This window comes from Podarcis raffonei, chromosome 5 (assembly GCF_027172205.1).
Source record: "Podarcis raffonei isolate rPodRaf1 chromosome 5, rPodRaf1.pri, whole genome shotgun sequence".
Lineage (NCBI taxonomy): Eukaryota > Metazoa > Chordata > Lepidosauria > Squamata > Lacertidae > Podarcis > Podarcis raffonei.
Genome location: NC_070606.1, coordinates 83,983,927 through 84,219,627, shown reverse-complemented (window position 1 = coordinate 84,219,627; position 235,701 = coordinate 83,983,927). Strand labels below are relative to the sequence as shown.

The 235,701-nt window shown below is 42.2% G+C and overlaps 1 protein-coding gene across 1 annotated transcript; it reads left to right on the top strand.

Moving 5' to 3' along the window:
* Positions 1 to 93,929: 93,929 nt before the first annotated feature.
* Positions 93,930 to 223,361, top strand: SI (sucrase-isomaltase). The gene is made up of 71 exons (XM_053390436.1): positions 93,930 to 94,031; positions 96,361 to 96,478; positions 98,637 to 98,710; positions 105,087 to 105,207; positions 105,678 to 105,787; positions 108,451 to 108,602; positions 111,707 to 111,878; positions 113,200 to 113,299; positions 114,968 to 115,080; positions 115,727 to 115,852; positions 121,264 to 121,395; positions 121,522 to 121,641; positions 123,869 to 123,982; positions 124,554 to 124,638; positions 126,202 to 126,319; positions 128,391 to 128,562; positions 129,523 to 129,639; positions 129,764 to 129,918; positions 131,420 to 131,504; positions 133,421 to 133,477; positions 135,964 to 136,088; positions 136,808 to 136,896; positions 138,864 to 138,913; positions 139,905 to 140,075; positions 142,237 to 142,386; positions 143,889 to 144,092; positions 144,487 to 144,641; positions 147,672 to 147,840; positions 148,802 to 148,898; positions 149,534 to 149,646; positions 149,777 to 149,902; positions 151,371 to 151,499; positions 151,777 to 151,887; positions 153,298 to 153,360; positions 154,986 to 155,120; positions 156,385 to 156,469; positions 157,243 to 157,381; positions 162,148 to 162,281; positions 163,342 to 163,376; positions 163,469 to 163,585; positions 167,729 to 167,877; positions 168,838 to 168,922; positions 169,009 to 169,065; positions 169,892 to 170,016; positions 172,037 to 172,125; positions 173,280 to 173,329; positions 173,999 to 174,169; positions 175,117 to 175,266; positions 175,662 to 175,868; positions 176,924 to 177,078; positions 181,731 to 181,899; positions 182,671 to 182,767; positions 182,878 to 182,990; positions 183,216 to 183,341; positions 184,502 to 184,630; positions 209,699 to 209,809; positions 209,994 to 210,056; positions 210,646 to 210,762; positions 211,423 to 211,507; positions 212,220 to 212,358; positions 212,704 to 212,837; positions 213,296 to 213,330; positions 213,428 to 213,544; positions 214,732 to 214,880; positions 216,154 to 216,238; positions 216,336 to 216,392; positions 217,726 to 217,850; positions 218,475 to 218,563; positions 219,138 to 219,187; positions 219,720 to 219,884; positions 222,766 to 223,361. Exons 2-71 carry the CDS (start codon positions 96,361 to 96,363, stop codon positions 222,841 to 222,843), a joined length of 8,109 nt encoding a protein of 2,702 aa, XP_053246411.1. The 5' UTR covers positions 93,930 to 94,031; the 3' UTR covers positions 222,844 to 223,361.
* Positions 223,362 to 235,701: the final 12,340 nt, after the last annotated feature.

Below are 235,701 nucleotides of genomic sequence, written 5' to 3'. Positions count from 1 at the left end.
TGACGTAGCCACTGTGATCCATGCGACGGTCACCTCCAGACTGGATTATTGTAACTCGCTCTACGTGGGGCTGCCCTTAAGACTGACCCAGAAACTCCAGCGGGTGCAGAATGCCGCGGCGAGACTCCTTATGGGGTCTTCGCTGCGAGACCACATTCATCCGGTGCTATATCAGCTGCACTGGCTCCCGGTGGAGTACAGGATCAGGTTTAAGGTGCTGGTTTTAACCTTTAAAGCCCTATATGGCCTAGGACCCTCGTACCTACGGGACCGCCTCTCCTGGTATGCCCCACAAAGAAACCTACGGTCTGCAAATAAAAACATCCTGAAGGTCCCAGGCCTCAGAGAGGTTAGGCTGGCCTCAACTAGAGCCAGGGCCTTCTCGGCTGCGGCTCCAATCTGGTGGAACGCTCTGTCAGAAGAGACTAGGGCCCTGCGGGACTTGACATCTTTCCGCAGGGCCTGCAAGACAGAGTTGTTCCACCAGGCCTTTGGTCAGGGCGCAGCCTGACTCCCTCCTCTGGAAACCTGCACAGAGTTTTGCTTAATGGTTGCCATTAACTTGACTTTAATTAATTTTTATAATGAAATATTTTTAGAATGTTGGTTTATTTGATTGTTTGATTATTTGATTGTTGTTAGCCGCCCTGAGCCCGGCTTTGGCTGGGGAGGGCGGGATATAAATAAAATTTATTATTATTATTATTATTATTATTAAAAAAATGTACGCCTCACCAGAAAGTGATGCCACATATTCAGGATCATGGATATGCACATATCGTAGGGTTAAGATTTTCTAAATTATTAATCTGCTATCTCCATGCAACCACCCCATTTAGTACTTAGCGTAGATTCCATTTAAAGCCACAGATCCAGTGGAACATTTGCATAAATCCATTTTAAGTAATGTACATCATAATTCTCCTTACTACTGCTGACCAATTTATTAATCCACACAGTGCCAAGCAACCACTCATCATAGTGTCACTTGCAATTGCCGATAAACTGCAATAAACTACTAGAATGCGCACAATGAGGTAGAAATTGGTCTAATCCTTCTGAGGGGTGCTGCTATGCCGCTCGCCTGTACTGACATTTGTCTTTAGATGCTTACGGGATGGAGAGGAGGAGGAGAATATGTAAAGCAGACTTCAGTAAGCACTACTTTGATTATTTCCTGTGAATTATTCAACATAAATAGAACAAAAATAATCCTAAATAATTTGCTTAAATGGGGACTAAATTGATGAACCCCTGTTGGTCTCTTAACGCTATCGCTGGCATAATAGGCTGAACAACTTTACCAACGAGGCAATATTTATTTTTTGCTTCCGCAAGGTTTGTGGCCTGAATGACACTATAATTACAGCAAAATGCACAAGTCATTTAAATTACCATAGCAATTAAAGCAGGCTAAGGCACTGCAATTAGTTTCTTGCAAGATACACAATAAGTGTTTCAGGATCCCTTATTCTTTGCCGAAACAAAAGCTTTGCTTTGTTGCATCAGGGTTTCAGACTCAGAGCAGAACAATCACAGTACACAGTGGATGGTATTCAATTTAGTTTTACTGAGAGTATATCAACTGAAATTAATGAACATCTCTATTTAGTTGAATACCATCCAGTTTGTCTGCACCTTGGTACATGCATGCAAGTGTCCATACACTACAAAATGAGTGTCAATATATGTTACCCAGAAGAGGACAGAGATATCTACCCAAACACCTGATCCAAATAGGTTCAAGCAAGGCCAAAGAGATACAGCAATTAGTGCCAGCTGGACAATGAGTCATTGAGATAGCTGGTCACAATGACAGTGCTGTTACAGTTGTCCAGCTGGCACTAATTGCTATATTTCTATAGGTAAACATTAGAATTCCAAGGCATTCTGCAGCACCCTCATGCAGTTTCCTCCCAGTTCTCCAATACAGTCATACCTCTGGTTGTGAACGTGATCCATGCGGGAGGCACATTCACAATCCACAGCATTCACAGCCTGAAGTGCTGCATATGAGCACACGCGTGATGCAATTCAGCACTTCTGCGCATGCGTGTGACGCCATTTTGTGCTTCTGCGCATGCGTGAGCGCCAAAACCTGGAAGTAACCAGTTCCAGTACTTCCAGGTTCGGCGCAGTCCGCAACCCAAAAACACGCAACCCGTAGTGTTCATAACCCGAGGTATGACTGTACTGTTGCGCAGAATTACACAACCTTAAATCTGGGCCTGTATTATTTTTTCATTAAATTATTATGTTTTCAATAGATCTTCCACACCTTCTCGAATGTCAAAAAACACATGTTCAAAACGGTAATAACGATCTTAGCAATTTCCTCACTACAGAAGAAGTCTCTCTTTTGAAAACAAGAGAAGTATTTCAGGTTTTTTTGTTTTTGTTTTACCATTCTTTCTCGGCATCAAAGAGAACATTATCCGCAGCACTAAATTATTGTGTGCTGACAATAGCCAGATCATACTTTGATTTGGTTGTCAGGAGGAGAATGTGAAATTCTTTCTTGTCCCGTCAGCAGATTTGAGAGTGTCTTGAGTGACAGCGTAAGGCTGGATCACTGCCAGATGTAACATTTGCAGCAGGCATAGGCAAACTCCGGCCCTCCAGATGTTTGAGACTACAATTCCCATCATCCCTGACCACTGGTCCTGTTAGCTAGGGATGATGGGAATTGTAGCCCCAAACATCTGGAGGGCCAGCGTTTGCCTATGCCTGATTTACAGTGATAAATATAATAAAACAAGTAGTCTTGGCATATTTCTCTCTGCATGGTACTACCAAACTTACCAAGGGCTTTAAGGTCATTACAACCCATGGGTGGGGCAAATAGCTACTCTTTGCTTGTCCATTGGATTGGAAAGGGAAAAGCCTATCCACAGGCTATCTAAAAGAGGTTATAATTCAATAACGAATTAGCATGTAATCAAATTGGCTTGGAGCTGGGGGAAATGGTTAAAGGAGAAGTCTTGTCCATTTTCTTTATGTAACATGCATCCTCTTGTTCCTCTTTAACATTTACCTTTTCTGAAATGAAGGGCTAAGCCTATTAATTTAAGAGTGGGTATACAGAACACTTAATTTGAAACAATCATTCTGCATAACCTGTGTGGAATCCTGGCCAAACAATGCATGCTTTTTAAAATTAAAATAGTCCATCATAAACCAAACATGGAGCAAAGGGTAATTTCCCTTTAATTTCCTTCAGGTCATTACAGTCTCAATAGCCTATCAAAAAGCTGAAAACTGCTGCCAGTCATCAATGTATGGCAGAGCATTGTCCAATGAACAGTAGAATGTTTGGCAACTGAGAGAACTCACCCAAGTTGGCGTTGGGAAACGGCTCATCACAAAGGAGTCTCAACATGAGTGCAAGACAGCATTTAGCAGAATGTAATTAAACATCTGTATTAAAATATATTAAAACCACCAACCTGCCCAGCAATTAACTCTGACACAATAGAAAATCAAACAGACGAGGTCATTAGAACATGTGTACGCACACAAAAAATGCTCCCAGGCAGGTGAGGAATTAACTGTTCAACTATATGTTACAATATAAAAGGCTGCATGTTTCTTTTACCTGCTTATGTTTTTCTTAACTGAAAAGGAAACTCAGAGGCTGTTATCAGGAGATGAACAATGATGGGACTGTGAATGAGTTGTTTAATCGCTTCTCTTCCTACTACAGTGGTGCCTCGCAAGACGAAATTAATTCATTCCGCAAGTTTTTTCTTCTTGCGAGTTTTTCGTTTTGCGAAGCACGGTTTCCCATAGGAATGCATTGAAAATCAATCAATGCGTTCCTATGGAAACCGCCTTCAGACCAGGTCCGGGGACAGTCTGTCCCCCGACCTCTTCTGAAGGCTGGGGGGGGGGCAAGGACTTCTCCGCTGTCCCGGGGCGATCTGAAAATGCTGGCGGGCGGCAGCGAAGCCGTCGGGATAGCGGAGAAACGCGCTGCGCTTCTCCGCTATCCCGGGAAGGCAGGCGGGGGGGAGCAAAGACTTTGGCCCCCCGCCGGCCTTCAGAAGGGGTCCAGGACCTCTTCTGAAGGCCGGCGGAGATTTCCCTACGGGCTTTCTTCTTGCGAAGCAAGCCCATAGGGAAATTCGTTTTGCGAAGCACCTCCAAAACAGAAAACTCTTTCGTCTTGCGAGTTTTTCGTTTTGCGAGGCGTTCGTCTTGCGAGGCACCACTGTATTTGTTCAAAATCACTTGTCCAAAACTGCTTTCCCACACTTGGGGGAGAGATGCAGGGACCCCCTGTGTCTATGCATGTGGGTGGAACAGCAGCTTGGAATAGGGACATCCAGCAAGCATCATGGCTCAGTACAGATTTGAATGTTCCATTTTGCTGTAATCCATCCATTAACTTCATAATAATAATAATAATAATAATAATAATAATAATAATAATAATAGCAATTTATTATCTATACCCCGCCCATCTGACTGGGTTTCTCCAGCCACTCTGGGTGGCTTCCAACAGAATATTAAAATACAATAACCTATTAAACATTAAAAGCTTCCTTAAACAGGGCTGCCTTCAGATGTCTTCTAAAAGTCTGGAAGTTGTTTTTCTCTTTAACTTATATTTCTTCTCCTTCTCTCTGTCATTGCACCATATTTATATCTCAACTTTCTTTAAAACCCTCGACCCAAGGTGGATTACCAAATTAGGTAATAAAGCATTTTGAACTTAGAATTATAGAATTGTAGATTTGGAAGGGACCTCCTACTCGTCTAGTCCAAAACGCTGCATTGTATGAATCTCAAATAGATCATCCATGACAGCTGGCCATCCAAACTCTGCTTAAAACTCTGCCGAACTCTCCTGGAAGGAAGGAGAGTCCAAATTCATTTCCTTTCTATCAATATGCCAGCCATCGCTCAGATATTACCAGTTGGTATCACAGAATGTAGGGACACGGGTGGCACTGTGGGTTAAACCACAGAGCCTAGGACTTGCTAATCAGAAGGTTGGCAGTTCGAATCCCTGTGATGGGGTGAGCTCCCGTTGCTCGGTCCCTGCTCCTGCCAACCTAGCAGTTCGAAAGCACGTCAAGTGCAAGTAGATAAATAGGTACCACTCCGGTGCGAAGGTAAACAGCGTTTCCGTGCACTGCTCTGGTTCGCCAGAAGCGGCTTAGTCATGCTGGCCACATGACCCAGAAGCTGTACGCCGGCTCCCTCGGCCAATAAAGTGAGATGAGCGCTGCAACCCCAGAGTCGGCCACGACAGGACCTAATGGTCAGGGGTCCCTTTACCTTTTTATCACAGAATGAACACAATGACAAATTTTGAACACTTGCTTCACATTTGAAATTCCTGTTGAAAAGCAGTGGTCTTGCATATCGTAACACAGCATGAGTGAGGTCCTTCCTGTGGAATGTTGACCTCTACAGATCTTGACTCACCAAAGCCTGTCCTGTTTGCTCTTGGTTATCTCCTGTCTCTCAGGTACTTGCTAGCTTGTTAATACTCACCAGGCATGGTAACAAAAAAGATTTGATTCAGTGGAGACAAAACAGAAGGTAAAAAGATCAGTTAAGGCTAATTCTAAAAGGAAAGAAGCTTGGGCCTCTTGCATAATACAGTGATCATCAAATGCTATAGCTGCTAAGATGTCTTGTGGTCCTTGCCTTTGCTGAGGATACCATAATGACAATTACGTTATATGATCAGTCAACACAAGCGAACTATACTGGTATAGGACCTATGTCATTAGATACCTCTGTATTAGTTTTTGGCTCATATTTACTGAGCCAATATGGGTTCCCTTCCTTCCCTGGGAACTGTGTCATCAGATCCTTAATTGCTTGGAAAAACAGGATGCCACAACACATTCTTTTTTCCCCACCTTTTGATCCTGCAGCTATCTAGCTTCTGGAATGGATCCATAACCTTGGATTGAAAGGCAGTGATCTTGGAGTTTATGCATAGTGTAGCCACTTGAAGCAGTTTTAAAGTCAAAGCAGCTGTGACACCAAACTAAGCTTGAAGTGTCATGGTTGGGTAAATACATGTGGGCCATTGAATGGGAGCCCCTGTGCCAGAAGAGGGTGCCGTAGTGTATTTTGCTATACTGTTTGTTCCGTCTTTGTATGCGTGACAAACTTTGGAGATTTATCCTGTGTTTTGCTAGGGCTTGGAAATGAATTATTTGGAGACAAAATCTGAGACCCTCATATACATAGCTGTCAACTTTTCCCTTTTCTTGTGAGGAATCCTATTCGGAGTAAGGGAATTTCCCTTTAAAAAAGGGAAATGTTGACAGCTATGCTCATATATTGAGTTATACTCACTTTAAAGATTTAATTAATGAGCTAAAACTAAGAGGAAAATCCCTCAAGGAAGCAATACCCATAAGAGATTTTTCACTTGAAAAGTGTATCCAAGTGATGCAGTCCATCTCCCACGAGGATTCTCTGTACTCTGTTTCCCCAAATCTGTACACACAGTCTGAGCATCAGCCTTCCTCCTCTTCAAATGAAATGAAAAGCACACTTTTAAAAAAATATATATCCAGACACACAGTATTTCATTCCCACCATCAGTGCCCCCGTTGAAATCTCCTTCTCTGAGAGTATAATAGCAATTTAAATTCCACCATCAGGGATAATCCAAGTGAATTTAAACAACCCACACTCAGAAACTAGGTGATACAGGCAATAATCCCTCAGGAGGGAAGCCTGATTCCACCCCCACTCCCTGATTCTCAATTAAATTTCAAGAATGAACTTGATGTATTGCTAGGAATCGATCAAATTCGAAGTGCAAATGAGTTCCTACAGAGGCGCATGAGGAGATTCCCCACAGGGGATTCAAATGGCCTCCCTGGAATATCAGGCCTCTGTGACAGTCAGTGAATTTCTGAAAAGACTCACTTTTTGATAATAGAGGATGCTGCTTCAACACATGACTAGAAGGAGAAGAAGCTGGTCCATATCTACGTCAGCTTGCACTGTGTACTCATTTAGCAAAGCATAACAGAAAGGCCTGCATTCCAAATTTGTCTGTAGAAGCACCAAGGAGTCTGTATTTCGGTGATAAAGAAAGAAAGAAAGAAAGAAAGAAAGAAAGAAAGAAAGAAAGAAAAAGCTGGGATGGTTCCCAGCCATTCCTCCTGAACCTACCAACTTCTCCATTCTGTTAGAAGACAGAGTACTGCATGCCACACAGCACTACCATGATCCTGAATGAGGCAACTGCCTTAGGTAGCAAATTCTGGGAGGCAGCAGTGGCAGGCAGCCCTACCCTCTTCTGCCTTTTCTCCTTAGCCACCCTTGAATAGCAGAGTTATGTGGGTCATGCCCTCCACCCTGAAGTAGCCTATTGCCCTCAGCTGCATTGGAGGAAACCATCATATTGCTGGTGTCAAACAAAGAGTCAACAGTCCAATCATCTTCTCCATATAGAATGCGGTGGGTGTGGACGCCATCTTGCCCTTTCCATCAGGCAGCAAAATGCCTTGGGCTGGCCGCCCACATGGTATGCTCTGAACCTCATAAACTAACTTGCTTTCCTTGGGCATAGTGGGGAACTCTGTCAGTGTTGAAGTAAAGTCTAAAGGCCAGTACATTTAGCTTCTGTACATGGATTTGGGGTGGGGCGGGGCTGGAAGGAGTATCCAAAGCTGCGTTTTGGTTCCTGTATTGTACTGCGAAGTGCAAATTAGGTAGGTTCCCATTAAAATAAGAACTGAACCAAATGTGTTCCTACCCACAAGTTCAGTCTGCTTTTGACAGCAGGTGACTTGTAAGCAAGGTTTTCCTTGCTGCAATGGGATGCAAGAAGGTGACCGAATGGGGGCAAACGGCTGACAGCATGTGATACCTTGACTAAAGCATCTGCACTGGCTGCCAATAGATTACTGGATCAGGTTCAAGGTTCTTCTGTTGATATACAAAGTCTTGAACTACTTGGGAACAGGATACCTTAAATTCTTATATCCTAGATGGATTTCTGAACTCATCCATCTCCAAGATGGAGGCAATATATTTCCCTTGCAATTGCATATTGATGAGAGAAGTTTTAATGCTCTACAGACTGCTTCTCCTTATCAGCTTGTTATCTGAGCTCCAGACAACATTGTATGCCTTGACCGATGGAGAGTATTCAGTCCTTGTGATACGGAAATGAGATTTGATTTTCCAGGGACTAAGTAACAACTTGAATAAACATAGTCTTCCACAAGGCAGCCTTTTCTTGATATGGTTACTTATACTGCTTACAAAGGACAATGATTGTTCTTTATCACATTTTGCTCTGATAATGACTGTTGTCTGCTGATTTATTTGGGAGCCTTTCAACAGTTTGGAAATGCTGGAATTTCAGAGTGTGGTAGATAAGAGCTGCCTAGTTCATCTCTAGGAGCTGAGAAGGCTTTGAAAGTTTCCTTGCAGGACCAAACTAGACATGACATCTGTCACGAAGGTTGCCCTTGCATAATTGACATTTCTTTAACCAGTAAAGAAAAGCGGGGGTTAGCTAACCTGCATCATGGAGGGCCAAAGGGAAACCTGAATCATAGTTCCATGATTCCAATAAAATTGCCTCCACACTTGCTGTTTGCAATGGGAGGGTTATTTGCATATCCAAACAAAATATGCTTCTGAGTAATTAAAACAAATTGGGTTTGATAGCCATAGCTGCAACCTGCAGGAGCCAGGAAGATGTTGTCTCCTAAGAAGCAGGGATCCGGGATTCACAAGAATGGAGGAACTTGATAGACCACAGATAAGCAAGCTTCCCAACACAGGACAAAATCTTCCTCATTTTTCCTGTTTTGCTATGAAGGCAATTTGGAGCTGTGTCTGTTGAAGCTTTTCAAAGCTGTTTCTAACACACCTTTGAGATCTACTATGGCCAAGATTTGGGACGTGGGTGGCGCTGTGGGTAAAAGCCTCAGCGCCTAGGGCTTGCCGATCGAAAGGTCGGCGGTTCGAATCCCCGCGGCGGGGTGCGCTCCCGTTGCTCGGTCCCAGCGCCTGCCAACCTAGCAGTTTGAAAGCACCCCCAGGTGCAAGTAGATAAATAGGGACCGCTTACTGGCGGGAAGGTAAACGGCGTTTCCGTGTGCTGCGCTGGCTCACCAGATGCAGCTTTGTCACGCTGGCCACGTGACCCGGAAGTGTCTCCGGACAGCGCTGGCCCCTGGCCTCTTAAGTGAGATGGGCGCACAACCCCAGAGTCTGTCAAGACTGGCCTGTACGGGCAGGGGTACCTTTACCTTTACCTTTATGGCCAAGATTGTCAATGAAGGCATTAAATGCAAAGTAATAATTAAAGCATGTTAATGCAATATTGGGATAGGAATGCACAACTTTAAGTGCCACACAGGCAAAATGTGATAAAAAATAAAGTTAATTACAATATTAACCTTGCTGGCTGATCTGCTCCATTTGCATCTCAGGTCTCAGTCTTTGTAAGGCAGAAGCAGGGAATCTGTTGCCCTCCAAACACTGTTGGACCACAACTCCCATCATCCTTGATCATTGGCCATGCTGGCTGGAACTTATAGGAGGTACAGTTCAGCAACATCAGGAGAGCCTCAGATTCCCCAAGGGGGGAAGAGTCTAAAGGGGTGGAAACCACAGCTGTCAACTTTTCCCTTTTCTTGCGAGGAATCCTATTCGGAATAAGGAAATTTCCCTTTAAAAAAGGGAAAGGTTGACAGCTATGGTGGAAACAAAGTTCTCCTTTCATATGTGGGAAGCATGAAGAGTGTTACTTCTGTGACATCAGATACAAAGTTTCCAGAAGCAAAAATTACTTGGTATCTGAAGACAAACTGAAAGAAAAGCAACAGTGTGTAGGGAGTGGACTAGTTAAAACACCCAGAATAATATAAATTGGGCATTTATATTTGCAACCTTTACAAGTCTTCAGAGATTGGACTACAATTCCCATCATCCTTTATCTTTAGCCAAGCTGGTAGTGGCTGATGGGGAGTCCACCAACATCTGGAGGGCCATGGCAGGTTTCCCTCTGCTTATGTAAATGAACCGTAGAAAAAGAGGGATTGAAACCATGGGCACAAAGTTGAGGTTGCCCTCCTCAGTCAATTAGCTGTCCAGGCTCTGCATGCACTGAGCACAGCACTGCTCTGAAAAAGAGGAAAATAAATGTATAGTGTAGGCTGAATAATTTGCAATTTATTCTGACATATTAATATCCTGAGCTTCCATGAGGAAGTCACTGCACTTGTGACATTTCACACCCACTCTCATGCTTTCAGACTTCAAAATTTCAAAACAACACGGTGTTGTTGAGAAGGGAAGTTTAATAAATTGTATGTCTGTCAAAGGCATATAGGCTTGTTTGCTTGGAGGACCCTACAGGCATTCAGCTTAATGTGCATCAGCTGTCTCTTCCACCAAACGCATGGACAGTCAATCTAATTGGACGGCAATACTCCAGGTATGGTCAATGGACAGTGCTTTGCACTTCTCTCTGTGAATTCATACATGCCTGAAGAGGAATTGTGGAAGGGGCTAATGCATTCTAATAATAATAATAATAATAATAATAATAATAATAATAATAATGTATTTGTACCCCGCCCATCTGGCTGAGTTTCCCCAGGCACTCTGGGCGTCTTCCATAGAAACCAAAAATACACTAAAATATCACACATTAAAAACTTCCCTGAACAGGGCTGCCTTAAGATGTTTTCTGAATGTCAGGTAGTTGTTTACCGCTTTGACATCTGATGGGAGGGTGTTCCACAGGGCGGGCGCCACTATCGAGAAGGCCCTCTGCCTGGTTCCCTGCTTCTCACAATGAGGGAACTGCCAGAAGGCCCTCGGCGCTGGACCTCAGTGTCCGGGCAGAACGATGGGGGTGGAGACGCTCCTTCAGGTATACTGGGCCGAGGCCGTTTAGGGCTTTAAAGGTCAATACCAGCACTTTGAATTGTGCTCGGAAACATACTGGGAGCCCAGTCACCAGTCTAGCTGCCGCATTCTGGATTAGTTGTAGTTTCCGAGTCACCTTCAAAGGTAGCCCCACGTAGAGCGCATTGCAGTAGTCCAAGCAGGAGATAACTAAATACAGTACAGTACAGTATATGGATACAGTACAGAAAAATGACTGGCCCAAATTAACATTTGTAAGATAAACAGGAATCATCTCTCCTGGAGGCTTCCCAGCTGTTCCTTTTGTAACAGGATTCTTGACCTTTGGTCCCATTCATCATAATGTCAGCTGATAGATGTAATGAAACAAACAGTTCGAGTAAAAGAGATGTTTTATTAAGGGCATTATATGTGGTGATGGTTTTTTGGGGGGCGGGGATTATTAAGTAATGAGTTCTTGAGTATATCTGATATGATAAAAGTGTGGCATAACTAGCGTCATAGAACCAACATGCTTAAGTTACTTCCCTTACCTTGATTGGGTTGCCATATTTCAAAGAGTAAAAACCAGGTCGTCCCCCCAAAGTTGTTGAGCTTTTTTTTAGGAAACCTTCAGATCAGTGTGTAAAGAAAGAGGTTTCACCTAGTTGTTCAAGCTCACCCACATGACTCTCACCAGCCATTATTAAGTTCCTATACCAATATTCTAGGAACTTTTGCCACTTTGGAACTAAACAAATTTTATTGCCTGTGCAACTTTTATGACTGATGTATAGAAAAGCACATGAATCCGACATTTGGAGAGTTTGTAAGTAAACCATTTTTTAACTTACCAAACGTGTGGTCTTTTTCCTATGCTGGCAGAAGGAAACTTTGGAAAGGAACTTTTTAAAGGAAAAAAATTGGAACACATTTGGAGGGGCACATTCTAAAGGGTTTACAGCATATATTTTCATGCACTCCTATGCTGCTGGTTTGGTGATTTTAAATCTCTGTCTGAGTTCTTTCTCCAAATAGTATTAGTCCCTAATTGGATCTTTGCATCCAGGAATTCTCCTTTCTTTCACACACTCTCTCTCTATGTATATTGCACCAACAAAAATCCTGTCAGCTTGGCATATGACAGGCACACATGGCAAGCAATGCAATGCATGCAGCCCTAGTGGAGTCAAATCTGGTTCCTGAAGCAATTTTATCAGGCCCTAACAAATATGCCGACCTTGCTGACAAAAATCCGTATAGTTAAAGCTATGGTTTTCCCAGTAGTGATGTATGGAAGTGAGAGCTGGAGCATAAAAAAGGCTGATCGCCAAAGAATTGATGCTTTTGAATTATGGTGCTGGAGGAGACTCTTGAGAGTCCCATGGACCGCAAGAAGAAAAAACCTATCCATTCTTAAGGAAATCAGCCCTGAGTGCTCACTGGAAGGACAGATCCTGAAGCTGAGGTTCCAATACTTTGGCCACCTAATGAGAAGAGAAGACTCCCTGGAAAAGACCCTGATGCTGGGAAAGATTGAGGGCACAAGGAGAAGGGGATGACAGAGGATGAGATAGTTGGATAGTATTCTCGAAGCTACCAGCATGAGTTTGACCAAGCTGTGGGAAGAAGAAGAAGAAGAAGAAGAAGAAGAAGAAGAAGAAGAAGAAGAAGAAGAAGAGGAGGAGTTTGGATTTGATATCCCGCCTTTCACTCCCCTTCAGGAGTCTCAAAGCGGCTAACAATCTCCTTTCCCTTCCTCCCCCACAACAAACACTCTGTGAGGTGAGTGGGGCTGAGAGACTTCAAAGAAGTGTGACTGGCCCAAGGTCAGCCAGCAGCTGCATGTGGAGGAGCGGAGACGCGAACCCGGTTCCCTGGATTACGTGACTACTGGCATTCTCTGGTCCATGGGGTCATGAAGATTTGGACACGACTAAACGACTAAACGACAACAACAAAACAAATGTGTGTGTGTGTGTGTGTTGAAAGATCTGTCCATTCTTTCACTTGTAAGTAAAACGGAGAGAAATAGATGACAAATTTGTAAGGAGAAAAACACAACAATTGAATTGTTCCTGAATTCTTAAAGTTCAAAGATTTCAGAAACAATTTAATTGCTGTAGTTTTAACAACAACAAAAACAACAACAATAACAACAATTTATTTATACCCTGCCCATCTGGCTGGGTTTCCCCAGCCACTCTGGGTGGCTCCCAACAGAAGAAGAAGAAGTAGAAGAAGAAACATCAACCATTAAAAACTTCCCTAAACAGATTGAATGTTGCTTCCTTACGTACGCCAGGCAATAAGAATCTTTCAAAATTCCAAGTTTAAAGGTAAATGCTAAAAATTGGCTTCGGGGTGGTCACTGGCACAATTCTAACCCTAGATCCAATTGGATGAGCAAGTTAGAATGTGGTGGACCTGTGGTTTAGCTGGATGTTTTCTAACTCAACTGTTTGGCACTATCATAAGTCCCTAACTCCAGCTCAGCTGGAGATAACGCCAGTGTAGCTCCCCCCATCCTGGTTCAACTGGGGCTGAGACAAGGCTGGAGGAATTTATGCTGGCATAAGCCCAGGAAAAAAGCGTTCCAGGATAGTGGTGGGGCTCAGATTAAGAAGTGGGAGCCTACGCTAGATCCTACCTCAGTTCAGCTCAGTCACTTTGTTTGGCAAAGACTCTCCTCCCTGCAAGTGAGGGGAGTGTTTGTGGGCGGGAGCCGAGCACCGCCCCTAGCAGGGGGCGTTAGCCCCCTGCCTCCATCTCACCGGGCTGGCGCCCACGCCCCTCGGCAGGCATCCAACCAGGTGCCTGAGAGGGGGCGTGTTCAGCAGCCTTTTGCTGCGGCGCCAGCCTCTGCCCGGCCTCATTCTTCGTCGTCTCGCCGCGAGTCACCCACCCTCCACTCCCTTTGAGTTAGGGCTTAGGTCATTGGCCTTGCTATGGATCTTAGGTTGGTCGCCCTGGTTGTCTAGGGGGCCTGGTAGGAGTTTTTCCATTTGGCATTAGGCTTTCTGGTTTTTTCGCCTACCTCGTAGCAATCGTCACAACTTTTGTGGTATTGGTGGGTAGGTTAGGCATTGGAATAATGTGTTGTGGTGTGTTGAAGAGCTAGGTGTGGCCATCGCCTATGCCTTCAATTTAGGGGTATTCCATTAAAGGAATCTGGTGGTCGTGTATTCTGTCCGATGCCTGCTTGGCGGGAGGCCATGGCACGACCCTCGGTGACATCAGGGGTGAGCCTATAGTTGGATTAGCATCAACAGGCTCCACCTACTGGTGAATAAACCCACTTGCTTGAGAGATCCAATGCCTAAGCCAATACCTTTTCACTGCTGTAATCAATAAAAGTTGTGGCCTTTCATTGCCCATTAACCTTATATAACGTGTCCTTGTGTATTCTTTCCACATCGCGGGGGTCGGGTCCTCGAACCACAACCTGGAGGAATTTAGTACAAGCAAAGGAGGGCGGTCTAACTCAAACACTGTTATAAAGGCTTGTTTTCCCTCTGCCAGGCTTAGGCCAGCTCAGTTGCCAGGAGTCCTGCTCCTGAACAGAGTTTGGATCTAGTGTTTTTTTTCACCAGCTTAAGTTAAACCAGTGTAACTTAAGCTTCCTATATTTACAATTGCTCCCTTAGAGAGCAAAAGAAAATCTTGAAAAACAGGAAGAAAATTTACTAGTCCTAAGCTACAAACACTTCAGACTGTGAACATTTTAAGAGAATATTTTTGGAAAACAATAACATTTTATGGGGGTTTTTTCCCTTCAAAATTAGCACAATAAAACACTGGCTATTTTAGTTCTTGAAAAAGGATCAAGCCTGTTCACATTGTGGCATGTGCAGCCACTGCTCAAGGCATCCAATATTTATTGCCGCAATTATCAGCCAAATCATTGCTCTTTTGCTCCCCCCTCCCCGAAGAAAGTCTAGGCTTTTATGAGATTTAAATGACTATAGATGGCCTAAAAGGTTATGTACAACACAATGCTGGTCTTTTTTGATGGAAAAAGAGGATATGCATTTCAGAGGCAAGATGAGTAACTGTTATTGTGCAAAGCTTTAAAAACTATTACCAAACAGCTGGCAAAAGAAGAAGATTGTGATAGCGCCATTCAGACTTCTACAAGTATATCCTTCAGGAAGAATTTCCATGGCCTGGTTGGGGTCCACTTCTGGAAAGAAATGTGAGAGTTGCAGGCATTTTAAGTAAGTTCATTGATTGGTAGCCTTTGCTGAGCAGTAACTGAAAAAGAAAGGAATTTGGTAACTAAGGAGCAGCAGAAGTCCAATGTGGGTGCATCTACCATGCACCTAAGGGCCAAACAATTTGGGAAAGCTGTGGCTAAATGATAGAGCATCAGCTTGGCCTGGAGAATGTATCAGGTTCATCATCTCCAGGTAAGGGCTGGAGAACTGCTGCCAGCCAGTGTAAACAATACTGAGCTGGATGGACCAAAGATGTGACTGAGTATAAGGCAGCATCCTATGGCTACCACAAGAAATTATTAATCCATGCTCGGCTTCATGATTCCACCTGCATCCTCTCAATATAAGTCTTCTAAGCAGCAATCACACCACCCCTGATTACTGGGCAAAACAATCTCCCATAGATATCAATTTGCAGCTGGGTAGATACAGGGGCGATGCCAGTGTTGGAGGAAGCCTCCCAGGCACCTGGGGCGGTGTGCCCAGGGGCGGGACAAACTGCCCATAGGGGTGGAGCATGCCGCATGGAGCCCATAGGGGCTAGGGGTGGGCCGTGGCACCTGGCACCCAAAGGGACGGGCAGAGGCTGAGCTAGTGGTTTTGGCGGGCATTCCGGGGGGCAGCTTCGGTGCACATCCCAGGGGAGGTGCCACCCACAGCGATGTCACCCCCCCCTCAGGGATGGCACCCAGGGCAAATCGCACCTACCTTGCTCCGCCTCTGGGCGGTGCAACCCATTTTGCTGCTTGAGGCGGAACAGGAAGTGCTGTTTTGCTGTGCCACTTCCACCACTGCTGCCATCATCTACTTGCTCTACTGCTCCGCTGCCCCTGCACACCTTGCCCCATCTGTCGCTAGCAGAGAAGCAGCATCACCATCAATTGTGTGGGATATTTACAACGCAGTCAAACCAGCAACTCCAGGTTTCCTAGATAGGCACCTGATAGGAGATGAAGCTCAGAGTTTTCCTGTAAGTTTGCTAGAGAGAACTATGTGAGAGACACTCCAATTGTGCCCAAACAGGGGGAGAACATATATTCTCCTACCTGCCTGGGCACATCCTGTTTCTTTTCTTCATCTCACCACCAAGCCAGAGATGTGAAGAACATCTGCTGTGTCTCAGCTCCAATGCCCAGATGCCATTTTAAACTAGATCAAAGTATGTCCTTGTAACTGAATTACCATTTTAAGCCTGCCTGAACAAAGCTGCTGTATCTGTTAGCAGTTCCAGATTCACGTATAAGCTAAACAAGCTATAGATTAGGCCCCACTCTCTTGGTGGCCCCCCAAAAAATTAAAGGAAAAGCAAACTGGGTGTACATTTCCAAAATACAGTCATACCTCTGGTTACAGACGCTTCAGGTTGCGCTTTGTTGGGTTGCGGACTGCCAAAACCTGGAAGTACCAGAACAGGTTACTTCCGGGTTTCAGCAGTCGCACATGCACAGAAGTGCTAAATCGCACTTTGCGCATGCTCAGACACACTGAATTGCAAGCCGCGCGTGCACAGATGCACCGCTGTGGGTTGCAGACGCTGCGGGTTGTGGACATGCATCCCACACGGATCATGTTCACAACCCGAGCGTCCACTGTATAAGATAAAAACCAAATAAATTAAGACCTACATACAGCAACAGTGTTTTGTGTTGTGTAGGCTCCTATGATGTACCGGTAAGTCCCTAAAATATCACTGGTTTGCTCATTTCTATATATAGGGTGCCTACATTCTGCATAGACTGGTTGCGTGGCATGTATTTCACTATTAATATACTTCTTCTTAATTGTATTTCAGTTCAACAATTACTTTGATAAAATACATATTTTGGCTTTAAGATACATATTAGGTCCATAAATTACCATATAGCATATATTCAACACAAAAAACAGTGACAATTTCTTGTTGACAAAGGACAGCTGGGCATATAAAAGGGCCCCATTACCTTCAGTAGCTTAGGGCCTCATCAAACCTAAATCCAGCCCTGTCTCTTACTCTTCAACAAGTATTCTGAATGAGTAAATGTTAATTTTACTAGACTGTTTGTGTGATTATTGTTTTAATGGAGAGAAAAAAGGGAAATGACTGGAGAATCATGTTTGCCTTAAATCATCCTGGATTGCTTAAACTAAAAGGCTAAAACTAGTCTAAGCGTTCCTTTTAAGCTACAAAGGGACGGCACTCTGCTGAACTCACAAACATGAGCAAGAAAAAATAAATATATTCTCTCTGGGCATCTGCTCACTTCCCTGGCAGATTTTGGCAGATCTTGGTGTTGATTTTGGGCGAGATGGCAGCTGCATTTCTCTGTCGCTGGCAGTGGCAGCAGGGCAGGTGGGGCACCCATGGGCATGTCTCCTGAGGGGCTTGTCCTGATTAAGGCAGAAGCAGCACCTTGCCTAATGCTGGGCCGGCTCTGGGTACTTGACTTCCTTCAATAAATGGCCAAATGAGAGGAGGAGAAATGGCAGGTGCCAAGTTTGTGTAAAGCAACTGTAGACACAGTGACACCATCTCCAGATTAATTGACAGGGGCCAGGTACCTGCTGAACTTTTCTATTGTACTCAGCACTGTAGAACTCCCTTCCCTCTGCCATACGTGAACCATCATCCGTCAGTCGCTTCAGATGTCATGTAATGGCATTCTGATTTGCTCAGGCTTTTCCTAACTACTAGATTTTGGTGTTGTTGTTTTTAAATCTCTGCTTTTAAGATACTGTTTATTCTTGTTGTACATCACTTAGAGATTTTAAATGGTAAGCAGTGTAGAAATGCTTTCAGACAAACAAATAACCAATCAATCAATCAATCAATCAATCAATCAATGGCACTAATAGCCCAGAGTACTTACAATTTAACAGGCCTTTCCCCCATTCTTTTGAGGCAGGAGTAAAGTAAAGATTAAATCAGGGATGGGAACATGTGGCCCTCCCAATATTTCTGGACTCCCCTCATCCCTGACCATTGGCCATGCTGACAGGGGCTGGTGGGAGTTTGAGTCTGACAATATCTTGAGGGCCAGTGGTTTCTCCCCCCTGTTTTAAGTCCCTGTTGTTAATCATTATGTGTAAGAAATGTTAAAGTAGTGATGTGATTGTTGTTTCAGATTCATTAATGCTGAGTAAAAATGGGGGAAAGTGTAGTTTTCTGTCTGTGACCTAATCTATTCCAGGGCTTGGTGCAGTAAATTCCTTTAAAATTCTGCTCCAATGTTCTATATCCCAAGGATGCAAATAGTCAGAGGGTCTAAAAATGAAGACTTTTCTGGAGTCCCTAAGAAGCACCAAGAGCTCTAACTTCTACAATTTTGAAGCCATGCTCAATTCTGTTAGATTAGTCTCTCTCTCTCTGAAATGACCTTATAGAACTACATATAAATGCAAGGTCAGATCACCCTGAAGACCCGTTCTTCTTAGAATACATTAGCTTTAATGGAAAGACATTACAAACAAAACCTCTTAAATTTCTTTATAGAAGGTCCTAAAGCTGTTGAAACATACCATAAAAGTTACCACACAAAATACCTTAAATCCGTTTGTTGTCATTTCTCCCCCTCCTTTAACAAAAGTTAAATCTTTGAACAAACTACGAAAGGATGCCTGCCTGAAATAAATATTCAAAGAGTGTAGATTTCACTGGGTAATTATGAATATTTCAAATTGTTAAAAGTTTTCCTCTCTCAGTTGCAATTCCCATGAAATGGTAATGCGACTTTGTTTAGAGTAGTAAGTCTGTTGATTTCAGAGAGTCTACCCTGAGCATAACTAATATTGAATATCACCCATATCTCCATGTGTGAGACAGAGATGAATGACAGAAGGATCAACCAATATTTTTCTTAAAAAACTAGAGGGTCTGTTTACATTTCAGCTGTCCATGGGGATCCTCCCCTCATTTGCCTGTAATATTTGTACTAGCCTTCCCCAAACTGGTAACCTCAAGTCATTCTGAATCATCAAGGTTGAGGGAAATTGGATTTCAAAACATTTGGTAGGCCATGTTGGAGAATGGCCATAGATCAGTGGCATAACATCTATCATCTATGCAGAAGGCCCTGGGATTAATCCTCAGCATTGCCAGGCTCCTAGAAAGATAGTTTGCCATATCTTGAAATCCAAAGAAGAGGATGGGGAGGAAGTCCTGGTGGGGAGGGGGGAAGACTAATGGAGCCCCCACCCTGTCCCTGGCAAGGCTGGGGAGGTGCAGGCTCCATCACACTTCTCCACTGAGGGGTGCATGGCTGCACGCCCCTCAACAGAGAAGTTTAAAGGAGCCTTCACCACACCTCTGGTAGACTTCATTAGCCTCCCCCCAAGGCAGCAGTGACTAGGGCAGGCCAGCACGCTTGCCTCATCCAAGACCACCCGGATATTTGCTAAGAATTGTAAGAATCCCCCCGGGTGTGCATTTAGGCCTGCCCAAAAGAGGACATGTCTGGGATTCCCTGGGCGTATGGCAACCCTACTGGAAATCCACTGCTAATCAGTGTAGGCAATACTGAGCGAGATGAGCCAATGACTGCCTCCTATGAAGGGTTGTATGTAAATACAAACAAATAAGTGGGTCTCCTTAATATGTCAAGTCACTTTTAAGCGAACTGGTTGGGTGATTCATCATATGGTGTAGTGGTTAAGAGCGGTAGTCTCGTAATCTGGCGAACTGGGTTCACTTCCCCGCTCCTCCACATGCAGCTGCTGGGTGACCTTGGGCCAGTCACACTTCTCTGAAGTCTCTCAGCCTCACTTACCTCACAGAGTGTTTGTTGTGGGGGAGGAAGGGAAAAGGAGATTGTTTTGTTTTTGTTTTGTTTTTCAATTTTTAAAATAATTTTCCAAATTTATAACAAACATAAAAAAACACAAACATTCCTAACTGTAAAAATTCCATTTTTGTTAACATTGATGGGTGACTTCTTTGAATCCACCTGGCTGAGTTTTCATATACATCACTGTAGCGGTTTTCCAAAACTGATTTCCCAAAAATTTACTCAGTCCTTTAACATCTTTCTTTCTTTTCATTATAGCTTTTAACCTTAGGATTCTATAACATCACATATTTAAATCCTAGGCCTATCTGATACTCGCAAGTAATTCTATTTAGGTTATCTTAACATATTTGACTATATAGTCTTTAAATTTCTTCCATTCCTCTTGGTACTCCTCCTCCTTCTGGTAGCGGACCCTTCCGGTCAGGTTGGTTAGCTCCGAAAATTCCATCATCTAAATTCCATCATCTTCATCTGCCATTCCTCCACTGTTGGTACTTCTTGTGATTTCCAGTTTCTGGCCAACAATGGGAAAAGGAGATTGTTAGCCGCTTTGAGACTCCTTAGGGTGGTGATAAAGTGGGATATCAAATCCAAACTACTACTACTACTACTACTACTACTACTACTACTCTTCTTCTTCTTCTTCTTCTTCTTCTTCTTCTTCTTCTTCTTCTTCTTCTTCTTCATAAAAGAAGCTCCCCAACCCATTAATAGAATGGATATCTTTCTGATTCTGTTGTGTTCAGAATAACTGGTGATACATTGCTTTGCCCCTCTATAACTGAAAGGTATGTGTAAGTCGCACAGAAGTACACTCTGACCCAGTTTGATTCTCTTATCATGCTTCAAACTTTTGCCTAATATAAGATTCGTAACTTCAGGGTATCCTGCAGCATTAGATTGTTTCAGGTTTGCTGTTCATTTTCTGTGTGTGTGCGTGTGTGTGTTTCAGCACAGAGGAGAAGGGAAGTTGAGCCAGTTCAGATGCAGTAGTAAAACAATGCCTCTAAAAACCACAGGGACTAGCTTCCTGAGAGTCTGCCACTCTGATGCTTTTGAATTGGGTTTAAGAGCCAGCTGCACACCGTGTTATTTTTGCCACGGTACCTGCAGAGCAATTTGAGACTTTTCGTTCCCATTTCCTTCACTACTGAAGGGAACGTTCTAACACAGAAGTGTCAAAATAAAATGTCATCTCACAGTTCCACTAGTATTTCTGTGGCAGATTTTACTGATGGATCAGCTGTGGGGGATCTCAGGCCTAAGGGTCAAATGAGACCCTCCAAGTCTCTCTATCTGGTACTTGGGACTCTCTCCACAGCACCCCGTATCCCCTCCCCAACCACACCCCTCTCTGGCCCTGCACCCCACCTTCCTTGGGTGTCTTTGCCTGGCTGCTATTTGTCCTTGAACTCTTACAATGTCCCTTGCTTGCCTGGATGGAAGGCAGAGAGCAATGTACTGAGAAATTAGCCTACCATAAAAGGGGAACATTTACATCAGCTGCTGCACCCACCTTTGCCTCTGGTACGGTCCACAACTTGCATGCAGCCCCCAGAAGGGACTGTGGCCCTTGAGCTGAACATTGTCCCCAGCCCCTACATTGCAGGGGGTTGGACTGGATGACCCTTAGGGTCCCTTCCAGCTCTACACCTATATTATTAGAGCATGGGGTTTGTTAGAGCCAGTGTGGTGTAGTGGTTAAGAGCGGTAGACTCGTAATCTGGTGAACCGGGTTCTCGTCTATGCTCCTCCACATGCAGCTGCTGAATGACCTTGGGCTAGTCACATTTCTCTGAAGTCTCTCAGCCCCACTCACCTCACAGACTGTTTGTTGTGGGGGAGGAGGGGAAGGGAGAATGTTAGCCACTTTGAGACTCCTTCGGATAGTGATAAAGTGGGATATCAAATCCAAACTCTTCTTTCTCTTCCTCTTCCTCTTCTTCTTCTTGATGCAAGAGAAAGGGCCAGTCGTAGATAATTGTGGCTGAAATGGGTCTCAAAACATGGGGCTGCTGCAATCTGAGGATGGACTTTCATGTGCAAACGGGATGGGAAATTCCTGAAGCCAGGGGTGGTTATAGGGTAGCATGACTGGTTTGGCTGCAGGGGGCACCACCACAAAGCTGCAGAATGGAGAGTGAGAGGTGAGGGGTGCAAAGTTTTAGCATCACACAGGGCACCACTGGAATTTGAGAGCCCAAAGTCTGCCACAGCTGAAGCTCTCGCATGACACCACCACCATTCCTGCACCATTCTGGCTCTCCACCATACTGGCTTGTATCAAGTTGAAAGACAAGGGTCTGCTACTATAGTGCAGTTTCGCCCTGATAACCATGTCGATGGTTGTTTATCTTCTTGTTTCAACAGATTGCAGTCAGCAATAGGACTTTGCAATAAAGCTATCTATGCTGAACTTTTGCCATACCACCAAACACACGCAAGCACAGAAAAGGAAGATAGTTGGCTGGTGTTGTATTGATTGCTTTGCTGCAGTGGTTGGCTTTGGAACTCAAAGGCCCCCATTAGCACTGTCCCTCCCAAGAATTTCTGAGTATTCAATAAGTGAACTGAAAAAGAATCCACCCAGTAGCTTGTAACACTTAGATAAACTGAATGCTTCTATTTTCATATCAGAGTGAGGAAACATGATAAGGTATGAACTAGCTGCTGTTGCTCAACATGCAAAATAAACTAGGATCTACTCGTTGAGGTTAAACACTCTGCTTTCCCACAAATCTGATTGCCACAGAACCCCTTTTTCTAGTGCACAACCACCCATTTCAACATAGAGTAATTCCCTTCATGTTAGCAGCGCAACCACCAAGGGAGACAATCCTACTTGACCCTTTCAGAGATTTGCAGTAGCTTTGTTTTTAAAGAAACTTTATGGGGTTAGGATAACCTGATAGCTTGGTTTGTTAGAGCATGGTGCTGAGAATGCCAAGCTTGCAGGTTTGTTCCCCATATGGGACAGCTGAATATTCCTGCATTGCAGGGGGTTGGGACCAGATGTTCCAGATTTCTTCCAGCTCTGCTATAATTCTATTATCATGGCCTAAGAATGGAGCATTTAGTCGTAACTGCTTCAGAGTTATTCCTGATTAACCTGGAACCAGTCCTGTTCCATACCCAGGTTATGTAAAGTTAAAGGGACCCCTGACCATTAGGTCCAGTCATGGCCAACTCTGGGGTTGCAGTGCTCATCTCACTTTATTGGCCGAGGGAGCTGGAGTACAGCTTCCAGGTCATGTGGGCAGCATGACTAAGTGGCTTCTGGTGAACCAGAGCAGCACACGGAAACGGCGTTTACCTTCCCGCCAGAGCGGTACCTATTTATCTACTTTGACGTGCTTTCGAACTGCTAGGTTGGCAGGAGCAGGGACCGAGCAATGGGAGCTCACCCCATCGTGGGGATTCAAACTGCTGACCTTCTGATCGGCAAGTCCTAGGCTCTGTGGTTTAACCCACAGCGCCACCCGCGTCTCACCCAGGTTATGTAGGATAGTACATATCTACAGGAAAGTACCTATCGAAAGGTGAAGACAGCTATGTGACTATACTGTAATTCTGCAGAAGCAGAGAATACGCTTTTGGGAGTTTCAGGTTTTATTTCTGAAATGGGAAAGTCCTTAGCTCTTATGGCAGATTTTGTGTGACAATGCCATGCAGTCACATGGCAGTTTGTTCCGTTTCCCCAACATTTCTCTAACTGTTGATTTCTGCATTATATTTGAGCTTTCATGTGATATGAGTGCCACTTCCAGAAACCAAATGGAAGTTTAGCTCCCACTTCCATGTTATTTGATTCCAGAAAAAAATCTATTTGCCACCTTGACCCAGAAAAAACATGGGAATAAACTGGTGAAATTTGGGGTGGTATACCAGCATATAGTTCTTTCCTGGCATTTTCATGGGGGAACAGAAGCACCCGTGCAATGAAAGAGTGGCTGAATAGCTATGTGGTCCAGTAACGTTGTGCCAACAACATGCTGGTATATTGGTCAAAAAGCCACAGTTCCTTAACATGACAGGTACTGCAGTGTGAAAGCAACATTGGAAAATGGGGCAGAAGCAACAGCATTATAATCAGGAAAACGAATGCAGTACAGTCGCACCTTGGATCCTGAACGCCTTGGTACTCGAACGCTTTGGCTCCCAACACCGCAAACCCAGAAGTGAGCTTTTCAGTTTGCGAACATTCTTTGGAACCTGAACGTCCGACAGGGCTTCTGCGGCTTCCAATTGGCTGCAGGAGTTTCCTGCAGCCAATCAGAAGCCGTGCTTTTGTTTCCAAATGTTTTGGAAGTCAAAAGGACTTTCGGAATGGATTCCTTTCGACTTCCAAGGTACGACTGCACTCCCCATGTGTGCATGTACCCAATGTTGGAGCAATGCTTGCTGAAATCTCAGAAGCGAAAGTGGTGTGAGAATAAGATTTTGCTGTGGCTGAGATAGTAATTATGCTTGACTCCTTGCTAGTGGAGCCAAAGTGCCTATTCAAAACAGTAAAAACTGCAGGATCAATTATGCAAAATAATAAGCAATGGGGTCATGGTCAATGGCCAAATAAAACCAAATGTGAATCCTGAAATGAGAGAGGAATTTGCTTGAATTCATATGATTTAAACCAGTTGTAGAGTTCAGCTTTTATATCAGAAGTCAAGGTTCCAGGACAGAATTTGGATTGCCCGGTTGCAAAATGTCAGTTTCACCTCTCCCCTTCATTTAGTTCTCATAGCCTTGCTGCAGTTCTCACCATATAAATACAAATTACCAATACGAAGAATTGCTTTGAACTAATGAACTGCTGGCAACATTGTAAGACAGTATTGCTGCAAATTATTACTTGAGAAGGCATTCAAATTCCATCTTAGTTCTGCTTACAAGCAGTATCTGTTTAATGATAAAAGAAAATCAATAAGATTGCTAGAATTTAATTAAAGCACTGCAACATCAGTTTGAGAAAAGGTAGCTTATGCTATGGGAAATGATGTCACATTTTGCTGTAAGAGTCTGTTCACTATCAGAAGCCCTGGCACTGTGGGTTAAGTGTATTTAAGCCACAAAGCCCTCATTTATGTATTTTACTTCTTAAGGGTACAATCCTCTGAATATACACCACCATTTTTTGTAGAAACTTCCATTCCATGCTCCATCCCCACTTCAACCAAATTCCAGAACAACACTAGATCCTGGGTACTATGGTAATGTAAAATGGTGGCCTTCTTGTGGATTTATAGTTTTAGATTTATTCATTTAACTTTATTCATTTATAAACAGCGTGGTGTTTTAAAAATCTCTAAGTGCTCTACGATTTAAAAAATGTAGTTTAAATAAATATATGACATCAATACATGATAAAAGTATAAAGGTAAAAGGTAAAGGTACCCTTGACAGTTAAGTCCAGTCGCGGATGACTGGGGTTGCGCGCTCATCTCGCTCTATAGGCCGAGGGAGCCAGCGTTTGTCCGCAAACAGTTTAGCAGCTTCTGCCGAACAAGAGCAGCGCACATAAACGCCATTTACCTTCCCGCCGGAGTGGTACCTATTTATCTACTTGCACTTTGACGTACTTTCGAACTGCTAGGTGGGCAGGAGCTGGGACCGAACAATGGGAGCTCACCCCATCGTGGGGATTTGAACTGCCAACCTTCTGATCGGCAAGCCCTAGGCTCTGTGGTTTAGAGCACAGTGCCACCTGCATCACTGATAGAAGTATAAAGGCATATAAAAACAAAACAGTATAAAAACAAATAAAACAGAAATTCACAAGTTTCTGTGGAAACAGGGTCCACTCCAATTTATGGGTCAGGGAAAACCAAGGCAAATAGATAAAGTTTTCACAAGATGTCTGAAGCAACTGGTGGTCACTGTTTCAGATACAGAAGAGGGAATGGTATTCCACAGTACAGGGGGATAGCAGAAAATCCCCATTTTGTGGTCCCCATTCTATGAATATTCTGCCACAAATCAAGGCCGAGATGCCTATGCTGCTGATTGAACATTCCATATTGAAGTAGACTGCTGTCTAGTAACACAGATTTGTTGGTCGATGAGTGCTCCTCCTCCCAGGCATCATTTTTATTGTGCATTCATGACAACTGGTGCACAGAGGCACACAAGTTGCACTTCTGCAAGTAAAAGTACTACGGAGCACATGTGTCACATAAAAGGCCTAAGAAGAACGTGTATAAGAAAGAAAGAAAGAAAGAAAGAAAGAAAGAAAGAAAGAAAGAGAAATTAAAGTTTTTGCAGTTAAAGTGCTATAGCACTAAAGAAGTTGAGGTGCCTTTTATGTCCTTATAGAGAGAAGGGAGATCTTCTTGCAAAACAATGCAGCTGTTTATAGAACAGAAACATTCAGATAAGAAAGGAGCCCTATTCTTTTCTTCTCCTTTGTCAGCAACATTAGCAGTAGATTATCCAAAGCTACCTAAAGGTTGCAAGCAGCTCCACGCTGTGTTTCCCTCATCAAATGCAGAAGTAACAAGATAGCAAAGTGCCAAGAGGAAAGGAAAATAATTTTCAGAAGGAGAGGCATCAGATTAAAACTTAAAACGCACTGGAAACCACCAAGGGTTCCTCTCCATGTGCGGAAGTTTCTGTAGTTAATTAGTTTCCAAGAGCGGGTGAGTAAAACTCCATCGTGTTAGGAAGACAGGTTCGTGCTTTGGGTTTTCGTTTTCGTTTTTTTGGTCTGGTGTCTTGGCTATAGAAAGGAAGGTAGCTTTTCCAGGATATTTTATGGTATTTTTAAATGTGCCCTTTACTTAGGCTTCAGTATAGTCCAGATTTCAGGATGCATTTCAGCCTTTGGTGACCCCATTTGGAGTTCTGGGCACCAGAGTTTTAAAAGGATATTGACTAGGTGGACAAATGTACTTTTTTCTGACTGACGGTCGAATAAAAGGTTGATGATGATGATGATAACTAGGTGGAATGTGTGCAGAAGAGGGTGACCAAGGAGATCAAAGATCTGGAAACCAAGCCTTATGAGGAATGGTTGAAGGAGCTGGGTAAGTTTAGCCTGGAGAAAGGAAGACTGAGAAGTGGTAGAATAGCCATCTTCACATATCTGAAGGTTTGTCACATGGTAAAATGGAGCAAGCTCGTTTTTAATTATTTTATTGTTATTTAAATTTCCCTGGAGACTCCCCAAAACACATTATGAAAACCTGTACTCCTGTAACATCCACCACAATTTACAACAGTACAGTGATACCTCGGGTTACAGACGCTTCAGGTTACAGACTCCGCTAACCAAGAAATAGTACCTCTGCTTCAGGATGAGAACAGAAATCATGCTCCGGCGGCGCAACAGGAGGCCCCATTAGCTAAAATGGTACCTCAGGTTAAGAACAGTTTCAGGTTAAGAACGGATCGCCGGAACAAATTAAGTTCTTAACCCGAGGTACCACTGTATACATCTGTAAAACTAGTTTCTATTAAGTGAGCCACAAGTACAGTGGTACCTCAGGTTAAGAACTTAATTCGTTCTGGAGGTCCGTTCTTAACCTGAAACTGTTCTTAACCTGAGGTACCACTTTAGCTAATGGGGCCTCCGACTGCTGCCGTGCCGCCGCCACGCGATTTCTGTTCTCATCCTGAAGCAAAGTTCTTCACCCGAGGTACTATTTCTGGGTTAGCAGAGTCTGTAACCTGAAGCGTATGTAACCTGAGGTACCACTGTATCAACTTTTGGAATTGGTCTTTGGTTTTTCTGGAGAACTGGTAAACAAAATAAGGCCCCTCCATTCTTTGTGCTTTGTTCCTCTTCCCAACTTGTTTTCTGCTGTTCCAAAGAGTAGGACCAAACTAATGGATTCAAATTACATGAAAGAAGAGTCTGTCTAAACACCAAGAAGAACTTTCTGATGGTAAGAGCTGTTTGACAGTGGAATGGACTCCCTCAGAAGGTAGTGGAGGTTTTTAAACAATGGTTAGATGGTCATCTGTCAATAAGCCTTTAGCTGTGATTCCTGCTTTTCAAAGGGTTGGACTACATGAGTCTTGGGGTTCCTTCAAACCCTACAATTCTATGGTTTTACGATTCTATTTAATGTCTAGTCTCACTCCATCGGTTCCCCTTGTTTGTCCTGGTAAATGCAGACTGTTAAATGCTTCCCAGCTGTGCCGTTTCATGCATGTGGCGGCTGAATAAGAAACATTTACTACACATTGTATAATTCATTTCTCTTCCATTACCATGGTAACCTGCTGTGTGGCTATATCTTATGTAATTTCCACCCTAATATATATATAAAAAATAGAATAGGTTGATGAAAAGCAGACTTTTCAAGAAGCAAAAATAAAATAGAATAGAATGGCAGGCAATGGCGCACATTAATGTTACGCACAAAATTGGTTTCCCTCAAGTCCAAAACATTTAATCGTAGCGAGGAAATACCTTTTTGCTATCTGATGAAACTGCCTCTCCTTTTTAGCATGGGCAGCTGTTTCTCGCAATAACTAAGCTTTCTCAGTTGTGGAGAAATTGAGCACCTGCTCTCATTTTCAGTCTCCTGGGAAGGAGTTATCCCCACTGGGAGCCCAGTGGGGATAACTCCTCCTAAAATGACATAGTTGATTCTGAAAACTCTACATGCTTTTGGGTTGCTTTTAGTCGTCCCTATTTTCACTGGAGAAATGTTGGAGGGTATGGAGTTATCCAGCCCCCGATCCGTCTGAAGGCAATCCTTTATAGGGAAGTCTTTTGTGTTTATTGTTTTATTATGTTTTTATAGATGTTGGAAGACGCCCAGAGTGGCTAGGGCAACCCAGTAAGATGTGCAGGGTATAAATAGTAAAATTATCATTAGGGAATGGGACGTCACTTTTTTCCATCAGAGAAAAGTTGGAGGGTGTGTGCAATGTGTGCAAGACTGACTCAAGATTGAGGTGCCCCTGCCCTTAAAACAAATACAGTGGTACCTCAGGTTAAGTACTTAATTCGTTCCGGAGGTCCGTTCTTAACCTGAAACTGTTCTTAACCTGAAGCACCACTTTAGCTAATGGGGCCTCCTGCTGCTGCCGTGCCACCGGAGCACAATTTCTGTTCTCATCCTGAAGCAAAGTTCTTAACCCGAGGTAATATTTCAGGGTTAGCGGAGTCTGTAACCTGAAGCATATGTAACCTGAAGTGTATGTAACCTGAGGTACCACTGTATTGAGGAGGGCAAGGTGCCTTATTGGCAAGCCTGTTAGCAGCGCTTCCTAAACCCTCAAAGAAAAGCTTTTCACCCAGCCAGCAATCTGTAGAGCCTAAACTCACCCAGTGCCTGTCAGGGACTGGCAGAACACTGACAAATGTGGTCTGGGGGAAGAGGGGCTGGAGTCTGAGTCAGGAAAGGGAACTGTACCGGCCAGAAGGCAGGGGAAGCTTCAACGCTAGATGGTGGAGCATAGGATAAGTCGGAGGAAGAGGCAGATCAGGCAAACGAAGGGCCAGGTGCTTCCCCACTGTTATACGAATTTTAAGGTCTCAGATATAGAATAAATATTCATAAATGCACACATATCTAAATATATGAACCATATGTCTGAAATAGTATGGGAGAGCAATCCTGAAGCCATTTTGACTCTCCCAATGACTTCTAATATTCCTCTGCAGTAAGGGAGGGAAATGGGGAAAGCTTTCCCATTGTCTTTTTGCTTGCAAATCCTGTTTTAAGGGTGCATCTGTCTATGAATCTTCTTCTTCTTCTTCTTCTTCTTCTTCTTCTTCTTCTTCTTCTTCTTCTTATCACTCGTGGCCGAATAAGATTGTCTTCCATAAACACGGCTTTAACAATGAGTTCACAAGTGACTGTGGAGGTCAATTCTGGATCCACACGTCCTTCCACAGTGGGGACATTGGTTTCCGGGCGAGAGTTGACCACGGTGTGGATTTGCCAAGCGTGCTTTCCGTTTAGCACGTTTCTCCCTTGCATCCTGAGTTTGAGTGTCTTCAAGGCCCATGAGACCTTTGGTAAAGGCTGTTCTCCAACTGGAGTGCTCACAGGCAAGTGTTTCCCAGTTGTCGGTGTTTATACTACATTTTTTTAAGATTTGCCTTGAGACAGGCTTTAAACCTTTTGTTGACCACCAGCATTACACTTTCCATTTTTAAGTTCAGAATAGAGTAGTTGCTTTGGAAGATGATAATCAAGCTGGATTCAGGAACTAAAGTATTGGCCAGACTGCCCAGGGAATGCAATCAGTGACCATTATCAGAAACCTTGGCAGGCAGGAATTCTGCTGTAGACCGCTTCCTTCTGTGATGCATGTAGCTATGATGCTTTGCAGGTGGTCTTGGGATACAGGGTGGGCAATTTCAAAAGTCTATATAAGGGCTTGTGCACTGTTTTTTCAGGGTTCTCCTCTCTTCTGCACGTGGTGAGTGGTGACCCTGTTGCAACAGTTCCTTCAATAAAGATCAGGCTTACTAACCGCTTTGCTTTTAATTTACTCTGGTTGGCCTCTGTTTTTTCTCCTACTGAAAGGGAACCCCCTTAAGGACTCTATACAGGTTCTGGAATACCCCATAAGGGGGAAGGAGCAGTTTTTTTTACTTTTTATTATAACACCAGTCTCCTGCCCCACTGTCTTCCAGAACCAGGAGCGGATTGAGAAATGATGAGAGGAAGAAATTTCTGGCTGCATATCCACAGCCCAGCAGGGAAAGGTACATAAACAGGTGGCGGCCCCTGTTTCTGCACTTCCTCCATAGAACAGGTACTGGGGAAAGCTGCTTAGATGCTAGATAGGTGTCAGTGGGTATACAGAGCTGTAAAAGTGACTGTGTTTTCTTTGACAATAAATTGTTGACTATCTTCCGTGTGCATTCCCTTTGGCTGTGAAGTGCCCTTGGAAATGCCCTAGTCTGCCCCCATCCTGGTAAGCAGTAATGGCACCAGTATTGGAAGGGTAGCAATGTAGCACTACTGCACCTGCCACTTGGCCTCATGAAATGAACCATATCTGGGGGGAAATAGATTTTTTTCATTTCCCATGAAGGGTATATTGCAAATCTTGCCACATGAGGTGTCAGGAATGAGCCAGCTCCAAGTGAAGGTTTGTAGTCAACTGCAGAAAGCAGCCAGGAACAGAGAGGCTTAGATGTTAGTCAGGCAGGGGAGAGCTGGCAGCTGCAGACTTCGGCTCTCCTGACCTTGGTGGGCAGGCTGATAAGGCAGTAGCTGAGAGCAGGCTAGAATACAGCCGAAGCTCACCAGAAGCACAAATAGGCATGAATAGATTCAGAGACAGCATTTCAAAAAAGGAGGAGGTTGGAGCTGATCCACTATGTCCGAAGAGTCGGCGAATGGGAGGGCTGCTAGATGGGAAGCAAAACAAAGGACATAAAGGTCATAAGTTCAATATCTTCTGGAGATGCTGGAAGAAGTCTTCAGAACGGTCATCTTGAGTAATGATGCAGGAGGCTTTGTCAGAGCCGTCTGGAGTGATCTGGTTTGTGGGGGTTTTTTTTGCAATAAATCCTCCTTTTTAATTACCTATGCTTACTGTGTTATCAAGCTGGGATCTTGGACTCCTGACATGAGGGCAACAGGAAAGGGGAAAAAATGATCAGGTGCAAAAGTCAACATGTGGTCACTTTTCCACATCAAAAATGTTTGCAGCTTGAGCCAAAGAGACACCTGCCCCTTCCTGATTTTACAGCTTGCAATTCTTGGTTATGAAGATGTTTACATGCCTTAGTAAACTGCTTCTGCATGAACATAGGAAGACAATATGATTATCTGCATCCCCAACAGAATAGAAAGGGTCAAGCATGGAAAAAAGAAGGTCAGCAGCAACGACAAGCAGCAAATGAATGTTGTATTATTTTTAATCAGCAGCTTATGTTTGGCACACCTGAATTTACACCATCAATTCTCTATACTCTCATTTAACAGGTCGTTGTGATCAGAAACATGAAAGCATAACATAGTTTGCCTCTTCTGTGTACATTTGGAATGCAGCCAAGAAAAATTTCAAAAAACAATTTCTCTTTTTTTGGAAGGGGGGAATTATGAGAAAACATTGCCTTGCAGATCAAATTTGCCAATAGCAATAAATAATGAAAAATATTCTTTACAGGCAATGCAGTCTTTTTGATTTCTTTGATTTCTAGTTTTGGCAAGAATGGAAGCTTAGGGCAAAGTCTGAGGTCTGGATTTGCCTACAGTGGATGTTTAGGGCAGAGTCTGACCTTGGTGAAATTCTGCAGTTTCATCAGTGCCTGGACTAAAAACCACCCGAGAATCCCATGGACTATGCATCAAATTCCATGATGGAAGAAAGGTGGGATATGAAGGTTCTGAACAAATAAGCTTAAAATGGGAGGTTTGAGCCTGGCCCTGCTCCAACCTCTCAGTGTTTTTATGAATGAAGTCATAGCAGCTACTGACAATAAGGAAAGCAGATCTAGTCAATTAGACAAACAAATGGTTAGCGTGATATACCCATTGTCTAGACTCTAGATTAGAAATTTATTGGCTCTATTTTTAAGCCTTTTGGTCCTTCCTGGTGAAGAAATGATTGCTACCCTGTGGTAAACCATTCTGGTATAGATGATTTAGTGGATTTAGTAACTGAATGGGCAATAGTGCACCAACTTCAAACAAAAGGTAGTAGCAAAGACATGAGTTCATGATCTTTTTAACTCAAATCTTATTCCATCCAGAATTACCCAGCCATTGTGTATGAAGTCCATCATTATTAAACCCGTATTGCAAAACATGGGACTGTGGTTGTTGAGGGAGTGTGGATTATGCCTATGAAGTAATACAGTGTGGTTATGTTCATTTTGCTTTGGGTAGGGTGGGGGAGATATAGGCTAGAGTTGCATGCCACGGCCCTGAACTATACTGTAGCATTGCTATTCTGGTGTGGACACAAGGTGAACCCACCAAGAAACAACTTCCCAGAATCCTCTGCAAGAAGCAGAAGCTGCATCATCAATGTGCCAGGGCCCCACAACAGACGAATCCATGCGAAAATATCTCCAAAGCTAGGCGTTTTGTAAAGCGCAGGCAAAATCATGTGCTTTATGGCAATATATGAATTTTAAGGGGAATGCTTCAACAATTGACTTTACTGCTATGCATAATAAAAATTAGAATAGCTTATGGAATGTTGACATCATGATCTCTGGTGTCAAAGGATGATGTGGTGTTTTAAGGAGCAATCCTAAAAAATGCTGTAGTGCTGCTATATCTTTAAGGGTCTCTGAGGCCTGTGAAGGTGAGATGCGTGGCCATTTACTGTTTGTTCTTCTTAAGATGCCCCCTTTGCTCTCCAAAGAAAGTTAGTTGAGACTTTATGGTGGACATGCTGTGAAGCCTATGCTTAGCAGATTCCAAATGAGCTGAGCCTTGAGCTTTCAATTGGTTCCTTTCATGCTTTCAAAGGGTTTAACCTTCTCACATGGGACTTTATAACTTTTAGTTCACATAACTGCTTTTCTACAAAAATGAAAGAATTAAAACAAGGTTAACAGGGATGCCAGAATTAACGAACTTGTCTAATCGCATGCCTTTCCTCATCAGGATGCCTTTCTGAATAAATGGTATACATGCTACACGTTTAATGAATATAATTAATTGTGTTAGACTACTGTAGAGTTAAACACTATTAATTAACCAGGCCTCTGCAGCTGTAGTTAATGAATCCATGCAAATTTTCTGATTGCTGAGTGTTCTTCAGTCTCATTCATTAAAAGCATTTTTTCTATCATTTAATCCCATTATGGTAAATTGAAGGGGAAATTGAATTGTGGGGTGTCCACCCTGACCAACACAGTTTCACTAACAGGTATTTCTATGACGTGTCTTAATCTTCCTGTGGGGGAAAATGAGAAAGATCTGAGATTTTTGTTTCTCTTTAACTCCCCACCCCCACCTAAAAGATGCAGACACAGTGATATCAAATGTCAGTCATGCATAGAGTAGGCCAATTGAAACTAATAGACTTAAGCCCATTATTTCAATGAGTCTGCTCTGAGAATGACTAACACTAGATATCGCCTGTTCAATTCAGAGGCCTTAAAACGGTCAATATTAGCTGAATTTCATTTTCCATTTATTATAGATGTAACCCACCATAGAACTCTATGGCACTGAAGAACCTCATAGTGAACGCATGCCTTAAACTTCTATGTAGTATCTGAATTCAGCTATGTAGATCACAGGTGCAACTAGAGACTTGCACAAAACCAATTTCACAACCCCATCCTCGTTGCTTGCTTTATCACCTGGATTTCTGTCCTATCTTCAGAAACCATCACCAGGCTTTTTCGTTTCAGCTCCACCACCTCCAATCATGCTCCAGGGGTGCTTGATACAGTCACTGCCAGTTTGAAGTTCTTTCGCTCCAAAGCTTGACATGTAGTTAGCCTTGTGTAGGGATGGATGAATTGCCAGTTTTGGTTTCTCTTAGTTCTGCATATTTCAAGTCTTTGGTTTGCCCCATTTCTACATCGGTTTGCATTTAAAAAAATAAATAAAAGCTGGCAAAAAAAGATTTTGCGCCATTTTGTGGGCACTCATTAAACTCATTTTGTATTCTATCATGCCTAATATATACATTTCACAAGCAACTTGTCCTTTTGTGCTGTGCAGCTGTAAACAAGGAAGAGGCAGCTTTTCTATTTCATCCTTGGCTCCCTTCTCACTCTATGTTTAACCAGATATTACCTTTCCTCCTCAGTTGATTCAGGACTTGATCAAGGTGGCATGTTCCCTAGATTAGACCAGGTTCGGGTCAATTTGGGCCCCCAGATCTTCTCTCTCAGTGTGTTCATTCAGACATTATATGTAAATCTGGGTGTGACCTTTTCTCCTGGATTCATCTCAGAGAAAAACTATTAAAGTGAAGGAAAAATATTGGCTATTTCTTGCCGGCTTCTACAATGATATCACAAAATCACACCAGTTGCTTTCCGGTCTGCTTCATAGGACCAGAAATGTGTAACAACTGTCTTTTGATCCATTGGGTAATAAAATGTGTAACAACATCTGTTTCCCCGGAGAAACTTCACAAATGTTCATGGAGATGCAGTGATTCCAAACAAATTTCTAGATTTGTATCAAGCAGCAGCCTTTTCAGTGACCTGAAGACAGCTGCTGTTTATACCCATCTCAAGACCTGTCAGGGACAGGTCTACTTGCACTGTAACATGGCAGGCTAATATTAGACCCGGATCTATGCCAGACAAACTTCAAGAAAGGCACCTGGATAGATAATTATTTATTTTGCTTTTGAGAAACCATTTCCCTGTTTTCAGTGGTGTAGCAAGGTCATTTGGTATCCGGGGTGGAAAATTTCTTGTCACACTCCCCCCGCCCCCATTGAAATCTAGTTGGACTCCATGGGAGATGATTTATAATGAAATGAAAAAGATGTTAAAATATACATTTGTTAAAAAACCAGAGACCTTCCTTTTAGGAATTACAGGAAATGAAATAAGAAGGAAAGACTGTAAACTTTTTCAATATGCAGCAAGAACTCTACTGGCCCAGAAATGGAAACAAGAAGAAATTCTGACGATAGAAGAATGGAGACTGAAGTTGACAGACTATTCAGAATTGGACAGATTAACTGGAAAAATTAGATACCTTAAAGACCAAAAGTTCATCGAGGATTGGGGGAAATTTGTTGAATATCTGAAAAGAATATGTGATGTGCAAACAACGCTGGCGGGGTTTCAAGAAGCACTGTAAAAGTCGAGATATATTGTTAAAAAGCAATAGAAGTGGGAGGGAAGATCAATGGCAATATAATCAGAGAAATGCGTAACTGAGATGTAAATATGGATGATTATCAGAGAAGCCGAAGGAAGTCAAAAAGGAATCAAATGTATGGAAATTTGTGCAATTTGTATAAGTGTTTTGGAAAATGAATAAAAATTATATATTAAAAAAAAAAGAAATCTAGTTGGACTCCCAAGAGACTGTGATCTACTCGCAGTATGAAAATACTGGCTGTGATCTACCCATTGTCATTGCCAGGAATTGTTCAGCTTTTTTAGAGAAGGATTGGCGAAAGTTGTTGAGCTTTTTTGGGGTTATAGGGTTTGGGTCCTGAGTTGAGGGAGCTTCTGCTTCTCTCCTTCCCTCCTCCACCCTCGGCTTGTTTGCTCGCCTGTCTCCTTCCCGTCCTCTGCCTGCATGCCTTTTCCAGCAGCCCGGGAGCGCGGGGCTGTCAAAACAAAGGGGAAAGGGGGGACGGCCGCGGCAAAGCAGTGGGTGGGTGGCGCGCTGAATGCCACCCCCCTCGGAAAAGGCACCCAGGGCGGTCCATTCCCACCTTGCTCCACGCCTGCCTGTTTTTCAGCTGTATGTTACACCACTTCCCCTTTAATAAAGTAAAGGTAAAGGGACCCCTGACCATTAGGTCCAGTTGTGGCCGACTCTGGGGTTGCGGTGCTCATCTCGCTTTATTGGCCGAGGGAGCCGGCGTACAGCTTCCGGGTCATGTGGCCAGCAGGACTAAGCCGCTTCTGGCGAACCAGAGCAGCGCACGGAAACACCGTTTACCTTTCTGCAGGAGCAGTACCTATTTATCTACTTGCACTTTGACGTGCTTTCGAACTGCTAGCTGGGCAGGATAATACTAGTTCTAATACTAATAATACTTTAATACTAGTTCTTAATACAATCCCTGTATGAATTTCTTACCTAATATAACTGTTACTGGAAATTGGAAGGGGGGTGAGAGACCTTCCCCTGCCCCACAAGCCTTGCCTCTCCACACTCCAAGGCAAAGACTAAGAGCCTCTGCTGCACATTACCAAATGTACCACTCCACTGATAAATGTATCTATGTACAGTGGAACCTCGGTTGTCAAACATAATCCATTCCGAAAGACCGTTCAACTTCTGAAACGTTGGACAACCAAGGCTCAATGGATGGTCGGCAAATTCCATTGAATGGAGAAACGCGTCTCGGAAGCCGTTCGACTTCTGAGGCACATTCAAAAATGGAAGCAATTACTTCCAGGTTTTCGGTATCCGAAAACCGAAATGTTTGGCTTCCGAGACGCTCGAAAACCAAGGTTCCACTGTACTGGCTCAATGGGGAAAAAATAGAAATCCATATAAAATCACTCCAGTGATGGATTTACACCATTCCAACATTGTTCTGCTCAAAAGGAAAATGGCTAGCAGGGAAGGAGCTTGGGACATGGGTTGGGGCAGCCATAATCCCTGAAGTGTGAGAAAACATACTCAGCAGCCCCACTGCCTGGGTGATAATTGTTGTTTCACCTAAAAGGTCACCTGAAAGGTGGGAGGCGGAGGTCAGGTGAGGGCGGGGCAAGCCTGGTACTCACGTTTCTGCCAGAAGACCCCTCCCAATTTATGACATAGTTATGAGAAATATATGATGTTTTACTAAGGGTGTTACGAATAATTTGGGAAACTTATTAAAAGAGGAGCCATCCTTTGTTGGGGGCTTCTTTCTGCTTCTTCCATGTGGTAGTTTGAAGTCTTGTTGCAACAATAAAGATCAGGCCTACTGGCTGCTGTTTTGCTCCTATAATCTTGGCTGGAGTCTTTGTTTGACAATCCAAGTGAGCCGGGAATCTTTTTCTAACACAAACAATTCAGTTTGGAAGCTTCCTAGCTCATGTGGTTCATTAGCAACAGATGTTGCTGGACTCTAATGCTGATCAACCTTGATCATTGGCCATGTTGGCTGTGGCAAATGTGGGTGGGGGAACTCCAGCAACATTTGGAAGATCCACAGATTCCCCATTCTTGGATTACAAAATTTTGCAGGAGGAGCTGTGGCCTGGATGCCATCGATATTTTACAGATGCATTACTGGAGGTGGAGGCAACTGATTCATGCTTGTTTTCCTGTCCCTTTTCAATCCAGGACTGAGCCTTGAGACTCTGCACCATCTGCTAATCACAGAATCCAAGGGTGCAAGTGACCAAGGGCTCCATATGTGGTTTATGTGGTTCCCAGCACGCTTGTTGCATTCAGACCGCCCTGCATTAATTCTTAAGCAAAATTGGGTGGGTACATTCATTCCTAACTGGAAGCAAAATGATGAATCACTTGAGCGAGGTTATGATTTAACCCAAATAATACATACTGTATTTATGTAAGTACCCCTGCTGAACTTCCAGTCATGTGATCCAGTCCTAAACCTTCTGGAAGCAACCTTCTATGTAACTGTGTGGGGTGGGATCTTTTAACAAAAGCATTTATACAAATAAGCTGTGCTTGTTCAAGGATACAACTTCAGTGTTTTTGAACACAAAATGCTGCCTCATTCCTGACCTTTCGCTCTGATCACTGAGGAACATTTTTTTTCCATTTTCTGTTGCGTGAGATTTTTCAACTGTTCTTATATGTTCTTTCAGTGCTGATTTCAAATCTGAAACCAATTTCCGTGTACTTGCTATAGTTATCTTTCCATTTCCGACTTTTGCCGATATGTCATATTTACACTGGGGATAAGTGGACACTGACACGTTGATCTACCCTAACCACATGGTAATTATTGTTTTGCAAACTTAATTTTTCTTTATTTTTATAGTTTTGTAACCTAAATATTTGTATTTTTCAGATCGGACCATGGCTTCTTCAAGTAGACAAAAATGTGTAAACAATCTGATTTTTAGAAGACATCTGAAGGCAGCCCTGTTTAGGGAAGTTTATAATGTTTGATGTTTTATCGTGTTTTTAATATTCTGTTGGGAACCGCCCAGAGTGGCTGGGGAAACGTAGCCAGATGGGCGGGGTATAAATAAACTAGTAGTATTAGTAGTAGTAGTAGTTGTTGTTTAGTCGTTTAGTCGTGTCCGACTCTTCGTGATCCCATGGACCAGAGCCGGCCAGGCACTTCTGTCTTCCACTGCCTCCCGCAGTTTAGTCAAACTCATGCTGGTATCTTCGAGAAGTAGTAGTAGTAGTATTAAGATATATACAATCCAGAAAGAAAAGCTTGTATCAGTGCAAATATAAAATTAACACTTCTCTAACCACCCACCCTTTTTATAGTTCTTTAAAAATATGCAGGTCTGGTCAATGGTGCTTATTTGTAAAGGGAAACTGAGAAGAATGTAGACTGAAATGTAAAGTAAGTTTGATCTCTTAGCTTGTGATCTGCAAGGGAAAAAAAACCACACCAACTGCTCATCTTGGCTGAAATCCCTAGGGAGACAGAATGCTTAGTAAAGTTATAGAAATGATGCCTGCCTTTGACAAACAGGGAGTGTTGAAGTGTTAAGGCGCCACAGCCAACTGCTCAATCTTGTGTGAAGAACAACATGGTACCATTAATGTTTAACTGTAACTAGCAATAAAACACATTAAATCTAATCTCTAGCATTCAGATCGATAAACTGGCAATGAGGATTACATTTGTCATTTGGGTAGAAGACGCTTTGCATCTGATTGTGCCGGCTGAAGTACAGCAAAATATATTTGCTTCAAATGGAAGAAGAACTATAAAAGATTATAGAATCGTTGAATCATAGAATTGTAGAATTGGAAGGAACCTCAAGGGCCATCTAGTCCAACCTCCTGCAATGCAGGAATCTCAGCTAAAGCATCCAAGACAGATGGACACCCAATCTCTTCAACATGTCCGTTCCACTGTTGAACAGCTCTTACTGCCAGAAAGTTCTTCCTGATGTTGAGTTGGAATCTCCTTTCTTGTAACTTGGATCCATTGGCTTCCTCTAACTTTCTCATAACTGGAATCCTGTGGAACAGATGAAAACAAGCTTGCTCCATCTTCCATGTTTATACATTTCTGATGGGGGGAAAAGGGTAGCAATGCAGGAATATGGAGCTGCCCCATACGGGGATCGAACCTGCAACCTTGGAGTTATCAGTGCCATGCTCTAACCAACTGAGCTGTAGTTCACCAAAGTAAAAAATAAAAAATAGCAAGTATCCTCTCTTCACACCACAAACATACCTTTACAAACTTCTACTTTACACACAGACACAATTTATTCCCCCAGCTGTGTGTTTAAGGCATGGGGGTCAGGCAGCCAAAAATACCAATGAGTTGTCTTTAATCCAGATTTTAGTTTGGAAAAATCCTCTATTTTTCATTCCCCCCTACCGTCATTTCTTTCTTTTCCATATCCATTTTTTTTAATCTGCCTCTGAGGCAGCCCCCACCCCACCCACCCTGCTTCCCTTTGAAAGGATGCATCTAGTCTCCACTTCAAATGAAAATAAATACCTCCTCCAGTCTAGACTCTCCAGTCTCCACTCCAGACTCTCAGCACTCTAGTATCCCTCAGTCATATTTTTTTTTGCCCTCACCTTCTAAGACTTGCTTGAGAAGAACAAAATCCAGGTAGCGGAGGTAGCTCCTGTTGCTCTTCCTCACAAGCTCTGTTTGCTTCTGCAGTCCTGAAGCTTACACCAGATGCACTCATAACCCCCTCATCCTCTTGAGCCAGCCTAGTTCTTTTTCTTCCTCTGTGCTCCATCCCATCACTGAGCCGAGGAGATGGAGGTTCATTGGGAGAAATAAGGTGGGAAGAGAGGAATACAGACCCCTCTCCGCCAGAGAACCTAGGCAATAAGTTGTTGTTGAAGAAAGGTGCTATAGACCTCCTGGAAAATCAAGCCCTCCACCTGCCACCTGGAGATCTGCCGATTGTAATCAAATTAGAGGTTTTTTGGTTGTTGTTGTTTTAATTATTTTAAGTGTGAAATATCAACAGAGTGTAGCAAGTGGACAAAATTAAATAGATGTGCTGCACAACCCTACACAGTTACTCACAAGTAAGTCAGTGTGCTTACTCCCCAGTAAATGTTTTAAGGAGTGCAGCCTAAAAATGAAGTTTCAGTATACTTCCCCCTCCCCCCTCCCCAGCTGTTTTATACTGAGGTATTTTGAGGATAACCAGACAAATACAGGTCATTCTGACAAACCATTTGGATTCCAGCAATCTGAGTCTCATTGGCAACATTTGGTCATTCAATGGTAGTAATAAAGGTAAAACAATGAACTACATTAGTGTTTGAGTTAGAAAAAGATGATTTCGAAAAAGAAAGCTGCATATTGCAACAGAACCCAGGGTGATGGTGGAATGATGTTACCTGTACGTTTCAACATATATTTCCATTGAAGAAATTTAAAATTAACAGACACAGATGCTGGTATAAAGTACACAATATTATTCATATTTTACATCTATTAATTGTATATGTGTATCCTCTCTCACGCTCCTGAGAGACTGTGTTATGATGTGGACAGGCTTGAGGTTTTGTTTTTCTGAAGACCAAGCAGTTCATGATACAAGGGAGAGAGAAAATTGTGGGGAGAACTTTCTAAAACTAACCAGCTTCCAGACATTTCAAGGGGCTCCAACAAACTCATCAGTACTTCACTATGGTCTCAATAAATATATCCTCAAAAATCTAAAATTCACAAGGAATTGATTGTTTATCCTGCTTGCTCTGTTTCTGGGCTTCCTGTGAGCGTCGGGTTGCCCAGTGTGAGAAAAGGAGGATGAACCAGATTATATTATTTGCTCCTGTTTTAATTGGTTTGGCCCCTTCTGCACTGAACACATTTCCTTAAATTGCCCACAATTCCCTGGATGTCAGGACTGGACAACCACCCTCCCATTTATTCCGAACAAAAGAGAGTTGCTAAAAATAAAGCACAGTACTAGCTGCCTTTTCGTTGCTGATTTTGAGGGCATATCCATTCCATTTAGTTATGCTGATTCTCTATTGTCTCTTTCAGATGTAGCAGCAATATGTACCACATGTACCACAGCAGCCAGTTTGTGTGATTCAGCGCCCCAGTGGCAGCCATTTTGTGACTGGGATCACCAACACTCTCTTAGAATTCAAAATGGATCACCTGGTCCCAAAAGGACCTGTGCAAACCAACACTCAACCTGTTGACATATTGCTAAAGCTCATAAATTGCTCTGGTTGGATTGTTTATCCACGTATAATTTCATTGGTGCACTGCTTTAATCCTAACTATTCTTCTAACTCCCAGACCTTTATTACTTCTGTTCCTCTAGTTTTGTTCTCACTGTTTCCATCCTTGTTGAGCCTTCCTTATATGTTTCCAGTGTGTGTTTGTGTATATATATTCTCCTCTTACTATAATTACTCTCTCACTCTCTCCCACTCACTCTCACTCTCTCTCTCACACACACACACAGAATCTCAATTGTGGGTTAAATATGGTAATCCCACCCATGATATATTAGAGTTTAGAACTGCCCTTACTAACCTGGTGCCCTCCAAAGGTTTTGAACTACATATCCCATCAGCCTTGGAGAGCATGACCAACAATCAGGAATGATGGGAATTTTAGTCCAAAACTTCTGAAGGAACCACAGTAAAGAAGACAGGTGCAGAATAACTATTGGAATTGAAAGCCAGTTGGAGAGATGACATTTTGAATGACTGGACCTTATAGTAGTGTAGCACCAGTATACCTACAATATGCTGTTGCACATGGCATGTTAGGGGCTCTGGATATTTTGTATATCTATTGAAAAATTGGCCAAGCAGTACTTAAGAATCAATGTTCATTATAACCTGAAGGTGTTAAAAAGCTAATGCTGTCTGTGAATATTCCCTTACCTATGAATTTCCAAGGTTTCTTGTCATGAAATATATTCATATAAAATTAGGGCTTCTGTTGCTTAGTACTTCATCTGTTCCTGTTGCTTAATTCTCATTTGTAATCACTTTCCTTGGCTGGAAACATCATAACCATCTCCTAGGAAGCAGCTGTGATGACAGAAACATGGAATTATGATTTCAAATAAGGACAGTCAAGATAATTCCCTAAAAATAAATGGTATTCAATATAACTCTCTCTCTCTCTCTCTCTCTCTCTCTCTCTCTCTCTCTCACACACACACACACACACACACACACACACTGGATACATCTTCTCCCTCCCCCCATGGGAAACAAAGAATCTAAGAGTCTACATATTTTTTTGTGTGGTGTGGGAGAGGGTTCACATTAGTATGGACACATATTATATTGATTCCTCAGTGACACATTGGGCAAAAAGATTTGTGCACTGCAGGGGGTTGGACTAGATGCCCCTCATGGTCTCTTCCAACTCAACAACTCTACGATTCTATAATTCTATGACTGCCATCAATGCTGAATATTCACATGGGAGGGTTGGGGTTAGAATTCTCTCACAAAGATATATGTAAAAAAAGAAATTCTCAGTTAGTATCACATAGAACTACAAAGAAGCTATGATTTCAGAGCGAAGGTGGTGGTTCAGTATGGATGTACATGAGGTCCATTCCTTCCTTCAGCAATATTACAATATACTGATTTTGGAAAGCTGCTGCCAGCTGAGGTAGATGATCTGACTCAATGCAGGGCAAGCATAGGCAAACTTGGCCCTCCAGATGTTTTGAGACTACAACTCCCATCATCCCTGACCACTGGTCCTGTTAGCTAGGGATGATGGGAGTTGTAGTCCCAAAACATCTGGAGGGCTGAGTTTGCCTATGCCTGGTGTAAGGCATCTTCCAAGGTTCCCAGGATCCTCTGTTGAAGCCAAAATTATACATCATTTTGTAATGTTGGCAAATATTTCCCAGGGAACATTACTGAAATTATGCAACAGCACAGCGGGAGCTCGAAAAGGACATGTCTCAGGCATGTTGCACTCAGGTCTTGCTTGTGGGCTTCCCCCCTTGGCATCTGGTATGACCATATGAGAACAGGCTGCTAGACTAGATGAGACTTTAGCCTGATCCATCAAGGCTTTCTTTGTGTTCATATGTTCTATGTTCAAATAATGGACATCTTTGGATCCAAGCCAGTGGCCTCTCTTTCCCCCTCTTTTACTTTTCACTTCTAAATATCTTCAGTGCCTACAGCCAAATGGCTTTTTGTTTCACTTACATTTCTAGTTATCCTCTTCCTGCATTTCCCTAAAGTGTATCTGTGAACTCATTTGCAAGGCATTATAGAAGGAAAAGGCATGCCGTGGCAGTGTATAATCCAGTGGGTAGTGGTTTGGGAGTAAGTCCCATGAAATCTAATCAGATTTACTTCAGAGTAAACATTAATAGAACTGAGCTGCATGACTGTTTTTATACGACACAATTAAAAACCACATTTGAGCTTCAGGTTATACATATGATATCTACAAGTGCTATTTCCCTCTGTTCCCTTTACAATCAGCCAACTTTCTCCCAAAGGACATGTAGAGACAACAACTTTCTTTTCTTTTCTTTTCTTTTCTTTTCTTTCCTTTCCTTTCCTTTCCTTTCCTTTCCTTTCCTTTCCTTTCCTTTCCTTTCCTTTCTTTCTTTCTTTCTTTCTTTCTTTCTTTCTTTCTTTCTTTCTTTCTTTCTTGGCATTTTCCAAACATTTGATGCTCTCTAAACCTCTGCACATTAACCCCATTGGGTCCTGGGTACAGGGTGCTGTGGAAGGTGTCACCTTCAAAACTCCAGAGTTTCCTTTCCATCAGCAGAGTCTCCTGTCTTCTCCCTGGACCTGTTATGGTACCTAACCCATTGGCAAGTGGGCATGTGTGCCCTCCATAAACTGGTGTCAATGCTGATTTCATGGATGAGTCTGATGTGGAGCAGGACAGCAATAAGGTCAGGGGTGCACTGGTGGAACCACCAGCATCAATCTGGCTCTTCCATCAATGCACCCACAGAGCCCTGGCCTTAGAGACATCGTTTCCTAGCCCCATCAAGTAAGCAGCAGCAGCAGGTGGGGAGGCTCTGCTGCGCCATCACTTCACTTGCACTACTATAGGTAGGTGAAGCACACACTTTCCTAAGAGGGATGTGGCAAAATACAGTTATCAGACCCTCCAATTGACCCTATTCTCCAGGGAGAGTCCCAGATTTGCAGAAGCCGTCCCAGTTTCTGATTTGATCCCGGAATGTCCAGCTTTTCCTTAAGGTAAAGGGTAAAGGGACCCCTAACCATTAGGTCCAGTCACGGCCGACTCAGGGGTTGCGGCGCTCATCTCGCTTTACACGCTGAGGGAGCCGGTGTACAGCTTCCGGGTCATGTGGCCAGCATGACTAAGCCGCTTCTGGCAAACCAGAGCAGCGCACGGAAACGCCGTTTACCTTCCCGCCAGAGTGTTACCTATTTATCTACTTGCACTTTGATGTGCTTTCGAACTGCTAGGTTGGCAGGAGCTGGGACCGAGCAATGGGAGCTCACCCTGTTGCGGGGATTCGAACCACTGACCTTCTGATCGGTAAGTCCTAGGCTCTGTGGTTTAACCCACAGCGCCACCTGCGTCCCATCTTTTCCATATGACATCCCTATTTTCATTGGATAAATGTTGGAGGATGTGCCTGCCCTCAGTAAGAAGTCATCTATCTCCTAGTAATGGCAGCATAGAAATGGATTTACTTGATAATAGTGGGTCAGGGTGCATTTTGATAATAATTATAAATGATAACAAGAGATATTTGTGTACAAGTAAACCCTTTCTTCTTGTATCCAGTAATAAAACAATTCCGGACATGATACAGCATCCTTATCAGTACACAGGTGATCACAGAGTGCTCATTCAGTGATCAAAGCATGGTCAAAAGCAACATTCATGCTGGTAGGCATCGTGAAGTATCTTTGATGGTGTGTTCCAAGTCCGGACATCAGAGCAGTGATGGCTACATTTAGAGCACTTTGATATCATCAAATGAGTACGTACTGCTCTACTAGAAGTTACAGAGAGTGAACTGGGCATGTTCCTTCTAGAAACCATGCATTTAGCATAATGTTCAGTTGATGCTACCCCTTCCTCATCAATGTGTGCCTCTTGATGGCTTGAAGAACATTGATCTCTAGGCACTTGAAATATTTGGAGGTGTAGTATAAAAAAGATATGGGTTTCAGCAGTTTGGGAGAAGTAAAATTCTTAAGGTGCAACAATTTAGGGGACAGGTGAAAAAAGCACCTCTGGTACAGACTAATTTACTTTGTCAGATTAAGGATCATACTTAGGTGGTAACTGGACACAGAGAGGAGATACTCAGGCTGGATCCTAAACCCATTTAGTTTAGCCTTGCGACCTCAACAAGGCTTGTTTCCCCTCTGCCAGTCTTAGGCAGAGAAACAGCAGCCTCACTGCTGGTATAACTTCACACCAGCTAAAATTAAACTGGCATGCTTTATGTTGCTGTTGTTGTTTTTTTAAAAAAATTATTGCTCAATTTCCACATAACAAAATCACCAAGATAATTATCCCCCTTATTCCCCCCCCCCACTCTCTCCTTCCCCCCACCCAAGACTTCCCTCAGCTCCTCTCCCTGATTTTGCTACACAAATTTTCTCTGCATATTATAAAATTGTGTAAATCCTTACATATCTGTCCATCATGTTATCAACAATAAATTTGTGTATGTTTATTCAAAACCTGCCAAGGAGTCCAGTTCACTTTGTTGTATTTTTTTAAAAAACTTTTTTTTATTCAAAATTAAAACAAAACATATTACCCAGAAACATATCATCCTTATTTCTGCCCCCATTTTTCCTCCTTCCCCCACCCTCCCACACAAAACCCACCCACCCCACCCCCCAGCTTCCCTCAGTTCCAGTCTTTGATTTCTCTAAGAATGCTGTTTTCTGCATGTTACACAGTTATATAGATCCTCAAACTATTTAGCTGATTATCATCAATAGAAAAGTTTGTGAATGTTTATTCAAAGCCAGCCAAGGAGTCCAGTTCACTTTGCTGAGTCTTCAAATACTTTGTAAAGGGTTCCCATTCATCTTTAAATTCACAGTTATCCTTGTCCTGTAGCTTGTATGCCAGTTTTGCCAGTTCTGCATAGTCCATCAATTTTTCTTGCCATGATTCTTTAGTTGGGGTTTCTTCAGTCTTCCATCCTTGTGCTATTAGAACTCTCGCGGCCGCTGTCGCATACATGAAGATGTTTTTCAGCTTTTTGGGCAAATCTTTCCCTACAATCCCTATTTGGGATACTGCCAGGGAGATAAAGCCCATCATGGTCCCCACGTCGTCTCCGGATGTCCATCGATCTCCCGTAGATACAGTATCAGCAATTAGCGACATGAGCTCCAGAAATAGCTTGCCACAATCCAGAGCTGATGCACGCTCTATCAGCAGATAATGCACAGCGAAAGACGCACACAGGAGAGCATTATTTAGAAGTTTATTCAGCGTTGGTCAGAACAAAGAAAAAAATGACTGCCTGCTTCGGTCTGCTCAGGCACAGAGAGAGAAACGAAAGCAAAGACAAACATAAACTTCCTGCGAACAGGAAATACGCAGACTCTGTGACTCACAGAGTCTGTTCCCTTTTAAGGTGGAACGGAAATATCCTAACACTCTCGCGGCCGCTGTCGCATACATGAAGATGTTTTCCAGCTTTTTTGGCAAATCTTTCCCTACAATCCCTAACAAAAATGCTTCAGGTTTTTTAACAAATGTTAAATGGAACATTTTCTTCAATTCATTGTATATCATTTCCCAATTTTTTTTAATTACATTACAATCCCACCACATATTTGTTGTATTTTTAAATAATTTGTGAAAAGTTCCCATTCCTCCTTGAAGTCACAGTTGTCCTTGTCTCACAATTTGTATGTCAATTTAGCCAGTTCTGCATAGTCCATCAATTTCTCTTGCCACTGTTCTTTTGTCGGGGTTTCCTCATTCTTCCATCCTTGTGCTATCAAGACTCTTGCCGCTGTTGTAGCATACATAAATAGGTTCCTTATTTTCCTTGGCAGGTGTTGTCCTACAATCCCTAACAAAAATGCTTCTGGTAAACTGGCATGCTTTATGACAGCGTCCTCTGCATAAGATTCTTTCCTAAGTTAGCACTAGTGCAGTGTGAAAGATTATTCTTAGAAACCTGGATGCTGCTTGTGTTCTCCCCTGCCACACACACAGCAACCCTTTATACAAGGGCACTATTTCCCATGCATAATGTTAGTTTCCACTTATACGTTGCCATCTTCAGGTGATGGCAAATCAGCTATTGGTTAACAAAGGGTGTTGCTAAGACATTGTATTCTCGTCACATAATTCTTGACCTTTATTTATTATGTACCTGTGGGTTTTTTTGTGCGGGGGGGGGGGAGGTTTGCAAATCACACAGTCAAACATGCTCTTTAATAAATAGCAATGAAGCACAGATGCTAACCAGATCTCCTAACAACTCCAGTCAGCCAGAATAATCACTGCTGTCCCAAGCCTCGATAGTGCCTGGTGGCAACTAATTCCTGCTGAACAGCAAGCCAACATTCAAGGAGAAGAGTGACCTTGTTATTTAGTTGTTTGCTAAATGCCAGAGCATCCAGAACGCCACCACTGGCTATTTCTGAGAGGGAGGGAAAGGTGGATTCAGGAAGTGATCGATGCTTCACAGGAATGAATAAAGAAGTCCTCCTTGGACCCAGAAGCACTAAACTACCACCTAGTGACTAATATTCCCCTTTTCCAGCAAGTAGCTTGAAAGGGTGGTGGCAGTCCAGCTTCAGCCATGCTTACAGGTGTCTGAATACGTTGATCATTTCAGTTTGGCTTTAGGCCTGGTCATGGCATTGAAACTGCCTTGGTCACCCTGGTTGGTGACAACTGGTGGGAGAAAGAAGGTGGGGATTTTTGAATAGACATTTGATGGCCATTCTTTTCCTGAATGGCAGGGGTGGGACAAGAAGATCCTTGCAGTTCCTTCCAATGTTACAGTTCTTTGATTTTATCAGTGTGATCCTGCTTGTTCTGCTCGACCTTTCAGCAGCTTTCAATACCATTGACCATGGTCAATGGAGTGGCTCAATGGAATTGGGGGTTAATGGCACTGCTCCTACTTCCAGGGCTGTTTCCAGAAAGTAGTTATGGTAGGCCACTGTTTGACACCATGGGAGTTTTCCTGTGGTGTCCTGGAGAATTTTGTCTTTTCCCCTATGTTATTTAACATCTATATAAAGCCACTAGGAGTTGTCATTAGGAGTTTTGGAGTAGAACATCATCAATATGTGAATGGCTCTTCCTCTCCTTTCCAGCTGCCAACTTTCCCCCCTTTTTAAGGGAAATTCCCTTATTCTGAATAGGATTCCTCGCAAGAAAAGGGAAAAGTTGACAGCTATGAATCAGAGAGGTGATTGATGTGCTAGAAAGGTGTTCGGAGGACATGGTAGGCTGGATGCAGGCCAACAAACTGAAGCAGAATCATGAAAAGACGGAGATGTTATCCAGTTCCTGAATCCAGGAGGTGGGAAGACAGCCTGTTCTGGTGTACCTTGGGTATGAACCCATCACATGCATTCTCCAAAGATCCATATGTCAGGGCTAAATGTCACACCCACTCCATTTCCCACTAGGTATAATGTACTGGTAGATCCCTAGAGGGTGCCCTTAGTCCAGTAATGCCTTGTGTGCCTGATGTTTCTCTCTCCAACTTCCTCACTTACCTGGACTCAGTGCTAACCCTTGTAACTCACAGCTGACCCTTGTAACTCACAGCTAATCAGAGTCCCCACAGCATATAGGGAAGTAGGGTGCCAACTGACTGTTAGGCCCTCACATGGTTCTCCCTTTCACTTGCCCTTTGGGAGTCAATCTGCTGAGTCTTCCTTAAGGAATTGGGGGGGGGGCAAACATGACCGTGCTGTAAGCAGAGATGATATTATGAATATTAAGGGATCTAAAAGAGAGAGACCAAACTTCATCTCAAGCAACTCCCAGTTCAAGTACAGAGGTATCTAACTCCCATAGGATGAGCTGGTGGATAATCTGCCTCCACCATCCTCATTAACTTCACCAGCACATTTGCCATCCACCAACTTCTGCTGGTAAAGCAGATATTATCACTGTGGTTTCACCACATCTGGCATAACTCCACCCATGTGACTGTATCCATAAGATCATTCTGCTCAGAGGACTTTAGAGTTCTGAGCTGATACCCTGCATGGGGCCTTGCTGACAACACACAGTGATGAAGGAGCTCGTACAAAAGTATGCTCAAAAGCTGAACATCCACAACCCATGCATAGTACTTAGATGCTGAGAGACGTCTGTGTCTGTGTTAAAGGAGATAACACATTAACCTCCTGCATTCAGATGTGGATCGGCAACACAAGAGGACAGGCTCAGTATCGACACTGCGTTGCCAGGGATGCAGAGGCAGCAGCAGTACAGGGATGTACATTATTAGTGTTGAAATTTAATTAGAGACAGGTAATAAGCATAATCATGCACCTGGAGTTCTAGTGATTAAGACAATGATATTGCTGCGGATCATGGAGATGCTCATTAAGATGAAATTGATGAAAGCATATTTGTAGGTACAGATTCTGTGTGTACACTGGGGGCAAGGGCCAGGCACAAGCATTTTGGGGAATCGTGCTATCCCTTCATGTTCATCCCCCCCCCCGAATGATAGTTACCTGCATGGGAATCTGAGCTAATTCAAATCATCTTATTCCTAAAAGCAAATTCATCTTAAACTGCAGGTGCTTGGAGTGTTTGAAGTTCCATGGTTAAAAGAGATGCATTGAAAGAACATTTGAGGAGCTGAGTCTTGAGATCATGCTGCATCACCAATATGCATGCCAGCCAACCCCACCAGCTGCGTGTTTGGGGGTCATGCAAAGGGGCCTTATACACATTAGCAAAAGGTAGAGGCTATGCAGCACAACCCCATGGAGTTCTCACTAGTTTATTAAACGTACAAGAGGTTTCAAGTTAACCCACCAGCCATAATTTCAAAATCCAATTGTCAGGAACCATAGGCACCAACTCTCCAGGGGGTCATGGGTGCTTGGGCACCCACAACAATATAATTGTGGGGGTTGGGCACCCACAAAGTCAATGAGAAAAGCTGGCAGGCAGCAGCGGCGCTGCTTGCGAGAGACAAGCAGTTCAGTTCTGCCCTCCACAGCCAGCCAGCGAGGCACCCTTTCCAGTGGGTGGGGGGCTCAGAGAAGAGGAGGAAAAGCAGCCACCGCCACAACACAGATTAGCAATGTCACACACACATGCCTGCACGTCCACATTGTGGCAGTGGGCACCCACAATCCTGAGGGTGAGGTGGCACTCCTGTCAGGAACATCAAAAGAGAGAGAAAAGGCGAGGAGGGAGGAGAGCAGTTGTGCTGGCCTGCTTAACTTCCCCAAGGCTAGCCCAACTGGGCAAGCAATCTAAGTGTATTATGTATATGGGTGCATCATGAAACAGGGTGCCACCTGGTTATACAAAGGATCCTGCCATACACCACTCAGATGGCCCAAGCATGCATTGCACCCCCCTTGAGGAAGCAAAATATCTTGTGTCAGCCCTGCAATACCTTCTTTTGCCAGCTTAAGCCCTGTTCAGGCATTCAGATGGCGGATTCAAGTATCACAGGTAAGGGGAGGGCAATGAACAGTTTGACACATGGAGAGTTCTGTAAATAGGATCAGGAGCCCATTCTGTGACTGGGATCCCCATAACATGCACAACTGTACAAAACATGGGTCAGCTCGGATGTTCAAGGAACTGATGCCAGGGAAGAAGCTGCTTCTTGCCCAGTACGTGTGTGCACAGAATGTGTGAGCTCAATGCCTGAAGGGGGTTTAGTTTAATGAACATCCGTCTGATTTTGTTTTTACCTATGCCTGTAAATTGGCTTCCCTTTACTACTTCCTGCAAGATATATAAATCCGATCTTTAAACATCATGTTCACTCAGTGTCTCCAGTTTAGTCAATAAATACCAAATACCCCCTGACACTAATCTCCTGGAACATCTTTTGTGGCTGCCTCTTTCTTGTTTTCTGAGGTTTCGAATTCACTACCGTTCTCTGTGATCCTCATGGTTTGAAATTTCCCTCTCAGGACAAAGACGGAGTATCTGTCTGAACTCACCGGCTGAAAGCATTTTCCTTTCTCTTCTCCCTTCCCATTTTCACTCGCCATGGGCTGTGTGCCAATCCGCCAATTGTCCTGTGGCCACCAGGCGCCAAAGTGGTTATGAGAAGAGCAAGCAAAAGCATTCGGCGCACAATAAAAGGGATTCTCTGCATTATTTATTTCTGTGCTCCAGGCCAAACATTTAATGTCTCTGCCTGCTCAGGGTAGCCATCAACTGTTGAACTGTGCATATGGGCCCATCTACCTTAAAAGGTTGACTGTTAAAACAGACAGCTTAAATGGATCTGGCAGGAGAGAGAAAGGAACAGTAAAAAGGCATTGATGTATTCTAAACCAAGAACAGATACCTGACTTCTACCTTAGTCTATCTAGCTTAGTCTATCTAGCTCAGTATTGTCTACAGCAAGCAGGGAAGCAGGTGGCCCTCCAGATGCTGTTAAACTACAGCTCCCATAATCCCTGGCTGTGCTGGCTGGAACTGATGGGAGCTGGAGTTTGAAAACATCTGGACGGCCACATGTACCCCATCTATGGTCTATCCCAGGCTTTCTCAACCACAGCCCTCCAAATGTTTTTGGCCTACAACTCCCATGATCCCTAGCTAGCAGGACCAGTGGTCAGGGATGGTGGGAATTGTAGTCTCAAAACATCTGGAGGGCCGAGGTTGAGGACGCCTGGTCTATCCTGACTGACAGTGGTGTCAGAAAGGAGTTTTTTCTCTCTCAGCCTGATTTGGAGATGTCAGGGAACATACCTTGGTCCTGTACCCAACCACTGAGCTACAGCCTTTCCTCTCACATGTGGAATAGAATTGTAGAGTCTGAAGTAACCCCAAGTCAACAAGTCCAATTCCCTACAATGCAGGAACCTCAAGTTAAGCATCCATGAAAGGTGGCCAGACAACCTCTGTTTAAAAACCTCCAAGGAAGGAGAGTCCACAACCTCTCCATTTTAATGTCAAACAGTTCTTACTGTTAGTAAGTTCCTCCTGATGTTCAGTTGGAATCTTCTTTCTTGTAACTTGAAGCCATTGGCTCAGATCCTACCCTTCAAAGCAGGAGAAAACAAGCCTTGAGAATGATTAGTTTCTAAGTGGAAGTACACATAAATGCATGTGCACATCTACCTTTTCCTGCTCTTCCTCCTTCCTACGGAGCAGTTGATAAAGGCACAATCACTGCTGGGTTTGAGGTTGTAGCATATCCACACTTGAAGCATGTGCGTAGGCAAGATCCGCCTGCCTGAACCTGAAAGCAGATTCCCAGAAGCAAACTATGACTCATATGAAGCCCAGCCTGTATGTCAATCATATTATATCCACTAGACTTGGTATTGTATAATCACGTGGCTAAGCGCTCTGTGGCTATGTGATCCTGTTATCTAGCGATTATTTTATGAATGCAAAGCCAATTCAGAAATGATTGTACCAAGCAAAATATAACCGTTAGTAACTTTAGAAGCTTCTTATCAAAATGAGTCAGCAGCATTGATACTCATGCTTTTCTGTTGTAGAATGTTTGTTGGCACAGCAAGGATATCCTCCACCCTGTCTACATTGCACTATTGAGGCAATGCCACAAAATAAATAAATATCACAAGTGAGTAAATTGTTTAGATTTTTCTGGTACTACGATGCACTCTATTGGAGAAGAGAAACTGCCCAATTTGATCGAACTTTTTAAACAAACAAACAGCTGCAACGTCTTTTTGAAATATTTTTTCATGTTTTGAAAAAAGATTAGAATGCTTCAGCTGAGGATAAACCTGAAATTCGCTTTGAATGTTTCTTTAGGCATAACATGCAATGGCCACTCTAGGACCTAGAATCATATAATTTCAGAGGTGGAGTCCATTTAATCCATTTAGAGATGGGGAAGGAATTTGGGTTTCTTAGGTTTTTGAAGCAATTTGGAAAGTGCCCAAATTGCACTTTCCAAGCAGTACGTGAACTGAAATGTAGCAATCCTTTGAAATCTGCATTGTACTGAATTTCGCAATGCAGTTATCCAGTCAAGTAATAGGTACAAATAAGCAAATGTGCATAAAGGTGTATATGTTAGTAGAAACAACAGGCACAAGTGCATTACATTGGGGGAAAGAGCTTTTCAAAAATGTGTGCATTAAAGAAAAGTGCATAGGAAAATGTATTGTTGCATGCCACCCCAAACTTCGAGCAGTGCGTAATTCCAGGCACTTACCCAGGGCTCGTCTTGCCTTTGGAATGAGGTACAGCAGAGGCTGTGGTATCTTTATGATATATGATTTATTTACATGTATATACAACTTGAGCATAAAGGGCGCATGTGGCGCTGTGGTCTAAACCTGATTGGAAGGTCAATGGTTCGAATCCCCATGACAGGGTGAGCTCCCGTTGCTCGGTCCCTGCTCCTGCCAACCTAGCAGTTTGAAAGCATGACAAAGTGCAAGTAGATAAATAAGTACCGCTCCAGCGGGAATGTAAACGGTGTTTCCGTGTGCTGCTCTGGTTCACCAGAAGTGGCTTAGTCATGCTGGCCACATGACCCGGAAGCTGTACGCTGGCTCCCCTGGCTAATAAAGCAAGATGAACACTTGCTGGATCCAGGGGTTAGAAGGATCTTGGCATACAGTCCAAAGTGATTTTTCAACTTTGCCAGTCCCTGCCCATTCCCCATGGTTACTCTTCTAGAATCAAAGCAACCATTGTGGGGAGACACTTTCCCCAAGCAATTCCCCCACAGCAAGTCATTTAGTTCATTGCTAAATTCTACCAACACAAGTGTGGTAATTGGGTTGATTGCAATGAAGTCTGTGGTACATAATCATCTCCAGTAGTATTGCTAATCCCCAAGTTAGTGTTTACAATGAATGAACGTGTCAGATAGAGGTTGACAAATACATGTGCAAATACAAACACATGAACAGATCTTGTAGCAGCTCAGATGTGCTCATTGCTGTTGGGAACTCTGAAATCTATAGGATGTGTCTTTCTTTCTTTGTTGTTTCATTATTTCTGACTAGGTCCATACATCCAGGAGGTATTAAGAATTGCAGTTCCTGGAGTTCCTAAGCATTAATAGAGTGTGTTTAGAGCCATCTACTGCTGCAGACAAGCACAAGGCTGAACTCTCACCATGTTCCCCCATTGCAATGTCAGTTGCTGGAAAGGGTTGCTATGCACAGGTTCAGCTGGCAGGTTTCCCATGGGCGTCTGGTTGGTCAATGTGACAACAGGATAGTGGACTACATAGGCCACTCACTGGCTTGATCCAGCAGGGCTCTTCTTATTGCAAGGGTATGTAAAACTTTAGGAAAGATTAGGGAAGTTTGATTGTGGTGCTGAGCCTTGTCAACCAAGCCCAATATGGAAGAAATTTGAATTTTTAGAGGAGTTTAGGATATCCAAGGTAGATTCCTTTTTCAATCAAAACACACCCACTTCCTAAATCTGCTACTATCATTAATTGCCATCCTTTTCTTTTAATGCCTTCCAAATCTTGCATCTCCACATCTCTTTCCCAGCACAGACACCACCCGCCATGCAAGAGCTCTCAGCTCTTTAACTGTCAGCTGAGTCTCAGGTGGATCCAGATTGCTCAGGTGTGTACCAAATATGTGGTCACAGAACAAGCTGGCGATGACAGTCGTAAAAGCTATCAATGGAGGTCATGCAAAGATGTGGTCAGAAATGAAACCGGGTTTGGAAGCAAGATACGAAACCAGAGCCAAATCAGCCATCGCAGATCAGACAATCTGACTGAGTGACTTCCAGAGGAATGGAGCCAATTTGAGAACAAGGATTTTGTGCTTAGCTGGCCAAAATGGGGCCAAGGTACAGCTGGAACAAGGTGGGGCTGGGATGAAACAAGCTGACGGCAAGCAGGACTGGAAGAAAACCAACGCTGAAGCAAACACAAGGGGAAGCCAGAAAAACTATGATCCTTGGAGCTGCTGACTGCCTAAATAGGTGCCACTTTCCACAGAATGACATCTGTTCATTTCAGTGCTATGTATAATATACCTTGGTCAGTGGGAATACATGCTTGAAAGTTTTCAGGCTTCCCATGAACAGCACAAGTCTGCATGCCTGCCCCAAGGTTGGTTCAAGGTGCTGCACCAGAAGGGGAAATTGACAATCTCTTCATGTGTGAGAAATTGGCAAAGCCAGGCTGTGAAATTTCATCAATAGGTATGGGCATGTGCATGGATTTTATCAGGGCAGTAAAATTGTGCACGTGTTTAATTGCCATTTGGGGTTATTCCCCCCCTCAATTAGAATTTGTTTCTTTATTTATAGACATTTATAGCCTGCCCTTGACCCAGGGTGGTCTGAAAGTAAACTGGTGCACGCCCACCCACAACTCCATTATAATGAATGGATGAATGAATAAACCTACTGGAAGGCACTCTTTCTGTGTCTGTCATCTCACATCAGCTTTGAAACTAAGAGCATATCTCGGTGAAATTTGCCCATTCCTTACACATGAAGAGGTTGTCAATTTCCCCATGGAGGAAGCCTGGCTGATTTCAGCTGGTAGGGAATGCCACAGAACCAGGCACCCAATGCTGAATGCCTCACTCCTCGTGGATACTTGATGTGTCTCTTTTGTCAGGTCTAGTTTGGCCCTTAGGCTTCAGGTTTATTTAGGCAAACTGAATTCCCTTCTTTGTGGATTGCAGTGAACAAACACAAAGCTGATATCAAACTGCAAAGGGAGAGGATGGCTGAATGAGCAGAAAAGGGCTGTAGGCTTCCAAAGACTCTTCCGTGGTCTTTTCCATGAACAGCTGATTTCTTTGCTTGCCTATCTCCACTTCCCATCAGACATAAATGTGATATTTAGCAGACGTGCTCAAGAAAATATAGGTCATTTTTCTACAAATGTCAGACTTCTACTCAAAGAATGTGCTGAAAGTAAATACCATATGCCATACCAAGGAAAAACTATTGCAGTGGTTTTTTAAAAAAAGAATAAAAAGACCTACTAGGAAAAAGTTGCATTATCTCAAATGTATGATATTTAGGATTATATACGTATGCACATGCATTCAGAACAGGTGGGTATAGCAGACTGAAGATGTATGAAAAAGAAAAAAAGAAAAAATTAATATGTGTAAGGTTTGTTTGTTTTTAAATCAACTATATTAACTTAACACAAATGTTAAAGCAGAGCCAACACTTAACATAATCTCATGAAACAAAATCCACAACCCAAGAGCACGAAGGCAACAACAGAACAGGGATGGAAGAGAAGTGGGATTTTGTTCCCATTTCAGTGAGAAACCACCTAATTCATATTTCTCAAACCAATACATGACCTGAAGCACAATTGTCCTTTGAAATCTTCACTTCTCAAAATGGTGTAGAAAAAAAGTGTTTATAAGGGGAAATTTGCACTCAAAAGGTGACAAACTGCTACAGAAATGTGGAGAACTGAATTTAAGATTGGGGAAAAAGAGAAACAGAAAAATCAACATTGAAACGTTTGTCCATCCCAACTTCTGTAGCCCTTAATGCTACATTGCATCTCATAGCCTTTGATAGTTCATTCTTCCAATGTACAGAAATCCTATGGGGTGGGGGTGGAGAGTCTGTGCATCAGGCTCATTCTCAATCCAATTCTCCTAACCTCACACCTTCTACTGTGGCTGCCAATATCAGGAGGGCTACAGGTGTCATGGTAACACCATCAGTCCACAAAGCCCCACTGGTGGGTTGTGCCTTTATTTACGCTTTCTGAAACAATACACACAATTTGCACTTTTCCAAATTTTGCAATGCAGTTTTCTAGCAACAGCAAAATGAATATTTTAAAAAAATATACATTAGAGGAAGGTGTACCTAAAAATGCATGCATGAAGGAAAATAAAATACAAACCTGCATTATATCAGGGGGGATTGTTGGCAAATAATGTGTCCATTAGGCAAAACTGCTTATAATAATGTGTGTGTAGGAAGAAATGCACACTGGAATGCTGATGAGTTTCCATGAATATTTTAAAATGATGATGATGATCCAGAAAATTGGAAACTGAATTTGAGATGGGTGTGTGTGTGAGAAAATGAGATGGACCAAAATGGACAGATTCATCCAACCTTAGACCATCCAAACCACAACCAACAAAATGAGCAGTTCATCCAAATAGTCTAATACTTTTCACCATGTAGGCATTCTGTTTAACACACTTCCTGAAGTGTGTGCCAAAGGCTATGAAGGGAGACTTCAATGAAAGAGGCTCTCTGTGCAGCTTTAAAAGTTGCTGGGCTTAGCTCTCACATGACTCATGCATCTGCAAGGTGAGTCCAAAGCAAACCTTGGAAAAAAAAATATTAATTGTATAGCTCCAAAGAGCGTGACAAGGAGACAACATCAAAATATTTTGGCATTGTTACCCAAACCAGCAACAGCAATGACACAAATGGGTTGGATTAAGACTCTCTTTCAGTGGTTTTTCAAGTATGTTCAGGAGCAGAACTTTTAAGACTGAAGCATTAGATCTTAAATGCATTCTGTGAAAGGAGATTGTGCTCTCTGAAGAACAGAAGGAGCAACAACTAACACAACCTAGAAAACTGAAGGGTGAATGAGTGCTATTCCAGGTATGAAACTTTTATATTATTATTATTATTATTTGGCTTTGTCAGGCTTTTGTTGTGTTCTTAAAAGGCATCAAACTTAGGAGAGATTTTAGTGGAATATAACCACATTCTGCCTCTTGAAGTGTTCTCTAAGTTTCAAATGTCACATTTTGGGTTTGTACAGTGGTACCTCGGGTTACAGACACTTCAGGTTACAGACTCTGCTAACCCAGAAATAGTACCTCGGGTTAAGAACTTTGCTTCAGGATGAGAACAGAAATTGTGCGGCAGTGGTGGCGTGGAGGCGGGAGGCCTCATGCGCTAAAGTGGTACCTCAGATTAAGAACAGTTTCAGGTTAAGAACAGACCTCTGGAACGAATTAAGTTCTTAACCAGAGGTACCACTGTATACCGATTCCACCCCACTCCAGGTCAGATATTATTATAGGACATGAATGGGAGACTTTTTCCAGCTGCAGAGCGACATTCCCTCATAGACTGCAGGTAAAAATTGGTTGGAGCAATAGATATGATTCTTACTTTTGCTGGATACATTCCAGCAGAGCAAAATCAGAGGTTTCGGCACATCACATCACACCACTCTTTTCTCCGTCCTAGCAAACAAGAGGCTTTATCATTCTTCAAGGGCACATTCCAGATAACCAAAAGCAATCCAGTATGATGCTGGGCAAATGAGGAATGTGGCCCAGGGAGAGTTTCAAGGATCAGGCAGAGAGGGGGGCATACTCATCATCCAAATCTGAGATTACTTACCCCGATATTTGATCTACTTTAGTAGAAGTGCTGTTGACTCATTACTGTGTTTCTGTTTTCCAAATGTAAGTCAGCTCTGAGTTAGTGCTGTGAACTGTGTAAATAGCAACTTGGGAATGAACATGCAATTACGGCATTCTAGTCTCACAAAGTGACATGATCTGTGTCAATTTGTATTGTTCCTGGCTGTGTCACAGCACCCTAAATCTGTCTCTTTCTCCCTTGCATTGTTGCCAATGTGCAAGCAGAACAAAATCAAGAGAAGTGAGGTGGGGGGTGGGTATGATTTGCACTCTTGTTGCCAACAGGTTTGATGATAATCAACAGATGGTTTCTGAATGAACAACCCAACTGGAATAATGTCAACAGCACCTCAATTGACTTTGCCCTTTACTGTATCGGATTATTCTCAAGATAAACTATAAGCTAAGCCTATTATCTACACAGTCCTATTCCAAGTCAAATAATGAATGGTGGGGGGAAAGAATGATGGATAGTGGCTGACAATGGAGCTTTGTGGAAATGGCTTATGACAGGGATGGGGAATGTTTGGTCCTCAAGGCGTCATTGGACTTCAACTCTCATTGGTGCCAGACAGGATGGTTAATTATCAAGGGTAGTGAGTTATGGCCCAACCACATCTGCAGAGCACCAGGTCCCTCATCTCTGGCTTATAAGATCAGCAAACTGACTTATAAGAGCAGCAAGCTTCTGGGCACTAGAAGTGTTTACAAAAGAACTTAAGAACTGAAGGTGAAAGAGGAAGCGGATGCAGTAACAGTTTCACATCACGGTCCTTTTTCTTTCAACCTATGCATGAGTCAGATTTGACGCTGTGCATGCATCTATTCTTTTTAATTAATGCTCCATTATTGTGTAGCCACACAGTTCTGGGCTTTGCAAGAATCTCACAAGAGTCATTCACAGGTTGCAATGAACATGTACATACGTGTTTGTGTGAAAGAAAGCACACTTGTTGATTTATGCTTATTTATTTGAAAACATAGATGTGCAGTGTGACCTCTACTTAGTTAGCAGCGCTACTGTTTTCTTGGTTCTCTCTGCTATTTGCTTTAGAATTGATCTTCCAGTCTGGCTTGCCATCAACTTGCTTTGTCTGAAATTGTCTCAGCCTCACCTAGTTCTGGCAATGCCTTTCTCCTGTTTGGACCTGTTGAGTATAACTTCCTTGTACCCAAACTGGCTTTCTTCTCTTGAACTGGCTAGTGATCCTTGTCTGATACTTGATTGCTGATTTGGCTCTGGTTTCATTTGCTGCTTCCAATCTTTTTTCACCTTCCTGAGTACATTTTTGCTGAAGCTCTATCAAATGACACTTTGGTCACCATCACTGCCAGTCTGTCTCTGACCAAATCTTTGACCCCTGCTGTAAGTGAGTCTCAATGGACATATTCACCATGAGATTAGACTTACACATGAATGACATTTTGCAATGGAAAGGCAGACTCTAGAATAAATTTCAAAAGAAAGGATGAATAGTTTGAAAATTATCAAGAAAAAATACCATGACATGATAAGCATTCAAGCACATGCAACCCACCCCCCTCCAGATGGTATCACTGTAAGGATATAGACACATAGATTCTGGGCTTTATGGGGACAGGAGCAAGCTGAGATTAATGTTGTCTGGATGTTCACAATACGGTGGTACCATGGTTCTCAAATGCCTTCATTCCCAAAGGCCGAAAACCCGGAAGCAAGTGTTCCAGTTTTCGAACGTTTTTTGGAAGCCAAAGATCCAATGTGGTTGGCTATTGTTTCAGGGGCACCTGCACCAATCAGAAGCTGTGCCTTGGTTTTCAAACATTTCAGAAGGCAAACGGGCTTCTGGAACAGATTAAGTTTGGCTATTTATTTTACGTTTTTGTTTTTGAGGCTTTTTCGGTTAATTTGTTTTTGTGACTGTGTGGAACCCAGTTCAGCTACTGATTGATTGATTGATTGATTGATTGCGTGACTGCGGAAATGGATAAAAGCCTCCCATCCAAACAATGACTATCATCAGTACAGGAAAGAAAAAAAAATAACTTTCTTTTTTTATCATCTGCAATACTGTCTTATTTATTTTATAGTACAGTACATTGATTACTGCTTTCATTTTATGGATCAATGGTCTCGTTAGATAGTATAATTCATATTAAATTGCTGCTTGGGGGTTTGTTTTTAAAAGCCTAGAATGAATTAATCCTTTTTGCATTGCTTTCTATGGGAAAGCGTGCCTTGGTTTTGGAACACTTTGGTTTTGGAATGGACTTCTGGAACAGATTTAAGTTTGAGAACCAAAGTACCACTGTACCGAAATTCTCTCTCCCTCTCTCTCTTACACACACACACACACACAGAGAGAGAGAGAGAGAGAGAGAGAGAGAGAGAGAGAGAGAGAGACCAAAGCCCTCAATGGACGAGTTACACACTTTTTTCCAATTTCACTCAAGCCATGAGGACTAACTATTTGCTGAAATGAAAGCAGAAGCTCTGTAGATATTGCAGCAATTTCTACATATTGTTTGAGAGGCTATGGAATCGTGATGGTGTAAGATTCAGGACCATCTGCACATAAACCATCGAACAGCTGTTTCTTACAACCTAAAAACAAAACAACAAACAAACCTGGTGTGTAAAACAGAACCTGCTGTAGAAGTCAACAAAATATTTGTCCTTCTGGGCCCAGTGTCAGGATTTATTGTATGTGATTTGGAAAGAGAGGCAATCGGTCAGTCTCACACTAGCTGTATCCAGAAATGATTGGTTTGAGTTTGGAGGAGATAACAGAGGGCGGGGGAAACCCTGGCAAAACACAGTATCACTGCAGATCAAGACTGGAGATCTTCCAGAGATTTTTCCCCCCAATAAAAAAACTCATCTGATTCTATCAAGGTCATTTAAGCTGGCCTAGGAAACATTCAGCTACTGTGATATTGATGTAAAAGGGCTTAGTGGGATATAATGAGAGATTTGCACTTCTTAAAATCAGCTGAAACAGCTGTAGATTAAAAAAAAAAAGGTTGTGGGTTACTCTAAAGCCCCATCTACACTTTCCATTTAAAGCAGTACCATACCACTTTAAACACTAATGATTTCCCCCAAAGAACCCTGGGAACTGTAGCTGGTTTAGGGTGCTGAGAGTTGTTAGGAAACCTCTACCCACAGAGAGCTACAATTCCCAGAATTCCCTGGGAAGTGGGATTCATTATTAAAGCACTCTGGGAATTGTACTCCTCGGTGAGGGGGTAATAGGGCTATCCTAGAAGCTCTCAGGATCCAAACCATTTTCAACGCTCTTCTGCACTCCCTGGTGTGTACACAAACAAAAACGAATTGAAGTTGCGCTGATGAGAACATCTGGAGGGAAAGAGCTTGAAGCATATGAGTTGGGGACAACTTCAATACACTTTAAGGTAGTTTTAGTACGATCATTGAGGAAGGACATTGGCACATGATCCATATTTTCCAGCATTTCATGGATGAAAGCAGACACACATGCATGAGAATTTGAGTTGACCCAAAGTCACTTGAGTTACACAGTGCTGGGTCAAGTGTGGGGGCCAGTGAGTCAGAGGACCACAATAACCACTTTTGACAGATATTTTGTAAACCAGTTGGATATTATTTCACATTCAATAGGAGAAATTTCATGGAAACTTAAAAAATAAATTTGACACGGTGAATGAAGTATGTCATGGAGTAACTACCGTATTTTTCTGTGTATAAGACTAGGTTTTCCCCTTAAAATAATGTCAAAAATTAGGGAGCGTCTTATATGCGGATAGTGCCGAGGGTGGACCGGCAATTGGTTGTTGCCACGAGCAAGATTTTGTCATTGGCGATAGGGCTGTTGATTGGTCCATGCGACAAGGGCTGCTGTTGATAGGCTGGTGCTGCAGCAAGTGGGCTGTTGAATGTGCTTGCTGGTGGTGAGCAGTCAGTCAAATGGTGGTTGAGTAATTTTTAAGGTGGATGAGCAATTTTCGACAACCCCCCCCATTAAAAGCTCAACAACAACTCTGGACAACCCTCCCTAAAAAAAGCTCAACAATCAACAACTCTGGGCCATCTCCCCCCATCGTATAGACAGAAAAATACGGTATTTCATATTACTCTTTCTTCTCTAGGCAGCCCTCTGTGAAATGATGCCCCATATAAAATCATTCCAATGTACACCTGATTGTTGTTAACGAGGAGAAAGGCAGTGTAAAGATTTCAAAATACCTTGTAGATCAATGGTTTGTGGGTTTCCATTGAAGGAGAAAAATAATGAATATTTTTGAGATAGAAAACATTTTTCATGGTATGGCACAAACGTTGATGAGCAGTTCTGTACAACTGAACATTACACACTTCTGCCGTTAGACAAATTCAAGGAGCATAAGGCTATCAATGTCTAGTAACCATGATGGCTGTGCTTATGGGTTTCCCATGGTCAACTTGCTGGCCAATGTGAGAACAGGATGTTTGGATAAATGGGCCATTGGCGTGATCTGGCAAGCTCTTTTTATGTTCTTACACAAGTCGATGAAATGAAACATGCTGCTAGTGCTATTTGTATATAAACTATGGGACAAAGCTTTCCAATTGATTCACAAATAACCATCACCCCTGTTCTCAGAAGAGACAATATTTATTGGCTATTTATTATGATATTCCATGTGTGTGGTACCATGACTGAGGAGGCCTACTCTCCAGCTGCTACAAGCCAGAGAGAGATCTCTGAGACTGGAATGCTTTTTTCAGAATAAGATTCATGCGTAGAGGACACTCAGAAAGGAGCATATCAATGCTGCCATACCCTTTGAGTCAGTCGAGAGGACAGCCAGCCACATACCATTGATTTGTGCAATGTCCTTAACAGAACCTGTTCAGGTGCATGGTCTTGCTCATTGGTACATTCTGGAAAGCTGTGGGCCTGATCCACCAAGAGGATGAACAAGCCTGGTAGCTTTACCATTTATCAAATACTGATGTAGATCTCACTTACCATTGAAAATGCTTGCAATTTAGACTGGGACGCAATGGGGTTTGAGATGTATCACCTTTCTTTTTGATAATGGAGTTTGGTGCAACACAATCTTCCTGATATTCATTTACTAACTTCAAACTCTATTCCAAGCATAGATAACGATAGAAAATTGCTTTGCTTCTGTGTTTAAATGGAAACTAAGAGAAAACACTCTGCTTAAGATAAAAGAATGGGGAAAACAACTGAACTATTAAAAATATGGGTTCTGTTCTGGTTTAGGCTTATTAGTACTTTTAAAGTCTCTAACTTTTTTTTCTGGGAGGCAAGCGTTGTTTCAGCAACTCCAAATTGTTTTATGAACTAGCTCAGATACATCTTATATAGAAGGATTAATGTGAAATATTTGCAGTTCTAGTCCTAACGCCTATTAAATGAATTTGTTGTAGTTTAGTCATTTAGTTGTGTCCGACTCTTCGTGACCCCATGGACCAGAGAACGCCAGGCACTCCTGTCTTCCACTGCCTCCCACAGCTTGGTCAAACTCATGCTGGTAGCTTCGAGAACACTGTCCAACCATCTCGTCCTCTGTCGTCCCCTTCTCCTTGTGCCCTCCATCTTTCCCAACATCAGGGTCTTCTCCAGGGAGTCTTCTCTTCTCATGAGTCTTCTCTTCTTCGTCTTCTGCGATCAGCCTTCTTTATGGTCCAGTTCTCATTTCCATACATGTATCAACATGGAGAGGTACAATTTTTTTGCCCCACCCCTGGGCCTGCACACTTGGTGGGGGGCCCAGCCAAGCCAACCTTTAGGTACACCCCTGACTTGGAGCCAAACAACAAGAGCTCTCTATCATTGGTCTTTTCTCTTTCCCCACTCATTTGTTAACTTTGTTGGGTGGCTGGGAATCACGCACTCCCTCTCAATCTATTTTACCACAAAGGGGTGTCAGGTTTAACATTGGGTAGTTGACAGAGACCACATATGCCCCATGAATTCAACGAATGCATTATATTTACCCTGCCTTTAGAATACCCTTCCAAAGGAAGCCTGGAAATGACACTGTACTCTTACAATAATGAAAGTTAAGGCATTTTAATTTTCCCTGGATTCTTAAATCTTCTGCATCATTACATTTTTTAAAATATATATATAATTTTTGTTTCAATATTCTACCGATATTGGAGTATGTTATATGTGCAGCAATGTGGAATCTGTGTTTGGATGAGGATGCAGTTCAGAAAATGTGAAAATAAATAAATGCATATATTGTCAAAATATTCCAGATATGGACTGGTACATTTTTGAAGCTTCATTTGACCATGTGTCTTTTGCACTCTGAAATCTGAAAAAGTCTGTGGAATAGTTCAAGGTCATAATCTAAACAAGTCAGGCATTTCTGACGGGGGGTGGAGAGGAATATCAGACATACTCCATTCATCATTTGACATATAAGTGTCAAGGAATTTCAAATTAGCCTACAGTTCGGTTAGATTAGCTTCTGACTTTGTGTTTATCTGAAAGAAGCAGCTTGCACATGCAGAAAATGGAGAAATATCAGCCCCAGAAGCCTTTCACCTGCTCCTGCCTGTGCCTTCTCCTTCAATATCTACATGATACATTTTTTCAGCCACCTTCAGATTCATGTTTATTGACCCACATTTATTTTATTAAGATGGAGATTGCATCCAATGAAATTGTAGTCCAAAGTTCACTTGATCTGCACCACCTGGGCAAGGAAGCAGATTAGATCTGGTTTCCAGTTTGGAATCTGCAGTCCTGAGGATTCCATGATGAGGTAGTGTGCCTTTGAATGATGCCTTCCCATGGATCTTAGGAAATAGAAATTGCATATATATTATGTAAATTAATATGCTATTGGATTTATTTTTGTGCTTGTTTATCACATTTAAATCTTGTCTTTTGTCCAAGGTACTCAAGGCAGCACACAGTTATCTCCAGGAACTTTTATTTATTTGTTTTAAATATTCTATGTCACTTGCCATTTGAACATCTTAAAGCAGTTCATGATATTAAAACTTGGGCTGTGTACCAGCTTCTGACAAGGCTGAAGCCAAACTGGGGAGATTTAAGCAGTTCTGGACTTCAACTGAGTTCTCCAGACAGCCTGAGATCAGCTAACCCTGGTTGGGTTAGGACCCCTGGAGCAACCTGGGGCTATCAGGAGGTAGACTTTGAGCAAGAAGGGTGACACTTTGTTATGGTCTCCTTCTGCACAGGTTCTCCTTACCAATCTGGGTCACATGTTTAATCAGAGCTTTAAACCCTGTTTAAACAGGCAATTGCAAGCAGCGTGTGTAGGGGAGGAGAGAGGAATGGAAACTTCTCCTTCTCTCTCCTCCATCATGACTGATCAAGAGCAAAAGAAGAGCCTCTGCTACTTCACCCACTTCTTCATGCAGGTTCAATCTGGGTTTTGAACCCTGATTAAGCAAGGTGATCACAAGATGAGTCGAATAAATACTTCACACAATCATGATTTATTACTTTTTTTTTAGTACCCTTTGGAATGTTATCATAATACGGTAGCCTCAAAGGAAATCTCTGCTATTTTGGCTTTAAAAAACACACCCATACACACAAGGAGAAAGCATGAACTGTTAACCATTAATGCCGTTGAATCAATTTCCTTTTTGATAACAAGTTATAAAGCTATATGTGGTTATATTCTGCTTTACATTACTCCTTCTCGATTGGTTTCGCCACCATAAAATAATCAGTAGATAACAGAATTGCACAGCCACAGAGTGGGCTGTCCATGTGAAACACATTGTAGTGTGCATGTGATCAACATACCACACTGGAGGTCTTTAAGCAGAGGCTGGATGGCTGCCTGTCAGGGATGCTTTAGTTGAGATTCCTCCATTGCAGGCGGTTGGACCAGATGGCCCTCATGGTCCCTTCCAACTCTATGATATACAGGCATGCGGCATACTGCTCAGGGGTCGGAGGACTCTATTCCTTGCAATATTTCTCTGATGAAAATAGGGATGTCCCAAAGAAAAGCAGGACATTCTGGGATCACATCAGAAACTGGGATGGCTTCTGTGAATCCGGGTCTGCCCCTGGAAAATAGGGGCACTTGGAAGATCTGTAATACTGAACTTGATCCATACTTGTGAGAAATCGACCCTTTTTGTGTGGCAGCACCTACATTTTGAAACTCCCTGCATTGGAACACCAGGCAAGCATCTTCACTGTACAGTGGTACCTCGGGTTAAGAACTTAATTCATTCCAGAGGTCCGTTCTTAACCTGAAAGTGTTCTTAACCTGAGGTACCACTTTAGCTAATGGGGCCTCCCACTGCCGCCACGCCACCGCCATGCGATTTCTGTTCTCATCCTGAAGCAAAGTTCTTAACCCGAGGTACAATTTTTGGGTTAGCGGAGTCTGTAACCTGAAGCGTCTGTAACCTGAAGCGTTGTAACCCAAGGTACTACTGTACTCTTTCTTGACACCTGCTTAAAACCTTTTTATTCAGGCAACGCTACATGGAAATGTAAAAATTATGTGTGTGTTTTTTCTCTCTCTTTTTTAGCCAGTGGCTTTTGGAATGTTTTTCACTGCTCCTCAGCGATAATTTTTAATGTTTTGCCTTATATTTGTGTAAACTGCTTGGAGGTTTTCTTACCATCAAGTGATATATACATTTGTTAAATAAATCAATTTAGATAAAAAACAAAAAACCCAAAGCCTTTGACTTTTAGATCATGGATAAGAAGTGCCCTTTTCGTGACCTTGCATTTCAAGCATCTTTTGTGGAGTTCTTTATCTGAACTTTCTGCTGCCATCCGACCACCCGAGTTTAGGAATGTGCTGGAAGTCTAAGGGGCGGGGGGAGGCAAAGGTCTGACTTTTAAACACTGACTTGACAGAATTATACCATGATTAAAAACAAGGTGAAAAGGGCTGAGACCAAAAGAATAAATAAAAACCATGGGACTGAATCTTTCTATCTATTTAATATTTTCATACTTAATATATTGATCGCCGAAGAATTGATGCTTTTGAACTATGGTGCTGGAGGAAACTCTTGAGAGTCCCATGGACTGCAAGAAGATCAAACCTATCCATTCTGAAGGAAATCAGCCCTGAGTGCTCCCTGGAAGGACAGATCCTGGAGATGGGGCTCCAATACTTTGGCCACCTCATGAGAAGAGAAGACTCCCTGGAAAAGAACCTGATGTTGGGAAAGATTGAGGGCACAGTGAGAAGGGGATGACAGAGGACGAGATGGTTGGATAGTGTTCTCGAAGCTACCAGCATGAGTTTGACCAAACTGCGGGAGGCAGTGGAGGACAGAAGTGCCTGGCGTGCTCTGGTCCATGAGGTTACGAAGAGTCGGACACGACTAAACGACTAAACAACAACAACAACAATGTTGAATATATTATGTTGAATATATGTTGAATATTGGGGGGGGGGGGAGGTAAGCTCTGCATCGCATAATCACTCACAAGACATGGCACACACACACACCATTTGAATGGCAATGCCCATCAACTTTGGGTGGCTCCCAGTCCCCTCAAATATTTTATTGAAGAGGGGCGAAGGCACCTCGGCACCTAGGACTGTGACTTGTTCTAACAAATTTTAATACTGTATTTTAAAATTGCTGCAACCCGCACTGGGACCTCCTGCTGAAAGGCAAGTAAGAAATCTGTTACTAATTACTACAACAACTGCTACAAAAGATAGGTAACGATTAATTTAGTCATGAGAATAGCTCACCAAGAAGGCTGTTTGCCAAGCAATAGACTTACAAGGTTCAGGAAAGCAGAAAAGGAAGCAATAAAAAATGGTTGAGCAAAGGCCTTTCAGCACTTACCCTTTATGGTGGTAGAGTGGCTGTTTGATCTGCCATTTTTAGAAGTGAATTTGTACCTTTGGTCCATGTTAATTTATTAGAGTGTGAGTGCAGGGTTTTCCTTTCTACAGTAATGCCAAGCTGTGCCCGTCTTGAGAAGCTGAAAAGTCTTGAGAGGTTTTGTGGCTTTAGTTGTGCTGCTTATTTACCCTCCTGCTCCCGCAGCCAGCAAATGGTGTTATGGGCATGCACATAGAGATAACCCTTTCACCACTTCTTAATCTTTATTAGCTTATTTAATGCTTAGTATTCCAGAGTACTATTCTTGTTGGTGCATAAGAGATTAGAAGAGCAGCTACGTGTCTGTATGAGCTTTGGAGAACCTGGTTATTAACACGGCGCATCGTCTAGAGCATGGGTAGGCAAACTAAGGCCCGGGGGCCGGATGCGGCCCAATCACCTTCTCAATCCAGCCCACGGATGGTCTGGGAATCAGTGTGTTTTTACATGAGTAGAATATGTCCTTTTATTTAAAATGCGTCTCTGGGTTATTTGTGGGGCCTGCCTGGTGTTTTTACATGAGTAGAATGTGCTTTTATTTAAAATACATCTCTGGGTTATTTGTGGGGCATAGAAATTCGTTGATTTCCCCCCAAAAAACATAGTCCGGCCCCCCACAAGGTCGTGGCTGCAGTGACAACAGAGGGATCCCAGCACCGTCCGTACAGTGCTGGAGCGGCGCCGGTGGCAAACTGCTATACAGCGCATGTGTGGTAGCCCTACGTACGGCGCATGCGCCGTATGTAGCGACACCACACATGCACCCTATGTTGTGAGGCCCTCCCCGGGTGTCACAACGCCTTCCTTTGCCTGGGGCTGCCCTATAGCTGCCTCACAGAGACCAGCTTAATCAAGGCTATTATGCTGCATGTACAATTGTGCCCCTCCATCTGAAGTGTGGAGGGAGAGAAAAGAAGGAGGATCAATGAGGGCCCACAGAGACGATCAAGGAACTTGAAGCCACAATGTCCACCTAAGCAGGCAGTGAACTGCATACTACAGGGAACATAGGAGAGGAAGCTATAAATGCTGCTCCAGATTAGTGTTCAGAAAATATTTGGCATTTACTGACTGAATTGCAGGCACTGAATGAACAAGGCATTTAAAGATTGGATCTACGTAAAAGTAAGCCAATAATCAGGCATATATTTTTTATTAAAAAAAATATCACAAAATGAAGCTGGTGAAAGGGCATTTTGCTGCCTCGGCTAGGTGCAATACATAATCTGAGACCCACTGCATGATGTTTGTCAGTGTCATGGAGAATGCTGGAGCACTCCTTGCAAACGATAAAGTATTTTGTGGTGCAGTTAGAAACATTACTCCCTGTCCAAATTGCTCATTTAAAACTGCTTGTACACATATCTAACTTTGTGTAATTTTCATTTTTCCACTCCTTTGCTTTGCAGCCGTTGTACACAAATCTCTAAACTGGTGTACCTAAAGACATGCACACACATAACCAGCACACACAATACTTTGTGCATTCATTTGCCCTGGTGGAAATAAAATAAAATAAAATTGGTCAGTTTCTTGGGTTTCTCAGCTTAGGCAAATAAGCATACTTCTGACCTCACTGTTTTTCCTCAGCAACATGTGTGAGCCACTAAGCCCAGTGAAGACTACAAGCCACATACCACCAAGTGTTTGAGAAGTGAGATTGCTAACCCTTAATTTTTTATTATTATTCCTGCTAACTAAGCAGGGACTAGCAGTGAATCCTGTTGGCAGGAGTGCCAACTCTATGGGGAAGAGGCCTCTACAGAGCCCCCATGTCCACTGGGATGAGCTCAGCCCCCCCCCCATCTTGAGGGGGCAGAGGAGGCCTGGCAGGATGTCGCCCCGGGTCACACGTTGGGAGACATCACATGGACCAGTATGGCCTGGCGTGTGATTGTCACATTGGGAGGAGGCCTGGTCAGCCTCTCCAGATGCAATAGTCCTCACACATTTGATGCACAATACATGTGACATCACACACACATGTGTGATGTCATCCCCCAATGTCGGGCGCAACCCAGCGCCTGTGCCTTTTGGTATGGAGGTCATAAAAAGAGACTAAGGAATCTTTGTGAAATCTAAGTCTTTGGAGCAAACGCTCTTAGAAATGTCTGACAGAAAGTAGATTACAGAAGCATGCCTAACCTTTCAAGCAAGAAGGTGAGCAGCGTCTGACAGGTGTCATATCATGTGAAAATAAACAAGAGTCGTGCTGCTGTTTTGCAAAGCAGCTGGACTCCACAATTAGAGGCAAGCACATTCAGAGTGAAATTGTGAATTATATATGGGCAGATGCAAAATAATGAGAAACATGAATCCCAAGGCTTTCTTACTATATTCACAGAAGCTATGATAATGCAGGTTTTATTTATAACCCTGTTTTCCTGTGCAAATATGAGAAAAAAGAAAAGAAGGGTGAAACTAGAATGATAAACCAGAAAGCCGGAGTTAGGAACCTCCAGTCTGGAAACTGAATACAGCTCTCTAAACTTCTCAGGACCCTCTCCCTATACCACAACCTTCTCAAGCCACATACTTGAGTGTTTGGCTGGAATGTATCCTTAATCTTATGTTTTATTAATTAAATTTGTATATTGCCCTTCATACGTAGATCTCAGGGCGGTTCAAAGCATAAAAATACAAGATAAAAACCTAAATTACATAATAAGAACAAGAACAAAACAAACCCATAATCCCCTCCCCCACACTTCCCACAAAGCGTTTATTTATATTATTATTATTATTATTATTATTATTATTATTATTATTATTACACCCCACTCATTTGACTGTGTTGCCTGAGCCGCTCTAAGCAGCTTTCAACATATATAAAAACATAATAAAAAAATTAAACATTAAAAAAAACCTTCCCTATGCAGGAATGCCTTCAGATGTCTTCTAAAGGTTGTATAGTTACTTATTTCCTGGGCTCGAGGGTTGCATAACTCCATACCCTCCAACATTTCTCTGATGAAAATAGGGGTGTCCTAAGGAAAAGCAGGACATCCCCTATTAATGCAAGCACTTGAATCAAGAGTCTTGATTAATAGATGAGGAAAAGGCTTGACTTCAACAAGGTGCAATGTGCTTTTGCGATGATGGAAAGTGTAGAAGCAAGCAATTTTACTGATAATGGGTCAAGGTACGTCTTGATAAAACTTATTATTCGTGGTTGATTCAAGTCATTAAAAATCAAGGTGCGTTCTATTGACAGAGCCCTCCTCTTTAACCTTCATCTTAGGTTCTGTGTTTTGTTTTTTTAATCTCTCTAGAGTGTGACAGAATATTGGGCACAAAATTTTACCTATTAGGTGAAGGGTGGAAAATGAACTTTCCCCTATGTGTATTGTCATGGTTACAGTATGGGGTACAGGGTGGGGAAGTTTTTTTTCCAACTCATGGTACTTCAAAAGACATATACCAAACTTGGGCAGATCCATAGGCAAAGGGGTGTAGCAATGAACATACATGCTATCTTTTTACAGTAAGTTATTTTATTAGTATTTGTATTATATGTTGCAACAATTTATATCCTGCTTAACAACAATCGTCTCTAAGCAGTTCACAATGATGCAATACAGAAAAGGGTAAAAATCAGTTAAAACTATAAAATCTAACTTCAGCTGGAATGACAAAAGTATTCAACAGGTGACAGAAGCGGACTGTCTGACCTCCACTCTATAAAATTGGGCTCCCATTACTAACAGACCCTCGAAGTGTCCCTGTTTTCCAGAGACAGTCCCAGATTTAAGGAAGCTGTCCGATTCCTGATTTGATTTCAGAATAATGCAATGCACAGTAATGAACCACAACAGTTCTCTAAAAACAACAACAACAACAACAACAACAACAACAACAACAACAACAATTTATTATTTATACCCCGTCCATCTGCCTGCCCCCCCCCCGCCACTCTGGGCGGCTTCCAACAAAACATCAAAATACTGTAATACACCAAACATTAAAAGCTTCCCTAAACAGGGCTGCCTTCAGATGTCTTCTAAAAGTCTGGTAGTTGTTCTTTTCTTTGACATCTGGTGGGAGGGCGTTCCACAAGGAGGGCACCACTACTGAGAAGGCCCTCTGCCTGGTTCCCTGTAACTTGGCTTCTCGCAGTGAGGGAGTCGCCAGAAGGCCCTCGGCGCTGAACCTCAGTGTCTGGGTAGAACAATGGGGGTGGAGACAACCCAAGATTTTCCTGGTAAAGTGGACAAGTTTACCAATGAATATAATTTTTGTGGATGTATGAGCCCCCACTCTGCAACAACAAAGGACATGAATCACTCTGCTCCATTAGATGAAAGGAAGCCAGTGGATTTATAGAAACAATCTACTGTGAAATGCATCTTGTGGGAAGACTTTTCATGGGCCAGAGGTCAGCTTTGCCTGCTGAACAGCAGCCTGAAGGGGGAGAAGGTAGAATGACTCCACCTGCAGCTGATCAGCCTTCAAGGACTCAAAGGATAAGGTGCTGGTGAGAACCAGCTGGGTTCAACCTTCTTAACCAGAGCTTCCAGCAGCAGTCAGATGCTGGAAACAAGGCTTGTAGTTCCTGGTGCTACCTTGCTGCTTCCTGCTCATCTTGACCCATGACCCCATGGTCACTGGATTCCCTGACCTCTGGACCATCTGACCACGTGGGCTGCTGTTTGCCCTACCCTAGGACTTGAGCTGACTCTACCTCCAGGCAAATACACCTCAGAGATTCTTCTAGTTGGCTGGCTTCCCACTCCACTAAGCTCTACATGTTGTTCCTCAGCAATGAGAATCAGCCTGCTACCTTCACTCTTTGGCAGAAAGTGGGGAAAGGATTGAGCAGCAAACTCTTGCTCCAGCATACTGCTGCAAGTGTGCTTATGAATCAGGAGCAAATGCGGCAGATGGAAGAATCATACCCCAAGAGTCCTCTCAAAGCAACTTACAAAAACTAAAATAAATGCACAATAAAACATGGACTGACCCAGACACTGCAGTCAACATGAACCTCTTCTTTTCATACCCTCTCCATGAGAGTTTCAGGGGGTGGCAACATGAAAACAGGCCTTTTCATTGGTGCCCCCTTGAAACTTGTAGAATGCTCTCCCCATTCCTTTATCTCTAAGTGCCAAGGAAAGACGTCTTGCTTTACCCAGGCTTTCGGGTGGGAGCTGTACGACCCATCATCTATTTAGGCTTTATTGGTTGTGTTTGTTTACATCACTTTTAATGTAAGTCGCTCTGGGTTGCAAATATAACAAATTATCACTTGTGTTATTATCATAGTTATAACAAATAATGATTGTAATAATAATAATAATAGTAATAATAAATACAAAAATTAAAATAATCTAAAGCAAGGCAAAATGCAAGGTAATTAAACCATATAAGCAACCCCTCCATACCATAACATAGGCCTAATTAGGGATGGCGGAGGTATTAAACTTGAAATTTGACCACCACCTTGGGCATTATCCTTATTTTTAAAAGGGCTCGGCTGATTGTATGCAAAATAATACACAAGCCTAAGGAATGGGCCGTATAGTTAAAGCTATGGTTTTCCCAGTAGTGATGTATGGAAGTGAGAGCTGGACCATAAAGAAGGCTGATTGCCAAAGAATTGATGCTTTTGAATTATGGAGCTGAAGGAGACTCTTGAGAGTCCCATGGACTGCAAGAAGATCAAACCTCTCCATTCTGAAGGAAATCAGCCCTGAGTGCTCACTGGAAGGACAGATCCTGAAGCTGAGGCTCCAATACTTTGGCCACCTCATGAGAAGAGAAGACTCCCTGGAAAAGACCCAAATGTTGGGAAAGATGGAGGGCACAAGGAGAAGGGGACGACAGAGGACGAAATGGTTGGATAGTGTTCTCGAAGCTACGAACATGAGTTTGACCAAACTGCGGGAGGCAGTGGAAGACAGGAGTGCCTGGTGTGCTCTGGTCCATGGGGTCGCGAAGAGTCGGACATGACTAAATGACTAAACAACAACAAGGAATGGGCTTTATATGTGGAACTGGGGGTGTGGGGTAGCCACAACTCACTTCTCATCAAGAAAAAGGAGCAAGATGGGAATCAGTGGGGAAAAAACCTTGTGTGGATTACCTGTTTGGCATTTTCAGAAAATCCTATCCTTTGGTTTAACAGTCACTGACAACCCCCAAAGTATGAGTGTGTGGAGGGAGAAGTTGTTATGGAAAGAGAAAAGTGAACTGAAAGAAATTGTAACAGTGTTTCTTGACATTGTTAAAGTGCTTGGGTAAAAAAGAGTAAACGGGTTGTCTGCATTGAGTGATGTGTTTAAGACCACAAAAGCACTTAGAGAAAAATCAGATGAATTGCTGCAGCAGAAATTTCATTCAATGGGTGGGAAAAGGTGAATTTCTTTTTCTTCAGGTAAGAGTATGCTTTAAAGCACAGGTTTTTTTCCTATTTTTGATGTTGCAATTTTTTTTAAAAAAAGATTTTACAGAGTCATTTTGATCAACAATGTGGATTACCATTAAACTTAAGGTTAGTCTGGGCAAAGTTTCAAAATGTTTGTTTTAAGGGGAAAAGAAAGAGAGAGAGAGAGAGAGAGAGAGAGAGAGAGAGAGAGAGAGAGAGAGAGAGAAGTTACCAGCCATGCATTTCTTTGCCCCGTGTACTTGAACTTGGTTGGAAGTTTTTGAAGTCCCCAGTAAGCTCTTAAATTTATTTGGATAGAGAAACCATCACTGTTCTCCACAAAAACCAGCAGTCAAGTTGATGCATACCAAAATATATTTGAGCTGTTTGTTTTCCATATCCAAAGGTCCCAGTGTTGTCTTCTGCCGGTGACTGATTATATAACAGAGACTACAAGGGAGTCTCTTTGGCATAGATCATGTTTTCAATGAGCTGGACTTTGCAGATGATATGGCTGAAATGACTGAACTCTCAATAGGTTACAGCCACATTTAAACAAACAAATGAAAACTCCTTGGAACTACCACTAAATGTTTTGCAATATTTCTTGGTTCAACTCCAACATATGATCCCTAAACCATCTTCTTATTTTCTTGTCGTCTATCTCAAGTGACATTGGTCTACCTGCATCTAAAATGCTTTTACCGTGCCAGCTGTTTTTTGTTTGTTTCCCCTGTAGAATATGTGTGTCAAGTAAGGGATTTAGAGGGGAACACCTTAGCTTGGACCTGGGGCAGGCAACACTCCTTGCCACTACATTTTCTGAGAGTAGGGTTATTAAATACTGTGTTCCTCCACCAGCAGGTAGGGTGGACCTTGACATCTCTTACTCATGGTTGTATTCAATCAAGTTCTACCTATTATAAACCCTTTGGATAAAATTCAACATAGAATTGTTCCATTGATGGAACACTCTCCCCTCTGCTTCCCACTGTATGCTGTTTTGGGGTCCTTCTGACACCTCCCTCACCAGATTTGGGAAAGGCACAGTGGCAGGGGCTCTCTTGTGCTAGCAGGGGTTCTCCTGGCTTCTGCTAGTGGAATGGGTTTGTGAATCTGTTCCACAGAAATTAATGAACCTAAGTTAGTCATGTCCATTAGTTTCAATGTGTGAGTCTACAGTCCTATGATTCTATGAATACCACCCATTGCTGACATGTTCAAGCTACCACATTTGCTTCTTGTAGCTTTGTCTACAGCAGGTAAGGGTGATCCAGTTGATCGGTTTGATCCATGAATAGTTCAGCCAGTAATGTTATTTTTCTATGTGACATGGGTAGCCGGAGAGAGAGAAACCAGAAATATCCAAGTGATGGACTAGAAGATAAATTGTATAAACTTCTGCCTCTCTCTCCAGCCCCTTGCATTTTATTGCATTTCAGAAAACATTCAGCCTGACTCCTTCCTTCCTTCTTGTTTTCCTGCCTGCCGGCTTTCCCTCTGCTTTCTCCCTCAGCCCCATGATTACCATACCTGACATTTAATCAGCCACAAAACCAGAAAAGCACCACTGACAGGCAAAAAAAATAAAGTTGCTTCCAAGTGCTTGAAACCAGATTTATTCCAGGGCCTACAGATTTTGGAATTCTCACCAACCACATGGGACACATGAATCATTACAGTGTAGGGATGAGGAAGAAATTCTGCTTCCCATTTTAATGTGAACCTACTTATTCCTAAACTTCTGCAAACAAAATAAGAACTGGTCCACAACTATCTTTTAAAACTCACACATCTTTGAATTTGTTTGCTGCAGTTCTCCAGCCCCAAAACTATGTGTGCAAAATATTAGGGGAAAGATTGTGTAAAATGCATAGGTCTGCATAGAACCTAGTTAGGGAAAACTAATTAGGGGAAATTGTTGCATTTTAGGATTGGATGCAAAATGTATATTCAGAAAGGTGCACTGAAACACTGGCAAATTTTCATTCAAGTAATTTCCCATAGGTCTTTCCAAACGTCTTATTGGCAAGGGAATTCAGCAAAAGGATACAACACCTAAAAGGGCTATAATTCTTTTAGATACTTCCCTAGTTTTACTGGCTCAATGTTTCCAAAAGCAATGTTGCAGCTGAAGACCAACTTATACCAGGAGATTTAATGGGGAAAACATGTTTATTTAAATCCATGGAGCCGGATCTTGCAGAGAGCTGTAAAGGTTTAAACCAAAGCTACTGCAGATTTGTGGCTTGTACTGGGTAACAACTGGTATAGTTCTCCCTAGGTGTAAGATATCCATTAAGAATAGCCCACATAAAGGATACTCCAGCTACTGTTAAGCCACTTTATTCAACTTAGGCAGTTTATGAATCATAGGCCTGCCTCTTTTATGCTATTATTCCCTACTTCCTCCTTGGAGACTCATTATTCTTCTCACCTTCCAACACAAAGGAGCAATAATTGATTGTATTTCTTTCAGGTTTCTGAACTAGCATGTGAGGTAAACAAAAAACCAAAAACCCAGCATATATTATTTGATTTTTGTGCTTTGTTTTAATAAAGACACACCAAACCACAAACCAATATTTTCAGTAGAAGGGGATTTGCAGGGCAGAGGGTTGAAAGCAGAGGAGCAGAACTTTTGTTGGTCTCATCTTTTCCAGGAAGTGAAGCGCCAGACATGGCATAAGCCTCTCGTGAATTGAGCACAGGAGTATCCTGGTTGGTCTTTTGAAAGGTTCTCCTTTGACAGAAACAACTCTTTTACGTCAATGAAGAAGGACAGGAAAGGATAGGAAAGCAAAAGGCAAAGACAATGACACAACATGGCAATCCGGACCATGGCTTAGACCATGAAGATATGCATACTCTCAACAGAAATGGACGGGACAGGCTGGGGGGAAGGCTTATCTGACTTCCCAACAGTTGTGTTACAACTACTAACCTGGAGGAAAGGGGTATGGGTGGAGATGCGGGCACACTGCAAATTCACGGACAGTATGTCCAACTGGATGCAACAATTCATTTGCACCACACTGGCCTTCCCACTGTTGATAATTCAGTTGTTGAGAAGTCGAGTGAACATTGCTGTCCCACCCTGACATTGCTGTACTCCTGACTAGCAAGCCCAGTTGTGAAATGACTAGCAGAAGAAGCCTTGGTCTCAGCCATGGCTGCTCTAGTCACATGAGCTCATGATTGCTCAATGCTCAAGTATACTTACATGGGCTGCACAAGGATATTTGAAATGCTAACTTTTAGTGCAGACACTTTCTTGCAGTTGAGAATTCACATTTTCATATTTGAAGTTTTCATATCGAGAGGTTGTAGAGAGAGATGCATTTTTATGCCCAGGCACAATACCAAAATGTTCAGAATATGGTATACACTACCAAAGTTGTATAATTTGTCTCCCTGAAATGTCTGACATCATTATGCACTCAGAAAAAAAAGCAAAATTGGAAGCAAACTTCAGTGTTTAGTACTCATTTTTGAGAAAATGTGTACATTTCACGTGGTATTTTTATCCTTCTTTCCCAGCATGAAAGCTTCTGTATTAGCACTAAATGAACTCTTAATAATATCACATTTTCTTCGTAGTGATCTCCATAATGCTGGTTTCCACAACCATTAGCTAGGGCTTTGTGGAAATCTGTTCTAGTAGGTGCTTAATTAAAGATGTTTGCTGCCATAAAGGCAATAGTATTTTCTCTCCCATTAGTAAGGGATTGATTTGCTTTCCGCCCCATCTGTATCCTCATCTTATTGCGAGCTTATACTGTTTAGGGCTTTCAAGATCTAAACCTGTACTTTCCTTTGCACTTAGAAATGAATGCAAAGCTCTAAACACAAATGTAATCCATTCTTGTTATCTAGATTAGCCAATGAAAAACTTCAGAATGTTTTTCAAAAGCTGTGCCCCGGCCCATATAATACCACAGGGCTATGCTTATGTTCACCTTTAGGCAGTGCTTTTTTTTCTGGGGGGAGGGGCACGCAGGGGGACGCATAACCCTAAACATATATCTGTACAGATATCTGTACATGTATGCCCCCATGAGTTCCTTTGACGAAAGGCAGGATATAAATGTGATAAACCAACAAGCAAACAAGTCAGTATTTAATATGGTTTAAACAAATTTCAGTTGCAGAGATGGGGTGGGTTCACAAAACACACATCTTACAATTCAAAGGTCAGCATAAAGAGGTTTGTTATCAGTTTGATTCAACAGTAGGGGACTTGGTTGCCCACAGAGAACCCCACTGTAGCTGCAGTGAAGGAAATGTGGTAGCTCATATAGGACCCCCAAATGGGGCATTATGGGGGCACAGCAGGGCCAATCATGGATCTCCTGGGTCCTAGGCTGTTCCCTTTTCCAGAGTAGGAGCCATTCCTGAATCAGGCCCAGTCTTCTTACACCTGTTGCCCTCCTGCTTCCCCCTGGTTGGCAGAAGCTGGCAGTGCTACGGAAATGACAGAGGGGCCCTGCTCTCCTAACCTTTCTTGGAATTGCTCTGTTCATCTATATGTGGAGGCAAGCATGTGTAATGGCTTGATTCTCTCTTCTTTGGGGAAGAGAAGAGGTTTGCTTCTTGGTACTGGTCTCAAATCTTCTTTTTCCATTGCTGTTTATGAAAAACACCCCACTCTTGACTTTATACCTCTTAAATTTTGTTTTATAATTGCTAGATGCACTATTTGCCTGTTCAGACCCAGAACCACCCCCCCCCAAAAAAAATTCACACATGACTCAAATTTTGGTTTGGTTTTTGGTAGAAATTAGGCCACAACTTTATTGATTACAGAAAGTGATTGGTTGCATAGGCTCTGGTTCGACTAGCTCACTGCCATGCAGGTAGCGCTGACCCAGGGTTCCAGCATAGGTCAGCCAAGGGTGAACACCGGGATAAGCAGAAAGCCAGGAACGGGCTAACTCTGCCAACCAAATGTCCCCCTGGACTCAGGCACGGGCACAACCCCTTCTCAGGGGTTGACCAAACTATCGAGTCCCTGGAATCTTTTAATGGAATACCCTTCACATAGGGATGGCAAGAGCGTTCTCCCATCCCTTTCACCTGAACCAGAGCCTATCCGCAACCTTACAAGTTGTGACGATTTGCTATGCGGCAGGCGAAACCCAAATGGCAACAGCCAATCAGCCAAGTGGGGAAATTCCTGCCGTGCCCCTGTCCCAATCACAGACAACACACGACGGCATAGCAAGGTCAAGCACAAGCCCTAAAAGTAGGGAGAGGTGGGCGGGTGTTCCAAATGCACGCACCAAAAGAGGAAGCTCTGGGTCACGTGCATGGGCATAAATAGGTCCCTCAAACTGTTTGGACTGTGTCTCATTGGACAGATTGCACCCATCTTCAAGGGACCTACCAATCAGGTGTTGTAGCTGTCCAAACGTACCCACCCACAACACAGGGTGTCAGTTTTCCAGGTCTCACTGCAATACGTGCCCTCTTTAAGGGAGGACCCGATTTAAAACAAGAAAAGGCTCAGAAAGAAAGAGCAATACATAGACAAGAATTCATTAATAAGGAGCTTTGGCTTCACTTTGTTTTCTTGCTGAGACTCAGCAGGAAGTTCTGGAGCCGGCGTGGGAACCATCTTCAGCAAAGATGAAGAAAGCCAGTGAAAGGAAGAAAGCAGACAAACTTATTGGAAAACGAAAGAGCAAGAAATTCCTTAGAAAGCTTCTCCGCCTGAATGTGTGGAAAGTCCATAGATCACGTGGCAGGGCACGTGCCTTGCATGTAGTAGCAGGTCCTAGGTTCAGTCCGGGACATGTCCAGACAGAAGGTCTCTGATCTGAAAGCCAGAAAGCTGCCGCAAGGGCCAATGATCTGACGCTGTGTGAGACAGCTTCCTTTGTTCCATCTTCAAGGGTGGAATCTAATGTTGCAGAAGCACCAGGATTTCATTTTCCTCTTTGTCTCATGCAAACCTCCCAAATCTGCTTTGGATGATCCTCCAGTCATTTGGAAGCAGGTTTTGAGGGTGTGTGGGAGGTTGAAGCAAAAATGTTCCCCTTTAACCAGGCCTTTGGATGATTGACAACCGATGCCCTTTTAAAATGTGTTGGGGGTGGGAAGATTATTGGCTTTGGCTTTGTTAAGTATTTTGTGATTTTATATTGTGATTTTATGTTGTGAACCATCCTGAGCTGCAAGGGTGGCATATAAATTTTAACAACAACAACAACAACAACAACAACAACAACAACAACAATAATAAATAATATAGTGCTTTTTTCTTTAAATTTTTTTAGCCGTACTCTCATTTTGACTCAAGCAAATCACCATTTTATAGTTCAAATCAGAGAAAATAAACACAGTAAATGGACAAAAGTACACAATTCACATGTGTACCATGTGTTGCCCCAGAAAATAATAATAATAATAATAATAATAATAATAATAATAATAATAATAATATGCTTAGAGTTCCATTGCACCAGCAGAAGCCTGTTCTGCTCATGCAAAGGACAGTGTTGGGTATAACCAAGGTCTGTTGCCCAGAAGCATTTTAACTAATAATACTTTAGAGTCACAGAATCTTAGAATTGTAGAGTTGGTCCTGGGGGTCATCTAGTCCAACCCCTTGCAATGCAGGAATCTCAGCTAAAGAATACATGACAGATGGCCATCCAGCCTCTGCTTAAAAACTGCCAAGGAAGGAGAGTCCACCACCTCCAAAGGGAAATAAATGATTTTATTTCTTTATCAAAACAGGAAAGACAATGTTTATTAAAAATATGCATGGGCAGGATTCCCCAAATAGCTGTTTCAGTGGAAGCCCTGCACAGTGGGGCTTCCCCAATCTCCTACCTCCATGTGCCCCAATCACCCTGCAACTGGCTCAAGGATGGGGACGGGGGTGGGGGGGTGGGGTCAGGAGAAACCTCCAGAACAGTGCACAGAAGGAGAGGAGAGGGGATTGTTCCATCTGGCAAGCTGAAATGATTGTGCAGACAGAATGCTCATCACAGCGGGGGGTTGAATTCCACCCACTGCTCATAAACCCAAGTGAGAATAAATAAACTTAACATTTTTAGTACTGTACTGCCGTATTACCAAACTACTTAATTAGTAGTGTTAATGCATCTGAATGAAAGCATACTGTTTATGACTGATCATCAATCTGTTGGTCTTCAGCACATTTAAGAGTGCTTTGCAGCCTTTGTGGAAGCCAGTGTGGTGTAGTGGTTAAGAGCAATAGTCTCCTAATCTAGTGAACCTGGTTCATGTCTCCGCTCCTCCACATGCAGCTGCTGGGTGACCTTGGACCAGTCACACTTCTTTGAAGTCTCTCAGCCCCACTCACCTCACAGAGTGTTGTTGTGGGGGAGGAAGGGAAAGGAGATTGTTAGCTGCTTTGAGGCTCCTTAGTGATAAAGCGGGATATCAAATCCAAACCCTTCTTCTTTTCTGTAAGAAAATGTCGCACTCATATCATCAAAGTTTAGTTTTCTTGCACGTTTTGATTCAACGGCCAAGGTTTCCAACGGCCAAGGTTTCCAATGGTACATTGTGTGATGTGGATGGCGCTGTGGTCTAAACCACTAAGACTCTGGGACTTGCTGAGCAGAAGGTTGGCGGTTCGAATCCGCACGATGGGGTGAGCTCCCATGGCTCTGTCACAGCTTCTGCCAACCTAGCAGATTGAAAGCATACCAGTGCAAGTAGATAAATAGGTACTGCTTTGGCGGAAGGATAAATGGCATTTCCGTGTGCTCTGGTTTCCGTCACAGTGTCCCGTTGTGTCAGAAGTTGTTTAGAAATGCTTGCTGCATGACCCGGAAAGCTGTCTGTGGACAAACACCGGCTCCCTCAGCCTGAAAACAAGATGAGTGTCACATCCCATAGTTGCTTTTGACTGGACTTAACTGTCCAGGGGTCCTTTACTCTTTCTTTTTTCTTTTTGACCTAGAGCAGTTTTTAACACAAGCCAGAGTGCTGATGGCCTCTCAGCTTCAGCAACAGTCACCATAAGAGTGCAAAAGATACACAGCACTACACAAACATTTGAAAATAAGTGAAATTGTAAGTTCATGGCTCTTTAAGAGGTTCAGTGTTTCCAAAGTAATGTCTCCACGGTGAGCCACATGAATTGCTTTCAAATATTGTGCTTCTTCACTCAAGTCCGTAGTGGCATCAGAATGGAACTCTTCAATTAATGTTTGTTCAGTCTGGTTTTCAGTAATCTTCGTGTATTTTCCACAGAAACCCAGGTCTCTCATCTAAAAACTTCAGAGCTTCATAAGGATTTTTAGGGCTGGAAATAAGTTTGTCAACAATTCATCAAAAAAAGGCGAACTTGAATAGATCTTCTGGATTTTTAATTGTTACTTCATCCAGGGATTCATCATGAAAACACTTCCTCTTCCTAGTGTGTTTTTCTATAAATTCTGCCCTGATATTCATTGCATTGACAACACCTTTAGCTTCAGAGAGTGTGATATTCCTGTTTCCTCAAATAAAGCTGAAGTCAGCTAAGAAGCTTTCTATGTTTTTGGCTTCAGCATCAACGGTAGCATTTCCAGCTTGTAGCAGTTAACTTCTGTAGCCAATTTATACCAGCAACTTTAATCAGACTGATGTCACGATTATGTGCTTGAATTTGCGATACATTCTTAACAAAAAACCTCTGCCCAGAATGTGTCTGTACAGACAAATTCAGCTTATGCAAACTACATAGCAGTGACAATATTCTCTAAATCATCTGCAACTAGTCTTAGAGAATCCACCCATGCACTCTAGTGCTTGAGAACCCCATAGCTATCTTTCGCTATCTCCCTCAATGCCACATGATGATTTTGAAACATATCCCAGGCTGAATAAACTGGCCAGGTCCCCAGTAACCTGAGTCCTCCAGAAGTTCAGGCCCTGGGGCTTTTGCCCCTTTGCATCTCCTCAGGCCTGAAGACAACAAGTCAAACAGTGGTCAGTGCATGAAGAGACTCCCCACATCATTAAGGCCATTTTAGTACATTACTTCTTCTTCTTCTTCTTCTTCTTCTTCTTCTTCTTCTTCTTCTTCTTCTTCTAATGGATGTTGTGGCTTCTTTAAAATCCCCAGAACTGCATGCAATGCCATGTACAAGGCTGCTAGTATACAGGGCATTGTGCCAAGATCTAATTGATAAAATAACAGTAAAATGATAAGCTAAACAGAAGCAGCAACTAACTTTAAAAATGCTGCGTTGTTCACCAAAGGCAGGGACAACTTCACAGCAAAAGCCTAGTCACTATCCACCTGATTAGACAGGACATGTGCCTCAGACAGTAGATTATAGAGTGGCTATTTAACACATCACCAATACAGTGGTACCTCGGGTTAAGAACTTAATTCATTCTGGAAGTCCATTCTTAACCTGAAACTGTTCTTAACCTGAAGCACCACTTTAGCTAATGGGGCCTCCTGCTGCCGCCGCGCTGCATCCTGAAGCAAATTTCTTAACCCAAGGTACTATTTCTGGGTTAGCGAAGTCTGTAACCTGAAGCATATGTAACCCGAGGTACCACTGTACAGAGGAAGTGTATCACCAAAAAAACCCAAACAAACAAAGCAACGGACAAGAAAGGATACAGACTTACATAATTTTTTTGCATGTGTTAATTTATATCTATGCATGTGAAGTTAAAAATGATTTAACTTCTAAACCACTGAGCCTCTTGGGCTTGCCGATCAGAAGGTCAGCAGTTTGAATCTCCACAACGGGGTGAGCTCCCATTGCTCTGTCCCAGCTCCTGCCAACCTAGCAGTTTGAAAGCACGCAAGTGCAAGTAGATAAATAGGTACTGCTCCCGCGGGAGGTGAACGGCATTTGCATGCACTGCTCTGGTTTCGCCAGAAGCGGCTTAGTCATGCTGGCCACATGACCCGGAAAAAACTGTCTGTGGACAAGCACCGGCTCCCTTGGCCTGTAAAGCGAGATGAGCGCCGCAACCCCAGAGTTTTTTACAACTGGACTTAACTGTCAGGGCTCCTTTACCTTTACCTTTTTACACTTTAAATGGAAAACTCTTTTAAATAAAGAATTCACTGTAAAGTAGGTCACATGGCCACCTACAGTGTGCCAGTTCATGTGAGAGCAAAGGAACCTGTTCAGTTGGTATCTGTAACTGTGCCTTTAGCAATGGCTTGATGCGCATGTATCAGCCGTGATAATGCTTATCTGCAGGTCATGCAGTTCCACAAGCTGATTTCTGCATATCAAGCTGCTGTAAAACACAGGATCAGCCCAGTGGGTTTTCTTCTTCTTTGAAAACTTTTAATGTACGGCAAAACAGATGAGGCTACAGTGGTACCTCGGGTTACATACGCTTCAGGTTACATACGCTTCAGGTTACACACTCCGCTAACCCAGAAATAGTGCTTCAGGTTAAGAACTTTGCTTCAGGATAAGAACAGAAATTGGGCTCCGGTGGCACGCCAGCAGTGGGAGGCCCCATTAGCTAAAGTGGTGCTTCAGGTTAAGAACAGTTTCAGGTTAAGAACAGACCTCCAGAACGAATTAAGTACGTAACCCGAGGTACCACTGTACACACATAGTTAACACTTACTAGGTAAAGGTAAAGGTACCCCTGCCCGTACAGGCCAGTCTTGCCAGACTCTAGGGTTGTGCGCTCATCTCACTCTATAGGCCGGGAGCCAGCACTGTCCGCAGACACTTCCGGGTCACGTGGCCAGCGTGACAAGCTGCATCTGGCGAGCCAGCGCAGCACACGGAATGCCATTTACCTTCCCGCTGGTAAGCGGTCCCTATTTATCTACTTGCACCTGGGGGTGCTTTCGAACCGCTAGGTTGGCAGGCGCTGGGACCGAACGATGGGAGCGCACCCCGCCGCGGGGATTCGAACCGCCGACCATGCGATCGGCAAGTCCTAGGCGCTGAGGTTTTACCCACAGCGCCACCCGCGTCCCGCATAGCACTTACTAGACAGGAGAGGTAAAACAACATGCACATAATGTAAAATTTAAAACACGTTGGGCAAGGAAAGAGTGGAGGCATTGAAATCTTAGTGGGATATTTTTATTTTTTATTTTATTCAGGGCCCCTTGGCTGCTTGCTAAACCTGTGTGCAAATCTGCCTCTGTGTGCGCATCTGAATGTGGAGAAACAACCCTTCAAATGAAAGGAATTCCAAAAAGTTGTTTAGGAGCAACATTTGAATTCTTCTCCCTTCTTTCTGATGAACATGTTCTAGTTTTCTCACCACTTTTTTTTTTAAAAAAGCATGAATTAGCAGGAAGACAAACAGGGCACAGGTGTTCCAGTCAAGCTCTATGTTAGAGCATCTGCTTTGCATGCAGAAGTTCCCAGGTTCAATACCTGCCATCTGCAGGTAGGACTGGGAAAATGACCCTGCCCCAAAGCATGGAGACCTGTTGGCACTCACAGACCCTCAAGTGTCCCTATTTTGCGGGGACAGTCACAGATTGACAGAAGGCATCCTGGTTTTTTATTTGATCCCAAGTTGTCCTGCTTTTCCTTAGGATGTCCCTGAGAAATGTTGGAGGGTGTGGAGTTATGCAACCTGTGAGCCAAGGAGATAAGTAACTATACAAACTTTAGAAGACCTCTGAAGGCAGCCTGGTATAGGGAAGTTTTTTATGTTTCATGTATTATTATGTTTTTATATGTGTTTGAAGCTGCCCAGTCAAATGGGCACAGTAGAATAATAATAATAATATAGAATAATACATCCCTATTTTCATCGGAGAAATGTTGTAGAGTATGCAGTGTAGAGAATGCGGAACTAGATGGGCCAGCGGTCTGACTTGGTTGAAGGCAACTTCCTATGTCCTGAGTGTATCAATATTCCCTGAAAGGAACCAGGCTTTCACATTAGAGCAAGGTGGGCAAACTGCAGCCCTCCAGGACTCCAACACCCCTCAGCCCCACCCGGGACTGCTAACCACTAAGGACGATGGCAGCTGTGGTCCACCAACATCTGGAGGGCTAGTCAGTATACCTGAAGGAGCATCTCCACCCCCATCATTCAGCCCGGACACTGAGGTTCAGCGCTGAGGGCCTTCTGGCGGTTCCCTCACTGTGAGAAGTGAGGTTACAGGGACCCAGGCAGAGGGCCTTCTCGGTAGTGGCACCTGCCCTGTGGAACGCCCTCCCAGCAGATGTCAAAGAAATAAGCAACTATCTAACTTGTAGAAGACATCTGAAGGCAGCCCTATTTAGGGAAGTTTTTAATGTTTGGTTCTGTTTTTAATATTTTGCTGGAAGCCACCCAGCGTGGCTGGGGAAACCCTGCCAGATGTTTGTGGTATAAATAATAATTATTATTATTATTATTATTATTATTATTATTATTATTATTATTCCAAGAAGCAAGCCACTTCTCTTCCCCAAAGAAGAGAGAATCAAGCCCTTACATTTGCTTGCCTCCACATATATATGTGGCGGGGTATAAATAATAAATTATTATTATTATTATTATTATTATTATCATTATTATCACCCACCCTTGCTTTAGAGATCTTTGTTTTTCTCCCTGCACCTCGAACCACAGTAGAAGATTATTTGTTCCCCTGAAACGGCTTTCATCGTTCACAGTATTCCTCTGCCTGGTTCAGCGTGGAAGTCTTTTCCTTTTAAACTTTCCACTTTTTTCTGTAGTTAGCAGGTTTTTAACCAGGTGTCAGGAGAAATTTGGAGTTGGTTACTGTTCTCAGCACCGTGCCTTTTGCTTCCCTTCCCCAGCAGCCTCTCTCTGTGAGTGGCTTCCTGTTTGTCTTAAGAGTTCACCTGCCTTTTCTCCTCTCTGTTCTCTGCTTCCCAGCAGTGGCTCTTTTATCTTCCTCCTTCACCCACACATACTTCTATTTTGGGTTTGGTTTTTTTAAAGGAAAAGAAAAGGGGGGGAACCTTCCCAGCCTAGAGAAGAATCAAAATGATAAGGAACAGTCAGAGAGAGTGTTTCTGATCTCATGTTTTTAAGTTCTCTAGTGACACTTTTTTCTCCGTTCTCTCGCCCTAAAGCGAGAGGGCACCTAATTACATCTTGATGTCTGCCAATATTATAGCAGAGGAATCCAATAATAAAAAAAGGAAGAAACAACATTCCTCTCAAACCAAGCCATGCATCAAGAGTACGTTGTACTGACACTGGATTGGATCTCTTTGTAAACCACTTTGAGGTTTGTTTGTTTGTTTTGCAATCAAGCGGTGTATAAATTGTGTGCAATAAAATAAATAATAATAAATTAGTTGGTGGGAAGAAGAGGGGAAAGGCCTTGTTGCAGATCTTTTGTCCTTTAATGTCAGGGCAACTGGACAGCTCAGTCAGTAGAGTATGAGACTCGTAATCTCAGGGCTGTGGGTTTGAGCCCCCCCATTGGGCAAAAAGATTAGTGTGGTGCAAGGGGTTGGACTAGATGACCCTTGTAGTACCTTCCAGCTCTAAAATCCTATGATTCTAAGCTTTACACACTTGGGGCTTTGGCTCCACCCACTGCAGCTCTGGCTCCGCCCTTCATTGGATCCACCCCATTGATAACTTTCCTTATGTGTCTATGGTTCTCCATTCTGCAATGTTTATGGCAGATCAATTCATCTGCCCAGACCAAGATTTCAGAGTGCTTTGGGCTAAATTCAGACTAGTTTGCCTTGGGACATACTACTAGCCTGGCAGGGGACAAGGAGAATTCTGAAAAGAAGAATTTGATAGCTATATGGAAGGAAGGAGCTGTAAAATAAAAACTATGCATCTGCTAACTGTAGTCTGAATTCAGAGTCTTCCTTTTAACCCTCCCAGGTCTCTGAAGACCACACATATCTGCTTTGAACAATGATGTATGTAACTGAAATGGGCACCTGCCCTCTTAGAAGAAATATGTAGAACATTTGGAGGTTTGTGGTAGAACAAATTGATATCAGGATGAGATGAAGTAGAAGGGGTGAACCCATTCCGTTTCACACACACACTCCACTATCATTTTGTTGTGTGGCGTGTAATATATTTTAAAGAACATTGCTCAGCATGGTTTGGTGGTAAGAATGTTGAATTGTGACCAAGGACACCCAGATTAAAATCCCTGCTCAGTTATGAAGCTCACTGGGTGACATTGGGCCAGTCACTCTAACCAAATTCAGAGCATTGTTGTTATATATATATATATATATATATATATATATATATATATAGTGTATTCTCCCATGAACTCCTTGGATGAAAAACAGGATTTAAGCACAATAAATTCTGAAAGCAAAAATGCATTTTCACATTGTACATCCACACAATCTCTGTTCCAAATTCATTTTCATATGTAGCGCAGTCCTCATTTGAATGCAGAGAGGCTCTACTGTTGCTGGTTTGCAGAGAACTGGAAGGTCAGGTCATACTTTAATTTAGATTTTACGTTGATTTTTTTTTTAAAAAAATAAAGATTCATAAGGCTTATCATATGCACCATGTTAACTTAGAAATGTTTTGTATTAAATTGGGCAGATTAGAAAGAGAATTTCATGAGAGCTTCATAAAGTTGCCCTTTTTTTTCAAATAGAAAACATGTTATAAAGCTTCGTAGCCCATCCAAGAGGTTATTAATTCAGGTCTCATCCATTCATGCAAACAGTGGCATGGCAGCCTTTTGGAATACAGCCACTGTACATTTGAAGATGCTTTATTATCACTCTAACAGCATGTTATCCCAATGTGTGGGGGGAGAAGTGGGCAGTGGGGGGTGAAGCTGCTCGGGCACCTGGGGCGGCGCTCCCAGGGGTGGGGCGAGCCACCCATAGGGGTGGGGCACACCGCGGAGCCTCCAAGGAGTCTACTTGCCTTCTTCCACTCAGCCACCCTACAGCTGAGGGGAGGCAACAGGTGTAATGTTTGGGGCAGCATGGAGCCTGAGGGCTCTTAAGCCATTGCGTCACTCCCAGGAGAAACCTGTGGCTCGGGCAAGCCACAGACCCTGCAGTGAGCGCCGCCTGGCATTTTGTCATCCCCCCTCAGTGGTGACACCTGGGGCGGCCCGCCCCTACCGCACCCCCCTTCCTCAGCACCTGTAAGCGGCAGCATGCCAGCTTGACTTAAGGAAGCTCACAGGAATTATTCCATGTCCCTTTCTCCTCCCAGCAGCCCTCTGCAGCCTTCGCCCACCTTGTTCAGGTGGATTCACCCAGCTATCTGATGGTACTTTTTTTTCTGGGGAGGGGGTGTCCTTTCTAGAGAGGAGGAGAAGTCAGGAAATTTTCATCCCAGGCACCTCTTGAAGCTAATTTATCTTCAGATCCAAGCCATGGTATACTGCATGGACTACTGCTTGGACTACTGCAATGCACTCTACGTGGGGCTACCTTTGAAGGTGAGCCGGAAACTACCATTAATCCAGAATGCGGCAGCTAGACTGGTGACTGGGAGCAGCCGCCGAGACCACATAACACCAGTCTTGAAAGACCTACATTGGCTCCCAGTACATTTCCGAGCACAATTCAAAGTGTTGGTGCTGACCTTGAAAGCCCTAAATGGCCTCCTCGGTCCAGTATATCTGAAGGAGCGTCTCCACCCCCATCGTTCAGCCCAGACACTGAGATCCAGCGCCGAGGGCCTTCTGGCGGTTCCCTCACTGCGAGAAGCCAGCTTACAGGGAACCAGGCAGAGGGCCTTCTCGGTAGTGGCACCCACCCTGTGGAATGCCCTCCCACCAGATGTCAAAGAGAACAACAACTACCAGACTTTTAGAAGACATCTGAAGGCAGCCCTGTTCAGGGAAGCTTTAAATATTTGATGTATTACTGTATTTTAATATTTGGTTGGAAGACACCCAGAGTGGCTGGGGAGGCCCGGCCACATGGGCAGGGTATAAATAATAAATTATTATTATTATTAGTAGTAGTAGTAGTAGTAGTAGTAGTAGTAGTAGTAATAGTCCCTGTATGCACACAAAAAACAGAATTCCTGATTGCATGCAGAGACTGCCACTCAAATGATCCTGCTCCCACCCTGTGAGAGTTCAGATAACCAGCAAACAGTGCCTAGGTGGCAAGTTGCTTGTGTCTTATCCTGTTTGTTAGTGATTTTGACATGAATGCAAAGTGTCACAGGCAGATACTTGCTGCAACGTGTCAAGTTGTGGTGGAACTGTGTAAAATCCTTCATACAAAGACTTTTAACTGGATACATCAGTGAATGGTTGGCTCTCATGCAGCCCCACACTGTTTCTTGCACATCGGAGCTTAAACCTTTGTAGTTTCAGAAAAGAATAAAGAAGAGGAAAAAACAAGAAAGATCCAAAGGACTTATGGAGAATCGGAAGCAGAAAGTCCTAAAAGATTTCAGCAACTAGACATATATTGTATGGTAATAGAAGACAGGCTAGATGAAAGGAGCAAACCAAAGGAGGTCAGTATTCAACCCAAATCTGCAAATGTCAGACCAAATTTCCTCAAATGATTTGTGCCTCTTATCTCAACTGCTCATTGGCTATGAAGTCTGCCATTTCGTAGTGCCAAGCTGCAGTACTAACCTTTCCACCAAAGTGGATTTAGCCTCCTAGCAACCAGAGTCGTTCTGTGGAAGGAGGAAGGCTGATTAGAAAATTATTATTATATTTCCAGGCTCTAGGGACATGGCCAAGAATAAGGCTTAAGGCACAGGCTTCCAGCCTAGTGCCCAAGGCTAAATTCTCCCTTTGGTCCATTTCATGCACCTTCTTTAATGTCATGTTTTTAGGACGCCCACTAGTAGTAGCCAAGGGACTAAAATTGCCTGTGTGAGAGAAAAGAATTTTACTGCTGGCCAGTCAACTTTTCAACTTTAAGGTTGCAATCCTATACATACTTTACTTTGTACTATATCCTATAAAACTCAGTGAGACTAACTTCTGAATAGACACAACTAGGAATATGTTATGAGGCTGCAATTTTATGCACATCGCTTACCTGCAGGTAAGCCCTATTTACTACAATGGAGCTTCCTCCTGAGTAAGCTTGCATAGAACTAGGGATGGATGGATCTATGAATTGTAGTGCCTCTCAGTTTCGCATTTTTAAAACCTTGAATTCAATTTGCATCTCTTTTTATTGGGGGGGGGGAGGCACCAAAAGCCACATTCATTTTAATGCAGATTTATCCTAATAGGTACATTTTGTGTGTGCAATTTTATCTCATATATGTATTTTTGCAGGCAATTTCTCCAGATGCAATGTAGTTCTGTGCATTAGTTGCACTAATATTTTCACCTTTGTGAACACTTTTCGGTTTGTCAACTGCACCACAGAATTTGGGGAAGTGTGAATTCCAAAGGATAGGTGAATTTCATTTCTCTTATTAGTTCAGGACATGAAAATTAGGTAGGTTTGCATCAAAATGTGAACTAAGCAAACTTCTTGCCCATCCTTGCCTAGGATTGCACTATTAAACTGCAGCTCAAAACACATGTACTACTCTCTCAAATGAATATGCAGCCCACAGTCTGCCTCTGACTTCCTTAGGGAGGAGAAAGTGGGGATGTCACTTTCAATTTCTCTCACTTCCTCATAATTCCAGCCTTCAGCTTCGCCAGTTTCTGCCTTGCTTCCATTTGAGAAGAGTAGCCTTGCAAAAAATGTTGTCACGTTTATGTCCCCATTTCTTCTAATAGACTCTTTCTTCTATGCAATTGTTTACCCTAATGTGGCTTGGAGTGTGTGTTGGAGAACTGCATTGCAAATTTCAGAAAAGTTTTGATTTCAAAGGATTTTAGTTTTAGTTCATATTTTGAACTGAAGTCAAAATTTTGGAGGCTAAAAGGTGAGATGAGCACATTTCTCTCCCATCTAGAGGAGGAGGTGGAGGCGGAGGAGGAAGGACTTTTTAACCCATTCACACCCTGCAGCCTTTCGGCTGAAAATCACAACTGCTTTCTGTGGACAGACATATATGAATAATGTTGTGATTTCTTCTATAGCCACAAATGCATCTGGAGTGAGTGATTTATTTATTTTTGTGGCAGGGGGGAGGACAGAGACTACAGATTTAAAAAGCCCACTCTCACCCCCTGCCCTACTTCATGGATGCTCTAAAGCAGACCGCAGCCCCATTACTATACTGTGTCATTTTTAAAGAAATGTTCCAGCAGCATTATATTTGACATCACATAGAGTTTGCAATGCTTTTTTGGTTAGCTGATATTGTGCAAACAGTGCATGCAGTGTTTTGTTTGTTGAAAAATGGATGGATAGCTAAAGGAAAGTGGTTTTTTCCTCTTCACAAGAGAAAAAAAGATTCAGAGAATTCTCCTCTGCTGCTTTCTACATTTTCTTCCTCTTACGGTTCACAGTTGTGTTGTATGAATACTCCCAATTACTGCTTAGGAGTACTCTCCTAGCGATCAAAACTGCATCCTTTTGTGTTGCGACTGAACTTTAGGCATCTCTTTTTAACCTCCATAAAACTTCAACTGATTTATGCTGACATTAAGCAGGAGAAATGGAGAAAGACTGATAAGCAAAAGTCCAATTAAAATAATAAACTGGGAGTCATACGGTGGCTCAGGGCGAAGGTGGCGAATGCAGAAACGATACCTAACCGCATGTGTGATTGTACCTGCCAAATGTCGCATGACTGATATGCAAGGGGGGAAAATTATTAATTAACTAATCATTCCCTTGCCTGCAAAGAGAACCCACAATCTGCCTGTGGCTTTGTGTATAATCTACTGATAGCCTAGTTAAAATATAATACAAGGAACTGATAGGGAATCAGTATATAGTTAAGAGTCTGCAAGGCAAGGCATCATTTCTGACACAGGACTATTTGGCAGCAATACATGGAGGAAGCCACAGGAGTATAGAGGTAGGTTTGCTTGGGTTTTTTAAATATATAACAAACAAACAAAAAGTTTCAGTAGCTTCCTGTGTGACAAATATGTGGTAACTGTAATGTAGCAAGATCAGAACCTATCACTGCTGCTTATGCTCCCGCAATTGGAAACATTCCAGACAATCAATTGCAGAAGCCTAGAGACTGAATTCCAAACCCTTTGCAGCGCAGCCAATAAAACCTGTTCCCCACTGGGGTTGGGAATTCCACCCTCGCTTGGCCAGGACACTCCCTATTTACACCAGCTTTATGATCCCCCACCTATGCAGAGCCCTTTTCCTTGCAAGATTTAATGTCTTACTGCCTGCAGCTTGCAAGATAGATTTTCGAAAATCCCATACTCTGAAAGATTCTGCCTTTGTATCACAAAACAGGTCGAATCCACCACACACGTTTTATTTTATGGCCCATTTTATGCAAAAATATGTGATAATTATTTGGGCCCCTTATTGAAGGGGGGATTTATTGCACTGACTCTTATAGAGTGTCTTATCTGTTGAATAATTGTAGTAATGATGTTGTGGAGAATGTGACAAGATAATATTAGGCTTGCCATATGACAGGAAAATTCCTGACATTTCCTGGTTTCTGGGTGTAAAAAGTGGCATCGAATCAGCAAAATGTCAAGGAAAACCTCAGGGGTCAGCAAACTTTTTCAGCAGGGGACTGCTCCACTGTCACTCAGACCTTGTGGGGGGCTGGACTATATTTTGAAAAGAAAAAAAATGAATGAATTCCTATATCCCGCAAATAACCCAGAGATGCATTTTAAATAAAAGCACACATTCTACTTATGTAAAAATACGCTGATTCCCGGACCATCTGTGGGCCGGATTTAGAAGGTGATTGGGCCGAATCTGGCCCCCGGGCCTTAGTTTGCCTACCCATGACCTGGATGTATGGCAGCACAATGGAAAAAAGCAGCAGAAACAGCTCCAAAAGCTTAAAATTACTCTTTTCAGGGAGGTTTCACCGCAAAAGCTCAACAATTCTGCCTTCTTTTATAGCCCTTGATAATATGCTCCTGAAACTTGCAGTGCAGAGGGTGGCTTAGGATGTGACACAGGGGGTGGTAGATTGAGGAGAAACTGGCATAAATTGTGCCCCCTTTCATTGTACATAAATGTGAGGGTCTTTTTGTCACTCTGAAAGTCTATAACGAAATGTAAAGTATACTGTAATTTTGCCTGAATTCTGTTCTTATTTGCAATTTTATTTCTCTTTACAGTACTTTGTTACTGTCATTTAACAATCATTTCAAGCCGATCTGTTAAAACGCAAGCACCATTTCGTTTCTTGTTTCTTGTGGCTGATAGCCTTCCAAACGCATAGATGTAGAAAATCAGAGATAAGGGGGTAAGAACGAATTGAAATAATGCAGCTGGTAGTTCAGTTTTAACTTAAACATTTTTAAATTTATTTACTTCATTGCAGAGATATTTGAACACTCTCAATTATTTTAGAAATCAATTTCACTCATCCTCATTATGGATGTTTTGTTGTTGATGTTAAAAAAGCTAGGGGGTTGTTGTATTTTAGGGAAAATGTGTTCATCCCATTGACAAACCTAAATCCAGCCACTGATTTACTGAATGCTAGACACTGGTTTAAATGCATTTTTATTGCTAGATACAGTTAAACATTAATAGTTCCATGTTGTTTTTCATACAAGATTGAGCAGTTGGCTGTGGAGCCCTAACACTTCAGCAGTGCCTGTTTGTCAAAGATGGGCATCACTCCTAACTTTACTAAGCATTCTGTCTCCCTAGGGATTTCAGCCAAGATGAGCAGCTGGTAAATCCCCCCCCCCCTTTGCAAATCACGCTAAGAGATCAAACTTAAATTGTATTTCAGTCCATGCTCATGTTGGCTTCCCTTTCCAAATAAACATTGTCAACCAGGGTTGCGTATTTTTCAAGAACTTTATGGCATCAAAACAAGGAAAAGATTCTTGGAAGTGTTTCTATTTTCACTGGTGCAATGTTTTCTAATCAGTAGGAACATGCCTTGGCCCATGAGACAAGACCTCCCCCTCCTCAAAAAGACCCCCCCCCATGAAAATTCACAAAATTCATCTCAATCATTAAGGAGATGGTTCTTTTAATAGCACGGTACAGAAGAGTGTAAGCTGTATAATTCAGTGCTTTTGAAAACGGCATAGTTATATTTTAACTACAGGGATCAAAGGATACTTTCCCCCTCCCAAGCAAATGCTTTTAAGACATTTACGCCTTCCTCGAATGTTCCTTCTTAATGTTGTGTTTTTCTTAATGTTTTTGTTTCTCTCATTCTCCCTTGCTAGATGGGAAGGAAAGAATTTACTGGATTGGAAGTCTCCCTGATCACCCTCTTCCTTTTGGCAGCGATTATTGCCAGTGTTTTGATTGGGCTTTTAGCAACAGGCCATACTGGATTCAAAGGTAATGGTTCAGAAATCCATGAATTTCAGCGATCAGTGAGTCATATGGCAATCTAGCACACTGGTTGTCATAGTTTTTCTGAAACAAAAATAAATAAAACTATCCCCGCCCCCCAGTTATTAGACTCTTGCTGTTAGCAATGGGTTTTGTTTGCTTGTTGATTTTAGTCCCACTAAGAAGTGAAGAATTTGGTTCATCATGTCTAACAATTAAGCAATAGATCATTTGATAAGATACTGCAGCAGTCTCACAAATACGGTGTATCTTTCCTGGGGAGAAGCTCAAGAACTATAAGGTGACAGTTCTTTTCCATCTCATGTGGAACAGGTTCCAACCTTTCAAAACCCAAGTTTATTTTTATGAAAAGGTATGAAAATATGTCGTCTTCAAAATGTTTGTGGGAAGCAGGTTGCCTCATGGTTAGCAGCAGCGAGGAACTAATTAGTGAATATATACAGCTAACTTTAATGGATGACATGAATGTTAAGCCAACTAATCAGTTTACATGGAGGCTATTATCATGCTTAGTTCCGGCACCTCTTTTTCTAGAAAAATAGTACAGGTCCACACCCAACAGCCAATGACTCTCTAAGGTTTAAGACAGCAATCTTTTGAATTCAACCTGGAGATTCAGCCTGAGACTTTTTGCACTCAAAGCACTGAGCTGTGAGATATGATAGACGCTTCTCCCATGTTTGTGGAAATTATGTGCTGGAAACTGTGCATCCATAAACCTGGGACATTTCACATATGGAATTTCCTTTCACTTGTTTGTTCACCTGATAAACAAACTGATGCTTTTCTGTTTAGGCTGGGATTTACTCAAACCAGTAGGGGCTTATTTTAATAAACTATATATTTTATAATGTAGTTATAATATGGTACAATCAATTATTCTTTAGTTAGCATCCATTCCAGGGATTTTGATGGGAGCGTTATAGCATGTGCTTAACTCTTCCGCTGAAGTCGGTGAGGCTTTAAAAGTGCTTAACTGCAGCAGGATCCTGCCTGGTCTTTTTAGTTTTTCATTTATCTTCATCTTTAAACCACATTATTCAATCTGAGCAGATGAACAGGTTGGCAGGAGGGCAAAAACAAAACAAGCAACAATTCATTTTCAAAATATATATAGTCACTCTAAGCAAATTGGATTGAATACAAGTAATTTGTCTGAACTGAGAAGTAAATCAGACTTCTAGTCTCATAGCAAGAGAGAGAGAGAGGGAGGAAGGGTGGGGGAGGACAAATTAGTTGTTATGAAATAAGCCTTTTTTGTGAAAAATATTCCTTAGATGAGAGCATGGTAGCTTAAACCAAACATTCTGAGGGAAAAAGTACAGAAGTATTTCAATCTCTGCGATGTTTTCACATTTTCAGCTGTTAGCTTAAAAGGCAGAAAATGAAATATTTCTGTTGTTTTTTTCTGAACAGAACAGGCATCCATTGACATGCTATTGTGGGGTCATTGTGTGTTGTCATTTTAATATTTGTTGTAAGGTAAAATATTTGTTGTACACCACCCTGAACACAGGAGCCAACTTCTAGGAGCCATTGGGGCTTCAGCTCCCAAAATGAAATATTTGAGGGGGCCAGGCCCCCAGAAAGTTGATGGACATTCCCATTCAAATGGTGGGTGTGCACTGCGTCATGTGACTGATTATGCAGGGTGGGGCTTCCTTGCGTCCCCACAATATTTTATTCAAGTTGGCACCCCTGACCCTGAACTCAGTTTAGAGGAAAGGTGGTATAAAAATGCAGTAAAAAAAATATGTAAAGCATTTCTACTCTATGGCTGAGTGGGCTCCCTCAGAAGATTTCAAAGCTCAGCAATAAATACCTGTCCTCAGGTTTACAGTAGAAGATGACACAGAAGGAAAAGGGAATGGCAGGGAGGAGGAAAAATAAACTCAACCATTAGTTCTTAGATTCAGAGTTGTTTGGTTTGAATAAAAACAAGGGCCAAGACTATCCCAGGCTCAGCCTATTGGTGCAGAAGTACAGTAATTAGTTTTTTGTTACAGACCTCTGATATAAAAAGATAAATGAAAGCTGGGGCTCTCGGCACCCATCATTTGTGTCTTTTTAAAATACATTATTATATTTTGTTATATTTGCTCTGGCCTCTGACTAATGCAATAAATTGATTGATCTCTTGCAGAATTTTCTCCAACTTGCCCAGTTGTGCAACCGTCGGAGAGAATAGACTGCATCCCAGATACATTGGCAACAAAGGTACAGATAATAATAATAATAATAATAATAATAATAATAATAATAATAAGAGTAGGAAATCAGTTATCAGCTGTCTGTGAACGAGAACATATTAGGATACAAAGTTAGCAAGGATGGAAGGATTGAGGAATTGGAAATGGCTATTCCTCCCCATGGAATTATCATTTCAAAGAGGAAGGAGAAGCCCAGCCACACTCTGCCATTGTGGTGATCCCTTATTTCAAGGGGTCTGCTATGCATAAGAATAACAGAATCATAGAACTGTGAAACTGGAAGGGACACCAAGGGTCATCTAGCTCAACCCCTTGCCTGGATCATGTTCTGTTACTCCCATGGAGGAAATTATGGGAGAAAGCATGGCTGCTCCTATGCCACTGCTTATTTTGGATGCTGCTGCTAATTACATCAGGGCAACTTTCCCCCTGCCAAAGATCTGCAAGTGGTTTATATCACACTGTCTGTACTTCCCACGTTTTTCCGTGTATAACATGGTCCCGTGTATAAGACGGGGGACGACGACTCCAAATTGAGTAAACAGGGGGAGATTGCCGAGAGTTGTTGACCTGGGGGGAAGATTGCCGAAAATCGATCACCCACAGGACCGCCACAGCCAATCGCAGCACACCAGTGAAGCAACCAATCGTCTGCATGCTCGCCACAACCAAGCACCTATTGCCCACCCAGTTCCAGCAACAGCCAATAGCCAGCAGACCTTGACGCACCCACCAATCACCTGCAAATAATGCCCCTGACAATCTCCTGCTCACGGCAGCCACAAATTGCCCATCCCAGCATAATTTTTGGATAAAGTAACCTCATCTTATACACCGAAATATACAGTAATTGTTGTGAAAATGGAAATGCAGGCAGATGAAATCCAGAAACTTGGGCTTGCCAGCCTTCTGTGGTTCAGGAGGTCTGTCACCAGCTCCTGGACTTGAAAAATCTGCATTGACCTCTGTTCAGTTGGGGAAACTAGAAAGCAATTAGCTCTCTACTATCATTTATTTATGCCGGTGAACGTTCCTGAGAGGTCTGATATTGAAGCTCTGATAAGAGTTCTTCTCAGTGGCAAAAGTCCTCTCTCCAGTAGTATTTGCTTTCATGAACAATTTATGTGGTTATAGGTGAAATTAACAGTTGGTAAGCTTTAACCTTTTTACTTTCTTATCTTTTTTTAGCTTGCTCAATCATTATCGTAGTGAGGTGTCTCTAATTATTTCTAATACTGATGAGGAACTGGTTATTTTCTGTTCCCTCCCCCTTCACTTTTGATATGGGCTGAATGATTTCCAAAGATATGTTAATCAAGAAGTCCACTCTCTGACTTAATTTATGCAAGCTGTGTCATATTGCAGACTGTGTGTCTGGCCCTATGGGCTGATTACCAGTGGCAGAGGTGTCCCCCATTAGGTACAGAGGAGAGATCCATTTTAAATGCATTTAGAAATGCAATTTGATGGCACTGATCAAGCTTTGCCCACAATGGATTGCCTCTTGCATTGAACATTTGCTTATATCAGAGTCACTTAGGCAAAAACCCATGTATAACATAAATAATATGTATGAAAAAGTCAAGCCCCATGTGCTACTATATTTCTGTAGCCCCTCATCCCTCTGGAATATATCTGGGAAGGGTGCTGGGAATAGGGAGGAGAAGAGGGACTGTTCCATTGTGCAAGCATAAATCCTTGCACTATTTGTTGTTGTTGTTGTTGTTTAGTGGTGTCCAACTCTTTGTGACCCCATGGACCAGAGCACGCCAGGCACTCCTGTCTTCCACTGCCTCCCACAGTTTGGACAAACTCATGCTGGTAGCTTCGAGAACACTGTCCAACCATCTCGTCCTCTGTCTTCCCCTTTTCCTTGTGCCCTCAATCTTTCCCAACGTCAGGGTCTTTTCTAGGGAGTCGTCTCTTCTCATGAGGTGGCCAAAGTATTGGAGCCTCAGCTTTAGGATCTGTTGTTCCATTCAGTGGTGTAGCGTGGTGGGTGCAGGGGGGGCCGGCTGCGCCGGGCGCAACATCTGGGGGTTAGGGTTAGGGGGCGCAAATCCACGGGTTAGGGGGCACAAATCCACGGGTTAGTGGGCGCAAATTACTTGCCTTGCCCCGGGTGCTGACAACCCACGCTACGCCACTGGTTCCATTATAGAACTAGTTAACCAAAATGGTCAAAGGCCTGGAAACGATGCCTTATGAGGAACGGCTAAGGGAGCTGGGCATGTTTAGCCTGGAGAAGAGGAGGTTAAGGGGTGATATGATAGCCATGTTCAAATATATAAAAGGATGTCACATAGAGGAGGGAGAAAGGTTGTTTTCTGCTGTTCCAGAGAAGCGGACACGGAGCAATGGTTCCAAACTACAAGAAAGAAGATTCCACCTAAACATTAGGAAGAACTTCCTGACAGTAAGAGCTGTTCGACAGTGGAATTTGCTGCCAAGGAGTGTGGTGGAGTCTCCTTTAGAGGTCTTTAAGCAGAGGCTTGACAACCATATGTCAGGAGTGCTCTGATGGTGTTTCCTGCTTGGCAGGGGGTTGGACTCGATGGCCCTTGTGGTCTATTCCAACTCTATGATTCTATGATTCTAATTGGATATTGCCCAAAGTATTTTTTTATACAATTATATGCATTGAGCAATATCCAGCTGATTCATTCCATCAGCTCAATGATTTATGCTTGCACATTTGATTTCCCCCTATCTTGTCCCCCCCCCACCCTGTGCAAAACCTATATTTGTTCTGGGGTTCACCTCAACCTTTCAGAGCAGATTTGGGAAATGTGCAGTGTGTGTGGGAGGAGATGAGAGGGCAAGGAAGGCCACTGAGCAGGCAGAAATCCTTGCACTGACAGAACAATTGCCTGTTCTTCTGCCACATCTGTTTATCTGGGGGCTACTTTAGAAGGCCGGCGGTTCGAATCCCCGTGGTGGGGTGAGCTCCCGTTGCTCGGTCCCTGCTCCTGCCAACCTACCAGTTCGAAAGGACATCAAAGTGCAAGTAGATAAATAGGTACCGCTCCGGCGGGAAGGTAAACGGCGTTTCCGTGCACTGCTCTGGTTCACCAGAAGTGGCTTAGTCATGCTGGCCACATGACCCGGAAGCTGTACGCTGGCTCCCTCAGCCAATAAAGCAAGATGAGCGCCACAACCCCAGAGTCAATCACGACTGGACCTAATGGTCAGGGGTCCCTTTACCTTTACTTACTTTAGAAAACACAGAGTGTATCTGTGTATATTATTTTGCATATAATAATTGTATAATATAATATTTGAGGTTTTTTAAAAGCAGAACCTTGAAGGGAGTACAGCCCACCTTTTTATCAAGATCAAGAAGAGAAGGGTGAGAAATCTGTGCAGATAAACTGGATATTGAGATTTTCAGAAGATCCAATCTTTGTTCCCATGCGCTGAAGCTTTAGAACAGGGTTGTGATCATGTGCAGCTCTGCCTTCTCTGCTTCCTCCTCAGTTAACAGGAGGCTGCAGCAGGAAGGAGGCAACTGGATGCAATTCATTGTGATTAGACTGTAGGTCACATCCAGGGGACCCTTGTGGATAAAGCTTAGTATGGCTTAGAGAAGTGTGAATGTGCAATCCACTGTATATATTTACAAGTGAGGAAAAATACAGCAACAGATAACATTGCAGCAGAACAGGCTACCAGGGCCCAGCGAGTACTGTGATAGAGGGAAGTGACAGACCTTGACATTTCAGTGCCCTGCAGGGGCTCTACGAGCAGAAGGCAGATATGCTGGTGCATAGATTTAGAAGTGAATTTTTCTAGCAAATAATTTCTTCAAGGTAGAAGAAATAGAAGAAAGAAGTCCCCTTTGCTGGCAAAACATAACCTTCCTTCTCCCCTCCCCTTTCAGGGATGGATGTTGGTCTTTCAAATTTCAGTGACACTCTGTCCAAGGCCAAAATCCGTGCCTACCGCCTCTCACCTTCCGTTCTGCTCAATTCACTATGTCATTGTTCTGACGCCCTTTAGTGCCCCCTAGGCTCAGCACCCAGGGACGTGGGTAGCACTGTGGGTTAAACCACAGAGCCTAGGGCTTGCCGATCGGAAGGTAGGTGGTTCGAATCTCCACGACGGGGTGAGCTCCCATTGTTCGGTCCCTGCTCCTGCCAATCTAGCAGTTCGAAAGCATGTCAAAGTGCAAGTAGATAAATAGGTACCGCTCCAGCAGAAAGGTAAACGGTGTTTCCGTGCGCTGCTCTGGTTCGCCAGAAGCGGCTTAGTCCTGCTGACCACATGACCCGGAAGCTGTACGCCGGCTCCCTCGGCCAATAAAGCGAGATGAGCGCCGCAACCCCAGAGTCAGTCATGACTGGACCTAATGGTCAGGGGTCCCTTTACCTTTAGGCTCAGCACCCAGTGTGATAGAACCGGTTGCACTGCCCAAAATTTGCCTCTGCCCCTTTGCTTGATGAGAAACAGGGAAATGAAGATGTGTTTCGGAAGCAAGGGCAATGGAGAGGACTTCTCCAGCACGTCCCCTGCCTTTGTTTGCAAGCACACCTTTCTCTCTGCCTTTCCCAACAAGGAAAAAGAGATGGAGGAATAAAGGTGCATTTTGCAAGCAAAGGCTGAGACCTTGACAAACCTCCTTTTAGACCTCACCACTGCCAAGGAGTGCACTCCCACATAGAGTGCACTGCAGTAATCCAGCCTTGGAGCCACAATGCCTTTAGTACTGTGGTCAAGCTCTCCCCATTCAGGAGTGGCCTTAGCTGTCCTACCAGGCTTACAGGTAAAAGGTGCTTCTGGTCACTGAAGGTAGAATGAGAATGTACATTCATGCTCATCTGAACTTGTATAATCACCAACATTTGGTCATGCCCAACTTCATGTGATTCCTTCTAGACTGGGTTGAATGTTTTGCAACGAGGTTGTGTTGGGCAGTGAAGCTACCACTGTGGTGTGTCAAGATTGGAGGCTACTGTTTATCTTTATTTTACTGTTCAGAGTAAGGGCAAAGACAGAGCTCCATTCACTCACTCTCTCTGTGTGTGTGCATGTGAATTTGCCATGTAGCCAGAAATTATTGGATACAGCGCACTCTAATGTCATTGTGTTAATTATGTGAACCTTGCCCAGCTTGAATAAACCCTCTCAATTTATGCTATTCCTTAAGGAACAACAGACTGGGGGAAACAGGTGAGCAGGTGCAAAAACGTATGGATCTCACAGAAACTTTCTCACGTACAGACCATCAATTTTTGCATTAAAAAAAATCATGGATCAAACTCATGAAATGCTGATAATTGAAATGGGGAATTGAAATACAGAAGCTGTGCAATTGAAGTTGGTTGTTGGAAGACCAGGGTGGGGGTTGGGTTAAGAGCTTCAGAAGTGTGCACAAACAATTTTCCTTCCAAATATTTCTCTTGTTAACGGGCAATTTCCTTGTGATAAGGAACTAGCCTTTCTGTGAAGGCAAATGTGTGTTGGTGATTAAGAGCTTCTATATAAATTCATTAGTTTACAATGTACTGTAAGATGAATCACAGAGATTATGGGATAACATCCAAAGGTTGCTTTGCAGTTGATTCTTGATTGATATGGCAATTGTCTGAATGTTTTAAAGTCCTCTTTTACGAATTGGTGTGGGAAGAGAGGTCGTCACTGAATGAATGTGATAGAAATGAAGGAGTGAGCACTTCATCCCGGAGAATGCGACCATTGTATTTTTTGTTGTTGTTGGCACAGAAATGTCTGCATAATGGGAAAGATGTAGTTGAACATGTATAATTCTCCCCCTTGGCTATATAAAAGGTGAATGTCGGAAAGTTTAGAATTGGCTCTTGCAACTGGAAGATGAGCGGAGGTATTTGCATAACTATTCAGTCTGCATAATAGGGCTTAAATTTGAACTTTTCTGAAGTGTTCAGTCATTTCACTTCCACTTAATGATCAGTGGACCTGCCCAAGTCTGCTTCAGAATTAATCCAGAGCAATGAAATGAGTTTCCTGACTATCTCAAGAATGCTACAGCTCTTGTGTTCCTGAATGATGTGATAAGAGGACACCTTGGGATCCAGGGGTTCTGTCTCTGCCAGCTTAATGGGGCATCGCTGCCACTCAATGTGGTTTGGATCTGGTGTAACTTCACACTGGCTTAACTTGCACCAGATTGCTTTACACCAGCTTCCTATGCATAGGGTTGCTTCCTGAGTCACAGAATGGAAGCTTTCTTTCCATTCATGGATAATGCCAAAATTGCAGAAGACGACAATTTAATCTGCTGGCATCAGCATTTACAAAGCAATGACATAAATGAGTCCTGTGGGCTCATGCCATTGTCCAGAAAACGGATTTAGAGGGTATTGCTGCTTCTGAAATAATGCCACTTTTCTCTCTTTAAAATGTAGGACATATGCACGCTCCGCGGCTGCTGCTGGAGCCCTCAGAATGAAACAAGCATACCCTGGTGCTACTTTTCCAACAGCCATGGATACCAAGTAGAAGGAGGCCAGACAGACACAGAAACAGGTAGGCAGAAGAAGGTTGTACTCCAGGAATAATAAGCACACTCTTTCATTAAATAGTATGGAAGCCAGCACCACTAGGCTGATCTGCTGTTTGATATGCATAATACAGACTGAGGTTGAAAGTCTTTCCAAATAATTTGTTCTCCATCACATGGCTGTTAACAAAAGTACAAAACAAAAAAGGATACTAAAACTGTGAAGTTAAGCACTTAAATACACTACAGCCGTGACTTCATCCCCTGCCCCCCCCCACCCATGGGCGCTTGCAGAAGACAATGGGATTGACCCAAATTGTCTATCAGCAAATCCATTGTCTCACTTGCTACTTCCATGTTTCTCTTTTGCCTATGGGTAGGTATCCTGGTGATGCATTTGGCCCAAGAGCTGTTAGTTGTTGACTCCTGTGCTACATAGGTTTAGGCAATATTGGAAGCAGCACTCCTTTGTTTATCACTTCTTTTTCTTGATAAGGATTTGAAACTACACTGACAAGAATACCTGCACCATCCTTGTTCGGAAACGATATTGAAAGGCTTGTCCTGACTGCAGAATATCAGACCGCAAACCGCTTCCGGTTCAAGGTTAGATTGTTTATTAAGCAATAGTCCAACTGACGGGTCACACTCAGAATTGGGTTGCATGTTGATCAAAGGCATTTCACACTGCAGCTCCACCATACACATATGTGGTAAAAGGACACGGGTGGCGCTGTGATCTAAACCACTGAGCCTCTTGGGCTTGCCGATCAGAAGGTCGGCGGTTCAAATCGCCATAACGGGGTGAGCTCCCATTGCTTGGTCCCTGTTCCTGCCAAGTAGCAGTTTGAAAGCATGCCAGTGCAAGTAGATAAATAGGTACCGCTGCAGCGGGAAGGTAAACAGCATTTCTGTGCGCTCTGGCACTCGTCACAGTCCTCCGTGTGCCAGTAGCGATTTAGTCATGTTGGCCACATGACCCGGAAAGCTGTCTGTGGACAAACACCAGCTCCCTTGGCCTGAAAAGCGAGATGAGTGCTGCACCCCATTGTTGCCTTTCACTGGACTTAACTGTCCGGGGTCCTTTACCTTTACCTTACCTTATGTGGTTAAAAAAACAGAAAAATAAATGACAACATTGGTTCCATGTTGCATGTTTTGTAAATAAATCTTTTTGAGGGTTTAGGGAATCCCTCAAAGTAGACTGTGATTTTATTACTAAAGGAAGCACACATTATAGAATATTATGTCTTAAACAGACCCAAAGTAACCTTCCAAAGCTCTTTAAAACTTAAGACATATTGAAGATCATTTTACATGAATATATGCTGCAACAGGACCTGTCAGATTTATATCAGAATACTGTGGGCATGCTGGTTCACATTGTCACTGTCAAATTTCCCAATAATTTCCAAATATTCACTTGAAAAGCTGTCACTGAAAATCACATATTGTCAGGTTGCCGAATCTGGCATGTGGTATTTGAAAACGAATATCAATATAAACACAATTATTTGGAAATTGGGGTAAATCTGAGCAAGGTTGCAGAGTGCTGAGATTTCCCGATGGTGACAAAAGCAGTGATTAGCTGAGCATCTCCAGCAGTGAGCAGCTAATCCTTAGATTGCCCAGGTATCTTCAATGGAGGAGAGTTCAAGATAGAAGAAGACCCATAGCTCAGTGGTACAACATTTGTTTTGTATCCAGAAGGCCCCAGGTTCATCTCTACTTAGGATGAGACAGTTCCTCTTATGAAACCCTGGACATCTGCACCAATGGAGCTACATTTCCCAGAATTCCCTAGGCATAGGGATTGCCTGTTAAACCACTCTGAGAACTGCAGCTCTGGGAGGGGAATAAGGTAAAGGTAAAGGGACCCCTGACCATTAGGTCCAGTCGTGGCCGACTCTGGGGTTGCGGCGCTCATCTCGCTTTATTGGCCGAGGGAGCCGGCGTACAGCTTCTGGGTCATGTGGCCAGCATGACTAAGCCACTTCTGGCGAACCAGAGCAGCGCACGGAAACGCCGTTTACCTTTCCGCCGGAGCGGTACCTATTTATCTACTTGCACTTTGATGTGCTTTTGAACTGCTAGGTTGGCAGGAGCAGGGACCGAGCAACGGGAGCTCACCCCATTGCAGGGATTCGAACCGCCAACCTTCTGATCGGCAAACCCGCGTCCCTGGGAGGGGAACAGGGGTCTTCTAAAAACTCTTATCACCCTTAACAAACTACATTTCCCAGGAATTTTGAGGGAAGCCACAACTGCTTAAAGTGGTATGATTCTGCTTTAAATGTATACTGCAGGTGGGGCCAAGATTAGAAATTAGACCACACATAGGAGTTCAACAAAATGTCCTGGGTCTTTTGTACCTGCCAAAGAGGGCCAAAAAATGCGTAAAATATGCTTTGCTTTGGTAAATATAAGGCACAGGCGGGGAAACTTTCTTTCAATCAATACTGCAGAAATAAATCAGGGATCACACACATGTATCAAAATGTCTGGCAGACAGAATGTTAACTAGTGAAACTTCCCATACTGAAAGATGAGTTTTCATTTCTCACAAAGAAGTTTGTTAGATTGGTGCTTGTTTGGTTTCATGCCTCTTGTTCTTCAAGGGCTTGCCAAGACTGATACTTTCCAAAAACAAAATGAGTCAAAGCACTCTGCTTGTTCCAATTCCATTGGAGCAGTACTCCCTTGTACTCCTCCCCCCAAATATTGACAGGTCTGGTCGTGTATGTCCCCCGAATTTAAGCGGGTTGGATCAAATGACCCTTAAACTCTACAATTCTGTGATTTTATAAGCTGATTGAGAGTCATCATTGTAAAGGTTTGAGGTAGCGGAAGTGGAGCATGAAAGTCTCCTACTTCTTTCGATTTTATCGCAGACATATTGAAACACACCTTTTTTAAAAAAAAATTGGTTAGTGAAAACGTGTTGGTCAGAAAAACAATTATTTCCATTCAGTTTATGCTAATGGGATGAAATTGATAAAAATGTGTTTTTAATGAATGAGTCTGAAGAACACGCAGTGTATCAGGAAATTTGCATGGACTCATTAACTACAGCTGCAGAGAGTTGGCTAATGAATACAGTGTTTAACTGTACAGCAGTCTTAACACAATTAATTATGTTCATTAAACATGTAGCATGCATACCACTGATTTGGAATGCATTGTGATGAGGGAAAGATGGTATTCAATAAGTAGAAGTTAATTCTGGGTTCCCCATGAACTTTGTTTTAATTGTTTCATTTTTAAAATAGATTACAGATCCTGATAATAAGAGATATGAAGTCCCCCATCCAAATGTTTCACCCTTTCAAGGACCTAAAGCAACAAATACAAACTACAGAGTTGAAATAACTGAGAATCCTTTCAGCATCCGTATCATCAGGATGAGCACTAACAACGTCCTGTAAGTCACCTTTTAATTTTTAGTATAAGTAACATTGCAATCAACTGTTCATTAATTGTCCCTTCCATGCCTGCCCCCCACTACCCCATAAAATTAATACCATAACATAAAAGAATGTAATAAGGCAGTGGATCTCAATATTTCTCGATAAATGAAACCTTTCCCACATTTTTTCCACATTTATAAAACTCTTGTGTGAACCCTGCACATTAGCTAGGGGAAGTTAGCTTGTTGAAAAGGATTCTGGGAAATGTTCTAGAGTGAGCAGTTATTCTGGGGCCCACATCAAAGTGCTTAATCGGACCTGTCAGACCTTGCCATTGCTCTGCATGCACTGAGACTTCACCCTGTGGCAAATTTAGCAGTCCACCATGGTTGTACATTTATTGGGTGACAGAATTAGTGGGCAAGATGTCATTCAGGGAAACTTTTTTATTATTCCCACTAAATATATATGATTATTTATAAGCTAGCGAATATTAAATCATTTTAAGAGTAGCTCAGTCATTTGAAACTAGCAGTTGAAGAGAAAGCAGTAAAATATTAACACATTTTTAAAACGTCAGAACCTATGCACATGCATTGGAGATCGAATGTTGGAATAATTCGTTTCCCTCACAATTGATGTTCTAATCAGAGTTTGGGTGTCTGGAACCTCTGTAACAGCTGGACAAAAGCTGTGCATTCATAACCTAAGAAAATTATAGTCTGGAAACTCTCAGTTGTGGGGATAGGTAACAGGGAAAGAGAAAATATATATTCCATTCTTGATAAACTCTCATGTAGCAGCAAAAATTAAAAACAGGGCTGAAGCACGACTGTGCCCTTTTGAGGTCACCATTATCGTGACAAACAAAAGACAATTAATTAGTTACCTCTCCTAGCTTTGGAGCTGGCTTCAGCACAACCTATTACAGTGAAAACAATTCTAGACTATAGAGCTGTGGAATTTAAAGTTCTGAAGTTCTATGTATTTGGGAGGCAGGTGCAAGACACCTGCTTTGTATAGCTAACAAAAGCCAGAAGCAGATTACACAGTCCAATTGAGAATTCATGAGAACAATAGCTTACAGCTATTTATTTTTTTTTACAAGAGGAATTAAATAGCAGTAGTTCCGTGTTTGAGAGATTTCTTCTGGTTAGTACCTCTTGTGAGATTTTAGCCTCTTTAACACTATCTTTTTAAAGTGCAGGGTTTTTTTTGTTTGTTTGATATGCAGCTTTATCAGAGATTTGGACGTGGCTTGAAACAGGAATTGCTGCTTGTGGATGTATACACTTACATGCATTCCTTTTTAGACCAAGAAAGCTAGATCTATATCACATTTCACATTGTCTTTTCTCCATATGTGCATATCCGACGCTATTCTCTTTTGTCCTTACTACAAATGGACAGAAGATACTTTGTTTAATCATGTGAAGCCATTTCAAAGTTTATAAATTTGGGGATGTTACAAATCAGTGAAATGTCAGAAGGTATGTAAAAATGACCTCCGCATGAGACAAAGAAAGAAAAAGTTTGCTCTTTTTGTTATCATATATTTTTTATTTGGGACCATTTTCATATGAGGAACACACTGCAACCTCTGCATGCAATTTGAGATGATACAGTTCTCACAGATGGCACAAGCAAGTGAGTGAGACACATTCAATTTGGTGCTGAGGAGGAGGAGGAGGAGAAGAGGATGGGAAAACTCATTCCCATCTGGATGCTATCCAGATGAGAAGCCACTCACTTCCTTATGTTCAATATATTCCAAGACAGATGTCAGTTCATACAGGAACATGTCGTAGCCTGGTCGGAAAGACGCTAGGAACTTCTCATCATTCCTTGTAGAAATGTGAAAGAAGCTCTTCAAGGGCACTGCACAGCCAGCCTGGTAGTGTATGATGTTTGCATTATCTTGACCAATGCTGACTGCAGCCAGTCAGTCAGTCCTTGGGTTCAGGATGCAACTGTGGTTCTTCATCAGGCATGGGCAGGCAAGGAACAGAAGGAAAACAAATGGGACCACAGGCAGGTAGGAGGTCAGCTACCAGATCAGGCAGAAAAGGGTCAGAGAAGCAGTCAGAAGTGGAGTAAAAGAAATGAAAAGGGGTGGGGGACAAGCAGAAAATCAATATCTGAGGTAGCAGTAGAAGGTTGGAGGGACTGGAAGTAGATGCAAGGTCAAATGATGATGATGATTATGATGATGATGATGATTTATTTATACCCCGCCCATCTGGCTAGGCTTCCCCAGCCACTCTGGGCAGCTTCCAACAAAATATTAAAATACAGCAATGCATCAAACATTAAAAGCTTCCCTAAACAGGGCTGCCTTCAGATGTCCTCTAAAAGTCTGGTAGTTGTTGTTCTCTTTGACATCTGGTGGGAGGGCATTCCACATGGCGGGTGCCACTACTGAGAAGGCCCTCTGCCTGGTTCCCTGTAACTTGGCTTCTCGCAGCGAGGGAACCGCCAGAAGGCCCTCGGCACTGGACCTCAGTGTCCGGGTAGAAAGATGGGGGTGGAGGCTCTCCTTCAGATATACTGAACAGAGGCCATTTAGGGCTTTCAAGGTCAGCATCAGCACCAACAAATGATAGTAGGGATCATGCTCTGAGGCAGCAGTTCAACAGAGAAAGTAGGAAAGCAGGCAGAGTCCTCACACTTAAGGCAAGTTGCTTAGACTGTCGAGCTGATGTGAAGGCAAGGCCTCTATAGAGCCTGGTAAGTTCCTGTTGGCTTGGGGAATCAGCTACCAAGAATCAAGCTGGCGTGTCAGCTGATACTTTTCAAGCTGGAACTGCATCCTAGAAGGCACTCTTTTCTTTAAGGTTTAGGATGTGTGACTTCCAGAAGACCCAGAGTGCTGATGGTACAGGAGTTAAGGTATTGCTAGAGATCAGCTGCTAGAGCCCCGAGTTAAAGAATTTCCCTGGCATCTTGTACATTCTTTAATTTTTGTTTCAGAGGGGAAGAGATGTCTGGTCCCTTAATAGGATGTACATAGGCCTACTTTTGAAAATATTTAGGCACTTTATTTATTCGGTAGATTTCTTACCCATACTTTACCATGAGGTCCCAGGCTCCACTTATGTTCTTGTCCCTCTTCAAACAGGTTTGACACCAGTATAGGACCGCTTGTGTATTCTGACCAGTTCCTGCAGCTCTCCATCAGACTGCCAAGCTGGAATGTTTATGGTATCGGAGAACAGATCCACAGGCAGTACCGGCATGATTTTAACTGGAAAACGTGGCCCATTTTCACTCGGGATGCTGCACCTATTGGAGTAAGGGACAAATAAAACGTTTTATTACAAGATGAAAGATGAATCAGACATGCAAATGGAGCAAATGTGTTTGAAATGTGAAAACATCTCTTCCTATAATCGGATGGAAGTTACAGTTGTTAAAGGGCACTATTAGCAATGCCTCCAAATCTCTTGCTTATTTTGAGGTGAAGTCTAAGCTTTCAATATTACCCATGAAAGGAATTGTGTCTGAAATATTTTGACTAGAATTCTTACTCATGATTTTAATAGGATTGAATGCCTCATATGGCATTCTGAGCCATATGTCTATGTATTATGAAGAAACTGCCAGTTTCTGCTCAAACATGTGTTTATCACTGAAACTGCCTCTCAAAGAAACTGCCTAAGAGCATAAATTATCCAGACCTGACATTGCTACCAATTGTTCAAAGAAAATTCTTGACTTCTGGAATGCTGAGGTTTATGCCCATTGCAAGAGGAAAGACCACAACACAATTTTAGTTGTCTGATCAGAATTAGCAATGATTTATCAACTATAGCACGTTCTCACAGAACAAAACAAGTAAGTGGTCTGCCAAGACCCACAACAATTTCCAAGTAATCCGTTGGGCAAGGAGGAGTTTAGAAACCACTAGTGTAAGAAAAATAGGAGTTTGCCAAAATTATCTTCCATTCAAAAAGCCCCATCACCAAGGTCAAAGAGTCTTCTGTGAAATGGAGTATGGTGTTAGATACAGCCCCAATGTACTTCTTCAGGTGGACCAAATTCAAGATGATGAGGGCTCAAAAGAACTATTTACTGATTTCCCCACGTCAGAAATGAGCATAAGAATCAGAACTTAATTTATAATTGACAGCTTTCAACTGACCCCAAACTCATGCCTTTAACAGCAGGAATTGAGCCTGTAGAACCTTCCCCATATGTGCTCTTAAAAAGCTGGTTCTAAATAAACAGGGGCATTAAAAAGGGACACCACCTGAATGGAAATTTACTGGTCAACTTAACCATGACCTTTAATACAGCTGAATTAAGCCAACTTGATAAAAATGAGCTCATTTAATTCGTTTTGGCCCTGGACTAAATTTCAATACATCTGTGTCAACTAGATGGCCCTCCGCTCAAAACAGTAAACCAAGATTTTATGCTGGATTACCAAGATAAATGATACTGATAGTATTAGGGATGTGAATCCTAGGGAACAAAATTTAGTTCAGTCATCTCATTTTGCTGGGCAGATTTTATAAAGCCTTTTAAACTGCATTTCCAAAGAGGTTTTGAAGATTCATGACATGCATATGGGCTCTGCACATTTTAAATTGCTATTTCCCCCTCCCAAAGGAGATGCACAACCTGTATGGTGCGCAGACTTTCTTCTTATGCCTGGAAGATGGCAGTGGACATTCCTTTGGTGTATTCTTTATGAACAGCAATGCCATGGGTAAGGATTATGAATGTGATTATGCTTCTCATCGTGCTTTCAATCAGGGAGCTTCCTGTTCTCCTGCATTATTTTACATATGGAAAGATGCCTCTGACACCTTAGAAATTATCATTCTTAAATGACACTCTTGGCTATCATGAGTAAAGCAATTGCAGCAATTTCAGGATTTTTGTCACCTGGAAAATATCAGATATAAAAATAGCCATTGGATTAAAATTGAATCTGTGATTTATTAAATCAATAAATCATTGTATTTGCTACAGAATACGTTAGAGAAAAGCAAAGTGGTTAATAATAATAATAATAATAATAATAATAATAATAATAATAATTTGTTTATACTCTGCCCATCTGGCTGGGTTTCCCCAGCCACTCTGGGTGGCTTCCAGCAGAATATTAAAATACAACGATTCATCAAATATTAAAAGCTTCCCTAAACAGGGCTGCCTTCAGATGTCTTCTAAAAGTCAGATGGTTGTTTATTTCTTTGACATCTGATTATATAAACTTGCCAAGGAGGTCCCCCATGTATTTTGTGGGCAGATAAGGAATCCAGAAAAGTCTCAGAATGTTCAAGTTTTACAAATTGGCCTCCCCAAATTCTTCACACGTGGGTGGTATAATGGTGTGTGGGGAAGGCAAAATTCGCTTTCCCCAAAAGCTCTCTTCTGAGAAATCTTAGATTACTTTGTGCCCAATGAAATTATGTTGTTAGCTCATGGTGGTGGACGAAAGGAAGCACTGGCTTAAGAGAGGAAGATTGGGAGGAGTAGGAGCCAAGCTTCAACAATATTGAAACTGGATTCACCGTTGCATCCAAAATTCCTACATGGCGAAGCTGGGGAGTTAATTTCACAGAATATACCTCAGGGGAAGAGAAGACTGAAGTTCTTCAAAAGTGTTGGAAAAACTCAAAATGCAGTCATACCTCGGGTTACGGATGCTTCGGGTTGCGCAATTTTGGGTTGCGCACTGTGCCTAACCTGAAAGTACCAGAACGGCTTACTTCCAGGTTTTGGCACTTGCACATGCGCAGAAGTGCTAAATCGTGCTTTGTGCATGCACAGAAGCACTAAATCACGCTTTGCGACCCGCGCATGTGCAGATACGGCATTGCGGGTTGCGAACGTGCTTCCCACACAGATCATGTTTGCAACCCGAGTGTCCACTGTATAAAGTATTATTATTTTAAACTGCCCACATGAATTTCCCAGCAGCCTTTCTGGGAAACCTGTTTGGTCTTTACCATATTGAAACAGCACAAGCATTTATGAACTCTCTCCAGTTATTTACATTATCCTCCCACAACATTGTGTCATTCATATACTGTATTATTGGAGTACATTATTGGCTGGGGCTGAAGGGAGTTGGAGTTCAACAACATTTGTAGGCCAGCAGGTTTGCATAGTGAAAATGTAATGCAGTTGTGAATTATAGTCATGGATCACTTTCTGTTAATCATGAACTCTAAATACAAAGAACTGCAGGGCACAGATTGATAGTGAAGTGATTCCCATGCATGATGTGACCCAACAATTCAGAAATAAGACATTACTCACAGGTGTGCTATCATCTCCCTCACATTGCAATTTGATCCCGCCAGTATAGCAAAGGAGAATGCTTTTGTTTTAGCTCACCTTAATATGCTTTTTCTTCCCCTGGCAGATTTTGCTCTCCAACCTGTTCCAGCTGTTACATACAGAACAATTGGTGGGATTCTAGATTTCTATGTCTTCTTGGGAAATACTCCAGAGCAAGTTGTTCAAGAATATCTCTCGGTATGCTTCTGTGGCATGCAAGATTTTACCATTAGCGATGGTAAACTGCTTGTGTATCTGTGAAAAGCAGTTTGCAGGGGCAGTGTTACTTTTAGTCAAACGATGCATTAATCATTATTTTTATGCATATTCCCTTTCTTTGAGCCAAAACTGAACACGCCCATGTGCGATAAATGCCTTTAATTATGCCCTTGAAGACAAAAGAAACAACAAACCAAAGACTCCAGGACGCAGTAAATGATTTTCAAATTAACTACTCCTGTGCTCTTTGGATTTTATACTACGCTCCCTTTCCCTTTCCTTGATTTCTTCCCCTTTTATCTTGTTTATGTGTTCAAATCTAATGTCTTCCTTAGAGTAACAGTAGTTCAAACTAAGCGAGATTGCTCCTGGCTGACACTGCTAATAGTCCCATTCCAACCCCAGCTCCTCCTACTCACCCCACTGTAGTCCAAACAATGGTATAAGAATCAATGGTAGACAGATTATCTGAAGACAACAGCCTATTTGGAAGGGAAAAGCCCCCATTACCAAATTTGGGCAGACTGGGGTTTTTTTGCCCATCTTCCACTAAACTTGCTTTCATTTAGAAATACAGTGATGCAAAAACTACCTTTTATCTTCTTTTCATGTCTTAAACTTGCAGCTGATAGGACTTCCACGAATGCCTGCCTACTGGAATCTTGGGTTCCAGATCTGTCGCTGGGGCTACACGGACATTGCTGACCTGAGAGCCGCGATTGAAAGGAATCGGGAAGCTGGCATACCATATGTAAGCATAATAGGTCTGATCAGTTGGGAAATTTGCCCTTTATTCATACGCATGCTATTATTGTAATGTGATCTTGGCTTGGGGAAGCAGGTCCCGTGCCACTAGCAGAATATATGAATGGAGCTGAATAACTATGTAAATATTAATAGACTTATTATATCCGATGGGTATAACTCACAGCGACTGACAAATGGCCCGACAGGAGTGGCATAAATTTTGAGTAACTTGAAATTTGTTCTTTGAATGTTGATTCTGTGAACTTGGAGATATCTTTAGCTAGAATTACAACAGGCCCATGGTGGAGAACACTTTTAGCCTGAGAGCCATATCTCCCCATGGAAAACCTTTTTCTGGGGACTGAATGTCACAAGTAGGTAGAAGAAGTGGGCAGAGCAATGGATTTGACTTACCTTTGTTCAGCAGATTACTTTCTGGTTAAGCCAAGACCAGGGATTTCTCTATAATCCCTCCCAATACACCTCTGTTCATGCTCTGCCTAGGGCAAGCAAGAAGGCATGTTTACATTACATCCCCAGAAAAATGTGGGGGTGTTAAGGATAGTAGAAGAGGATATATTGATTCAATATTATCCTCCCTTCACTCACACTAATGAGTCATGTAGCAGAGCAGATTCCCCTCAATACATCAGGAAGCTAGTTTGCAGACTCGTTTGAATCTCTTTAGATTAGTGATGTATGGAAGTGAGAGCTGGACCATAAAGAAGGCTGATCACTGAAGAATTGATGCTTTTGAATTATGGTGCTGGAGGAGACTCTTGAGAGTCCCATGGACTGCAAGAAGATCAAACTGATCCATTCTTAAGGAAATCAGCCCTGGGTGCTCACTGGAAGGACAGATCCTGAAGCTGAGGCGCCAATACTTTGGCCACCTCACGAGAAGAGAAGACTCCCTGGAAAAGACCCTGATGTTGGGAAAGATTGAGGGCACAAGGAGAAGGGGACGACAGAGGACGAGATGGTTGGACAGTGTTCTCGAAGCTACCAGCATGAGTTTGACCAAACTGCAGGAGGCAGTGGAAGAGAGGAGTGCCTGGCGTGCTCTGGTCCATGAGGTCACGAGGAGTCGGACACGACTAAACGACTAAACAACAACAACAAAGTTAAGCAATCCAGTCTGGCTTGATCAGGCTGGATTATTCCTAGTGTCCCCTTTGAACCCTCTTAAAAGAATAAAGACACAAGCGTCTTTCCTTAAAAGTAACAAGAGGTTTGCTCACATTCAGTTCACAGTATGATCCCTGAAGGCAGACTTTAGCTTGTAGTTGCAGAACATAGTGTGAGTTAACCCCATATGGGGATTGAGCCCATGTGCTGCTGACTGAGAGCCAGCAGACAGCATAATACATTAAGAGAACAAAATGGCTGCTGGAGAGCAGCATAGCATCAAGAAAGAGAGAGGGCTGCGTGGCTCTGCTCTTTTATGGAGTCAGCCAGGGTCTTGCCCATCTCCCTGGTCACATGCAGAGGGAGGACACTCCAGGCCAGTGGAACAGGAAGTTATACTGACTGGAGTAACATCCCCCTGGCCGTGTCCACTCTAGAGAAACAAGGAATGTTGTATTTGACTGCTCCAATGGATTACATCCCACAGAAAAGCACCACTGTATGAAGCGACCAAAACTAGTGAGGGGTATAAATTAGGTATAGTCCCCAGCTAAAGAGCCCTGGAGGTCTATATCTGGAGGTTCACTGCCTCTGCAATAGCAGAAGTATTGTTTCTTAGTTGGGAAATTGTGTCCTCCCTAAAAGAGGGCACGTGTTGCGGTGAAACCAGGAGACTGACCTCCTGGTTGTGGGTGGGTCTATTGGATAGCCACAACACCCGATTGGTAGATACGCCATTGCTGGGTGTAATCTGGCCAATGGGGTGCAGACTAAATGGTTTGAGGGACCTATTTAATCCCTTGCACGTGACCCAGAGCTTCCTCTTTTGGCTCATGCAAACGGAACACCAGCCCACCTCTCCCTATATTTAGGGTATTTTGCGACTGACCTTGCTATGCCGTCGTGTGTCGTCTGTCATTGGGACAGGGGCACAGCAGAAATTTTCCCTACTTGGTTGATTGGCTGGTGCCATTTGGGTTTTGCCTGCCGCGTAGCAAATCATTGTAAGGTTGTGGATAGGCTCTGGTTCAGGTGATAGGGATGGGAGAACGCTCTCACCACCCCATGTGAAGGGTATTCCATTAAAGGAATCCAGGGACTCGATGGTTTTTTCAACCCCTGAGAGGGGGTTGTGCCCATGCCTGAGTCCAGGGGGACATTTGGGTGGCGGAGTTAGCCTGTTCCTGGCTTTCCACTTATCCAGGTGTTCACCCTTGGCTGACCTGTGCTGGATCCCTGGGTCAGCGCTACCTGCCACGGTGCAGGGAGCTAGTCGAACCAGAGCCTATGCAACCAGTCACTTTCTGTAATCAATAAAGTTGTGGCCTAAATTCTGCTAAAAACCAAACTAAAATTTGAGTCAAGTGTGTATTTAGAGGGGAGGTCTCTGGGTCTGAACATGCAAACTAGACTACACTTTATTCCTTACTTGCTCATTTCTGCATTTTATGTAATCTTTCACACAACATAAAAGCTACTTCTGGTAGTCTAGTGGAATCTAACAGAGTTTTCACACGATTTTCCATGTCAAATGTTTCCAAAAATCCATTTGCAACCCCGCCAGCTCAAAAAATCATGGGAATTTTGGGTGTTAATTTCATGTGACAAAATTTGAGGTGGTATCCCGGCATGCAGTTCTTTCCAAATGCTTATAATTTAGTGTGATATGGCATATCAATCCAGAAGCCACCATTCTGTAACGCAACAGGTATTGCAGTGCAAAAGGAACATTAGGAATTGGGGCAGAAGTGCTAGCATTACTAAGCAGAAAAACTAAAGCCCAAATCTGAATGCAGCCTAGAGTCTGAAACGTCTTCAATAAAGTTTTCTAAGTTGAGCAAGCAAATCAAAAGAATGTGGAGATGGCAAAATCAAGGATGTCATTTTTGAAAGAGTTTTCCCTACTGGGAGCCTGGTAGGAAGTATGTCTTCCTGGAGGCTGAAGAACTAAAACGAGAACAGGTGCTAATTTCCCTTACACCTGAGAATCTTTAGTTATTGCAAAGAACAGCTGCCCTTGCTGACAAGTCTGTTGAATTAGTTTGTGAAAATGTATTTTCTTGCTATGATTAAAGATTTTGGGTTTTGGGAGAACCAGGTTTCTATGTAACGCTAATGGACGGGGATGCCTGTGATGATTCTTTCTTTTTCGACTTCTTGAAGTCCACTTTTCATCAACCCGCTTTACTTTTCATGTATATTAGGGAGTAAATCACATAAAATACAGCCATACCGTAAGTTGCCATAGTAATGGAAGTTGCGGGGTGGGGATGAATTATATAACACACAGTGAATGGTTCTTATTTGGGCTTTACATGCATGAACTGCACAGTTGGAAGCCATTTAAGTTTCTGAATTTGCCTTTCTAAGCTTGGGGATGGGAAGCAGCCTGAGTAAAATTATATACCAAATATGAACAAGCCACTTTATAGAAAAATGATCTTATTACATGTGGACTCATGGTAGGATTGTAAGATTCCATCATTGGTTGCTTAAAAATTGGGAGCAGCCCATGCTCTCAAGCACACATTTCCCCCACCCCCATTTTTTCCTAGTGCAAATTCCTCTGCCTTACTCTTTTCAGCATTGATCATAATATTGTGTTACATCCACAGTGAAATTCTTGCTAAACAGAGCAGTTTTTAACTCGAGTTTGAAACCAGGTTGAGAAGGGAGTTTTGTAAATCTTGGTTAAAGTTCATACCAGGGCAGAAGGAACATCGCACCAGTTTTCTAAATGTACCGGTATTTATGTCCTACCTTTCTTCAAGATGCTCAGGGCATCCTGTGTGGTTATCACCCATATTACCTTTTCAGAAACCCCATAAAGCACCTTAGAGACCAACTGAGTTTGTTCTTGGTATAAGCTTTCGTGTACATGCACACTTCTTCAGATACACTTAAACAGAAGACACCAGACCCTTATATATAGTGGGAGGGTGGGGTGGGGTTTTTCTCAGTAGGGTAGTAGGAGATGGGTGATTGACTCAATGGGTATGGTAAACCTGTTGACGCCTGTTAACGACTGCAATTAGTCCCACAGGAAAAAGCAAGGGATAGTATGCAGATGAGAGTTAGTGACTAGTGCACTGAGCTGCTTTGCTGATTGGGGATTGGAATCCTAGTTTACCCGTCCTAATGCAACATGCTAATCACTGTGCTATTCTGAAGATGACATAAAAAAGAAGCACATTACTTGTGTGGGAAAGGGAAGGGAGCTCACTTACGAGTTCTTACCCATAAAACATTATTTCTGGACTAAGATGAATATAGTGGTATCTTGGTTTAAGAACAGCTTAGTTTATGAACAACTTGGATTAAGAACGCTGCAAACCCGGAAGTAGGTGTTTTGGTTTGTGAACTTTGCCTTGGAATAAGAACATGTTTCACTTCCTGTTGGGTGTGTTCCATTTGTAAATTGAGTCCCCCGCTGCTATGGGAAAGCACCCCTTGGTTTAAGAATGCTTTGCTTTAAGAACAGACTTCCGGAACAGATTAAGTTCGTAAACCAAGGTACCACTGTAGATACAACTGGAAGAGCAAGCTTTGTGCTGTGCTGGCTGGGTGGGTGTGTTTAATTCTGGCCTCCTGCTGGCCAATGCACTTACCTGCTGGCCATATCTCGACTGGCAGGTTCAGCGTAAATCCCCCAAACGGGGTTTTTGGAGGGTGGTGTGAGCGGCTGCATCCCAAGCAGGTGTCTCTGCTGTTGCCAGGCAGCATTGCCCTGTGCTTCAGACCTAATTATCCTTCCCCACAGTCTTCTGCCATGGCTGTTGTGTCTACTTGTCCATGTTGCATATGTGAGGGGGCAGGCTTGTGGAATTGTGCCCTGGTGTCCATCACTACGTCTTGCGAGAGCAAATCCCATAGTTTAACTACAAGCTCTGTGAAGAAGTTATTTCTCTTGCCTGCCCTGGATCCTCTGAAATCTAGCTTCATTGAATGATGAGTTCTAGTGTTGGGAGAGAAGGAGAGAAACTGTTCTCTATCCATTTTTCCTACACAGTGCATAATTTCCTGCATTTTATACATGGTAACTTACCTTGGTATGCATATACAAACTTGGTAAGTTATCTTGTGAAACGTTGGGGAACTTTTTGGCCCCATATGCTCAGATTTCTGATAAGGAACAGAAGAGTGGTAACATTTTTGTCACTGTTAGGCAGTACAACATCCTTTCCAATATAATACATTGTGTCCATTGTAAAGGGCGAATACGAGACTGGAACAATTTCAAAGTTTCAATATGTTTTTGTACTTACAGCGATTTCCATTTTCTTTTAGGATGTTCAGTACACTGATATTGATTACATGGAAGACAAAAAAGATTTCACTTATGATAAAATAAAGTTTGCAGGCCTCCCTGAGCTGGTTCAAGACCTTCATAACAATGGACAGAAATATGTCATAATACTGGTAATTTTCAGCGCGTTTTACTATTTCATTGATTTTTGATATTTTTTGGGGGGTTAAATATTATTGGAAACTATTGATTCTGTACAGTTTGTGAGGGGATAATATTTTCTGTTCCTAATTTTTCAGGATCCTGCCATTTCTATTAATGGTCTCCGTAATAATACTCCATATATGGCCTATGAAAATGGTAATCAGATGAAAGTGTGGGTCAATGAATCAGATGGAGTGACTCCCCTTCTTGGAGAGGTAAGTAGCTGCTTTTACAAACCTGTAGCTTAATCCTCTTGGAGGTTCTTTCTTGTTGCTATTATTATTTAAATTCATATACTGCCTTTCATCCAAAGATCACAGGGCAGTTTACAGTATAGAAACAAAAAGATGCTAATAATAATAATAATAATAATAATAATAATAATAATAACAACAACAACAACAACAACCCCTCCCACACAGTTGACCATATTGAAATGAATGAGGATTTAAGAAGAGCAATAAAGGGCTAAGCTCAAGTAAATGTCTGAGATGTTTCTATTCTTTCCTTGCAGACCTATGGCTTTGCTCACTAAAATAGTATCTAGACTGTCAGTTTAATCTATAACGTGTCCTTTCCCTGACTACTTTTAATATCTTTCCCCCAAAGGGTTTATTTTTCAGATAGTCACACTACATATGTATGCAAGTCCCTTTCATTCTATAATGTTACCAACATTTCCAGTGCCTGCATTCTTTATTATTTTTTAGCCTTCATGGGGAATATTGTTCTTTGCAGATTAAAGCGAGATACACATCTACCATATATTTTGGAAAGTTGTTTGTTTACTGTGCATTTGGACACTCTTCTGATACTGTAACCAAATTTTGCATACTGGTTCCAGAGATCAAGGAACAGGTTTTCTTCTATGTATTGATACAATTAGATGCTATGTTGAATCAAGATGGTGGAGGGAACCTTTCAAAACAACACTGATTCTTTTTGTTTTGTTTCTTAGAATTCATAGAGTACAAGGATGCTGCTAGTATCATTATAAATAAGCAAATAAGAGGAGTCTATATACGGTCACATCCACACAATAGCTTTAAAGCACATATAAAGAACATGGCTTCTCCCAAAGAATCATGGAGCCAGTAGTTTACCCCACACAAAGCTACAATTCCCAGAAACCTTAGCAAATCATAGTTCCCAGGATTCTTTGGGAGAAAGTGAAGTGCTTTAAGTATTCCTTAAATGTATGAGACACATGTGAGCTTTGAATGAAAGTCCTTTTGGAGCTGTATTTTAGGAAATGGGGAAAATGAATAAAAATTGGTGAAAGAACACACACCTCCAACTCCTTTCCCTACACACTAATGATTTTGAGGTTATTCTGGTTTTGTTTTTTAAGCAGGAGGGGTGTGTCCCTTGCAACATCCTGCCCCATGGGTTGATAAGCAATGGTTCTCACATCTAAGCATCAGAAAAAGATTGCCTTTTGTTCAGTTACTCCTCATCTGAAAGATGAAAGACTTCATTTGTTTTGCTCTTAAGATTTTACACTTTCTATGTTGGTGGCGCGGGTGGCGCTGTGAGTTAAACCACAGAGCCTAGGACTTGCCAATCAGAAGGTCGGCGGTTCAAATCCCTGCAATGGGATGAGTTCCCGTTGCTCGGTCCCTGCTTCTGCCAACCTAGCAGTTCAAAAGCACGTCAAAATGCAAGTAGATAAATAGGTACCGCTCTGACGGGAAGGTAAACGGCATTTCCGTGCGCTGCTCTGGTTTGCCAGAAGCAGCTTAGTCATGCTGGCCACATGACCTGGAAGCTGTACACCGGCTCCCTCGGCCAATAAAGCGAGATGAGCTCTGCAACCCCAGAGTTGGCCACGACTGGACCTAATGGTCAGGGGTGCCTTTACCTTTACCTTATGTTGGTTCCAGTTTATGGACCGCTATAGAAGACCTATTTTTTGAGGGTTCATAATAATAATAATAATAATAATAATAATAATAATAATAATAATATAATAATAATAATAATAATAATAATAATAATAATAATAAAATTTATTTATATCCCACCCTCCCCAGCCTGATTTGCTTGCACAAAGCTTATCCAGTGTTAGGTTATCTCTAGTTTGTATAGAGCATTTGTTCTCATTTGTTTGTGGGACAGTTATATGACCATACACATTCATCCTGGTTTCCTTGTGAGGTGTTTGTCTTCCCATTAGCCATTCATTCATCTACATTTTTAAAGCTTTGCAAAGTTCAATAAGTCTGATTCTTTTTAATAAATTGGATCTGTTATGCTAGGGTGACAGAGCCCTTTCTTCCACTTCAGTTGCTCAAACCTTAAGTTCTGGCTTGTGTGTAGAGCCTTCTTGTGAAGGCTGATAGGCTGGAGACACCATGTATTTTAAATTGCAGAAATTATTTGCCCAAAGCTCCAAATCCATTTCAAATATATATACTGTTGTATGCCATTTCTTATCTGCAGGTGTGGCCAGGATTAACAGTTTTCCCTGATTATTCAAATCCTGCTGCTGATGAATGGTGGACTAAGGAGTGCAGTGATTTTCACAATCAGGTCCCCTATGATGGACTGTGGATTGTAAGTACTGTACTATGCGTATAATTTGGACACTAATGTTTTGAGAAGGAATCCCATCTACCACTCAGTAAAGACAGCCTCTCAAAATTCTTCACTGTATATCGGGGCACCAACTTGCCCCTTCCCCACCATTGAGGGTCCCTGGCATCTTAAGTTTTATTTTCTTTCCAGAAGAAATTCTGTGTTTTCAGCAGAAATTCTGCTGTCATTTTTATCCCAACCATAGCTTTATTTAAAGGCAAGGTGGAGAAAATGGCAGCTGTCACAAAAAAAGAAGAAAATGTTCAGTAAAATTGCCCTCTTGCTTTTGGAGAGAGCTGTTTTTTTAAAATAAAATAAAAGATTACTGAATAGTTTTTAAGATTTCTTTGTCTCTCCAGATGTTTTTGGACCATAACTCCCCTCTTCCCTAACCATTGGCCATGCTGGCTGGGGGGTGTTTGGATTTGCAGTCCTGCCACAGCTGCATGGCCACCCATTATTCACTCCTGCTTAAAAAAATCAGATAAATAAAGATGATGATTTAACAGACGCCATATACTCATGCATTTATGCAAATATATCCTTCTAGGACATGAATGAAATATCCAATTTTGTCAAAGGATCAAAAAATGGCTGCCCAGTGAACAGCTTGAATTACCCTCCTTTTACTCCAAGTAAGTTCTTGCATGTAAATCCTAATGCAAAAGCCGGTTCGTCCCAGGATCAGTTGACTTTTTGCTTATTTGGGTAATCAATGTCTGAGGAAGAAAACAAACAAATGGGGACTAGAGACTTATATATATCACTGAAATAAAATAAAAGATATGCAAGAAAGTAAAATAAAATAAACAGAAAAAGTAAATGAAACAAATAAAGGAGAAGTCCAGATCAGTCAGGTGAGTGTTCTTGGTAGGCTTGCCATATGTCAGGAAAATTCCTGGCATGTCTTGGTTTTGGGGTGTAAAAATGGTGTTGGAGGAATTTTGTCAGATTAGCAAAATGTCAGGGAAAACCTGGATGCATGGCAATGCGATGGAAAAAGCATTGAAAACAGCTCCAAAAGCTAAAAATCACTCTTTTTTTGATCCCCAAAAAGCCTCAACAAGTTTGGGGTCTTCCTAAAAAAACTGGTGGGTGTCAGGCATTAAATGTTTTGAAATATGGCAACCCTAGCTCTTGGAATCAGCAATGCCAGCCAGCCAGTAGAAGATGCACTATTCCAGATCTCACTTGAAGTTTAGGGGCCTGTGCTGATGGACTGTTATCATGTTGCTAATACAGTATCAGTATTGATCTAACAGATCAGGTGTTTTAGGAATAAAAAATAAGAAGCAGAACTGGCAACAAAATGGTGTTGTATGGAGTGCTCCAGTTCAGGACGCTAGCCATGGACGCTTCTAAAATCACCCATTCCATTCACTCCACTGTTCCCTGACCCTCCCAACGGTCAATGAGCATTCTCTCTCTCTCTTCAATAGGTTTATTTGGGTTTTCAAATTTACAATCATAGAGAAAATAAATAAGACAATATCCAAAAATCCCCTTTGACTTCCTCTCCTTTCTGTGGATCCTTGTGTTAACTTTTTCTCCTGCATCTTCTCTGTTAATCCAGTTCTATTAAATCTTCCCCACCTCCCAAAAACTTATACGGCAGCTAATTCTATTGAAAAGCAGTGGCTTTGAAAATCCTTTCAAATCTTTAGATGGTTTATAACAGGCATAGGCAAACTCGGCCCTCAAGATGTTTTGGGACTACAACTCCCATCATCCCTAGCTAACAGGATCAGTGGTCAGGGATGATGGAAGTTGTAGTCCCAAAAACATCTGGAGGGCCGAGTTTGCCAATGCCTGGTTTATAATCTATTGATCTTGCATGTGGAACAAGAGGGAATAAACTGTGCCTTGGCATGCTAGCATTCATTCTGCTATGATACAAGTATTATTTTATTCTAAGTGCTAGAAGCTAATAGGTGGGTTATTGTGTGGTTTGTTGATGGCTAGGAGATTTAAGGAGGGGCAAAACTAATGGTGGGTTTTAGGCTCCAAAGCAAACCCTTTCCATAAAACAATAAAAGAGCCTGTATACATTATTGAATCTAGTGTGGCATATCCAAAGTGCACACACTTGTGACTTTTCTGAATGCAGCGAGTTCCATAAATATGACTAAGTCTTATTTCCTGAAATATTTGAGACAGAGATTTACTTCAATGTAACTTGCTCTGCCTTTGTTCTACAGAGATTCTTGATCAAGTCATGTACTCAAAGACACTTTGCATGGATGCAGTGCAGGTTGCAGGCAAACACTATGATGTCCACAGCCTCTATGGATATTTCATGACTATAGCTACTGATAAGTAAGGAACCCACTGTTTTCTTCTTTAGCTCGCTTGAGATGGTTTGCAAAAAGGGGTTTTTTTATTTTGCAAGGACAGGGGTACCTCGGGTTACAGACGCTTCAGGTTACAGACTCCGCTAACCCAGAAATAGTACCTTAGGTTAAGAACTTTGCTTCAGGATGAGAACAGCAATAGTGCGGTGGTGGCGCGGTGGCAGCGGGAGGCCCCATTAGCTAAAGTGGTGCCTCAGGTTAAGAATGATTTCAGGTTAAGAACAGACCTCCAGAACGAATTAAGTTCGTAACCCGAGGTACCACTGTAATGGGCTTTGATTGGGAAGAATGCACAATTATTGATGAAATGTTGAGTAAGTTGGAAAAAAGTATCATATCCTACATTGCAAAGTAGAGTCATAGCTCAGATCTTGCGGTGGGTGGGGGGCTTTTATGAAATGTTCTGATTTATATTGGTAATCAAAGCTCAGTTAGATCTGAATACCCCATCTGCTGTACACAGGGCATTCTCTTCCACCCTGCCAAGTCTGGAGCACTCAAAGCAGTCCCAGGGTGGCACAGCAATAGCTTGCTTCCACATTGTTAGATCATAGCTGGAAGCTTTGGTACAGGATAGAAGAAAAAGAGAGGAGTGGGATAACTTGCTGAGCCCCTTGGCATATGAAGGAAGGCTTACACAAATAAATCCCTTCTGTCTTACTTCCCTGAAGGGATGCTACACAGGACCCCTCTTGATTCCAGTGGCCTGTATATATAACTGATGAGATGTTCAGAGTACCCTAAGGGGTTGCCCAAACACAATGGGTAGCAGAAGACTATGTCTTCTAGCTGTTGCCCTTGGCAGTATGCATATCCACACCAAGTCAGGGGGAACCTTGAATTTAAAGGGAATGCTACAGATTAGATGTTTAAATAAATAAAGCCAAGATCTAGGGTTTCCCAAGCTGTTCCCAAGTCTCCAGCTGTTTTTGGACTACAATTCCTATCAACCCTGACCATATTTGCTTTTCCACATTCCTCAGAATGCCACAGATAATATCCTTTAAAAAATAATAAAAAAGAAAAAGAAAAAATACATCTAGCTAAACCATACTAAATATATACATGAACACCACTTTGTTTTACATTGATTCCTGCATGCAATAAATGGTGTGCACTTTACTCTGAGCACCTCTTTAGATCGTATCTTTCTGTCTCATAATGGTTTTTTGCAGGACATAATTTTCTTCATTAGCATTATGTCCCATGTTTTCCTTTTCCACTGGTCCATCGTTGGCAAACAGTCCATGCTACAGTGCCCTGCCCCTATATTTTCGCCTCACAAGGAACTCGTAAGATGAAACTCCACACAGGTTTAGCCTGTTGTAGCCTACTTAAGGGGACGCGGGTGGTGCTGTGGGTTAAACCACAGAGCCTAGGACTTGCCGATCAGAAGGTCGGCAGTTCGAATCTCGCGACGAGGTGAGCTCCCGTTGCTCAGTCCCTGCTCCTGCCAACCTAGCAGTTCGAAAGCATGGCAAAGTGCAAGTAGATAAATAGGTACTGCTCCGGCGGGAAGGTAAACAGTGTTTCCGTGTGCTGCTCTGGTTCGCCAGAAGCGGCTTAGTCATGCTGGCCACATGACCCGGAAGCTGTACGCTGGCTCCCTCAGCCAATAAAGTGAGATGAGCGCCACAACCCCAGAGTCAGCCACGACTGGACCTAATGGTCAGGGGTCCTTTACCTAGCCTACTTAAGACCCACGGCCTGTTCTCTGTCCCAGTGGAGAAACATGCAGACTGAACTGCCATAAGAAGCCAGTGTTGGCACCCTCCACCATCAGCTGCACTGATCTTATGGACTATATCTTCAGGCCCATCCCTGTAACTGATGCAAGTCTCATGGATAAGTGACTGGGGGCACAATAACATTCTCTTATTGTACAGTTCTGTCCTAGAACTGATTGGGATGGCAATATTTATGAAGGCATCAGTGAAGTAGCATATGATATGAGAGACATGACCCAGAATGCAGTCCCTTTAAGTTAGCAGAAGTCCACCTTTGGCTCTAATGTTACAAATTTGTTTTGTTTTCAGTGCTCTCCAGAAAGTTTTCCCTGGGCAGAGAAGCTTCCTTCTTTCACGATCGACTTTTGCTGGATCTGGAAAACTCACAGGACATTGGCTGGGAGATAATTTTGCTACATGGAATGATATTAAATGGTCCATACAAGGAATTTTGGAATTTGGTCTCTTTGGATACCCTTATGTAAGATACTTTAACTCTTCTTCTTCATCATCTTCTTCTTCCTCCTCCTCCTTCTCCTCGTCATCCCCCCCCCCCCCCCGCTTCTTAGCAGTCATAGCATTATTTACTATTTTCCCTGCAATTAACATATTAATTGCAGCTTCCAGGTGTGATTCAGGGACTGTATCTTTCAAATAATTCAGTAGCAATATTATAGGATGGCTTGGTAGAATATATCTTCATTTCTGAAATGTATGGTAATTTTGGATAAATTTGTATTACCAACCAGCTCAAAAATATATGCAAACAATTCAATAAATCACAATAGTCTTAAGACTGAACACCTTACAAGTGTTTTGACTTTGGTCCTTAGGTAAGGTAAGCCCCCCCCCAATAGTTCTCATCTGCTGAGCCTTCCTTCTGCAGGTTTAAAGGTAAAGGTAAAGGTACCCCTGCCCGACAGGGCCAGTCGTGACCGACTCTAGGGTTGCGCGCTCATCTCGCTCAAGAGGCCGGGAGCTGGCACTGTCCGAAGACACTTCCGGGTCACGTGGCCAGTGTGACGAAGCTGCATCTGGCGAGCCAGCACCAGCGCCACACACAGAAATGCCGTTTACCTTCCCGCTATAAAGCGGTCCCTATTTATCTACTTGCACTTAGGGGTGCTTTCGAACTGCTAGGTTGGCAGGAGCTGGGACCGAACGACGTGAGCTCACCCCGCCGCAGGGATTCGAACCTCCGACCTTACGATCAGCAAGTCCTAGGCACTGAGGTTTTACCCACAGCGCCACCCGCGTTCCTTCTGCAGGTTTATAAATGTATTAAATAAATGGAACGAAACAGTGAACTAAATCAAAACTGAGGATTTCAAGATCCCTGCTTACCTTAGTACAAAGTTAGGAATATATACCTAGGCATGTAGATCTAATTCTAAAGTCATACCATGTTTCAGCGCTTTTCTTATGTGTACATAACTTTCAGATTGGAGCAGATATCTGTGGGTTTGCTTATGATGTTGACGAAGAACTCTGCCGGCGGTGGTATCAACTTGGAGCATTTTATCCATTTTCTCGGAGTCACAACGAAGAAATACGCAATGTAGGTCTCCTTTAAAAAACAAACAAACAAACAAACAAACAAACAAACAAGCAAACAGATCCAGTTTTTAGTGGCTTAAATTCTCCTTCTTTGTGTCAATAACAATTGTAACATTCCCTTACAGCATAAAGACCCTGCGTTTTGGGGGAAGAACTCTCTTTTGATGAACACAACCAAACACTACCTGAACATACGCTACACTTTGCTACCGTATCTCTATACCCTCTTTTACAGAGCACATTCCCGGGGAGATACAGTTGCAAGACCCGTTCAGCATGAGTAAGTCTGTTGTTTTCCCTCTGAAGAAATTTTTGTTTGTGAAGGGGAGTGACCTTCGATGTACCTTCTTTTTATGATCCAGAATGAAATAAGTTGCATTTCCATTATTCTGTTTTAAATCCAAGGGGTGGTATTCAGCTAAAGTAGACCTATTGAAATTAATGGACCTAACTTAGTCGTGTTTGTTTATTTTCATTCAGTAGACTCCCAGAATTCCTAGAATTATTTTTAATGTTAACGATTATTCACAATGTTAAATTCTTTAGAAGTCTCGGTACACAGTGAAGAGAACTGTTGTTGTTGTTGTTAATTTAATTAATTTCTATACCGCCCTATACCCGAAGGTCTCGGGGCAGTTCACATAAAATATCAATTACATAAAATCAAAACGAAAACAACAATCCAATAACGCCCCCCGCAAAAGAGCCAGCATTTAGAAAAGGGTTTAGGATGTAGATCAAGTCAGGCAAAGGAACAGTTTCGCCTGGTACCTAAAGGTGTATAGTGAAGGCGCCAGGTGAACTTGCCGGGGGAGAGCATTCTACAGACGGGGAGCCACTGCAGAGAAGCCCCTGTTCTTGTGCTGCCACCCTCCTGACCTCTTGAGGAGGAGGTACACGAAGAAGGTTTACTGTATATGTATAATTATTGTAAACCACATTGATTTTTTAAAAAAGAAATTGGGGGTTACAATAATTTTTTATAAATGAATCTAAGCAATATGAAGTCAAGTTGGACAGCAGAAGGAGCACTGACAAGTCTCTCTTCTATGTTGAAATAAAATAATCTGGCGAGGTTGATTGCAATGCTGCATGTTTTCAGTTTAAAATATTTTGGGTTGCACACTATGATCTCCCATTCTGAAGTTCCATTAATGCAAAGAGTGACCTGAGTGACCTATTAGTATATGGATTGGTATCTTTTATTTTTAATCATAAGTTGCAGTGGGACATGCAATGGGAAATGGTTCATATATTTATTCTATAAATAAATAAATTGGTGACTGGCCAGGGAACCCATGCATTTCCCCCTGAGCTTTGTGGGTGAAAAGTAGGCATATTTTTTGGACAAGGGGGAAGGAATTAAAGGTATGCCTTTTACATGTATATTGCAAGTGGTGCTGCCAAATTCTCAGATGCCTTAATCTGATAAAACTGTATTCCATTACAAGGGTGTCATATTAAATTATAAGAAGTACAGAAGTGTGTTTCTTGTCATCAGTGGAATTCAAAAATATGCCAATATATTCTAAACTTCCAAGTTTGAAGTTTTGCCATTTTTTGCCACCTATTCAGAATTAAGTTGTTAATTGTAAAAAGTGCCTGAAATTCCCTAAGACCTGTGCAGATTCACAGGTTCATAAAATGCTAAAGGAAAAAGGAACGGGGAGGGGAGAAGGAAGGAAGGAAGGAAGGACATTCAGATGCCACTAAACCGTGAAGTGTAACCCAATAAGTTTTCTGCCAACAAATATAATATTAGCATTGTCTTCTTCACTTAGATTCTATGCAGATCCAGCCACCTGGGCTATTGACAGGCAGTTCCTGTGGGGGCCTGGTCTTCTTATTACTCCAGTCCTGGATGCGGTATGTCTAATTTTAGTAACCTGCAAGCTAGCCACCTTTAAAATTTGCTTTTTAAAAGAAAGTTAAAAGAAAGAAAAATAAAGTGAACCCCCACCCCCATGCTTAAGATACTAGGCATGGGCAGGCAGCCTCAGGCAGACACCAGCACACAGCAGCAAGAATATATGTATGAGGGGAATAATACAGGTACAGAAGTCTTTTTTGAGGGACGGATAGTCAGCAATGAAAAAAAGAGAAACATATTCACTGGAGTCACGGAACAAACCTTGTCATATGGGGTAGATTGCAGTGAGTGGGGGGGAAATAAAAATATTATTTGAAATAAATAATGTTCACTGTGATTATCAGAACCATAACGGTCATAATAATAGTAATCATGCTGAATAATAAGAACATTAATAAGGCTGGCTGATATGCCCACAATATTTGGCTGGCTGACCTGTTAATAATAACAGATAAAATGAAATTGTGTAACCTCGCTTAGGCTACATCACACAAGCTGGCTGCTTCTTGTTTGTAGTTAGCAATTGGATATAATGATAATAATATTAATAATAATTACCAATAAGAAGAAAATTAAATTGTTCACCACACAACTAGGCTGTTGTATTGCTTGCTATCTGGTGCCTGTTTAGCAGTTGGAAGTACAGTATTAATAATCAGAAAACAGCTATACTGTAATAATGTACTGGACTGTGTAAAATATACTCAGAAGACATACAAATGCATAACAAAATACTAATAAAGACAGAAATAGAAAGCTGAACACAGCTATAAATAAACCTTACATAAAACAGAGCCAAAATGGGAGTGGGTGGGAATGCTAAAACAAAGGTAACAAACATTTTATTAAAAACGATAAAGATTGGACTGGGATGGATTGGGAAAGGATAGAAAACAAACACAAGCTCAGCAAATGCTACCTAACACTTTATAAGAGAAGTGATTTTTAAGAAGAGTTCTGCGTTTTAAGGATTTGCCACCTCCCCAAGTGTTGAGCCCCACTCTTCTCTCCCTAATGTGTTCCTTATATGGTGCCATAATTAATAATTGCAACAGTTTGGACACAGTCTGGTTTTCTGAGGCCCTGTTTTGGGTTACAGATTTGCTCAAAATAGATTTGCTCAAATCACTCTCTAGTGATTTGTAATTCCTTCAGCCCAATTGGGACTGGCCACAAATGGGCCTGAATCAGCCCAATTCTGTTTTCATTTTGGCCAAATCTTGAGTATAGCCCTACCATGTAATCCTACATGCACTTAGCTGGGCATAGGGATTAGGGAGAAATGTATTGGTTCTAAAACGAGAACTTCCTGATTTGCTAAGTAAGCTTTGCAGAATCTCTGAATGTTGCTGAATCAGTCCCAGCAAGCATGACAAATGGGCACAGACGATGGGAGTTTTGGTTCAGCTACACCTGAAGCACCAAAGGTTCCCCATGCCTGCAAAAAATGAACCAAAAATGCATTTATCATTTAAAATTTGAACTTTCTCAAACATTCCTTTAATTGGCAGTAGGTGCTGACTGGCTATCAGTTTTGATCCACTTACTTGGTCTTGTTTGGTCTTCTTGTTTTTCCTGCATTAGTGTGCTGACATTTGCTGACTGGTGTTTTATTTTCAATATGGATGAAAATAATTCTGACTGGTTATTTAGCTGTTTCAAAGGTCCTGTAGCCAGAACAAAATCCAGTAGGATTCTCACCTACCCAAGTCACAGTGAAATGAATGGAGCAACAGCTCCTAGGCATTTTTGCTTGTACAGGAGACTTTTCTGATGAACTTCAATTCCCTTACGGCGAATATTAAACTAAACTCTATTCTGTTATTTTATTATTATGGAATTACTGTTACCTATGAATTTTGTGTCATCCCGTCACCTTGACAAGTGAAATTCTTGCTTATTTAAATTTCAGGGTACAGATATCGTGACTGCATACATGCCTGATGCTGCCTGGTATGATTATGAGACAGTAAGTATATAACTTTTTGTTTCCTTTTAGAAAAAAGGGAAATGTTCTACATAAGTCTCCATGGGTGCTTGATCAGACTAAGCCCTGATGGTGTCACCCAACACTCCTGTTCTGCTAGGTCAGCTCCCCTTTAGGGAGAGTCTGCTTTGCGGGCAGGAACTGAGACTCCATAGCGACCCTGGAGTGGATGGAGGTAAGCCACCCATGTCAGCTGGGTCCCCGGCTTCATCTCCTTCAGCCCAACCAATTGGGCTTGCTTAGGGGCATGGCTCCGCCCACTTAAATGTTGGTGCGGCCGGGGATGCTGCCCCTTCTGCTTCCAGTCGTCGGATCTCCCAGCCCACCCACCTTCTTTTTCGTGGTTCGACTATGACCTTGCTATGACTTATGTTGGTTGCCTGGTTGTTGGGGCCGGGTAGGATTGGCAGAATTGGCTCTAGCCCAGGCTTCCTCAACCTCAGCCCTCCAGGTGTTTTTGGCCTACAACTCTAGCTAGCTAGCAGAACCAGTGGTCAGGGATGATAGGAATTGTAGTCTCAAAACATCTGGAGAGCCGAGGTTGAGGAAGCCTGATCAAGCCACTTGGTTTTTGCCTACCTAGTAGCAATCGTCACAACTTTGTGAAGCTAGGCATTGGGGAAAGCCTTTTATGGGAGGGGAGGTTGTTGCCTCAGTCTGCCCCTCCACGGTGAGGGTTCTGGGGGTGTGGTCCCTGTCCAAAGCCTGGGCGTGGGCTGGGGCCATGGCACAACCCCAACGGGGACCTGGGGTGTGTGTGTTCATTTGATGTACATCAAAGGGCTCCCCCCCTCCGGTGGTTAACCCTTCAAAGAGACTGTGGGTGTGCATGGGTCAGGTTATAGTCTTGTTTCACCCAATTGCCTAAGCCAATACCGCTCACATCTGTAACCAATAAAGTTGTGGCCTTATTTATCCCATTAACCCAATATATTTTATTTTCGGGGAAGCTGGGGGAGGTCCAGGTCCTTGCCATGCAAGTCAGCCGATTTGCACAAGTGGACTTAAATGTCTCTTTTTTCCAGCTCCTTGTGAGCCCTCAAAATCAGCTTTAGAAGGAGAGATAACATTTTGGGGGTGCACTGGAGAAAAGAGGAAATGAAATTCCCCTGGTGCTGTTTTGGTGCTCTGGTGCCTTGGCTTCTAAAAGTTGTTGTATAATTGGATGACCAGCATTTGTAACGAGTAGGGAAATATGGTGTTAAGAAGTTGTTTTTAGCGTTCAGCTTTCATAATCTTTTAGTAAATAAATTATTTTTATTATATACCGTATTTTTCGTCCCATTGGACGCTCCGTCCCATAGGACGCACCTAGTTTTTTGGGGGGGAAATAAAGGAAAATTTTTTCCCCTTTATTTCCCCCCAAAAAAGCAGGTCGGAGAAACCGAACCAGGTCGAGGAACAGCGGGATGGCGGCGCTGCGCCTCACCGCTGCCCCCCGAGTTTGTGGGGCTGGCCGATGTCTGCCCAGCGCGAGGGGCGCTCTGATTCAGGGCATCCCGCCCGCCGGGCGGCAGGCTGCTATCTGCAGCGTGGGGAGCCCTGCGGGGAACTCTTGCAGGGCTCCCCACACTGCGGATGTATGCCCGGCGCGAGGGGCGCTCTGCTTCAGGGTGCTCCGCGCGCCGGGCGGCAGGCTGCTATCAGCAGCGTGGAGAGCACTGCGGGGAACTCCTGCAGGGCTCCCCATGCTGCGGATGTATGCCCGGCGCGAGGGGCACTCTGCTTCAGGGCGCCCCGCCCGCCGGACGGCAGGCTGCTATCCGCGGCATGGGGAGCCCTGCGGGGAACTCCTGCAGGGCTCCCCACGCTGCGGATGTCTGTCTGGCGTGCGGGGCGCTCTGCTTCAGGACGCCCCGCCTGCCGGGCGGCAGGCTGCTATCCACAGCGTGGGGAGCCCTGTGGGGAACTCCTGCAGGGCACCCCACGCTGCAGATGTGTTCCCGAAGCGCCGGGCGCCCTGAAAGCAGAGCGCCCGACGCTCCGAGAAGCAGGCTGCTATCCGTAGCCTAGACATCCCTGTGGGACCTCCCACAGGGCTGCCTAGGCTGCGGATGTATTCCCGAAGCGCCGGGCGCTCTGCTTTCAGGGCGCCTGACGCTCCGGGAAGCAGGCTACTATCCGCAGCCTAGACAGCCCTGCGGGAACTCCCGCAGGGCTGCCTAGGCTACGGATGTCTTCCTGAAGCCTGGAGAGTAAGAGGGGTTGGTGCGCACCGACCCCTCTCGCTCTCCAAGCTTCAGCGAAAGCCTGCATTCATCCCATAGGACGCACCCAGATTTCCCCTTCATTTTTGGAGGGGAAAAAGTGCGTCCTATAGGGCGAAAAATACGGTACTTTCTTGAGATTCTACAATGAGATTGCAAGTTTTGATATAAGACTTTGGATATAAGTTATGGATACTGTAATTATCTAACTTATGAATATTGTAAATATCTACTGTGTCCTCCATTTTTCTTAAACATTAGGGCGTAGTATTTCCTTTGAGGAAGCAAACGGTTCAGCTGAGTCTCCCAGCAGACAAAATAGGACTTCACCTCAGAGGAGGCTACATCTTCCCTACTCAACAACCAGCTAACACAACTGTTTACAGGTACTGATGGCTAGGTTGGGAGCCATTAATTTAATCTTCCATGACTTCTATGATTGTAGACCATGGAGTGGAGTTTTCTGAAAGCTATTGTTTTATCTTATTGAGGAACAAGTACAGTAGAATTCATTGGGGTCCATTTCTCCTTCTGTGGATGTGAAATGACCCACAGTAGCCGGCCGACTAAGGTCTCATTCTAGGAGGAATGCCTTACTTATTTACTCAGAAATAACCACCTATGATTTGGGTAGGAGATAGGGTGGTAAATTTTGGTGAAATGGACATCTCTGCATTTGTCTCGTTTAATGACATATGTGGAAACACATACATGTTTTTGCAAAATGATTGTACAAGAAGAGTCCCTTGCTCCACCTAAGTTTACTTAGCATTACAACCCAAAGCTTCTCACATGAGGTAACATTGTCAAGAGCCCATATGTCAAGAGCTCACAGCTGCTCTGTGAGTGGAACAAATGAATGGCTCTACAATGCTACAATGAATGGGGGCGCTTATTTGGTTTAGCATCTAGATTAAGTTTTCTTCTTACCCAGGACATTATCAATGTCTGTGACGATGAATGACATGTTCGTATTCACATTCATTACAGTGTAGACAGTAGATCAGTGATGATTTCCACAATCTAATAATGACAACTTGTCAAGCTGTAATCCTTGAGCTCTTGTGAACCCCATAAAACATAGCCATGTGTTGTTTTTTAATAGCCGTTCAAAACCTATGGGACTTATAATAGCCTTGGATGATGCCGGGAAAGCAATTGGAGAATTATTCTGGGATGATGGAGTAACCAGAGGTAAGCCCACTAATGTAAGAATAATGGAAGTGATAATTGTATAAAAGCCAGATGTGTGCAGATGGCCTCTTCAAATTCTCCATCTTATCTGTGGGCAGAGAAACTTAGAAGTTCTGGGAACAGTATTTTAAAACATGCTTTGTATTTCAAAGAAATGGGATGGAGTTCAGTGTTGCATTAGGATTCAATATTCCCTTTGTGGAAGCATTGCAGTTTGCCAGATGGAGTGATCCCTCCTGTCCTCCCCTTGTGTACTGCTGTGTGGGTCCCCCTGGTCTCCCAGTTTTGGGGGGGTACGCAGGGGGAAGAGAGGGGGAGAAAGCCACGTTGCAGAAGCAGAAGTTGTTGTGCAACAACTGATGGGGCTCATTAGGTGAATCCTGTCCATGGCCAATATTTATAGTATAGGAAAAGTTGGCTTCTACATTCTCCCTTCTCAACAGCCTCTTTCTTCTCCAGACAGAGGAACAAAAGAACCTACCTTACACAGAGTCAGAGTGTCTTGCCTAGTGCTGTCCACACTGACTGACAGCAGCTTTCCAGGATTTCAGACAAGGGGACATCCTTATCCCTACTTGCCAGGGAATTGAACCTGGAATCTTTCTTATGTGCAAAGCAGGTGCTCTCTCACTCAGTTTACAACCCTTGAAAACAACTTGAAAACATGCTCCCTTTTATAGTTACATGTGAAATTGTTGGCAATCCTCCCTCCAAGTTGATTAAGATTTGGTTGGATCACCTGGGAGCTCGATTTGCCTGGAGTGTTTCTGTAGTTGTCCCAGTCTCATTTAAAATTTGTGGAAAATACCTTAAAAGTGCATTAGCTCAATATCCATATTAGAGTTATTGTATCTGATTGGAAGCTCTAGATCAGGACTGTACTTTTTTCTATGCTGGGGCAATTTCTTCAGCTGCACTTGAAAACACACAACCTCACACACTTGTTAACAGATGTTAGTGTAGGAAAAGAACCCTTGTAACACTGATTCTCTGGGACTGAAATGTAGTGCGACTCCAAACGTTGTGTATGCGTTTGACAGGCATACCGTTTATTAAGCTTTCTTTCTCCATAATGCCATGTTGTTTTGCAATTTTGAACTTTGAAAGTATGAGAGTGGGAGTGAAATGTCACAAGTGCAGTGAATCCCATGCGTAAAGCTCAGGATATTAGAATGTCAGAGTAAATTGTAAATTATTCAACACACACTTCCCCCTTATTTTCCTCCTCGGAGCAGTGACTGCGTCTGTACTGAGGTGGAGTTGCAAATTGGACAGATGTATTATTATTTTTTAAAAAGGCCTTGGCCACATCTTGTGTCTTTTAACAGCACCTTGATCCGAGCAAATCTGAAAGTTTGGTGTACAGCAAACTGATGTTAAAAACCACAGCTGCGGGTTAAAAACTGACAACTCTAGTGAGCCTTAACATATGATTCACAAAGATAATTTGCAGATCTGTACCAGTGCTCATTATGCTTCTGTTCTTGATGTATAGTGGCAGCAGCTGTACTGCCTTCATGGCATGGTCATTGCCTTTTGTTCCACTCCTGGTCTGATTTTGGAGGGAAGAGAGCTTCTTGGGAGGGCAAGGCAGCCAGAACCATCACTGATAATTGGCAAGGTGGCGGGGGTGGGGGTGGGAGGGTAACTTTCTCAAGAAATTAGCAATTTGAATCACTTTGCATTTAAAGAAAAAAATCTAACAGATTCACACCTTTGAAACAACATGCAAACCAAAACTCTTTTTATTTAGTTATTACATGATTTGCATGTCAGATGTCTTCCAGCAGGAACGGCAAATTTTGAGAAGTTGATATTTGATTTTTTTCCCCCTCGTACAAAAACACACACACCTACAAACAGTTCTGCAGAGTAATTTACCTCATGTTGTGGTCAGTATGAATTAATAAATCTTTGTTTTGTGACACATTGGTTAAAAATTGTACTTTCTTTTCCCTATGTTTTAGATACAGTGAAAAATGGACACTATCTCTTATATCAATTTAATGTCACCAATGTAAGTATATTTTCATTAGCATTAGAGATGTGATGACATTGCCCCCAAAATTGTCCTGAATGGGGTTTGGATCTGGTGTGCTTTCCACTATCTTAACTTAAGTTGGCCTAATTGACTTTGGCTTCCAGTGGTTGGCTGGAATATAAGGACCTAAGTTGTTCAGGGCTTTGTATATCAGCACAGAAATCTTGAACTTGACCCAGTTATCTATTTTACTACAGTCCTAGACTGTAGCAATTTATCAGTACATAAATTTGGTTGAATTTAGAATGTAGAATGTAGAATATAGAATGGAGAAGAGCTGATTGGAAGACGCAGCACTCTGAAGTGTTAGACTGCTTCAGATTCATGACAAGCCAGGATGTGCATTTCTACCTTGGCACCGTGCTTAGAAATAGACAGATAATTTATTATAATATTATTACTATTGACTTATTAATTGCCTTCTAACCCACTGTTTCAAGGCTCAAACTTTTTTGATAATCACTGAGAAATGTGTTGTCATTATTATAATTGTTTTAATGCTTCAGCTGGGAAACACTACTGTAGAGAAAATCCTAGAGAAATCAGTTTTGTTCTCTTTTCCTAACATGAAATCAGTGCGACTTATGCAGGAGTACTCAACATATGTTCTCCGTTTGTAAGGCAGCAATCCTATAAACACTTATCTGACCGTATGTCCCATTCAACTCAATAGGGTTTACCTCTGAGGCATGCAGTCTAAATTGCATTGATTTTCTTCTATAAGCTCTAGTGAACCACTTATTTTATAACAGCTAGATTTCAACTGCAGTTTTCCCCCAAATTTGCCAAACATATCATATTTAAAATCAGCAAAATGAAAATGATGACTTGGTGTTCATTTCTATGTTGCAGGACTTACTTTGGCCTTAAGATTACTCACAGAAAGCCACAGATATGCATAACTATAGTCGTTCTTTGTTGCAAGATTTCTGTAACAATATTGTCTGCATACCTTTTGTTTTTTCAGAATGTCTTATATATGACAGTGGCACAGAATGGCTATACAGATTCAAATACTTTCATATTTGATGAACTTAGAATCCTTGGATTGCCCTATAACGCCACAGGAGTGACGGTTACTTCAAATGGTGTGGTTCAGAATAAGAATCTCCAAGTCACTTACAGCGCTGCAGATAAGGTAAATGTCTTTGAATAAACACATGGAAGTGAATCTCTTATGCTATGTGTTATATGGTGCTTAGGATCAGGTTACAGACAAATAGTAAAAGGAGCACCAACCATTGCTTTATGTCAGACATGTCCAACCTCAAGTAGGCTGTGATATATTATTCAGCAGGGGTCAGCAACCTAAGGCCCATGGGCTACAAGCGGCCCATGGGGGTCATTTAACCGGCCCCCGAGCTACCCCCGAACCAAGCCGCCCGCTCAGCAAGTCCCTGTACACTGCACTAAACCCACTTGCACTGTGCTAAACCCACTGACCTACTTCCTTCATTTCTTCTGTGATGTGTAATTATAAATTGCCACATTCTTAGCATCAGTGCATTCATATCAGGCATAGGCAAGCTTGGACCTCCAGATGTTTTGGGACTACAACTCCCACCATCCCTAGCTAACAGGACCAGTTGTCAGGGATGGTGGGAATTGTAGTCCCAAAACATCTGGAGGGCCGAGTTTGTCTATATCTGATCCACATCATTGGCTGCTGCTAAGCAGTAGGGAAAAGAAGAAGAAGAAGAAGAAGAAGAAGAAGAAGAAGAAGAAGAGGAGGAGGAGGAGGAGTTTGGACTTGGTATCCCGCCTTTCACTCCCCTTAAGGAGTCTCAAAGCGGCTAACAATCTCCTTTCCCTTCCTCCCCCCCAACAAACACTCTGTGAGGTGAGTGGAGCTGAGAGATTTCAGAGAAGTGTGACTAGCCCAAGGTCACCCAGCAGCTGCATGTAGAGGAGCAGGGAATCGAACCCGGTTCACCAAATTACGAGTCTACTGCTCTTAACCACTACACCACACTGGCTCTAATTCTTATACAATTCTAGAGCGTTAACTTTTATAAGCACCCCATAAGCAGCCATGCCCCACCATACTAGCTGTTCCTGGGTCACATGGTCTTTCCACAAATGCCTGCTGGATAGGAGTCCTTCAAAGAGTTCTGCACCTCTGTGGATGCAGTTCGGTCACTTAAAACCTGTTTCAAAGGTGGGGGGAATCTATTGGCCCTCTTGTTGCAGTCATAAATAGTTAGCACATGTGCATACATCATGCGACCTTGATTCCCCCCCCCAAAAAAAAATCAATACATGTTGAACTAAGAAGCCAAGATTTGGATGGATATTGGTCTTCTGAATATTAATAGTCAGGCATCTATTGCACAGTCATTAATCTCAAGGCAGCTTCCCCCTTAAGAATTTGCACTCAAATGCAAATGGCAGTTCCCCCAGGTTTACAACCCTTAGCTACTGCCTCTGCTTTGTCCCTTGCTGTGTCTTATGCCTTGATCTGCCTCCCACATTGCCTTTCTTTGTGTGCTGAACTTTAGATTGTAACCCCCATAAAACAGGGTCCTCTCCTTTGCCACTTGTAAAGTATCAGGCACAAGAAATATGCGATAGATATATTCCAGTCCATATCTATAGTGGATTTAAATCTGTTATAGATACAGACTAGAATATACTGTATTTTTCTGTGTATAAGACACCCCCTATTTTTTGGGACTCAAAATTAAGAAATCACTATGCACTATCCGTGTATAAGACAACCCCTTATTTTAAACTTCAAAAATTTAGGAAAAAATATACCAGTAGTCTTATATATGGAAAAATACCGTATCTATCCTATCTATCTATTTATCTATCTATCCGATGTTTTCATTTTAAATTTTTTTTATTAGTCATTTCAACATGACATTTTATCCCCCCAAAAATATCATCCTTGAATCCCCCCCATTTTCCCCCTTTCCCCTCCCCAAAACATAACCCCCCTCCCCTCCCCCCCAGACTTCCCTCAGCTCCTCTCTCTGGTTTATCAACATATGTTATTTTCTGCATGTTAAAAAACTGTACAGATCCTTAATTTATCTATCTTAATTTATCTATCTATGTTATCAGTAAAAAATTTGTGAAAACTTTTAACCAACGTTTTATTGATGCTTTCATTTTTTAATAACTTTGGGATATTTTTAATAACTTTGGGATAATTTTTAATAACTTTGGGATATTTCATGGGAAGCAATTCATAAATGAAACAAATAAATAAATAAATAAATAAATAAATAAATAAATAAATACAGTTTTTATGCATGTGGCATTTACAACTTGGATTTTACTCTTAATTTTTGTAGGTTGCCACCATAACAAACCTTCAGCTTAAACTGGGAGAAGATCACAGAGTCTCCTGGGAACAGGTCTTCAGTGATAGTAACAGATTTGATTGTCATTTTGAGCCAGATGCAACAAAGGAAAAATGTGAGGCTCTTGGCTGTACCTGGAGTGTAAGTAACACACATACAGTATAAACCCATATATGCTTTGATGATTAGGGGTGTGTTGGCCATGAGCACAGTACACTGGTCTCAGTCCTTTCCCTTTTACTCACAGTCATGGATGTGAGAGAAGATGCCGCTTCAGACATCAAATATGCCTATCCCTCTTGTTCTTTCTCAATATCTTGCTGCATTTTTCTTGAAACTTATTTGGTCCTGTTTTTTAAAAGATAAGCATTTCAGTGCAATGGTGCAGGCTTGGTAAATAAATGTAGAAAGTGGGTTTGGCAACAAAATGTTTCAGTGTATCCACGATTTTAAAAGGAGCACTCCTGTTCAGGGTTCCAAGAAGTCACTCCTTCCAAGCAGGGCATTCTTCTCTTTGTCCATTCTGCTCTATTTCTTCCCCTAACCCCAAAAGCGTTGTTCAACATTCCATGGTTAGCAGGTACGCTCAGTTCCCATCAGGTTATTGTTGTTGTTTGGTAGCTTCTTGCCTCTTCAGTTTAGTTTCCCTCTTGTTTCCAGATTGCCCAGTTTGGGCTACAGCCCCGGTAGCACTCACCACCTTGTTGCTATTAGAAGTGCTGCTGCTGATGCTTCCTGCCCTTGCCAATATTCTCTTTTTTAATAATTTTTTTATTAATTTTAACATATAAATTATAAAATGTACCACAAAACTTATCACTTATACAATCTTTTTGGACTTCCATCAGCACCTCTGATGATCCACCGTTTTAACCACTTCTTATGCATTTCTTAACTTTATATTGCCTTTACATCTCTTAACAAATCATCTTCCCCCTTGTCCATTTTTACATTAGTTCTAATAATACTCCTCACAAAATTTCTTGCAACCCTACAAATATCATCTGCTCTTCACAATTACTTTTCAAATAGTCCATAAATTTACTCCAGTCTTCCGTGAATTTCTGGTCTCGCCGGTTTCGAATCCTTCCTGTTAGTTTATCTAATTCTGCATAGTCGCCCTTGCAAATATTCTCAGGCCCTGTTCACACAGCACTGTAACTACTGCAGCCAAGCTATCTTTGGCTGAGATCCAGCTAAAGTTTTGCTTTCTGGATTCCTCTTTGCTTAAGTGCGTGCTTAACTCTCCCTACTGAGAGGGATCCAATGGATTTCTTTCTGTTCACACCTCTGCTGCAGGCGACTTAGAATCTGCCATATAATTTCTCTACTGGGGCATAGTGGCTATGGGTTGAAGTAGATGAAACAGGGAGGCAAATGGTAAGACTCCTCCAGCGGGAGCCACAGAATCTGCAGACCTGGTCAAAATAGACTTGGTGAGCCATTTAACACCAACAAAGGGTTCTTAACAAATGAAAATAGGATTTGTTGCTGGAATCCATGGGGAGTATGGCTTCCAGTACTTCCTGGTTCCACAAATTGTGTCTGGAGCTAATGAAAATATCATCTTCCATTCACCTCATTGGAAAGCCTACTCTTGAGCATCTAAGCCTTATATACAAGAAGGTCTTTTCTCTCAACAGCCAGCTGTTGAACCTGTCCCATTCTGCTACTACCCATCCAACGATGGTTATACTGTTGAAGAAATTCAGTACACACCTTCCGGTTTAACGGTAAACCTTGGCAGAGGCAATGGACCTGTTAGACGCCCAAGAGTTTCTGTCACACCCATTGACACACTTCGCTTGGAGGTGAAATACCATGAGAACGACATGCTTCAATTTAAGGTAAATTCGAGGCAAATACCGCAGCTAGTTATCTTGAAACAATCCGCCTGTGACTTTTGCATCAATGGCGAAAGCTTTTTGATTCATACTACTAGTTATAGCCTGGGAAAGCAGTTGTAACCAAAATATTCCAAATATGAAAGAGGAAATATATTCCCAAATGTTGCTGATGGCGCTACCCATCAAGGATTTTGAATCGTGTGCAGCTGTTCATCTGGCCCTAACAACATTTCTCCTTTGGCGCGAAAAAGCAAAAGGAAGATTCTGTTGTTTTTAAAGAGATTTCCTATTATTACTGGGGCAGGGTGGGGGACGGACAGGAAGATTCCAGCCTTGTGATCTATGTTCTGTAACATCTTTGTTCTAAGGAAGCAATACCCATTCCTCCTTGCAGATTTATGATTACAGTAACAAAAGGTATGAAGTCCCAGTGCCACTGAACATCCCCAGCACACCTGCAAGCACCTATGAGAAACGCCTCTATGATGTGGCAGTTCAGAACAATCCATTTGGTATTCAAATTAGGCGCAGAAGCACTGGAACAGTCATGTAAGTAGATGGATGTACAACTGGGCAATGAATAGAACAAGTGTGAAAACAAACCAAGTTGTTCCCCAAGTTACTACAAAGTTCACGGGGTGGGGGGCAGAGATGTGGTTGTTGTTGTTGTTTTGCTTCTTTTCTCAAATGGCACTTACACAGATGGTCTTATTTTTACTTGCAGTATATTTCTGCAATCATATGATTCAAGGGCTGTTTTCTGCAAAAATTAGCACACGGCAGTTATATTTATTTAAGAAACTTCCCTACTGCTTTATTATTATTTGCTTCTTAGCTAGCTCTGAGTATTTGACTTTCAGCTATCCAGTCGTCTACCAATTTATCTTACATGCTTATTTTTCACTGACTAACCTTTGAAAGGGTATGAACAAGCCACTTTATACGACTTTATTATCACGGCAACTAGCATGAACTATGAATATCATTCTTAAAACTGAATTTAGAAGGAGAGAGAATCAGGTGGATTGTTGCGTGCATCATTGATCCTCCTGTGTCAATTCTCAAGGAAGTAAACAATATTAAAATACATATGAAAACCTTAGAATGAAGCAAAAATGCAACCAAAAGACTAGGAGATAGCTAAAATTATAAAACTATAAAATTATAACATACTGAGATATACCATCAGGCAAAGGCCTGACAGGATAAATGTGCTCCTAAAAGATCCCTAAATGTAATTAATGTCAGTGCTTCCCTTAGCTGAGAGGAAAGGTGTCTCCGTCATATGGGCACGACTACAGAAGAGACTTCCCCTGTAGTGAAACTATCAGAAAGTGCTTTTTTATTGAGACACATAGCATGGAGGTTTAGGCTGGACCTTAAGCCTCTTCATTCTTCAGCCTTGTCATGTGATCTTGCAACTCGTAGACCACTGTTCTAGAGGCATGTTTTCTCTTCGCCAGGGTAAAGCAGAGCCCTTCTGCTGAATCTGGTGTAATTTGGATCTGGTTTAACTTCACACCTGAATTTGCATCTGGTGTGACTTTACTCCATTTTAACTTACACCAGCTTGCTTTACCCCCAGCTTCTTGTGTACAGGTTTGCTCCCTTAAAGGAGCAAAATTAACAGATTTGTCAATCCCCAGGCAAGAGGAAGACTGCTATGCATATTTGTTAGGATGTGACTTAATGCTTGCCACACCATTTTAAAGTCTAACTTTAGGCCCATGTCACCCTGAGGGGGAAAGTTGGGAAATTTAAAATGGTGATTGGTTATGGGGATCCATGGGGTTTGGTGGAGAATAGAGATGAGGGTTTAGATAAAGTTGGAAAAGTCTGCAAGGATCACATAACAGATTTCAGTCTAGTTTTTAAAGAATGGGTGAACTGAGAAAATATTACTGTTTCATGCTTAAAACACCTAGAAGTGTTCTGTTCTCCTGTAAGCCTTTGGGTAAATACTTTGTGAACTGCAGTATTCACTCTGTTTCTTTTAGGATCAGCAGGAAACAGACTAAGCTTAGTTTAGCTTTTCCTCTCCATACCTGTCATCTCAAATGATCAGATAGCACAGAGAGACAAGCACACCATTAAGCAGACAGGAGCATCGCAGATATGTTATAGATCATCATAACCCTTTTCAGCACCATTGGTGCTTAAAATATTTCTCTCACAGGTTCTAAATGATTTCTGATTGTTCCTCACACCTCTGCCACAACAGCTCATCATTTTAAATTTGAAAAGAAGAAATGTTGATGTATATTCTTCCCCAGCCCCATCTCAACCCACTGTTTTGAGAATTGCTAAAATTAGAAGTACTGGCACTGGGACTCAAATATTTTGTCACAGCCAGTTTTAGGAAGGTCTACCTAGGTGATGAGCTTTCCTAGAGCTTTATTCTGTTGGGGACACTCTTTACAATTGTAGGTAGGTGAGTGTGATATCACAGGCCTAAAGGCTATTGATGTATCTGCAGTCTCCATGATTTTAATACTAGGCCTAGGAACACTACATCTTCCTGGGTTTTTGACATTCAGTATGTCCTGCTCTGTGGTGTGGCAAGGCTCAACTAGAATATAAGACAAGGTGAGGTGCAGGCCTGGATACAATATGAGGCAGGGCTGTGCTCTGGGAGGGGAAAAACTATTTTTGCTAGCCATGGTAGCCATTTTGTGGTGGCACCCACAGCAAATATATCAAGATATGAGAACCAGCACCTCTTCTTCTTATTTTTTACCAGAAATAGCATGGTTGAGGCTAATTATGTTCTGAGAACCTAGGTCCCTGGGGAATGTGCCTAAGCATAGCATTTAAAAGAGGTTTGTTCTAAAGGAACATGGCTAAAATGGGTCCTCCAGAAGTTGATGTCATATTACCACTGACCATGCTTGGAGGGGCTGATGGGAAGTGGAGTTCAACAGCATCTAGAGGGCAACATGTTGGCTAGCCCTGTCAAGGTTTGAATTTCACACATTGCTCACCATGAATCATTGGGAAATGACACATCATCAGAATACTCCAGGACTTCACTGAAGTTCTTCTCAGACCACAACTATCCAAAACAGAAGAGGTGTGAAGTTCAACACCCACCCCTCCCACACATGTCAGCTACTATACAATATCTGATATAGTTTCATTATGCGAAACAGAAGTGTGGTGACATGGGCATGGGAGGAAGATTGAAGGCAAACTCTGCATCATCCTGAAGGCACAGTGGAACCCTCAGAGAAAGTTGTATCAACGCAAATCTAGAACCTAATATTAATTAGCAGCATTTCTTGAGGGAAAAATATAAGCATAACAGGATAGGCTTGTCCCTCTTTACCATTGACAGTGTGTCATAGAGGCCTTGTGGAATGAACTGATCAATCATAGCTAATAAATGTCCATTATGACATAATCACAAAGGTTTTTCCATTGCTGTAACATTGATTGCCGCAATATCAGATGATCAGCAATGACATCCCCCCCTCTTCACCCTGCAAATGTTCTGAAACCTTGCCCTCCTCATATATGAAATATAATCCAGTCTGCTTTCTACTTCTTTCTAATGAAAACTGCTGAATATTTTGATTGCAGTTGGGATTCTCAAGTACCTGGCTTCATCTTCAGCGACATGTTCATTCAGATTTCAACTCGCCTCCCTTCGCAGTACGTGTATGGGTTTGGTGAAACAGAGCATGCTCACTTCCGACATGAGATGGACTGGCATACTTGGGGGATGTTCGCAAGGGACCAGTCTCCCGGGGTGAGTTCATTCTTTTACCATCTTCATTACAACATTCAAAAAGATCAGGATGTGTTGAATCTGGACTAAATTAGTTGCACTTGTGTCCCATCAAAATAATTAGGCTGCAGTCCACTAGCCCCTTACACCAGGCTGGGATGCAAGGCAGTGGATGGAGTGGAAGCATTCTTCCGCTTGCTTTTGCCAGCTCAGCTGCCAAACATGCACAGAGTCTCCAACCAGGGCACTCTGAAGAGGAAGGTGGGGTTGAGGTGATGCCCTGGGATTGGCTAGATCCCAAGCCACTCTTGAACCTGGTGCCGCCTGACATCGGTCCAGTTTGGGCCCAATTACTGTGCTGGTGTACTCCCAGAGAAAGGCAACATTTTCTATAAACATAATACCAAAGGGAAATTATTATGATTGTTGTTGTTGTTGTTGTTGTTGTTTGTTGTTGTTGTTGTTGTTATTTCTATATGCACTGCTAATGGTGAGTCTCACCCCTCACAATTTCTGCTGCCAGTCTGGAGAGGCACATGGCTCTGGCAGTAATACACAAGAAATCTAGCATCAACAGAAGTTTACATCAGTCCCAGGTGCTTAGAATGCACCGTGAGCCCCCACAGATCCTTGGATGTGTGCATACTTGAGCTGTATGTATGTTAGAGAGCACTACAGCTCAATCTTAGTATACATTGCGCACACAGATGTACACCCACACTTTCTCCCCTGGCCCCTAAAAATTAAATGTTTTAAGAAACTTTCATTTTATATGTATTTTTATGATAGTTTTCTGCTTGAATGATCTCAGCTCATGGCAATCTGAAGGCAGAATATGAGAAAAAATTGGGAAATTAATATTTACCTTGTTGTGATCTTGAAATGTCTAACCCTTGCTGACATGTGTAGAAGCATGCTGGGGAGAAAATCAATTGGCCAAGGCGTTTGCTCACAGCACGTTATTTTCCCTCCACGATTACAGTACAAGCTTAATACTTATGGAGTTCACCCCTTTTACATGGGCCTAGAAAATGATGGAAATGCTCATGGAGTTCTCTTGCTGAACAGCAATGGAATGGGTAAGTCGCCCTTCATTTTTCTGAAAACTTTGCATTTCTGAATCACAGTTTGTCTCAGGTTGACAGGTGTATGGCCTGTGAGCCATGCCAGTCCCCAGCCTGACTTTTACAGTCCCTTTCCCCCATGCTGGAATGAGATCTTGAGTTGGTGCCTCTTATTTGGCAAGCACCCTGCCTGTTTACATATTGGCAGCAGGGGTGGTGGAGACAGTGGCAGAGCTGATCCGAAACACCTTCCACTATGCCCGCGCTGCACTGAACTCCTTGATATTGGTTATAGAGAGCTCAACCTTTCAGTTTCAGAAAGCAAGGGCACCAACAGCGCCAAGGTTGGTGCAACATCCTTATTTCAAGTTAAGTCAGTCTCCTGCGACTTGGTCAGGAAACAGTATTAGCGAACACAAAGGTCATTTGTGGAAGTCGCAAGCTAATTCTTAACTGGCAGGTGCCCCTACCTTAAGAAATGAGAGATTGGCTCATTCCCTGAGAATTCTAGGGAGTTCTCATTTATCAATGGAAATGCCCTTGGGGTCCAAGTTATTTTTAGCCAGCCTGCTGGAGCAGGTGGAGAAGAGGGTTATTTTGGCAAATACTGGTCATTTTGATAGTTTCATTTCCTGTTTATGAATTTCCAGAGGTAAAGCTCCAACCAACTCCTGCTTTGACTTACCGTACTATTGGAGGGATCTTGGACTTCTATGTAGTTTTGGGACCAACTCCAGAACAAGTGGTTCAGGAATACACTGCAGTAAGTGGTTCAGTAATACATCTGAAACTATCTTATAAAGCCTATACTAAAAATACTATCATTTTGCTTTTTTTTTTTTTGCCAGAGTAAGGTAACGCAAATATCATGTATTTAATTTTCTTATTTCTAGCTCATTGGACGTCCAGTCATGCCACCGTATTGGAGTCTGGGATTCCAATTGTGCCGCTATGGATATGGAAATGACACAGAAATCTCCGATCTTTATGATGCAATGAGAGCAGCTAAGATCCCCTATGTAAGTTGTGTGTAGACATGGCCATTCATTCGTTCTGCTTTAATCCTGCCCTTTTGCTCAGGGCATGTTGTCGCCTTAGCAACCATATGAATTAGGTTAAGCTGAGAGATAATGGCTAGGTTAAAGCTATCCAGCAAACTGCATGATGAGCAGGTATGTAAATTGGGACTCATAGTGATAATTTTCTCTTCATGGAGAATGTCAGTGGTGATAGTCCATAGAATATTTATTTGAACAATCATAGGAATTGGGAAAATGTACATTTAGCTTGTGACTCTTAAGAAAGAGTCAACATTTCTATATATGAAAAGATTAAGGTGCCTTAGAATAGTTAGCAATGAAGCTGACAAAATAGAGGACTTCCCTGGATTCACTCCATTGACACTGGAGTCAAGGCAAAACCTTGTGTGAGATTAAGTGTCAAAGAACTACTTGAGAACAATGGCCACAATGCTATCCAATTATACAAGGTATGACCGGAAAATTCAGTGAATGGTCACAAAAATCTGACAGTGAGAAATATTCAAACATACAGGCCTTCAAAGCAGGCCCCCCTCTGATACAATGCACCATTGACAACGTTTGTAGAACTGTTGGAAACTGCTGGAGAAGTCCTCTTTTCATACTGCTTTCAGTTCCCCTGTCACAGTAGCTTGGACATGTGAAATGTTGGAAAATCTGTGCCCTTTCAGTGTAGATTTCAGTTTTAGAAAAAGAAAGAAATCTGGTGGGCCCAGATCGAGAGAAAACAGAGGGTGGGACAGCTCAGTAACCTCAGTAATGATTTCACACGGAATATGCAATTCTTCCACCATCATTTGGACGGACAAACACAGATCCCACATGAATAACTCACGAACTCTGTCGACATTTGCTACCATTCTGCTCATCGACAGTCTGCCAGACCGAAGGTCATCTTCGATGGTTTGCCGCCCTTCATGGAAACGCTTAAACCTCTCATATCCTGTTTTTTTCAGTTAGGGCTTCATCTCTGTACACAATTGTGAGCATTTCGTGGGTTTCTGATGCCGGTTGTATGTTTGGATATTTCTCGCTGCCTGATTTCTGTGACCATTCACCAAACTTTCCGGTCACACCTTGTATATATTTAAGTGAAAAGTTTCCCAGAGGGAACAAGATGGTCGCGACTGATTTCAAAACAGGAAAGATCTCAAAAATGAGCAGAGTAGTTAAAAGGGAATTGAAAAAGAGATAAAAATACACTTTCAAAGTGTTGGTGAACATGTCACCTAGCAAACTGTATTAAAACTGAAGAGAGTTTGTAGTATTGGTGTAGTATTGGAGCTGCTGTTTAAACAACAAAAAGGAAAAAAGAGAGGTGAAAATTTCACTGGATGTTGCAGAGTCACCTTGCTTTGGCCTATGTGACACTTTGGCTCCTCACCTTTGTCTGTAAATTAGTCATTTAAAACTGTAGATTAAGATCGTTTGATCCTATTCTCCATAGGATGTACAATATGCAGATATTGATTACATGGAACGGCAGCTGGACTTCACTATCGGTCCAGAATTTTCAAAGCTTCCGGCTCTGGTTGACAAAATGAAACGGGATGGAATGCGATTTATCATCATTTTGGTCAGTACATATATTCTGCTCCTGTTTGACCTAATGACTTTAATGTTGGCATAAGTGGGCTATCTATTGTGCCACCCTGAACTCTGACCTGTTTTTTGCTGCGCCTATTTTGCATTTTCCCTAGTGGAATGGCTGCACTGGTAGAGTCTTCCGTTCGAGTGGCTCTTGTGCACCAAGGTTTCTGCCATATCCTAAAAGCTGGCATATTTTGAGAACAGGATTGCTCCTTTAATAACTATTATGCCTTTAGTTCTTAAGCCAAAGTTCTTCATTTCAGGATCCAGCCATTTCTGGGAACGAAACCAAGCCTTATCCGCCATTCACAAGAGGGGTTGAGGACGATGTCTTCATTAAATGGCCTAATAGCAGCAATATTGTGTGGGGGAAGGTAATATTTTTTGCATACTATCATTAGCATTAATTCCATGTACAAGTGCCTTAAAATGCCTTAAATGTTCTTTTTTGGGTTAAATTGGGCCTCTGGTCATCTTAGTAAAGGTGGTTTATCTTCCCTATGGTTGCCAGGTTGTGGCAACCATAGTCTACCAGCTGAGAAACTCCTTAGTTTATGTAAAAAAAACTTTTCTTCTTGAATAGACTATTAGAAGTCATCTGATTTCAGATAATAATTGCTGCTAGCAGTATAATTATGGTCTGGTATTAACAAATTCCAATGAAGAAGGGTGCATGCTCAAAACAGCCATATGTTGGCATTTTAAGAAAGGAGTAATGAAAGTGATATGCAGATATGCAGATGACCTCAGATATGCAGATGACACAACCTTGATGGCAGAAAGTGAGGAGGAATTAAAGAACCTTTTATTGAGGGTGAAAGAAGAGAGCGCAAAATATGGTCTGAAACTCAGCATCAAAAAAACGAAGATCATGGCCACTGGTCCCATCACCTCCTGGCAAATAGAAGGGGAAGAAATGGAGGCAGTGAGAGATTTTACTTTCTTGGGCTCCATGATCACTGCAGATGGTGACAGCAGCCATGAAATTAAGAGACGCCTGCTTCTTGGGAGGAAAGCAATGACAAACCTAGACAGCATCTTAAAAAGTAGAGACATCACCTTGCCAACAAAGGTCCGTATAGTAAAAGCTATGGTTTTCCCAGTAGTGATGTATGGAAGTGAGAGCTGGACCATAAAGAAGGCTGATTGCCGAAGAATTGATACTTTTGAATTATGGTGCTGGAGGAGACTCGAGAGTCCCATGGACTGCAAGAAGATCAAACCTATCCATTCTTAAGGAAATCAGCCCTGAGTGCTCACTGGAAGGACAGATCATGAAGCTGAGGCTCCAATACTTTGGCCACCTCATGAGAAGAGAAGACTCCCTGGAAAAGACCCTGATGTTGGGAAAGATGGAGGGCACAAGGAGAAGGGGACGACAGAAGACGAGATGGTTGGATAGCGTCTTCGAAGCTACAAACATGAGTCTGACCAAACTGCGGGAGGCAGTGGAAGACAGAAGTGCCTGGCGTGCTCTGGTCCATGGGGTCACGAAGAGTCGGACACGACTAAACGACTAAACAACAACAACAACAACAACAAATGAAAGTGAGGAGTGTTGCATCCTTTTATTTATCTCTCCACCATCTCAGTTTTGGAGCAGGATAATGTAACCCTTGATTTTGTTTTAAAAAGAAGGTTACTCGATTGTTATCACTTGATGGATTTCCACTCCACCTTTCTGAGTGAATTGCAGTGGTTCATTTGTAAAGAAAAGTTCCCCAAACCCTGTCATTTCATTATTTCATTATGCTAACCATTTTCAAATAACTTTGCCATCATAGGTATGGCCTGATTACCCTGGTGTAGTTGTGAATACATCAATATCCTGGGACGAGCAAACAGAGGTAAGTTTGCACTTGTGTCTTTCCTTTAAAAAGCCCCAGTAATTGTGAAAACAATGCAGTAGTGCTAATAATAATATAATACAATTAATTAATTAATTAATTAAATTTGTATATCGCCCTTCATCCATGGATCTCAGGTCCGTTCACAACATAAAGATACAATGTAAAAATACAAAAAAAACCATGAACCAGTAACCCTCTTCCCCACATAATAATGAACTAATGACAGCAAGGCTAGCGGGGGAAGAATTTGGTAAGCCCAAGGTAGTTTCGATCCCCCTTCTCCTAAAAAAGCAGTCCATTTGTGCCATAATTCAAAGTGTATTTGGCACCACGGAGAGTGATGCAACCAATTGTTAGTCATGTTTGAGAAATGAATTCATAAATCATAGAATCATAGAATCATAGAATCATAGAGTTGGAAGAGACCACAAGGGCCATCGAGTCCAACCCCCTGCCAAGCAGGAAACACCATCAGAGCACTCCTGACATATGGTTGTCAAGCCTCTGCTTAAAGACCTCCAAAGAAGGAGACTCCACCACACTCCTTGGCAGCAAATTCCACTGTCGAACAGCTCTTACTGTCAGGAAGTTCTTCCTAATGTTTAGGTGGAATCTTCTTTCTTGTAAATGATTTTGGGCAAGCACAATTCCTATGCAAAAGTCCCAACAATGCAATCCTGTACTTGTCTACTCAGAAGTCAATCCCATTGAGTTTAATAGGAATTGCTCCCAGTTAAGTGTGTATAGCAGACATGTCCGACCAGTCATCCGTGTTCTACAGGTAGATACTGGGGATGCTTCAGGTTGATCACTGGCTTAAGAAAATTGTTCGCCTGTGTGCTCCTGATTGATTGATCGATCTGCGTCCCGCCCCTGGCGCTATGTCTCATATACGTTGCCATCGCCTCTGTGAAAGCTTATATTCCCTGTGTCGTACTCCCTCAAAGCTCAACAACTCTGGGAAATGCTCCCCCCCCCAAAAAAAAGCTCAAAAACTTTTGGCAATGACAATGGGTAAATCACTGCCAGTTTTATTATACTGGGAGTAGATTGTAGTCTCCTCAGAGTTGGACATGCCTGGTGTATAGGATTTCAGCCTGAATGGCTCTTTAGACTTTGTCCATAGTGACCATGGAGATGTGTGTGGGCATATTATGTAAAGCAGGGATAGGCAGAGGATAGAGCACAGATGTTGGACCACCTTCTACCCACTTGCTAGTTTTGAAAAGATCTTCTGTTCTTAAGGAAGTATGCAGACCCATGATATAATAATAATAATAATTTATTATTTATACCCCACCCATCTAGCTGGGTTTCCCCAGCCACTCTGGGTGGCTTCCAACAAAGATTAAAAATATATTAAAACATCAGTCATTAGAAACTTCCCTAATGCGGACTATTTCTGCCTAAACTGTTAAGAGAATCTGAAAATGCATTCATAGACCATGAGGAGCCAGATCTCTCAAGACTTGGCAGCCCATCTCCGCTTTTGAAAGTTCTGTGATTCACGTGGTGTCAGTCTTTTCCAGCGATGGATCGTGCACACTTCTTGCCTATTAGTTACAAATAAGCAATTGTATCTAAGTAATATGTTGTTTTCTTCACATTCTCTATTATTCCAGTTATACAGAGCTTACGTTGCATTCCCAGACTTCTTCCGCAACTCTACAGTGCAGTGGTGGAAAAGAGAAATTCAGGAGTTCCACACCAACCCTACCAATCCAGCAAATAGCATTAAATTTGATGGCATATGGATTGTAAGTCCTGCACCTATTTTAGCATTGTCTATGTTGTTTTCTACAGCTATGGATGTGGTAAACAGATACTGGAAAAAAGCAACTCATATTTTCAGTGGATTAATGTCATTTTAGTTTTTTTACACTAACAGTTATGTTTTTATGCAGAGAAAACTATCCAAATTATCTTGAAATGTGCTAGTAATAGGATACGTCTACATTAATGGGTAGAGTATGATTATGAAGATTTAATTTATTAACCACCCTTCACCCTAAGGTTCCAGGGTGGGTTGCAAACCTTTAAACACAACATTACAATACAATATTTAAAGCAATTTACAATTATAGAAATAAGTTGGATCCTAAAAATACACACTTCAAGTGTCAAAGGTCATGGCAAAGAGGTGAGTCCTTGTTACTAAAGGGTTGTCTGGACGATATCAAACATGTGTGCCTACCCATAAATCACTGCTATCCTATTTCTGCATTCGTCCGCTTTCATCTGCTTTATTATCTTGACCCTGTGAATGTTGTCCATCATTTCAGTGCAAGATGCAAATAAATGCATATTAGCATTTACCAGAGCCCAGACGCCCAAGGTTTTTGTTATGGGGAAATATATTGACAGTGAATTTGCTCCTCAACACAGTACAAGAAATGTTTGGGAGGTGGATGAAGGAAGCCTGTATTTATTTGGATAAGGATGGGATACAATCCACCCCCCCCCCAAAAAATACTAATTTTTCTGGAGTTCTAACAACAACAGTCAGGTACAGAAGAAAACGAAAGAATAAATAGATTTAAAAGAAAAAAGAATAGTCACAATTGTTGATAAAGGAATATAGGATGCAGCTATGAAATTTACTGAGTCAATAATAAAACATTCCAAGAGGAAAAGGATGTGTGATCTATAATTATAGAGGGTCCCATTTTCTAAATCAAAACAATAGCATTTTAAACAACAACAGAAAAAGTAACCTTGAACTGTCCTAAATCCAGACACTCACATAGACCTGTGATACCTGATGCTCCCAAGCAATGTACAGTAGAAATATCTTTTTAATAAATCATTTTATAGCTTCCACATATACATCCCCTACACATACACAGCATATACTTGGGCTCATTTCTTCATTTCATCTTGGCATGCCTTCAGGATTCTTGGACACTTTGAATGGAGAGACATGATGCCTCCTCATATATTTTCATAGTATAATCAAAGGCTATCAGAAACACAAAGGATGGTCCATATTGCTTATGTGTTTTGTTTTGTTTTCAATGTAAGGATATGAATGAACCATCAAATTTTGTCAATGGTGCAGTTGGTGGCTGTGGGAACTCCGAACTAAATTTTCCTGTATATATACCAAGTAAGTGTAATTACTATGCCTACTTTTAGATCACTTGTAATGTTGTTGTATACCAGGTGTGTGCTGAGTTTGGGACAAATCATCATCATCATCATTTTTAATTTGTATACCGTCTTTCTATCTTAAAATACTCAAGGCGGTTTACAAGCTGAAGAAACAAAAAATGTACATCCTATAACAATCTAATGCACTACAAAAATACAATAATTAAACAAAACTTTAAAATAAGCAACCTACATCAAAAAAGTAACATTCAACAATTATTAGAATAGTATAAAATAATAATATAAACAAAAAGAAGTTAAAGAGAAATCCACTCAGCAGTTACAATAAATAATTTCTAAACTATAATCAATAAAACGGCAAGCCACAGTACATAAAATAATACAATACAAACTGAAAGGCCGAGACTGGAGGGTGGGGCAAGGCAGGTGGAAGAAGGCCTTACCTGATGAAGTCTCTCCCCTCAATGTTCTTCTTCCAGGCACAGCTTCCTTAAGAGGATTAATCATGTAATCATGAAGGGGCCATAGTTATACCTTCACCACCCCTGCATACATACATACATAGACATATACGCACAACACAAATTCAGAAGAGTCAAATTAATATTTTGTCTACGCCATTCAAATATCATCCCTCTGGAGTCTACTCCAAACCAGAAATTTTAATTTTGATATTCCAACATGACTTTATAAATTGATTTTTAAACATGAAAGTAGAAGATGGGTAAGATTTTGTTTAACCCCTTTTAACGTTTTGTTCTTCATTAGACTTATTAGGAAGAGATGTTGGGCTGAGTAGTAAAACCTTGTGCATGCAGAGTCAACAATTTCTGGCAGATGGAACCCCAGTTCGACACTATGATGTCCACAATCTATATGGCTGGTCACAAACGAAGCCTACATATGAGTAAGTTACATGTTGTTGTTTTTCCTTTTTGGGTACATTGTTTCCCTGGGGCTTGTCTTACCTTTTAAACAATTCAGTTCTCCATTTGCTAGAAACAATTTGTACAAATGATTTACAAAGTTATACAAGGCTTATTTTATCTTTTTTTAAAAAAACATAAAGGTGCTCAACATATTTAAATTTTGCCCTTTCCTTTATTTGTACTTGTTTGAACAAGAAAAAACAAAAAACCACCAAAATTACTGAGTTCTTAACTAGTATATACTGTAGGGTATATGTTTCACAAATATAGTTGTACCTTGGATCCAGAACGCCCTGGAACTCGGACGTTTTGGCTCCCTAACGCCACAAACCCGGAAGTGATTGTTCTGGTTTGTGAATGTTCTTTTGGAACCCAAATGTCCGATGGGGCTTCCACTGCTTCTGATTGGCTGCAGGAGCTTCCTGCCGCCAATCAAGAAGCCATGATTTGGTTTTCGAACTTTTTGGAAGTCGAACGAACTTCCGGAACGGATTCTGTTTGACTTCCAAGGTACGACTCTCCCTCACAACTAGCAAGTAAGTGCTTATGGCAGTGTTTTCCAAACTTGGGTCTCCAATTATTTTGGGACTACCGTTCTCATTATCCTTGACCATCGGTCCTGCTAGCTAGGGATGATGGGAGTTGTAGTCCTAAAACAGTTGGAGACCCAAGTTTGGGAACACACAGGCTTATTGTTTACTGCTAGAACACTAAGTAAGTCCCACTGAGCTGAATGGGAGTTACTTCTGAGTAGACATGCATTGGATTACACGATTAGCATTCCTTCAGTGGCCAGAGAACTCTGCAATATCAATAATATCTTGATGGAAAATAGGAAGCTGCATTATACTGAGTCAGAGCAATTGTCTATCTGGCCCAATTCATCTAAACTGACAGCCAGCCATTTTCCAAAGTTTCAGGCAGGGTGTAGTTAACCAATCTAGGAAACATTATGCCATTCGTTGGTATTATAGTGCATAGTATTCTGTGGTAGATTCTGAAGGCTGGTAGCCTTGAAAGTTTCTGTTAAAAAGGTTACAATAAGTTCATGAAGAAGGGTCCGATATTGGCCATATTGGTATGCTGTGTACTTCAACTGACCTACAGTCAGATGAAAATCCAGGGAAGTGGCAGTGGGGTTGAGGTGGGGAAAACATTATTACATGCTAGGGCTGTAATTTGTCACTCCCCTCCTACTTTCCATCACCAGTGATGTGGATGACGTCCAAGATCTCCAATTCATGTTAGCAAACACCATGGCAGTGCATGCACAATGTATCTGTGGATGCTGAGTGCCATGGGAACAGCCTGAATAGCCTCTTAAGCATCAAGTTTCATTGTCTTGTTTCTAAGACTGCAAGTACATTGGGGCCCGATATTAAGAGACCTGATTCCTCACTTAGCTGGGAGCAAATTATTTGTACGCATATTCTAATAACCAGATTATGTTGTGCAAACTTAATTGTTGACCTGGTTTGTGAAACCAAATGGTCAGCTTAGTGGTTTTAATATGGATGTTTAATTACATCCCGCTAAACACTCTTGTTTCCGTGCATTCAGATGCAACACAGGGAACATATAAATGGGATTCCTCTTATGAGAGGTATTCAAAGGCCATCTTGAGACAGTCCTATGTGATGCAGATGCAGAAAGTTCCGGCAACTGTAATAAAGACTGCTCTGCCATTCACTGATGTCACAAAGCAGTTTTCAGCATTTTTGATAGGCCATTAAGGCTAGCATAAGAAATTAAAGTTGAAAATAACCCCTTGCTCCAAGCCTCATATGTGATGGACTACTTTAATTAAAAAGCTTGTATTTGTTTGGCTAGGATTCCACGTAGGCTACACTGAATGATTATTTTAAATTAAGTGTTCTGTATACCCATTCTTAAATTAATAACCTTAACAATTCACTTTTTAAAAAGTAAATGTTAAAGAGGGGCAAGAGGGTGCATATTATGTAAAGAAAATGGGCAAGACTTGCTCTTCAAAAAAATTTTCTTCAGCTCCGAGGCAACTTTATTACATGCTAATTCCTTATTGAGTTATATTCTCTTTTAGATAATCTCCGATCTAATGGTAATATTTCTAGGTTGTTTCCTTTCCAATTCAATGAGCAAGCAAAGAACAACATCCCCTCCCCTTAAACACTCCGTGGACTGTAATGACCTTGGAGGCCTTGATAAGTTTGATATTACTATGGAGAAAGTGGGGTGGGGGGAGTAGAGGCAAGGAGGCCACCTTTAAAAAATCAACAACAAAACCCTGAGTACACATTATACGTGGCAGGATCTTGGCATTTTGCTGTCACTCATGACACTTGCAAAACTGTTGAATGGACATGGGTGAGTGGATTCACATTCTATAGTATCAGGTAGACTAAAGTATGTTTTGAACATTATCAGCAGGCAATAATTCAGCACTCTGGATGATGGTATCTTTAAAATTGTAAATAATACATTAAAAATTGCTTTCTTCTGTAGAGAAGACACTGCTAAGCTAAGTATTGCTTTGAAACTATTTACCGGTTTCATTCAAAATATACAAACTTATGAAGGGATAGCTATCCACTAAATGAGGGACGTGGGTGGTGCTGTGGGTTAAACCACAGAGCCTAGGGCTTGCCGATCAGAAGGTTGGCGGTTCAAATCCCCACAATGGGGTGAGCTCCCATTGTTCGGTCCCTGCTCCTGCCAACCTAGCAGTTTGAAAGCACGTCAAAGTGCAAGTAGATAAATAGGTACCGCTCTGGCGGGAAGGTAAACGGCGTTTCCGTGCGCTGCTCTGGTTTGCCAGAAGCGGCTTAGTCATGCTGGCCACATGACCCGGAAGCTGTACGCCAGCTCCCTCGGCCAATAAAGCGAGATGAGCACCGCAACCCCAGAGTTGGTCACGACTGGACCGAATGTTCAGGGGTCCCTGTACCTTTTATTATCCACTAAATGTGGCTAAGCCAAGACAGCCTGGTTTATTATTGGTTTCATTTTCGTTATTATCAACTTGCCGCTCCCTTTTTTCTATTAATGCTAGCCTAAAATTTTCTATTAATGCTAGCCTAAATGGTCCATTGGTGTGATCCAATATGGCTGTTCTTATGCTCACACTTCTCTGAATGTGACTGCACTTTGTTTGCAACTTCAACGTATCACGATGCATATTATGATTGAAAATTCACAGTTCAGTGTTTTTCTGTCAGGACATATGGATCGAAATATGTATTTTTTAAGAGAGAAAAACATATCCAACTAGAAATAAGATATTAAATAAAGAATTAAAAGTCCATATTTTGCGTAGGGATGTGTGACTTTGTCTATATCCAGTCCTTGTCGCTTTTGCATGTGAGAACTCATAAGTTTACTCTGCCCCATCTCCACAATCAACAGCACTTTTTAAACAAACAAACAAACAAAGCCAAAAAAGAATCCAGATTTAAATATAGCTTTAAGAAATCTATCACAGCACATTTTCTCTTAAAATAATATACTCTAAATGTGCTTGCATTTCATATTAAATTCGGTCATGTCTTTTGAACCAAGAACTGCATTGAAACATTTGGTAAGTGCAAAGGCCAGTAGAAAATATTAACTTTAAATGTGAAGATTTAAGTCTGGCAGAGGCAGAACAAGTATTTTAAATAGTGTTTTGGTTATACCACCCTTTTTTTGCTGGTTTAATTTATGCTGAGTTGCCAGGTCATAGGTTTAGGATACAGCCTAAGTACCACCCCCTCTGTTCTTGCCACACCATGCTTCCGCTATGCCCCCTTTTCACGTTTTACGGCAATTTAAGATCAACTTGGCTTGAGTCAACTGCATAGACCCTGGCCGAGCCGGAATATGCTGGTATATCTCCAGATGAATCAAGGATGTAGGAGTTAAGCTGTCACATCCTGACACAGCTGGCAATCTACTCATCCTGGCAGATTTTCCTATAGGATTGCTTCCTTACAATTGCACTGCTTTGGAGTAAATGTTCCAACCTAGCCTCCATGTAGTAGAATCTGAATAGATGCTTTAAAAAAATTATGTACATACCTGTTAATTCTATATATATTGGTTCTAAATATTCACTGGATTTTATTTCTTTTTTTAATTTTTCAAATATTTTATTATTAAAATAATTCAACATTAATACATACATATTACGAATATACAAACAGACATTTCATACAATCCTTAAAAATATTCATACATACCCACACTCAATCCCACAGATACTTCCTTTTCCCACCACCACCCCTCACCCCACCCTTGTGTTAGACTTCCAATCTACTCAATTGCAATTTCTTTCCACTTGTATTTTCTACTTCTTTTTCTGTTACACATTGTTATCCACCTTATTTAGTATTTCAGTACAGTGGTACCTCGGGTTACATACGCTTCAGGTTATAGACGCTTCAGGTTACAGACTCCGCTAACCCAGAAATAGTACCTTGGGTTAAGAACTGTGCTTCAGGATGAGAACAGAAATTGTGCTCCGGCAGCGGGGCGGCAGCAGGAGGCCCCATTAGCTAAAGTGGTGCTTCAGGTTAAGAGCAGTTTCAGGTTAAGAACGGAACTCCGGAACGAATTAAGTACTTAACCAGAGGTACCACTGTATTTATAATGGAACTCATTTATTCTAATAGAAGTTCTGATTTTTCAATATGATATTGCAAGTATCCTTTAAACACCTTCCAGCCCTAAATATTCACTGGATTTTATTTCTGACTCATTTGGTTTCTATTTTAATTTCCAATCCTAGTGCTTTACAAAGTGTCACCGGAGAACGTGGCATTATCATTCCTCGTTCAACATATCCGTCGAGTGGCAAATGGGCAGGCCATTGGCTTGGTGATAACTTCTCGCGGTGGGATCAGCTTTTGAAATCTATAATTGGTGAGTCAAATTATACATTGTTGATACGTTTTGTGATGAGTAGTGTGTTTTCTGGAAGTTGTACTTGTTTTTAATGAGCAAGATTTTCTTAATAGTGATATTACAAAGTTGTTGCCTGATGAGAATTGGTATCCCATTTTGCAACAAGAGTGCATAAATAAAAACTGATGGCCATAGAAAAGGTATCTGTCCCTCTCTCCCCACAAACAGGCAGAGTGACAGAGTGTTCAGAAAGAAAAGACATATAACAACATTAATGTTGTACTTAGGCATTGTTGTTCCTGCACAATAAGTATTTTTACTGACAACAATGGAAGATCCTAATAAGGTGATGACTGTATTCAGCAGTATTTACAAAGTATGTGCAAATCCTAAGTGGGTCCTCAAGGCTTTTTAGAGAGCTGGTACTAATGTGACCAATTTCATGGGCGAGAGTTCCAAAGGCTAGTGGTCACCACTGAAAAGGCCTTGTCTACTGACAGAATCTTCTGAAAATCTTGATGCAAAACTTGCCTCCACTCATTTGTGTCTAACTTCCATCTCACTTATTATTCTCAGTGACAAGGAAGCTCTCCCCCCCTCCTAAAAATGCAAACAAGTTTTGTACGTGTTATGCACACACACATTCCAGGTTTCCAGCACATAAAAAAATGCACATAACTGTATCAAAATGCACATGCAGCAATCTCAGGGATACAATTATGTGGCAGAAATGTAATGCAGCATGGAGGTCCAATGCATGCCGAGCTTGTTTGGGTCAGAACTGCCAAATTCCATGTATAAATGCAACTGGATTATATCTTCATCCCTAGCCCTGTGCTTTGTGCCTATCACTTTAAGTGATCTCAATGACAGGCAAACGAGAAGGACTCCTAGAGTCAAACTAAAGCCCTTTTGACATGCTCTGTCCCATGCTTCCATTTTGGCCTACCACTTAACTAACATTCAGCGTAACAGCTTGTATGTATGTGACTGAATAAGACCCAAACAAAATGTTAGATAAGTGTCTTTTACAGTGAAGGGAGATGCATTTGATAAACTTAGACTATTTCTCTTACAGGTATGATGGAGTTCAGCCTTTTCGGAATATCCTACGTAAGTCTGAGTCATAACCCAACAATTTAACCTATTATCCTGTATTTGAAATAATATGTGGCATTAATACTCAGTTATTTTAATATGTTCAGACTGGAGCAGATATCTGTGGTTTCAATGACCATACAAACTACCAAATGTGTGCTCGTTGGATGCAGCTGGGAGCCTTTTATCCATTTGCCAGGAATCACAACGGCATAGGATATATGGTAAGCTTTGCTATGCATTGCTTAATTACTTGTTTTAGTTACATTGTGAAAATCTGCTACTTTCCCATTGCGCCCTCATCTAAAACTGCTATGGTCAAATCCTTACCTCATTACCGCAGTCTCCTCCTCCTGAGCATTCCCTTGCCGCATCATCTTCAATTTTTTATTTTTATTATATTTAAATTAATATACTACTTAATGCCAAGATGGTGTCTAAGCAGTTTGCAAAACACCAATTAGACAACATTTTTAAAACACAGATAATTAATAACAGAACGTGCAATAATTAAAATATACACTAAAACAACCCTACTAATATATTAAAATATAATCTACCGTGATTTAAAACAAAACAATCTAATTGAAACAAGACAGCAATGAAAACGGGAGTCTCCAGTTCAGAGAAGAAGGGAATGCCATTGTAAACAGGTGTGCCTTCAAAAGCCCGCAGAATATCAATATAGATGGGGCATCTCATATGTCAATAAGGAGTGCATTCCACAATACCTGGTCACAATCTGCCAAAGCGTTCCCTGTCCCGTCCACATGATATCTCTTCTCAGACACTAGATTGCTATCCCCACTAGATCAGAATGGTTATTGAAACTGGTAGAATATGCTGAGCTAGATAGTCTCAGGGAACAGATTAAAGATAAATCTAAGCAGGAGCATTTCAAATTGGGAATTTCTTAAGAGATATTTAAAGAATAATCGGTTGCAGCCTTTGAGTGATCTCTGTAAATAATCCATGTTAAAAGAAGGGGGGGGAATGAGTATTAATTCTTTATTATTAAATATGTTAAGAAGTTTATGCAATAGGTTTATTAAAATGAAAAGAATATGGAAAGGATGGAAAGTCAAAGTTTATGTTGAAAAAATTATTGTTAGAAGATTTGTATTCTTTTGTTTTGTTTTTTTAATGAATTTGGTTTACAGATAACAATGAATATACGGTTCTGTTGTACCAGTGTAATTATGGACAATAAAGCATGGAAAATGTTAAAAAAGAAAGAAAGATTGCTATCCCCTTTTGCATACCACATGGGCAGCCCATCCCGTTTCTCCACCTGAGGCAAAATGGGAATTGCCACATCCTGTCCCACCTTAGGGCACCCCATGTCTCCTGCCACACCCTACTTCTGCTGCTTCTGTGCCCAATTTCTCACTGAACGTGGCAGGAGCTGGAGCGCTGCTCAAAGAGTGTTGCCCCTTGCTCAATTTCTCTGCCCAGGGGCAGAGAAGGCGAGTGGCAACGCTGCAGAATGCAACGTCTCCCTCTCAGCAGTGGTGGAGCAGGTGGAGCACTGCCTCAAGCACTTCTGCCGCCTGAGGCACGCCACACAAAGGTTACTGTGCTTTGGCATCTTAGCAACCACTGTGTTAAAGGTAAAGGTAAAGGACCCCTGACAGTTAAGTCCAGTAGCAAACGACTCTGGGGTTGTGGCGCTCATCTCGCTTTACTGGTTGAGGGAGCCGGCGGTTGTCCGCAGACATTTTTTTTCGGGTCATGTGGCCAGCATGACTAATCCGCCTCTGGTGAAACCAGAGCAGTGCATGGAAACGCCATTTACCTTCCTACCGGAGCGGCACCTCTTTATCTACTTGCACTTTGACGTACTTTCGAACTGCAAGGTTGGCAGGAGCAGGGACCAAGCAACGAGAGCTCACCCTGTCGCAGGGATTCGAACCGCCGACCTTCCAATCGGCAAGCCCTAGGCTCAGTGATTTAACCCACAGCGCCACCCGTGTCCCTTCTTTTAAAGGAAACACAATACCTGAAAGCACAGAAAAACAGATCTCACTTAGAATATGGGTATTGTAGAAAATGGGTTAAAAAGTGGGGATAAGTTAAACAGAAAAAAACAGGACTATTCTGGAGTAGCAAGATCTATTTTTATTGCACATTTCTAAAGAATTGCCACTTCCTTTTTAAAAAAAGCCAGTGCTTTATCTTGCAGCAGCACACCTTTCAATGGGTCTTTTAAAAAGCCTTTAAAAATGTAGATTCAGGGTTATCATGTTGCCTCCAGTCTAACCCAATTTGCCAAGGTATTGTTCCTTTCCTTTAATAAAGATTGAAAGGGTCGCTTGACATCACTCATTAGCACTCCTTTCCCCCTTTTAAAAGTCCTGAGTGGTGCCCTGCAGGAAAGAAGGCAAATTTAGCAGAATGTGTCACATGTTCTGTAGACCGGACTGGGAATTTTTCTTCCCTTCTCTCTCACACACTTGAAATTTGTGAAATGTTTTCAAAGGTGAGTGGTGCTACTGTGAATCAGGGGCACAACTCATTCCTCCTTATCTCCTTTTCCATTCTACGAAGATCACTTTGGACCAAGTCCTATCATTTGTTGTTTAAAATAATGTTGGCCCCAAGAATTCTGCCCATGTATTTTGATCTCTTTGGGATGGGGGGCAAAATTGGTGAATAATAGGAATTTGGGAGGGGGAATTCAAGATGAAGTAGCAGAGAGATTCCTCACCCCACTCCAGAAATCTTTGTTGCTGCCTCAGTCTATGGCAGAGGGACTCTCAGCAGTGTAGCTGCTACATTTTCTAATTTGGGACAAAAATTCCCAAGGCATTTAAGAGGGATGTTTAGGTTCTCTCCCATCCACAACTGTGTTGTAGGGAATAAACCACCCTGTGAATTACTGTGCAGAGTATCTGGCCCAGCTTTAACATGGCTGATATAAATGTTGAAGCTGGGGCAAAAAAAAAGTAGAATTGGTCCAAAGGAGCAGACCATGAGGGTTTTGTAAGACATTATATGAAGAAGGAGAGCAGGTTTTCCCTGATGTTTCAGAAGGGTCTGGTTCACTTATTTATTAACGTACTTAATTCCATTTCTGTATCACCTCCTGTGGCGATCACACAGGTCTCCCGGACGTTTGATGGTCTATTGACCCTGTGATTGCTTTCTTCACTGCCACCAACCTGTTTCTCCTCATGGGTACACACGGAGACCAGACAGTTGTAAACATTAACAAATAATCAAGTTTATTTTATAGGCATGAACAAGCCTATGGTTTCAGTTAATTTTTCTTGGCTGTTTCTTAATCTTAGTTCCTTAACTGTCCTACTCGTTCCTAACAACTTTAAACTGATTATTCCAAAAATCTATCTGACTCTACCTAACAATTCCTCTCACTCCCTCACCACACAACTCAACCAACCCACAGACTTAACCTCCCTCCTCCTTCTTCAACTCCCAACTCTCAACTGACTATCACACAACTCCCCCTCTAACCCTAACTCCACCTATCAGTTTCCACTGGCCAATCACATCACACTCATTTTAACCCTTTCCTTATGACCCACCTAGGAGGCAAACGCCACACCTCCTATCAAAACTCTCATCGTGATTTAACAAGAAAAGCACATTTGCATTCTTATTCTGATTTTCATATTAATTTATTTTAATACTATTACGTTTATACCCACCTTCTCCCCACAGAGCTCAAGGTGGAATATTGGGTTCTCCCCAGTGCTATTTCTCTAGAAAAATAGGTGCTGGAGCTCACCATGAACTTCTTCTCCATTGTTCTTCCCATTATATCCCTGGTTCTTCCCATTATATCCTGACACCAACCCTGTGAAGTAGTTTAGACTGAGTTGTGGTGACTGGCCCAAAGTCACTGAGTGAACTTCATGGCTATGTTGGAATTTGAACCGTTGTCTCTCTTTGTCCAACATACTAACCACTGTACCACACTGGTTCTCATACATGGTGAAAGCTTTCACTTCATGACTTGCCTATGCGAATGATCCATCACAGATCTAACACTGTTGAAATAATGCTTACATGAAGTACAGTGTTTTTCAATGAGGCCAAGCCACTGATTCAGCTACAAATAATCAATTGAAGTATAATCAAATTATAGTCATACATTGAGTAAATCAGCCCTCTGGTGGCAATCGTTGGATACCATAGTTGTGGGGGTCAAATAAAGCTGAGAGCATGCCCAGCTTATGTTGACCTAAAATAGAGATAAAAGAACTCAGATAGCTGAAAGACAACAGTTATATGACTTAAAATCTCTCCCTAATATATGCACAATATATGTGGTTCTAGGTGTGCCATGTATAAATACTGGAGAGAGCTTCAGTAGTTCTAATGACTAGGCTGCTTTGTGTTTTTAGAGGCAAGATCCTGTATCCTTTGATCGGGCTTTCGAAGACCTATCCAGGAATGTGCTCAATACCAGATACACTTTGCTCCCCTATCTCTACACACTGTTGTATGAGGCTCATGATCATGGAAGCACAGTTGTGCGCCCTTTACTCCACGAGTAAGTATTAAATGTTCTACCAAGTTCATTTAAAATGTAAGCTTGTTGGACAAAACAGTCCTGGTCACCAATGCTAAAAGGTTTGCTCTTATTTAAAAGATTAAAATATATGTGCAGACTTGTAGCGTGAGTTGTAGCATGGCCTACGACACTGACTGGTATTTCAGTTCTCTGTGTTTATTAAAGACTTAGGGGGATGAGTTCAACATAGTTCTGTGGGAATCGCTTGCCTAATAGAATGATCTCTCCTCTCCGCCCACTGTTGTGCACCATTTTGGGGTTCTCCCAACATCCCCACAGCCAGTTTGTGGGTAGGGATTGTTATGAAGGTAGCGTGTCTGGGGGAAGAGTATCGTAGCTTCCCACAGCTCCTTGGAGAAGGCGCAGAATAAAAATTGAAATATGTAAATGAAATCACTAAGGATAGGATCTCATAACTGCTTTTGAAGACTTCCTCACTCATGTAGATAATTCCTTGATGAGGTGCCTGTAAAGTCAAGAACTGAGCAAGCAGCACAAATATGTCCAGGGATCTTGGGGCCATGACTTATATATGTTTTAAATCTTGTATATTTTGGCAAACACCTGAAAATAGCTTAAGTGTGCTCTGTATTTGTGTGAGTACATCAGTTTAGCAGCATGTTTATGCTAAAAGCAACTGATAAATATAATAAATAAATACATTATGTGTGCTCTGAGCCCAATTTGTTGCCAGAAAGCACTTATGTCGAGATTTTAGGGACTTTTTACTGGAAAAAACTATCTCCTTTTTTTGTCACACACACCCCATCTGACCCATTATTGATTAGACCTATAAATTAAACTGCTTCCATATCCTTCAATATTTGGATCACTCTGCTAAGATATTCCAGATCCAAATCTATATCCATTTTTAATATATTGTGAGACTGTTTTTCCAGTAGCATTATCACACTTAATAATTTATTGTGTTGCTTTCAGATTTACAGATGATAGAACAACATGGGACATAGACAGACAGTTTCTCTGGGGACCGGCATTGCTCATCAGCCCTGTGCTGGATGAAGTAAGAACAAATGTAAAGGCAAAGTTTAAGAATAAGAATAATAAAGATTTTTTTCTACAACATTAATGTACGTATTTTATTTACAGAATCAAACAACAGTGAATGCTTACTTTCCTGATGCCCGCTGGTATGATTATTACACAGTAAGTGAAATTCCTTTGAACCAAATGTGAAAACAGATTAAATTAAGGGAAAAATGTAATATGTCGTGTTAAGGGCTTTCCAAAATTCCAGGGAATCACAACTGCTGAGGGTCATGCCTTTAATGCACGTGTTACATAGCCAATATTCATTTTGTATGGTAGCCTATCCTGGGTTTGAAGATGCTCCTTCAGGTATACTGGGCCGAGGCCATTTAGGGCTTTAAAGGTCAGCACCAACACTTTGAGTTGTGCTTTGAAATGTCCTGGGAGCCAGTGTAGGTCTTTCAGGATCGAGAAGCAAGATCCACTGGTAGCTTTGCCTGGTAAAGCACTTTTCCTTGTGCAATATCCCCTCCCCACCTGTTCAGCGCTCTGTATCATAGCCCATTCTGTTCCAGTGGATCCCCCAGCCCTAAGGAACAAGCTTGGCACCAGCAGAGAGATAGGTCATGGGCCAATGGACCCTCACCAGCCTGCTCAATTATGCAGCCATTCACCACCCTCCCCACTAGGCTCCCTAAATGTGTCACCACAGCAGCCAACAATGCTGCTGCTGAATGGGAGCCAAGCTCCCAAAATGGCTGGCTGCCATTTTAAATTCCCGAAATGTAATGTTGGCCCACAGATTTGTAAAATGTATTGATTTAATAGATTGGGGACATAGTCAAGGACACTGACCTGTGCTGCCACCTCCAAAGCAGTGAGTCTTGGGGAGGAGACATTTTACTTCTTGTACTTGTAATTAACGATTGGCTAGATGTTTGTGTGTGTGCACAGATTTTAGCATTTGAAAACAAGACTGAAAGTTCCCCCTTTTCATGAACAGAGCAAGGACATTGGAGTCCGAGGAAATTATTCTGTCTTACAAGCTGAGCTTGAACACATCAACCTTCATCTCAGAGGTGGCTACATTATCCCATGGCAACTACCTGATCTGAATACCAATGCCAGGTACAGTCAGATATGTGGAATTTTATTTGTTTATTTATTTACAAATTATTTGTATAGGTAGATCAAATTAAAAAATACATAGATACTCAATTATCTGAAGTATCAGGAGCTACAACTGATTGCCTGTTTCTGTCCACAGCGCTTATCAAGGCTGTGTTGTGTGGAGGCTAATAACTTGGCAAATGGTCAAGTTGGTGTCAGATAACCACAACTTTTATTGGTTACTGCACACCTTTGGTGTGGCATAGGGTGGGGGCTCCAGTGATCAGCAGCCAGTACTCCATCCCACCCAGATGTTGGGGTAACATTAAAGGGAGAGCCTTGAGTCCCTTCTATAGCCTGAAGTGCTACAGGCAGACCACTCATGCAAGTGTAGTGGCCATGCTGGTCCCCAGAGGTGAGACTAAGGCCTTGAAGTGACAGCCTAAGACCTCTAAGGGGGTATCTTAAGAGGGAAGGGAAGGGCCAACCTCCTGGTGTCAGGAACATGCCCCCCCCAAATGGAGGGGGAGAGTTAGACTCAAAAATTAAACTCAATGAATGAGGGACCGACTCTGCAGATGAGAGCTGGCTGACAGAGTCGAGAGACGGCAGTTTGAACCCCCCTCTCAGGGAAGACTTTGTTAGCTCTCTAGAAGGGGGAGAGTTGGAAGGCAGTCAGAGCATTGCTAGGCAATCACCAGATAAGCAGAGGTATAAGACTGTGTCAAGTGAAAGTGAGGAGGAGGGAGGCCAGCCTTTCAGTCCCCGCTCTAGGTACTTGGAAAGATCAGAGGGCAACAGAAGGGCAAGAGGGAAAAGGCAGGAGTTTGGCATCCTTCCTGCCATGGGAGGGGTGAAGTTTCAGACTCACCAACTGTTGTCAATGCGAGCAGGTGAAAAGCCATGCTCTGGATGTGTATGGATTTTTTTGTAATAAATGTACATAAAGCTACCGGAGAGTCATTACTTCTTATCAGGGCTTGCTTGCCTGCCAGAGATCATTACACCTGACTATGGATCCCAATGACTCCAACCCCTACTGCGAAAAGTTGCAACAAGTATTAGTGTACTAATGCTAATAACCACCCCCCCAAAAAACCCCAAATGTTGCTATGAGGATGGCAAAGACCTCAGCAGTGCCAAGTCATCTGGTAGCTAAACTCCATCCACAGCAACCAGCACCCTCACTTACAACAGGGAGCGTGAAGACAGGGGTGACGCTTCGAGTGTCATGAGGCCTGATCTCAATTTAAGTCTCAGGGAACAGATCACAGGTAGGAAGTTCTCTTTTAGGTCAGCTCTCCAGCCTCAGGCCCTGAAGTCCACTGGTGCTGCTGCTGGGTTCCCAAGGGTGGTACTTTTTCTGAGAATGGTCTAGGTGAGCGGCAGAGCACCCACCACTGCCACATGCCCTTTCAAACAGGCTTGTTCCCTACTCCCTACACCCATGCAGGGCACAAATTGGGATACAGTATAGGCAGGAATGTAGTGATGTATGGAAGTGAGAGCTGGACCATAAAGAAGGCTGATCGCTGAAGAATTGATGCTTTTGAATTATGGTGCTGGAGGAGTCACTTGAGAGTCCCATGGACTGCAAGAAGATCAAACCTATCCATTCTGAAGGAAATCAGCCCTGAGTGCTCACTGGAAGGGCAGATCCTGAAGCTGAGGCTCCAATACTTTGGCTACCTCCTGAGAAGAGAAGACTCCCTGGAAAGGATCCTGATGTTGGGAAAGATGAAGGGGACGACAGAGGACGAGATGGTTGGACAGTGTTATAGAAGTTTTGACGAAACTTGAGTTTGACGAAACTCCGGGAGGCAGTGGAAGACAGGAGTGCCTGGCATGCTCTGGTCCATGGGGTCATGAAGAGCTGGACACAACTAAACGGCTAAACAACAACAAATAGGCAGGAATCCATGGCATATCGTATATCTCAGTTTGAGCGGATGACAGAGGACAATGGTTTCCCAGTTTAATTCATAAGAGTGATGAAAACGAAATTATTTCTCATTTAAATGTTTTCTTTTGTTTTTAGTCGAAAGCAACCAATGGGTCTTACGGTTGCTCTGGATGATAATGGTGCTGCTCAAGGGCTTCTTTATTGGGACGATGGAACAACTATTGGTAAGTTTGGAAAGCTGCCATCTACAGAGTCTGACAATTAGAACAGCACCATTGGCAAAGAATGGCAAGGGCTTCCTGGGGTTTCAGGCAGGAGTCCTTCCCAGCTCTACCTGCCAGGGACTGAAACCAAGGCATCTTCACACAGAGCATGTGCTCTGTCACTGAGCTACAGCCTTCCACTTCTTTGCAAGGCTGTTTCACAGCTTATTAAGAATATGTGAAATTCAAATTAGATGCTAAATAAGTTCCGGACCACCTGATAAGAAGTTGCAACATGCCTTCTTCTGTGTCAGCAGCATCCTCTTGAAATGGGAAACGCTTGAATGGGAACAATATTGTTTTAGCAGATTTTGAAGAATACCACCACATGAATATAGAAAAGTCGTTAAAAAGTATTTTAATAGCAGACATACTGAATACAAATAACCATATTTTTAAAAAGATGATTAACAACATAAACTTACGGCCCTTTCTAAAATTACCAGTACCGTGGGTTCAGCTATACTTCAGATCCTCCTCGCATCAGTGATGTGTTATCAGTAAGTAGTTCAAGACAATATAAGAGGAGCCCATATCCTGATTATTCTCACTCCAACAGCTGCATCCTTCCAATACAGGGGTAACACAAACATGGAAAAGAAACTTGTGTTGCACTTCTCCACATGGCCTGGAGTTCTGATGTTGCCCCAGTGGTGTTCATAGGAACTGCACTACAGTGTCTTCCAGCCCCTTGGATAACATCCAAATTAGATTGGTTCATATACCTAAGTATATAATGTAAATATGTCTTTGGTGGTTTTGAACGAACGTTCACTTCCATTAATTTCATATATTTACCCCACTTAAGAGTGCTTATATTTGCCTGGCTCATGCCCAGTACAGGTCTGAAGAAGGAAACCCCCATACTATAATGTCTCTAATCAATGTGCCCATAAAGTAGAACCTGTCTACAGAAATAAAAATCCATGATATTGCTAGGAGAGCTGTAGGATGGGGTACTTATTGTTGCTGTTAAGCTATTTGTAACGTTAAACTGGTGCTTCTAAAGCTTGCTGTCATTGCTTCTTGCATTCCCATGCACCAATGGAAACTGCTTCTTTGTCCTCTTAGCAGTCTTCCCCTTTAATCATTCTGTTGCTGCTTTCTTATTACAGATGCATATGAGAATGGCCTTTACCTCTTACACACATTTAATGTCAGTCAGGTATGTATAATCTCTAATCTTATATCCTTGCTCCTAGATGATGTTAAGTTTTGGTGTAGAATTAGGTCTTTCTGAGACTAGTGATCTCTGCACCTATTTAGAAATTGATTGACTGACAGATGTGCCTTCTATTTAATTAAAATAGCAAACCCTTGATGTGATAAATCGGTACATTTGCACCTGCATATAATTATCCTGCACGTAGCAACAGGTTTCAGAACATTTGCAGTAGATGTACAAAAACAAACAATGAAAAAAGAAATAAACACACACACACATTTGGTCAAGAAACCTTAGTGTGCAATTAGTTTCTATTTTAGTTGGGTTGTCCCACAGTAATTAGTGGAATCAATGGAACCCTTTCCATTAAGTGATGTTCTAATTAAATTGTTCAAAATAGATGTTAAATAGCCGTCTCTGGCAGCTTTAGAAGTCAAAATCTGGCTAACAATCCAAGTGCTTTGAGCATTTATACATGCAAATAGATTTGTAGAATTTGGTATCATAAATGCTTTGCTAATACATTTGTGCAATGTCCTCCATCTTGATGCTATTTCTCAAGCAAAAGTTTATATGATGAAATCAGACTGGAGCAAGAGAGAGGCTGTGACAAGCAATTGTGAAATCATAAATAACAGCATGAAAGAAAAAAAATACCCTTTCTTTCAGAATGCTTTGGACATCAGCCTCGCCCACGAGGGATATTTTGACCCAAACAACTTAAAATTCAGCGAAATTAAAATTTTAGGACTGTCAAGCAAACCTGTTAATGTTATGGTGTTTCAAAATGGTGCACCAATCTCATCCAGTCATAATGAGACCTATGATTCTTCAACTCAGGTAAGGAAAAAATGTTGACACTATGAACCACTTTCATGACTTAAGAATTTTCTCCAAATCTCTACTTTTAGGTGTGCATTCATTTTGGTACTATTCTCATGGTTACATAGACCCCAGAATACTTACTTTAGTAAAAGTTCTTCCCGTGCACCATTAAATCCCACATTTTTTCCCCCTAATTGAAAGGGGAAGAGGAATAAAAATGGTGGTTGTATTCAGTTCCACATTGCTTGGGTCTTGAAGGCAAGTAACAGGGTACAGGGTGCACAAAGCATTCTTTGCTTTGTGATTACTTGCTGGGAAAATAAGGTGTCCAGTCAGGTATGAGCCCTTATGAAGCTGCAAATCAAACCATTCAGGCTCTGTGCCCTGCAGTAAGCTTCATTTGGTGGTTACAGTATGTCTCGGGTCCCAATTAGCTCTCAAGAGTGGCACCTCTTTCAAACTGCACCATCCAGCATCCTCGATATTCTGCCTCTGTCAGTAGCTAAGAATTCAGGTCTTTGCTACCACATTTAATCTAACTTGCTTGTCTTCCGCATCCTAGACAGTTTTCTCCTTTGCCTGTTGATGATCTCCATCCCTAGACTTCTAACCCAGTTCCCACTATTTGACCTATTGAAATTGCCTAAGCTTGTCTTGACATGGAACCTCCGAGTTCCACTTGGCTGTTGTCCCTGGGGAAATTTCTCCATGCCATCTTGGCTTATTATAGATGAACTGAGAAAGGGGCTTCTTCCCAATGTTCCATTTCCTTTTGCTACCGCCTGCTGTCATATACATTTATAGCTATGTTTGTATGCTGCAAAGAGCCAGCTCTACTTCATATAAACTAATTAAATAAAACTACATTTTTTAAAAAAAAAATGAGGCTGCTGTTTAATGTACACAGAACTGTGAAATGATTTTTGTCATTTGTTGCTGTTTTATTATTATTATTTCCAAAGCTCTTGCACATTCAAGGTCTTCAGCTTGCACTGGGGCAAAAGTATACCTTGAAATGGGGGCAGCCTACTGAAGATACAGAAAAATTCAATTGTTATCCATACCCAGAACCAACACAAAGCACTTGTGAAGAGCGTGGCTGTTTCTGGCAGGTAAGCAAAAGGGAATTGGTGAAACAGGTGAAATGGAACCATTTGAAGTGCCAAAAAATTACCCAGTTTCTGAATCTCATCTGATACCATTTTGTTTTGTGATGATAAATTTTAATTTTGATCTGAAACTATGGGAATGTAACACTTTCTTTCTTTCTTTCGGATTTGCAATATTGGCTTTTTATGTGCAGTTTTAGCTGAGTTTTTTTGTTTTGTTTTTAAAGTTGCTTTGACCATATTTTACTTGTGACAGATACCCTTAAATTGTTCTCTAAGCTCTTTGTATGCCTTAGCCCTCATTAGTCCTCCCATTGCCCATTGTCAAACCTATTTACTGTTTATTGCTGAAGCCTCTCTCATAGTGTTGACTTACTTAATATGGTCTTTTATTTCAGGTTGTCTCTACTCCTGGTGTGCCTCACTGCTTTTATCCCAAGAATTATGGCTACACCGCCAGTAACATTCAACACAGTGCTGAGGGCGTGACAGCTGATCTGCAGAGGAACACAATCTATCCTAATCCTTATGGGTCTCAATCACCAGCTGTGGACCAGCTTCGCTTGGTAGTGACCTACCATTACGACAACATGCTGCAGTTTAAGGTAAACTGTAATCTCATGGAGTACACCCCCCCTTTAAGATGCTGTAGCTAACAAACCTTCCCCAAGGATGGCACTCTTAATAAACCCTTTTGGAGCATCCTCTTAGTTCCATGACATGATAATCCCATCATTGCAGCTGTTGCTGGAGAAAAGTACTTTCAATATGCAGACATCAAAGGCTTATCAACACTTACGTTTTGCTCTGTTTTTCCCCAGGCATAGGTTCATGTTTAAGAGCTCTATGTCTGAGTGTTGTTGTCGGGTTTAGGTTTGTTTGTTTTTTGCCCCAGAGCTTTCACCACAAAAACCCGTTCTTTAGTGCTTAATCGGAGCAAACAGCGATTCAGGTTTTCTGCAGATTGCCATTTGCTCCGATTGAGCTTTAATGAGCATGTTTTTTGTGGGGAAGTTCCAGAGCAAAAATTAAAATTAAAATGGGCCCTCGGATATGGAGCATTCAAGAGCAGACTATACCTGGAAAAAGCAGAGGAAAGGTAAGTGTGGATAAGCCCTGGAAAGTATCTCCAGTGCATTCTACCAGAGTAGATCCACTGAAATTAATAGATGATTTAGTCATGCTCATTACTTTCAGTGGGTCTCCTTTGAGTGGAACTAACATTGCAGACAACCCATTAGAATGTGCATGATAAGAAGCTTTGAAAAGTCAGTGCCAACAAGCAGAGCATTTCTACAATGGGGCAATAATAGGGCCTTTTTTCTTTCTGGCTGTCCTTTGCCAGATTGGTCAATACTATTTTTATAATTTTGTGAAGCTTTTGCCTGCTGAAGTCATTTTTTACTGTGATTTCTACCATGGATGTTTTTGAATATATTTTTTAAAGTGCCTTTTACTAGTGTGCAATGTGTTAAACTGTGATTTTAAATTGTGCATGGGCATTGGAAAAGTGGGATAGAGATTCTCATGTAAAGAAAATGGGTAATAAACAGTAGTTGAACTGTCCTTTTGCATTGACTCTTCTAGACAAGCAGGTCCTTGTGATGTTTGGTTTTGTTACATATCTTATGCACACTGAAGAATGTTCCCTTCTCCGTAGATCTATGATCCCAACCACAAAAGATACGAAGTTCCAGTCCCGCTCTTCACGCCAAGCAGCTCTCAAAGTACAGAAGCTAGCCGGCTGTATCAAGTGGACATTGTGAACAATCCATTTGGCCTTCAGATCCGACGCAAAAGCACGGGAACTATTATGTAAGTGGAACCTTTGATTTCATTGATAGATTCATTTCAGCAAGGATCAGCAGGAAACACCCTGAACCAAGGTCTTAACTTGCTTATGATGCTATGGTATCATTCACATAAATTCAGACAGGGAAGGTGTGTGTGTGTGTGTGTGTGTGTGTGTGTGTTGTTATTTCCACTAAATGTTTTTCAAGCATCCTGGAGCCTGCCTGGCCAACCACAGTCACAAAAATGAAAAACCACACAAACAAAAACACAAAAATAGCAAAAACCAAAGCACCAAATATCACCTCAGAACACTGCAATCAGAAACGGAAGGCTTTAATTATGACGGCGGGGGAGACTCAAATGAGCAGGGCAAGGGCAGAAACGAGAGGAAAAAAGGCTTAATTACTATGCAGGGGACTCAAATTTGCTGTGCAACACTAAAAACAGAAGCTCAGGAGTGCAGTGTTCGGGTTCCGAGTTGTTCGGCAACTAAGCTGTTCGAAAACCGAGGTACCACTGTAATTGCCTGACCAGTGGTCTGCAAGCAGCAAACAAACTAAACACCCCTTTTGTTAATGTGTATATATATGTGTGTGTATATATATATGTAGGGGTTTCTAAGGGGTTGCTCGTGCGTAAGCAGGTACCTATCTCCCTGGCTGGGCGCAAACACCTGGCTGGGCTGCCAAAGTGAACCTCATCTGTCCAGACCGCCACTCACCCGTGGCTGACTCAGTCACTGGCAGAATCCGTGAGTGGGCGTTTCTTAAACTTCTTCCAGCAAAGAAGCTCTTTGACGCCTAGTCTCCGCCTACCCTCTCTGCGCAAAAGCCTTCGGCGCAGGGAGGGCGTGGGCAACGGAGGACCCCAACTCTCCCCGCTGGTCCCAGGCAAGGAGTCATGGGAACGCCTCGCCGATTCCCCCACCTGCCCCCCTTCTCCACTGGTGCTACGCTGATTCTCTTCCCCAGAAGATGGGCTGCTTCTCCTGATCCCTGGACGCTCTCTGGAATCCCTCTGGCTTTTGCGCTCTCCCTCCAGTACTGATGGCAGTTCCCTGACAACACACACACACACACACACACACACACACACACAACACCCTGCACCTTACCCATGAGAATTTTCTTGAACTTTTCTCTCCCAGTTGATAATTTTTGATGTGTGTGTTTTTTCCTCATTAATTGAAGGAGAATGCTTGTTCATTTGTTTTTAAAAGGATAAATGCTTAACCTAGCACTAGAGAACTGCCAGTTCTAAATATGTCTCTCATGGATGGCATTCCATCATGACATCTATAATAACTGAGATCATTGTGAGGATTTGATGTGCGGTTGCTAAAGAGGGTTTGTTCTGTCTGCCTCCAAATATATTCTGCTTGTACTTTTTAGAAATTAATAAAAAAAACTACAAAAATGCAGTGAGTATTTTTCCCCCAAATGAAGGCAAATCTTGGTAAGCATTGCCCCCCGGAATGTCTCACCCACTCACTGAAGTGTGGAACATGTAAAGTATGTTCAAATATTTGCTGAGTTTTTTTTTTAAAAAATCACTGCTGGCAAGTGCACATTTACTTTGCTAAATCAAATAAGAGTATTGATTTAATCTAACATGTATGTTCACATCAAGAGGGCATTGTATTATCAATGTAGTGATGCAGAGAGAGATGTAGCAGGGAAAATTAAAGTTCTGAACAAAATTTGTAAATATCAAACAGAAACATGGTGAAACCCTTTCCACTTTGGAAGCAAGGACAAGTGTGTCATAACTCCAAAAATCTGGGGTGTGGAGATTTTTGGAATAACCTGTAGGTTTAGCACAAACATTTTTGTTCTGATGACAAATGGCCAGACAATTACTACATATTTTTCTCCAGAAGAAAAGTGTTCTCAATTTGAATCTCACTGATTCTGTAATAAAATTAGCAATGACTCAGATCAATTTGCACTTAAACACCAAAGAGGTTAAAGATGTGCCTGTACCATACAAAGAGAAAGATTGAGAATTACAGAGCAGTAGCGCCCTCCCGACTCGTGAAGGAGCCTTTTTAAAGGCTACGGATCGGGTGCCGGGGAGAAGCGTGGTGCTTTGAGTCCTCTGCTATCCCTGCCGAGCGAAGCCGCATGCCATCCGGCGGAGAGCGCTGACTTCTTCCATTGAGAATTCGGATTTGTAACAACAACCCGTGAGTAATTTGGAAACCGGGTTTAAAAGGAGAAAAAAAGAATTTTTTTTTCGGATTTGATACGAGCGGGGGGGGGATCCAAAAAGGAAGTCAGTCCCCCTCCCTACTGTAAACCTTCCAAAACAAGGACTGGGAAACCAAGGTCCAAAAAGAATTGAATTGCTGATAAGAACTAAGAATTCCACGATGGGAAACTACAAGAACTGTGCTGGAGGAAGAATTGAGGGAGAAGGAAAACGTAACCCCCCCCCTGGGAACCGGGGTGATTGAGGAGAGAGCCTGGCGAAAAGCGAAGGAGATTTTGACAGCTGTCAAAGTAGCTGTCAAAGTCCGAAATTTAAAGAGGACTTGATTATGAGGACTTTGCTGGTTAATTTTGCTACAATTTGTTACAATTTGTCAAAACTTGGATATAAAATGGCGAAAACATGGATAACAATCGGACTTTTGGACTAGAGAAAACAAAGTTACAACAATCCCCCTAGAGGAGTTTCGGGACATTACAAAGAAGGTCGTAAGTGGAAAAATACCATTGGAATTCTACAGGACTGGTTATCTTCTGGGAAAGCTGCGAAACGGAAACAATATTGTGTCTACAGGGTGTTTAGCTAAACAATAGAATTTTCTATTGAAGAAAGGAAGGGACTGAACGTATGTTTTTGTTCCTGAATAACAATAATCCCTGCAGACCTACTAAACTTCTGAATTAGAACGTTTTGGCAGCGGAACAAGAGGAAACTGGACTACAACTTGGAAAGAACAATGGGGGGAGCTTTATTAAAGATTGGAAATTAAATGGTTTAAAAATAACTTTAAAAATAATTATAAAAAGAAAAAAGCCAGCAAGGAATCGGGGGGAAAATGTGATTTATGGACTTTAAGAATTCCAGGCAGACAATATGGATTAGTGGTCAGGGGGAAATTAAACCGGGGACGGGGGGGGGAGAACTAGAATCCAAAGGCTTGTCAACTATTTTTTGAATTGGCTTTTTTTCATTTACTATATTTTTTATTTCTTGTTTCTTATTTCTTTATTGTGTGAGGTGTCTTTATCACTAAAAAAAAGGGGAAATTGTGGAATGGAAAGGGGGTGGGCCCTGGGGAGAGAACTCTTGTCTTTTATTAAGGGTACTGGTGAGGACTGAATAATTTTAAATTTAAATTTGAATAATGGTTTAAACAAATTAAGTTTTAATTAGAACTGAGAACTTGTGGAGCCAACAATATGATAGGGGAATATGGTAGGGGTGGGGGAAGGAGGGAGTCCCGGAAAGAGGGTGTTTGAAAAGAAGGCTTTGAATGTATTCTATTCTTTTTCTTTCTGTATCTCTGAAAATCTTAATAAATATTATTTAAAAAAAAAAAGAGAATTACAGAGCAGTAACCGATAATATGTGGTACTCACATTCCAGAAACTGAGACCTCTGGGTATAGGGTGGTATATAACTTCAATAAATAAAATAAACTATATTCTTTCATTTTTTACCACCACCCCTGATTGTGGAAGGAGATGAGTGGGAATGAGCTCAGTGACCCCTCACCTTACTCATTCACATGTTAATCCACCACTATTCTTGCATTTCCCCTCTGTGTTTTGAGGGCTAGCTATCTAGAGCATGAAACCCACTCTACTTTAGTAGGCTTCCTGCATAATTAAGCACCTTTAAAGAGAAGGTGTCTACAATCTGTGCGAGAGCCTATTGGAACAGAGCAGATACCCCACTGCAGTCATTCTGCCTCCAACGTGGGGGGGGGGCTGCAGGAATGAGGACATGTGGGTTGGCAAACTGTCAACAATTATGTTCCTACTCTCCTTTGGGGGTGGGAGAAAATATAAGGTTAGAGTATGTTGGGTTTCTGTGTCGTCCGACCAAAAGGTACACACAAACGTTTGTGTGTGTGTGTGTGTGTGTGTGTGTGAGAGAGAGAGAGAGAGAGAGAGAGAGAGAATGTATGTAGATAGGACTACCTCAGAAATACACATTTGGAAAATTGTTGTTGTTTAGTTGTTTAGTCGTTTAGTCGTGTCCGACTCTTCGTGACCCCATGGACCAGAGCACGCCAGGCACTCCTGTCTTCATTTGGAAAATAACTGAATGTAAAGTTGCCACCTAACTATAGCTGAAGCCAATACCCTGGCTCTTATCTTGAATATGTGGCCACACGTGTTTTTCAGAAGCATTGGTTATTTCTTGGCTATCTCCCATGAGAAATGACCACTTTTCTGCTTTGCATGAGTTGTACCATATGATATAGACCAAGCACGTTCAACTCCCAAGAGACTGCAATCTACTCACAGTATAAAAGAACCAGCAGTGATCTACCCATTGTCACTGGAGGATTAACCAGAGTTGTTGAGCTTTTTTTATTTTTTAGAAAATTTCTCATGGGGTCGAAAGATCAACCAGGGACAGCCCGTGATCGTCCAATAGATCATGATCAATCTGTTGGACATGCCTGATATAGACTAACCATCCTTCTTTTGCAGCTGGAATTCTCAGGTGCCGGGCTTCACCTTTAGTGACATGTTCATTCAGATTGCGACTCGCCTACCATCACAATATGTGTACGGATTTGGAGAAACTGAGCACACTCAATTCCGGAGAGATATGAACTGGCAGACCTGGGGAATGTTCACAAAAGATCAACCACCCGGTGTAAGCTGAGTTCTTGCTCACTCTTCTGCTTCTTTCTCAGTTTGTGTCACTGTCTCAGTTTTCCTACTTTGGACTTGCTTCCTTTCCTAAACAGCAAAAATAACTTTGAATTTTTTAGAGAGCGATGAACATCTTTTAAAAGGAAAACAATGAGTGCTGTAAATGTATAATATGGTAATTTGGTCTATAAAAATGGTTGGGGGAAGGGGTAATGTTAGGAGTTTCCTATCAGAATTCTGTTATTAGTCAATATGGGTTTCTTTGGGCCAGAGTCTTGGACTTGAGATAGACCTGTTGACAGCCTTTAATGCTCTGTTCATATATTTCCATGGAAGTTGGGGTGGCCTAAGACTAGGAGGTAGTCAGAAAAAAGTACAATGGGATGTGTGTATTAAGGTTGTTATGAATGGAGAACAGCACAGTGCCACTGAAGAGTGACAGAACTGAGTTAGCAGTGTTTTTGAAAACAGGCTTCCTCTCCTTCAAGACCTGATGTGGTAGCAATGAACTTTTTTTTAAAGTTCCAACAAAAACATCACAAGCCTCTAGCGACTTCCTCCTACAAAGGGAAATCAAACCTGGCTAAGTACTGATATCTCAAATATACCTCTGCTCAAAGAACTGGGGTGGTGGAGCAGTAATAATTGTTCAGGACTGAGTTTGAGATGGCACACACCCCGGGCTTCATCCAGATATGTGTATATCTGCAGAAGAGATATGTGGACTTAGATGCAGAAGAAATGAAATCCTTCTGCCTTTTTTTTTTTACAGTACAAGCTGAACTCCTATGGCTTTCACCCCTTCTACATGGGACTTGAAAATGATGGAAGTGCTCATGGAGTTCTTTTGCTGAACAGCAATGCTATGGGTAAAAGAACAACATTTTTTAAAATAAAAAAATCTATACAGAATTTCGTTTTTTGTTCATACATTTATGGCAATTAATTATTAATTTCCTATTCCTTCTGGATTTTTCAGATGTCACCTTCCAGCCAACACCTGCCCTGACATATCGCACAATTGGAGGAATTCTGGACTTTTACATGGTTTTAGGGCCGAAGCCAGAAGAAGTAGTTCAGGAATACACTGCAGTAAGATATCTAGTGCTATAACATCCCAGTGTATCAATGGAGATTAATTTCTTTTTTACCAGTTTCTCTATATGTTCATCCAATATGGATGGATATTTGCATCATGAAGGCCAACTGTACAGACCGGATGCATCAGTTCTTATTTGTTTTGTGGGACTGCTTGTGTGCTACCACATTTCAATGTTTTGTTTTGTTTCAATTCTATGATTTGTTCCTCATTTGTAGCTAATTGGACGGCCTGTCATGCCACCCTATTGGGCCTTGGGATTCCAGCTTTGCCGCTACGGGTACAAAAACACTTCCCAGGTTGCCGAAGTGTACGATGCAATGAGGGCAGCTAGGATACCCTACGTAAGTGCCTTGAAATTGCACGCTGTTGCTTTTTGAACTGAACTCAAGTCTTTTAGCAAGGAAGGATCGGTCATTTATGCAACCAAACTGACATTTCCCATAATCTCATTCATTGAAAAGCAACAAGGAATGTAAGAGGGATTTTGATTTCTGTGGTACTTATTATCACAATAAATATAAGGAAAATAGGTGTGGAATTCAGTGCCACACTGTTACAAACCTTCACCCTGAACAAGTGTATTAGCTTCCCAGATGAAACGATCCCCTGCATAAACAGTTCTGGGATGTCGTTGACTCCTTCCCTGAGACAATTCAGGGAAGGAAATCTCATTTTGCTAGCAAAAAACCATGAATGAGTTGTTAGGTGAATCCCGCAATAAATTTTGAGGTGCTCGTTTGTCGCACCCTAGTGTTCGCCAAGAAGCCAGATATGAGAAGAGATTGTGCTGAGGAAGGAGTAGGATACAGAAGCTTGCTTATGAGGGTAGAATAGAGAGCAAATTTACCTTTCACCCTAGTCCAATTTCTGAGTTCTCCTGTTTACTTTCTCCACTCCTATAGTGTACCATTTGGAGGTTTGGAATCCTATTGCAATGATGTCAAATCTGTCAAAGCTATCATTTATTATTGGCACTAAGTGGCTATCCCCACCACCACCTATGGACAGAGTGGAATTTAATTTAGATATTATTTATTTCCATCCTCCTAATTCTTGTTTGGTTTCAGCACCACAATTTTGAAAAATAATATTTTACATCACATTAAGATTCTGAAATGTGTGGGTTTTTTTACCCCCTCCCTCAAGGGGCTAGATATTTTGGCCAAGCATTAGAATATACCTCTGTGATGATGTTTGCAGACATCTATTTGCCATATTCACACTTTACATATCGTAGGAGTATGCTGAAAGGAGGTTAGGTATGCCTCTCGAGACCCCAAAATGTGAAACTGCTCTTGAATATTCTTAACTGTATTGAGGCATGTTTGAGACTGAATGTGAACTTCTCGCTTTCTATGTTTTGAACCCTGAACGTGCTGAGATTTATTTAAATTAATCATGATAAAATTCTGCCAGAGTATATTACCGGAGCTGCATTTTATTTATTTTTCACACGTATATTTGATGCTTTTATGCTTTTATTGTATTTTATTTATTACAGGATGTCCAATATACAGACATTGATTACATGGAACGGAAGCTAGACTTCACACTTGGCAAAAACTTCTCCGACCTTCCAGCTTTCGTTGATCGAATAAAATCGGAGGGTTCAAGGTACATCATCATCCTGGTTAGTAATTTTTAATCATTCTTGAGTTACCACTATGCACTGTTCGTTCTTATGCATTATTGGTCTAGTACCTCAATGCAGACACAAGCTATGTACCTGTTCCTTTAGGGGAAGTAAAACACCCATCTAGTACTAGCAGTCTGATCAATTACTCAGCCCTGGGAACTGTCTCTTCACAGCACCTTTGTCTCAACATGATTCAGTAAATAACTGAAATGTCCACCTCAGTCTAATATGCTATGGGAAATACAGTTCTGAGCAGTGTGGTCAGTCTATATAAAGATCTCCTATCCCCCATCAAACCAGCCAATATAGAGGATGTTGTGATTTAATGAATATTTTTTTTCTGGATTGTCCAGTTTATTTTTAAGCTTCGTTGTATGTTTTAGTGTTTAATGATTTTCTCCTCCCTCGTGGGTTCTTGAAACCTGAAAGGCAGGAGAAAAATGGGAATAATGAATTAGGAGAATCAGCATTTCTACTGGTTTATTGTAAGAGTACAACTTTGTCTTCCATTTTAGGATCCAGCCATTTCTGGCAATGAAACAGAACCGTATAATACATACACAAGTGGTGTACAGGAGGATGTCTTTATCAAATTTATCAACAGCACAGACATCGCATGGGCAAAGGTACTGTCACCATATTTGACCCATCCAAAATTCTATTTGAATTTACCATGACTCCGAATTCAGGAAAGCAATTTCCCACTTGTTTCCAAATAATGAATTGTTTCCAAATGCATACAATAAGGATTGTTGTTGTTTAGTCATTTAGTCATGTCCGACTCTTCGTGACCCCATGGACCAGAGCACGTCAGGCACTCCTGTCTTCCACTACCTCCTGCAGTTTGGCCAAACTCATGCTGGTAGCTTTGAGAACACTATCCAACCATCTCATCCTCTGTCGTCCCCTTCTCCTTGTGCCCTCCATCTTTCCCAACATCAGGGTCTTTTCCAGGGAGTGTTCTCTTCTCATGAAGTATTGGCCAAAGTATTGGAGCCTCAGCTTCAGGATCTGTCCTTCCAGTAAGCACTCAGGGCTGATTTCCTTAAGAATGGATAGGTTTGTTCTTCTTGCAGCCCATGGGACTCTCAAGAGTGTCCTCCAGCACCATAATTCAAAAGCATCCATTCTTCAGCAATCAGCCTTCTTTATGGTCCAGCTCTCACTTCCATACATCACTACTGGGAAAACCATAGCTTTAACTATATGGACCTTTGTTGGCAAGGTGATGTCTCTACTTTTTCAGATGTGCGTAACATTGCATTTCTTCCTTTCCCACAAGGTGTGGCCAGACTACCCCAACGTAACGGTTGATGAAAATGCAAGTCTAGAAGTTCAGCTTGAGGTACTTTTTAAAACTGTGTCTCTGTGATTACAGAAAAAGTGAATTCTGACCAGAATTTCATTGATCTTCCTTTGTAAAGCTACATGTTAACCATTACAATTTATAGTACTTGTCCATCATAGGTATATTTGGTTGAATTGACCCTTTAGAGTTTAATGTAAGCTCCAAATTTGTCTTCTTATCACAGCAGATGATTTTGTTCTCCCTTCTCCTAAGCAGTTTCCATGGTTGTTTTTGTTTTGTTTTTTGAATTTTTTTTATGTGCTCTTTGTTTCTTATTGGCTGAGTGGGTGTCATTTATTATATTTTGATTTTTATATATTTTAAAACCAACACAGAAACTTTGCTGCAGGTTGAATGGAATGTTTAAAATAAATAAAAACAACTTTTTACCCCTTCCTCTGTTTTCAGCTATACCGGGCTTATGTCGCTTTCCCAGATTTCTTGCGTAGTTCCACATCGCGGTGGTGGCAAAGAGAGCTAGTGGACTATCATGCCAATGTACTCAAATATGATGGGCTGTGGACTGTAAGTATCACACACCAATTCTTTTGTTCCTTCGTTCTGTAAATAACTTGATATTTGTTAGGAATTTTGGGCTTTTGAAAAACAAATATACCAGGAGAAATTTCACTTATTTTACTACACTAGGGATTATATAGCTACATATGAAATTTCATGCATATCAGTTAATATTTTGACCCTCCTCCATGAAAATAGCTGTTTACTTGGCCGTTTTCCTATGTCACGAAGGCTGAAATTTCAACAAAACACGTGCTAGTGTGAGCGGCAGGGCTTCAAATCCAGCGGTGGTTCTGTTGTTCCATTTGGCCCTTCTACTACCAGCTGGGACTTAGCATTGCAACCTAAGTAACGAAGCCATAGCATAATGTGAAAGCATTCTTATACCACTTTAAGAGTCATGGAGAAACCGGGGACCTGTTTATTAAGGGTGCTGAAAATTGTAGCTCTGCATGTTCAGCTCCCTTTAACAAACCATGGTTCCCAGGGTTCATTGACTGTTCAAGTGGTGTAAGACAGCTTTAAATGCATGGTGTAGATGTGTCCTAATTAACTTTAATGCATCAGTGGTGGTTTATGAGGATGTTGCTATGCTTTGATTGTGAGTTGTGAAAGAACTTCATTTTGAGAAAACTGCAGCATACAAATGTGAATCTCAATAAAAATATTTTATCTGAAGGAATAATAAGTCCATTCAGCTCTCCCCAAACTAAAGATTACAGAAATGATCTGAGTTCTCTCCAAAATTATCAGAAAGAATTTAGGTAACCTTTTCAGCATATATGAAGCTTGCAAAGTGATCAATCTCAACCCATCAGAAATATACCTTCGCTCGGAACCTGCAGCCCAACACAATAAATATTTTCCTTTACTCAGCTGCCTGGTGATCATATGAGCAGTGGCATCATGCAGACAAAGGGGAAGATAGACTTCCTTCCCCACCCCTTTCCATTGACCTGGCACATTCCAGAGTAGTACAAGTAGTTATTGGGAAGAGAAAACACAAGGTCTCTCAGCGCACTACTGCACAGCCTGCCAGGGAACTGAAGAGGGAGGGGGAAAGATTCGGACTTCTTTCTTAATACCATCAACATGCAACTCTTTTTCTTCCCAATGGGCAAGCTAACTGGGGGAGTATGATTTACAGAATGGTGTTTGAGGTGAATGTTTATGAGCTACTGACTTTCTGCTTTGAGCTGAAGTTTGGGTATGCACATCAGAATATGCTAATTTTTTATATTTTGGAAATTCAAAATATATTTTAGGACATGAATGAACCATCCAATTTCATTGATGGAGCTGTTGGTGGCTGCAGGATTTTATACTTAAACAAACCTCCCTATATGCCAGGTAAGAGTGGTTCCTAAAACATGCACGTTCCGTTGGATCAGCATTTTTATTTTTATTTAGCTAAGCAGCGAGACTTAAATTAGAAATAATAACCTTGTCCCATGGCCTTGCATGGAATTCATTCATGTCTCACCTTTGCAGATTTGAGAGTATAGCTTGCTTGCTAAATGAGACTTCTGCTATTCAAGCACCAAAAGATATTCAACTGCTTCACTTCTAATTTTCTTTGTATATTTCCTGACTTGTCAAATAGCAACAGGAACCTTACAATTAGTCTTTCACATTTGATATCCCCTTTTAATGTTACCTGTTTTGAACCTATGGAACAGGTCCCTGTTAAGCATCTAAATACCGTATTTTTCGCCCTATAAGACACACCAGACCACAAGATGCACCTAGTTTTTGGAGGAGGAAAACAAGAAAAAAAGTATTCTGAATCTCAGAAGCCAGAACAGCAAGAGGAATCGCTGCACAGTGAAAGCAGCAATCCCTCTTTCTGTTCTGGCTTCTGTGATAGCTGCACAGCCTGCATTTACTCCATAAGACGCACACACATTTCTCCTTACTTTTTAGGAGGGAAAAAGTGAGTCTTATAGAGCAAAAAATACGTTATATTTTAATGATACTTCTTCCGCACAACTGCAGATGCCCTTACGGATCCCTGCAGATATTATATATAATTTCCCAAAGGTCTTCAACTGGGCTTCTTACCAGTGTGACAGATAATGTCACAACTAGATAATGACCAAGCTGAGGTCTCCTTACTTTGAACAATGGGACAGCACTATATGCTTCAGATCAGACTTTAGGTTCTCATAGTACCTGGAACCTTTATGTCTCTGTCCTCAAATAGAAAAGGTTGTATCACTTATGTAAGAGTCCATTTAAACTGGGGGACCAGTGCAGCTGAGACAATCAGGCTGAATTAATGGTGCTGTCTGCTCCAAATGACTATCCAGCCCTGGACATAAGGAAGAAGGTAATATATATGGAAACATGGCCCAAAACATTTCTGCCAATGCATCCTGGATTGCATCCTTAGTTCTAAGAGAAAATTAGCATGTTCCATTCCCTTTGAAAATGGCCCACCTCATTGTGTGGTCTTACCCTGTCTCCTCATTAGCCTTGGTTTTAAGAGAACGAGGACTGGATCTTGTGACGCTGTGCATGGATACTGAACAGCAACTGTCTGACGGAACACCTGTGAGGCACTATGATGTACATAACTTGTACGGATGGTCTCAAGCAGAACCAACTTACTAGTAAGAGGTTTTCTCTGTTTCATATTCTGGAAATCCTGCTTTCTTTACACAATATGATGTTGTGATAGTAATGATGTGCCACACCCCACGTTTTGCAATTTTTTGCTCGCATTTTTTCATCGACATTATCCCTTGCACTCTTGCAGTGGCAAAATGGTAATCCATGTGAAATTGATGTTTGTGCGTTGATGCCACAACTCACCCTTTAGATTGCTATAGGTTGTTGCGGGGTGGAGCAGGGGAAGTTGCAGCAGCTGCTTTGAAATCCAAACCGAGTGGAATCTTTAAGTAGCATAATAATTCAGCATGCAACACTATATTCACGCGTGCCTTTTTATCTTCCTATTAGTGGTATGCGCAACGCCACAAAGGAACGTGGGATCATTATTACCCGTTCAACTTATCCCTCCAGTGGACGATGGGTAGGACATTGGCTTGGCGATAACTATGCAAGATGGGATCAGCTTACAAAATCTGTGATTGGTAAGGGGAAGCTTTTATTTGAGAGAAGGAAAACAGGTTGTCAACACTGCTGCTTCATTGATCGTCTGGAACCTAAAATATGTGAAATGCATAGACCAGTTTCTCAGCATTTGTGCCCTTGGATCTCATTAAGTTTGAACCCAAATTCCTCCATATTTTGGACTTGAGCTGTATGCTTGTGTCTGGCATTTGATACAGGGACCTGCTACCTCATTCTGACAAACTTACTGGACCAGGGGAGAAGCTTTGCCTTAGATGCAAGGGGAATGCCTCCATGATTTCTTTTGTGAGCATGTGCAGCAGCTGCTAGAAGTTTAAAGTGGTTTATTTAAAGCCCTAAATAACTTAGGCCTCTAATATCTGAAAGACTGCCTTGTTCCCTACCATCTTGGTAGTTCCTCTGCCCTCAGAGACTCAAGAGGGTTGTGTCCAGGGAGGAAGCATGTTCTGTGGCAATCCCTATGTTGTAGGGAGCTCGTTAGGAGCTCGTCCTACTCTTGAGTAGGACCCTTGCAGAGACACATTCCCAACTGGCATGTTCTCTGCCTCCTGATCTTTCATTTGGGAGCTTCAAAAACTTTCTTCTGCCCGAACATCACAGCGAACAATGCCAACAGACATCGGCACACTTAGGGATCTGCAGAGTCTTTGCAGCTTGCGTAACAGACCTCAGCAACTCAGCATTTTGGCTAATCTACTTTATTTGCATATAAACACACACAGAGGACTGCAACATGGCTTCCTCTCTCTCTAGCATCAGACAGCAAAGAGAAAAAACAAAGGGCAATAGTCCCTTCCCGGAACACAGTAACACAAACATCCTGTCTCCATCACTTCCCATTCTGTGGAGTCAAAACATATACCATCATGGGAAAGACAACAAGCCCATGACTGCAATCACAGAGCAGAAATTCTAACATCCCTCCCTACAAAGGTGCGTCTGGCACCTTCTGGTGAATGCTGAATATGCACCTCTTTACCCTGGCTTTTGACACTTTTGTGATTTTAAGTTGTTTTGTATTTGTTTTTAATATTTTATTTTAATGTTGCTATGTTCCTAGGACCTTAGAGTAAAGGGCAAGTAAATAATAACTATAACAATAATATATTTGTTAGTTAAAAGCAAATATAACTTTTGAAAACGCGAAAAGTCTTACGTGGAACCTGTGTGCATCAATAATATTTGTATGTTCATGGTCTTTACAGTTTTCAAAACTGCTTTCACATTTTAGAACAGGGATGGCTCTCCAAATTTTATTAGACTCCTGTCAGTCTGGGATAGCTTAGTTGGTAGAGCATGAGACTCTTAGTCATGGGTTTGAACCCCACATTAGGCAAAATATACCTAAATTGCAGGGGTTGGACTAGATGACCCTCAGTTAGGAGGTAGAAAGGCATGATAGAATTATAGATTTTGAAGGGACCTTAGATATCGCCTGCTCCCAGAACTGCTCATTGCATGATACACACTGAACAATGACAGCATTATTTATCACATTTATTCACTGCTTAAAATAAATAAATAAAATTCTCAAAACTGTAACATTTCAAACAGAGGATCAAATTTCCCAAACAAGACCCCTTCACATTCACTAGGCAGCCTGATTCACTGTCAAAACAGTTCTTACTGTAAGAAAAAAGAATTGTTAACTCCTTTCAGGGTTTTCTCTTCACAATCAAAGATTTTATATAAATTTTATGGAAAAAATAATAAAATATTTCCTAACATTTAACCCACTGTGCTTCCTTGCAATTTCCACCCAGTAATTCCTGTCCCGAAATCTTCTTTCATATCCATTAATTTTTTCCATACAGATAGCTAAATTTCCTCATGGTGATTCTTAGAGCAGAGTACAGTAATTATCAGCATCAACTTGCCAAATAATAAGTAGACTCTGAGGGACGATGTGGTAAAATGGCCATCTCTGTGACAATTCCTTTTCCCTTTATAGTGTGATCCAGTAGATTATCATGGCCAGTAATTATTGCCTCATTGTTCTTGATGGCAATTCTACCTTTGCTGATTCCTCAAACATTCATTTTGATGCAGAAAAAATTATAATGTATAGATTTTTAAAAATATATCATGTTTTAAATAGATAAATTGCCTGAGAAAATGCTATTTTATGTAATTTTGACAGGTATCATGGAGTTCAGCCTCTTTGGAATCTCCTACGTAAGTTCTGCTCTTGGATTCTGTTGTATCTGAAAGCCTTTAACATGTTTTGTTGTAATTTAGTAAGACATAGATCTTTCTGACCTGTTTCCTGTTTCCATGCTTCCAGACTGGTGCAGACATCTGTGGCTTCTTCAATGACACAACCTATGAAATGTGTGCCCGATGGATGGAACTTGGAGCCTTCTATACCTTCTCTAGAAATCATAATGTGATGGGAACCAGGGTGTGTTTACATGTTTTGACAGTGTATTGCATGCAGGAATTCTGCAACTTTTACCAATCTTGTGTCACTACCATATGGGTAGAGTGAGTGAGATCTCCCCAGATTAATTTGGAAATTATCCAAGTTTTCCTGGCAATAAAAAGCAAGGAAATGGATGAGCCCAGACAAATATTTCCACCAATCCCAATCAGCCCTTTCCATACCTAGTATGAGTGTACTTCTTTTCTGTTTTGCAGAGACAAGATCCTGTCTCCTTTGATGCAAGATTTGAAGATATATCAAGGAATGTGCTCAGCATACGTTACAAATTGCTGCCCTATCTCTACACATTGATGCATAATGCCCATGTCGCTGGCAGTACAGTTGCGCGGCCTTTGTTACATGAGTAAGTATTGTGGGGCAACATGCAGATTTCCAGAGTAAGGGACCAATATCACATGACAACGATACATTTTAACCTTGCTAAGGTCCTCAATAGGTAGCTCCTACTCTCTAGTTGCCCCACTTAACAGGTCTACTATATCATGCAAAGATTCCAGCTTGGTTTTACTTAAGGGTTCCTTTGTAAACATCCTGATACAGAGCGGAAATGACCTCTGTCATTTAATAGATAATGGGAATTAAACAGCTGAGTGATAGCAACTGGAACTACAGTATAGCTATTTTATGGCTGTCAATGAGGAAAAATTCCAAGTATACTCACATTTACCAGGTAGATGGATGCCAAATTACTATGTTTCTAAAGAATGAAAGAAAAACTTGAAGGTTCCATCTAGTGAGGTTCATGGATGAATAAGGGTTTGAACACATCAAGGCCTAATGAAAGGGACTTTGACCCACAGGTGGTTTTTTTGCCTTGTGGGTATGGCTTCACTTAAATCCTCCAGGACATGTCAGGACAAATACATTAAATCAGGTGCTGCTTTCAGAATGTTTATAATGTATTAAAATATGAAACAATCCTTCTTTGCAATGTTTCCTCCAGGTTTGTAGATGAGACGGAAACATGGGGCATCTACAAGCAATTTTTATGGGGCCCAGCTCTCCTGATTAGTCCTGTCCTAGATCAAGTAAGCATTGCTATAATGTTTGTTGAGTTAATGTGTTAATACCTTAAAGTATCCATACTGTGTTTTGCTTGTCTTCCATTTACCCTCATTACTTTACATTCTAGGGAGCTGTCACAGTGAATGCTTATGTACCCAATGCACGGTGGTATGATTATTACACGGTAAGCAATTAAAAAAATTTTTTTTGGGGGGGTTGTATACAAATGTTTCCATCAAACTTTCTGGATAGTCAAATCTACAAATCAATTGAAAAGCTCCATACGTATAACCAGACAAAACTGCTGACTTTGTAGGTTGATCTGTACATTCGGTCTCCTGTGTAGTCCTGTCTTCAGTACTCAGTTACTACTTTTCCTTTGCAAACTGGTGCCACTGAAATTAGTGTTTGATTTCCAGCAGAGAATTGGTGATAGAGAGGAACGTGCTTAACCCAGTGCTTGTCTATCTGCTTCACTTCTCTTCTGACTTGTCCAGAACAAGTTTAATGTTTCTATTGCATGTACAAGATGGAAACACAGTTTCAGGGAAAGCACTTTTGGGGGTGGAGACCTGGAAGAGAAGGAATGGGTGGGTTGTGGAATAGTACCTCTACCTTCCCTCCTTATGCTTCTCTTCCATAAATTAAGAGATTCAGCCCTGCTTTGCAAAAAGAAATGACAACTGGGTTTTGAAGGCACTCTTTGGAGAGCAAACATGTCCTAAGATGAATTGCTTTCAATTGGGTGGGCTTAACTACATACAGTACATAACTCTCCCACTGAAGTTAATGGGATTTTAACTGGGTTGTGATCTTTTGTAGGTTTTCATGCTTGGAAATTCAGAACATCTGTGTGTAATATGTGTGTGTGTGTGTAAAATTTTTGCATGCATAAATTGCAGTTTTCAGATGACTACAGTACAGGGCTTCTCTGTTGCACAGAAAGTAGATTTAATTCTACGACTAAACATGCTGCTATGGGAAGTCTTGTACATTTTCAAGGATGTCAGAACATAAAACTATTTAAAATTATTACCAATATTCTTACAGGAAAAAGAAGTTCAAGGTCGAAAACAGTATCATGTGTTGGATGCACCTTTGGAGCATATAAATCTTCATATCCGGGGTGGTTACATTATTCCCTGGCAAGAGCCTGGTATTACTACCAATGCCAGGTAAGTATAGTTTTTAAAAAGAACAGACTAGTTTTGTTCAGATTCAGCCCAGCTGAAGTGTTACACATCATGATTTCTTCTGGGTTTAGCATCAGCATATCCCTTTTGTGTACACGGTCCTGGTTATATTGGAGTGATTGATTACATTAGTATTCTGTATTTTCTCCAAGTACTTATTTGAGTCATATTTTGGGAGTGTCAATACTTTTGATGCTGGGTACCCAAAATGTTCACTAGTGTTGCCCAGTGCCAGCACAATGTGGGGAATAAATAGAAGGAAAGAGTGGTATTTTAGGTGGCCACCTTTAGGCTTAACCCTTTAAGAAGGTATCCAGTGCTCTTTCATTTAACTTTATGTTTACTAGTGATAGGGTGATAAAGATTTCAATGGAAAGAGGCACCGGTCATTGGATTTAGAGATGTTGCCAATCCACTTCCTTGAATGTGCTCTGGCCAAATTACAAAAATGGAGGCACACTCTCTGTTTTTCCAGACCAAAGCATTTAGAGATTTGGATTTAGAGATGTTGCCAATCCACTTCCTTGAATGTGCTCTGGCCAAATTACAAAAATGGAGGCACACTCTGTTTTTTCCAGACCAAAGCAGAGCTTTTCTTCTCAGGTGCAGGCTAACGTTATTTTAGCAAAAGCTCACCTTTAGGGGTACTTTGTAACACAGAGCTACTGTGAGACTAAAGTCATATTTCAAATACCTTGGAAGAAGAGACTTTGAGATGTTTGTTTTTCCTTTTGCTGATGGAAAAGTGAATAGAAGCTGATAAGCCTTTCTTAAAGAAGGCTTTCTAAAGTTTTACCCTTTTCATCTAGTCGAAAGAATCCTATGGGACTCACCGTTGCTTTGGATGATAACGGCAATGCCGAAGGACAACTGTACTGGGATGATGGAATTAGCATTGGTAAGTGTCTTTTAGACGGCAAGGGCCCCAAATCTGGTCACTGCATTCTTAGTTACTTAATATACCGTATTTTTCGCTCTATAAAATGCACCAGACCACAAGACGCACCTAGTTTTTGGAGGAGGAAAACAAGAAAAAAAATATTCTGAATCTCAGAAGCCACAACAGCAAGAGGGATCGCTGCGCAGTGAAAGCAGCAATCCCTCTTGCCGTTCTGGCTTCTGTGATAGCTGCGCAGCCTGCATTCGCTCCATAAGACACACACACATTTCCCCTTACTTTTGAGGAGGGAAAAAGTGAGTCTTACAGAGCAAAAAATACGGTATTTGTATCTCACACTCAATCAATGAAGATCAGGTTGGCTTTATCACAATTTTTATTGTCACTTGATGAAAGAGACAATGAAAGTCCATAAGAGTCTCGGATGCAGTGACTGGCTTAAGGTCATTCACAGAAGTTTGTGCCAAGCGGTAAAGTTGTTTAAGAAATTATCCCCCACTTAATCTCTCATTTAATGTCTTTCTGAAGTGGAATCAAAAGATAGGAATTATTCATTATTCCATTCCCCCCCCCCCCGATTTTGTTCAAAGCACTGTGCATGCAAAGGTCTGGCAGCTTCGAGGTCCATTTTATCATCCCCCCCCCCTTTGCAGGTTATTAAAACCTGCAAAAAAGCATTATTGGTGTGATCATTTATATAATTCATAGCAATTCATCAAGGAAAGCTCAAACAGGGCTGACATCCCTGATCCTTGTGCCCACAGTGTTTGAAAATGCACCTAAAAATAGAAAGTCATAGTAGATAGGCTATTTTGTACAATTGTCTACATCTTTTAATCCAAGATTTGGGTGATTGTAGCTTTAGAATCTCACCTCTCACCTGGGATGTGTCTAAATAGCCACATGTACCATGTGCGCACACAATCATTTTGAGCCTGGCTTGAGAGACAATCACCAGACTCCCTATTCTAAGCTTCTTCAGATTTAATGTTATGGTGTATGCCCAACAGTTATTCACAAAATTATCCTGCTATTGCTTTCTTCTTACAGATGCATACGAGAACGGCCTTTACCTCTTTCAAACATTCAAGGCCAGCCAGGTATCTATGATTTTTAATCTTGTATTCTTGCTTCTGTATCCATCACACGTACCACTGTTTCCTTTCAGCTGCCCTTCATCGTCTTCCAAAACCAACATTATTTGTCTTTCTGCTTTTCATGTGAAAATTATGTAATTTACGTACTATGTAATTCACTAAATTACATAAATTACATTGTGTTATTCCACCCAGTTCATTTCAATGAAAATATCTGGGGGGGGGGGGACTTAATTAATTATGTTTGTTTGCAGACTGAAAGCAACAGCAAAAGCTGTTTGTTTGTTTGTTTGATGGCTTGTTTGTTTGTTTGTTTGAACAAATTCTCCAACTTCCCTACAGGGAAGCACTGCTTTGATTTATTAAAAAAATAAAGAAGTCTTTAGTTTAAGCGCCAAGTCTTTCCTAGCTCTCCATGCTTACATGAAAGCCTAGTCATGGTTGCCATTTTAAAATTAATGCTCTATGTAATAATTAAGATTATATTGCAGAACAGATTTCCCTTTTTGGAAAAAAATGTGTAGTCTTACCCTGTCTCCTCATTGATTTATAATAAATCAACTAGAAATAGATGCAATATCGAAGGAACGTTCCCTGCATATTCTGTGATTTTTACAACTGGCTTACATTTCTGTGGAACTATGGTAAAAGTTAACATATTTAAATATTTTTTTGCTCAGACCAATCAGAATTGTGCCAGAATTTTCATGGAAGTCGATTTCTGTGTTTAAAGAGCAAATATATTATGGGCAAGGACATCACGAGAATTAGTGAAATCTAGTGGGATATTTTGATTAAGAGACCTCTGTAGATCCAAATTCAGACAGTGTGATCCAGATACCTGAGAAATAAGGTATCTCCCAGTGCCCAAACAAGCAAGTTTTTAGAACTGGGTATTGTAATATAGGGACGCAGGTGGCGCTGTGGGTAAAACCTCAGCGCCTAGGGCTTGCCGATCTCATGGTCGGCGGTTCGAATCCCCGCGGCGGGGTGAGCTCCCGTCTTTCGGTCCCAGCTCCTGCCCACCTAGCAGTTCGAAAGCACTCCTAAGTGCAAGTAGATAAATAGGTACCACTTTATAGCGGGAAGGTAAACGGCGTTTCCGTGTGCTGCGCTGGTGCCGGCTCGCCAGAGCAGCTTCGTCACGCTGGCCACGTGACCCGTAAGTGTCTCCAGACAGCGCTGGCCCCCGGCCTCTTAAGTGAGATGGGCGCACAACCCTAGAGTCAGACACGACTGGCCCGTACGGGCAGGGGTACCTTTACCTTTACCTTATTGTAATATATTTGCCAGTACATGTAAAATGCTGCCTTGTGGTTGCTTTCCAACATAGTGTTGTTTCCATATCTGTAGTGGAAAGTGACTGAAGCCAAATAATGATTGTGGCAAGCATTTGTGGATTCATAGATAAAAACATGAGAACAATATTCTGTTTTTCAGAGTGTATTGGACATCACTGTGGACCACCCAGGATATTCAGATCCAAACAACTTGGCATTTAGTGAAATAAAAATCCTAGGGGTGGCAGCCGACACCCCTCCCAGTGCTATTGTGCTTCAGAATGGTGCACCAATCCCATCCAGCCATACTGCCTCCTATAATTCTACAACTCAGGTAAGAAAAAATGGCATCAAAAAAATGGTCCTCTGTGAACTACTTTTAGTACTTGGGAGCCTCCTTCCTTGGTCACCTCTGTTGAAATATTACTTTCATTTTCTTTCTTAAAAAAGATACCCCAAATAATTGCTTTGATATACTCCCTCCATTTTTGCCCATATATCTTTAAATTAATTTAATTTAAAAAATAATTTAAAAGAAAGGGGGTCATCTTTCTTCCTGCTCTTCATATATATTGAATCTGCCTTTTCCACCAGAGTCACACACACAGTTGACATTTTCACTAAGCTACGTATATTCACCATGACCTCAAAATCTCCTTCCTTTAGACACTGCCAATTCAGACACCATCAGTGCAGGTTCCCTCTGCTCCTTTTAGGCCAGGCTTCCTCAACCTCAGCCCTCCAGATGTTTTTGGCCTACAACTCCCATGATCCCTAGGTAGCAGGACCAGTGGTCAGGGTTTTAGGCTCTTCAATACATTCTACAAAAGAACATGAAGTTGAATTCGCTGTTTTATTGTTCCTGTCTTTATTTCCAAAGGTCTTCCACATTACGGGTCTTCAGCTTTCACTGGGACAAGCATATTCATTAAAATGGGGACAGGTAGCACACACCGAAAAATTTAACTGTTATCCCTACCCAGAACCAACACAAAACACTTGTGAAAGTCGCGGCTGTGTCTGGGAGGTAAGCATGTTTCTCCTCTGTATGTTTTCCTGTAATCACAAAAAACCCCAAAGTGAGCATACTTCCAACAAGTGAAGCAGGTTAAAGAAAACCATTTTCTCCCAGATTAGGAGAAGGTGATTTCTGTAAACCATTGCGCACAGTTTTGCACGGGTGAAATTGGTCACAAATTCTCGGGGTGGCAATTGTCGAATGAGACCAATAACAGATCACTCCCCCCCCCCCTTTGGATGTCTATTTTGTTCTGCTTCTACTGTAATGTGTGGATATTTCCCCCCGCACAAAATTCTGCTCCTATCCTAAGATCAATTAGTCACTTCTAAGAGAGCTCCTGTTGCTCGGTCCCTGCTCCTGCCAACCTAGCAGTTCGAAAGCACGTCAAAGTGCAAGGAGATAAATAGGTGCCGCTCCGGTGGGAAGGTAAACGGCGTTTCCGTGCGCTGCTCTGGTTCGCCAGAAGCGGCTTAGTCATGCTGGCCACATGACCCAGAAGCTGTACGCCAGCTCCCTCAGCCAGTAAAGTGAGATGAGCGCCGTAACCCCAGAGTCGGGCACGACTGGACCTAATGGTCAGGGGTCCCTTTACCTTTAAGAGATGGTCCATTAGCAGATGCTTGGAGCAGTTATGGTGGGCTGCTTTCACACCTTAAATCTTTTCCCTGAAGTTTTTCCTGTGCAAATCCTGCTTTTCCTGTGTATGTTGCAAATACTTCTGGGTCATCATGTGTTTTATATATATATATATAACAGAACACACCATTTCCCTTTGGCCAGCAGGGATGGTATGTTGGTTTTAGGTTCTGCCTTCTGGTCAAGGCAGGAACAAACGCTTTGGAAGTAGACTGCTCCCATGATGCTCTAGTTCAGGGGTCGGCAACCTAAGGCCCATGGGCCACAAGCGGCCCACAGGGTCGTTTAACCGGCCTCCAAGCCGCCCCCAAACCAAGCCACCCGTTCAGCGAGTCCCCACTTGCTGCGCTAAACCGGCGTAGCGGAGTGTGGGGACTCGCTTCCGTGGCACCGGAAATCACGTCTGTACATGCGCAGATGCCGAAAATCACATCTGCGCAAACACAAACACCAGAAATCACAGACGCACGCCATCCGGTCCACAGACGGATCTCTGCTGGAGTGAACTGGCCCAGGCGAGGTAAACCTTGCCGATCCCCGCTCTAGTTCACTTCCTGCCTTCATCAAATTCAGTCAGCAATTGCTTAAGCTCACTCTTTGCCTTTTTCTCTTTTCAGTTTGATCTATTCCCCCACCCCCTGATTCTTGGTTTTCTTTTGTTTTGCTGGTGTTGGTGGTTTTGTGTCTCCAGTCCACTTGTATTTTGCCCCTTGTCTTCTGCCTTGTTTTCCCATTACTGCACAGCCTTTCTACCTTCCTTCATTACCTGAGCTGGAAAACTCCAATAGGAGAGCTTATCTTCCAATGTCTTCCCCTGAGCCTTTATCAAACCATAAAAAGGGGGCGGGGGAGGGCTGGATGCTGGATGCCTGAGATGCATGCACCCACTAAAAGGGAATTCTTCCTTTTAACTGAGAATTTTCCAATGGAATTTTGTTTCTCATTCATTAATGGAAAACGTTTGGAAAGATGCAGGAGAAAATATCAACACATCGCTACGTTTTCCCATATAATCTCCATGAAACAACCACACTATTTGCACAATGCACCGGTGCCGCCCTATAGTATTTGCTAAATTAAATGATATTTTATTTCAGGTTGTCTCTACCCCTGGTGTGCCACACTGTTATTATCCCAGTAATTATGGTTACTCTGCCAGTAACGTTCAAAGCAGTCCTGGGCGCTTGACAGCTGAGCTCCGCAGGAACACCAGCATCCCTAACCCTTATGGGCCTCGTTCACCACCTGTTGACCTACTTAACTTGGAAGTAACTTATCATTACAACAACATGCTGCAGTTTAAGGTAAGTGTATCCCCCTGTGACCAGGGACAGAGTGGTGTCACCACTGAGGGAGGTGACAAAATGTCAGGTGGCACTCACCGCAGAGTCTGTAGCGTGCTCGAGTCATGCGTCTCTCCTGGGAGAGACGTGGTGGCTTGGGCACGCGTAGGCTCCATGCTGACCAAACGGTCCATCTGCTGCCTCCCCCCCAGCGGTAGGGCAGCTGCGTGGGAGGAGACAGGCAGACTCTGGAGGCACCATGGTGTACCCTGCCCCTATGGGCGGCTTGCCAGGCACCCCCCCCAGCAGCTCCCGAAACAGCCTGGGTCCTGTATACCTGAAGGAGCGTCTCCACCCCATCGTTCAGCCCGGACACTGAGGTCCAGCACCGAGGGCCTTCTGGCGGTTCCCTCATTGTGAGAAGTGAGGTTACAGGGAACCAGACAGAGGGACTTCTCGGTAGTGGCACCCACCCTGTGGAATGCCCTCCCTTCAGATATGAAGGAAATAAGCAGTTATCTTCTCTTTAAAAGACATCTGAAGGCAGCCCTGTTTAGGGAAGTTTTTAATATTTAATGCTGTATTGTTTTTAACACTCAATTGGAAGGCACCCAGAGTGGCTGGGGAAACTCAGCCAGATGGGCGGGGTATAAATAATAAATTATTATTATTATTCCTCCACCGCTGCCTGTGACATTTCCTTAGCAAGGAATTTGCAATATGGTTGGACAAAAGAAGGCTTGTTGGATTCAGGGATGTTTTCTGGGTTCCACCAAGAACACATACAGCTTCTTAGGAATGAACCGAAACTGTTTATTTCAGGCTAATAAAAAAAAGGGGAGCTTAAAACACTAGGAGTGGTTAATCTGTGTCTCCAGATATTGCTGAACACCCATCAGCAGTGTGGCAAATAATGACAAATAATCAACCCTGCTCAAACTGTTTCATTTAGCGAACTTCACAGTCACAAAAGGAACAAGGGTCTTTCTTCCCACACTGCAAACACTTACCAAAATACTATTTGCATGTATCTGTGGTTTCATGTGTTTGTGCATTCTGCGTTGCTTTTCCTATTGCTTTTATTTTCTTTCTGTATGCCTCCCTAGATCTCTTTAATGAGTTGAAGGGATTGATTCTTTAGAAAACCACTTGCCTTTCACTACTCATCTCCCCCTTCAGCTCAGCTGATGGAGGATATGGGACATACTCCAGGGTACATTATCATTTCACTTTGCTCACAGTGGCATGCCTGACCAGTGCCCAGATTAACTGGATTTGTGCACCATGCTTTAACCAGCTCTGCACTAAGATTAAACACATGCATAAATTTATTTGTATGGCACCTTTCAATTGTTAAAACCATGCTCAAGGTGCCTTGCAACATGAAAAAATACATAATTAGTCTTAAGCGATAAATAAAACACCCATTTAAATCATAATAACATCTAAAAGAATATATATATATATATATATATATATATATATATATATATACACACACACACACACACACACACACACACAGCAACAACACCTACCCACCGCCTGCCAACAGAATCAAGAGTCTGATCAGCAACCTCTGCCTTTGTAGCAGGGGCCAGCCAGGGCCCCACCCTCTTGGGACAGGTGAGAAAAGGCCTTCAAGGAAGGGAGCAGGTCTTCCAGGACTCCCAGTCAAGGTTGTCTCTGACCTCTTCAGTGCTCAGGTTTTATAACGAGTAGGCTATTGTATGATTAAACCACGCAACAGACGTAAAGGTTCAAAAACCTCTTAAAATGTAGCTTATATTACACCCACTGAATATTGCTGCTTCTCCGTAGATTTATGATCCCAACCACAGAAGATACGAAGTTCCAGTCCCGCTCTTCACCCCAAACAGCCCTGAAAGCACAGAAGCTAATCGGCTCTACGAAGTGGAAATTGTCAACAACCCATTTGGCATAAAGATCAGACGCAAAAGCACAGGAACTGTTATGTGGGTGAAATCTTTGCTTTTATTGGTAGACTGATAGATATGTTGCATATGCTTGTCAGTGGCACAATTGTATCATACATACCCAGTTGCAGTGTCAGTTCTGTGATCTCTAGCGCATGTTAAATTTCACAGAGAATAGCTTAGCTGATTTCTTCCAGATCTACATGTATATATTACACCTGTTCCATCATGACAGCTAGCCACATTCAAGCTTCCTTGAGGCAGGGTATAAATAAATATAAAATGATGATGATGATAATGATGATAGTAGTAGTAGTAGTAGTAATAGTAATAGTAACAATAATAATAAAACTGAATGCAGCATCTGACCACTTATGCACAGAATTGGAGCTGCACTCTTGGGGTGACTGCTCTTCAGTTATAGAAAGTTTTCCTCACAAGATTCAAGTCTGAGCATGTTCTGGAGAAAGGCACAAAACATCTAAAAAAGCAAATTGGTGCTTAGAGTCCAAGGAAAGAAGCAATGAAGAGTAAATTTTGTGGGGTGTTTTTATGCTTAATTCATGTGTATCCACTCTTGACATTTGGTAGAGTTCAAGTCTGAGCATTTCTGGGGGGAAAGTGTACGATTTATGAAGAGACAGCTGATCTAAGGTTAAAAATTATGAAGGTCACATTTTAATGTTAGCAAAGGTTTTATTTTGTTTTATTGTACCCCCTCTGAGTCATTAGGAATGTTTGGTCCATCACACAGGTAGAAGATGCATCCTGTTGCTCACAAATAGGCAAGAGCTAAGATTGTAAAACATGCTTTATCACCCATGTGGAGGAAAACTTTATCCAACTTAGCATTAAACCCCTGGTATTGGACCATTAACAACATCTTACAGTATTATTTTTTTGAAAATACTGCTGTGCTCTGCACCTTTTAAATTTCTTAGCCATAAGTGGTTCGGCAGGGATATTTTTATTCTGTTGAAGAGAAAACAGACCACCTACTGTCTTATTTTCTTTCCATTTTCTCATGAGTTATACATACGATGATACGGAGTCACCATCCTTCTTTTGCAGCTGGAATTCTCAGGTGCCGGGCTTCACCTTTAGTGACATGTTCATTCAGATTGCGACTCGCCTACCATCACAATATGTGTACGGATTTGGAGAAACTGAGCACACTCAGTTCCGGAGGGATATGAACTGGCAGACCTGGGGAATGTTCACAAAAGATCAGCCACCTGGTGTAAGCACTGCTCCTACTTTGAAAAAAACAAACAAAACCAAAAAAACTTACTGCTGTTTTCCTAGCTAGTGCCATTGCCAATAAGGAAATCTGGAAGCATTTTTCCTGTCTCCTAAACAGCTAAACCTCTCAGTTTTTAAGAATGTAAAACATTTTTATTAAGAAAGAAAGAAAGAAAGAAAGAAAGAAAGAAAGAAAGAGAATGCAGGAGTGCAGAATATTTTGATCTGCTCTATACAATAATGATATCGGAGAGTAAGGAACTTATAGCACAATCCTAATAATGGCTACTTAGAAGTAAGTCATATTTAATGCACTGTGCCTTATCCTCAGGTTAAGTGCATTGCACTTGCAGAACATTGTCCTGAAAGGTGTTTTCAGAGCCAGAGCTCAGCTATTCAAAATCTTCATGATTGCAGAGATTTCACATCAGTGTGGTATAGCAGGGAGGAAGCATAGTTCAGGGGTAGGTCATATGCTTTGCAATCAGAAGGTTTGAGGTTCAATCCCTTTCATTTCCAGCCATTCACCATTCACTTGAGGAATTGCTCTTATGGTATTCCCTTAGACATGTGCTGCCCTGGATGGATGAAACATTGCCTGCTCTTGATGGGGTTACTCTCCTGAAGTACATATCTTGGGGGTATTCCTGGATTCATTACTGTTGCTTGAGGATCAGGTAGCCTCGATGGTGCAGAATGCCTTCCATCAGCTTTGGCCGGTAGACCAGCTGTGTCCCTGTCTGGACAGAGATAGCGTAAACTGTCGTATTTTTGCTCCATAAGATGCACCTAGTTTTTAGAGGAGGAAAACAAGAAAAAAAATATTCTGAACGAAACAGTGAACATATGATTTTTGTGGTTCATGCTGTGGCCACAGACATGTGAATTTGGGGTGACCCATTGCAAAAATCCTGAGGATCCATGTGGATCTGTGCTTTGTAACACGTTTTTGCGCCATTGCGGTCCCACGCAACAGTGGGTGTGAGATTTTTTGGTGCAGGCTGTAGCCATGGAGATGCTATGTGATCTGATGGTGAATTTGGGGTAAATTTGGGGTGACCCAATGTAAAAATCCTGAGGATCCATGGGCTTTTACCTACCCCCTCCCAGGCAGCCCCCGCTAGTGTCCCTTATCTCTCTTCCGATCCCACTGATCAGCTGTTTCCTTTCAACACTCCCTCCCCTCTTGTTTGCCTTAGTGTCTTTTCCTTAGCTGGAGCAGTTTTTTGCTCCTCCTTTTCTTCTAATTTCTCTCCTTATTGCTTTAGTCTTCCTGTTTCCCCCCTTTGCAAGTTTGCTGTCTTTACCTCCCCCCTCCCAGGCAGCCTCCTTTATCTCTAGTGTCCCTTATCTCTCTCCCTGATCGCCAAACGATCAGTGGCTTTGTTTCAACACCCACTTCCCTCTTTCAAAAAAGAAGAAGCATGATCTGCTTTTTGACCCTGGGCAATTCGGCTCCAGGGACCACACATTCGCTCCATAAGACGCACAGACATCTCCCCTTACTTTTTTAGGAAGAAAAAAGTGTGTCTTATTGAGCGAAAAATACAGTATGTCACCTGTTCTCTGGTAACCTCTAGGTTAGATTGCTGCATCACCTTATCCACAGGGCTGCCTCAAGACGGTTTGGAAGATTCAGTTGGTGCAGAATTCAGCAGCCAGGTTGCTCATCGGGGCAAGACAGTTTGAACATACAACGCCAATCGTAGCCCAACTGCACTGGCTGCCAGTTTGTTTATGGGCCCAATTCAGAGTGCTGGTTCTGACCTATAAAGCCTTCAGCAGTTCAGAACTGCAATACTGCAAGGACCACCTCTCCCCATATGAACCTGTGATCATCCAAGGCCCCTCTTTGTGTGCCTCTCCCACAAGAGGTCTGGAGGGTGGAAACATGAGAATGGGCCTTTTCTGTGGTGGCCTCCCATTTGTGGAATGTTGTCCCCAGAGAGACTCATCTTTATGCACCAGCTGAAAATATTCCTCTTCTCCCCAGGCCTTTTACTAACTAAACAATCTATGGCATTTTAAGCAGGGGTGGGTATAGTTTTTGTTCATTATTTTTGTGTTCTTGTATTATAAACTGTCGTGTGGTTCTTGGAGGAAGGGCAGTGTAGAAACTTTAACAAGAATAACAACAACAGCCTCAGCCACTAATGAGATATATGGAACAAAAATAGCAAGTCATTTCAATATTTTGGGTATGAATGGCCCTGCATTAAATGTACACAAATTTGCATAAAGTTGCCCATTTAAAAAGATGCATTCTCGTGCTGCTGGTTTCCAGACTGTGACAATAAATTATGTTTGTCATTCCCTTAGTACCTCTCTTTCCATTGTTGGCTTCTCTTTCAGTCTAGTCAGCAAATAGCTTACTGCTCTCAATCATCGTCACTGTGTTTAAACTTAAACCCTGAGAGCACCTTCAATAAGAAATGAAAAGAAAGGAGTGGTTTTCTTGATGGTCTCAAGGAAACAGAGTACAGGTTCCAAAAGCACTCAGTACTTAAAGATAAATCAGGCTTCTCTCTGGTCCACTTGGGGGAATTTAAACAGCCCATACCAGCTCTTTCCCCTCTGATCAACCCATTCACCCACTCCTTTAATTTTGCATTTACAAAACAATAAATTGGCCTTGCTATGGCTGTGGTGATTGTCGTTATTAGCGGGGCCAGGTAGAAATTTGCCTATCATGCGAATTGGCTATGGCCTTGGGGTTTTGCCTACATTGTAGCAATTGTCACAACTTTGGCAGTTTAGGCATTAGGTAACCTTAGTCTTGGTTGGAGAGGAGGGGTTGTACCCTTGCTTTCCCCTCCGGAAATAGGGTATCCCATTAAAGGGATCAGTCCATATGCCCAGATGGGGGACCTGGGCCTCAGCGCTCCGAGAGAGACAATGATCCCTGCAGGGATCCGTGCTGCCGGGTTAACTCTGATGTCATTTCCGGTAGGCAGCCCAGAAATAAATGCTTACCCAGTGCCTATGCCAAACCACTTCAATAAATTGGCCTGATTTGATCCCACTCAACTGTGTTGTGTCTTTTCCTGGTATTCTATCGGAGCGGGGTGGGGGAGGGGGAGTGTTCAGCCTAGGCCTGGAAATGTGTTGTAATTGCAAAGGTGTTTTCATCAATCACTTATCTGTAGTTATTCAGGGTTATTATTAAGAAGGACTGAGGCACTTCTACCAATATAAGGATTTTGCTGCAGCAGAAATGAAATTCTTCTGTTTGCTTTTTTTTGTCTCTTACAGTACAAGCTGAACTCCTATGGTTTCCACCCTTTCTACATGGGCCTGGAAAATGATGGCAGTGCTCATGGAGTTCTTTTGCTGAACAGCAATGCCATGGGTAAAAGAATTACATTTATATATACGTATGCATTAAAAAAAAACCCCACGATTGCCTTTGTCACTGTAGCAATTTATTATTAATTCCCAACTCCTCCTTCTGAATTTTTCAGATGTCACCTTCCAGCCAACACCTGCTCTGACATATCGCACGATTGGAGGAATTCTAGACTTTTATATGGTTTTGGGGCCGACGCCAGAAGAAGTGGTTCAGGAATACACTGCAGTAAGATACACCTGCTCTAGTATATTAAGTGTCATGATCCAGGAAAGGATATTAGTTTCTTGTAGGAGGCTTCTCTACATGTCAGCTCAGTATAAACACACAACATCTTTTGATGAGTTCATCCAGCAAGAGTTCCTAATTGTTTCATGAGGCTACTTATGCGCTACCAGAATGGGATGGAGTCCACCAAATGTTACTTTTGTTCTGTGCCCCCTTTTCCTATTTCACTTTTGTTTTAAATCTATGATTTGCTCTTCAATTGCAGCTAATTGGACGGCCTGTCATGCCACCCTATTGGGCCTTGGGATTCCAGCTTTGCCGCTATGGGTACAAAAACACGTCTGAGGTTGCCGAAGTGTACGATGCAATGAGGGCAGCTAGAATACCCTACGTAAGTGCCTTGCAGCTGTGATCCGGTGCTATTCAGATTCCAATCGATAATTATTTTGTTGGAAGAAGATTTCAAAATGATTCAGAAAATCAGGACTATATCAATCCCAACTGAGTTCTGTATAAAACATTACTCAAAGTTCTATGCAGACAAAACCAAGGGAAGAGGAAAGAGTGGAGGAAAGAGACACAAACCTAATTTGTATGGTTAAGGTCAGCAAAGAAACAATTTTGCCCTTCTCTATCCCAGTGATATCTCAAAGTGAAAACCGTTTTAAAAATCTTTTAAAAAGCAATAAAACATTCTCAGAAAATTTAAGGTTTACATTTTTAGGTGCCTGTGTCTTAGCTATGGCTCAGTTTGTGAAGTGGCCCTTCAACTTTCCTAATGTCATTTAGACATGCTTGAAATTGAACCTGATGGGTTTGCTATTTGCCTTGTAGTTTTGAATTTTAATAGTTAATAAAACAACAACAAAAAGTGGGGGCTAAATTGTTTGGTCCAACCCTAGAATATATGATAATCTTATCAAAAATATGATCTACGGTACTGATGTATCTATGACACACCTGTTTGCCCCATTCACACTATGCATGCTGTAGATGCACACTGAAAGAATCTTGGATATTTATTTATTTATTTAATTAATATACTGCCCTATACCTAAAGGTCTCAGGGCAGTTCACAGAATCAAGTATGCTTCTGGATATATGGATCTGAACTTGAAGATTCTTAACTGTATTGAGCCATATTTTATATTGAAAGTCCATGCTTTCTGTGTTTCGCATCTTGAACATGTTGAGATTATTTTAAATTAATCATCTCCAGGTCTTCAGTTTATTTTTCACACATGTCTTTGCTGTTTTATTTTAACACAGGATGTCCAATATACAGACATTGATTACATGGAACGGAAGCTAGACTTTACCCTTGGCAAAAACTTCTCTGATCTTCCAGCTTTTGTTGATCGAATAAAATCAGAGGGTTCAAGGTACATCATCATCCTGGTGAGTAATTGTTAATCATTCTTAAGATACCATTGTGGAATGCTGGTAGCATGCATTATTGGTCCAGTACCTCAATGTACACCCAAGCTATGTACCTGTTCCTTTAGGGGAAGTGCAACCCCACTAGAACAGGCAGTCTGCTCAATTACTCAACCCTGGGAACTGTCTCTTCCCAGCACTTCTGTCTCAACATGATTCAGTTTCAGTTTATTGGTTCTCATGAAGCCCATCATTGCCTCATGACACCAATCCAACTTCTGCACAATCTCTCCTGATCAGTAGCAGCCCGTGGGGTTTGGTAGAGTTGAATGCCCCCCATTTGTGGTTGTGGGGGGCTGTGGGGGCTGGAGGATTGAGTCTACATGGTACACAGGTGGAACCAATCCACCTGTGGTGTGCTCTGCCATTGTCCAGTCCTAACCAGCTTTTGTTTGCTTTATCTAATACAATCAGTATGTTCAAGGCTCATTGCCATCCTGCTTAGTTCTTCAAGCTTTCTTGAGCTATCATTATGCACTTTGGATAATATGCAGTTTTAATTGTGCTCTGTTGAATAGTTTGCGTTACCAGTCCTGGCAATATAATAACCATGGTTCTGGGTCAGACCAAGGGTCCATTTGCACCAGTATCTCATTTCCAACCATGGACGGCCAGATAGCTTCAGGAGTCATCAAGGCAACAGCTTTCACCTACTCATTGTTCCCCAGGATCTGATAAACAGAGAGGCGATACCCCTCAAAACTTATCAGAGTGAAATATATAAACTACGCAAAAGCTGAATAAGGAACTCCTTCTATATAATCCCTTGAAATAACTGGATGAGAACTCGCTCTGGGTTTCCCTTCCATCAGAGGTCATGCTGCTATCCACAGATAATCTTGTTTTTGTGATTCTCTACCACAAAGAGTTCCATTAGCATCACTCACTGCATTCTTTCAGAAACTCAGACTGAAAACCTGCATCCTCCAAGAAGGTTGGGAGGTGTGGAAGAAGTCATGTCATGTACAGAGCAGAATGAATGAATGAATGAGTGGGAAGCATTAGCACTGCTCATTTAATGTAACAGTAAAAGTATTTTTGATTTTCCTTTAGGATCCAGCCATATCAGGCAATGAAACTGAACCATATAACACCTTCACAAGTGGTGTTCAGGAGGATGTTTTTATCAAATGGATCAACAGTTCAGACATTGCATGGGCGAAGGTATTGTTGCAAAATGTCATTGCCTTACTTGCCACAACCCAAATTCATTTGATGAAAAGGATAGTTTGCACCCTCCTACCCAGCCTAAATGGAGTCACTCTTCATTAAATAAAAGCGTAGATTGTTTCCAAATGCATACAAGAATTCAGTGCATCTAACTCTACATTTCTTCCTTTCCCACAAGGTGTGGCCAGATTATCCCAATGTAACAGTCGATGAGAATGCAAGTTTGGAAGTTCAACTGGAGGTACTTTAAAAAAACAACAACCAAAAAACCCAAAACCCAGTTTCCTCAATTATCTCTCAGTGGTTATGGAAAGCTCAGTCCTGATCATTTCTTTTTCAAAACCTCCTGTGGCCCATAACAATAATGGCATATGCCCATAACAGGGTTCTTTGATTGAATTTATTCTTTAGAGTTTAACATATATAGTTTGTCAAAGCAGAGAAGTGCAATGCACTAACTGGAGTTGCTTAATTTGCCAGGCTTCCTCCCAGTCATCTTAGGTGAGGTGTTTGTTGTGGTGTGTGTGTGTGTGTGTGTGTGTGTGTGTGTGTGTGAGAGAGAGAGAGAGAGAGAGAGAGAGAGAGAGAGAGAGAGGTGGGTGGGTGGGGGTGGGGGTCCAATGTGAATTTCACTGCCTAGAGTTGCCTGTTTGGCACCAGTTTTCAAAGCTCTTTTCTCCCAGCTTCCTCACGTAATATTTGAACATGCTGCCAATTTCTTTATTTTTATATTTGTATTCTACTTTGTTTTGCAAAGCCCCTTGGAATCTTTGTGAAAGGGGTGGTATGGAAATATTTTAATTTTCTTCCTTGCTCTGTGTTTTTATCAGCTGTACCGAGCTTATGTCGCTTTCCCAGATTTCTTGCGCAGTTCCACATCGCAGTGGTGGCAAAGAGAGCTAGTGGACTATCATGCCAATGTACTCAAATACGATGGGCTGTGGACTGTAAGTATCACATACTGAGTTTTCCCTGCTGCCTCTCAGTCCAAGGTCTCTATATCCCCATTCAGAAATGGTTGAGTCTGTTGCTCCATTCGGTCCTGCCACTCCCAGATGGGGTTAGCATTGCTCCTAAGTAGCGCAGCCTCACCATATATTGAAAGCATTCTTATATGACTTTCACACTCATGGAGAATCCTGGGATCTGTAGTTTGTGAAGGGTGCCAGAAGATGTAGGACTTTACCCCTAGCATGCATAAAGCTTGGAAAGTGATTTCCACGCCCATCAGAAATATACCCTCCTTCCAACCCAGGAGGGTGTAGCTCTTCCCCTCCCCTTTGCAATTGACCTGGCACATCCTAGAGTAGTATGAGTAGCCATTGGGAAGAAAAAAAAATCACAAGGTTTCTCAGCACACTACTGCACAGCAAGGAAGAGTGAGAAGGAAAGAGTTTCTTTATGTCCACCAACGTGCAACTAATCTTTCCACTGGACGGAAAAGTGAAGCTAACTGGGGGCATATGGTTTAGAGAATGCAAACTGGGAGGGAGGTGTTTGAGGTGAATGTTTGTGAATTTCTGCTCTGAGCTGAAACTTGGAGATGCTCACCAGCATTTACCAAATGTGCTATTTTTTATATTTTGGAATTTCAAACTATATTTTAGGACATGAATGAACCATCCAACTTCATTGATGGAGCTGTTGGTGGCTGCAGGGATCAAGATTTAAACAAACCTCCCTATATGCCAGGTAAGAGTAGTTCTTAAAACACACAGGTTCCCTTGGATCAGTGAGACTTAAATTAGGAATAATAACCTTGTCCCGTGGCTTTCCATTCATTCATTTAATACTCACTTTAGAGGATTTGAGATTACATCTCGCTAACTTAGACTTGTGTTATTCAAGCACCAAAAAATGCTCAGCTGCTTTACATCTAGTTTCACTTAACGTATTTGTTACCTCTGTGTAACAAATACCAGAAATTTTACATTTGTTCTAATATTTCATTTCAAAAATAAATTCCTCCTTGTAAGGTTATCTATTCTGAACCTTTATAATAAGTCCCATTAAACATCTAAATAAACTTTATATAATAATTCTCCCACACAACTGCAGACTCCCTTACTGATTGCCTTGACATACAGATGAGATCCTCTAGGTTCTCATAGTTTGTGGAGTCTGCATGTCTCTTGTCTGCCAATAGAAGAGTCCATTTAAACTGGAAAACCAATATGGATGCAAGAGTCAAGCTGAATTAATGGTTCTGTCTGTTGCAAATGACTATCCAGTCCTGGACATAAGAGGGAAGGGGATAATATATGTGGAAATGCTGCCCTAGACATTTTTGCTGCTGCAGCCTGGACTATATATATATCCTTCGTTCTAAGAGAAAATTAACATGTTCCATTCCTTTTGAAAATGGCCCACCTCATTGTGTGGTCTTACCTTGTCTCCTCATTAGCCTTGGTTTTAAGAGAACGAGGACTGGATCTTGTGACGCTGTGCATGGATACTGAACAGCATCTCTCTGACGGAACACCTGTGAGGCACTATGATGTACATAACCTGTACGGATGGTCTCAAGCAGAACCAACTTACTAGTAAGCTGTTTTCCCTGTTTCATATTCTGGAAATCCTGCTTCTTTACACAAGATGGTGTTGTGACAGTAAAGGTGTGCCACACCTCACGTTCTGCAATTTTTTGCTAGCACTTTTTTCACCGACATTATTCCTTGCACTCTTGTGGTGGCAGAATGGTAGTCCATGTGAAACTGATGTGCATTGGTGCCACAGCTCACCCTTTAGATTGCTATAGGTTGTTGTGGGGTGGAGCAGGGGAAGTTGCAACAACCGCTTTGAAATCCAAACCAAGTGGAATCTTTAAGTAGCATAATAATTCAGCATGCAACGCTATATTCATGTGTGCTTTTTTATCTTCCTATTAGTGGTATGCGCAACGCCACAAAGGAACGTGGGATCATTATTACCCGTTCAACTTATCCCTCCAGTGGACGATGGGTAGGACATTGGCTTGGCGATAACTATGCCAGATGGGATCAGCTTACAAAATCTGTGATTGGTAAGGGGAATCTTCAACGTTATCCAATGTTTGCCACAAAAGTGTCTGCTCTGCTTTTTTTTTAGTAAGGGGATGGAATCTTAATTGAAGTGGTGGCTCCCAGCATTTGCCACCTGTATCATGTTACCGGCAATGTCCTCACCTGTGTCTGGACTCAACCATAATGGGGTGTGTTTTGGTGTCCCACCAGTGTGTCCAGTGCAAGCTATCTACACTGCCACCCCTTTCCTCCAAGTTCCTGAGCCAATGGTGATGATTTAAACTATTCACTATGCCAGGAGCATGTGTAGCACTGTAACATAGTTTCCACGATTTCCATCTGGCCCCACAAACAGTTGTACTTGCAGCAGAAACCGGAGACATTATATTACCATTCAAAAAGGATCCTGAGAGCATTGGTCACTTCTTTTAAGGAGACAGGTTGCTCAAGAAAATCCTATTGTGCTTCCTTTTGACAGGTATCATGGAGTTCAGCCTCTTTGGAATCTCTTATGTAAGTTCTGCTCCTGGATCGAAATCTTTGAAACACTTTTGAATAATCTAGTGTGGCGGAGATCATTCTAACCTCATTCCCCTTTCCATGCTTGCAGACTGGTGCTGACATCTGTGGCTTCTTCAATGACACAACCTATGAAATGTGTGCCCGATGGATGGAACTTGGAGCCTTCTACACTTTCTCAAGAAATCATAATGTGATGGGAACTAGGGTGCGTCTACCTGTTTTGGCAGTGTGTTGCATGCAGTAGTAAAGCGACTGTAATACTGTTGGTAATCTAAAAATGCATGGTTAGTTGCTGGTTTAGACACATACCCCTCTTCCGATTTCCTACTCCGATTTTCATTCCTCCCTGATGAAAATAGAGCAGTGAGCTGTTCTGGATGCTGTGTAGCCATGAATTCTCAGTCCTGAATTTTCTCAGCCCTGCAATGATGAGTGGACATGTGAAGGGAAGAAAGAGGCTATGTTGCTCAACTTTGCAATAAAAACCAGACTGAATCCCTGCCTCCTTGCTACTCACTCTCCAACATTACATATTGGCTGTGGTTCTGTGTGTATCCCTAACCGATTCAAAAAAAAATGCAGCTATCTGGTGCCACTCCACAAAATGGGGCAGCCACACTAAAAGCCCTGCTCTGAGTTATGCCCAAAGCGGGAGGGTTGTAGGCCATTGCAAAACCGTTTTGGTGTGACGGTGTTGTAGACCTGCGTAACTTCCTTGGCTCTGCCCCTGCTCCCAGCACTGATATAACATGCATCTGTACGTGTCTGATGTGCCACAGGAGGCACAACAAATCCATCCCCACTCACTGCCAGCAGTCAGGGGAGCACACACATGTGTCTAGAAACACAGATTTCCCTAGTGGTTTACACAAACACAACCTATGGGTAGTTTGGAGGGAATAATGACCCTGGGCCAGTGATGGGTGCATTGCTTTGAAGGCTTACTCAGAACAGGTTTCAGAAAGTGGAGTTGTTTCAAAGGCTGAAAGATAGAAGTATCATCTATATTAATTAATTCCCAAAGGATGTTCCATTTAATATTTCATTTACCTTGTATTTTGTTCCAAAGGCAGTTGATAGAAGGATTTCTTTACTAGAGGTTTCACCCAGGTAGAGATTAGCATCCAAAATAGCTTTCAACTTTCCTGCCCCATCCCCAGGCTGCAGCAAGACTCAGACTAAATCTACAAAATGCAGCCAGTTTCTTATGCTATTCTGTTTGACTCAACATATGTTGCCTGCCCTGTATTCTCTTATATGTAATGATGTGAGTTTTCTATGGAAATTTGAAAGCCTTTTGATTGATGCTTACTGGGATTTTCTTCCGGGGGAGGGGGGGGAGAACAGGGCAAGATATTCTGCAGCTGAATGAATTTCTTATCTCTTTTACAGAGGCAAGATCCTGTCTCCTTTGATGAAAGATTTGTAAATATATCAAGGGATGTGCTCAGCATACGCTACAGATTGCTACCCTATCTCTACACATTGATGCATAATGCCCATGTCAACGGCGACACTGTTGCCCGTCCTTTGTTGCATGAGTAAGTATTAAGTGACAACACGCTGTGGGGGATACTGTTGTGAAAATTTGTCATGGGCTCAACAAACCAATACATCTTCCCCACCAAGTCAGAAAATATATCAGGTTATGTTTTAGCATAATTATTGCTTTGGACTCATTACTACAAACCTTTAAAGTTTAAACCATGGGTAGGCAAACTAAGGCCCAGGGGTCGGATCAGGCCCAATCGCCATCTAAATCTGGCCTGTGGATCAGTGTTTTTTTACATGAGTAGAATGTGTCCTTTTATTTAAAATGCATCTCTGGGTTATTTGTGGGGCATAGGAATTCGTTCATGTGTTTTTTCCCCAAAATATAGTCTGGCCCCCCACAAAGTCTGAGGGACAGTGGACTGGCCCCCCGCTGAAAAAGTTTGCTGACCCCTGCTTTAAACCTACACATTCCCCTCTTCCATATCCCCAAACATCCCCATAAGCATCAGTTAAGGATGAGGGAGAAATTGCGATTCAATTCACATTTAACAGTGATCACACCTAATTTGCACTTTATGAGACTCTTCCAGTATTGGCAGGTTCCTCCAAAATCTGTGGAGGCAAAAGGGATATAAAGCTACTACCTTGCTTCCCCCTTGAACCTACAGCCAGCCCAAACTATTTCACTATCAGAACCAAATACTCAGTCAACCACCAAGAGTTCTCTGTTTTGTTGGCAGAAGGATTGCTGGGTAGAACAAAAAGAAGTTCACTCAGGTGCTTAAAAAAGTCTTTCAATGCTGGAACTAAACAGCTTGATGATAACATCTGGCAACACAGCAAGGCTTCTTCCTATCTTTGGGAGAAAAGTGAGCTGCAGTTTTTAACATTCACCTTGTAGATGGATGCAAATTGCTACTTTTTTAAAAAAATGAAATTAAGAAACTCACTTTCTCTCCCATATCCCTGAGCAGATCTCCCCACCCCCGCCCCTAGAATTAGGCTGTTGGAGTTTTTAGAAGTCATGTACAATAACTTGTGTCATCCATCTAGTGAGCTTGCCAAGCTTCAGTGAAATGAATAGGTTTGGGAACTAAACCTGACTGAGGACTGGTACCAAGACTTGACTCTTTATTTTTGAAAATCAGCTGAAATAGCTACTCTGCATCCCAGTTGGATGTCTCGTTACATCGAGAAGTCCATTTTTTTAAAAAAAAATAACAAAATTGGGCAATGTTTTAGAACTGGAATTGATTTATAATGTACTGAGACTGCAAGTCTGATAAGATGAAATAACCATGGTTTACCGTGTTTCTTCAGGTTTGTGGGTGACAAAACAACATGGGACATCTACAAACAATTTTTATGGGGTCCAGCATTTCTCATCAGCCCAGTACTTGACCAAGTAAGCCATTAAATAATACTGTCACTTATAAATGGAACGTTTGTGCATGCTATTTTCTGCTTTGTCTTCATTTTACACTCATCTCTTTAAATTCTAGGGTGCTGTGACAGTACATGCTTATATACCAGATGCGCGGTGGTATGATTATCACACGGTAAGCAGCTTAATAAATCTTGTCAAGAGTAACCTCAAATCAGGTGATACTTGCAAGTTAGATGCAAGTTTAAAATCTCCTATCCAATCAGGTTAGCTCCTTCCAGGCACTGGGCCAGATATCAACTAACCTGTTCCACTAGCAGAAGTTTGCTCAAGTATTAGCAATTGCTCAAGAGGGATTTTCCCCCTCTCTTCCCCCCAAGGCAGCCCCTGCACCTCCTCCAAGTCTGCTCTGGGGTAGGGTGGGTGCTTGGGAGAACTGCCAGAAGGGAGAGGCAAGATTGTTCTGTTGGCAGATAAAAATGGTTGTGCTGATGGAACAATCTCCTTAGCACTATGTTGAACTCAACTAGTAGACTAATTTCAAGGATCATTTCAAGGATACATAGGTGCAGTGCTTTTTTAAAAAAAATATGTTTAGGGGTACTCTCATTTTGACTCGAGAAAATCACCATTTTATAGTTCAAATCAGGGGAAATAGATACAGTAAATGGACAAAAGTACAAAGAACATTACCTCATGTTACACAGCTGACAGCCCATAGTCACCTCCACATTGACATGAGGTTGTGTGCACTAACATCTTCCTACTCATATTGAAATACTGTCCCTCAATGAAGCCAAACTTTCATCAGTAAAACACCACACATCCACATTTCACACTGCTTCACACATTAAACGCTCGCTTCCCTCTGAGACTCAGGAAACACCGGAAAAGGAAATGAGGCCGCCATCGGGGGTAGCAATGGAACTGACGATTCACCATGCTAGAGAAGAAACTATATATATATATATATAGAGAGAGAGAGAGAGAGAGAGAGTGTTTCTTCTCTAGCATGGTGAATCGTGTGTGTGTATATATATATATATATATATATATATATATATATATATATATACTTTAAAAATAATTAGTTTCTTCAAAATAGATTCACAAAATGTTTAGGGGTATGCATCCCCCCAGAAAAAAGCACTGCATAGGTGACACAGTCAAAGTTCAATATCTTGAGGAATATAATTGCACGTTCCTCTTCCGAACCATATCTTTAATGCTCAACTAGTGCCCATCCTTTACAAAGTGGGGAATAGAGGGTTTGGTTTTGAATGGAAGCCCAGTGAAGGACAGGAAGACATAAGAAGAGCCTGCTAGATTTGGTGAGTGTTTCATCTAATCCAGCATCGTGTTCTCACAGTGGCCAACCAGATGCCCATGGGGAATATTTCCCAGCTTAAACAGAGGACAGAATTTCCCTGTTTGTAAAATTCACGGAGAAGGAGAAATTCTGGCAGGTTCGACAGCACCGTTTCAAAGTTCTGCTTTTATGGTTGTAGGGGAAATATATCGGAGTGCGAAGACAATTCCAGGACTTGGATGCACCCTTGGAGCATATAAATCTTCATATCCGGGGTGGCTACATCATCCCCTGGCAAGAGCCTGATATTACTACCAATGCCAGGTGAGTACAATTTCTCATGGAATGAACTTGAATTTTATGCAGACTTGACTCCGCTTTAGCAGTAGCTGAATGGTTGATCTCAGGTGATCAGCCATTCAAAAACTGGCCAACCAGCTGACTTGTCAGAAATGGACCTTCAGTGTGTGCCTGCAGATCTTTCTCGCTTTCACAGTAAATGGGAAGTTCCTTGTGTTAGGTGGGGAGGTTCATGGGCACACAGGAGCCCAACACCCGCCAAAGAGGTTTCTTGGACAGTCTTCAGAATTCTCATAGAATTACTGAGTTGGGAAAGGACCTTGGAAATCAATCAGTCCAACCCCCTTCTCCATGCAGGATGCCTAGGAACAACACAGGAACATAGGAAGCTGCCTTATATCAAGTCAGACCATTGGTCCATCCAGTCCAGTGCTGTCTACACTGGCTGGTAGTGGCTGTCCCTGGCTTCAGGCAGACGTTTCCTACCTGGAGTGACTGGGGATTGAACCAAGGACCTTTTGAATGCAAGGCAGATGTTCTACGATTGAGCTGTGGCCCTTGCCCTTTGCATCTACAAATCAAATCAAATTAAAGCAATAGGCATTTCCTAAGGAATGTTTTCTACTTCTTTTCTTGTACTTTTTCTAGCCGGAAGAACCCTCTGGGGCTCACTGTTGCTTTGGATGATAATGGCAATTCCCGAGGAGAACTTTACTGGGATGATGGAATTACAATTGGTAAGTGCCTTGCCAGACAGGAAAGGCCCCAAATTTGGTGACTGCAGTGGTACCTCGTGTTGCAAACTGTCCCTCTTACGAAATCTTCGGGTTAGGCACTAACCCGGAAGTAGATGCCCCTTGTTGAAAACTTTGCCCCAGGATGCGAGGAGAAATCACGTTCCAGTGGCACGGCAGCAGCAGGAGGCACCATTAGTGAAAGCGCGCCTCATGTTATGAGCGGTTTCTGGTTATGAACGGACCTCTGGAATGGATTAAGTTCACAACCAGAGGTACCACTGTAATTTATTATGCATGAACTTGGGACCCCATCCTTCTTCATTAGATTATGGGGTGCTGCTATCTCATTTTATTCTCACAGGACAAAAATTTAGTGAAAGAAAGTGACTAGCCCAAATTATCTAATGAAATAGTGTCAAATTGGGTTATGAACCCATTCCGATATGCTACTGCCCACTCTGTCTGTTGTTCACCAATCAACCTGCTTTGTCCGTCAATGTGCAAACTCTTTAACTTAGTTTACTATTCTGAGAAACAATAGTAATATATATTTATACATATATTTATTTTGCAGATGCATATGAAACTGCCAACTACTACTTTTCGACATTTCAAGTAACGCAGGTAGGCTTATTAACCTATCCCTCCAAATAATTTAAGAAAAGATGCATATTCCTTGTAACAACAAACACATTTTTGCACTCACGTTTTTCATTCCTCCTGCATACCTTTCCTTATAAAACAATTTCTATATAATTCAAACATGCACATAAAACGTATCTCCACAATGCACCTCTCCATTGCAGAACGTTGGCCTGGATTCACAGATTCCCAGGCTGACAATATACAACCAGAGGAGATTTAACAGAGACTCATGTCACATATTTTATTTGAGCATGCCAAAAACAGCTCTTTGGACCTCAGTCATTGCTCAGAGATGATGTGAAAGATTTGTCTGTAGTGCTTGATAGGTTTCATGCATAAATGTCATCACCTGATGTGCAGCCTTTGCAAGCTGAAGATAAATGTGTGAACTTCAGGCTACTTGCACATGTGCAGGTGGTTGAGTTAGAATTTGGAGAGTGCTGATGGAATCTGTCTAGAGCATTTAGGGTCCATTTATTAAAAATACAGCCTCTTTTTCTCAATTTTTCAGAATACATTGAATGTCACTGTGGTCCACAACAATCTACCTGATGCCCTTGTCTTAAGAATGGGTTATCTGCACGTCTGGGGAGTCACATCCTCAGTTACAAGTGTTACTGTTACTTATGATGGGCAAACAGAACCAGCTACCCTAGAATATGATTCAGCAAACCAGGTAAATCCAAAAATATTGGAATTATTAGTGAAAATCTTTTTTATTTTATTTTTTATTTTTTGCTATTCATGTCGCTTACATTTCCAGTCCTCTAAAATCAACACAGTATTCCTTTCTACTTTATATTCTAAGATTTTCTTTTCGCTTGGTATGAGAACAAAATATGCATACAGGCTCATAATAAAGATTTCAAATCTAAATCCAAGCTAGAAGAGATGCTAATATCCGACACAAACGGCCTAAGAAATGTCTGTATCTTTTGGTGCGTAGTGGGCACATGCTTATTGAAGGTGAAGGCATGCACTGATATGCTGGCGACCTATACAGAAGGGGTGGGGAGTATTTTCCCCAGGTTGAGGGCCACATTCCTTGATTTGGGAGCGAAGAGGAGGAGTGTGGCCTGGCGTGATGACGTAGTCTTTGAAAACTCCTGAGGGGACATTTGGTGGGAGGCATCTGGCCTCCAAGCTTGAGGTCCCCTCCTGCTGCTATACAGAATATTAGTGTGCTTAATCCAACTTGGCAGCTTTCATGAAGCTGCTTATACAGGGTCTATGAATAACCTCCTCTCCTGGTTTTGGCACCGTAGCGTAAAACTTGATAGATGGGGGTGGGGCAGAGATCCTTGAGGAAAAAGCTGGAATACAATATGGAACACAAAGGAGATGGCAGAAATTGCATCATTTCCACATCTCTGACAATTGCGTAGATTTGCAAAATAGTCCGAAACCACCGGCAAGCACATCTTGTGCATCTACGACGTGTAGAGAAAGATGTACAGATTCTCGTATGTCATTAGATTCTAGAGACCCTTGGTTTGGTACCACAGCGTAACCAGGGGACGCATAGGAAAGATACCCTCTGATGCCGTGGACTGAGCACCATCCTTTTCTTCCTCAATCATCACTGCGGCAACTTTGCTTTCTCCCCTCCCATCCAGTCCGGTAAACATAAAGGATAGAATTCAATGTCACAATCTTCCAGCTGTTCCATCTGCATGAGCATTTCAGCTTGTCAGATGGGACAAGCCTTGCTACCTCCCTCCACAGTTGGTACCCTCTCAAAGCCAGTTTTGAGGGGGGAAGTCCTGCTCTGAGCTTCTGCTGGTTAGGTGAATCTTCTTCATCTCCCGCTGCCACATTAGTTCTGCCTTCCACCGAAACCCCAGCGTCAAAGCGGTCGGCATCATTCCAAGCAATAGGCCTAATTGCTGGTTCTCCTGCAAGTAAATTCATCAAAATCCTGCATTTATATCCTCCTGCTTTACTTCCATTTTGCATTTTTGTTTGCTTTCCTTTCATGTCCTGCATTTCCCAATATTATCACTCAGCTAATTGCTGCTCAGTGCAACAGAACTTCCCGGGAAACGTGCATTAGTCATCTCTGTAAGCCTGCTCCTTCTTCTTGCAGCTCTCATTTTCTGCCTCTAATAAAATGCATCTCACATTGGGCTAATCTCTCCCTGCTCTTCCTTTTCTCATTTTCACTGCCAGCCTCCTTCCTTCTTCTGCTGACCTTCTGCTGCTATCAGTCTGGAGAAAATGCTTTCAAGTTTCTGCTTCCTCCATCTCTTTCCCACCAGCTTTAGAAGGCTAAAATATTTTCATGCCACATGTCCATGCAGTAATTTAAAAGGTATCTTATCTTTCCCGGCCCTCTTCTTTTTTCTATAACAAGAGATGTTTTTAAATGAAATTGAGATTATCCACCATACTATAGTGATAGCTAAATCTTTCTCTTTTCACACCTCACATTTGGAATTGGAAGCAAGTGCTTAGTGTGAGGAGAGATCCTAAGTTCTGACTTTGAGAACTTTTTTTCTGGCACTCTGTTTCCAAGAGGTTTAATTAAAGCTAAACATTTATTTGGGTTACAGTGTCCTGTTTTCAACTTGAATAGAACCATTTCTTCTCTTTTGTTTAACCTTTGATCATCTGCCTACCTTTGAACTTTTGGATGACTACCCATTCCTTGTTATCTTTGTCCCATTTCTCCCTTCATATTTGCATAACTTTACCTTATAGAGTAGAATTCTTCCCAAATCAGTCAGGATGGTCCCCCCCCCCAGCTTTTCTTTGCATCGTCTTTTCTAACTTAGAGCAGTGTTCTGCTGTACAGACCTATTAGTTTTCAGTGACAATTATCAGGGGAATTGTGGAAGGGGGACACACATATTTTGAGCCCAAGCTATGTTTCTCACAATTCAACTATGATTCATCATCATCATTTTTAAAAGCTTCCCCTATGTGGCTTATCACTGATGGGGGAATGAAAGATGGGGAACACAACAGTCTTTTTTTTTTACAATGAAAGCAGCCAAGTTCCCTTCCTCTCATTCAGAAAAAAATTGCCAGCATTGTAGTTCTAATTACTTAAACATGTTTTTGTATGAGGTTTTGACTAATATGCACATTTTTTGGAGCAGAGTTTTGACAAATAGAATGAATATTTGCATACTGTTTTCACAAATTTTGTGCACATTTTATGCTAGTAGATGCATTTATGTACACACTACTTTTGCTGGAGATGTGCATTGCAAACTTTGGAGAGGTGCACATTTTGAAGACAGCTGTGTTTTCATTTGCATATTGAGAAGTGCGAATTAGGTGGTTTTCTCATTCAAATACAAAAAATATCAAAATTCTCCCCCATCTTTAGAACATCTAGTGCAAAGTAGAAAGAATGTGCTTTCTGACAAGTGTGTTGCATTTTATAATAATACCTGCATGTATTTGCAGTGAGTGTCATTTTGCAAATGTGTTTCAAAATCCTTCTGAGAGACTGGTATTGCTTTCACAAATCAGGCATCTGTGGTTGTAAGAATTTCTCAAAATAGCACTGAATTAACCCACCCACCCCTCTTTTAATCTCTCCTATTCAGATACTAAAAGTGGATTTCACCAGCAAAAATTACCTCATTCATAAATTAGCCCAGGTCAGATGGGTGACAAGCACTTAACTGTCTGCAGAAAACATGCTCCATGAGAACCTCGCCGTGGCTCTAATGAATGTGTATTGTAATGTATTTAAAAAACTGTGTTTTGTTATGTTAGCAGTAAACAAATGAAGGAATAGGTGGGACTGAACTGTAGTTAAAATATAATAAGGCATTTTCATTTTTTAAGGCAAACCATTTTTGTTGTATCTGAGAACTCTAGAATACTGCTTTCAGCCTTTAAAATGAGAAGGGATGTTTATTTCACTGAAATGCAGGGGTAGGGGATAAATTTGTAAAATAGGCAGTTGAATGTATTTAAGACATATATCAATTATAGCAGTACAATCTGTATGTCAGGAATCACATTTTTGGTCTGTTTTGCAAAGGAGTTAAAATGCCTAACATGATGAAATATGCAATTGTAGTTTATTATGATGTTTATAAATATCTCTGCAAGAGTGTGTGATAAAATGCAACAGAGCATTATTATTATTTTGTAAATTATACTAATGTGACAATAAAACTCCACCGACAATGTACATAGTTGCACATGTAGATTTTGTGTGCGCGTGTGCACATCTGTAAAGACTTTAGTAGTGTCAGTAAGACCTGGATTTTCCGGTTGATAATACGCACCTCACTTTCAAGCTTCATATACTTCTGAAGCTCAGTTTCTAATGAGAGCTATGGATTATTTGCCCTTCCTCCCAGTCCCTAGATCTCCTCTCACCTATCCAGCAACTTCTAACCACATGCTCCCACCTCACTTATGGGACTGGTACGATGGTGGTTCTCTGACAACAAGTGGGAGCAGAATAGGAGACAGGTTTTCTCCCAACCCACCCACCTACACCTGTGTTGCAATAGTGGCAAGACATAGCAAGGAAGTATTTCTTCACCTCACTGTTCGGCACCAGGTCCTCAGAAGTTCTTGGGAAATGTAGTTTCATTACACAGCCCCATCAACATTGTACAATGTGGATGGAGATCTCTTTTGGCTGACCTGCATACAAGGTTTGTGATCCAGCGCGTGGTTCTCGATGAGGAACGCTGCTTACGTGCTTGGATCTGCCAGGGGTTCTTTAGATGTAATTCTTGCATTGCATCTAGATGACCATTTGGTTCCTTCCAAGTCTGCAGTTCCATTTGTCTATGAACTTCTTAGAGCATCTGCTGCACACCTAACACTGAATCACTACTAATGAAATGGGTCTTGTGATCACTTTAAAATAATAGAATGTTTATAGATTTGTTTGAATTGATTTCCTGTGGGCTCAGGGTAGATTTCATCAATTCTTTTTTTAAAAATGCAAAAACTTACATCGCTAAAGGGATCAAAATCTTGGTAACTGAAGACCGAAGGGAATCAAGGACACTCCCACTCTCCAATAATGAAAAGGAAAAAATAAGTGGTTTGATATTTACTTCTGATTCTAGAGCTCAAAGCACACTTCAGACTTCACTTTGTGATTTAAAGCTCCATGCATGACCCCCCACTTTTGCCCTGGTGCTTACCCCATGAAAACACACTTGTTACTGCTTAATTGGAGCAAATGGCAGTATGAAGAAAAACTGAATTGCCATTTGTTCCAATTCAGCATTAAAGAGCAGGTTTTCCCAGGGAAAGCATTGGGGGCTAAAAGGGGAAAGACATGACAATGTAAAGTGTGGACCTGTTTCTAAAGGCACCAAAGGATGTCTGGGTGGTCCCTCAAGACACCTGCAGCCCATGACCTCTATGACTGCATGGGGAATCTGAACCTTGGTCTCCCTAATTTGCATACACACCATGCATTTAAAGCACCCACCCACCCACCCAGGAAGCCTAATTTACCCCTCGCAGAGCTACATTTCCTGCACCCTTAACAAACTACAGCTCCCATTAATCTTTTGGAGGGGTGCACTATAAATCTATGGTGTGCAATTAACCTTAGTAGGACACTCTGATCCCTGCATAGCAAAGCATGGAATGCATGTGATCAAGAGTGGTGGGGTTCTCCCCACTCGCCCCCCTCCCCAGTTTTTTAATGCACACCTTGGACGCATCACAAGGCAAATTCTTGCTTTATCTCTGCCTTCCATCAGCCACGATATCTCAAGATAGAGGGGTGCCTCTCTAAAATGTGGCAGACGAGTGTAGAAAACAGTCATAACCTTCCCCCCCATAAAATTCTAAACAGAGAGCAATTAGTTCAGACAGAAAATGCTTTGAGAGAGATACTTCCACAAGATTTCACTTGAGATATAAATATCAAAGAGCAATGGGCAATTATGGAGATATTATGTTATCATTAAAGGCATTTCTCAAAGAGTTTATTATTAATGCCCAAACAATTCACTGTCAGACTTCAGAGTCGAGAAGATTATTTTAAAAGACAATATAACTTACAAAATATGGGCAAGTGAGAAAGAAGGTTGGCCAGACAACTGTATTGAAAGAGATTAATAAAGAGATTTCTCCAAGACTGCTAGTAAAATCAAAGGGAAAGATGACTACAGAACTGAGGGAGATTAAAACACGTGCTGTGAGTGATTGTGGTTAGATAAAAGAAAATGGACATAAAAAACCCCAACTGGCCGCAATCTTAACTTTCTGCCCTCATGTCAATTTGATTATGACTTTTGATTAACCAAGGAGATCTGTCAGCTTTTTAAAACCTAAAGGCTCTTGAGGCCTTACATACTTTTATACATGAACCCATTCAGGTAGCCTTAGTTTTATGTTGGATGCTGGCTCAACTTAACTCCACCAGAAACCCATGGGGACGGGCAATACTTTCAAGTGGATCTGGAGTGAACCTGTCAGATAAAGGTGATGCAAACTCAAGGAAAGACTTGGGATTGGTGAAGCCGAACAGCTCACCAGCCATGTATGGTAGTCCACTTGACAAACCACCTGATTTTATTGCGTGACTACTGCACACAATCCATGGCTGGTGGACTGTATCAGCGGTGGACATTGGGCTCTCAAATGGCAGTGCTGCCCTGTGCAACACTAAAATTTGGTTCCTTCTACAGGGTGGTGCCCAGTGTGGCCACATTGGTCACAATACCGTAAAACCGTTCCTGACTGCATTCAATGTGGTGAGTCACAGCTTGTGAAGGTCTTCTCTTGAAACAGCAAAATGTCCTCAGCTGGCTATTGTTTAGGGTTGCCATATTTCAAAAAGTGACATTCCAGACACAAAAGTTGAGTTAGGGTTTTTGTGAGTGTGTGTGTGGGGGGGAGTTAAGTTGTTGAACCTCTTAAGAAGTTTCTGAGCTATTTTTAAGTAAATTTGCCAAAACTGGATTTTCCCGGACATTTCAACGAATTCTGCACGAATCCTGTCTATGTCCAGGAAATCCTGGACGTATGGCAAGCCTACTATTGTTAAAAGCATCCGCATGACTGGAACAAACTGCCATCTGGCTTATTTCTTCCCAGAAATGGTTGCTTTCCCTTTTGGGGTGGGTGATCGTTGCGGCCTGACATGGCTCCTCAGGACCCGGGGGGAGAGCTATCCCTCCCTCCTTTGTGGCTGACCATTGGCTTCAGCTTCAGCTGCAGCTGGCTGCAAGGGATGTCAGGATTGCCTGCCCAAATTGCTAGTTTAAATTGTCCAGTCATGGTCTTCCAAGCTGGCAGGGCTTCAGCAGCAGACCAGAGGGACCAAGGCTTCACTCTGGTCCTCTGCCTCTGCTCAACCTGGCTGCATCAAACAGAGCGGTGACATGAGGAGGCTCCGTCCAGGGGCCTGGCTGGGAGCACAACTCAGTAGAAGAAGAAATACTTTTTTATGCAAAAGGCCCCAAAATACAGTCCTAGTGTTGGTGCTGACCTTTAAAGCCCTAAACGGCCTCGGTCCAGTATACCTGAAGGAGTGTCTCCACCCCCATCGTTCTGCCCGGACACTGAGGTCCACTGCTGAGGGCCTTCTGGTGGTTCCCTCACTACGAGAAGCCAAGTTACAGGGAACCAGGCAGAGGGCCTTCTCGGTAGTGGCGCCCTCCCTGTGGAACGCCCTCCCACCAGATGTCAAAGAGAACAACAACTACCAGACTTTTAGAAGACACCTGAAGGCAGCCCTGTTTAGGGAAGCTTTTAATGTTTGATGTATTACAGTATTTTAATATTTTGTTGGAAGATGCCCCTAGTGGCTGGGGGAGCCCAGCCAGATGGGCAGGGTATAAATAATAAATTATTATTATTATTATTACTAGGCATCTTCTGGTGAGGTGGGTAAAGATCCCTCTCTGAAACCCTGGAGTGCCATTGCTAGTCTTCTGTAAACTGACTTAGATGGACCAGTTGCCTCAGTATAAACAGCTTCCTATGTCCTGACACCAGAGCTATCCCTTGCAGGTACCAGAGCTTTATCCTGGAATGATACTGTGTAACTGATATCTGGTCTTGACTGCTCTGGCATAAAGGCAGTACAATCAACCCTTGGTTTTCGAACATCTCGGTTGCCAAATGTTTAGGAAACCAAACGCCGAAAACCCAGAAGTGATCCTCGGTTTTTGAACATTTTGGAAGTCGAACGTACTTCTGGAACGGATTGTGTTCAAAAACCGAGGTTCTGCTGTATCTAAATACATGTAACATTCATTTTCCCATACTTGGCTTGCCCCACTTTCCAGAAACAGCTGGAGATCTTCAATTCCTCAGTTAAGACCCAACTTAAATCTGACAGTACAAAGCACTACATAAAACGTGCACCAAGTGTCCACTTAAACCATAGAACCATAGATTTTTGAGGTTGGAAGAGGTCCTGAGGGTCTTATAGCCCTGAAATGCAGGACTATTTCTCCCAAAGTGGGGCTCAAACCCACATCCCTCAGATTATCCTGCTCTACCAACTCAGCAACAGATGAGCACAGACCTGCCCTCACCAATATAGTACACTCCAGATGTTCTGGTCCACAATTCCCATCAGCCCTCAGGCAGAAGGAGCGGTGGGAGTTGTGCTCCAAAATATCTAGGAAGCACCAAGTCTGGGGAAGGCTGCTGAGTATGTATGGTTTGGCGGCAACCTATTTTTCTGCTCTTACATTCCATTGTTGGGTAAAAAAAGAAAATGTCCTGGGGTTGCTTCCTTGCTCCAAATCAGCCCTGACAAGTTCTACTAATTTAAGTACATCTTCTTTGGGAGCTCCACATCCCATCCCTAGTGCTTCCAAAATAAAACCCACATTTCAAAACAGCCCCCCTAAAAACAAAACAAAAAATCCACACAATTCAAAGGAGGATATTTAATGCTATTTCTTTTCACTTTGAAACACGACAGGGTGAGCATGTTGATAAGCAAATCTACAGCATCCTCCCGTACGGGCGGCTTTTGTCTGAAGCACGTGGCAACGAAACCTGGCAAGCGCTGTGCTGCAGCTGTAGCTTGCCACAGACAACTCAGCGGGTAATTGTAACACAGTGGACGTTGCTTGCATGGATGAACTCTTATTACAGCCTCGCAGATGGTTCTAACAGATCACATTGACTTTCACAAGGGTACTGCAGAAACTAAACATGCAGGGAGAACTATCTTTCAAAACTGTAGAACAGGAATCCTGGAGACCTGGATGATCAGGAAACTCAACAGCTTATTTATTTATCTTCCTGTGGACACTGGAGTCCCTATCATCTGTCTGTCTGTCTGCCTGCCTGCCTGTCATCTAAATAAATAAATAAATCTATAAATCTACCTGTGTTTTATCTGCCTATTGCATTTGTGAGTTCCATCCTACATACTTTCTACCTATCACTACATACACCTCACATAGGACCTTCACCGCCTTCACTGGTTCTGATTTGAAAGAGAGGTAGCCATCTTCAGTGTGTTTTCAATTTGATTATTGATGTAAACCTCCAGAATGTATTTCGTACTGTTAAGTTTTTACCTGTCTTCAGTACATTGTATTTTATTTTATTGCTATGGCTGGCTGATACAAATAAAGATTCTATTAATAGATTAATAGGTACCGATCCTGCAGGAAGGTAAACGGCATTTCCATGCACTGCTCTGGTGTCGGTGTTCCGTTGCACCAGATGTGGCTTAGTCATGCTGGCCACATGACTCGGAAAAACTGTCTGCGGACAAACACTGGCTCCCTCGGCCTGTGAAGCGAGATGAGCACCGCAACCCCAGAGTCGTTCATGACTGGACTTAACTGTCAGGGGTCCCTTTACTCTTACCTCAGTATGTATTGTATTTTATTTTATTGCTATGGCTTGTGGCTGGTGCAAATAAAGCATTCTTCCGATTCTGATACTCATCAACTTCAGGTCTGTTAAGAATTCTTCAAAAGATCTGCCTTCTTTTTTAGATCTCTCTCTCAGATGTCTGTCTTGTTTTGGTTGAGCATTGGTCTGCAAACGCCTCTTAACTTTATTGCTCATCCCTATTTAGCTGAATGCTATTCAGTATATCCATAGCCTCATTTCCATTTATGTTAAGCAATCTGGCTGTTTGAGGCTCATCTCCTTTTCTTGCATAGCCTTTTGCTTGCATCTGTATCTCAAAGCTCTGTGATAAATCTTTTCCAAGATTCAGTAATTTTACCTGAGACTTTTACGTAGCTCACTGGATTGTTTTAAGTGCTCCACGTGGCTCAATATTTGCTTAGAGCAAAGGTAATCTGGTATAAAGGAGAACAGGCAGCAGTTGCTCCATATTTTTTGGGATAGGCATCTTTGGAAGGGTGCCGTATACGGGACACCCTCCTGAGTGGATTGGTCTCCTTGCCAATGTCATATTTTCCTATTCCACTGCACTCCTCCTCCAGTCCAAATCCATACTTGGGCAATTGCACTTGGGCAAAAAAAATGAGAGGCACAAATACAAGATGGGTGACACCTGGCTTGAGAGCACTACATGTGAAAAGGATCTAGGAGTCTTGGTTGACCACAAACTTGACATGAGCCAACAGTGTGACGCGGCAGCTAAAAAAGCCAATGCAATTCTGGGCTGCATCAATAGGAGTATAGCATCTAGATCAAGGGAAGTAATAGTGCCACTGTATTCTGCTCTGGTCAGACCTCACCTGGAGTACTGTGTCCAGTTCTGGGCACCACAGTTCAAGAAGGACATTGACAAACTGGAACGTGTCCAGAGGAGGGCAACCAAAATGGTCAAAGGCCTGGAAACGATGCCTTATGAGGAACGGCTAAGGGAGCTGGGCATGTTTAGCCTGGAGAAGAGGAGGTTAAGGGGTGATATGATAGCCATGTTCAAATATATAAAAGGATGTCACATAGAGGAGGGAGAAAGGTTGTTTTCTGCTGCTCCAGAGAAGCGGACACGGAGCAATGGATCCAAACTACAAGAAAGAAGATTCCACCTAAACATTAGGAAGAACTTCCTGACAGTAAGAGCTGTTCGACAGTGGAATTTGCTGCCAAGGAGTGTGGTGGAGTCTCCTTCTTTGGAGGTCTTTAAGCAGAGGCTTGACAACCATATGTCAGGAGTGCTCTGATGGTGTTTCCTGCTTGGCAGGGGGTTGGACTCGATGGCCCTTGTGGTCTCTTCCAACTCTATGATTCTATGATTCTATGATTCTATGATTCATACCACTGTTCAGAAAGCGTGTTCTCTCTAACAGAGAGCACGTGTTGCGGTTGGGGGAACAGGCCACCCTGTCATGACTAGGCAAATTTGGTATGGAACCCTAGCCTTAAGGGGTTAATTGGGTTGCTGGGGAATTTTGGTTGTTGCCAATTCGGAGGAGGGGTCAGAGGCTTTAAATATAGGGGCCAGACAATGGGACGTCCTCTTGGCTGTTTTGCACCGGATCACCCGCCCTCCCTCCCTTTCATAGGGTGGTTTTTTGCTCGCTTGACCTTGCTATGCCTGTCATGGGGTCGTCCGCCTTGGAGCGGGGGCCTGGTAGGAATTTTGCCATTTGGCTGATTGGCTGGTGCCATTTGGTTTTCGCCTACTGCGTAGCAAATCGTCACAACTTGTAAGGTTGGCGGTTAGGCATTGGTTAAATTGGTGCTTGGAGGGGTAAGTGCCTATCCCTCCAAATGATGCGGAAAGGGAATTCCGTTAAAGGAATCCAGGGGCTTGCCATTCTTTTCGTCCTTGTCCGTGGAGCCGGACTTGGGCCGTGCAAGCCCCACAGGAACATGAGGGTGAGAGGTGAGGGACTGTTGCCCAGCTTCATTTTCTCACCCAATACTTGTTTCCCACGCTGGCTTCCGTTGGTGTCCGGAAGGCCAGCTCTGTCCCTGAGGGCAAGGACAGATAGTCATAACCAATGCCTAAGCAACCACTCACATTTTTTGTATTTGAATAAAGTTGTGGCCAAAAATTATGCCAAAAACCTTAAACAAAAATTGAAGTGTGAAGTGTGTATTATTTTGGGGGGTGGCACTGTGGGACTCAACACGCATAGGGGGTACAGCAAGTGGAGTCTTGACAGGGGCGGGTAAACAGTAAGGAAGAAGAGGACCAGGACTAGAACATTGTAGGGATCAACAGTACCGCCCCCCGCTGTAGGGAGGGTGTCTTGTCATCTGCGTGACAATGCTAATCCATGACACCACCACTTAAGACAGGGCACTTGTATCTTTAGTGAGGATGCCCAATGGTAATTTCAGTGGGTGACACTGATTCATACATGACAACACATTCCTGACCAGTGTTCTCCGTTTTGTGCCATTGTGAAAGGTGCACTTCCAAGACTCCGATAGCTTGTCCATTTGCACAAACATCATGTATAGATGCCTCTGGAAATGCCTCGGGGGTCTCAATTTTAAGGGGACAGTGCTTGTGAGACCCCAGGAGCAGGAAATCAGGAGCATTCATAAAATATTTGAGGCTTGGACTCCTCCAGTCTCCCCTGCCCCAAATAATGTCCCTGCTCTGCTTGCATCTAGCTAACTCTGCCTTCCAGAACCCTGTCCTGCTTCTTCTGCAACAACTACAAACTTACTCCTAAGATGCGAAGAGGGAATGCACAGTTTTCCTTTTCTTATATTCCTTTCCCACCATGGCGAAAGAAGTATAACTTTCCTCGCTGCTGTGTCCATATCTCTGCCTCTGTAGCTTTTTCCCAAGCTGAACAACCATGAAGCCAGACAAACTGTGCCGGTATTACCTCTAGTGACACAATCACGTTTCAGAAAGAAATCAGTTCTAAAGAGTCTGAAAGCAATTTGATGAGTGGAGCATTCATCAAAATTATCTGGAGTAATCTCTGGAGAAGCTGGATATTCTTCCCCCTTTTCAGTATGATGCAATTTCTCTTCACTACTATCCGACGTTTGCTTTGTAGAAATAGTTCTGAGAAGGAATAGTTATTTACAGGACAAGAAATAAACTAAAATAGGAGACTTACACTTTCCTCAGTATATATATCCGTTAGCCACAGACTAAGAAGACGAGAACTATTTGTTTCCTTTCATTCCTGGCAGAATGATTTATTTTATTTTATTTTTTGCTTTCAAGTCAAAGGTGGTAGTGAAGTGGATCAACAATAACACCAGAAGACTTTATACTTCAAGACTGTGTCTGGAAGAGAAAATGTACTCTCTCTTCACCTAAACCCCACTGTGCATTGACATCAACTGCAGAGACCCCTGCCTCATCATCAAAAGCAAGGCAGTCCATGAGTGGGAAAACCTGCCAAAACGATGTCTCCCAAAGGTTGCATTAAAATAAAATAACTTTGCACTCTCAGCATCTTACAGTACTTGCCCCAAACATGAAGATGTATCCAAAACTAAAATATATTTTGCACCTGCCATTTCAGTACAATTTCAGGTGCCTCTTTTGGAGAAGAACCCTGTTATCCTTGCATTTATTTATTTATTTATTTATTTATTTATTTATTTATTTATTTATTTATATAGTTGTATATCTCATCTACAATCCTGACTCATCAACTTCAGGTCTCAACCGTTGCTACTGTGTCTTTTCTCCTAGCATATCAAGATAACGAGGTGACAGCAAAAACTGCAAAAATTTAAGCATGGGCAATTAGAATAAGATCTATTATTTGATTACTGATGCAAACCTCCAGAATGTATCTTGTATTGTTAAGTTTTTGCCTCTATCTTCAGTACATTGTGGCGCTGTGCTCTCAACCACTGAGCCTTGGGCTTGCCGATCAAAAGGTTGGCGGTTCGAATTCCCTCGACATGGTGAGCTCCCATTGCTTGGTCCCAGCTCCTGCCAACGTAGCAGTTTGAAAGCACGCCAAAAAGTGCAAATAGATTAATAGGTACCGATCCTGCAGGAAGGTAAACGGCGTTTCCATACACTGCTCTGGTGTCGGTGTTCCATTGCACCAGAAGTGGCTTAGTCATGCTGGCCACATGACTTGGAAAAACTGTCTGTGGACAAACACTGGCTCCCTCGGCCTGTGAAGCGAGATGAGCGCCGCAACCCCAGAGTCATTCGTGACTGGACTTAACTGTCAGGGGTCCCTTTACTCTTACCTCAGTATGTATTGTATTTTATTTTATTGCTATGGCTAGTGGCTGATGCAAATAAAGCATTCTTCTGATTCTGATACTCATCAACTTCAGGTCTGTTAAGAATTCTTCAAAAGATCTACCTTCTTTTTTAGATCTCTCTCTCAGATGTCTGACTTGTTTTGGTTGAGCATTGGTCTGCAAACGCCTCTTAACTTTATTGCTCATCCCTATTTAGCTGAATGCTATTCAGTATATCCATAGCCTCATTTCCATTTATGTTAAGCAATCTGGCTGTTTGAGGCTCATGTCTTAGGTCCAGCACCGAGGGCCTTCTGGCGGTTTCCTCTCTGCCAGAATCCAAGTTACAGGGAACCAGGCAGAGGGCCTTCTCAGTAGTGGCACCCGCCCTGTGGAACGCCCTCCCACCAGATGTCAAAGATAAAAACAACTACCAGACATCTAGAAGACATCTGAAGGCAGCCCTGTTTAGGGAAGCTTTTAATGTTTAATGGACTATTGTATTTTAATATTCTGTTGGAAGCTGCCCAGAGTGGCTGGAGAAACACAGCCAGATGGGTGAGGTATAAATAAATTATTATTATTATTATTATTATTATTATTATTATTATTATTATTATTATTATTATTTCCCTTGCTTGCATAGCCTTTTGCTTGCATCTATAGCTCAAAGCTCTGTGATAAATCGTTTCCAAGATTCAGTACCTTTACCTGAGACTTATAGTTCATTGGGTAGTTTTAACTGCGCCATGTCTTTAAACATTCTTTTTCTCTTCTCTTCCTCTTTCTTTGCATTCCACCCAAGGAGTGATGCAGGGGGCGCTGTGGTCTAAACCACTGAGCCTCTTGGACTTGCTGATCAGAAGGTTGGCGGTTCGAATCCACGTGACATAGTGAGCTCCTGTTGCTCTGCTCCAGCTTCTGCCAACCTAGAAGTTCAAAAGCATACCAATGCAAGTAGATAAATAGGTACCACTGTGGCAGGAAGGTAAACAGCATTTCTGTGTACTCTGGCTTATGACATGGTGTTCCATTGTGCCAGAAGTGGTTTAGTCATGCTGGTGACATGACCCAGAAAGCTGTCTGTGGACAAACACTGGCTCCCTCAGCCTGAAAAGCAGGATGAGTGTCACACCCCATAGTTGCCTTTGACTGGACTTCACCATCCAGGAGTCCTTTACCTTTACCTTTTTACTCCATCCAAGGCACCATGATTGCTGGACCTCTGATTACTAACAAAAAACAAAACAAAACATTATTTTAAATAAAGATTTAACACTGTTAGACAGTGGAGGTGTAATGGTTATAGTTAGAGTGTTGGATCAGGACCCGGAAAACTAAACTATTCCCATGGGATCCAATGGTTCTAAAAGGAAGTGCTTTGAGAAGACATTGTGAATGCAGGTAGCAAGAATTTCCAAATAACTATATAAATATATATTTGGAGCAAGGGTGGTGTCAGGCTTCAGGAATTGGCTTCCTCCCCCCTTGGCAGTAGATAAGCAGAACAAAGTGAATGGAGTCTTCTTACCAGTTAGAATTCATTAATAATCACACTGAGGGATAACAGAACTTCTCCCTCTAAGAATGGCGGTGCTTCCAATTAAGGCTTCACACCCCAGCCGTCTCAATCCATGTCACCCCTACGTCTGGTAACTTGAGCTTGTAGTCGCTGTGATTTCTGTTTGGCAACTTTCTCAGCTCTTCTAGAACATGGGGAGGGAAGGAAGGGGGATGCTAACCAACGACTGTGAATCTGTTAACCCTCTCTTTTCCAGTGTTTCTTCTCCTAGCTGCTCTTCATCCCATATTTCCCTTCTGAACTATGCCCCTCTGCAAACCACTGCTCTAAATCTATACTGTCCTCCTGCTCCTGGGAAGCTTCAGGGTCAGGGGGAGGAGGCAGCTCACCATGCCTCCTCAATGTAGCCCTCCTCAGCATGGTCCCTGGCAGGTGGGAAACCTTCTTCAGCAAAGGATGTGTCTCTTGTCTCTGTGTAGTAGGCAGACTACATTCCAGCCATGCAAAAATCTCTCCATCCCCCAAGCAAGCAAGCAATATTCTCAGAGTTCAAGGACATATTCCAGCCAGGGAAAATCACTTAAGGAGGGTATAGGAGGGCATAGAGCAGGTTCAGCAAAGTGGTGACTGGGAATGGGGTGCAGCTGGGTCCCAAAGGTTGGGTAGAGAGGTCTGGAGGACTTGAGGTTTTCCACCTCTGGTAAAGAGTGTTTAGTACCGGGTCTGTGCCAGCATAACAGAATTTGTATTGTATTGCTTTTAGAAAAATGTTTTCTCCCTCTCCACACAAGCACACTCCAAAAAGGACCTTCCATTGTTTACTTAGAACCTTCCACCGAGGAATTACAATGTGCATTTAAATCGAATGTGTTCACCATACATTAATAATTACTGCCATTAAATACCGGGGATGTTGAGCAAAATTAAACACTTGAGACTG

Excerpts from the sequence above, each read along its gene's own strand:
- SI (XM_053390436.1), top strand. The coding sequence starts at position 96,361 with ATGGGAAGGAAAGAATTTACTGGATTGGAAGTCTCCCTGATCACCCTC. Across the intron at positions 151,888-153,297 it reads GCAATATTGTGTGGGGGAAG|GTATGGCCTGATTACCCTGG; the intron begins GTAATATTTTTT and ends TTGCCATCATAG. Across the intron at positions 183,342-184,501 it reads GGGCAGCTAGGATACCCTAC|GATGTCCAATATACAGACAT; the intron begins GTAAGTGCCTTG and ends TATTTATTACAG.